The sequence below is a fragment of the Lissotriton vulgaris genome, chromosome 9 (assembly GCF_964263255.1).
Source record: "Lissotriton vulgaris chromosome 9, aLisVul1.2, whole genome shotgun sequence".
Taxonomy (NCBI): Eukaryota; Metazoa; Chordata; class Amphibia; order Caudata; family Salamandridae; genus Lissotriton; species Lissotriton vulgaris.
The window spans coordinates 67,313,397-67,601,754 of record NC_141697.1 but is presented as its reverse complement, the minus strand read 5'-3'; the positions used below and the strand labels follow the sequence as shown (position 1 = coordinate 67,601,754).

Here is a 288,358-nt window from a genome sequence, read left to right as displayed (position 1 = left end):
GCTCACCCCTGCCACCATCTGGTTCACCACTGCCACCCTCTTGTTCATCACTGCCACCCTCTGGTTCATCACAGCACCCTATGGTTCACCACTGTCACCCTCTGGTTCACCACTGTCACCCTGTGGTTCATCACTGCCACCCTCTGGTTCACCACTGCCACCCTCTGGTTCACCACTACCACCCTCTGGTTCATCACAGAACCCTCTGGTTCACCACTGCTACACTCTGGTTCACCACTGCCACCCTCTGGTTCACCACTGCCACCCTCTGGTTTATCACAGCACCCTCTGGTTCACCACTGTCACCCTCTGGTTCACCACTGTCACCCTGTGGTTCATCACTGCCACCCTCTGGTTCATCACTGCCACCCTCTGGCTCACCACTGCCACCCTCTGGTTCACCCCTGCCACCATCTGGTTCACCACTGCCACCCTCTGGTTCATCACAGCACCCTCTGGTTCACCACTGTCACCCTCTGGTTCACCACCGCCACCCTCTGGTTCACCACTGCCACCCTCTGGTTCATCACAGAACCCTCTGGTTCACCACTGTCACCCTCTGGTTCACCACTGCCACCCTCTGGTTCACCACTGCCACCCTCTGGTTTATCACAGCACCCTCTGGTTCACCACTGTCACCCTCTGGTTCACCACTCTCACCCTGTGGTTCATCACTGCCACCCTCTGGTTCATCACTGCCACCCTCTGGTTCACCACTGCCACCCTCTGGTTCAGCCCTGCCACCATCTGGTTCACCACTGCCACCCTCTGGATCACCACTGCCACCCTCTGGTTCATCACTGTCACCATCTGGTTCACCACTGCCACCCTCTGGTTCACCCCTACCACCATCTGGTTCATCACTGCCACCCTCTGGTTCATCACTGCCACCCTCTGGTTCACCACTGCCACCCTCTGGTTCATCACTGTCACCATCTGGTTCACCACTGCCACCCTCTGGTTCACCCCTGCCACCATCTGGTTCACCACTGCCACCCTCTGGTTCATCACAGCACCCTCTGGTTCACCACTGTCACCCTCTGGTTCACCACCGCCACCCTCTGGTTCACCACTGCCACCCTCTGGTTCATCACAGAACCCTCTGGTTCACCACTGTCACCCTCTGGTTCACCACTGCCACCCTCTGGTTCACCACTGCCACCCTCTGGTTTATCACAGCACCCTCTGGTTCACCACTGTCACCCTCTGGTTCACCACTCTCACCCTGTGGTTCATCACTGCCACCCTCTGGTTCATCACTGCCACCCTCTGGTTCACCACTGCCACCCTCTGGTTCAGCCCTGCCACCATCTGGTTCACCACTGCCACCCTCTGGATCACCACTGCCACCCTCTGGTTCATCACTGTCACCATCTGGTTCACCACTGCCACCCTCTGGTTCACCCCTACCACCATCTGGTTCATCACTGCCACCCTCTGGTTCACTGCTGACACCCTCCGGTTCACCGCTGCCACCCTCTGGTTCATCACTGCCACCCTCTGGTTCACCACTGCCACCCTCTGGTTCATCACTGTCACCCCCTGGTTCATCACTGTCACCCCCTGGTTCATCACAGCCACCCTCAGGTTCAGCACTGCCACCCTCTGGTTCACCACTGCCACCCTCTGGTTCACCACTGACACCCTCTGGTTCATCACTGCCACCCTCTGGTTCACCACTGCCACCCTCTGGTTCACTACTGACACCCTCCGGTTCACCGCTGCCATCCTCTGGTTCATCACTGCCACCCTCTGGTTCAACCCTGCCACCCTCTGGTTCATCACTGTCACCCTCTGGTTCATCACTGCCACCCTCAGGTTCAGCACTGCCACCCTCTGGTTCATCACTGCCACCCTCTGGTTCATCACAGCACCCTCTGGTTCACCACTGCCACCCTCTGGTTCACCACTGTCACCCTCTGGTTCATCACTGCCACCCTCTGGTTCACCACTGCCACCCTCTGGTTCATCACTGTCACCCTCTGGTTCATCACAGCACCCTCTGGTTCACCCCTGCCACCGCCTGATTCATCACTGACACCCTCTGGTTCATCACTGCCACCCTCTGGTTCACCACTGCCACCCTCTGGTTCACCACTGCCACCCTCTGGTTCACCACCGCCACCCTCTGGTTGATCACAGCACCCTCTGGTTCACCACTGCCACCCTCAGGTTCACCCCTGCCACCATCTGGTTCACCACTGCCACCCTCTGGTTCACCACTGCCACCCTCTGGTTCACCACTGCCACCCTCTGGTTCATCACAGCACCCTCTGGTTCACCACTGTCACCCTGTGGTTCATCACTGCCACCCTTTGGTTCATCACTGCCACCCTCTGGTTCACCACTGCCACCACTGCCACCCTCTGGTTCACCACTGCCACCCTCGGATTCATCACAGCACCCTCTGGCTCACCACTGCCACCCTCTGGTTCACCACTGCCACCCTCTGGTTCACCACTGCCACCCTCTGGTTCACCACTGCCACCCACTGGTTCGCCACTGCCACCCTCTGGTTCATCACAGCACCCTCTTGTTCATCACTGCCATCCTCTGGTTCATCACAGCACCCTGTGGTTCACCACTATCACCCTCTGGTTCACCACTGTCACCCTGTGGTTCATCACTGCCACCCTCTGGTTCACCACTGCCACCCTCTGGTTCACCACTGCCACCCTCTGGTTCATCACAGAACCCTCTGGTTCACCACTGCCACCCTCTGGTTTATCACAGCACCCTCTGGTTCACCACTGTCACCCTCTGGTTCACCACTGTCACCCTGTGGTTCTTCACTGCCATCCTCTGGTTCATCACTGCCACCCTCTGGTTCACCACTGCCACCCTCTGGTTCAGCCCTGCCACCATCTGGTTCACCACTGCCACCCTCTGGTTCACCACTGCCACCCTCTGGTTCATCACAGCACCCTCTGGTTCACCACTGTCACCCTCTGGTTCCCCACCGCCACCCTCTGGTTCACCACTGCCACCCTCTGGTTCACCACTGCCACCCTCTGGTTCACCACTGCCACCCTCTGGTTCATCACAGCACCCTCTTGTTCATCACTGCCACCCTCTGGTTCATCACAGCACCCCGTGGTTCACCACTGTCACCCTCTGGTTCACCACTGTCACCCTTTGGTTCATCACTGCCACCCTCTGGTTCACCACTGCCAACCTCTTGTTCACCACTGCCACCCTCTGGTTCATCACAGCACCCTCTGGTTCACCACTGTAACCCTGTGGTTCATCGTGGCCACCCTCTGGTTCACCACTGCCACCCTCTGGCTCACCCCTGCCACCATCTGGTTCACCACTGCCACCCTCTTGTTCATCACTGCCACCCTCTGGTTCATCACAGCACCCTATGGTTCACCACTGTCACCCTCTGGTTCACCACTGTCACCCTGTGGTTCATCACTGCCACCCTCTGGTTCACCACTGCCACCCTCTGGTTCACCACTACCACCCTCTGGTTCATCACAGAACCCTCTGGTTCACCACTGCTACACTCTGGTTCACCACTGCCACCCTCTGGTTCACCACTGCCACCCTCTGGTTTATCACAGCACCCTCTGGTTCACCACTGTCACCCTCTGGTTCACCACTGTCACCCTGTGGTTCATCACTGCCACCCTCTGGTTCATCACTGCCACCCTCTGGCTCACCACTGCCACCCTCTGGTTCACCCCTGCCACCATCTGGTTCACCACTGCCACCCTCTGGTTCATCACAGCACCCTCTGGTTCACCACTGTCACCCTCTGGTTCACCACCGCCACCCTCTGGTTCACCACTGCCACCCTCTGGTTCATCACAGAACCCTCTGGTTCACCACTGTCACCCTCTGGTTCACCACTGCCACCCTCTGGTTCACCACTGCCACCCTCTGGTTTATCACAGCACCCTCTGGTTCACCACTGTCACCCTCTGGTTCACCACTCTCACCCTGTGGTTCATCACTGCCACCCTCTGGTTCATCACTGCCACCCTCTGGTTCACCACTGCCACCCTCTGGTTCAGCCCTGCCACCATCTGGTTCACCACTGCCACCCTCTGGATCACCACTGCCACCCTCTGGTTCATCACTGTCACCATCTGGTTCACCACTGCCACCCTCTGGTTCATCACTGTCACCCTCTGGTTCATCACTGCCACCCTCTGGTTCACTGCTGACACCCTCCGGTTCACCGCTGCCACCCTCTGGTTCATCACTGCCACCCTCTGGTTCACCACTGCCACCCTCTGGTTCATCACTGTCACCCCCTGGTTCATCACTGTCACCCCCTGGTTCATCACAGCCACCCTCAGGTTCAGCACTGCCACCCTCTGGTTCACCACTGCCACCCTCTGGTTCACCACTGACACCCTCTGGTTCATCACTGCCACCCTCTGGTTCACCACTGCCACCCTCTGGTTCATCACTGCAATCCTCTGGTTCATCACAGCACCCTCTGATTCACCACTGCCACCCTCTGGTTCATCACAGCCACCCTCTGGTTCATCACAGCTCCATCTGGTTCACCACTGCCACCCTCTGGTTCACCAATGCCACCATCTGGTTCATCACGGCCACCTCTGGTTCATCCCTGCCACCCTCTAGTTCACCACTGCCACCCTCTGGATCACCACTGCCACCCTCTGGTTCATCACAGCACCCTCTGGTTCACCACTGCCACCCTCTGGTTCACCCCTACCACCATCTGGTTCATCACTGCCACCCTCTGGTTCATCACTGCCACCCTCTGGTTCACCACTGCCACCCTCTGGTTCATCACTGCCACCCTCTGGTTCACCGCTGCCACCCTCTGGTTCATCACTGTCACCATCTGGTTCACCACTGCCACCCTCTGGTTCATCACTGTCACCCTCTGGTTCATCACTGCCACCCTTAGGCTCATCACAGCACCCTCTGGTTCACCACTGCCACCCTCTGGTTCACCACTGACACCCTCTGGTTCACCGCTGCCACCCTCTGGTTCATCACTGCCACCCTCTGGTTCACCACTGCCACCCTCTGGTTCATCACTGTCACCCTTTGGTTCATCACTGCCACCCTCAGGTTCAGCACTGCCACCCTCTGGTTCATCACTGCCACCCTCTGGTTCATCACAGCACCCTCTGGTTCACCACTGCCACCCTCTGGTTCACCACTGTCACCCTCTGGGTCATCACTGCCACCCTCTAGTTCACCACTGCCACCCTCTGGTTCATCACTGTCACCCCCTGGTTCATCACTGTCACCCCCTGGTTCATCACAGCCACCCTCAGGTTCAGCACTGCCACCCTCTGGTTCACCACTGCCACCCTCTGGTTCACCACTGACACCCTCTGGTTCATCACTGCCACCCTCTGGTTCACCACTGCCACCCTCTGGTTCATCACTGCAATCCTCTGGTTCATCACAGCACCCTCTGATTCACCACTGCCACCCTCTGGTTCATCACAGCCACCCTCTGGTTCATCACAGCTCCATCTGGTTCACCACTGCCACCCTCTGGTTCACCAATGCCACCATCTGGTTCATCACGGCCACCTCTGGTTCATCCCTGCCACCCTCTAGTTCACCACTGCCACCCTCTGGATCACCACTGCCACCCTCTGGTTCATCACAGCACCCTCTGGTTCACCACTGCCACCCTCTGGTTCACCCCTACCACCATCTGGTTCATCACTGCCACCCTCTGGTTCATCACTGCCACCCTCTGGTTCACCACTGCCACCCTCTGGTTCATCACTGCCACCCTCTGGTTCACCGCTGCCACCCTCTGGTTCATCACTGTCACCATCTGGTTCACCACTGTCACCCTCTGGTTCATCACTGCCACCCTCTGGTTCATCACTGCCACCCTTAGGCTCATCACAGCACCCTCTGGTTCACCACTGCCACCCTCTGGTTCACCACTGACACCCTCTGGTTCACCGCTGCCACCCTCTGGTTCATCACTGCCACCCTCTGGTTCACCACTGCCACCCTCTGGTTCATCACTGTCACCCTTTGGTTCATCACTGCCACCCTCAGGTTCAGCACTGCCACCCTCTGGTTCATCACTGCCACCCTCTGGTTCATCACAGCACCCTCTGGTTCACCACTGCCACCCTCTGGTTCACCACTGTCACCCTCTGGGTCATCACTGCCACCCTCTAGTTCACCACTGCCACCCTCTGGTTCATCACAGCACCCTCTGGTTCACCACTGCCACTCTCTGGTTCACCCCTACCACCATCTGGTTCATCACTGCCACCCTCTGGTTCATCACTGCCACCCTCTGGTTCACCACTGCCACCCTCTGGTTCATCACTGCCACCCTCTGGTTCACCACTGCCACCCTCTGGTTCATCACTGTCACCATCTGGTTCACCACTGCCACCCTCTGGTTCATCACTGCCACCCTCTGGTTCATCACTGCCACCCTTAGGTTCATCACAGCACCCTCTGGTTCACCACTGCCACCCTCTGGTTCACCACTGACACCCTCCGGTTCACCGCTGCCACCCTCTGGTTCATCTCTGCCACCCTCTGGTTCACCCCTGCCACCCTCTGGTTCATCACTGTCACCCTCTGGTTCATCACTGCCACCCTCAGGTTCAGCACTGCCACCCTCTGGTTCATCACTGCCACCCTCTGGCTCATCACTGCCACCCTCTGGTTCATCACTGTCACCCTCTGGTTCATCACAGCCACCCTCAGGTTCAGCACTGCCACCCTCTGGTTCATCACTGCCACCCTCTGGTTCACCACTGTCACCCTCTGGTTCACCACTGCCACCCTCTGGTTCATCACTGCCACCCTCTGGTTCACCGCTGCCACCCTCTGGTTCATCACTGTCACCATCTGGTTCACCACTGCCACCCTCTGGTTCATCACTGTCACCCTCTGGTTCATCACTGCCACCCTTAGGCTCATCACAGAACCCTCTGGTTCACCACTGCCACCCTCTGGTTCACCACTTACACCCTCTGGTTCACCGCTGCCACCCTCTGGTTCATCACTGCCACCCTCTGGTTCACCACTGCCACCCTCTGGTTCATCACTGTCACCCTCTGGTTCATCACTGCCACCCTCTGGTTCATCACTGCCACCCTCTGGTTCATCACAGCACCCTCTGGTTCACCACTGCCACCACCTGGTTCACCACTGTCACCCTCTGGTTCATCACTGCCACCCTCTCGTTCACCACTGCCACCCTCTGGTTCATCACAGCACCCTCTGGTTCACCACGGCCACCCTCTGGTTCACCCCTACCACCATCTGGTTCATCACTGCCACCCTCTGGTTCATCACTGCCACCCTCTGGTTCACCACTGCCACCCTCTGGTTCATCACTGTCACCATCTGGTTCACCACTGCCACCCTCTGGTTCATCACTGCCACCCTCTGGTTCATCACTGCCACCCTTAGGTTCATCACAGCACCCTCTGGTTCACCACTGCCACCCTCTGGTTCACCACTAACACCCTCCGGTTCACCGCTGCCATCCTCTGGTTCATCACTGCCACCCTCTGGTTCACCCCTGCCACCCTCTGGTTCATCACTGTCACCCTCTGGTTCATCACTGCCACCCTCAGGTTCAGCACTGCCACCCTCTGGTTCATCACTGCCACCCTCTGGTTCATCACAGCACCCTCTGGTTCACCACTGCCACCCTCTGGTTCACCACTGTCACCCTCTGGTTCATCACTGCCACCCTCTGGTTCACCACTGCCACCCTCTGGTTCATCACTGCCACCCTATGGTTCATCACAGCACCCTCTGGTTCACCACTGCCACCGCCTGATTCATCACTGACACCCTCTGGTTCATCACTGCCACCCTCTGGTTCACCACTGCCACCCTCTGGTTCACCACTGCCACCCTCTGGTTCATCACTGCCACCCTCTGGTTCACCGCTGCCACCCTCTGGTTCATCACTGTCACCATCTGGTTCACCACTGCCACCCTCTGGTTCATCACTGTCACCCTCTGGTTCATCACTGCCACCCTTAGGCTCATCACAGAACCCTCTGGTTCACCACTGCCACCCTCTGGTTCACCACTTACACCCTCTGGTTCACCGCTGCCACCCTCTGGTTCATCACTGCCACCCTCTGGTTCACCACTGCCACCCTCTGGTTCATCACTGTCACCCTCTGGTTCATCACTGCCACCCTCTGGTTCATCACTGCCACCCTCTGGTTCATCACAGCACCCTCTGGTTCACCACTGCCACCACCTGGTTCACCACTGTCACCCTCTGGTTCATCACTGCCACCCTCTCGTTCACCACTGCCACCCTCTGGTTCATCACAGCACCCTCTGGTTCACCACGGCCACCCTCTGGTTCACCCCTACCACCATCTGGTTCATCACTGCCACCCTCTGGTTCATCACTGCCACCCTCTGGTTCACCACTGCCACCCTCTGGTTCATCACTGTCACCATCTGGTTCACCACTGCCACCCTCTGGTTCATCACTGCCACCCTCTGGTTCATCACTGCCACCCTTAGGTTCATCACAGCACCCTCTGGTTCACCACTGCCACCCTCTGGTTCACCACTAACACCCTCCGGTTCACCGCTGCCATCCTCTGGTTCATCACTGCCACCCTCTGGTTCACCCCTGCCACCCTCTGGTTCATCACTGTCACCCTCTGGTTCATCACTGCCACCCTCAGGTTCAGCACTGCCACCCTCTGGTTCATCACTGCCACCCTCTGGTTCATCACAGCACCCTCTGGTTCACCACTGCCACCCTCTGGTTCACCACTGTCACCCTCTGGTTCATCACTGCCACCCTCTGGTTCACCACTGCCACCCTCTGGTTCATCACTGCCACCCTATGGTTCATCACAGCACCCTCTGGTTCACCACTGCCACCGCCTGATTCATCACTGACACCCTCTGGTTCATCACTGCCACCCTCTGGTTCACCACTGCCACCCTCTGGTTCACCACTGCCACCCTCTGGTTCACCACTGCCACCCTCTGGTTGATCACAGCACCCTCTGGTTCACCACTGCCACCCTCAGGTTCACCCCTGCCACCATCTGGTTCACTACTGCCACCCTCTGGTTCACCACTGCCACCCTCTGGTTCACCACTGCCACCCTCTGGTTCATCACAGCACCCTCTGGTTCACCACTGTCACCCTGTGGTTCATCACTGCCACCCTCTGGTTCATCACTGCCACCCTCTGGTTCACCACTGCCACCACTGCCACCCTCTGGTTCACCACTGCCACCCTCGGATTCATCACAGCACCCTCTGGTTCACCACTGTCACCCTCTGGTTCCCCACCGCCACCCTCTGGTTCACCACTGCCACCCTCTGGTTCACCACTGCCACCCTCTGGTTCACCACTGCCACCCTCTGGTTCATCACAGCACCCTCTTGTTCATCACTGCCACCCTCTGGTTCATCACAGCACCCCGTGGTTCACCACTGTCACCCTCTGGTTCACCACTGTCACCCTTTGGTTCATCACTGCCACCCTCTGGTTCACCACTGCCACCCTCTTGTTCACCTCTGCCACCCTCTGGTTCATCACAGCACCCTCTGGTTCACCACTGTAACCCTGTGGTTCATCACGGCCACCCTCTGGTTCACCACTGCCACCCTCTGGTTCACCACTGCCACCATCTGGTTCACCACTGCCACCCTCTTGTTCATCACTGCCACCCTCTGGTTCATCACAGCACCCTATGGTTCATCACTGTCACCCTCTGGTTCACCACTGTCACCCTGTGGTTCATCACTGCCACCCTCTGGTTCACCACTGCCACCCTCTGGTTCACCACTGCCACCCTCTGGTTCACCACTACCACCCTCTGGTTCATCACAGAACCCTCTGGTTCACCACTGCCACACTCTGGTTCACCACTGCCACCCTCTGGTTCATCACTGCCACCCTCTGGTTCACCACTGCCACCCTCTGGTTCATCACTGTCACCATCTGGTTCACCACTGCCACCCTCTGGTTCATCACTGCCACCCTCTGGTTCATCACTGCCACCCTTAGGTTCATCACAGCACCCTCTGGTTCACCACTGCCACCCTCTGGTTCACCACTAACACCCTCCGGTTCACCGCTGCCATCCTCTGGTTCATCACTGCCACCCTCTGGTTCACCCCTGCCACCCTCTGGTTCATCACTGTCACCCTCTGGTTCATCACTGCCACCCTCAGGTTCAGCACTGCCACCCTCTGGTTCATCACTGCCACCCTCTGGTTCATCACAGCACCCTCTGGTTCACCACTGCCACCCTCTGGTTCACCACTGTCACCCTCTGGTTCATCACTGCCACCCTCTGGTTCACCACTGCCACCCTCTGGTTCATCACTGCCACCCTATGGTTCATCACAGCACCCTCTGGTTCACCACTGCCACCGCCTGATTCATCACTGACACCCTCTGGTTCATCACTGCCACCCTCTGGTTCACCACTGCCACCCTCTGGTTCACCACTGCCACCCTCTGGTTCACCACTGCCACCCTCTGGTTGATCACAGCACCCTCTGGTTCACCACTGCCACCCTCAGGTTCACCCCTGCCACCATCTGGTTCACCACTGCCACCCTCTGGTTCACCACTGCCACCCTCTGGTTCACCACTGCCACCCTCTGGTTCATCACAGCACCCTCTGGTTCACCACTGTCACCCTGTGGTTCATCACTGCCACCCTCTGGTTCATCACTGCCACCCTCTGGTTCACCACTGCCACCACTGCCACCCTCTGGTTCACCACTGCCACCCTCGGATTCATCACAGCACCCTCTGGTTCACCACTGTCACCCTCTGGTTCCCCACCGCCACCCTCTGGTTCACCACTGCCACCCTCTGGTTCACCACTGCCACCCTCTGGTTCACCACTGCCACCCTCTGGTTCATCACAGCACCCTCTTGTTCATCACTGCCACCCTCTGGTTCATCACAGCACCCCGTGGTTCACCACTGTCACCCTCTGGTTCACCACTGTCACCCTTTGGTTCATCACTGCCACCCTCTGGTTCACCACTGCCACCCTCTTGTTCACCTCTGCCACCCTCTGGTTCATCACAGCACCCTCTGGTTCACCACTGTAACCCTGTGGTTCATCACGGCCACCCTCTGGTTCACCACTGCCACCCTCTGGTTCACCACTGCCACCATCTGGTTCACCACTGCCACCCTCTTGTTCATCACTGCCACCCTCTGGTTCATCACAGCACCCTATGGTTCATCACTGTCACCCTCTGGTTCACCACTGTCACCCTGTGGTTCATCACTGCCACCCTCTGGTTCACCACTGCCACCCTCTGGTTCACCACTGCCACCCTCTGGTTCACCACTACCACCCTCTGGTTCATCACAGAACCCTCTGGTTCACCACTGCCACACTCTGGTTCACCACTGCCACCCTCTGGTTCACCACTGCCACCCTCTGGTTTATCACAGCACCCTCTGGTTCACCACTGTCACCCTCTGGTTCACCACTGTCACCCTGTTGTTCATCACTGCCACCCTCTGGTTCATCACTGCCACCCTCTGGCTCACCACTGCCACCCTCTGGTTCACCCCTGCCACCATCTGGTTCATCACTGCCACCCTCTGGTTCATCACTGCCACCCTCTGGCTCACCACTGCCACCCTCTGGTTCACCCCTGCCACCATCTGGTTCACCACTGCCACCCTCTGGTTCATCACAGCACCCTCTGGTTCACCACTGTCACCCTCTGGTTCACCACCGCCACCCTCTGGTTCACCACTGCCACCCTCTGGTTCATCACAGAACCCTCTGGTTCACCACTGCCACCCTCTGGTTCACCACTGCCACCCTCTGGTTCACCACTGCCACCCTCTGGTTTATCACAGCACCCTCTGGTTCACCACTGTCACCCTCTGGTTCACCACTGTCACCCTGTGGTTCATCACTGCCACCCTCTGGTTCATCACTGCCACCCTCTGGTTCACCACTGCCACCCTCTGGTTCACCACTGCCACCCTCTGGCTCATCACAGCACCCTCTGGTTCACCACTGTCACCCTCTGGTTCCCCACCGCCACCCTCTGGTTCACCACTGCCACCCTCTGGTTCACCACTGCCACCCTCTGGTTCACCACTGCCACCATCTGGTTCATCACAGCACCCTCTTGTTCATCACTGCCACCCTCTGGTTCATCACAGCCACCCTCTGGTTCATCAAAGCTCCATCTGGTTCACCACTGCCACCCTCTGGTTCACCAATGCCACCATCTGGTTCATCACTGCCACGTCTGGTTCATCCCTGCCACCCTCTAGTTCACCACTGCCACCCTCTGGATCACCACTGTCACCCTCTGGTTCATCACAGCACCCTCTGGTTCACCACTGCCACCCTCTGGTTCACCCCTACCACCATCTGGTTCATCACTGCCACCCTCTGGTTCATCACTGCCACCCTCTGGTTCACCACTGCCACCCTCTGGTTCATCACTGCCACCCTCTGGTTCACCGCTGCCACCCTCTGGTTCATCACTGTCACAATCTGGTTCACCACTGCCACCCTCTGGTTCATCACTGTCACCCTCTGGTTCATCACTGCCACCCTTAGGCTCATCACAGCACCCTCTGGTTCACCACTGCCACCCTCTGGTTCACCACTGACACCCTCTGGTTCACCGCTGCCACCCTCTGGTTCATCACTGCCACCCTCTGGTTCACCACTGCCACCCTCTGGTTCATCACTGTCACCCTCTGGTTCATCACTGCCACCCTCTGGTTCATCACTGCCACCCTCTGGTTCATCACAGCACCCTCTGGTTCACCACTGCCACCACCTGGTTCACCACTGTCACCCTCTGGTTCATCACTGCCACCCTCTAGTTCACCACTGCCACCCTCTGGTTCATCACAGCACCCTCTGGTTCACCACTGCCACCCTCTGGTTCACCCCTACCACCATCTGGTTCATCACTGCCACCCTCTGGTTCATCACTGCCACCCTCTGGTTCACCACTGCCACCCTCTGGTTCATCACTGTCACCATCTGGTTCACCACTGCCACCCTCTGGTTCATCACTGCCACGCTCTGGTTCACCACTGCCACCCTCTGGTTCACCACTGACACCCTCCGGTTCACCGCTGCCATCCTCTGGTTCATCACTGCCACCCTCTGGTTCACCCCTGCCACCCTCTGGTTCATCACTGTCACCCTCTGGTTCATCACTGCCACCCTCAGGTTCAGCACTGCCACCCTCTGGTTCATCACTGCCACCCTCTGGTTCATCACAGCACCCTCTGGTTCACCACTGCCACCCTCTGGTTCACCACTGTCACCCTCTGGTTCATCACTGCCACCCTCTGGTTCACCACTGCCACCCTCTGGTTCATCACTGTCACCCTCTGGTTCATCACAGCACCCTCTGGTTCACCCCTGCCACCGCCTGATTCATCACTGACACCCTCTGGTTCATCACTGCCACCCTCTGGTTCACCACTGCCACCCTCTGGTTCACCACTGCCACCCTCTGGTTCACCACCGCCACCCTCTGGTTGATCACAGCACCCTCTGGTTCACCACTGCCACCCTCAGGTTCACCCCTGCCACCATCTGGTTCACCACTGCCACCCTCTGGTTCACCACTGCCACCCTCTGGTTCACCACTGCCACCCTCTGGTTCATCACAGCACCCTCTGGTTCACCACTGTCACCCTGTGGTTCATCGCTGCCACCCTTTGGTTCATCACTGCCACCCTCTGGTTCACCACTGCCACCTCTGCCACCCTCTGGTTCACCACTGCCACCCTCAGATTCATCACAGCACCCTCTGGTTCACCACTGCCACCCTCTGGTTCACCACTGCCACCCTCTGGTTCACCACTGCCACCCACTGGTTCGCCACTGCCACCCTCTGGTTCATCACAGCACCCTCTTGTTCATCACTGCCATCCTCTGGTTCATCACAGCACCCTGTGGTTCACCACTATCACCCTCTGGTTCACCACTGTCACCCTGTGGTTCATCACTGCCACCCTCTGGTTCACCACTGCCACCCTCTGGTTCATCACAGAACCCTCTGGTTCACCACTGCCACCCTCTGGTTCACCACTGCCACCCTCTGGTTCACCACTGCCACCCTCTGGTTTATCACAGCACCCTCTGGTTCACCACTGTCACCCTCTGGTTCACCACTGTCACCCTGTGGTTCTTCACTGCCATCCTCTGGTTCATCACTGCCACCCTCTGGTTCACCACTGCCACCCTCTGGTTCAGCCCTGCCACCATCTGGTTCACCACTGCCACCCTCTGGTTCACCACTGCCACCCTCTGGTTCATCACAGCACCCTCTGGTTCACCAGTGTCACCCTCTGGTTCCCCACCGCCACCCTCTGGTTCACCACTGCCACCCTCTGGTTCACCACTGCCACCCTCTGGTTCACCACTGCCACCCTCTGGTTCATCACAGCACCCTCTTGTTCATCACTGCCACCCTCTGGTTCATCACAGCACCCCGTGGTTCACCACTGTCACCCTCTGGTTCACCACTGTCACCCTTTGGTTCATCACTGCCACCCTCTGGTTCACCACTGCCAACCTCTTGTTCACCACTGCCACCCTCTGGTTCATCACAGCACCCTCTGGTTCACCACTGTAACCCTGTGGTTCATCGCGGCCACCCTCTGGTTCACCACTGCCACCCTCTGGCTCACCCCTGCCACCATCTGGTTCACCACTGCCACCCTCTTGTTCATCACTGCCACCCTCTGGTTCATCACAGCACCCTATGGTTCACCACTGTCACCCTCTGGTTCACCACTGTCACCCTGTGGTTCATCACTGCCACCCTCTGGTTCACCACTGCCACCCTCTGGTTCACCACTACCACCCTCTGGTTCATCACAGAACCCTCTGGTTCACCACTGCTACACTCTGGTTCACCACTGCCACCCTCTGGTTCACCACTGCCACCCTCTGGTTTATCACAGCACCCTCTGGTTCACCACTGTCACCCTCTGGTTCACCACTGTCACCCTGTCGTTCATCACTGCCACCCTCTGGTTCATCACTGCCACCCTCTGGCTCACCACTGCCACCCTCTGGTTCACCCCTGCCACCATCTGGTTCACCACTGCCACCCTCTGGTTCATCACAGCACCCTCTGGTTCACCACTGTCACCCTCTGGTTCACCACCGCCACCCTCTGGTTCACCACTGCCACCCTCTGGTTCATCACAGAACCCTCTGGTTCACCACTGCCACCCTCTGGTTCACCACTGCCACCCTCTGGTTCACCACTGCCACCCTCTGGTTTATCACAGCACCCTCTGGTTCACCACTGTCACCCTCTGGTTCACCACTCTCACCCTGTGGTTCATCACTGCCACCCTCTGGTTCATCACTGCCACCCTCTGGTTCACCACTGCCACCCTCTGGTTCAGCCCTGCCACCATCTGGTTCACCACTGCCACCCTCTGGATCACCACTGCCACCCTCTGGTTCATCACTGTCACCATCTGGTTCACCACTGCCACCCTCTGGTTCATCACTGTCACCCTCTGGTTCATCACTGCCACCCTCTGGTTCACTGCTGACACCCTCCGGTTCACCGCTGCCACCCTCTGGTTCATCACTGCCACCCTCTGGTTCACCACTGCCACCCTCTGGTTCATCACTGTCACCCCCTGGTTCATCACTGTCACCCCCTGGTTCATCACAGCCACCCTCAGGTTCAGCACTGCCACCCTCTGGTTCACCACTGCCACCCTCTGGTTCACCACTGACACCCTCTGGTTAATCACTGCCACCCTCTGGTTCACCACTGCCACCCTCTGGTTCATCACTGCAATCCTCTGGTTCATCACAGCACCCTCTGATTCACCACTGCCACCCTCTGGTTCATCACAGCCACCCTCTGGTTCATCACAGCTCCATCTGGTTCACCACTGCCACCCTCTGGTTCACCAATGCCACCATCTGGTTCATCACGGCCACCTCTGGTTCATCCCTGCCACCCTCTAGTTCACCACTGCCACCCTCTGGATCACCACTGCCACCCTCTGGTTCATCACAGCACCCTCTGGTTCACCACTGCCACCCTCTGGTTCACCCCTACCACCATCTGGTTCATCACTGCCACCCTCTGGTTCATCACTGCCACCCTCTGGTTCACCACTGCCACCCTCTGGTTCATCACTGCCACCCTCTGATTCACCGCTGCCACCCTCTGGTTCATCACTGTCACCATCTGGTTCACCACTGCCACCCTCTGGTTCATCACTGTCACCCTCTGGTTCATCACTGCCACCCTTAGGCTCATCACAGCACCCTCTGGTTCACCACTGCCACCCTCTGGTTCACCACTGACACCCTCTGGTTCACCGCTGCCACACTCTGGTTCATCACTGCCACCCTCTGGTTCACCACTGCCACCCTCTGGTTCATCACTGTCACCCTTTGGTTCATCACTGCCACCCTCAGGTTCAGCACTGCCACCCTCTGGTTCATCACTGCCACCCTCTGGTTCATCACAGCACCCTCTGGTTCACCACTGCCACCCTCTGGTTCACCACTGTCACCCTCTGGGTCATCACTGCCACCCTCTAGTTCACCACTGCCACCCTCTGGTTCATCACAGCACCCTCTGGTTCACCACTGCACCTCTCTGGTTCACCCCTACCACCATCTGGTTCATCACTGCCACCCTCTGGTTCATCACTGCCACCCTCTGGTTCACCACTGCCACCCTCTGGTTCATCACTGCCACCCTCTGGTTCACCACTGCCACCCTCTGGTTCATCACTGTCACCATCTGGTTCACCACTGCCACCCTCTGGTTCATCACTGCCACCCTCTGGTTCATCACTGCCACCCTTAGGTTCATCACAGCACCCTCTGGTTCACCACTGCCACCCTCTGGTTCACCACTGACACCCTCCGGTTCACCGCTGCCACCCTCTGGTTCATCTCTGCCACCCTCTGGTTCACCCCTGCCACCCTCTGGTTCATCACTGTCACCCTCTGGTTCATCACTGCCACCCTCAGGTTCAGCACTGCCACCCTCTGGTTCATCACTGCCACCCTCTGGTTCATCACTGCCACCCTCTGGTTCATCACTGTCACCCTCTGGTTCATCACAGCCACCCTCAGGTTCAGCACTGCCACCCTCTGGTTCATCACTGCCACCCTCTGGTTCACCACTGCCACCCTCTGGTTCACCACTGCCACCCTCTGGTTCATCACTGCCACCCTCTGGTTCACCACTGCCACCCTCTGGTTCATCACTGCCATCCTCTGGTTCATCACAGCACCCTCTGATTCACCACTGCCACCCTCTGGTTCATCACAGCCACCCTCTGGTTCATCACAGCTCCATCTGGTTCACCACTGCCACCCTCTGGTTCACCAATGCCACCATCTGGTTCATCACCGCTCCATCTGGTTCACCACTGCCACCCTCTGGTTCACCAATGCCACCATCTGGTTCATCACTGCCAAGTCTGGTTCATCCCTGCCACCCTCTAGTTCACCACTGCCACCCTCTGGATCACCACTGTCACCCTCTGGTTCATCACAGCACCCTCTGGTTCACCACTGCCACCCTCCGGTTCACCCCTACCACCATCTGGTTCATCACTGCCACCCTCTGGTTCATCACTGCCACCCTCTGGTTCACCACTGCCACCCTCTGGTTCATCACTGCCACCCTCTGGTTCACCGCTGCCACCCTCTGGTTCATCACTGTCACCATCTGGTTCACCACTGCCACCCTCTGGTTCATCACTGTCACCCTCTGGTTCATCACTGCCACCCTTAGGCTCATCACAGAACCCTCTGGTTCACCACTGCCACCCTCTGGTTCACCACTGACACCCTCTGGTTCACCGCTGCCACCCTCTGGTTCATCACTGCCACCCTCTGGTTCACCACTGCCACCCTCTGGTTCATCACTGTCACCCTCTGGTTCATCACTGCCACCCTCTGGTTCATCACTGCCACCCTCTGGTTCATCACAGCACCCTCTGGTTCACCACTGCCACCACCTGGTTCACCCCTGCCACCGCCTGATTCATCACTGACACCCTCTGGTTCATCACTGCCACCCTCTGGTTCACCACTGCCACCCTCTGGTTCACCACTGCCACCCTCTGGTTGATCACAGCACCCTCTGGTTCACCACTGCCACCCTCAGGTTCACCCCTGCCACCATCTGGTTCACCACTGCCACCCTCTGGTTCACCACTGCCACCCTCTGGTTCACCACTGCCACCCTCTGGTTCATCACAGCACCCTCTGGTTCACCACTGTCACCCTGTGGTTCATCACTGCCACCCTCTGGTTCATCACTGCCACCCTCTGGTTCACCACAACCACCCTCTGGTTCACCACTGCCACCCTCGGATTCATCACAGCACCCTCTGGTTCACCACTGTCACCCTCTGGTTCCCCACCGCCACCCTCTGGTTCACCACTGCCACCCTCTGGTTCACCACTGCCACCCTCTGGTTCACCACTGCCACCCTCTGGTTCACCACTGTCTCCCTTTGGTTCATCACTGCCACCCTCTTGTTCACCTCTGCCACCCTCTGGTTCATCACAGCACCCTCTGGTTCACCACTGTAACCCTGTGGTTCATCACGGCCACCCTCTGGTTCACCACTGCCACCCTCTGGTTCACCACTGCCACCATCTGGTTCACCACTGCCACCCTCTTGTTCATCACTGCCACCCTCTTGTTCATCACTGCCACCCTCTGGTTCATCACAGCACCCTATGGTTCACCACTGTCACCCTCTGGTTCACCACTGTCACCCTCTGGTTCACCACTGCCACCCTCTGGTTCACCACTACCACCCTCTGGTTCATCACAGAACCCTCTGGTTCACCACTGCCACACTCTGGTTCACCACTGCCACCCTCTGGTTCACCACTGCCACCCTCTGGTTTATCACAGCACCCTCTGGTTCACCACTGTCACCCTCTGGTTCACCACTGTCACCCTGTTGTTCATCACTGCCACCCTCTGGTTCATCACTGCCACCCTCTGGCTCACCACTGCCACCCTCTGGTTCACCCCTGCCACCATCTGGTTCACCACTGCCACCCTCTGGTTCATCACAGCACCCTCTGGTTCACCACTGTCACCCTCTGGTTCACCACCACCACCCTCTGGTTCACAACTGCCACCCTCTGGTTCATCACAGAACCCTCTGGTTCACCACTGCCACCCTCTGGTTCACCACTGCCACCCTCTGGTTCACCACTGCCACCCTCTGGTTCACCACTGCCACCCTCTGGTTTATCACAGCACCCTCTGGTTCACCACTGTCACCCTCTGGTTCACCACTGCCACCCTCTGGTTCACCACTGCCAACCTCTGGCTCATCACAGCACCCTCTGGTTCACCACTGTCACCCTCTGGTTCCCCACCGCCACCCTCTGGTTCACCACTGCCACCCTCTGGTTCACCACTGCAACCATCTGGTTCATCACAGCACCCTCTTGTTCATCACTGCCACCCTCTGGTTCATCACAGCACCCCGTGGTTCACCACTGTCACCCTCTGGTTCACCACTGTCACCCTTTGGTTCATCACTGCCACCCTCTGGTTCACCACTGCCACCCTCTGGTTCATCACTGTCACCCTCTGGTTCATCACTGCCACCCGCTAGTTCACCACTGCCACCCTTTGGTTCATCACAGCACCGTCTGGTTCACCACTGCCACCCTCTGGTTCACCCCTACCACCATCTGGTTCATCACTGCCACCCTCTGGTTCATCACTGCCACCCTCTGGTTCACCACTGTAACCCTGTGGTTCATCACGGCCACCCTCTGGTTCACCACTGCTACCCTCTGGTTCACCCCTGCCACCATCTGGTTCACCACTGCCACCCTCTTGTTCATCACTGCCACCCTCTGGTTCATCACAGCACCCTATGGTTCACCACTGTCACCCTCTGGTTCACCACTGTCACCCTGTGGTTCATCACTGCCACCCTCTGGTTCACCACTGCCACCCTCTGGTTCACCACTACCACCCTCTGGTTCATCACAGAACCCTCTGGTTCACCACTGCCACACTCTGGTTCACCACTGCCATCCTCTGGTTCACCACTGCCACCCTCTGGTTTATCACAGCACCCTCTGGTTCACCACTGTCACCCTCTGGTTCACCACTGTCACCCTCTGGTTCATCACTGCCACCCTCCGGCTCACCACTGCCACCCTCTGGTTCACCCCTGCCACCATCTGGTTCACCACTGCCACCCTCTGGTTCATCACAGCACCCTCTGGTTCACCACTGTCACCCTCTGGTTCACCACCACCACCCTCTGGTTCACCACTGCCACCCTCTGGTTCACCACTGCCACCCTCTGGTTCACCACTGCCACCCTCTGGTTCACCACTGCCACCCTCTGGTTCATCACTGCCACCCTTAGGCTCATCACAGCACCCTCTGGTTCACCACTGCCACCCTCTGGTTCACCACTGACACCCTCTGGTTCACCGCTGCCACCCTCTGGTTCATCACTGCCACCATCTGGTTCATCACTGCCACCCTCTGGTTCATCACTGCCACCCTCTGGTTCACCACTGCCACCCTCTGGTTCATCACTGTCACCATCTGGTTTATCACTGCCACCCGCTAGTTCACCACTGCCACCCTCTGGTTCATCACAGCACCATCTGGTTCACCACTGCCATCCTCTGGTTCACCCCTACCACCATCTGGTTCATCACTGCCACCCTCTGGTTCATCACTGCCACCCTCTGGTTCACCACTGCCACCCTCTGGTTCATCACTGTCACCATCTGGTTCACCACTGCCACCCTCTGGTTCATCACTGCCACCCTCTGGTTCATCACTGCCACCCTTAGGTTCATCACAGCACCCTCTGGTTCACCACTGCCACCCTCTGGTTCACCACTGACACCCTCCGGTTCACCGCTGCCACCCTCTGGTTCATCACTGCCACCCTCTGGTTCACCCCTGCCACCGTCTGGTTCATCACTGTCACCCTCTGGTTCGTCACTGCCACCCTCAGGTTCAGCACTGCCACCCTCTGGTTCATCACTGCCACCCTCTGGTTCATCACAGCACCCTCTGGTTCACCACTGCCACCCTCTGGTTCACTCCTGCCACCATCTGGTTCACCACTGCCACCCTCTGGTTCACCACTGCCACCCTCTGGTTCATCACAGCACCCTATGGTTCACCACTGTCACCCTCTGGTTCACCACTGCCACCCTCTGGTTCATCACAGCACCCTCTGGTTCACCACTGTCACCCTCTGGTTCACCACTGCCACCCTCTGGTTCACCACTGCCACACTCTGGTTCACCCCTGCCACCATCTGGTTCATCACTGCCACCCTCTGGTTCACCACTGCCACCCTCTGGTTCACCACTGACACCCTCTGGTTCATCACTATCACGATATGGTTCACCACCACCACCCTTTGGTTCATCACTGCCACCCTCTGGTTCACCACTGCCACCCTCTGGTTCATCACTGTCACCCTCTGGTTCATCACTGCCACCCTCTGGTTCACCACTGCCACCCTCTGGTTCACCACTGCCACCCTCGGGTTCATCACAGGACCCTCTGGTTCACCACTGCCACCCTCTGGTTCACCACCACCACCCTCTGGTTCACCACTGCCACCCTCTGGTTCACCACTGCCACCCTCTGGTTCACCACTGCCACCCTCCGGTTCATCACAGCACCCTCTTGTTCATCACTGCCACCCTCTGGTTCATCACAGCACCCTGTGGTTCACCACTGTCACCCTCTGGTTCACCACTGTTACCCTGTGGTTCATCACTGCCACCCTCTGGTTCACCACTGCCACCCTCTGGTTCACCACTGCAACCCTCTGGTTCATCACAGAACCCTCTGGTTCACCACTGCCACCCTCTGGTTCACCACTGCCACCCTCTGGTTCACCACTGCCACCCTCTGGTTTATCGCAGCACCCTCTGGTTCACCACTGTCACCCTCTGGTTCACCACTGTCACCTTGTGGTTCATCACTGCCACCCTCTGGTTCATCACTGCCACCCTCTGGTTCACCACTGCCACCCTCTGGTTCACCCCTGCCACCATCTGGTTCACCACTGCCACCCTCTGGTTCACCACTGCCACCCTGTGGTTCATCACAGCACCCTCTCGTTCACCACTGTCACCCTCTGGTTCACCACTGCCATCCTCTGGTTCACCACTGCCACCCTCTGGTTCACCACTGCCACCCTCTGGTTCACCACTGCCACCCTCTGGTTCATCACAGCACCCTCTTGTTCATCACTGCCAGCCTCTAGTTCATCACAGCACCCTGTGGTTCAACACTGTCACCCTCTGGTTCACCACTGTCACCCTGTGGTTCATCACTGCCACCCTGTGGTTCACCACTGCCACCCTCTGGTTCACCACTGCCACCCTCTGGTTCATCACAGCACCCTCTGGTTCACCGCTGCCACCCTCTGGTTCACCACTGCCACCCTCTGGTTCACCACTGCCACCCTCTGGTTCATCACTGTCACCCTCTGGTTCATCACTCCCACCCTCAGGTTCACCACTGCCACCCTCTGGTTCACCCCTACCACCATCTGGTTCATCACTGCCACCCTCTGGTTCATCACTGCCACCCTCTGGTTCACCACTGCCACCCTCTGGTTCATCACTGTCACCATCTGGTTCACCACTGCCACCCTCTGGTTCATCACTGCCACCCTCTGGTTCATCACTGCCACCCTTAGGTTCATCACAGCACCCTCTGGTTCACCACTGCCACCCTCTGGTTCACCACTGACACCCTCCGGTTCACCGCTGCCACCCTCTGGTTCATCACTGCTACCCTCTGGTTCACCCCTGCCACCGTCTGGTTCATCACTGTCACCCTCTAGTTCGTCACTGCCACCCTCAGGTTCAGCACTGCCACCCTCTGGTTCATCACTGCCACCCTCTGGTTCATCACAGCACCCTCTGGTTCACCACTGCCACCCTCTGGTTCACCACTGCCACCCTCTGGTTCACTCCTGCCACCATCTGGTTCACCACTGTCACCCTCTGGTTCACCACTGCCATCCTCTGGTTCACCACTGCCACCCTCTGGTTCACCACTGCCACCCTCTGGTTCACCACTGCCACCCTCTGGTTCATCACAGCACCCTCTTGTTCATCACTGCCAGCCTCTAGTTCATCACAGCACCCTGTGGTTCAACACTGTCACCCTCTGGTTCACCACTGTCACCCTGTGGTTCATCACTGCCACCCTCTGGTTCACCACTGCCACCCTCTGGTTCACCACTGCCACCCTCTGGTTCATCACAGCACCCTCTGGTTCACCGCTGCCACCCTCTGGTTCACCACTGCCACCCTCTGGTTCACCACTGCCACCCTCTGGTTCATCACTGTCACCCTCTGGTTCATCACTCCCACCCTCAGGTTCACCACTGCCACCCTCTGGTTCACCCCTACCACCATCTGGTTCATCACTGCCACCCTCTGGTTCATCACTGCCACCCTCTGGTTCACCACTGCCACCCTCTGGTTCATCACTGTCACCATCTGGTTCACCACTGCCACCCTCTGGTTCATCACTGCCACCCTCTGGTTCATCACTGCCACCCTTAGGTTCATCACAGCACCCTCTGGTTCACCACTGCCACCCTCTGGTTCACCACTGACACCCTCCGGTTCACCGCTGCCACCCTCTGGTTCATCACTGCTACCCTCTGGTTCACCCCTGCCACCGTCTGGTTCATCACTGTCACCCTCTAGTTCGTCACTGCCACCCTCAGGTTCAGCACTGCCACCCTCTGGTTCATCACTGCCACCCTCTGGTTCATCACAGCACCCTCTGGTTCACCACTGCCACCCTCTGGTTCACCACTGCCACCCTCTGGTTCACTCCTGCCACCATCTGGTTCACCACTGCCACCCTCTGGTTCACCACTGCCACCCTCTGGTTCATCAAAGCACCCTCTGGTTCACCACTGTCACCTTCTGGTTCACCACTGCCACCCTCTGGTTCATCACAGCACCCTCTGGTTCACCACTGTCACCCTCTGGTTCACCACTGCCACCCTCTGGTTCACCACTGCCACCCTCTGGTTCACCCCTGCCACCATCTGGTTCATCACTGCCACCCTCTGGTTCACCACTGCCACCCTCTGGTTCACCACTGACACCCTCTGGTTCATCACTGTCACGATATGGTTCACCACTACCACCCTTTGGTTCATCACTGCCACCCTCTGGTTCACCACTGCCACCCTCTGGTTCATCACTGTCACCCTCTGGTTCATCACTGCCACCCTCTGGTTCACCACTGCCACCCTCTGGTTCACCACTGCCACCCTCGGGTTCATCACAGCACCCTCTGGTTCACCACTGCCACCCTCTGGTTCACCACCACCACCACCCTCTGGTTCACCACTGCCACCCTCTGGTTCACCACTGCCACCCTCTGGTTCACCACTGCCACCCTCTGGTTCAAAACTGCCACCCTCCGGTTCATCACAGCACCCTCTTGTTCATCACTGCCACCCTCTGGTTCATCTCAGCACCCTGTGGTTCACCACTGTCACCCTCTGGTTCACCACTGTTACCCTGTGGTTCATCACTGCCACCCTCTGGTTCACCACTGCCACCCTCTGGTTCACCACTGCAACCCTCTGGTTCATCACAGAACCCTCTGGTTCACCACTGCCACCCTCTGGTTCACCACTGCCACCCTCTGGTTCACCACTGCCACCCTCTGGTTTATCGCAGCACCCTCTGGTTCACCACTGTCACCCTCTGGTTCACCACTGTCACCCTGTGGTTCATCACTGCCACCCTCTGGTTCATCACTACCACCCTCTGGTTCACCACTGCCACCCTCTGTTTCACCCCTGCCACCATCTGGTTCACCACTGCCACCCTCTGGTTCACCACTGCCACCCTGTGGTTCATCACAGCACCCTCTCGTTCACCACTGTCACCCTCTGGTTCACCACTGCCACCCTCTGCTTCACCACTGCCACCCTCTGGTTCACCACTGCCACCCTCTGGTTCACCACTGCCACCCTCTGGTTCATCACAGCACCCTCTTGTTCATCACTGCCAGCCTCTGGTTCATCACAGCACCCTGTGGTTCACCACTGTCACCCTCTGGTTCACCACTGTCACCCTGTGGTTCATCACTGCCACCCTCTGGTTCACCACTGCCACCCTCTGGTTCACCACTGCCACCCTCTGGTTCATCACAGCACCCTCTGGTTCACCACTGTCACCCTGTGGTTCATCACTGCCACCCTCTGGTTCACCACTGCCACCCTCTGGTTCACCCCTGCCACCATCTGGTTCACCACTGCCACCCTCTTGTTCATCACTGCCACCCTCTGGTTCATCACAGCACCCTATGGTTCACCACTGTCACCCTCTGGTTCACCACTGTCACCCTGTGGTTCATCACTGCCACCCTCTGGTTCACCACTGCCACCCTCTGGTTCACCACTACCACCCTCTGGTTCATCACAGAACCCTCTGGTTCACCACTGCCACACTCTGGTTCACCACTGCCATCCTCTGGTTCACCACTGCCACCCTCTGGTTTATCACAGCACCCTCTGGTTCACCACTGTCACCCTCTGGTTCACCACTGTCACCCTCTGGTTCATCACTGCCACCCTCTGGTTCACCACTGCCACCCTCTGGTTCACCCCTGCCACCATCTGGTTCACCACTGCCACCCTCTGGTTCATCACAGCACCCTCTGGTTCACCACTGTCACCCTCTGGTTCACCACCACCACCCTCTGGTTCACCACTGCCACCCTCTGGTTCACCACTGCCACCCTCTGGTTCACCACTGCCACCCTCTGGTTCACCACTGCCACCCTCTGGTTCATCACTGCCACCCTTAGGCTCATCACAGCACCCTCTGGTTCACCACTGCCACCCTCTGGTTCACCACTGACACCCTCTGGTTCACCGCTGCCACCCTCTGGTTCATCACTGCCACCATCTGGTTCATCACTGCCACCCTCTGGTTCATCACTGCCACCCTCTGGTTCACCACTGCCACCCTCTGGTTCATCACTGTCACCATCTGGTTTATCACTGCCACCCGCTAGTTCACCACTGCCACCCTCTGGTTCATCACAGCACCATCTGGTTCACCACTGCCATCCTCTGGTTCACCCCTACCACCATCTGGTTCATCACTGCCACCCTCTGGTTCATCACTGCCACCCTCTGGTTCACCACTGCCACCCTCTGGTTCATCACTGTCACCATCTGGTTCACCACTGCCACCCTCTGGTTCATCACTGCCACCCTCTGGTTCATCACTGCCACCCTTAGGTTCATCACAGCACCCTCTGGTTCACCACTGCCACCCTCTGGTTCACCACTGACACCCTCCGGTTCACCGCTGCCACCCTCTGGTTCATCACTGCCACCCTCTGGTTCACCCCTGCCACCGTCTGGTTCATCACTGTCACCCTCTGGTTCGTCACTGCCACCCTCAGGTTCAGCACTGCCACCCTCTGGTTCATCACTGCCACCCTCTGGTTCATCACAGCACCCTCTGGTTCACCACTGCCACCCTCTGGTTCACTCCTGCCACCATCTGGTTCACCACTGCCACCCTCTGGTTCACCACTGCCACCCTCTGGTTTATCGCAGCACCCTCTGGTTCACCACTGTCACCCTCTGGTTCACCACTGTCACCTTGTGGTTCATCACTGCCACCCTCTGGTTCATCACTGCCACCCTCTGGTTCACCACTGCCACCCTCTGGTTCACCCCTGCCACCATCTGGTTCACCACTGCCACCCTCTGGTTCACCACTGCCACCCTGTGGTTCATCACAGCACCCTCTCGTTCACCACTGTCACCCTCTGGTTCACCACTGCCATCCTCTGGTTCACCACTGCCACCCTCTGGTTCACCACTGCCACCCTCTGGTTCACCACTGCCACCACCCTCTGGTTCACCACTGCCACCCTCTGGTTCACCACTGCCACCCTCTGGTTCACCACTGCCACCCTCGGGTTCATCACAGCACCCTCTGGTTCACCACTGCCACCCTCTGGTTCACCACCACCACCACCCTCTGGTTCACCACTGCCACCCTCTGGTTCACCACTGCCACCCTCTGGTTCACCACTGCCACCCTCTGGTTCAAAACTGCCACCCTCCGGTTCATCACAGCACCCTCTTGTTCATCACTGCCACCCTCTGGTTCATCTCAGCACCCTGTGGTTCACCACTGTCACCCTCTGGTTCACCACTGTTACCCTGTGGTTCATCACTGCCACCCTCTGGTTCACCACTGCCACCCTCTGGTTCACCACTGCAACCCTCTGGTTCATCACAGAACCCTCTGGTTCACCACTGCCACCCTCTGGTTCACCACTGCCACCCTCTGGTTCACCACTGCCACCCTCTGGTTTATCGCAGCACCCTCTGGTTCACCACTGTCACCCTCTGGTTCACCACTGTCACCCTGTGGTTCATCACTGCCACCCTCTGGTTCATCACTACCACCCTCTGGTTCACCACTGCCACCCTCTGTTTCACCCCTGCCACCATCTGGTTCACCACTGCCACCCTCTGGTTCACCACTGCCACCCTGTGGTTCATCACAGCACCCTCTCGTTCACCACTGTCACCCTCTGGTTCACCACTGCCACCCTCTGCTTCACCACTGCCACCCTCTGGTTCACCACTGCCACCCTCTGGTTCACCACTGCCACCCTCTGGTTCATCACAGCACCCTCTTGTTCATCACTGCCAGCCTCTGGTTCATCACAGCACCCTGTGGTTCACCACTATCACCCTCTGGTTCACCACTGTCACCCTGTGGTTCATCACTGCCACCCTCTGGTTCACCACTGCCACCCTCTGGTTCACCACTGCCACCCTCTGGTTCATCACAGCACCCTCTGGTTCACCACTGTCACCCTGTGGTTCATCACTGCCACCCTCTGGTTCACCACTGCCACCCTCTGGTTCACCCCTGCCACCATCTGGTTCACCACTGCCACCCTCTTGTTCATCACTGCCACCCTCTGGTTCATCACAGCACCCTATGGTTCACCACTGTCACCCTCTGGTTCACCACTGTCACCCTGTGGTTCATCACTGCCACCCTCTGGTTCACCACTGCCACCCTCTGGTTCACCACTACCACCCTCTGGTTCATCACAGAACCCTCTGGTTCACCACTGCCACACTCTGGTTCACCACTGCCATCCTCTGGTTCACCACTGCCACCCTCTGGTTTATCACAGCACCCTCTGGTTCACCACTGTCACCCTCTGGTTCACCACTGTCACCCTCTGGTTCATCACTGCCACCCTCTGGTTCACCACTGCCACCCTCTGGTTCACCCCTGCCACCATCTGGTTCACCACTGCCACCCTCTGGTTCATCACAGCACCCTCTGGTTCACCACTGTCACCCTCTGGTTCACCACCACCACCCTCTGGTTCACCACTGCCACCCTCTGGTTCACCACTGCCACCCTCTGGTTCACCACTGCCACCCTCTGGTTCACCACTGCCACCCTCTGGTTCATCACTGCCACCCTTAGGCTCATCACAGCACCCTCTGGTTCACCACTGCCACCCTCTGGTTCACCACTGACACCCTCTGGTTCACCGCTGCCACCCTCTGGTTCATCACTGCCACCATCTGGTTCATCACTGCCACCCTCTGGTTCATCACTGCCACCCTCTGGTTCACCACTGCCACCCTCTGGTTCATCACTGTCACCATCTGGTTTATCACTGCCACCCGCTAGTTCACCACTGCCACCCTCTGGTTCATCACAGCACCATCTGGTTCACCACTGCCATCCTCTGGTTCACCCCTACCACCATCTGGTTCATCACTGCCACCCTCTGGTTCATCACTGCCACCCTCTGGTTCACCACTGCCACCCTCTGGTTCATCACTGTCACCATCTGGTTCACCACTGCCACCCTCTGGTTCATCACTGCCACCCTCTGGTTCATCACTGCCACCCTTAGGTTCATCACAGCACCCTCTGGTTCACCACTGCCACCCTCTGGTTCACCACTGACACCCTCCGGTTCACCGCTGCCACCCTCTGGTTCATCACTGCCACCCTCTGGTTCACCCCTGCCACCGTCTGGTTCATCACTGTCACCCTCTGGTTCGTCACTGCCACCCTCAGGTTCAGCACTGCCACCCTCTGGTTCATCACTGCCACCCTCTGGTTCATCACAGCACCCTCTGGTTCACCACTGCCACCCTCTGGTTCACTCCTGCCACCATCTGGTTCACCACTGCCACCCTCTGGTTCACCACTGCCACCCTCTGGTTCATCACAGCACCCTATGGTTCACCACTGTCACCCTCTGGTTCACCACTGCCACCCTCTGGTTCATCACAGCACCCTCTGGTTCACCACTGTCACCCTCTGGTTCACCACTGCCACCCTCTGGTTCACCACTGCCACACTCTGGTTCACCCCTGCCACCATCTGGTTCATCACTGCCACCCTCTGGTTCACCACTGCCACCCTCTGGTTCACCACTGACACCCTCTGGTTCATCACTATCACGATATGGTTCACCACTACCACCCTTTGGTTCATCACTGCCACCCTCTGGTTCACCACTGCCACCCTCTGGTTCATCACTGTCACCCTCTGGTTCATCACTGCCACCCTCTGGTTCACCACTGCCACCCTCTGGTTCACCACTGCCACCCTCGGGTTCATCACAGGACCCTCTGGTTCACCACTGCCACCCTCTGGTTCACCACCACCACCCTCTGGTTCACCACTGCCACCCTCTGGTTCACCACTGCCACCCTCTGGTTCACCACTGCCACCCTCCGGTTCATCACAGCACCCTCTTGTTCATCACTGCCACCCTCTGGTTCATCACAGCACCCTGTGGTTCACCACTGTCACCCTCTGGTTCACCACTGTTACCCTGTGGTTCATCACTGCCACCCTCTGGTTCACCACTGCCACCCTCTGGTTCACCACTGCAACCCTCTGGTTCATCACAGAACCCTCTGGTTCACCGCTGCCACCCTCTGGTTCACCACTGCCACCCTCTGGTTCACCACTGCCACCCTCTGGTTTATCGCAGCACCCTCTGGTTCACCACTGTCACCCTCTGGTTCACCACTGTCACCTTGTGGTTCATCACTGCCACCCTCTGGTTCATCACTGCCACCCTCTGGTTCACCACTGCCACCCTCTGGTTCACCCCTGCCACCATCTGGTTCACCACTGCCACCCTCTGGTTCACCACTGCCACCCTGTGGTTCATCACAGCACCCTCTCGTTCACCACTGTCACCCTCTGGTTCACCACTGCCATCCTCTGGTTCACCACTGCCACCCTCTGGTTCACCACTGCCACCCTCTGGTTCATCACAGCACCCTCTTGTTCATCACTGCCAGCCTCTAGTTCATCACAGCACCCTGTGGTTCAACACTGTCACCCTCTGATTCACCACTGTCACCCTGTGGTTCATCACTGCCACCCTCTGGTTCACCACTGCCACCCTCTGGTTCACCACTGCCACCCTCTGGTTCATCACAGCACCCTCTGGTTCACCGCTGCCACCCTCTGGTTCACCACTGCCACCCTCTGGTTCACCACTGCCACCCTCTGGTTCATCACTGTCACCCTCTGGTTCATCACTCCCACCCTCAGGTTCACCACTGCCACCCTCTGGTTCACCCCTACCACCATCTGGTTCATCACTGCCACCCTCTGGTTCATCACTGCCACCCTCTGGTTCACCACTGCCACCCTCTGGTTCATCACTGTCACCATCTGGTTCACCACTGCCACCCTCTGGTTCATCACTGCCACCCTCTGGTTCATCACTGCCACCCTTAGGTTCATCACAGCACCCTCTGGTTCACCACTGCCACCCTCTGGTTCACCACTGACACCCTCCGGTTCACCGCTGCCACCCTCTGGTTCATCACTGCTACCCTCTGGTTCACCCCTGCCACCGTCTGGTTCATCACTGTCACCCTCTAGTTCGTCACTGCCACCCTCAGGTTCAGCACTGCCACCCTCTGGTTCATCACTGCCACCCTCTGGTTCTTCACAGCACCCTCTGGTTCACCACTGCCACCCTCTGGTTCACCACTGCCACCCTCTGGTTCACTCCTGCCACCATCTGGTTCACCACTGTCACCCTCTGGTTCACCACTGCCATCCTCTGGTTCACCACTGCCACCCTCTGGTTCACCACTGCCACCCTCTGGTTCACCACTGCCACCCTCTGGTTCATCACAGCACCCTCTTGTTCATCACTGCCAGCCTCTAGTTCATCACAGCACCCTGTGGTTCAACACTGTCACCCTCGGGTTCATCACTGTCACCCTGTGGTTCATCACTGCCACCCTCTGGTTCACCACTGCCACCCTCTGGTTCACCACTGCCACCCTCTGGTTCATCACAGCACCCTCTGGTTCACCGCTGCCACCCTCTGGTTCACCACTGCCACCCTCTGGTTCACCACTGCCACCCTCTGGTTCATCACTGTCACCCTCTGGTTCATCACTCCCACCCTCAGGTTCACCACTGCCACCCTCTGGTTCACCCCTACCACCATCTGGTTCATCACTGCCACCCTCTGGTTCATCACTGCCACCCTCTGGTTCACCACTGCCACCCTCTGGTTCATCACTGTCACCATCTGGTTCACCACTGCCACCCTCTGGTTCATCACTGCCACCCTCTGGTTCATCACTGCCACCCTTAGGTTCATCACAGCACCCTCTGGTTCACCACTGCCACCCTCTGGTTCACCACTGACACCCTCCGGTTCACCGCTGCCACCCTCTGGTTCATCACTGCTACCCTCTGGTTCACCCCTGCCACCGTCTGGTTCATCACTGTCACCCTCTAGTTCGTCACTGCCACCCTCAGGTTCAGCACTGCCACCCTCTGGTTCATCACTGCCACCCTCTGGTTCATCACAGCACCCTCTGGTTCACCACTGCCACCCTCTGGTTCACCACTGCCACCCTCTGGTTCACTCCTGTCACCATCTGGTTCACCACTGCCACCCTCTGGTTCACCACTGCCACCCTCTGGTTCATCAAAGCACCCTCTGGTTCACCACTGTCACCTTCTGGTTCACCACTGCCACCCTCTGGTTCATCACAGCACCCTCTGGTTCACCACTGTCACCCTCTGGTTCACCACTGCCACCCTCTGGTTCACCACTGCCACCCTCTGGTTCACCCCTGCCACCATCTGGTTCATCACTGCCACCCTCTGGTTCACCACTGCCACCCTCTGGTTCACCACTGACACCCTCTGGTTCATCACTGTCACGATATGGTTCACCACTACCACCCTTTGGTTCATCACTGCCACCCTCTGGTTCACCACTGCCACCCTCTGGTTCATCACTGTCACCCTCTGGTTCATCACTGCCACCCTCTGGTTCACCACTGCCACCCTCTGGTTCACCACTGCCACCCTCGGGTTCATCACAGCACCCTCTGGTTCACCACTGCCACCCTCTGGTTCACCACCACCACCACCCTCTGGTTCACCACTGCCACCCTCTGGTTCACCACTGCCACCCTCTGGTTCACCACTGCCACCCTCTGGTTCAAAACTGCCACCCTCCGGTTCATCACAGCACCCTCTTGTTCATCACTGCCACCCTCTGGTTCATCTCAGCACCCTGTGGTTCACCACTGTCACCCTCTGGTTCACCACTGTTACCCTGTGGTTCATCACTGCCACCCTCTGGTTCACCACTGCCACCCTCTGGTTCACCACTGCAACCCTCTGGTTCATCACAGAACCCTCTGGTTCACCACTGCCACCCTCTGGTTCACCACTGCCACCCTCTGGTTCACCACTGCCACCCTCTGGTTTATCGCAGCACCCTCTGGTTCACCACTGTCACCCTGTCACCATCTGGTTCACCACTGCCACCCTCTGGTTCATCACTGCCACCCTCTGGTTCATCACTGCCACCCTTAGGTTCATCACAGCACCCTCTGGTTCACCACTGCCACCCTCTGGTTCACCACTGACACCCTCCGGTTCACCGCTGCCACCCTCTGGTTCATCACTGCTACCCTCTGGTTCACCCCTGCCACCGTCTGGTTCATCACTGTCACCCTCTAGTTCGTCACTGCCACCCTCAGGTTCAGCACTGCCACCCTCTGGTTCATCACTGCCACCCTCTGGTTCATCACAGCACCCTCTGGTTCACCACTGCCACCCTCTGGTTCACCACTGCCACCCTCTGGTTCACTCCTGTCACCATCTGGTTCACCACTGCCACCCTCTGGTTCACCACTGCCACCCTCTGGTTCATCAAAGCACCCTCTGGTTCACCACTGTCACCTTCTGGTTCACCACTGCCACCCTCTGGTTCATCACAGCACCCTCTGGTTCACCACTGTCACCCTCTGGTTCACCACTGCCACCCTCTGGTTCACCACTGCCACCCTCTGGTTCACCCCTGCCACCATCTGGTTCATCACTGCCACCCTCTGGTTCACCACTGCCACCCTCTGGTTCACCACTGACACCCTCTGGTTCATCACTGTCACGATATGGTTCACCACTACCACCCTTTGGTTCATCACTGCCACCCTCTGGTTCACCACTGCCACCCTCTGGTTCATCACTGTCACCCTCTGGTTCATCACTGCCACCCTCTGGTTCACCACTGCCACCCTCTGGTTCACCACTGCCACCCTCGGGTTCATCACAGCACCCTCTGGTTCACCACTGCCACCCTCTGGTTCACCACCACCACCACCCTCTGGTTCACCACTGCCACCCTCTGGTTCACCACTGCCACCCTCTGGTTCACCACTGCCACCCTCTGGTTCAAAACTGCCACCCTCCGGTTCATCACAGCACCCTCTTGTTCATCACTGCCACCCTCTGGTTCATCTCAGCACCCTGTGGTTCACCACTGTCACCCTCTGGTTCACCACTGTTACCCTGTGGTTCATCACTGCCACCCTCTGGTTCACCACTGCCACCCTCTGGTTCACCACTGCAACCCTCTGGTTCATCACAGAACCCTCTGGTTCACCACTGCCACCCTCTGGTTCACCACTGCCACCCTCTGGTTCACCACTGCCACCCTCTGGTTTATCGCAGCACCCTCTGGTTCACCACTGTCACCCTCTGGTTAACCACTGTCACCCTGTGGTTCATCACTGCCACCCTCTGGTTCATCACTACCACCCTCTGGTTCACCACTGCCACCCTCTGTTTCACCCCTGCCACCATCTGGTTCACCACTGCCACCCTCTGGTTCACCACTGCCACCCTGTGGTTCATCACAGCACCCTCTCGTTCACCACTGTCACCCTCTGGTTCACCACTGCCACCCTCTGCTTCACCACTGCCACCCTCTGGTTCACCACTGCCACCCTCTGGTTCACCACTGCCACCCTCTGGTTCATCACAGCACCCTCTGGTTCATCACTGCCAGCCTCTGGTTCATCACAGCACCCTGTGGTTCACCACTGTCACCCTCTGGTTCACCACTGTCACCCTGTGGTTCATCACTGCCACCCTCTGGTTCACCACTGCCACCCTCTGGTTCACCACTGCCACCCTCTGGTTCATCACAGCACCCTCTGGTTCACCACTGTCACCCTGTGGTTCATCACTGCCACCCTCTGGTTCACCACTGCCACCCTCTGGTTCACCCCTGCCACCATCTGGTTCACCACTGCCACCCTCTTGTTCATCACTGCCACCCTCTGGTTCATCACAGCACCCTGTGGTTCACCACTGTCACCCTCTGGTTCACCACTGTCACCCTGTAGTTCATCACTGCCACCCTCCGGTTCACCACTGCCACCCTCTGGTTCACCACTACCACCCTCTGGTTCATCACAGAACCCTCTAGTTCACCACTGCCACCCTCTGGTTCACCACTGCCACCCTCTGGTTCACCACTGCCACCCTCTGGTTCATCACAGCACCCTCTGGTTCACCACTGTCACCCTGTGGTTCATCACTGCCACCCTCTGGTTCATCACTGCCACCCTCTGGTTCACCACTGCCACCCTCTGGTTCACCCCTGCCACCATGTGGTTCACCACTGCCACCCTCTTGTTCATCACTGCCACTCTCTGGTTCATCACAACACCCTGTGGTTCACCACTGTCACCCTCTGGTTCACCACTGTCACCCTGTAGTTCATCACTGCCACCCTCCGGTTCACCACTGCCACCCTCTGGTTCACCACTACCACCCTCTGGTTCATCACAGAACCCTCTGGTTCACCACTGCCACCCTCTGGTTCACCACTGCCACCCTCTGGTTCACCACTGCCACCCTCTGGTTTATCACAGCACCCTCTGGTTCACCACTGTCACCCTCTTGTTCACCACTTTCACCCTGTGGTTCATCACTGCCACCCTCTGGTTCATCACTGCCACCCTCTGGTTCACCACTGCCACCCTCTGGTTCACCCCTGCCACCATCTGGTTCACCACTTCCTCCCTCTGGTTCACCACTGCCACCCTCTGGTTCATCAAAGCACCCTCTGGTTTCTGTCACCCTCTGGTTCACCACCGCCACCCTCTGGTTCACCACCGCCACCCTCTGGTTCACCACCGCCACCCACTGGTTCACCACTGACACCCTCTGGTTCATCAATGCCACCCTCTTGTTCATCACTGCCACCCTCTTGTTCATCACTGCCACCCTCTGGTTCATCACTGTCACCCTGTGGTTCATCACTGCCACCCTCTGGTTCACCACTGCCACCCTCTGGTTCATCACAGCACCCTCTGGTTCACCACTGCCACCCTGTGGTTCATCACTGCCACCCTCTGGTTCACCACTGCCACCCTCTGGTTCAAACCTGCCACCATCAGGTTCACCACTGCCACCCTCTGGTTCACCACTGCCACCCTCTGGTTCATGGCAGCATCCTCTGGTTCACCACTGTCACCCTCTGGTTCACCACCGTCACCCTGTGGTTCATCACTGCCACCCTCTGGTTCACCACTGCCACCCTCTGGGTCACCCCTGCCACCATCTGGTTCATCACTGCCACCCTCTGGTTCACCACTGCCACCCTTTGGTTCACCACTGCCACCCTCTGGTTCACCCCTGCCACCATCTGGCTCATCACTGCCACCCTCTGGTTCACCATTGCCACCCTCTGGTTCACCACTGCCACCCTCTGGTTCATCACTGTCATGATATGGTTCACCACTGCCACCCTTTGTTTCATCACTGTCACCCTCTGGTTCACCACTGCCACCCTCTGGTTCACCACTGCCACCCTCTGGTTCATCACTGTCACCCTCTGGTTCATCACTGCCACCCTCTGGTTCATCACAGCACCCTCTGGTTCACCACTGCCACCCTCTGGTTCATCACTGCCACCCTCTGTTTCACCACTGCCACCCTCCGATTCATCACTGTCACCCTCTGGTTCATCACCTCCACCCTCTGGTTCATCACTGCCACCCTATGGTTCATCACAGCACCCTATGGTTCACCACTGCCACCTTCTGGTTCACCACTGCCACCCTCTGGTTCATCACAGCACCCTCTGGTTCATCACAGCACCCTCTGGTTCACCACTGCCACCCTCTGGTTCACCACTGCCACCCTCTGGTTCACCACTGCCACCCTCTGGTTCATCACAGCACCCTCTGGTTCACAACTGTAGATTATGGGGAGAAAGCCCACCTGCCCAGCCTCAACTGGGGGCTGGTTAATGTGTAACTGCATTTGAGCTTCAAGTCCAGCACCTGCTTGCTTATCTGTAAGTGCTTCCTGTTGTGGTTTAATTTTTGTGACAGCCTGGAGCATTGTGCCATACTTGTAACTATTCTCTGACCCTGCTTCGAGTGTCAGAGCAGGGTCAGAGAATAGTTGCAAGTAGGCAACAACTCTGCAGGCGCCGCTCAGGAAGCACTTACAGGGTTACAGCAGGTGCCCAAGTTCAAGTTAATTTCTTTGTAGCCATTTTGTAAATGGTTACAAAGAAATTAGCTTCAACTTGGGCACCTGCTGTAACCCTGTAAGTGCTTCATGTACTTCAGTTTTTGAAAATCCGTCACGCACGCGATTTCGCTGATTTTTCTGCAATTTCGCGAGATTCGCGGACTGCGAAATTGCAGAAAAACCGCAAATTCCGCGAACGGAACGGATTTTACGCCCATGGTTAATTTTAGGGCCAGTGTTCTCTTCTGGTTGTGAATGGTATGTTCTTGTCTTGGTAGATTTCTTTTCTAGGTGTCCGGAGATTGCCATCACACGTGGTATTGAGAAAAAAATTGTGATAGCTTTCTTGGAAAAACTTTTTGCTAGAGAAGGTATACCTAATACAATTCTTACCGACAATGGTTGTCAGCTAGTGTCCAGGGAAATTGAGACATTTTTGTCCAAACATGGTGTGAGACACAAAAAGTCATCCTTGTACCACCCAGAAACCAACGGTATGGTTGAGATATTCACCCGGGTTCCAAAGGAGACCATTAGGATGGCTAAGTGTTCAGGGTCTGATTGGAGAGCTGAAATATTTAAAAAAGTTAAAGTTTATAGACTATCTCCACATGCTGTCACAGGCAAAACACCTTTTGAGCTTTTCAGGTCAAGGAATGCTAATACTCTGGTAACACCAGCCTGGGTTAATAATTTACAGCCTAGTTCTGTCAAGGAGGGTGGTGATTGGAGGTAACGTGAATCTTTGAAAATTGAAAATAGGAAGAGATCTCATGATTTGAGGAAAAATGTGAAAGAAACTTCTGTTAAAGTGGGTGACTGGGTACTTATAAAGAATGCGTGTGAGAAAAATAAGATGCTTTCTGCAATGTTTTTGAAGCCTATCCAAGTCATCAAGGTTTTCAAAAACGCTATCAAAACAGCAGATCATCGGATTTGGAACTTGAACAGAGTGTTGGTGGTCAGGGAAGACTTTGTTACAAAATCTCAGGACTCTGATGTTCCAAATGTAATTCCCAAGTCTCGAGTTTCTGGTCAACCTGATTCATCGAAAAGACTCCTCAAGAAGGGCCATCATTCAATGTTCGGAAGTCATCAAGAGTTTCTCGTACACCAACTTATTTAAAAGACTATGTACATTAAAGTTTTTTTGTTTGTTTGTTTGTTATGTAAGAAGGGAGATGCTCTAAAATTGTATTTTTATTATTTTCAAGTTAATAATATTTATTCATTTGTAGATAGATAGATAGGTGTGGCATCCTGATGCTGTTGCTAGGAGAATTGGAATGCCATGTGCATCAGCACAGAATGTTATCTTTAGAAGTATCAGCAGTTAGAGCTGGTTGGATGTCCTGTTGGCTGCTTGCCTGTGGATGGGATCCTTTTGCTGCAATAAACTCATCTTAATCTCAGCTCCTTTTCCTGAGCATCTTTACAATAGGTAGACAGACAGACATATATAAATTAATAGATAGATAGATAGATAGATAGATAGATAGATAGATAGATAGATAGATAGATAGATAGATAGATAGATAGATAGATAGATGATAAAGCCATAGGAAGATCTCTACCCGGGGGATTTCTGGTAGGAGGCTATATCCGTCATTTAAGAGAGTGGTGACATGTGTATCTACACCTGGGTGTAAATCTCCACTCAGAAATGGTGAATAGTAAAAAAGTGATGAGTTCTACCAGTGGGTAGGACTAAATATACATATGGTCACATATACACATGTTTATTATAACCTTTGTGAATTGTGCCCCTTGTGTATATACTTGTCAGGTTCTCCGTTGCTAATCCCCAGGATTGTATTGATGCTATAAAGGGGCCCTCCTCTAGATCATCCCAAGTCTGGCAATAGTGTTCACAGACTGTTAAGGAGATCAAGCGGGGGAAAAAATAGGTCCGGAGGGGAACAGCTGGGCGGCAGGAACTGGAGACCTGAAAACATACAAAGCACGAAATAAGTGGCACTGTCACCCTAGTACTATAACACTAATGCAAACGATAAGCTATACAATGTCTCACCTGTAATACTAAACAGGAATACAGAAGTAAGAGAGCAAAATAACGGGCTTCTTCTCTTTCCCCTGGTTTCCTAATGAGATAGATAAATGAGAACATAAACTATTGGACTTCCCTTACACAATTGGTGTTAATAAATCAGTTAGAGCGAATAGGGGGCGGACCTACCCTATTTGGAATGAGGAGGACTGGGATGCCCTGAAGACTACTTGTATGGTCTTCTATCACTCTTTTCCATAGACTATACATATGAACTCTAGGAACGTTCTGATTACTTCACCAAAGGTTATTCATCATCCCCTCCGAGGTGGCTTAATCTTATGGTATATCAGGTATCAAAACAGTGCGTGCAGATGAGTTCAAATACCATTAATGAATCAATCACCACCTACTAAATGTAGTCTGTTCTTAACGTTCCTCTGCCAACCAAAAAGAAAAGAAAAGCAGCCCAGCTCAGAACAATAAACTGTGATACCTTCCAGGGGTATTTCCTAGATAAAGTAAAGACTATTATCCTGGAAATAAAGAATAGTATGGTGAATAGTGATACCGTACACTCCGAGGTTCACAATCCTGCTCACTGTTCTATGGTACAGTTCCCTGAGCTGGATGAGCTGAGCCTAGAGCAGCTAATGGGTAAAACCAAATCTGGCTCCCCAGCGGATCCATGCCCCCCTAGTGTCTTTCGTGTGGCACGGCCGCTATTGGAAGCTCAGATTATTTCTCTCCTTAATAGGTCCCTAGAAACAGGATACCTACCAAGCGATCTTAAGGAGGCGCGTGTCAGACCTCTGTTGAAGAAACCAGGCGCAGACCCGGCTGTCCTGAAGAACTACAGGCCGATCTCCCAGTTGCCCTTCCTTGCAAAGGTCCTAGAACAACATGTGCTGAAGTCCCTGTCCCTGTATCTCGAATCCCATAGCTTACTGCATGAACGACAGGCGGGGTTTCGAGCGCACCATAGCACCGAGTTAGTGATGCTCTCGGTGCTAGATGAACTGAGAGGCATGGCTGACGGCAAAAAACCGAGCGCCCTGATTTTATTAGACCTGTCAGCGGCGTTCGATACCGTCAGCCATGACCTGCTCCTGGGAAGACTGGAGGCCTTTGGGATCAAAGGCTTGGCCTTTAAGTGGTTGCAATCTTTCCTTTCGGGAAGGACACAGAGGATACAACTGGGGGAGTCGATATCGGAGGTGGGATTCTTAGAGTGCGGGGTACCGCAGGGTTCCGCACTGTCCCCACTCCTGTTCAACCTCTATCTACAGCCCCTGATTGCGTCTTTGGCTGAGATGGGTTGCAGAGTCTTCAACTATGCTGACGACACTCAGCTTGTGCTGAGCATTGATAATACAGGGACAGCACAAATCCAAGCTCAAAACATCTTGAGGTTTACCGTGGGGTGGATGACGGAAAACCTACTAAAGATCAACCCGGATAAGACCGAGGTACTGGTAATTCCTTCTACCACCTCACCGTGGAGTGATCTGTATTGGCCTGCAGAGCTTGGATCAGCCCCAAAACCTAGTGCCAACGTGAAGAGTTTGGGGATTAAACTAGATTGTGATCTGTCAATGTGCAGCCAAATTTCCGCCGTTGTTGGAATCTGCACGAACATCATTAGACAACTGAGAAAGTTAGCCCCCCTCCTTTCTCATTCTATGATGCGCTCAATTGTAGCAGCAACCGTCATTTCACGGATCGACCATGGGAATGCCCTGTATCTTGGCCTCCCAAAAACATTGACAAACAGACTTCAAGTCGTAATGAATGACGCCGCACGACTGATCTTCGGAGTACCCAGACGAACAAAGGCCTCCCCTCTACTCCAAAATCTTCATTGGCTCCCTGTTAAAGAGAGGGTTGAGTTCAAGAGCCTCTGTATGGCGCATAAGGCGATTTATGGCCATGCGCCGGCATATATTAAAGCCCGTCTGGAAGTATACAGTCCGAAGAGAACACTCAGATCATCGGACTCTCAGCTACTGGTTTGCCCCCGCTATAAATTAGTGACCAAGGGAGGGAGAGCCTTCGCTGTTTTGGCCCCTCAGCTATGGAACAAGCTGCCTGAGGGACTACGCAGGGAGGTGAATCTCCTACGTTTCAGGAAATCCCTGAAAACATTGCTGTTCAGAAGAGCCCTGACCGCAATGTAGGCCTGTAGTGGTGTCTCTCGGAGGAGTGAAGCTAAGTTATTGTAACAACATCTATTTCCAATGCGCTCAGAGGCCTGTAGGTGATTGAGCGCGTTACAAATCTAAACTAACAATATCGGAAAACGTCTTTGTTGCAGATAAGCTTCTGCAAAATCAAAGCAGGTACATGAAACCTTCACTGGTAAATAGCACCAATACTCCCGGTGTCCGGAAGGAACAGAAACCGACCCCAACCTGACGCAGGTCACATTGGGAGGTAATCAGAGATACTGTACACAGTAATTAGTTGTCATATCCACAAAAGAACCCCCCGGAGAAAACCTGATACGAGGGTTCCGTTAACGTGCTGCGGGCGCTTCCGAAGCCCCACCAAGTAATCCAAAAGTCAGGAAGCACAGAGTTCAAAACGCTGCGGGTGTATCCGGAGCCCCACCCGAGTGCTCCGAGGAGGGAAGCACCATGCAGAAACACCGCGGGAGCTTCCGAAGCCCCACCAAGTAATCCGTAAGGAAGGCACCAAGAACAAACGATGTGAACTTATCCTCAGCCCACACTCACTGTTTATACAAAACCAGGAACACAGAACACCACGCACTTGCCAGATACTAAAAATAATCGTCAGCGCGTCTATCGGTTAGTTCCGTATTATACTGTTTCCTGTCGCCTAGCGTCATACCGACGCGCCGCGCTAAGGATCATGGGATTAGTAGTTCAGAGCCCGTAAATCACTCGGACTGCAGGCAGTGATTTACCAGCGGCCGGGGAATCCTGACAGGACACCCCCCCCCCTTGCAAGATTCACTGACTGCCACCAGGGTTGCCAGGATGCGAAAGGTGGAACTTCCGTGCAAGTCTGGGGGCATGGACAGCTGCCACAGGCTCCCAGGAGTCCTCCTCCGGCCCATATCCCTTCCATGACACCAAATATTGGAGCTTTCCACGCACTCTACGTGCATCCAAGATACACCTCACTTCATACTCCACATCTTGATGCACTCTCACAGGCCTTGGGGTTTTACTACGGGGACACTTCGCTGGTTTTAGCAGAGACACATGAAACACTGGATGTATCTTGAAATGTGCTGGAAGATGCAATTTTACAGCTACAGGGTTTATGTGTCTGATCACTTTGTAAGGGCCAATAAACCTGGGGTTGAAAACACTATACTTGCGGAAACGGATGTTCCGAGTTGACAACCACACCCAATCTCCTTTGCTGTACTCTGGACATGATCTGCGTTGCTTATCAGCCTGAATCTTATACTTCTGTTTTGCTTTCTCCAGGTTATTTCGTGCTTGTATCATAGTTTTCCGTAGATGTACCAAGCGGGAATGCAACTTAGGGATCTTAACCTCAGTGGAAGGGACACTCAAAGGGGCAAACCTAGGGTGAAACCCATAGGTACAGAAAAAAGGAGAGTACAGCGTAGAGGTATGTATAGCATCGTTATACGCTACCTCCGCAGCCCATAGCCAGTCAACCCATGCCTCAGTAGTGGTATCCACAAAACATCTTAGATATTGCTTGAGGGTTTGATTTAATCTTTCGGTCTGGCCGTCTGTTTGGGGATGGAAGCTGGTGGAGAGGGAAGATGCAATGCCTAACTTGTCACACCATGACTTCCAAAACCGTGCTGTGAACTGCGCCCCCCTGTCTGACACTATGACCCTTGGGAGCCCATGTAACCTGACTACATGAAGGAGCAAGAGATGGGCTAGCTGGCTAGCAGTAGGTACCCCTTTACACGCAATGAAGTGGCCCATCTTGGTTAAGTAGTCCACTACCACAATAATAGCTGTCATTCCTTGATCTTTAGGGAGACCCACCACAAAGTCCACAGACAAGCTCTTCCACGGACTCACCGGAGTGGGCATACTTTGCAGAAGCCCTTGTGAAGGACGATGATCGCTCTTGGCCTGAGAACAAGTGTTACACCATTGTACCCACGCAAACACATCAGGGCGAATGGTAGGCCACCAGAATGTTCGAAGCATTTTCTCTAGGGTTTTCTTTCCTCCAGTATGTCCAGCACAGGGAAGATCGTGACACCATTTGAAAGCCTGTTTTCGCAAAGCTAGCGTAGGTAGGAGTAAGCATGGGCGAAGTTTGCGAATTCGCGATCCGTGAATTAGCGGATTTGCGAATTCGCGATCCGCAAAATTCGCGAATTTGTGCGAATTTGCGGATTTTTGTTTTTTTGCGTGTTCGCAGGGTTTTTTGCGTGTTCGCGGGGTTTTTTGCGTGTTCGCGGGGGGATTTTTTGCGTCTTCGCGAGCCGCTTGCATAGCGAAGTTACCCATGCAGTCGTTTATGGGAGAGGGAGAGAGAGAGAGATAGATAGATAGATAGATAGATAGATAGATAGATAGATAGATAGATAGATAGATAGATAGATAGATAGATAAAGAGAGGGAAAGAGAGAGAGAGAACGAGAGAAAGAAAGAGAGGCCGCATCTCTGAAGGGCCAGATTCCTGAGTTGCCCCTACAGAACATACAGCTTTTTATTTTTAGCAAAATGCATATGAAAATTGTGCTGTAAAGGTCTCTTTTAGTTTAACCCCTCCTGACAACTCAAAATGGGTGTATTTGCCATCCTCTCCCTTCTTCCTGTTTTTTATATCTGTAAGTGCTTCCTGATGAGGTTTAATTCCTTGGACAGGTGCCTCGTTGCCTACTTGGAACTATTCTCTGACCCTGCTTCAAGGGTCAGAGGAGGGTCAGAGAATAGTTGCAAGTAGGCAACGAGGCGCCAGGAAGCAATTAGCAGCAGGTGTCCAAGTTGAATTTAATTTGTTTGTAACCTTTTTGTAAAAGGTTACAAATAAATTAGGTTCAACTTTTGCACCTGCTGCTGTAACCCTTGCTTGGCTGAAAATTCGTCCCCGCTGATTTGCGGATTTTACCGCGATTTCGCGAGATTCGCGGATCGCGAAATCGCGGAAAATCCGCAAATTCGCCTGCGAAACGGATTTTACGCCCACCCTTAGGTAGGAGCACTTGAGGGCCTTTCATAGGCAACCCTTGTCTGATTCTCCACTCTGGATGCAGTCGTATCCAAGTTTTCCAAGCAAAAGTCTGAATACCCCTCTTGATCTTGTGAAGGAAATCCTCGGTGTGTATCACTCCCACCACCTTCTTGGGTTCAATGATGCTTTTCTCTGGAGCAAGTGTCACAATGGGATTATTTTCTTGACGAGTTAGAGCGTCCGCCTTCCTGTTTTCACATCCTGGACGAAATGTGACCATGAAATTAAATTCAGCAAAAAACAACATCCAGCGGAGTTGTCTGGGGGTTAGATGTCTGGCTGCTCGCATGAACTGTAAGTTTCGATGATCGGTATACACCGTGATTTGATGAGATGCTCCCATTAACCAATGCCTCCATTCGGTGAATGCGTCTTTTATTGCTAACAGTTCTTTTTCAGCAATTGTGTAATTTTGCTCTGCAGTGTTCAATTTGCGGGACATGAAAGCAATGGGATGAAGATGACCGGTACTCTCATTTCTTTGTGAGAGGACCGCCCCTACTGCCAGTTCTGAGGCATCGGCTTCCAACACAAAGGGGAGCTTCGGATCGGCATGTGTTAGTACTGGTGCGAAAGTAAACGCAGTTTTCAGTCGTTCAAATGCGGTTTGTTCTGCTGTGCCCCACAGAAACGGGATGTTTTTCCTGGTTAGCCTAGTGAGCGGAGTCACCATTTCGGAGAAATGTGAGATAAATCTCCTGTAGAAGTTTGCAAATCCGAGGAGGCTTTGAATGTCTTTGATGCCGTTAGGTCTAGGCCACTCCACAATTGCTCGTACCTCCCGTTCTGCCATCACTTGACCCGATGGAGTGAGCATGACCCCTAAGAACTCTACTGTGGTGACATGGAATTCACATTTTGTCAATTTGCAATACAGATGATTCCGTTGTAGCGCTTGGAGGACTTGGCATACATGTCCTTGGTGTTCCTGCTCGTCGTTTGAATATATCAGGATATCATCTATGTAGACTACTACAAAGATGTCTAAAAATTCCCGTAAAACCTCATTCAGGAAGAACTGGAAGGAGGCTGGGGCATTACAGAGCCCAAAGGGCATCACAAGATATTCGAAGAGCCCGTACCGCGTCTTAAAGGCGGTTTGCCATTCGTCGCCTCTTCGCATACGTACTAAATGGTATGCTCCTCTGAGGTCCAATTTCGTGTAGATGTTGGCGGCTCGTACTTGTTCCAGTAGCACCGTTATCAAGGGGAGCGGGTATTGATTCTTGATTGTTATGGCATTTAATGTCCTATAGTCGATGCAACAGCGTAACTCCCCGTTCGCTTTAGGAATAAAAAAAAGCGGGGAGGCCGCGGGAGACCGTGAAGGTCGAATTAATCCCAACTTTAGGAGGTTGTCCAAGTATTCCCGGAGATGCTCTGTTTCGGGTTGGGAGAGAGCGTATATCCTACCGCATGGAATCACAGACCCCGGTACCAGCTCGATACGGCAATCATATTCCCGATGCGGTGGTAGCACCTCAGCCTTGCTCTTACTGAATACTTCCCCATACTCCCGGTAACAACTTGGTAGCGACACTTCCTTTTCTGCTGCAGTAGAGACGCAATGCGTAGTTGCCAAAACGGTGGAAGGTCGGAGATTTTCACCGATGCATTGCTCTTGACAATAAGTGGAGAGTAAATCCAAGGACTGTTCAGTCCACCGAATGGTTGGTTCATGTTTTTTCAACCAGGGGAGTCCCAGTATCACCCCATAATGAGGAGCATGAATAAGGTTGAATGAAAGGTATTCTTTATGGTAACCCCCATACCACAGCTCATACTCAGAAGTATGTTGGTCAATCGGGCCAGATTCCAATGTGTGTCCGTCCACAGCGAACACCGCTTCAGGGACTTGTTTTATGACTGGAGTCACCCCCAGTCTACGAGCTTCCTCTATATCCATAAAACAGCCTGTAGCACCTGAGTCCACCATAGCTCTAATGTTCTTTGCGGTTTGGTCTATCCACAATTCCATATCCAGAAAGAACAGACAGTTTCCAGCGTAGTCCTCCTTTGTTACTGAAGGGATGAATTGCTTGCTTGAGGTACTCCCTTCTAATAGACTCAAGCCTTGGAGTTTTCCGACCCCTTTTCCACCGAGGACACTGCCACTTGTCCTGTACGATAGCGACCTCCCTTAGGCTTTATAGGGCATTCACGCAAGAAGTGTCCTTTTTTCCCACAATAAAGACATAGCCCAAATTTGCAGCAATGTTCTCTTTCACTAGGAGTCAGTGACGCTCTTACAGCTCCGATTTCCATCGCTTCCATCTTTCCCTCTGGTTTTTCCCCACCGGCAAGTTTGTCAGCCAGGGCTAGAGGTCTATCTCTTCTTCCGTGATCTCCCTTTCGTTCTCGTAATCGGTGGTCCAATCTTAAGACCAGATCGATAAGAGCAGCACATGTTGTAGGTTGGGGTTCAACCTGAGCTATGACGTCTTTTAAATTCTCAGTGAGTCCCTGATAGAACAAGACTGTTTGTTTTGCTTCAGGCCATTCCGTTTCTGCTATCAATCTCCGAAAGTGATTCAAGTATGTGACTAAATCGGAAGATCCCTGTTTGAGTACGAGCAGTTCCTTATCAGCTGAAAAGGTTTCGGCTCTCCTGTCAAACGTTTTTTCGAATTCTGTTCGAAACAGATCCCAATCATAAAGGATGGGGTCATTACTCTTAACTATAGGGACTGCCCACTGTGCTGCCTCTCCATCCAGATATGATATCAAAAAGGAAACCCTTGCTTGATTAGTTAGAAAGAATTTGGGTTTACAAGTGAAATGCAACAGTACCTGGGTCATAAATACTTGCACCTTCTTCCTATCACCAAGAAAACGTTCCGGGGGAGCTAACGGAACAGGTGATGGCATTTCCACCACCACTGAGGCAGGCTGAGGGGCTCCTACATCAAAAGGGTTTCGCTGTAATGCGTCAACCCGAGCTTGAAGTGCAGCCGTTTCTTGACGAGAGGCAGCGAGTTCTGCCTGTACAAGGCCTAAGGCCGCCATCACATCATCAATGGAGGCCATCCTTTGATCAATACAACCGGGAGGATAAGAACTCTTGGGCCGATTATTCTGTCAGGTTCTCCATTGCTAATCCCCAGGATTGTATTGATGCTATAAAGGGGCCCTCCTCTAGATCATCCCAAGTCTGGCAATAGTGTTCACAGACTGTTAAGGAGATCAAGCGGGGGAAAAAATAGGTCCGGAGGGGAACAGCTGGGCGGCAGGAACTGGAGACCTGAAAATATACAAAGCACGAAATAAGTGGCACTGTCACCCTAGTACTATAACACTAATGCAAACGATAAGCTATACAATGTCTCACCTGTAATACTAAACAGGAATACAGAAGTAAGAGAGGAATAGAACGGGCTTCTTCTCTTTCCCCTGGTTTCCTAATGAGATAGATAAATGAGAACATAAACTATTGGACTTCCCTTACACAATTGATGTTAATAAATCAGTTAGAGCGAATAGGGGGCAGACCTACCCTATTTGGAATGAGGAGGACTGGGATGCCCTGAAGACTACTTGTATGGTCTTCTATCACTCTTTTCCATAGACTATACATATGAACTCTAGGAACGTTCTGGTTACTTCACCAAAGGTTATTCATCATCCCCTCTGAGGTGGCTTAATCTTATGGTATATCAGGTATCAAAACAGTGCGTGCAGATGAGTTCAAATACCATTAATGAATCAATCACCACCTACTAAATGTAGTCTGTACTTAACGTTCCTCTGCCAACCAAAAAGAAAAGAAAAGCAGCCCAGCTCAGAACAATATCGGAAAACGTCTTTGTTGCAGATAAGCTTCTGCAAAATCAAAGCAGGTACATGAAACCTTCACTTGTAAATAGCACCAATACTCCGGGTGTCCTGAAGGAACAGAAACCAACCCCAACCTGACGCAGGTCACATTGGGAGGTAATCAGAGATACTGTACACAGTAATTAGTTGTCATATCCACAAAAGAACCCCCTGGAGAAAACCTGATACGAGGGTTCCGTTAACGTGCTGCGGGCGCTTCCAAAGCCCCACCAAGTAATCCAAAAGTCAGGAAGCACAGAGTTCAAAACGCTGCGGGTTTATCCGGAGCCCCACCCGAGTGCTCCGAGGAGGGAAGCACCATGCAGAAACACCGCGGGCGCTTCCGAAGCCCCACCAAGTAATCCGTAAGGAAGGCACCAAGAACAAACGATGTGAACTTATCCTCAGCCCACACTCACTGTTTATACAAAACCAGGAACACGGAACACCACGCACTTGCCTGATACTAAGAATAATCGGCAGCGCGTCTATCGGTTAGTTCCGTATTATACTGTTTCCTGTCACCTAGCGTCATACCGACGTGCCGCGCTAAGGATCATGGGATTAGTAGTTCAGAGCCCGTAAATCACTCGGACTGCAGGCAGTGATTTACCAGCGGCCGGGGAATCCTGACAATACTAACTCCCTCGAGTACTCTGGGTGATGGGATATTGTAAGTCTCCAAGTGAACTAGGCCAAAAGACCTCATATAAAATAGGACCAGGAAGGGTGCAAATATGTTATGCATTTTTACACTGGAGTGGCCCACATCCACTAATATAATGGTGTGTTTTAGTGGTGGTACAGAGTGATGACCCCATAAGTTGCTGTCTTACGTCACATCATGAGAGTGCTTGTCCTGACTTAAAGATGTATTTGAATCCCTGCACATCTCTTGTCTTCATTTGAATCGTGACTACCTGTTAATGCTTCAGAGTGACTGACACAATTCTGCCCAAAAGCTGCAGATACAAATGATGATGCAATATTTTTCCTCACTCCCAAAATCACAGTTTCTCCATTAAAAGACATTCTGCTGCATCAGCAGAGCTGTTCTTGCATTTCATCTCAAATGGAGAGTCAGGCCTTTTTATTTATTCATAACATGCCTTATTCATTGTACAAAAACACAGCAAACAAGAATATTTGAAAATGCAAATAAAAAAGGGCAAGAAGCTTAACACGCAGAGCGATGGGGGTTGTAGGTCTAGAGTGATATAAGCCTTAAGTGGAGACATTTAAAAGCGAGAAAAGAGAGCTGCATGCATGAGAGAGAAGACAGAAAGACAGAAGTAGGAACGTTTTATGCCATGAACATATCAGGTTGGAGTCTAGATTATGGGCCCCTCCATTACAGGCCCAACACATGAGTCTCCCATATCCTGCTACCAATCCTGAAAAACTCAAACAAATCTTGATGATTTCAACTGCTAATTTCCGAATATTTGGAGAGAAGGATTTTCTCATTTTTCTGGTTGCAAGGTCAAGGTCCTGGCTCAACAGTCCTGCACTGCCCCACTCTGTATTTCAACATTTCTGATCGGTCTGGTATACTTTGATGTACTGTGGAGGCATCTCAGACGTGAGTCCCGTGCACTCCATGCCACTGGAATCAAGCTATCCTGGCTGATGAGGGCTGAAAGCCTGAATCCGGTCCTAGGATGCTTGTTTCCAGTCCAGGCAGGACCTGGCTTGGCAGTTCGGGCTGGACTGTTCCCATGGGGCACAGGGTCAAGACTGATTTGCATATGGCTGGGTTCAAACTGGAATGGCGGAGTGAGCAAAAAAACTATTGATTCAGGCCCAGATCTCTGTACTGGGGTGAATGTATGACATTGTCCTGCATTCTGTCCATCAACTGTTGTTTTGGCATCTCACAAGTCCCCGAACTAGTGATCTACGTGATATTGGTACAAGGTACTGCCTAAAGAGTTTGCAATTCTGCTGGAGATAGCTTTCAACCAAATTTTCCATGGGTATGAGGGGAATGAGTGTAGGGTGAGTACATGAAGGGTTGGGGTTCCAGGCTCCTCATATTAGCCAGCACAGTCCCTAAAGCAGCTGACTCCGTTGTCACCACCCATGTCCCTGTGCTGTGTTAGCCTCTTCTGGAGTTCTGGACTTTTTGGTTCCGTCCAGAGGTGTCAGGGTACAACACCCGAAGACCCCGGAGTTCCACCTGCCTTGGTGCACAAATGAACAGAAACACGGGCTTCTCGATGGTATACTGGGGAATTCTTGGAAATTTCACATTTGCTTTCAAAGTTACTACATACGGTGGAATTTCTAGGAGACCTACATCATTAGGACCAGTCGCCCAAAGAGAATCAGGGAGTGAACGTAGCTTCGGCGGGAGTGCGTCCATTGACAAGTACATCGGAGAGGTGATATTTTTACCCAGTGTAAGCTGTACTCCTTCCGGAGAACAATACAATGTCGCATATAGTCGTTTTAACAAATCTAAACCAAGCAGATTTTCATTACAACCTGTCGTCAAAATCAGGGGTGCTTTCAATTGGCACGGTCCAACAGAAATAGACAAAGGACCAGATATCGGGTTGTACACAGGGGCGCCTGAAAAACCTACGGAAACATTTGTTGAGCCAGACAAAGGTGCGCCAGGGAGTTTCGCATGAATGATAGAACTTTTTGCGGCACCAGTATCCAACAGAAACGGTTCGACTACACCTGATGTTGCTACTGCGACATAAGGCCCACTCTGATCCACTGGAACTGATACTACTCCCTCTCTCTGTCCATGGCTGTCCTAGTACCTATTTTGTTGAAAACCCTCATCTACTTCACAATAATCTTCAACAAGATATTGCTGAGATCTATTTTGCTGAACAGGTTGTCCATTTCTCTGATCAAAGTGATTGGAGGGACGATCATTCGTTTGTGGAGGCATAGCACCTCGTCCTCGTCCTCTAGAATTCTGCACAAAACCACCACGACCTCTCTGAGCTGCTGCTGCATTATTTTGCGCTAAGATCGGACATTCATTTTTATAGTGACCCTCTTTCTTGCAGTATGCGCATTGATTCCATTGATATTGAGGTCTTGACGTACCATAATCTGCCCTTTGGTATGAGTTTTGCTGCGTATTAGTCTGATTCGTGCGAGGCGGATACGCCTGCTGCAAAAGAACTTTAGTTTTTAAATCTTTCGTTTTCTTTTCTGATTTTTCCTTTTCCTCTTTATCTCTATTTTCGTAGTACTGCGCAGTCGCAAGTATTTGCGCTGTCGTAGATACAGCCCACGCACTTTCTGAGTCTTTTAATTTATTGCATAACTCAGGTAACAAATTATGCACAAATTTATCTACAAACAATCTCTGTCCTCCTTCTGTACTCATGTCCTGACCACTATGATCCACAAAAGTCTCTTCGAACCTCGTGAAGAAGTCCGAGACACTTTCGTCTTTCTTTTGCCTACATGCTGACAACTTGTCCCAATTAACACGCAATGCTGGCATCAGAGTCTTCATTAGATCAATTATTCTACCTGGCAGATTAGCGATCAAAGGTTCGGGTTTCGCACCACCTATTTGTTGATTATCTGCTGCAGTGATAGCTGCCCAATCACCACCTAAAGCAGCCTGATGATCCTCTCTACGAATTTTAGCCCACACTGGTTGCGGAACTACATTACCAAACAACATATCAATGTCGGCTAAGTTCATTATACAAGCCTCAACTGTCTGTGTTAACTCCTTGTAATATCCGGCTGGATTCTTACGCGGATCTGGCAAGGCCTGTTTCACTGCTAACACTTCTGCTCGCTTCCATGGAATGTGTATCCACACTCGTTGGAACTGTGCTGGAGCAGCCGCAATACCTGCATTATCATCACGTTGTATTGCTTCGCGCCAAATTGGAGGAACCTCCCTCATAGGATATTGGCGACTTAACTTCATTTTACCTTTCTCTAAATCTCTTGGAGAACGAAGAGATGGATCATTCCTAAAACTTAAAATGAGTTCCATCGCTTGCTTTATTTTCTCACCCACTATCATTCCAGCAGCAAACTCCTTTTGAACTTTAATTAAATCTTCCAAATCTGATTCGACATCATCTTCTTCTATCTCTTCACGTAACAACGAGCACATCTCATCAAAGACGTATCGTTGCGTTGGTTCTCCCCACTGCATAAATGTGTCTAGCACATCTCTCGTACTATATCTTCTACCCTTCGAAATCCATCTGAGAGCCGTGGAGTCTAAAACTCCCCGTTCCTCAGTACTCGGAAGCTGACTCCGTCTCTGTACAGAGTCAGGAGTAGGAGTCTTAATCAAAGTTTTATATATAGGAGACAGCATATTAGTAACCGAATCAGTGATTCTTCGACGAACAGAAAGTGGAGTTAGTACACTCGCAGACATAGAGAATGCAGTGGAGGTAGGAATAGATGAGGAAGCAGTAGGAGTATCGAGGAAAATAGTTTCTGGAGCAGTAGGTACAGAGGTAGGTATAGAGGCTGGCAGTGTAGGAAGAGGAGGAGCTGTAGGAACATTTACATTCATCACAGGAAGTACAGGAACTTGATTCTGAGGGATAGGAGCAGGAGCACCAGGTTGTCCAGCAACCGGCAATTGAACATTCGGGACGAGTGGAGTCGTAGCACCTTGTGCATACGGTGGAGGTGACCGTAACAGATAAGATAGCAGAGGATCGTTTTCGGAGTCCTCCAGTATCTTAGCCATTTTCGATGGCAAGGCAGGATAGCACTTGTCAATCGCTAAGTTATGCTCTCTAATGGCTACATCTATGACCTTCTCACACTCATTAGCCTGCAACTGTTTAGTCGCTTGCTCTAGAGTTAACTCCTCTTGTTCTTTCTGCTCTTTCTTCAACCTTCTCATTTCTCTCTGTTTGGATTCTTTCCGCCAATAACGGAAGGAATCAAACATTGCCGGCCGGGCTTTCTTCTTGAACAATTTCGCTTCTAAGTTATCGAGAATCTCTTGCTCAAAACTACCATGCAGTGGCCAACTAAGGACACCATCCTTCTTACAATAGCGGACCCATATCTCATTATAAGTTATAGGACCCACGCCATACTTACAATATAAATCATATAGGGGAGTCCCAATCGGAGGAACCAGACAAGAGTCCTCCAATCGTGAGTCACTGTTGCAACTAAAACAAGACAACATTTTCCGACTTACCATTTTCAGTCCGGAACACAAAAACAAACAAAACACGGAACAAATATGTGCACTCGAACCAAGAACTTAGGCCTACCAAAACGAACTGATGTATCGATACCCAAAACTAAACCAAATAGATTATCGTAACTAGAACAACCAGTGATAATCTAACAAAACCAAACCAAACCAAGAACCGATCAAGGATTTTTAACAATCCTCACAAAGCTAGCTATCACTAAATACTTAACTGAGTCACTGAAGACGTCACCAAGGAGAAACCCGTCACGTTTCGCCGTACTAAGGACTGCACCACTTCGGGTCCAAGACAGGGCGACGGTCAAGGCAACGGCCCACTGCAGCCGTCCTGAACGGGAAACCCTCGTGGAAGAGAACTTCGGGCCACTTTTGCGATATGCCGGGATCGATGAAGTGGGGCGCCTCCCTCAGGAATCTTCACACGAAGCTTCTCGAACTCTTCAGGCTTTTGGACCGGTACCGAATGACGTCGCCCCACGTTGGGCGCCAATTGGAGTTCTGGACTTTTTGGTTCCGTCCAGAGGTGTCAGGGTACAACACCCGAAGACCCCGGAGTTCCACCTGCCTTGGTGCACAAATGAACAGAAACACGGGCTTCTCGATGGTGGCGTCAAAGACCAAAGGTTTATTACTGCAGGGACACAGAAGTCGCAGAATCTACACACGGGCAGAGACTAGGAGCCTGTTCGATTTGTACAAAGTGGGTTGCTCCTTATATACGGTTTTTTATGCTAGGGGCAAATTCTTTACATGTAATACATTCCAAAAACCTTTGTGTCTAAAACAATAAATATTTGGTGTTACACAGGAACCGTCGATAATATCTGAGGCCAAACATTGCGAAGAGAGGGGTTCCCACTAGTTTGTCACAATTCCCTGTCAATATTGCATTCAGGACCCGGACCGCCTCATCGTAAAGTTCGTTACCTCCCCCTAATAAAGATTCAGAAAGAAAGAAACAGAGCCAGGTGTGGAAGATAGAAAAGTGGGATAAGGGATGTTTGTGGGTTGTAAATGGGCAAGGCTACCGGCTTCGGCCGCCTAATCATGATCAGGTACAATGGACACGAAGACCAGTTTGGCAGGACTGGCCTCGGGCAGAGGAGGCAGCCTTTGTCGAGTCATGCAGCTACAGCGTGATCTGGTTTAAGGTGCACGTGTCATGTAAGAGGTGAATCTTCGGCTAAGGCTATGTGTCCTTAATCAAAGTGGAGTGAATGAAGTGATCAGAGGCTATTGCATATGTGAGGGCAAGGAAACACAAAATGGCGGCCATGATCTAAGATGGATGCCGTGGGTATATCAGAAATATGTCAATGGAAGGGGTGCTCTTGCTCGTAGCGTAGCGAAAACACTAGGATATACTAAATGGATCATTTGCGGTTCACTGATACCAATATTAGGTATTTCCGACAAACTTAAAATCACGGGTTCAAGTCGTCACGGAACCGTCACGGAACCTCACTTCCCCGCCTCCTCCGCACAGGCCTCTGTAGCAAGATTTTTATGTGTCTGGCTCAGATCAACAGGACCATCCATGTTATACTGAAGAACTCTGTCATACGTCACTGCATGAAACCGGACTGGTCAGTCCACTCTGTGATGTACAAAGAGCGACAGCTTAGCAAGACTATTGGCGCTCTTACCTGGATAAAAAAAAAGGGAAGCACTGTGTCTGACCAATGAGCGGAAGCCCCAGCCGCGTCCCGTTTGTCTGAGGGACTGCTTGGAAGCTATGCGCATCCTCTGGGCATGTGTGGTTCCTCTGTGCCCATGCAATAACCACGGGCACAGTGATTCTGCAAATATTGTTTCATTACTGTTGGATTAAGCTGAACCTGAAAGAAGACGCGCTTGGTCTTAACTGCATCTCTCCACAGGTTCAAGCGCTACACGTGATCCAAGTGACTCATTGGCCGATCACTACCTGCCACGGTTTGGGGGTATGCATTGGCCCACTGAGCCTGGTGAGAAGGTCACCTTTTGTCTTCAACAAAGACACAGGATTGCCCCAAGGGTGGGCATCCTAGCTGCTCTCCCTGGGAGTCCAAACCAGGTGTACAAAGAAAGGACAACAAACTGTTGTGACCTGCAAGAGAAGAACTCTATGTGCTTCTTAGAGGCAGCCTTCTTCATTTCAAGCACCAAAGGTTCGGGTGCTTCGAAGCCCACAGAGTGGAAGTTTGCCTGGAAGAACCTGTCTGAGACTGGAGCATGGCTGCTACAGCCCAGCCTACATCCAGGACCACCATCGGTGAACCCAGAACTGTTGCCACGTCCATCTGAAGGACAAGGAAACCTTTGTTGCCAGGTGCATAAGGGAAAAGGTGATGCAGGCTGTCCGACACACCACTGCCGAATCGCGGTTCGACTCAAAGGTTCTTCCTCTTCAGCCTACAGGTGTGGTCTTCTCACATTCACAGAGGTACAGCTGTGTCGCACCCAGGACCAGGGTCGGATTGGGACCACAATTTAGCCTGGGCCCTGCCAACAAAATTGGGCCAAATTTGTGAAGCTTGCACTTTCATGAAACACCATTCGTTACACTCAGAGTCTCATCTTTAGAGAAATGTTTGGTAAATTAAGCATTTTAAAGCGTATAGAGCCAGTAACAATGGTGAAGACTTGGATAACTGCAGATCAGATAGCTGAATACTTACTTGCAGTCTTAACGGCCTGCACCATGTAGTTAGAAACCCTTTCCCAACCAACTATGTCCTTGACCCTGATCATCACATAAATCAGAAATATAGTACAAAATAGAGGGGAAAGGGTTACACTGGAATCTCTGAAAATAGAACCTGTAATAACAAAAATAAGAAAAAGAGCAGCTGTGAAACTCTTCCTTGGAGAATAGAACGTCTGTTGACAAACAGTAAAGAAATACCTTTTGCATTTGAGCCATTTTGCAAAACACTCAAAAGAAATGTAATCTAGCTCCCTCACAAATTTAGCTCTTTTCCCTGAATGTAAGCACCTATTACTCCAAGACGTGACTGTGCTAGCTCTTCTATGAGCTACTTGGTTGGGCCTCTGAGAATCAAACCTGTAATAACAGAGAGAGATATAAGGCGCCTATGGAAAGCATAATCTAAAGCTCCCCAAAATCGATAAAATCTAGTGCCCTCACAAGCCAGGCTTTAACCCGAATTTATGTAGATTTGGACTAAAGTATTCTCTGGAACATCTCAATGACTGGAACCGAAAATGAAATAAGTTTGTTTACTTACTTGAAGATTAATCATCTTGCATAAGGTATAAAGATACCCATTCCTAACCAACTCTGAGCTGAACATTGATCATTAAACAAATCAGAAATCTCACCTATAGTCACGTGAACAAGGGTAAGTCAGGATATCTGGGAAAAGAACCTACAACAGCCTAGAAGGAAAGGTCTTAAACTCTCATGGGTTCTACTCTAGCCAATTCACAATGAAGTTGCTTTGGGGAACAGAACCTGCAACTGCAAAAAATAATACAGAGAGTAATGTTTACTTTTCACCCACACATAAAACAGATCTTGCAGATTATAATAAACAGATGCAATCTATCATTATAGTCAGGGTTGGTTGCAACAGCTCTCTAATTCCAGTGAATGAATACTTCCTCCTGATTTATTGGACGAGAAGCAGTCGGGTCCTGCGTCATCTCTGCTTCTCTCCTGCTCTCCTGCCTCTAGCAGGAACAGGTAGCAGGCAACCAGGCTCCCAGTCCCACCCCTAAGCCAATCACAACGCTGCAAGAAGTGTTGTGATTGGTCAGGACACCACCCAGCCAGGGGCTATTGGCCCGGCCATGTTTTCCATGTAGGCTGCATTGCAGCCTGCATGGAGAAGGGCAGAGCAAACCAGTCATGTGCACTCAGGAGTGGACACACCACTCCTCTCTAGCCCGTCTCGCAGAGCAGCCCAGCCCGCAACCAAACCTTTCTGCTTTCTCGCAGTGCAAGAAGCAGAAACATAAAGTGGCAGTTATTACCATTTTATATTTCTGCTTCTCGCACTGCGAGAAAGCAGTGGGGCGACGCTTCTCCGCCCTAGTGGAGGAGCCACTCCTGAAGAGAAGATAACCTAGAATATAAACAGAAAGAGAAATGACACCTACACCCAAAAAAAACAAATTCACAGATATATACAATAATGCCTCATCACAATGATTGGTCTTTTACCTAAAAGTATGCAGACTTTGCCCTAAATATTTTTTGGATAACTTCAATAGGACTAAAGTGGATTGGAAATTTATGAGCATCATTTTCCATCCTTGATAAATAGAGGAAACTAGTGGAAATCAGAACCTGCAAGGACACAAATAAAAATATTTGATTAAATACAATAAAAATATACTGTAAGAAGTAAGAATTCAAGATCTATCCCAGCGTGTAGTCCTTTAGCCTGATGTACAAATGCGTGTCCAAGGCTTTCACTGGCCTCGCTCTGCAAGGCAAGTTTGTCTCAACACCAGAGACTCAGGCATTCATTTCAATAATGCCCTTCTTCGGCTTCACTGTGGAGGACTTCAGGAAACAGAACTTCAACAATGCAGAAAGAACAGAAATAATATCTAAATGTTGGCTGCAGAAAGCACCCATATGAAACCTACAAAACATATTATATAGTTTGATCACAACACCTGATCTTTTCTTGAATGTATGCATATTTCCTCCAAAGTATTTCATAAGATTATCCCTGAGGGGCTGAAGCGTATTTGACCTTCCTGTGGATGTTGGTTAGACCCAGATTCATGTGGGACAGATAAGGGGGCTAGAAGAGAAAAGAACCTGTAGGAAGAAAATAACACTTGATTAGGACCTACCAAAGGAAACTCCAAAAAAGCAAAAAAAGTTCACTCAAGCCTACATAATTTGTTGTCGTTTATCTGAAAGTATGTACTTGTTGCCTTAAGTCCTCACTAGGCTATGTGCATAGAACAAGAGTGAATCTCATTTTTATCTTCGACATTCATGTAGGTAATTCTCTTGTTCAGATTCATTACAAAGACTAAATAAACAGGCAAGCATTAATTTAAAGCTTAATTGAAGTTAGTGAAATTAAGTAACTTCCTACTCATCTTAGACACACCTTTATTTTCACACACATCTGGCAGCAAAAGTTTAAAAGTATGATAAAGTCTGTTCAAAACTCAAATCGTCTATTCCATTAACACTCAGAAAAACTGTTTCACCTTAGTACATCAGAGGATATCAGTGCTTTGAAAAGTATTTTTTAAGTGATAGTTTTCAAACATGAATTCAGAAACATTCATTCTTCTTCCCCCAACCTGTCCACAATCCTAATAATGTGCTAAGAGGAAAGTCCATTGTAATGTGCGCTCTTTGGGGGACCTGGGTTTCTATTATAAAAGAACAACATTAAAGTTTATTAAATCAAACACAGGAGAAGGTTTTGTACAGCACCTTCCTGAAGTTATGTATTTCGAGATTATCAATTGTAATCCTGAAGAAAAAGGAGGGAAAGTGAAATAAAACAATTTCCTAGGATCACACAATTTGGTTAAGTGGAGAAGCCAGGATTAATCCCAAGATTTCGGTTTTATATTTTGCAATTCAGACACTAGATGCATATACTTTGCTTCCTTTATACCCACCTTACCGCCACTCCCCCGAACGCCACCCTGCTAGTATCAATGAGGTCCTCGGTCACATCACAAACCAAACGTTGCGGCTCCTGGGAAAATGTTTGGGAATACCCATGTTATAGCTTATGCCATAACATTATACAATCTGTAATAATGCTCCAAAAACATTCATTGGGTGTATTGTGTACATTAAATAGCAACAACAACATTTAACTTTGAATTCTGTGTGTTATCAGCCTATTCTTTTCATTTTTAGTAGTACGGTTTGGGTGATTTAATTGATGTTTATTGAGCTAGCACAAAATATCAGAGTAAACCATATGGGCATTGTGTTTGCAATTGTAGGTTTAGTTATGTTTACTAATGCCATCCTCACAGCAACGAGGAATATCAAAGCACTGTTCTGAGGACTTTGACCGTTCCTTTGGGTGAAATCTTATAGTTTCTTCCTTATACCTCTTCCTGCCTCGTCCCTCTTCCCCTCTTTTTTTTGTTCACTACTGGTTAGATAGTGATCTCCAGTCCTGATGGTTTGTAGCAACTGGATGGCAGGGGAAAAAGAGGCGGTGAACAGAGAGTTAAAGAGACAGTATAATGAGAGAGGTGAAGTAGAACTAAAAATCAGGTAGTGATAGGTGTGATGGGGAGAGACATAGGGTAAAGACGGAAAGATCACATAGCCAAAAGAAAAGATACATAGCCATAGAAAGAGGAAGAGGTAGGTAGATCCAGGCAGGTCGCTCCCTCTGCCACCGCGCAGACCCCCTATGTGCCACTACTGCCGCTGCGTGCCTACTGCTGCCTGCCTCCTCGTTGTGATTCTCTCTCTGCCTTCCGTGACCCTCTGCCTGCTGTTGCTGTGTTTTTCCTTTCTGTAACCCTTGCTTGTTTTAGCTCCAGTCTGACCGTCTACCTGTTGCTGCTGTGCCCAGTGTTTCTTTTCTGTACCCCTCGCCCCTTTGCTTCGTTCTGCCTTCTCCCTACCCCCCTCCCGCCTTCCGTGACCCGTCCCGCCGCTCGCTCCCCCGCCCCCTCGTTCCCGATTGGTTGCCCTGCTCCCGCCTCCCAGCTGTTCCTCCCTCCCTCTACCCCTCATATGGAGGCCGCGCTGTCCGCTTATAATAGGTCGTATAAGCAATCTCTAGACAGAAACCCCTTAAGTCGCCTGGTCCGGACAGTTTCCCAGGGAATTTTTATAAGGTCTTCTGTATGTCTATAGCTCCGTTCCTTGTTAGAGTATTAAACTCCATTGTGAGCTCCGTTATGCTCACCCCCTCCCGCAATGACGGAAGCTTCCATAGTGGTCATAGCGAAACCTGGTAAAGATAAGCAGTATTGCAGGTCCTACCGGCTCATCTCTCTCTTAAATGTTGATGCAAAATTATATACGGGCATACTAGCAGCCCGCCTTGCACCCTTAATGCCTGGATTGGTGACCCCTGATCAGGAAGCTGATAAGGCCAATAGTTCCCAAGGAGAGGTTATGCTTTTTTCCATCGATGTCAAAAAGGCTTTTGACCATGTTCACTGGCCTTATTTTGCTGAGATGCCGGCTCATTTTGGCCTAGGGGAGCGTTACTATTCCTGGATTCTTAGCCATTATGGGGACCCTAAAGCCTCTGTTGGAATCAATGGGAGAAGTTCAGCCCAATTTCCAACACGTCACAGTATGCGGCTGGAGTGCCCCTTCTCACCCTTACTACTTGTGCTCTATATGGAGCCCTTTGCACAGAGGATGAGGGATAACCCAAAAATCACATGGGTACGCTTCGGGTGAGGAACACGTTATTACATTATACATGGGTTACGTTACTGTGTCCCTCGATGAACCCCAAGAAACCCTTCCCAGCTTCCTGGACGAGGTGAGACAATTTCGTGCTTGTATATGAACCTTGCTAAATCACAGGCCAGGATCTCACAGTCTCACCCAACGTCAAAGCCTATTTGACTCAGAACCACTCGATACAATGGGCATCGGGACCTACCCTTACTTGGGTGTTCAGCTGTCCCCGGCCCTTGAAGGGGTTACGAATTTGAACTACCAAGACCTGACTGGGAGGGTAAGGGCTGATCTTGTGCGGTGGCAGCTATATACCGTCTCTTAGCAGGGACATATCGCCGCCCTAAAAATGACGATCCTTCCCAAGATTCTTTACATCTTTCAAACTCTACCATTATAGCCACTGGCAGGGATGCTACAAGCTCTACAAGAAGCGCTTCATCGTTTTGTGTGGGTGGGCAGAAGACATTGGATGAAACGCAAACATAGCTGGTGCTCCCAAATTGAGGGAGGCTTGGGAGTCCCAAGCTTACTATATTACTTCCAGGCAACACAGCGTTGTTATCTGGTCGAGTGGTCTTACCCAGAATCGGAGAAGCCATTGCTGTTAATGAATAGGGCACTGGCAGAAACTGCACTAAGAAAGGTCCCATTCCTACCTCATACTCATCGCCCTGTGACTGGCTATTTATCCCTGATCACTGCGCCTACATTGAGGGTCTGGGATGGTCAGGCGACCCAGAAAGTCCTTATATCGCTTCCCGCAACCTTAACCCCCGTAGTGGGAAATAGAGACTTCACGCCAGGTCTGGATGGCGTCTTGTTCCGGACATGGCAGGAGGGGGGATGTCAGTCTCTAGCCCACTTCTTCGACACGTAAGGCACCTTAACCTTGAATCCCTGCTAACTGATTTCGCTATCCCTGAAAAGGAATGGTTTCGTTACACACAGATCAGACATTGGCTGATACAGCCCGGAATCAGGGAGGCCGCGCAGTGGCACCGGACGAAATTCGAACGCTGGCTCCTTGGCAAAGATTCCGATAAGCGTCTTTTACTGAATTGCGCAAGATAATGCTACACAAGGAGACCAGATCATAATTCCAAGCGCAGGTCAGGTCGGAATCTGAACTCAGCAGACAGTTACCCCCTAAGGAGTGGAAGGATATTTATTACCAAGCACTACACAAAGCCACCAACACCTCAAGCATAGAGCCTGCCACTAAAATTGCCACTTATTGGTATCTGACCCCTGTACGATTGCATAGAGGGAATCTGGCACGCAGTGATATGTGCTGGAGACATTGCGACTCTCTTGGAACTTTGTTACACATCCTGTGGGAGTGCCCTAGACTGACACAATTCTGGAAAAATATCTTGGCCGACATAGATAACTTATTTTGAAACATCGTAACCCAGATTCCCCATATATACTACACTGGGATTTCCCAACCCACTCAGGCACCCGTTTAAATCTCAAAGGGGTCGGCCTATAGCCCTCGTATAGGGAGCGGGAGCCAGTCTATACTAGCTCTCTGGGGGAACGAATAAGGTGCCGACTCTGCAGAATGGGCTACATTGTATTTGGCACGTGCTGGGGATGGGGAGGATCTCTTTGACACTTACACAGCAAGGGGACTCATATTGGGTTATTTGGCAACCATATCTTATGCTCCTTTCTCAAGAGTTTACGGAATTGACCTGCCCCAGATATCTGAGGGTCCTCAGATTGACAAGACTCTCAGAATGAACCGCTCTGGGAACCCGCCTGCACGAACTCTTGCTGGCATGTGAACATTCTCACGGTTTGATATTCGATGAGCACCCGGGGTGGATTGGTAAAGCTGCCTTTACTGGTGCTTTAAAACAAACCAAATGTGTGCGAGAGAGGGGCTATGGAGAGATGACAGGCACTCTTGCCGGGTGGTAGTGAGGGAATACGAGGTCATGGGGGGGAGGGGGCCAGTAAAAAAGATTGTTGCACCGGGCGCCACCAGCTCTAAAGCCGGCTCTGGTGAGAGGCCATGCGCCTTTGGAATTGGATACGTGCATGTTGAGCACAAGGGATCTTAAGCATAGAACCTGGAGTAGGCCAGACCCACTGGCCAACCCCAGGTGTACACAACCTAAGGTTAGTTTAATTTGCTAACAATTTTTGCTGCCATTAAATAACTCTGCATGAAATTAGACAGACTCTTGACATGATCAGCTCTGGTCTTCATTTCAATTTTCATGAAGATTGGAAATGTGAGGAAAAGGTTTTCTGGCAGTGCCATGAAAGTAGCATTTTGTTTTTATAACCCACAGGAAAATTTGCTCTCCAGTACAGTAAAAAAAAAAAAAACAACAACTAATGAAATTACGTCAAACTCGACAGCATTAGAATAAACTCTCTTTGTAGTCTGGTGTAAATCTGTTGAGTCTTACAATACAAAAAGAGCTTTCAATGGTTAATGTATCCCATATTTCGAATACTAATTCACAAATTATTCACAAATCTTTAACTGTGTGGAGGGTCAAAGTGCAAACATTTTTGGCTTTGGTTTCAGTGCTGCAAATGGAGGGGACATCTGATTGGTAGCCATAGAGCACATTGGAATGGCTGATGTGGGCTTTTTGTTGCAATGTCACCATTCTTCCCTATACCTGACTGAGAAAGGGGAGGTAGGGTATGTACCAATATATGGCCAGGTCACCAGGGTCAAGAGAGGGCTTTGAGACCAGGAATATCAGGCCAGTCCGTGGGGAGGACAGCGAAGCGCCAGTCCTGGCTGATGTGTTTATGCGCCCAGATATGAGTCAGAGGCTGAAGTGGGGCTTGATGATGAATGAGGGATAGAGAAACCTTGGAAGGTGTGTACACCGTGGATGCTGGACGGGGCGTTTGTGGGATTGGCTCGGCCAATGCTGTGAATATTTTGTCAATTAAGAAGTGAGTTTTGTTCATGGACTTTTCTAAGCAGTGGAGGAAAGCTGGGAAGGGTTTAAAGATGCAATGTGCTTTGTTTTAGAACTGAGAGGTCTTGGCGAGAGTGAATAGCGCTCCAGATTCTTTCAAATCTTTGATTAGGCACTTGCTGATATTAAGAACTTAAGTAGACTTCCTGTGTGTGTTCATTTTAGTTTGACAGCCCACCAAAAGGAAGAAGCTTGGTGTTGTAGAGCAAAATGTGTCAGTGAAGCTCTACAAAGTGAACAATCCAAAGTGTCCATATGTGGTGCTAGGGGGGACGGGAGGGAGACCACTCTAGACATACTCTAGGCTTCCGCTGGGGACAGTTCTCCTGGGTGGAGGTCATGCATGGCAAGGGCTTGTGGCGTTTTGTGCAGAAGAACAAGGTTTTCTGGCCCTGGAATCTGTCAGGCGACTGACTGGGCAGGAAGGAGTGGTCACAGTGACAGGATTCACCCATGATCCTGTGAAGTATTATGTACAGATTAACAAACCAGTGGGTTGAGGTAAGGCAAACAGCCGCACCTGTCCGGGAGTTCTTTTTTTTGTTCTCGATACAACAAAGCAGTCGCCGTGTTGGATCTTTATGGTTATCACGCCTTGCCAAAAAATAATTGCACACTATATCAAGAGTGTGTTTCAAAAAAGCTATTGAAGATGACGAATGTTGAAAGTTGACATACACCTAGAAACTAGGATTGAGCCTTGAAGAAGTCCCCATAGGGACGAAACGCGTCGGCTATATGTTATTGGATTCTTGATTTTGAATTTTATCATCTTTTCTCAATAAAGCAACAATGTTCGAAAGAAAAAAGAACTACTACGTTTGAGAATTTCTTCAGATCATCAATTGTGACTTTTGCCTGAACTGGTCTAGAATAAATATATGATTTGTGTGCGGAATTACTTTGTTGTTCCTGTGAAGTAGTGTCAGGGGGTGTAGAAGTGCTATTGGAAAACGCCTAACAGGTGACAATTAGATTCAGCTTTTGGGCAATGGGTTGTGGAAGAAACTACTCTGAGAAAGAGCAGGAAAAGGCACCCGCAGGCACGATATTGGCCTTTGCTGGAGCAGCCACGACTAAGCTCCCACCCTTGAAAATGAGGAGACGGAAGTGTGTGCCGCGCACTAGTTTTTTTTGTGTCTGGGGAAGTCGAGTGTGCTATTCATACTCATTAGTTAGTGGAAGAAAGCTGATTTATAGCTATGAGAAGCATTGTGTGGGGTTGTATAATAGCGAGGGGCAGGCACGAAAGTGGATATGTGCTGAAGGGGGGAAAAACATCTTTATGGTGAACTGCAGCCTGTGGCGCGCACAAAAAGGTGTTGCATGTAAATATAGCGAAAGGATTCTCAAAAGAATGTTACGTACAAATAAATAAGCACCAACCCTTTAATGCCTCATTGGTTGGGAGGGACTAAGGGATGTTATGTTATGTTATGTTACAATACATTTATATCGCACACAGATACTTGAGTGTCCCGGCACGGTTGGTGAACGTAACAGCAGAGAGTCAGAGGTTAGATGGCTTGATTAAAGAGAAAAGTCTTCAACTGTATCTTGAATAGCATAATGTCCTGGATATTACGCAGCTCCAGAGGGAGGGAGTTCCAGGCCTCTGCTGCTTTAACAGAGAGAGAGCTGCCCCCCAACCAGGCCCTGCAGAAGCGGGGGACAACAGCCAGGCGCTGTATTGCGGAACGAAGACTTCTGCGGGGGACGTAGAAGGCAAAGCGCCTCCGGAGGTAGGCCGGGTCTAATCCATGCAAGGCTCAATGAGCCAGAGTAAGGGCCTTGAACTGGACTCGATGGACTACAGGGAGCCACTGAAGGTCCCGTAATTCTGTTTCATACTCTATCTTCCAGGGATTTGCGGCAGAACCCTAGCTGCTGCGTTCTGCATTGTTTGTAATTTTTTTATCTGATACCCCGGGAGGCCAATGTACAAGCCGTTAGCATAATCAATGCGGGACAGAATGAGAGCTCGAGTCACCATTTCCCTAGCTGGCCTAGGCAGCAGAGGAAAAAACTTTCGGAGTGATTTTAATATGCCAAAGCACGCCCCGCAAGCCTCTTTATCTGCGTGATGAATCTAAGGCCCTCCCAAACCAGATTCCCAGGTTTTTTGCAGGGTTGCCAGTTGAGTTGGGCCGAGGGTACTCTGAGGGCCACAGAGTCTCCCTAAAAGAAGGAGGGAAGGACCCGAAGAGAAGGGCCTCAGACTTGTCCTCGTTACACTTCAATTGCACCCGAGCCAGCCATTTGAAAACGGCAGAGAGGCAACTCTGAGCTACAGTCGGGACAGATCACTTCCCCTCCAAGTGAAAAGAAGCTGGATATCATCCGCGTAGGCAATGACTTTTGCTCCCAGCTCCTCTGCAAGAAAGATCAAGGGCGTGATATGAATATTAAAAAGCAGAGGGCTCAGAGTCGAGCCCTGCCGAACTCCGGTAGACACCCTCCAAGGGGGTAGAGGAGATCTGTGTAATGAAGGAAGATGAGCCTTTTTTAAGAGCTCATGTATATAATGAACTCATATTTATGGTAGGCCTCAGGACACATATGACGCCTCAGCTAAAGTCCATTCACTGGCTTCCGGTGCACAAGAGAAAAAAATTCAAAACCCTGCTACTGGCTTACAAGGCCTTCCACAATATAGGGGCTCCTTACCTGAGCAACAGAATCCAGCACTATGCTGCACCTATAACTTTGAGGTCTTCTACCCAGCGGCCATCGACTATCCCACGGTTCTCTCATTCCCGCCTGGGTGGTCGTTCCTTCCAAGTGGTGGCTTCTCAGCTATGGAACAGCCTGCCACCCTCCATACGACCGGCTCAGGATCTCCTTAGTCTTAGGAGAGATTTAAAAACCAGGCTCTTCTTACATTAGGTTAGGCCTCCCTGCGTGTGCCTGAACCGCTCTGTCACTGGTGCCTCCCAGCGCCGGGACACTCCATGGAGAAGCTGTGTGCTTTACAAGTGCCCAGTAACATAACATAACAATACGTGGCTTCATCTGGAGTCTATTGTAGGGATATTACCGAGTTTGGTGGTGCGGTGCATCAGCCATAGAAGGGAAGATGAACCCTCAGTCTGCCTCAGTGGCGGAAACCCTCGCATATATAGAGGGTTGAATTGGGATCAAAAGTAGGCACCTGGCACCATAAAAAATAGAAAGTGCCCCAGTTTTGCAGATTGCGCATTTTTTTGCAAAACACTACTTCAGTGTTTTAGGTATTATAAAAAGAAGAAGGGTGTTTATCTTATAGAGGCCTGCTTTCGTAACTTCACTGAAATAACAAAAATACAAATGTTGCCAGGACTTTTTTGTGCACAGATTAGTTCACAATGGTGAACCACACTTGAGTAAGTGAGGCCGCTTCTGCTCAGGCTCCCTGCCTCTGGCCAATCTGCATAATGGGCCATAGAGACTGGGAATGACGTCTCTGCCCAGCTGATAAAAGGGGCCCGCCGCCCGTCTGACCCCCGAAAGGCCGCTCAGGCCTCCACTGGGTCCCTGGCGCCCTCTGAACAGCCCAAACGGGCCACCACTCCGGCCCAAAAAGCGCCCCAAAGCAGCTACTCGGACATGGTCCATTGTCCGATTGCCCACCTTCCCAATCCGACCCTGGGGTCTGCCCACCATGAGAACGGGTCAGAGTAGCAGCCGCCACTTCTTAGCTAGGGCAGGGCGACCATCACTCACTTTTCCTACCTAGGCGAGACATGGGTACGGAAATCACAGTGGCCCCCACGTGCAGGGAGAAAACGCCCTTCTCAGCAGGCCATTGGGATTTTGTTCTTCCAGCACAAACTCCTGCTTTAGGAGTTTGTTCTTGTGGAAAAAAATGCTTTGCTGAGCGAGCTCATGGAACATGATGGGTAGAGCGCTCAGGGCTGGCTCCTCTGAAGGGCATTCAGTGTCCGGTCAGGCAATCAGAGGTCTTTAACTGGGGCTACTGTAGTGACCTGCTGGTCACTGTTCTAGTTGTTTTAACACCAGCCCCTCCCCGAGGGCTGGCTTACACCCCACACCCATCCACCACAGGCGTCACTGGACATGTGACCCTGCTAACAAAAGGGGCCGGGCGCACGTGCATTGGGCAAGTTGTACCAAGTAACTATATGTGTCTGTCGTGTTCCTATTTATGCATGAGGGCCTAGGGCCCTGCACCATTACAGCTACGAGGCTTTCGTCCATCTATGAATACATTTTATGAATCAATGCCCCTAATGAATAGATTTGCATAATACTATGAGATTTCACTGTTGAGTTCAGGCACTGGACTGGTATTCGTACGGCACGGCTCTTATACCTAGCTTACACTATAAATACAATTCCGGGTATTCACAAATAGAACAAATTAATCTTAAATGTATTACGGTGCAGGGCTTTACAAACGGCGCTAGGTGGCACACTATTACCATTTTAACAGCTGCATAACTAAACTATCGTTACACACACTTGAGCTGGGAGTGAAAAAAAATACGCCTACAGTTCGAAGGCTCCTCACTGCTTTTTACATAACGAATATATTTTAAACCGTATGCTTTTATTTATTACAGTCTTTAAAGCACTCGTACAATATGGGAAATGAAAGTCAATTAAAGGGGTATCTGTTGAAACGAAATAATTCATTGTGGCTTTTCAAACTGCCTTCACATAACCAGAATGGAATGCACAGTCGCATGAGTGAAGTTTAAAAACCCACTTTAAAGCACCAGGAGCAGATACTCACAAAACAATCGTTTCGTAAGTTTTAGTACTACGTAGTTGTGTATAATAAGCAACACGAGGGCACTAGTCCTAGGAAAAATAGTAGGTTTATTGATTATTATACGTACTTCACAATAACGTCACAAAAGTGATTTTAATACGACTAATAATCAGAGAAATGTGAAAGTAACATCGTTAGGGTTTACTATACGTAATTCATATGCATGTTCCACATATAAAAACTGAAATTAAGCCGGAAATTGATAAAATTGACAATATTTTTAAAGAAATATGAAACTTGGTAAACGCACGTGTAAACTGCTTTTGGTGATTTAATTAAATATGGATTTTTAAATATTACATTTGCTGTAAATGCACGCTTGTTTTATCTAGCTCGTAGTTTGCCATTAGCAACAGAACAGTTAATGGTGTGAAGTTCTCTGTTCCTCAGAGACGAGATTAAAGCATTATCCCTTTGCGGCCCATCAACGCAAACAACAAGCATTGGCAAAGCCGATAGGTCTCGCCTGAGCGAGAGCTATTGGCTTTACCAAGGCCAGGTGAGACCTATCGGCTTTAACAAGGCCTTTTAGCCATGATGTACAGCAGCTCAGCTGCTCCGCAGCATGGCTAGATGTTGAAATCTTATAGCGGCGTGTGGGGGATGGGAACAGACAACAGGAGGCAAGGTGGGCAGTAAGGAACACACAGACAAACACGGTAACAAGCAACCGGATGAAATGGCACTTTTTAAGGTCAAGTCCGGGCAGAGCCAGGCATACTGTATTCAGGTATGGCCTTGAAAGCTCCGCCCACATTTATCATTGGCTTTTGTCATTGTCCTTCGTAAATGCTGGCTTCTGATTCGTTAATACGCTTGTTAGTCTCTCCTTAGTACCACCTTGTTTTCTTTTTAACCTCCTATGAGGACTGGCCCTTTTCTTCTGTTATTTCACAGCAGGTCTTCTTTAGTCTGGGAGCACTATTTTCTTTAATGAGATTCTCTTACTGCAGGTAGCACATGCTTTCATGCAACATTCAGCACGCCAAACGGGCTTTCACTTTCCAAGCAGCCCGGGACAATGGAGGCCGCTTCATTGAAATTAAATAGGTCTCACATTTACAAGAGTTTGAGCTACTGGCATTGTAAATGACAAAGCCTTTTATGTGTTAATTATCAAAACAGATAAAAGTCCCTGTCCTTTACAATGCCAATAGCTTAAACTCTCGCAAATGTGAGACCTATTGCATTGCAAATGCTTGTTTTATGGGGGAACAACACAGACAATAGGAAGGTGAAGGTCGAGAGAATAAGCACAGACAATGGAAGGGCAAGGTGGAGGAAATACTTGACATAAACAAGGCGAGGATGAAGGGTGGGGGGGGAGTAAGCAGCACTGATGATGGGCGGGAGTAAAGACAAGAAAAGCAAAATAGTACCTAATTCACAGCAGCAGCGGGGAAGGACACTAATCAAAATAAAGGTATCAGTACTTGTTATGATATTTGAATCTTGATATAGCGCACAACTCATCCCCAAAGGGACATCTCGGCGCATGATCGGCAGGGAGATATAATAGAGGCAGAATTGGAAACCAGGTTTTAGGGTGTTTCTTCATTTCAGCTAGACTTGAGCACTTGTGAATGAACTGAGGAAACTTGTTCCAGTGGAGCGGGCCCAAATAGTTAAATGTTCGGCCCCCATATTTAGCAGTGCAAATCCGTCGGGGGCATTGAGAAGATTGGTTGCTTGATTGTAGGTTCCTGCTAGGGACGTAAGGGATGAGCCTATTCCAGATGTATTTTGGGCATGCTCCAAACAAAGATTTATATATTAGGCATAGTAGCTTAAACAGTACTCTCTTGCAAATGGGGAACCAGTTTAGGCTCCGAGTATGGGGGGCAGACGGGGTCTTGGAGGCAAATGTTTTACTATATAGGCTGCAGTGTTTTGGACGACTTGCAGTTTTGACAGAAGGAATTAATTGGAAGCGAGGAACAGGGCCCTGCCAAAGTCTAGGTGGCTGATGATGATTAGAGCCTGGGTAAGTGTTTAATGCGAGCCCAGTGGAAGCCATCTAAAGATTTTTTGAGAAGCGGAATAGTGCCAAAACAGGTGCCACATGTGGAGGATATTTATTTTCACATTGAAAGTTGATCGTCTAGGAGTATGCCTAAGTTTCTTGCGGTTCAACTGGGCAAAGGCGTGTGGCCAAGTTCTGCCGCCCACCAATACCCTCTCCAGAGACTCTGAGCTTTGCCAAACAATAGAAGGTCTGTCTTTCCTCCATGGAGTTGAAGCCGATTGAGGGACATCCAGACAATTATCTCCTTCATGTAGGTAAGGAATCTGTTTGACATTCTCAATGTCCTGCCCAAATGAAGTGACGATTCTCCAATTAATATGCGGAGAATCTTGATTTCATTAAACACATATGGAGGCTAACATTATGCAATGACTTTTATTAGCTGCTCCAACATGCAGCCCTTGAAAGAATGTTCATAAATCAGAAAACATTAGAATACTCATAAAATACTATAAATATCCAGTGCGCGATCTCATCTACCTCTTTAAGCTGCAATGACACAAAGGATGCGCCGCCTCGAGGATTTCTGCTGGGTCTTATGCATTATTGTCTAAAGGGACAAGGTAAAATATTATTTTTTTTATGCACAGTAAAGGTGGACTGGATGTAAAAATATTATGCAGAGAAATAAACATTTAAGGATAGAAAAGCCATTTGTTTTATAAAACATCTTGAATATCCCAGAAAAAAGGTACTCCGCTAAAACATCTTTCTCCTCAGGGTGAGGAGGGTGGGATAACGTTAGCCTTCTTATGTCTTTAATGAAATCAAGATTCTCTCAGCATATTAATTGTAGCATTGTCATTTCATTACAAGACCAGGCTTCCATTATGCATGTTTAAAGCCATCTAAGGCCACGTTGCTAACATACTCCGCTGGCCTTAAATAGAATTTTGCAACAGTGTTTACATTTGACCAATCAGCTGTTTTAAGAAGTTCGGGCAGGGATCCTATTGCCCAAAATACCTTCCTAGCCATGGCGCCTCTTGATAAGTGTGCCCCAAGAGATATCTACACCTGCTTCAGACATAATCATGCAGATCCATCTGGCTAATGTATTTGAAGAAACTGGTTTACACGGTCTTACGTATGATAAGAGAAGTTGGTCAGTGTCATGCGATCTGAATTCTGCTAGCTCACTCTCATATACTTTCAAACATTTAACCACACATAGTTTCTCACATTCATGGAAGAAAGGATAGAATACAGAATCTGACATAGTTCTTGTTCTCTTCCAAATGTCAAAATGAACATATTCTGATGAATAGAATCTATTAGATAGTTCTAGTGCTTTAATGTCTGAGACTCTCTTGAAGGAGATTAAGCAAAGTAGGGTAGCAAGTTTCAAGGAAATGTGTTTGTGAGAGAACAGGGTATTGTTTTGGCCAACTTCAGAAAAGTTCAAAAACTAGATTGACATTCCATAAGGATTCGTAACGTCAGTCAGTCAGTTCAACTTTATTTCGGCTAATATAGCCATAAAAGCAGGAAGTACAGACAAGAAAAAACATTTACAAACAGCAGTTTAAAAGAAAAAAAGAAAAAATGCCTTTGACAACAATTCATCACATGACACATTACAATTAATATAGTGGGACAGATTAACAATTAATTCTATGCAATTAATTATGCATATTACATAAAATCTAATTAAAACCATAAAAAGGTTATTTCCTTATAAATTGCCAGATTAAAACCTAGATTAAAATCTTTCAAACCACATGATTTGTACAAAAAGTGGACTCAGTGCATTCTACGATATTTGGCATTGTGGGAGAAAACTGCAGTTTCATTATTACATTATAGTTTATGTCCAAGGCGTTTCCTAATAAGGAACACATTGAATAGGAACCTGCTTATGCAAAAAAACACCAGTTGTGTGCTTTAGGGGTTCTTCTCAATCGCACGCCTTTCATTACTCTTTTGATTAGAGGGTTACTACCAACTGCAAGATTATTAACTCAGGCATGACCTGAGGAAATAACAGATCTATAACAATTGATAGCTCTATAAGAGAGACCTGAATCAAAAAGCTGTGCTTAAAAGTTAGCTATCTGTTGTATAGAGCTTTCCATGTGATCCAGATCTCTTTCCATGCACAAACTACACTAAATAACCCTATATCTCTTTCTGGTTTCTGGAGCCCATGATTTTTCCAGTAAGCTTTTAGCTTCTCCCGAAAGATGTGAATATCTATTTGATGCACGGAAATCTTCTAAACAAGAAGGTTCATTTTCCACTCTATCACTAAAGAAAGTTCCACTCCACCTGGTCCCTGAAGAAGACCCAAGGATGTTCCATTACCCAGAGAAACCAGACCTGAGATTTCCAGAAGGGAGTTACCAGAATGATGCTGCATGACTCTAGTCTCACCTCTCACAATACTCTGTATCATGGAGAAGGGAGGAAATGCATAACCCATGTTCTTCCCCCAATATTGGAGAAAGGCATCCACAGATGTCACATTGAGGTCCAGTCTCCAACTGGAGTACACTTGTACTTGGGAAGTTAGTCTGCTTTCAAAAAGGTCTATCCAAATTGATCCCCATACATTCTGAATCAATGCAAAAATGTTTGGGTTCAGTTTCCAATCACTGTAATCGTGAAGAAAATGTGAATTTCAGTCTGCTCTGATATTCTGAATTCCTGGGATGAATTCTGCTCCGAGACTAATCTTCTGTTCCAGCAAAAATACCACATCTGTCTTGCTATCTCCGATAGGGTTTTGGATTTTGCACCCCACAGGCGGTTTATATATGAGACTGCTGTAAAATGGTCTGAACGGATTAAGGTGTTTGAGGATTTTTAGTAATCTCTTGAAACTCATAAGGACAAGTGTTTCTGGACCTCTGCTCTGTTCGGAGACAAAAGTATGTTATCTAGGTATAAAATTAGACAAACCCCTCTTTCTACGAGATAGCTTACTGCTGGGCGAAGCACCTTGGTAAAACACCAAGGGGCTGAGGACAGGCCGAAGGGCAGGCAGAGAAACTGATATAATGTTCCTTTCCAAGTGAAACAAAGGTACCTCTGGCTGTCCTCGTCCATGGGTATAGTGAAATAGGCATCTTTGAGATCTAATTTTACCAGCCAGTCCCTGGCTTGCAAAATGTCCCTTTCATCTTGAAATGCCTGTAATCAAGAACTTGATTTCTAACAGGACGCCAACCCTTGTCCTTCTTGACCATATAGAGCCCCCTGTGGTGAAATGCATATACTGCGCTCGCAAGGTTTAAGTCAAAGAAGACGTACCTGGCCATGTCATAAATTGGATCGGCTTATGATGTCCTGGTAGGGAAAGAAACGTTAGTTGTTCGTATGGGTATTAAAAAACAATCAAAATGCTATATGTTAAGTCATACAAAGGAAGTTATTAAAAGGACAAACTATTAAAGTGTTACAAGGCAATAGAGCTACAAGAGCAATATATATTTGTCTTGCGTATCAGGAGCAGCAAATAAAAGAGAAAGATGAGATTGTGCACTGGATATTTATATTGTTTTATGAGCATTCTAATGTTTTATGATGGATCAACATTCTTTAAAGGGCTGCATGTTGGAGCAGCTAATAAAAGTCATTGCATAATGGTAGCCTCCGGTCTTGTAATGAAATGACCAGTTGAGTGTTGTCTGCGTATGAAAATGTCTCGAACCCAAAGGATTGAATTAGTCGGGCTACATATATATTAAAATGTGTAGCGCTGAAGGAAGAGCCCTAAGGAATCCCTTCGTTCACGGGGATAGTCCTGGAATGGAATGTGCTCATTTTCCCCTCTTTTTAAGGAGTTTTATATAGAGCGAACTTGACACGAAAATATCAGGTATCAGAGCGCTTTACATGAGCACCAGTTGTGTTACACAAGGACACATTCATTTTTAAGTTAGGCACAGGGAGATTAAGTGATAAGCCCAGAATCACATGATGTTGAGCCTAGTCACCGAGACTCGAACTCGGTTCCCCAGATTGAAGGTTGACTGCCCTAGCCGTTAGACCACATCCTCTCCTGTGGAAAAATGTAGCCAGTCAAGGGCTGATCCCTGGATACCCAACTGCTGAAGATGCTGCACCAGGATTGCGTGCAAGATGGCATCCAATGCTGGTGATGGACAACCAGCCATGCTGGTTCTGCTTGATCTATCATCAAGAGATATCCAAATGGTTTCTACTACTGCAAGTAGAGCGATTTCAGTGCTGTGGGATGGTCTGAAGCCTGACAGAGATGTCTAGCAGACTATTGTTCTCGGAGTATGCCATGAACTGTTTGTTGAAATGGGGCTTCGAGATCTTAATACACACCAAAAGGAGTAGGGGGGGGGGGGATAATAAAATATCTCTAGATGTGGTGGCACATGCCATGTGTCCAAATACTGCCCTCACTCACCCAGGTGTGTGACATGCTTCATCATAGTACTGCTTCAAAACACGCCGACGCACCCAACGCCTGGGGTGGAGCAATAGGGAAGGGGAAGACAAGACAACACAAAAGAGAAAAATATATAAATTGACAGGGATCACCAGAAGTGAAAGTGCAGTGTGAATTAAAACTAGCTCGGAGGTGCCGCTGTACGTAAAATTTATTCCTGGACCCTCCAGCCAGGGTTAAAAACGTGAAGGATGGTCGTGATTAGGAGAGGTTATTAGCTCCTTACGCCCCTCATTACTGCCAAATTGTCGACATGTTTCAGCCATTATTATGTGCCCCTAGTGTAGGGTCTTTCCGGCCTTCATCAGGACTTTACCGGTCCAAGGACCTATGGGTCACCTCGTTTCCTGAAGTACGGTAGTACCAGAATTATTTGTTCCTGCACCGATGTATCCCCTAAATTGTATTATCCTGTGGTACAAGTTTACCTTAAAACATTGTTAAAACTGGCGAGACTCTGGTGTTGTGCTTCATCCTCCCCTTCCCTATTGACCCACCCCAGGCGTTGGGTGCGCGGGGGTGTTTTGAAGCAGCGTTATGATGACGCATGTCACATAACAGAGTGAGGGCAGTATGTGGACACACAGCACGTGCCACCACATCTAGAGATATTTTATTACCTCCTACTCCTTTTGGTGTGTTTAAGCGGTCTTTTGGGGGGACCTGAGTAAGGTGGTTCGTTTCCCTCACCCCTCCTCTTTTGTGTTGAAGATCTTCAAGATCTTTTCCAGCAGAGGGAGGAGAGATGATTAGAGGATGGTATCTAGTTGGGTCCTTAGTGTCAAAGGTTGGTTTCTTCATGATGGGTGTTACATGAGCTGCTTTCCATTTTCTCAGGACTGTAGCTAGGGTCGGGGATTGATGATACAGTGTGGTAATAGCTGGGCAAGATGGGGTGAAAGAAGTGTAATCATTTTTGGAGGTCAGGGATTGACAGGTGACCCTAATTTTGCGTTGGTTATTGTCCAGCATCTGGGTTAGCGAAATTGGCTCAAAACGTTCAAGTGCAGCTAAACTAGAGTGTATGACAATGAATGAGCTGGTCGTGGATTGAAAATTATTGTAGATTATGTCAATTTTAGTTTGAAAGAAAGTAGCTAGAATGTTGCAGAAAGTTAAGAGATGCTGGAGTGTCAGAGGAACATGTCTGTGGTTTTGGAAGGTGTTTATGATTGTAAATTGTTCCCTAGAGGAGTTGCCTGCCTGGTTTATTTTATAGACAATATGTTGTCTGTGTGCTGTCTTTATTTTTGCATGATCTGAGCGCAGTGCATCTTTAAGTATTTGTTTATCTAAACTGATTTTGGATAACGTCCAAACCATTTACAGTGAGACTTTTCAGCTTTCAGTTCAGGCGAATAACAGGGTGCATGGAGTCTGGAATATTCCTAAGGTGTGCTTTATATGGAGCCACGGTGTCAAGTCATTAATCTGTGCAATTTATGTCTTGCTAGTGGCCTAGCCTGAAGGTAGGAAATACTGCTTGAAAGGAATTGCAAGCGATCCGTTTCCAGGGTCTAGTAGTGGATTGGTCCTGGATCTTTGGTTGGGGGCAGGGGAGGGGAGGACAGGGGGGGGGGGGTGGGGGGGGGCGGGGGACGGTTGTAATCGGAATTAGGAAACGGATCAAAAAGTGATCAGTTCACATTAATGGCAGTGGGTGTCATTTTGTGAGAGCCGACCATTGGAGAATATATGGTCTAGCGTATGCCCTGAAGAGTGAGTGGGGACAGTTTTTGAGAACTGTATGTTTAGCATTTCGAGATTTGTTAGCGGAATAGGAACATCTGGGTCAGTGGTAACATCGGCGTGGTGGTTAAAGTCTCCACTCAAGAAATAGTCTTGTGTGGCTATTCAATAGGGTGCTGGTTGCTCTGTTAGGTTGGAACTGAAATCCTTTTTTTTGTCCCGGACGGTGGTAAATAAGAGCGCCATTCCAGGAGTTGCCGTATGGCAGAGGTAATCTAATTGTAATCAGCTCAACCCAGTTGGTGAGTAGAGAGTCAAAAATGTTGACTCTAAGGGAGTCCCTGAAGGCTACAGCTATTCCACCTCAAGGTTTGAGTTCCCCGTCCTGCCTTACTGATTTGTAGTTTTCTGGAAATGGGATAGGAATACTGGGCAATGCGGATTTTTGTAGCCAGGTTTCTGTAATAACACACAAATCTGGTTGTGTTGAGGTGAGAAGGTCCCAAATGTCTACTGAATGTTTGGCAATTAACCTAGGATTGAAGTAAATGAATTTTAACGAGGAGAGAACATTTTGTGATTTGTTGGGGGGCCCAGGTGTGAAGGAGGGGGGCTTTGTGCACCTGTTTATGTGGGGGAGGACTGTCCTCATTGTCCAGTAATGCTGTAGGCTTGGTGAAAGAGCATGTAAACCTACATATCTGGCATGAAAAAGGCAACAGGGGAATGGGGGACGCAGTTTGAGCAGTTATATCCAAGCTTTTTAAAAATCATTATTATTACAGTGTAGTGTGGATTGAAGGGTGGAACCTGGGGGTGGAGATGCAGGGTTCTGAGTGCCTGGCGACGGTCTGCACAGACAGGCTCAGACGAGATTACCTTTGGCGCACTGCTGGGCGTCAGTGCCAGGCTTGTAATGTATGCAGGAAAGCAGTGGCAGCTAGACTGCTTCCTTCCAATGATCGGCCGCCATCATGGAATAGCCGTGTCACGTCCTGTGCTCCCTCCGCTCAATCGGCAAAACTGTGTTGCACCAGGGAGCTCAGGAGGTAAAGTAAAAGGCACCGAGGCAATATTCAGTTAACAGTTTTTCAGAATTGCAAATAATAGTATGAATTGGCTTTTTAGCCAGGTGCTAAAAATGCTAAAATACGGCACCAGAAATTGATCAGTTAGCAAGGAGGGGTAAGAATTTCGCTGCCATACGGAAAGTGCTCCTCTGTGGCCTACCTGCCCTTCATCCATGCACCGCACAAAATAAGAAAAAGTGAAGCCAGGATGCACTGGTCAATTGCAAGGCAATGCCAACGAATGGTAAGCAGTGGGTGGACTCCAAGCCCTTTTTAGAACACAATTACGCATGCAAGCGAGAGCGTACACCTTGTTGCAAGTGAGACCTACAAAGGGGATGCTGGCATTGGATGTTTTTAAACCTGAACCCCAGAGGTCAAGTTAGCCACAATCAGTGTTTGCAAATGCAAGCAGCTTTGCTGCTGGGGCGAAGAAGACATCTCTCACCCTGGACTAAGGGTAACAGTCTCCTATTTCTAAAACAAAAAGTGGAGGGAATCGGTCCACCCAATACTTGTACCTTGTGTAAAGCACAATACACCACTACTACAGGCATTGAAAAATCTACTCCCACACTCGCTATATCGATTTTATCAGGTTGAGCTATTTTTAGCACCTACTCGTCCATATTGGCAAGTGAACTTAAGCTGGAAGGAGCAGGTGTACTGTACATTCAAAAAGTGAATGAGTGATAAAGATGCCATTAAATCTTGTTTTTATCTTGACACATCTGCTGTCTGTTCGAAGACAGAGGTCAAATGTCAGTTTGTCATTTTGCTAATTGATGCTGATCTTAACCTGGAAAATGGTGCTTACATTTTTCTCTTACTACAGTTGGAGGTTTTTGTCAAGTGAGCTGTCTGACAATCATTGTGAAACAAAAGTACGTAAGATGTTGTTAGAAAAAAAACCTGACATTTAAACAGCTTATAAATAAATAGTAAAATGACTTCAAAATATACCAGGAATTATGAAAGAACTTGTTTTTGCAATTCAGAAGTGTGATGCAAACAAAGATTTAAATAGGAACAAAACAAGTCAGTTTACTTGGTGATGGGCAAATGACAAATATATCCATAAACTCTATTTCCAAACATTATACACTATATAAATTTATCTATAAAACCACGTAAGTGGGAAATATTGTAGCCATTTCAATAGAAAATCTGCTGATTGCAAAAAATTGTGCTACCACGTTATGCTCCATGTATGTATTTATTCAAAGTAATCATTTTTAAACATGATTTGAGAAACATTACTGCCCCCACCCGGATGACAATGCGGTTAATGAAGAAAGAAGCAAGTCAGCGGTCAGGTGTATCCTACATGGGACTAGATTTGTATTATATATGGAGCAAATGTTTAGTCTATTAAACACTAGTGTTTTTATACAGCAGTTATGCTTAACACAGGTATTTGAAGGTTCTCTCATATGTGATAAAGACTCAGTGAATTAAAATATTTGCCCAGGATCACATAATTTGAAACCAGTTTATGGGTCAAGAGCTTCTTTCAGATTATTTAAGTCCCTACATCTGCAGGTCTAGTAACGTTTTTATGATTGTTAAGGCCTGTATCACATACACACCAAGAATACTTTTTATTAAAATAGATAGAAGGTAATTCTGAATTTATTGATAAATCGCCTTTTTTTCAAGAATCTGGCATTTGACTTTCTTTCTACAGAAAACATACAAAATGGTATTATACATATGAAGAAACCCATACAGCCTTCCGGATCAGATTATTTATGTTTGTTACAGAGCATCAAATCACATTGGAACCATTTCTAGGAGCTGTAGGTATCGGGCACTATTTTCACAAATGTTTCTAATGATGCTCAAATCACCGTCCTAGGGAGGATGGAAGGCTGAGTCAACCATGGTGGGATCACAGTCCATGACCTGTAGATCAGAGCAGGTGTCAGCGGCAATCTTATAACTCACTGAGCTAATTTTCAGCTTCAAAAGTCCAACTTTCTTGATCAGAGTGCAGCATCGTCCACTCGAGACCCCCTCCCGCCAACACTCATTCATCGTTATGTGCAGTAAATGACGCAACATTGTTTAGTCACAATTGGTTGTTTCAGGTCACAAGCACATGGTGTTGTGCTTTAACACACGTGGCAGGAGTCTACTAGCATTGCAGCACCGGCTGGCAGGAACTTCCTGATCAGTGCGGGGGGGCTGGATCCTCTCAGACACTTCCCCTGAAAGTCAAATTGACAACATTACTATCTGCAATCTCAGAGAGACGTACAATGCCAAACCATGCTGTGCGTTAATGGAGAATAATAGTATTTCTTCAAACACAATGGAGAATAAATTGTTTAAAGATTGACTGTTTCCTTCATAGTAACAGTACTGCCTGTATTTGGTTGATCTAGAGAACCCGTTTGATCCTTATGGTCCTACACTCTACATCCATCGTATACAGTCAGGAATGACATAAGTGTCAAGTGGACTGTAATGATGCACAGGTTACAACACCACGAGGACTCGAGGTGCTTGAGAAAAAAGAGTCCCTCACCAGAAAACACTGTCAAATGAGGATCTTTCTGCTGAACTGAAAATAATATGAACATCTTAAAGGATCTTAGAAAGTTCATGGCATCTTCTTGCTCGCAAAGTACTCTAATCGATGCTAGGAGAACCAACTGCAAAAAAAATCCAACCAGCCACTTGTAGTATCTTGACACACAAGTCACCAAAGGAAACCATTTAAGAAATCCAGAAAAATGGCACCCCATTGCCTGCCCCATCCATTGCTCCCTCACTTGAGAATTTGCATATGCCACCAAAAGCTTATCAACCTGGCGTAAATGTGATACTAATTACTAGAGACGACCTAATCAAATCCACTGCCTCTCTCTGGAGCTACTCTTATGAACCCTATACCAGACAACCTAGTTTAGAGCATTGATCATTACCAAAGTCCATATGTATGTATATCTCATTAGAGCATCCCTTCCACACGGAAACTTCCCAGATAGTCTTACATTAGGTCAAAGTAAAACTCTCAAGAAACCCATTGTTAGAGAGACATGTGATGCGCCATTGGATTAGGAGATTTTCACTCCTGAAGGACACTGATGAATGCCGCTTTGCTGTAAGAGCGTACAATAGGTGTACAACATTCCTAACCCAGCTTAGATGCATTCTCAGCCACCAGGGATTGAAGAGAACCTAATTTCTTACAGCTGTGCAGATTCTACACTAAGTTCACACAGGAATTTACAAGCTGAGCTTTGATCGCTCTGGAAGAAAGACTGCAGTTTTGAATGGGGACACAATCACAGTTCTAAACTCAGGCAATGGTTTCTAGGTACCCATTCATTGGTTATCTAAAATCTCTCACAGAATCAAGCAACTCATTATTGACCTTATCAAAACAGACACCAATGAACTCATTACAGGAATAAAAGAGGGCCCTAAAGCTAGTAAGATACATATAATGTAAATATATTGTGTAAGGAAATGCCTCTTTTTGTATTGTCACCCCCAAGTTTTTCAACTGATGCTGCTGGTTTTTCAACTTCGAGAGTGCAAGGAGGCCTGCTAACCGGACCTCCTTTCTAATGCCCTGGCCATAACAGTGTGTGCTGAATTGGCTAAATCCATTTGGAAATGGCTAACTTACCTGTAAGTCCATAGTAAATGGTACCCTCATACCTAGGGCATGTAAGTAAGAGGGGTACCCCAGAGCTTGCAGCACTGATTGTGCCACCCTGGAGGGCCCCACCTAAGGTAATTACTCCAGTCGGCTGCTGCTCACTGGTATAGCCATTGTGCACTGCTAGCCAGACTTTGCTTTGACATGTGTAAGTCACCGCTCTGGCACGCTTACCAAGCCCTAAAGGCAGGGTGCCACATATGACACAGGCAGGACATGTATTTTTACATCTGACAGTAAAAACTACAAAAACTAAAGTTTTACTGTGGAAAGACTTGGTCGCCAATTGGCGAGTAGAAGATTAGACGCAGACCCTCGCCGCTGTGGTAACTCTTGAAAGGTGAGACCTAAGTGGGCACTCCAAGGTATCAAACAACTCATTATATTAAGTCCGACTTGTATTTCGAGTCGGAATCAAAGGCAACTTCTTGCAGTAAGTAGCTTAGCAAATCTGCCACTTTATTGCCTTTCAAACTAGAGTACACATGGAGCCTGCTCCATGAGACAACTTTCTGCCCTCTTGTAGAGACATGCCAACAACTCCCAGGAAGGAGAACAATGAGGAATTGCAAGCCAGGGAGGGGTCACCTACCTCCTGCAAGAATGCGTTCAGGTGTTCGCACCAAAAGGAAAGCTTCAAAAGTGAAGCTGCCTTTGAAGCCCAGACGTGGGACACCAGTGGGGAGTGCAGCCCCTTTTGTTGAGGTAGACAGGCTGGCACGGGCAGAAGAGAAGAGAAGAGAAACTAGTTGCTGAGGAGTGTGTAGTCCTGCGGTAGCCACACCCCGGGGGTTGGGCTAGAGAGGTCTGTACACCAGGAGAGGGGTCTCGCCATCCCAGTGGGGAGAATGGTGCACCCTGGCATAGCTAGATGCGACACTCCACAGTAAGTGGTCACCAGGTGGGAGAGAACCTGATAGCCCATTGGCTACCAACAGCATCCTGCCCGGAGAGCAATTTCCGAGTACAAAGGGGGCACCCCTGACACCCAGACGTCGGATCTCAACTGACTTAAGAAGGACAGCCCTGCTGCACCAGGGGCCCAGCAGAGAGACTGCACAGACAAAGACTGCACCTGGTGGCTACTGAAGATACGGCCTGTACCTGCTATGTCCTGTGTGGGGAGCAGTCGTCTCCATAGCCCAGTCTAGTCAAGAGAACTCCAAGGGCAGCTCACTGGCCTCCTGTTCGCAGCACAGGGACACAACTGCTGAGATGCCTGCTGGGGCAAGTTTGTATCCAACGTCTTCAAGCTGCTACCACCACCGCAGCACCGAGGACCAAGACCTGATGCATATTTATTTATATTTAAATGTATAAGGTGCACAGCTACCCGGAGGGTCCCGGCACCTACAGACTGGCGCTACAAAGAGAAAAGGGTCAGGACTCCACTGATTAAAAACCAGTGTTTTTAAATCTTTACGAAATTTGCAGCAAATCGTTTCATGACATAATTGAAACGGAAGGGAAGGAGCTAAATAGACAAAGGATCGTCCGCCCATACGTGCTTGTTTGATCCTAGGAACTTGGCATTTTAACTGATTAGAGGATCGTAGGAGGCGTGAGGGGGGGGTAAGGATGTACCAAGGCACCAAGAAAGTGAGGTGCTGAGCCCATTTTGACACTATTCATATAGCAGAGGGTTTTAAATTTAGAAAGATTATCCCTCCCGAGCCAGTGAAGATCACGGAGTGGACCTGTGATAGAGGTCATTCTGGGCAGCTGGCATAGGAGTGTGGCCGCAGAATTACGGACAATTTGTAACTTCCGAAACACCTCCTTGCTTGCGCCCAGGTACAACACGTTGCCGTAGTCCAGTCTAGACACAATCAAAGCGTGGGTAACTTTTATGTGTGGAGGGTGGGAGCATCCAGGGAATTTTTTTAAGCCACTTTAGAATAGTAAAACAGGTAGAGGCAACCTTAACCACCTGCTGCTTCATAGATAACTGGTCATCAATAATTAAGCCTGGGCAAAGCGCTACGCTCGCGGAGTTTGCTCTACTTCGGACTACGCGAATTACACGTAGCACACTGCAAACACGCGTAGCGTAGTGCAGCGGGCATTTTTTGCTTGCTCACGGTCCTCAACGTCAAGTTGGCAACTGCGAGCAAGCAAAATGACATCACGGTGAGACTTTTTCCTCATTCGCGATCACAACATTAAGATGCTGATCGCGAGCGTGGAAAATAAACCTCCCGGCAAGCTTCTCAACGCAGGGAGGTCAGGTTTCTCAGTGCGAGTGGCCTTGTATGCTCGCGACGAGAAACTACAAGTCCGCGTTGAGAAAGCTGCATCTGGAGTAGAAATCTACTTGAGCAGCAAAAAACGACCGCTTGCACTGTGCAAGATGCAGTTTGCACTGATTGCACAGGGCGGATAAACATCAGGCACTGTGCAATCAGTGCGAACAGCATTTTGCACAATACCTTACCAGTGTGGGAGTTGCCGGGCCCTCACCATTAAAGCAAACAGTGGCAAAAGCAACAAGCATTGGAAATGCAATAGGTCTCGCAGTAGTAAAGTTTGAGCTATAGGTGTTATTTATTTTTTTGTTTTTTATTTATGTGTTGTTTTTTCTAAATAGCGAAATTAATAGCTTTCTTCTTTACAAAGCCAATAGTTATAATTTTTGTAAATGTGACACCTCTAGCATTTGTAAAGCAACATGTTTTGTATTAACGGGACTTATATGTGACTTATATGTATTGAAATAAAAAAAATCAATGGCTTTAAAAAAAATTAATAATTAATACGTAAATAAAATGGATTTTATTTTATATTGCCAATAGCTTAAAGTTTATAAAGTATATTTAGTTTAAGATGCTGTGGTTGCGCTGAGTGAGGGTGAGGGTGAGTGAGGGTGAGGGTGAGTGAGGGGTTGAGGGTGAGTGAGGGTGGGTGAGGGGTTGAGGGTGAGTGAGGGTGGGTGAGGGGTTGAGGGTGAGTGAGGGTGAGTGAGGGTGAGTGAGGGTGAGTGAGGGTGAGTGAGGGTGAGTGAGGGTGAGTGAGGGTGAGGGGTTGAGGGTGAAGGGTTGAGGGTGAAGGGTTGAGGGTGAGGGGTTGAGGGTGAGGGGTTGAGGGTGAGGTGTTGAGGGTGAGGGGTTGAGGGTGAGGGGTTGAGGGTGAGGGGTTGAGGGTGAGTGAGGGTGAGGGGTTGAGGGTGAGTGAGGGTGGGTGAGGGTGAGTGGGTGAGGGTTAGTGAGGGTGAGGGGTTGAGGGTGAGTGAGGGTGAGGGGTTGAGGGTGAGTGAGGGTGAGTGAGGGTGAGGGATTGAGGGTGAGGGGTTGAGGGTGAGGGAGGGTGAGTGAGTGTGAGTGAGGGTGAGGGGTTGAGGGTGAGTGAGGGTGAAGTGTTGAGAGTGGGTGAGGGTGAGTGAGGGTGAGGGTGAGTGAGGGTGAGGGTGAGTGAGGGTGAGGGGTTGAGGGTGAGGGGTTGAGGGTGAGGGTTTGAGGGTGAGTGAGGGTGAGGGGTTGAGGGTGAGTGAGGGTGAGGGGTTGAGGGTGAGTGAGGATGAGTGAGAGTGAGGGGTTGAGGGTGAGGGGTTGAGGGTGAGTGAGGTTGAGGGTGAGTGAGGATGAGTGAGAGTGAGGGGGTGAGGGGTTGAGGGTGAGTGAGGGTGAGTGAGGGGGGGAGGGGTCGAGGGGGAGGGGTTGAGGGTGAGTGAGGGTGAGTGAGGGGGGGAGGGGTCGAGGGGGAGGGGTTGAGGGTGAGTGAGGGTGAGGGGTTGAGGGTGAGGGGTTGAGGGTGAGTGAGGGTGAGGGGTTGAGGGTGAGTGAGGATGAGGTGTTGAGGGTGGGTGAGGGTGAGTGAGGGTGGGGGTGAGTGAGGGTGAGTGAGGGTGAGGGAGGGTGAGTGAGGGTGAGGGTGAGTGAGGGTGAGTGGTTGAGGGTGAGTGAGGGTGAGGGGTTGAGGGTGAGTGAGGGTGAGGGTGAGTGAGGGTGAGGGGTTGAGGGTGGGTGAGGGTCACATTGTACCTGCTACGCGGAAACGTGAATTCTGACGTGGAGACGTGTTAGACGTGGGCCGCTGTTTCAGCACAGTTTTTTCGATTCAACATAACTTTAGTATTTATTCATTTTTCTGTGCACGCTGGTGAAACTGCAAGTCACAGAACACGCTGAACTGCTATCGAAATAATGATTTGGATAATCACACAAAAAGGCCAGAGGGGAGCGTTTAAATGACCAAATGAGCATCACTTGCCAGCCAACAGCTGGTGCATACACATAAGAGAATTTGGAACACGGTCGAGGAACTAAATGTGCCCGTTCATCAACACTTGCGAGAGGCACGTCTTGAAAGGGTGGTTTAAAAAAAATCCCAAGCGCTGTATTATTTCTACCAAAAAGAGAGGAGGCATACGCAGGAACACATCACATATATATTTGTTAGTAAGATAGCTCAGTGGACTACTGCATCCACTGCAGAGATCTCCAAAGTCTAAAAGGTGTACGAATCCCGGCAGGCCCGCTATTCTTTACGTCCTTCTAATCAAGCATATATTGCCAATCATGCTCTCCAGGGCGCACACGTATGTACAGCCACACCCCCTCCAGCTGGCAACCCATATTGTTACACGCAGTCAGAGCCGCGCGTTCGCGTCAAGGCGATATGTAAAGGCCAGGGGGTCTTACAACCTGCCATTTGCTTCAACATACCCGTATTCTGTTTACTAACGTCAGAGGAGTATGACATCACAGACACACGGTACAGTGGCCAACATTAGAGCATGTTTTGTTGTTAAAAGGCCAGCGGGGCTTCTTAATCAGTATTCAGCATCTTTGGCACAGGTATTACAGGTCTGGTAGGTCTGATCATGTCACTTTGCAGCATTTACGAGTTGAGCTGGGGGATGGGGCGGAGCGGGTAAAAAAAAAAAAGACGGAGGGAAAGCAGATAAGGGGAGGGGGGAGGAGAAATGCGACACGGCGGGAAGGGGAGGGGGCGGAGGGGTTAGGTTCTAAGGATTCAGAGTGGACTGCATAGGTTTGCATGCGGACTGCTAAGAAAAGTCTGTTGATGCAGAAAGGACAACAAAGCCGTGGGCAGTGTACCATGAGTAATAGGCAGGTAGGGATACAGAAAGGACTATAGCTTTTGAGACTCCGAGGAATGGGCTGGGATGAATGCATAACAGAATATTAGAATCTTAGACCGGGCTGTGACAACAGTGCAGAAGGGGCTTTTCAGCCTAGCAAATGAGGCGCGAGGTATTGGCGGCTATGCATACTGAAAGGATACTTTAGCCAAGTGCATGAGAGTATGAGGAATAATGTGTTTGCGAAGCAGAATTATATGCAGTCTTAGGCAGGCGACTCGGAGGGAGGAATTGGAGCTCACTTGCTTCAATTTGGGACCAGTATTAATGCCCTAACATGTTCAATGATCCCCAACAGTTAATGGCCCCTGTCTGTACACACCTCTTTCAAAAATAACTTTTTTAGATTTTATCTGCTTAGAATCCACAGAACAGTGGGCAAATAAATGCCGTAAAGTGGTTCAGATAAGAAGTACAGCGCAGGTCTGTGATTTATATTTCAATGATGAGTAAGTAGGGCGAATGCATAGGTGGAGGAGAGAGACAGTAAAAATAAAGAGGCAAGTACAGCGAATGGGCAAGAGGCAGTTAGTGAGGACTGATGTGAAGTGTAAAAAGACCCGCATAGAATGAACCGATTGATAAGGGGAAGACTGGTGAAGAGGGGGGGGGGGGGGGGGGAGACTGGTAGGGGGGGGGGGGAGACTGGTGGGGGGGGGGGGTGAATTGAATGACGGAAAGGATGAAATGACTGAGTTGTGTGAAGAATGAACTTGGTGACCGAACACCGTAAGGCCGGGAACACACTTTGTGGGAGGCAGAGAGATCATTTTCTTTTCCCAAAAAGGATCGAAAACAACACAGTACTTAGCTACAGTGTTATCGGTGTAAGTGCTCCCCGACAAGGCGCACACTTAGATAACCAAACTCTCACAACATATACTCACCTCCACGGTTTGGCCCAGCTCCAGGTCGAAGCCCACCACACAGAGACAGTGCAGCCAGGCAGAGAAGCGATCCCAGGGCAGACAGAGAGAGTCCCCTCCAGAGGAAAGCAACTCTGACAGCCTTCGGGCCAGAGCCGGGGCCTGCCCCTCGGGGCTCCGCTCCCCCAACCCAGCAGTCCCCCGTAAGGACATCACGGAGCAAAGATCTAGCAGAGTCAGCACCAGCAGCCAAGCATCCCACTACCAACACCGCCGGGGACCGGGAGCTCGGCGTCAGCAAACAGCGACTGTACTGCGAACCAGCTTAGTTAAAAGAAGGACTAGGACTGAAAGCGGCCACTTTAAGCTGCCATATTGGAAAGGCTCTGGGTCCTCCTTTTATTCACCAATTCTGCTTACAATGAACCCCAGATAACTGTTGAACAGCAATGGATAAGACTAACATATATTTCACACGCTGGCTACAAACGAAATGTAATTGCGGATATCATATGTGCATAGTTATAAGTCTTACATGGAAGAAGGGACTTTCGCCTACCCTAGCTTTTGTTAGGGGAGAGCATAGCTCGCAAGTTTTCAGATTACTCGTGTGACATGGCTATGGCTTCAGTCTGCCGCAGGAGACTTTTTTAAACAAGAAATGGAAGGGAAACAAGGCAGGCGGCTGGGGGGAGGGGGGAGGAGAAATGCGACGCGACATAGCAGGCAGGGGATTGGGCGGAGCGGGGGTGTGGGAGGAGTGCGGGAACAGACAGAGTAGGAGGAGGAGAGTAGGGGAGGCACGGCCTAGCGGCCGTGCAATCAAGAAGTGAGGGGGCGGGAGAGTAGGCAAGGCAGGCGGCTGGGGGCATGTGCACGCGCTTTTAAGCTCAATGCGCATGCGCATTGAGCTTAAAAGTCACGGGCACTGCAAGGAATCGCCACGATTCCTTGCAAGTTAGATAAAGAGTGGATGAGCCCCCATAGTCTCGCTTGCTCGATGCGCATGCGCATCGACAGGCGAGACCTAAAAACAGTTTTTGGTTTCAAAAAGCACACACCGCCACAGTAGTTATTGGCACTGAACAAAACTACTTTGTGTGCCGATATGCTCCTTGTGAAAGAGCAGAATGGAGAGGGAGAGAGAGAATTTTATTAAACGCAAATGGTCAGGGTCAACGCCAGACCAAATTAGGGGCCCAATTATTAAAGAAAGTCTCAAAAGTGCACCCACAGTATATGTCCTTGCATTAAGTGCAGCTATATGGCATTCGTGAATTTCCAAGAATTTACAGAAGTGGGACAGTAAATAGTACTCCTAAAAAATATTTGTGAACTGCATTTTAGCATGAGAAAATATGCAAGTTTAGATTTGCTCATGCGAAAATATGAGTGCTTGCAAGTTCACTTTCCCTCCAACCACTTTTTTCCCAACTCTGGAAGAAGGTTTACGTCTGCCATTGTCAGGAGTATATTTTCAGCATTTCTCAGTATGAGAAAAGAGAAGAGTTGTTGAAAACCCTTAAAACATGCAAGTTAGTGGGTTTGCTCAGACTCAAAAGGGCATTCTAATCCTGGAACTATTGCTTACGTCTACCTTCAACCCCAGTATGTAGATCTGTGGAAATGTGGCAACATAAGGGGATGGCAAGTATTCAAACACTACAATGGTATGAGCCCAGGCATAATCAGAGAGGCTATATCAGAGCTGCTATATAATGAGTTTGCTGCCATCATTTGTTGCGGCACTACATAGCACCAAAGGGACAAGTCAGACCCTCCAGGATATCGCGATTTCGCGATTTGCCGTGAAATCGGCACTTTAGTGAAAATGCCGCGATTTTTACAAAAGTGCCCGCGAAATCGGCACTTTTCGGAGAAATCGCGGCATTTTTACAAAAGCCGCTATATCCTGGGGGGGGTCTGACTTACTTTGTTTATTGGGGCGGGCGGGAAGGACACAGAAGCACAAAAGAATGACATTCCGGGCTTAATGGGGCATTAGCAGCTCACTCAGCTCACAATCAATAGAAGCGCACAGAACGACCTGGGACTGCAGGTGGCCAGAGGCCGGGGGCAGCTATCTTCCGGAGGGGGCGGGGCAGAGAGCAAGAGGTGTCTGCTGGAGGGGGGCAGCGTGCTTTCCAGTGTGTGTGTGTGCCCTGTGTACAGACTGCGCTCCCGTGATGTGGGGTGCGTATGGACACCGCTGCAGGGCGGGCCGGGGGCTGCAAGTGGCCAGAGGCTGGGGGGCATCGATCTTCCAGAGGGCGGGGGGGGGGGGGAGTAGAGACAAGGTGAGGGTGTCTGCTGAAGAGAAGCGTCGTGCCTTGCAGTGTGTGTGTGCCCTGTGTACAGACTGCACTGCCTGTGAAGTGGGGTGAGCGTGAACACCGCTGCAGGGCGGGCCGGGGGGGGGGGCTCGAAGTGGACACCCGACCCCCCCACCTTGAAGACAAGCCTCAGTGTAATACCGACATTCCTCTCGGTAATGAGCTCTGAAGCCGGGGGGGGGGGGGGGGGGGGGGGGGGGATCTCGGGAGGGAAATGAAACAAACACGAGGATACTATCAACAAATCACGTTGCAACGTCAGCAACTACAGAGTAGCACATCGGAATAAGTGCTACTTTCAAATTGCACATTATCTAGCATCAAAAAGTGTGTCACTTTCACTTAAAAGCCTGAGTAATCACCGATGTGAGTAGCCTCCAGCCAATGAAAGACAGCCTATAGCAGCCTGTGCCTACTTTTGCCCTATCCAGTAGCAGTGGAGCGCAAAGGTAAAGAGGGGGAGCAAGAATGAAAACTGAGGGTATGGGGCAGGTGAGACGAGAAAGAAGGGGTGAAAGAGAGGGGGAGTGAGCAAAGAAGTCACAGGTGGGAAAGAAGTAAAGGGTAGTAGGGGGTGAGGGAAACTGGGCGAATGAAAGTGAAAGGTGGAGAAAAGTAGAGAGGAGTGAGCAGGAGAGAAAGAGGGAGGGTGAATGAGCGAGAAATAGGGCGAGAGAGGAAGGGAAGAAAGACAGTGTCTGGAAGAACGAAAGTATGAGAGAGAGAGAAGAGAGGGCGAGGAAGGGAGAGAGGGTGACAAGAGAGAACTAGAGAGGCAGGGTGCAAGAGAGATAAGAAGATGGAAAGAGAGAGGGACGGGGGAGAAGAGACTGGGCTGATGAGAGAGATATCGATAAGGAGAGAAAGATGTGTGTGTGAGAGAGAGGATGAGTGAATGAGGCACAGAAAGGAGGGGGCATGAGAAACAGAAAGCTGAATGGGACAGTGGAAAGAGTGAATTAGGAAGGAAGATAGAGGAGCTAAAAGCGGCAAAACACAACAAAGAGGGAGAATTGGGAGGCAGAAAGAGTGTAAGGAAGGGCGGGTGACGGATGGGGTCACTGGAGGCCGCTTTATGAAGGTCCAGGGCCAAATGAAATGCCGCAAAATTGCCGCTAAATTTCCATATTTGTGCCGCTAAATTTCCATTTTTGTGCAGCTAAATTTGCTAATCCATGCCGCTATATCCTGGGGGGGTCTGACAAGTGGATTGTGTTCCAGGACAAGTAGATTTATGAAGCAACCTGCCCCACGCACAAGAAATTTTATTGAATTCCACACCCCTGCTGGTTGCTTGCAGAGGAGTTCTGGTGGGAATAGTCTCATATTTGGGATGTAGTCTGCACATACAGCACCTGTAATTCACATTGAGGTGGGGCTGTATTGTGAAAGGGCTTACACCCACCCCCATGCCACTGATCTGCATAGCAGTGGCTTAACACAGGCCCCCGCGGTTCGGTGGGGCCCCATCAGCACAATACATTGGCTGGATGGCTCCCGATTGAGTTCAGAGGGGGTGCCTCCACGTACCTTGCAGGGGGCCCGTCCTGGTTTCATTATGCCAGTGCTGCATAGAGAAATATTTAACATGCTTACATTAGCCATGGCAATGCACTTTCACTCACTACGATCCTGTGCCATAGGGCACCTGAGGAAGAGGTATCATGCCTTGGGTCCACGAGGCAGTGGTGCCTGGCAAGGGTGCGTACATGGGAGCTAGAACATCCCAGGGAGAAATAGGACCCCAGCTCATGGGGTTAGGATTGGGGCTGTGCTTCCAATGAGCTGCAGACACTTTAAATATGCCTATTTCAAAGTGGAGTACTCTGCTAAAACAGTTTCCATCGATTTAAGGCTGAAAAGGAATGATTATGAGGAAAATAAAGTGCCGCAAAAACGCAGCTAAATTTCCATGTTTGTGCCGCTAAATTTGCTTATCCATGCCGCAATATCCTGGGGGGTCTGCTTATTCAATCACATTTTGACTTGCCATAGTGGAGTAATCATCTTTCACTTAAGGACGTGGGCTGTTTGAATGTATACTTCCACCTCTGCTTGTATTAAACCACATAACAGGCGTCTTTACAAATATAGCTGTGTCTATTAACTCCCTCCCAGGTGTCATGCTCTAATAGGCTAATGCTGCATGCATTAGTACATTAACCCAAGACCTTTGGCTTTCCAATCCCTGCTTTGTTATTGGCTTGAGTGTCTGCATAAATGACTTATTTAATATAGTAATGTCGCTGTACAAGTTGGTCGTCGTGACAAACACTAACTATAGTTTCTGTAATCCAGATTCCATCACTTTGTATCCCAGTTTTGTATGCAGAGATTTTGATCATACACAGTAACCTTCTACTGCTACTGCCATTGCATATAAATGAAATGCCTGCTGAGATAAGGAAAACGTGACAGTTCAGGTCCCAGAAGGTACTATTTGGGTTTTATGCATGCAGATTGTTTTAACGTAATATGGACCAAGGGCTTTGCAGTAAATAAAAGAACACAAATAGATAACAAGTAATAACAAACAAAACAAATAAGCAATTCCAACATAGGATAAGGATCAAAAAAAGCCAATAAAACAGAGGCGAAAAGGTAAACCACTGGATAGATGTGAGAATAGGAAAACAAGAAAAGACTGTACATCAAGTTAAAACATTCATTCACGGTCATCACAAGGTGTGACTTCAGGAGAAGGTCTCCAGGGGTTATACCTGTAGGGAGGGTGGCTCCTCTCAGACGGGCAGAGTCTTGCTGACCCCCCGCCGCAGCAGGGCCCCGCACAGGCCGCTCAGGTAGCGCAGCCCCGTGGCCCCCCCTGGCACCAATGCCACCAGGAAGAGCAGGAGTCCGATGGCCTGGGCCGCTGCTCCCAGCACTGCCAGGGCCGTGCTCTGCAGGCCCATGGCCGCGTACAGCGTCCCCCCGAGAGCAGCCAGGTAGAGCAGGGCCCCCGGCTCCCGGGCCAGGCGGCCCGCCGCCCCGGCTCCCAGCAGCACGGCGGCCGCCACCAGGGCCAGCACCGAGCCCATGGACCACAGCAGGGCGAACTTGCGCGCGCGCAGCACCAGCACCGGCACCTGCAGCAGGGCCAGCGTGAAGCACAGCGCCGCGAGGAGAGCGCACACGGCCGAGAGCGCCAGGCGCTGTGCGCGGGACAGGGCCGGGAGGCACGGCGGGCCCGGGTCACTGGCAGGAGGGGAGGCCGGGGAGGGGGATCCGGGCCAGACACTCCTGACAGAGGTGGGCAGCAGGTCGCCCAGCCAGCCCCTGCTGGCAGAGTCCGGGGACGTGCCCGGGGGCACCGTCACCGGCGGGACGGACTTCTTCCCGCTGCCCCCGCTCTTGGATTCGGATAAATAGTCCTGCAGCTGGCGGTTCAGGTCTGCCATGTCCAAAGCAAAGTGTCTGTGTCCTTATCGCCTCGGCTGTGGATGCCCGGTCTCAAATATCCGACTGCACTCCAACATGTAGAAGCTCTAGTCTCTATTATAAAAGATGGATCTAGCGTGCAGACGTTTCTGGATTGAGAGTTAGCAGTAACAGGTTTAGATGAAAGTGCGACATGGGTAACTCGGCAGCTGATGGGGTCACTCTCCAGGTTTTGGGGGTAATCGGCGCTCTGAAGTTATATTAAAGGCTTCTGGGATACACCAAGTATCAAGAAATAGGACCTTAGCCTTGCTGGATCCTAGGCTTTCAAAACACCAAACCAACCTGTTTCACTTCCGCGTGGCACATTTCACTTCCGCCACATTTTACTTCCGCGTGGCACTCTACCTCTTGTGCGCAATCTCCATGACCCTTCTTGGCCCCTGCGCGCCGTGCGTGCTCCTTATGGTTGCCGAGTGAACGTGACGTCAGGCGCTACGCGCTGCGGAAGCGAAGGCAGAGCTAGAGAGGGGACGGACGAGGCTGGGGTTGGGAGGAAAGGAGAAGAGAAAGGAACGTCGCGAGACTGGACGTTCTGCCCGTCGAACACAGCGGAGCCCGGTGTTCTATTGTGGGATCCCTTCCGCGCGGAGGCCGGATGTATCCGCCCACCGGGTCTAGGAGCACGGAGCGTTCTGTGTTGGAACGGCCGAGGCTCTGAGCGTTCCATCTGCCGAACGCTGCCGGAGCTGAGCGTTCCGTTGCCGGAAGACGGGGGTGACCAGGGCTCCCCAGAGCCGGGCCTGAGCGGAGAGCAGAGGAGCCGCCGGGGCCACCAGGGGCAGAGCAGCCCGGGAGGTAAGCGCACCGAGACCGCTGCGACCCTCCGCCCCCGGACCCTGCACCATGTTTATTTATTTTATCTTGAAAGTTGTATATAGCGCCAGCTTGACCCGGAAGTATCCGAGCGCTTTACATACACACACAGTAAAATAAACAGGACATTGCATAGTAGTCCGGCAGTAAGGAAGCAAGAATAAATACACCATGGGAAATAAATATGCAGTGCATCGGAAGGGGAGAGACCAATAAAAAGAAAAAGGTGAAAATTACATAGTAATGTTCACTTCCTACAATGATGAACTAATGCATTAAAGCCCTGACACCTCCCCCAAACCACCATGAGCAGGCAGACTCCGTGCTCAATGACATTTCCCCGGATTCGGTGACCCCCGCAGGGTAGCCCAACCCCGAAAAGAACAAGCAGAGTAAGAGCCCATTTTAGCCGGGCCCTGTGAACCCCGAAAAATACAAGCCAGCACCCCCTCCCCCATCTCCTAATCTGCTGACTTTTCAGATGTGTTTTAAAGTTCCATAGAACCCAAATATCCCGAGCCCCTTCTAGAGCCAGCAGACAATAAATACATTTAACATTTCTGTGCCTCCATTCCTAGGTGTCTGAGATGTTGTCCTTATCTAGGTTCTTGTTCCCCACTATTAAATATGCGCCCTTCTGCATTTGCATCCCTGCACCTATTTCCGGGTTTGGTGTTGTTACACCTCTTATCGCCTTCCTTCACGTCATGGTACACTCGCCCTTCATGGTTTCTGTGCCTTCCTTCGTCATTTCTAGGGCTCGGTGCTTCCTTCTGTTCCGCCCCCACACACTCCCCCGCCTGCTACTATTTATATGTATCCCTTCACACCCTGCTCGTTCTGTGCTCCCAACGTGCATGCATCCGCCCCGTGCGCCTTTCCAATTCCGAGCGAAGCCCCTGCGTGCTCGCTCTTAGTCTAGCGCCTAAATGCGGGGGAGTTTGTGCACCCCTTGCGCAGTGGGAAACAGATATCTCTTGTTCAAAAGCGGATTGTCTGCAACTTTGCTTATTGCATCTTCCTTTCCCCATCTTCAGATGCCCAGTGCCTGAAGTAGAAAAATAAAGCGCAGCTGCCTAGTGTATTTGCGTGCTTCTCTGAAGTGCTGGTGCTCTGCAAGGTAACTTATTGCACCTCTGCAGAGAAGTGCTGGTCCTCTCGCAATGTAGATCAGGTACTCCTTACCTAACAATACTCTATATTGCTGTACAGACGTCAGAAGTCATCTAAGCGCAGGTTAAGTTCATGTGTTTATAAAGGCCGCAACTAGTGTACCATGTGTGATATATGTATTAGTAGGAAGTAAGTGTGCTGGTTAGGAGTGATTGACGTCACTGGTCTGCATCTCCCAACCTCTGTGGATAACTAGTGTCTTTTGTATACTAGGTCAACCGCTGTGGGTGGACACGCCATGGTCCTACAGGGAGTGAACTGGTGACGTATAGACTGCGCCGGGGTTCCTTGCCAGCAGTTCTTTCGCCCATGTTGCATAATAGGTTGACTCTGGTATATTTTCACTGCACTTGCTCCCTCTCTTATTTATTTCTGTTCCGCTGGTGTGCATAGCACTGGAGCTACCTGATAACGAACACCAGATTATAAGGAGTCTTCTCTCCAGTCCCGGCCTTTTGTCAATCTGTTCCATTCGGAGATATGTGGACCCGGTCACCTCGGCTGGACTGAAAGCTCCTGATTGCAGCGTTTGCCAGAAGGAACCGCTTGCAGAGCGTGCTGCCCATGGAGGCTGGGAGTCCTTGAGAAACCATAACAGAATGCTTGTTTACTCGGGTACATTTCTTGGCGCTTGGTGGACTTGGATCTCAAGAACCACCATGGACATACCCAGATTCAGAATATGAGCGGTCTTCCGTGGGGATGGGGCTCGGTTCCGTTCCAGAAGGAATGGGTCGATCCTGTCGGAGCCTGCTGGGTTGCCCTTGGACTGTTCCTAGGATAAGTTGTTCGTCCTCTTCTGGTGCTTAGTTCTCTGCTCCTCACTTCCTGTAAACGCCTGCTAGTTCCCTAGTGCTGTGAATTCAATAGGTCGAGCCTGCCAGAGAGTTCAAGCTAAAGTCCTAATATTAACTTATCAAGGTCTTACAGTGGACGTAAAGCCCGCCCTTTGCTTCCTATTGGTTTGCATTATTGTCACTCTCATTTTCTTGCTTCTTACTCGATGGCTTGCCCTAGCCGTCTTTTGCTTGGCCCTCCCTGGAGCAAACGTCTTTATTTGTGTCATTCCACTTCTCACTTTTAGAGAACTCTTTTTTTTTTTTTTTGCATAAGCAATCCAGGTGTGTGCGTGTTTCCCTGCTGTGTCCCTCCTGTGCTTTTCTCCCCCTTCTGCTCCATGTTGCTGGCTCTCGGACATACTTAGGCTTTTATTTCTTCTCCATGTACAAGTTCAGCTGGTCCAGGTGTCTGAATACGAGTACACCTTGCGTAGTATATGAGGTCTTATATGAAAGTATTGAAGGGGTGATGGGTCCTGGTATTGTGCAATCTTGCGAATAAATGAGGATTTTTTTTGGAGCGATTTGTCCTCAGTTGTGGGAGACCCCTTCCCCATAAATTTCGTAACTGAGAAGTATGCCAGGACAAGTAGGAGCATTCAGAGTCTATTGGGAGCAAAATCCTTTTATTGAATCCAGTGCTACGCGTGAAGAAGACTCTTTAACTTCTAGAGTCTTTCAGGGCAAAGAAAAGCAAAAGTTTGTGTACATTACCTAGTATCAGGAGGGTTATTTGCTGTCTGGCACATTCTTCAGTCGACACACGCACACACACGTCATGCAAGCTGCATCTGTAAATGCAGTTTTGAAACTCGCAGAAGCAGTGTCCAAAGCAGGCCCTGGAGGATGTGAGGGATGGGGAGGCAATCACTTCCTGGGCGGGGGCAGAGACGGGAAGTGGGCCTTCTTTTCATCCCCCTGTGGTTAGTCTTTCAAAGGGCTAACGCTGCGTTCACACTCAGCCACTTCTGCTTTTCATCATGGAGGCTGTTCTTTTGAAACCAGATGGAAAACAGGATTCATATCTTTCAGAGCATTTTTAAAGAACACTGCATTACGATGCGATAAAACACTGTGTCACAGCGCAGTACCAGTTCATTTCCACTCTCAGAACCCCGCTGCCCCCCAGTCACTGACCGTGTACAGCGCCACGAAGCCTTTCATCAGGTTTGCGTTTTACTAATACCATATGTGTAGAGCCGAGATAGATCAGTGCACTGGCAATTCTGACGCTAATTCTGTTCACCCCCTCCCCAGGTGACTTGAATTGCAGGTTACTGGCACACTGGGGTGGATGGAGTTAATGGGGTCACAGATTGAACCGTGAACTTCACTAAGAAACAAAGAGTTACCAGGGGACTTGGTCATTCCAAATTCCCCCTCTGGGTGAAACAAAACCGATACGGAGTTTTCCAGCAGATCCCCTAATTGTCTTTGGGTGTGTAACTTCTGTCACTGCCTCATGTGAATTAAAAGGGACCTGGTAATGCGCTCTTTTTGTTTTAAATAGTACCATGAATATTGTAGTTTTCTCACTTTGTTTTGTGATGTCGTGGCGAATATATGATTTTACCTCGAATACAAGTTCCACGCATGGCAATACCACGCGAATTTTAGTTCGCAAGTGGCTTTACCACGCTGGAATTTGCAACGAAGGATCATACCACGCATTTTTACGTCCTAAACACAAACACAAATGCTAAAGATTATTTTCTTACCTGACACCTTCCTGTCTTTCACCAGCAGCCCGTACCTTCCATCCACCATCGAAACAAGCGTGAAAACACGCCTGCCAAAATTAAAAAAGGACTGCCGTAACGGCACGTCTTTGGGGGAGGCACTTTCCTTTTACCTCAGTGCTACTGAAGAGCGTTTTTTTTAAATGTAATTAACCCGCTCCTTTGTTTATTTTTGGGGGGAGACCCCCCAGGCCCCCCCATCCCCTTCCCAGCCAACCCGAACCCGCTCCTTTGTTTATTTTTGGGGGGGAGACCCCCCCCAGGCCCCCCCATCCCCTTCCCAGCCAACCCCCGCCACGACTGGAAAGAATTCCACGCCTCCCCCCTAGCCAGAACGTATATTCGTGTTAAAGACTGTCGTTATAGGCATACGCGTGGAAAAGACGTTTGCGAGGTAAGTGCCTCGTAGTAAACGTCACGCGTGGAAAAGCCTTCGTTGAAAATGATGTTTCCCGTCGTGGCAGGGTTGCCCATTTACCCTTTAAGTGCATTTCTCTGGTGAGAAAGGAGTTCTGCTCTTGATTTGATTATTTAACCCCTGAACTTAATGTAAGCGTGCAGCGTGTTTTCATAGCCCTGATCCCAACTAGTTTTTAGGTCAATCCTGGGCAGCGCATGCGCTGCGAGCCATGCTTTATTGAAGTCTGGACGTGAAGCCCCACCCACTCTTGGCCCATATTTGTCATTGTCCTTCGTAAACGCTGGATTCTGATTCGTTAATAGGGTTGTTAGTCCTTCCTTAGTACCATCTTGTCTTCATTTAAATCCTCCCATGAGGACTGGCAATTTTGCTTTGTTTGTTACACGTTATGTCTTATTTATTCTGTAAGCACTATTTTCTCTGAGTTTCTCCTACTGCAGGAACAACATGCTTTCCTGCAATATTTAGCGCACCATGCACGCGTTCACTTTCCAAGCATCCCGGGGCAATGCCTGCCGCTTCTTTAATATGAAATGGGTCTCCCATTTACAAGAGTTTGAGTATTGGTATTGTAAATGGCACAGCCTTTTATTTATGTTCATTATCAAAACAGATAACAGGCTTTGTCATTTAGAATGCCATTAGCTTAAACTATCGCAAATGCGAGACCTTTTGCATTGCAAATGCTTGTTAAGCTTTCTGGCCTTCCACAGACTGTGAACTGATATTAAAAAAAAAAAAAAAAATCAGTTGCTGAGGATCACTCACTGTGGTCAATCGGGAAAGCCAGGATTGGGGCCAGGTCAGACTACAGCTCCCAAGCAGAGGCCTGTTCACATGTAGAGAAGGGATTTTCCACTGGTTCTATTCACAGTGATTTGTAAAGCGCGTAGCTACCCGATAGGCCTTTCCCGCTCTGAAAACCAGATATCCTACAGATAAAACAGAAAGGTTTTCAACAATTTCTTAAAAAGAAACTCGTGGCTGGTATTTTGTGCTCACCTGACACGTGCTTTTTCATTAGCTCGGCTTTTCATACAACAGCCTTGTTCTAATGGGATCGGCCGTGATTCTGTGCACACATCTCCGTATCCCTTATACCTGCCTAATCTCGCCTGTAAAACCTACTAGTGTTTGCAAACAAGGGGGGGTATCCCAGGAAGATGAGCCCGGACCAGTTGACGGCGTCCACATACGCACCCCAGGTGCCTCATCCTCTCCCAGGAGTGTGTGTCCTGGCTGAAGGGCGGCTGGCGAGTCCCACTCTAAAGCTCGGAGAGGACAGTGACCACCTCTTGTCCAGCACGTAACTGAGTGGGCCCCAACCCCACCGGCCTCTCCACATTGCCAACCCCTGCCCAGAATAATAGCAGTGGGTGACACGAGTGTTACCTTGTTTCTGGCCTGGCAGACCGCGCCAAGGGTACTACTACAGAATACCCAGACAGGTGTCGAAAGATGCTTCTCTTCCTCGCATTATCACCTTCCCTGCATTTGAAATGGATTTGCAGTGACATTTTATACGTGGTTGGTGCAATTCTGTGATGATACTAACAGAGCAGTAGGCTGAAAGTTCAGGGACACCTGTCCGGGAGTGCCGCTGTGTGTCTTCATGTTGAATAAGGAAAGGGGCGGTTGTCACGCTGTGTTATCGATTAAAATATGTTCCCGAGGCCAGTGTTTCCCAGGTGGGAGCGACTCTGATTCCCAGAATCGCTGCACAGGCTTCCTTCCGTCCGGTAAAATCAATGCTCCCCCTTTGTGCGCTTATCTGTTAGCAATGAACGCCTGGCAGGGAGAACTGTACGTGCCTGGCGCTACGTGACGCCATCAGATTGCACACGCTGTCCGTGCTTAGCAGCGCATGGCACGTCTGGCGTCGATACACATACCATACATACATGTTCATCTGTCGATGCATGGTGCACACATCTATCTCTGAGTGCTTGCACAGTGAAGCATGCATGCTTCTACACTGCGTACGTTTAGCAATGCATGCGCGTTTCTACTCAGCGCCTAGAGACCGTTCTATTCACAAAGGCGCTGTTTTTAAACTCGCATTCTCGTTGATGCATGTATATGCGTCCCCCAGTACATGTGTACCTTTGCTTGGCATAGCTAGAATTAGATGTTGTACAGTTCCACGTGTGTCAACACAGCATTGCCCACGCAGACCTTGTTGAGAAGCTGTCCCTGTCGAGGGTCACACAGCGTGTCTGCTGTGGCGGACAGCTACCGGCTGCTCGGCGCACACACCTGTGAGTCTCGGCACATAGCTCTGTTGCCCAGACATGTTCCGAGGCCGCTGCCGGCCCGGGATTCCTCTTCCAGGAGGGCCCAGCTGTCACAATATTGTGCTTGGAGGCAGGCCCAGATTCCTGCATCTGGGAATGCCCCCGAGACCCTCGGCGTGTCTGGGCGCGACCAGCGCCCGCCCTTCTTTCTCCTTGTGTGCTTTAGTGCTCAGTGTCCGCCAGGGTCACTCGGAGGTCTGCTGCGGCGCAAAGGCACATACAATGCATTTAGCAATGTTTGTTTGTCTTTATGCTGGCGTGGCCGGCAGCTCCCGCAACAATAATTCATGTCAAAACAAAAGTAAGCATTGACCAAGGCTAAAGGTTGTCAGTCGGCACCACAGCATTTGGTCTTGCCAGTGTTTGTTTTTATCTCCCAAAAATGTGAAGCTGAATCCTTGTTCTCGGTGACCGTGTATACGGGACCCGCTGAGCTATCTGACCCGCTAATGCGGCCAGGCTATGGGTGTGCCCTCCTGAGGTTCAGTAAAGTGCAGACCGGACAAATGTCACTTTATTCTTCATGTCGGGTGGGACAGACATTCATGCAAATATGTCATAGCATGAAAGGTGAAAATGCTGCCGTTCCTCCTTGAACGTTTGCAGAGGGCGGGACACCATCACTCGTCGTGTTTCACAATTAATTCACCGGGGGTTGCCTGGAACTGGCTGGGGCTGCCCGGAGCTCTGCACTTCAGCTCAGTAAACTTTATTCAGTCATAATATGAACAATAAAGGTGTAAAGCTCCCAAGTTTTAAAACGTGGACTTTGACTAAAAATCAAAGTAGATTTGGTTGCAGTGCGGGGAGGCGAGCCAGGCGAAGCGCCTTGACGCCTCATAGGGAAAGAGTGAATTGTAGCGCCTTTGCGAGGTAGAGTGAGCTGGGAGGCCCGTCAGAGAGCGTGTCTGGTGCAGATGTGGGGATGGGAGATGAGCGGCATTCACGAGTGCGAGGCACTACTGTGATCATAAGTGTGGTTTCACGAAAGTGAGGGAGGTTGTCGGGCGATGGTATGTGCCTAGTAGAGATCTATTGTGAGAGTAGGCGCTTGAGTCACAGTGAGGGTGAAGGGAGACAGGAGAGTGTGACTAGAATATGCAGGCATGAGGGGAAGTGAGGGGCTGGCGGCTGAGGGCACATAGACTCCCAGAGGTGGTGTGAGGCCGTGCAGGGATGTCTCTGTGAGACCCCCAGGTGAAGGACTTGGAAGCCTCCTAGTGGGAGTGTGGTCAGGTGAGGGCAAGAGACCCCCGACCCTCTCCCCAGGTGTAGGGCTTAGACACCTTCTAATGAAACAAGTGAGAGGGGAGGAAGCCCCCAGGCGCAGGGCTCGGAGCCCTCCCAGAGAGTGAGTATAGGCAGAGAGTGAGATCAGGTGAGGGGCGAGGCGAGTGAGTTAGATCAGCTGAGCGGCGAGGCACACCTCTGTGTGCAGAACAAGCCTGCCGTGGAATGAGGAAAAAGTGTTTGGGAAAAAAAAGTAAACCTTGACCCCGTTTAACGAGTTTATTCCTAAGGAGTGAAGGTTTAACTCGATACCAGTGAATAAATAACACTGCATTTTCACTCACTTGGCACAAACCCTTCAGTGTTGATCTCACATTAACCAGTGATCCATGACAAAGTGCTTATGGGTGGGTTTGTGTCTTAGCGCTTGAATACTTTCATTACCAATGCCCTTTACTCTTATTTATCTGAACTCATAAGGATGACCATCCGAGTTGGCTCTGTTGTGACTCAAACGTCGTGTGGGGAAAATTCCCCCCCCCCCCCACCTCCCCCCAACAAGGTGAAGTGTGTCGATGCTGCTCCAAGGGCGCGTACGTACCCACCCAGTTATCACATGGGCTCCTAGCTAATGAGTCTTAGAAAAATCAGATGTAAACAGTGCGATTTCGGGTTCAAGGTCCAGATGCTGCCACTTCAAGTGTTTTTCCTTTCTCCAGTTTTGACGATAACTTGTCGGAAATGTTTCCCACCTCTTCCTGGTTCAGCTTGTGGTCGGTGCTGCTGTTAAGGGCCGCAGGAGGCTCGTTCCAGCGGTGTTGTGCACGCGCGCAGGCACACCCTGAGGTGAGGCGAGGCCATTCAGCTCAGGGCACTCTGCTGGGACAGGAGCAGAGTCCGGGTCACCTTACTCCGCCTTTCATCTCCCCGAAGTGAGAGGCTAATAATAATATACAGAGCAAGGACCCTGTGCATGAGAGGATAGACTCGCTGGAGTCAAGCTATCCTGGCTGATGAGGGGTTAAACCCCGAAACCGGTCCTAGAATGCTTGTTTCCGGTCCAGGGAGGACCTGGCTTGGCAGTTCGGGCTGGACTGTTCCCGTGGGGCACAGGGTCAAGACTGATTTGCATATAGCCATGTCTGAACTGGGCTGGCATGGTGGGCTATGAATGATGGATTTAACCCAGATCTCTTGAAGGGGGTGAATGTTTTGATTTGTTCTGCATCCCGTCCTTCAATAGTGTGTCTTTTGAGAGGAGAGAAGAGCAGGGACAGAGTCGCTGTCTGTCAAACACGCTTACTCTGCAGGTCGATAAAAAGAACGCGACAGAGTGGATAAAACAAGCATTGGAAAAGCTGTTCTGAGTCCTTACTAAAACTTTTTTTTTTTTGTGTTTAAGAGATTTTTATTAGCATTTTGAGTAAATACAATACATATGATAAAAAAATATTGTAACAATAAAATAAGTAAGAGAAGTAGAAGAAACATATGCATGAGCAATAAAAACAAAGAAAGAAATGATCATAGAGAGAAGAGAAAAGGGAAGAGGGAGAAACAAGAAGCATAGAAAAGAGGAAAGAAGAAAGAACGAAAAGAAAATAAGGGCAGAAGAAGAGAAGAAAAGAGAGAGAGGAGAAGGAGAAAATAAGTGGGAAAACTGAGAATCAGTCAAGGAAGAGATTTGGAGGAAAGATAAGTGGTAAAGGGGAGCCAAAGAAGAACAGATTTAATTTTCAGGGGAATGGAATAGGACGAAGCGATAGCAATTCTATGTTCATCACAAACAAAATTCCACCAGGTGTGAATAGAATTTTTAGAATTATCTTTCCAACACAATAGGATAACTTTAAATGCAAGAGAAATAAACAAGTCCAACAATCTCTCAGAAGAAGAGAGAATATCCACATCAGATGATAATGATACTTGGAAAATAGCCTGTAAAGATAACTGGGCAGAACAATTAAAGACTAGCATACAGGTTTTCCAAACTTCCTTCCAAAATGATGAAACATGAAAACATTCAAACAGTAAATGTTTAAGTGACCCAGTTTCGTTAGCACGGGACCAACACATTAGAGAGGATGTTGGGGAGAACTTATGAACAGTTACAGGAGTGATAAGGACTCTATGATAAATGAACAACAACGATTGGGTAATGCGGGCAGCAGGAGATACCTTAAACAATTTGGACCATATACGTTCCCACATCAGAACAGATAGAGACAGATTAAGGTCCGTTTCCCATGCAATCTCAACAGGTGATTTAGAACGATCTGAACTAGGTGACAGTAATAATGAATAAACAAGGGCAGCCTTAGGCTGTTGAGAGTAAAATAAAGGATAAAGGGAAGAGGTAGGAACAAAAGATGGGAAGACAACAGGAATGGAAAAAGAAGCTAAGTGTGACTGAATGGCAGATGTAATAATGTTATATTCAGAGAGATATGACAAAGGTAAATTAAATAATTGTAGTTTCGGAAAAGGAATGAGAGCCATTATCAAGAAACTGATGAACAAATACAATATTCTTCTCTTTCCAGTGCTTGAAGTAAAATGATTTGTTCATAATATTCCCATGCCAGGGCTCTCTCGGTATACGTTCATAATCTTCCCATGCCAGGGCTCCCTCTGTATAAGTTCATAATATTCCCATGCCAGGGCTCTCTCGGTATACGTTCATAATATTCCCATGCCAGGGCTCCCTCGGTATACGTTCATAATATTCCCATGCCAGGGCTCTCTCGGTATACGTTCATAATATTCCCATGCCGGACTCTCTCGGTATACGTTCATAATATTCCCATGCCAGGGCTCTCTCTGGAAACGTTTATAATATTTCCATGCCAGGGCTCTCTCGGTATACGTTCATAATCTACCCATGCCAGGGCTTTCTCGGTATACGTTCCGATCGTCCCATGCCAGCGTTTCCTGGGTATACGTTCATAATCGTCCCATGCCAGGGCTCCCTCTGTATACGTTCATAATATTCCCATGCCAGGGCTCTCTCGGTATACGTTCATAATATTCCCATGCCAGGGCTCTCTCTGGAAACGTTTATAATATTTCCATTCCAGGGCTCTCTCAGTATACGTTCATAATCTTCCCATGCCAGGGCTCCCTCAGTATACGTTCATAATCTACCCATGCCAGGGCTCCCTCAGTATACGTTCATAATCTACCCATGCCAGGGCTCCCTCTGTATATGTTCATAATATTCCCATGCCAGGGCTCTCTCGGTATACGTTCATAATATTCCCATGCCAGGGCTCCCTCTGTATACGTTCATAATATTCCCATGCCAGGGCTCCCTCTGTATACGTTCATAATATTCCCATGCCAGGGCTCTCTCGGTACACGTTCATAATATTCCCGTGCCAGGGCTCTCTCTGGAAACGTTTATAATATTTCCATTCCAGGGCTCTCTCAGTATACGTTCATAATATTCCCATGCCAGGGCTCCCTCTGTATACGTTCATAATCTACCCATGCCAGGGCTCCCTCAGTATACGTTCATAATCTACCCATGCCAGGGCTCCCTCTGTATATGTTCATAATATTCCCATGCCAGGGCTCTCTCGGTATACGTTCATAATATTCCCATGCCAGGGCTCCCTCTGTATACGTTCATAATATTCCCATGCCTGGGCTCCCTCTGTATACGTTCATAATATTCCCATGCCAGGGCTCTCTCGGTATACGTTCATAATATTCCCATGCCAGGGCTCTCTCTGGAAACGTTTATAATATTTCCATTCCAGGGCTCTCTCGGTGTATGTTCATAATCTTCCCATGCCAGGGCTTTCTCGGTATACGTTCCGATCGTCCCATGCCAGCGTTTCCTGGGTATACGTTCATAATCGTCCCATGCCAGGGCTCCCTCTGTGTACGTTCATAATATTCCCATGCCAGGGCTCTCTCGGTGTACGTTCATAATATTCCCATGCCAGGGCTCCCTCTGTATACGTTCATAATATTCCCATGCCAGGGCTCTCTCGGTATACGTTCATAATATTCCCATGCCAGGGCTCCCTCTGTATATGTTCATAATATTCCCATGCCAGGGCTCCCTCTGTATACGTTCATAATATTCCCATGCCAGGGCTCCCTCAGTATACGTTCTTAATCTACCCATGCCAGGGCTCCCTCTGTATACGTTCATAATATTCCCATGCCAGGGCTCTCTCGGTATACGTTCATAATATTCCCATGCCAGGGCTCGCTCTGTATACGTTCATAATATTCCCATGCCAGGGCTCCCTCAGTATACGTTCATAATCTACCCATGCCAGGGCTCCCTCTGTATACGTTCATAATATTCCCATGCCAGGGCTCTCTCGGTATACGTTCATAATATTCCCATGCCAGGGCTCCCTCTGTATACGTTCATAATATTCCAATGCCAGGGCTCCCTCAGTATACGTTCATAATCTACCCATGCCAGGGCTCCCTCTGTATACGTTCATAATATTCCCATGCCAGGGCTCCCTCTGTATACGTTCATAATATTCCCATGCCAGGGCTCCCTCTGTATACGTTCATAATCTACCCATGCCAGGGCTCCCTCTGTATACGTTCATAATATTCCCATGCCAGGGCTCTCTCTGGAAACGTTTATAATATTTCCATTCCAGGGCTCTCTCGGTGTATGTTCATAATATTCCCATTCCAGGGCTCTCTCGGTATATGTTCATAATATTCCCATGCCAGGGCTCTCTCGATATGGTATATGTTCATAATATTCCCATGCCTGGGCTCTCTCGGTATACGTTCATAATATTCCCATGCCAGGGCTCTCTCTGGAAACGTTTATAATATTTCCATTCCAGGGCTCTCTCGGTGTATGTTCATAATATTCCCATGCCAGGGCTCTCTCGGTATACGTTCATAATATTCCCATGCCAGGGCTCTCTCTGGAAACGTTTATAATATTTCCATTCCAGGGCTCTCTCGGTGTATGTTTATAATATTTCCATTCCAGGGCTCTCTCGGTATATGTTCATAATATTCCCATGCCAGGGCTCTCTCGATATGGTATATGTTCATAATATTCCCATGCCTGGGCTCTCTCGGTATACGTTCATAATATTCCCATGCCAGGGCTCTCTCTGGAAACGTTTATAATATTTCCATTCCAGGGCTCTCTCGGTGTATGTTCATAATATTCCCATGCCAGGGCTCTCTCGATATATGTTCATAATATTCCCATGCCAGGGCTCTCTCGGTATACGTTCATAATATTTCCATTCCAGGGCTCTCTCGGTGTATGTTCATAATATTCCCATGCCAGGGCTCTCTCGGTGTATGTTCATAATATTCCCATGCCAGGGCTCTCTCTGGAAACGTTTATAATATTTCCATTCCAGGGCTCTCTCGGTGTATGTTCATAATATTCCCATGCCAGGGCTCTCTCTCTAAACGTTTATAATATTTCCATTCCAGGGCTCTCTCGGTGTATGTTCATAATATTCCCATGCCAGGGCTCTCTCGGTATATGTTCATAATATTCCCATGCCAGGGCTCTCTCGGTATACGTTTATAATATTTCCATTCCAGGGCTCTCTCGGTGTATGTTCATAATATTCCCATGCCAGGGCTCTCTCGGTGTATGTTCATAATATTCCCATGCCAGGGCTCTCTCTGGAAACGTTTATAATATTTCCATTCCAGGGCTCTCTCGGTGTATGTTCATAATATTCCCATGCCAGGGCTCTCTCGGTGTATGTTCATAATATTCCCATGCCAGGGCTCTCTCGGTATATGTTCATAATATTCCCATGCCAGGGCTCTCTCGGTATATGTTCATAATATTCCCATGCCAGGGCTCTCTCGTTGTATGTTCATAATATTCCCATGCCAGGGCTCTCTCGGTATATGTTCATAATATTCCCATGCCAGGGCTCTCTCGATATGGTATATGTTCATAATATTCCCATGCCTGGGCTCTCTCGGTATACGTTCATAATATTCCCATGCCAGGGCTCTCTCTGGAAACGTTTATAATATTTCCATTCCAGGGCTCTCTCGGTGTATGTTCATAATATTCCCATGCCAGGGCTCTCTCGGTATATGTTCATAATATTCCCATGCCAGGGCTCTCTCGGTATACGTTCATAATATTTCCATTCCAGGGCTCTCTCGGTGTATGTTCATAATATTCCCATGCCAGGGCTTTCTCGGTGTATGTTCATAATATTCCCATGCCAGGGCTCTCTCTGGAAACGTTTATAATATTTCCATTCCAGGGCTCTCTCGGTGTATGTTCATAATATTCCCATGCCAGGGCTCTCTCGGTATATGTTCATAATATTCCCATGCCAGGGCTCTCTCGGTATACGTTTATAATATTTCCATTCCAGGGCTCTCTCGGTGTATGTTCATAATATTCCCATGCCAGGGCTCTCTCGGTGTATGTTCATAATATTCCCATGCCAGGGCTCTCTCTGGAAACGTTTATAATATTTCCATTCCAGGGCTCTCTCGGTGTATGTTCATAATATTTCCATTCCAGGGCTCTCTCGGTGTATGTTCATAATATTCCCATGCCAGGGCTCTCTCGGTGTATGTTCATAATATTCCCATGCCAGGGCTCTCTCTGGAAACGTTCATAATATTTCCATTCCAGGGCTCTCTCGGTGTATGTTCATAATATTCCCATGCCAGGGCTCTCTCGGTGTATGTTCATAATATTCCCATGCCAGGGCTCTCTCTGGAAACGTTCATAATATTTCCATTCCAGGGCTCTCTCGGTGTATGTTCATAATATTTCCATTCCAGGGCTCTCTCGGTGTATGTTCATAATATTCCCATGCCAGGGCTCTCTCTGGAAACGTTCATAATATTTCCATTCCAGGGATCTCATGAGGATTTTATAATATTCCCATGCAAAGATTCGCCCGCTGCTCTATGTATGAGGGTCTGCCCTCCGTTGTCCTGGTCTCCTCCCCGTGCCAGGGCTGTGCTGTAACCTAGGCCAGTCCTCACTCTGGCTGTGAGCTCTGGTTGTTCAGGTACCGAGGGCACTCTGCCACCACCACCCGGGAGGAGCTCCTTGCCCGGAGTGGTCCGGCACACATCTAGTAAACCCCCTTTCAGCTCACCCCAGGACTGGACCTTCGCCATGGTTTGTCAGTGTGTTGTCCCATTTCACATGCTTTTGTCTGTTGGGTTGGCCCTTGTGTTTGTATATCTGTCCTGCATCTAATAACTAGTTTTTGTGCAGGCCACATCCTTTGGACTAATTTGTCAGTGTCTTCCATGTGGCCTGGATGCGCAATAGGCTGAAGTCTGATAATGTATTATTGGGTGTTGCGTTGCACAAGATTCCATGTCTGTTGGGTTTAAAGGAGGGTTGATAATGTCACCCCTTGTCGGTTTGTTTTCAGGCACCACATCCGTCAGATAGGTCTTTTGCAAACAACATACATGTAGTGGGCTCTTCGTCCGTGCCTTTCAATCACTGGCTTTCTTCAAATTGCGTCTTTCAGCCTCTGCCTTAAGACCAAGGTCACTGGAGGTGTGTGATGCCTCTGCGTGTCACTGGAGGTGTGTGATGCCTCTACCTTAAGACCAAGGTCACTGGAGGTGTGTGATGCCTCTGCGTGTCACTGGAGGTGTGTGATGCCTCTGCGTGTCACTGGAGGTGTGTGATGCCTCTGCCTTAAGACCAAGGTCACTGGAGGTGTGTGATGCCTCTGCGTGTCACTGGAGGTGTGTGATGCCTCTGCCTTAAGACCAAGGTCACTGGAGGTGTGTGATGCCTCTGCGTGTCACTGGAGGTGTGTGATGCCTCTGCCTTGAGACCAGGGTCACTGGCGGTGTGTGCTGCCTCTGCCTTGAGACCAGGGTCACTGGAGGTGTGTGATGCCTCTGCCTTAAGACCAAGGTCACTGGAGGTGTGTGATGCCTCTGCGTGTCACTGGAGGTGTGTGATGCCTCTGCCTTAAGACCAAGGTCACTGGAGGTGTGTGATGCCTCTGCGTGTCACTGGAGGTGTGTGATGCCTCTGCGTGTCACTGGAGGTGTGTGATGCCTCTGCGTGTCACTGGAGGTGTGTGATGCCTCTGCGTGTCACTGGAGGTGTGTGATGCCTCTGCGTGTCACTGGAGGTGTGTGATGCCTCTGTGTGTCACTGGAAGTGTGTGATGCCTCTGCGTGTCACTGGAGGTGTGTGATGCCTCTGCCTTGAGACCAGGGTCACTGGAGGTGTGTGCTGCCTCTGCCTTGAGACCAGGGTCACTGGAGGTGTGTGATGCCTCTGCGTGTCACTGGAGGTGTGTGATGCCTCTGCCTTAAGACCAAGGTCACTGGAGGTGTGTGATGCCTCTGCGTGTCACTGGAGGTGTGTGTGATGCCTCTGCCTTGAGACCAGGGTCACTGAAGGTGTGTGCTGCCTCTGCCTTGAGACCAGGGTCACTGGAGGTGTGTGATGCCTCTGCGTGTCACTGGAGGTGTGTGATGCCTCTGCCTTAAGACCAAGGTCACTGGAGGTGTGTGATGCCTCTGCGTGTCACTGGAGGTGTGTGATGCCTCTGCGTGTCACTGGAGGTGTGTGATGCCTCTGCGTGTCACTGGAGGTGTGTGATGCCTCTGCGTGTCACTGGAGGTGTGTGATGCCTCTGCGTGTCACTGGAGGTGTGTGCTGCCTCTGCGTGTCACTGGAGGTGTGTGCTGCCTCTGCGTGTCACTGGAGGTGTGTGATGCCTCTGCGTGTCACTGGAGGTGTGTGCTGCCTCTGCGTGTCACTGGAGGTGTGTGATGCCTCTGCGTGTCACTGGAGGTGTGTGATGCCTTTGTGTATTCCGCATGGTCTGGATCTGCCGAATTTGCCACATAATCCATCAGCCGCTGCATTATCTGCAGACTTTACCACAAAGCAAAAATGTGTTTCTAGCTCAAACTGATCAAAGTTTGCTAAAACTTTGCAACATGTGTTCCCATGCAGCGAAGGCCCTTTTGCAAGGTTTGACTGGTCAACTCTTATTTGCATATTGCTGTATTTAGTTGTTAAATTGATACTTATGTCTTGTTTTCCTCACGACTCACCTTTTACCAGGTGCACTGGGTGGAACCAGTACAGTGCGCAGATAATGGCTGCTCTCGGGACAACCGTGATCCCGCGTCTCACCAGGGGCAGCACATTCAGTGAAATACGGTGCAGCTGTTTCCTAGCCACTGTGTTTCACAGTGCAGGCAGCACCACCTGCTCTTTAAAGAGGAGGGGGGTGGATCCCCTGTCCGGCAGGTGCAATGGGGCACGGCACCTGTCTGCAGGGAAAAGTTGGGGGGAGGTAAATGGGAGACCCTTTGCCCATCCAGTAAGCTTGCTTATGGGATTGTACTGACAGTGTACCAATTTTTTTGTGTGCTCTGTCAGCGCTCCTCCTGAGGGCCTGTTTACCTTTGCGCCAGCACCATATTCTCGGCGTCAAAGTGACTTTCCCCATTTACATGGCATCACGCCCCATGAAAATGAGGGGAAGCCCTCTCCAGATAGCGTTAGCACTACATGTATGCCAGCACTCGATGTTGCAGAGGGGTCTGCGCAAGTGTCTGCAACCCCTTCTGTAACACCTTAGTACCTCTGGGCGAACAACATGGGTGCTTATGCCTGTTGCATTATTTATAATGTATTGGGTGGAGAAGCACTCCTGTTACTGCAATCTTATTAATTATAAATTTAATTTTTCATTCAAAAATAGCATTTTTTAACTGTGCGTGCTGTAGTGGTAGCATGTTTTCTTAACCGTGCCTAAACTTAGAGCTACCTACCTCAAGCCCACAGGGCACGACCACTACGCACTGTAGCTGTGGGTGATACCCTCTGACTGTTTCAAATCTTTTTAACTAAACAATTTTTGCTTTTACTTAGTTTCTTCAAACATTACACAACTTAATTTCGACACAAAGGATCATTTTTCATGAATTTTCAATTGACTTTACAATTGATATTTGATTCAACAGAAAAGCATGTTTAAACCAAACAATAATACTCCAACGAACAGATTGAAATCAAAAACATTCAATCATTTTAGATGTCTTCTTCAGTTGTCCGTTGCAGGCTCAATGCACACATGAAGCACTGTGTAACAAGACCTCTGTATGCCTGCCTGTGTGCTGTTGCCAGCAGCTTTTAAGAATAAACTGCACCGATGTTCTGGCCACGCGTGCTCCTTGACACATCTTCTGTGCACACCATAGGATGACTCCTGGTTTGCGCATGCCTTAAGACTGGCCCAGTATCCCCGCACGTCTGTGGACTGGTTTTGCATCTGCCCAGCCTGTAGGATGGCCCTGCACTTGCACACACCGGTGTCAAAGAACTGTTGCTAGTCGTCTGCCTAAGAATAAGTGCACGCGTGTGCACTGGACCCACGCCTGTTCCCTGACCCGTCCTCCGTATACACTGTAGGCTGGCCCAGAGTCTGCACACACTTGTGTCGGTGTTGTTGGCAGTAGTCCGCAGCCCAGTGCTTATTTTGAGCCGGTGGTTTCCGGTGCATGGCACTGGCACTTAATTGTCAGCAGCGGTGCTTGTGACTGTCTGCCACAAGGTGGCACTGTCTGTCGAACTCATTTTAGAAATGACCACAACAACAGTTAATTATTACGTTTATATTAATTAAAAAATGACTATTACCTGCCACCAAAGCCACTCTTATAGCTTTGGGGGACTGGAATAGTCCTAATTGTCACACTTGTAGGAGTGTGATGGTTAGTAGTTGTGTTGGTACTGTCACTGGCAGCATGACAGGGGCAGTAGGTGGTGCAAGCTGCAGTGGCCGCCTGGTAGGGGCCCTGGCACTTATTATTTGTTTATAAATTAAGCACTGCCTGACATCACCAATGGTCTCTATGTGGCAGCTTACTTGAGCACTTCAAATAGGGTTCCTTTGATTGGAAAGTGTAAACATCCGAATTAACACATAGGAATGGATATGTTGTTTCTTTCCTATGGGGTCCCAGGCAAAGAAGGACTCTAACCTGCACGTTACAGGTTAAGAAGTTGGTTGATTATTTTCTTTTTCTTTTTTTTCTTTTCAACTTAAGCACCGAGTCCGCCTGTGATCAAGCCCCGCTCACCTGGCAGTGGTCCACGCGGGCGGAAGGGTTTGCCGCGCCGTTTGTCATTGAGTCAAGAGCTCCATTGTTTCGCCCTCAAAGATGAGGCACCACAATTCATGAACTATCCTCCCTTCTCTGTGACTACTCAAGGGGGGGGACGGACAGCAGCGTTATTTAGGTCCTGGCGTTTTTCCTTTTGGAGATTGACAGGAAAGCTTCCATATTATACAGTCTTCGAGTAACAGATCCCATTCCTCGGTGGTCTCTTGGAATGCAGTGTGGGGTCTATAAAAATTGTGGTCTTTCTGATAAAGAAGTTTCACGCCTAAACGCGCGTTAACATTGTAATCAGCCGAGTAAAATAGAATTGGACCAGTAGAATTATAATATGTTTAATTGGAAAATGAGCTTGTAATGACCAATCCGGCACGATCTTTGAGATCGGAGTCCCTGTTTCTGGCGGTAGTCCCCCGAATAAAAAAAGCCCGCACTGGAGGACGATCATTTAGGCTGCTGGCTCCTCAGATGTGGAACTCCCTTCCTCTGACCCTGCGTTCCACGTCTAATTTACTTGCGTTCAGGAAGGGTTTAAAGACTTGGCTCTTTACCTGTTAGAGACTTCCCACCCTATTTAGTATTGTGCCCGCTCGTTTTTATTTCGCTGTTATGTTTGTTTGTTTCCTTCTTAGGGCATTTAGTACAAAGCGCCGGGACACTCCCCGGAGTAGCCGCGTGCTATAGAAGACCTATTTAACATAACATAACATAACCAATGTGCAGTATGTTTATTATATGAATATACAGAGTTACTGAGCAAATACACAAACCTATATTTTTTATGGGCATGAAATACTTTTTACGTATGAGTAATTCGGGGAAGGATGAGTGCGTATATGTTGTGTGATTGAAGTAGGAGTAGTATGGCTTTTTTCTTTGAGATCTGTGTCTGAAATTTTCTAGGTCGGAATATCTGATTATGATGCATAAATATACTCTGTACACACACGATAGTAAATATTTGTGAATATTCATGTATATAAAACATAAAGAATATAAATGAAGATAGTCACTCAGCCGTACATATATATTTTTTAGATGTACCAATAGAATTTAAATTGAAAGGTTGACCAGGTTTGTTTCAACCTGCAAACACCTCAGTTCTGTAAGTAGGCTTCCTAAGAATAATGATTGTACAGGTGTGTCCTGGCCCCACGCATGTTCCCTGACTCAGGGTCTGCACACGCCTGTAGGCTTCCTCTGCGTCTGCATGCACACACATGTAGGATTCATCGGCATCTGCATGCACACGCATGTAGGCTTCCTCAGCGTCTGCATGCACACTCCTGTAGGCCTCTTCGGCGTTTGCATGCATGTACGCACCTGTAGGCTTCCTCAACCTCTGCATGCACGCGCCTGAAGGCTTCCTTCGCCTCGGCATGCACGCGCCTGTAGGCTTCATCCGCGCCTGTAGGCTTCCTCCGCGGTTGCACACGCCTGTAACCGTCCTCCGCGTCTGTACATGTCTGTAGACTGGCTGCGTGCCTGCACACACCTGTCGGAGTGCTGTTCCCAGTAGTCTGCCTAAGGTCAAACAGTGCTTACCTGGCAGTGGCTTCCAAGGCAACTGACTGCTTATGGGCTGTATGGTGTGAGGGCGATAAAAGACTCTTATCACATTTTGGAATTTACGATCATACCAGCCCTGCCTGCCTTTCCACCCGTCCTCGTCTCTGGGAAGAGCAGGGAGTGTCTGATTGAAGGCTGTTTATGTATGTAGTGGGTATTTCTGAAGCGCGAACCAAGCCAAAAGTCAGCATGGCACTGCACGTGGTCAAAGAGAACTTTAAAGTCAACGAGCTGCAGGAGAGGGTGGTCGATGCATTGTGATGTGAAGTTCTTCAAAGAGGCGGATGTCGAGTCCTTCCGAGAGGCGAATCTTCAACTCATCTCTAAATTGGAGCAGCGTTGGGGCACTTCTGATGGATACGAGGATGTTCTAGTTTGTCTCAGTTGAGTTCTGGCTGTCGCTGGCATGTATACTGGAAAGGTAATGTTGAATATGGTGTCCTCATTGACACGGTCATTTGGTACCACCTTAACTTGAAGAGGTCCCGTTGCACCCTCGCCATGGTCGTAATGTTGTGCTTTTCATTCATGGATTGTGTGCTTTTCTGTGTTTATTTTCGGATGGTGGGGACTGAGGTGTAGTGATTATGCAACATCTGTTTTCTTTGAGAAAACCTCTTTACTGGGTGTCTGATAAGGTTGATACTTTTTTCTCCTGCCTGTATAGTGTGTTTGTCTGCTATACCTAGGTTTCGCTGACCAATCAGTCATGTCCAGGGCGTCTGGACCCAGGTATGGCTTGCAGGATTACAGGAAACTATATGAACAAATCTGGGGACAAAGAGAACCCCCGGGTTTTGGGGAGGGCAATTTTAAATAGGCTGTGCGATTCGGGAGAAGAAAACAATATTTTGAGTGAAGCCAGGTATGGCTCTAGGGCGCGGAGGTTGACCTCAGACCCATGCCTCTCACGCGTGGAATGCTCTTCCATTCTTTTTGCGTAACACTCAAGACCCGCTCGTATTTAAGAGACTATTAAAAACTCACCTGTTCCCGTAATTGCTGGCTATTATGCTAGAAACTCCACTTGGCTCCGCGCTGGGACACTCTTTGTGGTAGCTATTGCGTGTTATAAAAGGATTTAACATAACATGCTTGAACCTCCATTTAACCCCTTCACTGCGGCGGCTATTCCGCCGCAGCGCTAAGGGTGAGGCAGGGCCACACGGCGGTCCTGTGCTCGTGACGGAACCGCTCCGTCACGGCCCGCGGGTGAGCTGTGCTTGTGACAGAACGGTTCCGTCACGGACCCGAGCGCTCTTCAGAACGTCAGCGTGGAAGCTGAATTCGCGCAGGCGCGACGTGCGGGCCGTGACTGAACTGTTCCGTCACCAGCACAACCCACCCGAGGCTTGTGACGGAACGGTTCCGTCACAAGCATGGGAGGGGTTAAATATTAATAAATACATGGTGGCTCGGTCTGAATCTTTACATCTCACATTCATGGACTTGCGTCCGCTTTTGATAGGGTGTACCGAGGTAAACTCTGGGCCGTGCCTGATAAGATGGGGGTTGATCTCAGTATTGTGGCCTTGTTGCGACCTCAGCCTTGGTGTATTTTTCTCAAAGTGCAGCATGCACCCGGTCGTTTCTGGCGAGCTGTGTGGTTCGTCAGGGGTTCATACTTGCCCCTTTTTTGTTCACTTTGTATTTGAATGGGCTAGAGTCTGCATTTTTAGGTCTCGCCTGTCGATGCGCATGCGCATCGAGCAAGCGAGACTATGGGGGCTCATCGACTCTTTATCCAACTTGCAAGGAATCGTGGCGATTCCTTGCAGTGCCCGTGACTTTTAAGGTCAAAGCGCGTGCACATGGCCCCAGCCGCCTGCCTTGCCTACTCTCCCGCCCCCTCACTTCTTGATTGCACGGCCGCTAGGCCGTGCCTCCCCTACTCCTCCTCCTACTCTCCTCCCCTCCCGTCTGTTCCCGCACTCCTCCCACACCCCCCTACTCCTCCTCCTACTCTCCTCCCCTCCCGTCTGTTCCCGCACTCCTCCCACACCCCCGCTCCGCCCCCTCACTCTCTCTGCCCGCCCGCTCTCCACTCCACGGCTTTCTTTTGGGCCTCCATAGCTACTGCCTCTCCCAGCCCCCAGCCTGCCCCGGTGGCTGCTCCTGTTCCTGGCCACTCGCTGCCCCGGCGGCCGCCCAGCTGAGCTCGCACTTCAGACAGTACAGTCCCAGGGACCAGCAACAAGGCAGCCGTCACTGAAGCAGGAAAGAAGGGACTGTTCCCGAGAGACGTTGACGGCGCCATCTTTGAGTGGTGCTGGTACACATAATCATGGGTAGGAATCTCACTGAAATATCAGAAATGGGCCAAAACCTCATCATGTTTTAAACTCCTGATACAAGACCAAAATATTAGAACTATTTTGTACTGCGGTTTTGATGAGTATTCAAAATAAAAAAAGCTAACTTATCAATGTTGTACCCTTTCCGAATTTGCCGCAAGCATTTCAACTTACTTTAAAGAAAAAAATCATATATCATTCACAAGTTATCCGTTAAAATATAACGGTTCAGGCTCTGTTCATAGGAATGTGGCTGCATATCTTTGACCGCTTACTGCCAGAGCTTCAGAAACATTGAAGTCTGTGCGAACTTAATAGCCATCTTGCAACGGGTTTTCGAACGGCGTGACCTAATGGACTGCCGATTGCGGACCTCTGTGTAGCGAGGCTGAGTTTTTGGGTCACTTTTTGGAGTTCCACGTAGCAGAACTCTGCGAACTCATCCAAGGCCTAGTGGCTACATCCTTTGAGTTTAAACCATCTCCTCCCCCCTCCCCTTATCTGGCCTTCCCTCCGTCTGTTCCCTCTCCCCGCTCCGCCCCCTCCCCTGCCCGCCGTGTCGCATTTTTTTTTAAATTTGTAAAGCTCTCTGGCGCCCTGTTCGAGCAATGGAAAATTTCCTACACTGCCGTACTGCATGAAATTCCATTTTGCGGACGTAGGTGTTATTTACGCCGGCAGATAGCCGCGCCACATACGCTCATGGCACCAGCATCTTTTATTTACAAAATATAGTAGAAAACTGGTGTTTGAAATCTTAGTGTAATGCTCTGTCAAAATTAGGTATCTATTTGTTTCTGAATAGCACTCAACCCTGCGGCTTAAACTATTTCCTCGCGCTCCCAATTGAGTGAGTTGAGAGAACTGCGGCGCAGGCGACTGAAGTCAAATTAGCCCAGGATCACACAATTGGTTCAAGGCGGGAAGTTGGGATTAAAACGCGCTTTTCCCGGTTCAGCAGCCAACAATTTACCCACTAGACCATGTTTCATGTATGAGACAAATAGAATATGCTCCCGGTGGGCGCTGCACTGGCACGGGCTCAGCTCTTCATGATACAGGGTGCCCTGGAGATCTGAATGTTGATTGGCTGCCAGCGAGCTTCGCCTGGGGCTTGCTCGCGTTTATCTTCCTAATGCGCAGCCTAGCATTGGATACCCATGTACCATCCCTACTGGTAGCACGCTTGCACAGGGTATTTTTTTATTTTTTTATTTGAGTATTATTTGTTCCACCTTAGATCTTAATTCTTTAATGGTCCATACCTTTTGCAATCAAATTAATCCTTTACTCACCCTCACCACCCTCAACCCCTCACCCTCACCCACCCTCACTCACCCTCACCCTCACTCACACTCACCCTCACTCACCCTCACCCTCACTCACCCTCAACCCCTCACCCTCACTCACCCTCAACCCCTCACTCACCCTCACTCTCACTCATCCTATTTCACCCTCAACCCCTCACCCTCACTCACCCTCAACCCCTCACCCTAACTCACCCTCACCCTCACTCAACCTCAACACCTCACTCACCCTCACCCTCACTCACCCTCAACCCCTCAACCCCTCACCCCCTCACCCTCACTCACCCTCACCCTCACTCACCCTCACCCTCACTCAACCTCAACCCCTCACTCACCCTCACCCTCACTCACCCTAAACCCCTCACCCTCAACCCCTCTCTCACTCTCACTCATCCTCACTCACCCTCAACACCACACCCTCACTCACCCTCAACGCCTCACCCTAACTCACCCTCACTCACCCTCAACCCCTCACTCACCCTCACCCTCACTCACCCTCAACACCTCACAATGACTCACACTCACCCTCACACACCCTCACCCTCACACACCGTCACACACCCTCTGCGTAACAACACCTCTCACACCCTCTCACCCTCACACACACTCACACTCACGCAACGTCACACACCCGAAGCCTCACACCCCCTCACTCACACTCACACTCACACCCCCTAACCCGCACACCGCCTAACACTCACACCCCCTAACGGTCACACCCCCTAACGCTCACACCCCCTAACGCTCACACCCCCTAACGCTCACACCCCCTAACGCTCACACCCCCTAACGCTCACACCCTAACCCTCACCCCCTCACTCTCACCCCACACCCTCACCCCCTCACCCCCTCACCCCCCCACCCTCAGCCCCTCACCCTCCACCCTCACTCACCCTCAACCCCTCACCCTCACCCTCAACCCTTCACCCTCAACCTCTCACTCACCCTCACTCACCCTCACTCACCCTCACTCACCCTCAACACCTCAGCCTCACCCTCACTCACCCTCACCCTCACTCACCCTCAACCCCTCACCCTCACTCACCCTCACCCTCACTCACCCTCAACTCCTCACTCTCACTCACCCTCACCCACCCTCACCCACACTCACCCACACTCACCCACACTCACCCTCAACCCCTCACCCTCACTCACCCTCAACCCCTCACCCTCACCCTCAAACCTTCACCCTCAACCCCTCACTCACCCTCACCCTCACTCTCACTCACCCTCACTCAGCCTCAACTACTCCCTCACCCTCACTCACCCTCACTCACCCTCACCCTCACTCACCCTCACCCTCACTCACCCTCAACACCTCACTCACCCTCACCCTCACTCACCCTCAACACCTCACCCTCACCCTCAACCACTCACCCTCACTCACCCTCACCCACCCTCACTCTCACTCACCCTCAACCCCTCACCCTCACTCACCCACCCTCACCCTCACTCACCCTCAACCCCTCACCCTCACACAGTGCAATAGGTCTCAGACCATTTCAGTTAGAGCTTTTAGAAATGTTTATGGCTTTTTTTATTTGTAATTCTTTAGCATTGGCTACAGGAAACAAAAATGCTAAACATTTACAAAAAAAACCCATAAACAATTCTAAAAACACTAACTCTAATGGTGCGAGACCTATTGCATTTCCAATGCTTGTTATCAGTTTCGACCAATTGCCCTAAGATTGGGGACAGATTTCTCCCAGTTTTACTATGTGCCGACGACGCGATCCTGTTGGCTCAGACCGCAAAGGGTTTGGCCTAGTTGCTGGCTCAGTATGTGTCTTGTATTGAGCTCCTGGACCTGTTGGTTAACTTCTCAAAGCCCTACGTAATGGTAGTGGTCCCCAAATCCACAAGTAGTAAGACCGTCAAGGTATCTAATGTTACCCTGAGCAAAGTCATGTCCTTCCCTTATTTGGGAGTTTTATTTGACATTAACAACTGCTGGAAACTCCTGGTTAAGGCTAAAAGATCGGAGTCCGTAAAACCAATGGGGTCGGTTTTCAGTTTTGCACATAGGCTCCGGTTCAGGGCACCAAGGGATCTTCTAAAAATCAGGCCAAGTGAATTGCACAACTGCCTTATGGTAGCGTGGTTTGGGGGTATGTCAAGTTGGGTCCGATTCAAATTACAGAGAATACTTTTTTGTACAAGCCTGTCGAGGTCCCCCAATCTATCCCAGCGTTTTCAGTCCATGCAGAGCTTGGGGGTGATTGTCTCAGTCCTAATATCTTTAAGCCCCCTCCTGTGCTGGATAAGATCTGGAGCAGGGCGGAGCTGAGCTAAGCCGGATGATTCTCAAGGACTGTCTGGATCGGGTATCAAGTATACCTTGGATTGCTCCTGTTGAGGCAGCTTTTTTTTTTTTATATATCTAGGTAGGCCTGATATTTTTACGAGCCCTATCTCTATCTCCGCCCATGAGTTGGAGAGTGTTAAAAGTTTGTTTTTGGCATGCTCCAGTTTGTAGAAGAAAGTTTAGAACTCCAGAAGCTTTCAGTTGGGGGCCACATGCTTTCATAAACTGTGCAGGGGATAGAGCTGTACCTAGGCTTGGTTAACTCACAGCGACAGGTTTTTACAGGCTGGGTTCAATCAATGTCATCATTTCTTGGCGACCCCATGTGGGTGGGCTCGGTCTGAGGCAAGGGCACCCTGCAGCTCTACATTGTGTCTTTCCAGGATATGCTCCATTTTATAATGTTTTGCTCTTCAGCCGGCTGAGTTAGCGTTTTTTAACCCCTTCCGTGAGCAGCACCTCGCGGGTGCTGCGCAGGACCGTTGGCCAGCCCTGCCCGCGCAGTAGCGTGCCCGCACCGTGGCGGAATGTCCGCCGCGGTAATCGGGTAAATCCCTTTGCTGAAATCACTGCACTTCATACAAGTTGGGCCTGCCCTGTGGTACCTTCAGATGCTTCCCACTCAGCATCTGATTTTTACTGTTTTATCCTTTCTACAGGCTGCCTGGGTGTCCAGGAAAACGAGACCTGATTAACTGTTTTAAGGCCTCCTGTTTTTATCCGTTATCTTATTGTTTGTTTATATTATTCATGAAATGGATAGCATTGCGTTTGACCTGTATTCCTGGATGGTGTTTTTATTTACTGAATAAAGATTCATATTTAATATGAATAAATCCCATTGAAATTATTGTCTGGTAAATGTACCATAAGGGAACAGCCTCAACGCCTGTCTGACTTTGGGCACCTATGGTCTAGATTTTTGTGGGTGCGCGAGGGGACACGGCGGCACGGGCGGGGCGGGGGGGGGGACGATGGGGTGCGACATTCCACCGCCTTCCTAGTTCTGTGAGCATGGCTCTGGTGAGCATTCCCGGGCCCAGGTGAGCTCTGCAGGGGCCCCTGGAAAGCTATGCCGGGGCCCCAGGGAGCTTTCTAGGTTTTTGTGAGTACTCTGGAGGCTATCTTGAGCTCTGCAATGGACCCAGTGAGCTCTGCGGGGCTCTAGTGAGCTTTCCAGGGCTCCGGCGAGTTATCAATGACCTGTCTTGAGCTCTGCAGGGGCCCCGGAGAGCCCTGCAGGGGCCCCGGAGAGCTCTACAGGGGCCCCTGTGAGCTCCAGAGCTCAGCTGTACATTTTAATGTTTCAGGCGGGTGCACCTTGCCGACAGCTGGAGCCGCTGCGGTTCATTTACATTCCAGTGAACTCACCGCATGTTCCTCTCCCAGGCCGCCGCGAAGGGGGCCAGGAGCCGCAGTAGAGGGGGGGGGGGGCTCTATAAACCCCCACCCCTTGTGGAGAGAACGAAGGGGAGCAGCAGACTGAGGGAAAACCCTCAATCACTCCCCACCCCCTGTAGAGGGAAGAGAGGGGCCAGGAGCAACAGAGAGAGGGAAGACCCTCCCCCCTGCCCCCCTACACACACACCCACCCAGTCCTTGCGGATGGTAAGGCAGCAGCAAAGAGAGGGGAGACCCCCTGATATCCGAAGTCCCCGTCTCGGGTTTCACAATAGGCCTCGGCCATGTGTCAAACTGTGCGCCCCGGGCAGAGTGGCGACGGCGGGGCCTCTGGCCACCTGTCTGGCTCCTGTGCGCTCGGGCCCATCGGTGCGAGTCACGGGCCCGAGAAACAGAAGTTTATTTTCCCTGATCCAGAAAAAGAGAAATACGCAAAATGTCCCTCTTCGGACTCCGAAAATCTTGAACCGCAGCCAGGTAATCTCTGACTTCATTAAGAAGGAGGAACCCTGGCGAGGGGAGATTCAGTGGATTTGCCCAGAATCACAGGATGTTGAACCGATGCCGGGACTCGAACCTGCTTCCCCAGTGCCATAGTGGATTACTCTGGCCCTTACGCCATACCCTCTCTCTGACCCCAGGCGCAAGGGAGGGGGTGCCAAGGTTCTCAGGGGTGTTTCTCACTAAAGGTGCATGGGAGGGGCTTGACCATCTCAACGCGATTTCCTTCGGTTTAACCGAATTGTATTTAAGGACACTGAAATTGCGGCAGGATTGGACCAAATTATGCGGCAGGGCAGACTAAATTATGTGACAAGAAAATGGAAATTATGCAACATAAGGCAGCGCACTTTATTATAGTATTCCTTCAGTGTTTTGTCATGTTGACGCTGGGAAAACGTTTCAGCTCTTTAGTACTAGCTCAACACCCACATACAGTAGTAAGCAACTGAGAGGTGACCGGTCACCCTCTGCGGAGGGCCCTCCATTGCGCCGCAACACGTGTGATCCTTTTGTCCTAGAAACATTTGCTTTACTTAAAATCTGCATATTGCGCAGAAGTTGAAGGGTTGATTATGTGACAATGCGGCAAATCTACACTTATGTGGAAAACGCTGTGGCTGGGGGCTCTCCTAATTCCCTTGGCCCTCTACTTTCAAAAGAGAAAGATTTATGGCTCGGCCCTTCTCAGGCAATGCTCACTTCCTCCGACCCACCGCCTCTACCCAGACCTTCAAAACAGACCTTAAATCTCTTCTCTTCCAAAGACACTTCCAGGAATAATTCAAGCCTTTTTGGTGACCCTCAAGGCCGCTTGGCATTCACTTGAGCTCCACGTTGTAAATATGTATTATGTTTCTGCATTAGCTTAATTGTGCCACCTCGTATTTTCTTTTTACTTTTTCAATTATCATGATTGTATTTGTGACTTGTAAGTGTGTTAATCTCTTTATGTAACGTACTTGGTTGTATTGTAAAGCGCTGACATGCTATATAAAACTGCATAACATAAATATACTTTCTGGTGTGTGGAGATGCCTGCGGTTAGGTGGGAAGTGCATATCCGTGCAGGCTTCACCCCCTCTAGGCCGGCCTGTGCGCCTAGTTGGTCCCTAGCTCTGCCCTTGGCCTCACGATGTGATGCGGAAGGTGGAAAGGGGGGGAAGCTCATGCGGGGCTGTTGTTGTTCGTTACTGCCCGCTACTTGCTGCAGTGTTTCCAGCCGTCTGGGTGAAGATCCTTCTCGGGGTAGCTCTGCTGCCTTCTAGTCCGCAGGGGCCTGCGGGCCTCTGTACCAGCCCAGCCTCCTTCCCGGCAGTCGTGGCCTACCTACTGCAAAGAACGAGATAGCAGGAGTATAGGTGGCAGTCGGGGCGAGAGGTTGAACCAAGGGGCTGCACCTACACAGGGGAGAAGGCATAGGGTGTGAAGGGAAGAGTTGTGCGGGGGTCGAGGCCGCAACAGCTGGAGAACGGGCAGAGGCGAGAGCTGCCGACCGGGCTGGGGTCAGAGGGTGGGGAGCGAGTGGGTTAGAATGTGTGAAGTGGGGAGGAGGGACTGACTGGAGAAGAGGGAAATGGGCAGCTCCTGGAGGACACCTCCCGGGTGAGGGACCAGCAGTGCTTTAAATGGGCCGGTGCTGTCCGGGACCTTTACTTCTATTTATCCATTCCAAGCACCGGGAAGCAGCACCTACAGAGAAGAGGTGGCTGCGGGGAGTTCCTAGCCTACGTCAGTTGCACCGGGTCCCCAGGGCATTGATTTATTTGTTTGCTTTTGTACAGTGCTGCGTCACCTTCCAGCCCTTTCTCAGCGCTAGGCCACCATGCCTGCGCCGAGTATTTTATTTATTTATTTATTTCATTTCTAAAGCGCTACAGCTACCCAACAAAGGGTTTCCCGGCGCTGATGATTCCGTGCATTGAGAAAATCAGGATTTTTAGATGTTAAACAGCCAGGTTTTTAGGGCTTTCCTGAATTTCAGGTGATTCGTTTCCTGCCTAAGAATCAATGGAAGAGTATTCCAGAGGGAAGGTCCCAGGTATGAAAAAGATTTGCCGCCCATTCTCGCCAGCCTGATTTTAGGGATCACAAATTGGTTGGCTGTAGCTGAACGAAGGGTGCGGGATGGACGGTAGGGCTGAATAAGGTTTTGAAGATATTTGGGTGCCTTGTTGGTTGAGATCTTATGCATAAGACATAAGGATTTAAATTTTACCCGATTCTCGATTTTCAGCCAGTGCAATTCGCGGATGTACTTGGTGGTAGGTGTGAAGATGGGAAGTTTGCACAGCAGTCTTGCGGCGGCATTTTGCACTGTCTGTAGTCGTCGGGTTATGGCCTTGTTGGCCCCTAGATAAAGCACGTTGGCGTAATCAAGCCTGGAGGTTATCAAAGCATTGATGACCGATTTTTGGGTGTTATTGGGCAACATCCAACAGATTTTCTTCAGCCACTTTAGAATCGCAAAGCAAGTGGATGATGTCTTAGTAGCTTGCTGATTGAGACTTAATGATTCATCAATGATGACTCCGAGATTACGTGCTGATTTGACTGGGACCGGGGGTGTGCCCATCACATCAGGCCAGTGCTGGGGTCCCCAGAGTTCTTTGTTTTTGCCCAAAACAAGTAACTCTGTTTTCTCGCCATTAAGTTTGAGAACATTTTTTCTCATCCAGTCTGCGATGTTAGTGAGGCCGGTTTTTAATGACGAGATGTTATTTGGGTCCGAAGATGATAAAGAGAAAATAAGCTGGGAATCATCAGCATACGAGAACATGAGTAGGCCAGACTCTTCTATCATTTTGGCCAATGGACTCATGTAAACATTGAAAAGCAGTGGGCTCAATATAGAGCCCTGCGGCACTCCATGTTTAAGGGTCATAATGTCAGAGCATGCTGATTGGGAGAAAACTTGAAAGGTGCGTTGTTCTAGCAGAGATTTAATCCAGTTGCAGGCGGCGCCCCTGATACCGGTGGCGTGGAGGGTTTGCTCAAGTACAGCATGTGACACAGTATCGAATGCTGCACTGAGATCCAGTAACAGCAAGGCAACCGTTTCTCCGCGGTCCAACAGTAGGCGGATATTCTCCGTTACGCCCAACAGAGTCGTTTCCGTGGAGAATCCTGTACGGAATCCTGACTGATGGAGGGGTAGTAAATCATGGATGGTAATGAAATCAGTGAGGACTCTGTGAACATGTTTTTCCAATATCTTTGCAAAGGTAGGTAGCAAAGAAATAGGCCTAAAGTTGGATGGCAAGTTGGAGTCAGTTCCAGCTTTTTTGAGTAGGGGATGGACCATTGCATGTTTCCATTCCTTTGGTACGATTTCTTCCTGTAGCGATTTATTAAGAAGGTTGGTAATTGTCCCTAGGGTTTTATCATTTAATTTTTTCAGGATAGAACACGGTAGTGGATCGTTTGGTGAGCCAGATTTGATGGAATTCAAAAGTTTTCGAACCAAGTCTAAGTCAAGCAACGGCCATTTATCTAAAATGGCTGGAGGTGTTACATCAAGTGGGGATATGTAGGAGGACATCTCTGTTTTCATGGGAGTGATGGGGACTGAAGTGTTGATTTCAGGGCCAATATTAATAGAAGGTGGGATTACTCTGGACTCGGCAATTTCCGTTGTGGTTTGTTCTATACCCTGATAGATTTTGTCGACTTTTTCTACAAAAAAAGTTGCAAGGGCATCACATTGTAATTTGTTTAAATCAGGGGGAGATTGTAATGTAAGGGAACCAGCTAGTTCTCTTACAGTTTTAAAAAGTGTTTTGGACTGACATAGGGCTTCAGTGATTTTCATGCAGGCATGTTCAGCTTTGGTTTTGGCACAAAGCCTCTGATAATTTGAGAGTTTATGTTTATAGGCCAATTTGGACTCAGGGCAGTAGGATTTCCTCCAATGACGTTCTGCAGTTTTGCATATACTTTTTTCTTGTTTCAAGGTCTCAGTGAACCATGGAGCAGGGGGGCGGTGGGAATTTTGTTTTAATATAGTTTTAGGCAGAGTGGAATCGATGGCTTCTAGGAGCCAGGTTTGGACTGATGTAGAAAACTCTTGTACTGTTGATTTTGTACAAGGGAGATGGCCCTCGAGAAAGGAGTTAAGTCTTTCTAGATCGAGTTTTTTCCATTTCCTGATTAATTGTATAGGAGTTGGTGTTCTCATCCCATTGGAATTTTTTACAAGAAGGGAAAATGTAATCAGGAAGTGGTCAGACCAAGGCACAGGAATGGCCGTGGGTTTCGATAAGTCGTCTAGGTTGGAGAGGATAGGATCCAACAAATGACCGGCTCTATGTGTAGGGCCAGAGTTCTTTAAGGTCAGGTTGAGGGATGCAAGATCCGTTTTGAAATCATTCACTATTGGGCAATCCTCTTTCTCCAAGTGTAGATTCATGTCTCCTAGAATAGTGAAGTTAGCCATTTTCATAATTAGGGGTCCAAGAAGTTCTACAAGATGAGATATCCATTTCGAGGCAGATCCCGGTGGCCTATAAATGAGTGCTCCCGAGAAAGTAAAATTCGGTGTGAGTGAAAGTTTATAAATTGCGCCTTCACAGCCCTCACATGGGAGTTTATTAAATTCGCAGTTATAGCGTTTTTTAAAAATAATTGCTATTCCTCCTCCTGGTGGTTTTTCTCGATCAAGTCTAACAATTGCATAAGTTTCAGGGAGTGCCATAGCTAAATCAGGTCCAGAGCTGTCTTGAAGCCATGTTTCAGTTAGAAAAACAGCATCTGGAACCTCGTCCAAGAGTAAATTGAAGACTTCAGTTCTATGCTTGGGTAGTGAGCGACAGTTAATGCTAAGAAGTAGAAACTGTTGTGAAGGCATCTTGTAAGCGGGTAAGCCGGGTAAGCGGGAAGTGGCGCCGAGCTGCAGTGTTCTCCGATTGGTGGGAGTCCTTCCCTCGTGCAGGGGGTGTGTGTTTTTGATCCGGTCCTCTCACGGAAGGTGATTGAGGGCATCTAAAAACACCGAATAGTACCTGGCACTACAGCCGGTATTAGGCGCTACAAGGACCGGCGCCATTGCCTCTATATGCACAATGGCGCCTGCAAGGTGACTTTCATAATCTGGCTTGTGCTGGAAGCGCAGCGTCTCCTGTTTCGTTTTCATTATTGTGACAGTTTCTCCTATTGTGACCTCCACATTGGAACCGGACGCAAGCTGTGTTAGTGAGACACAGAAATCCGGGTTTGCAGACTCCCAGGGGTGCACGAATGAGCCGAGAACACATGGTACAGCACCCTTTGAGGAAGTGACGGGAAGCATTTATTGTTAAGCGCCGTAAACTGACAACTTTGCAGCACTTTGTTTTATTTATTTTATTTGCGAAGATGTATAGAACGCTGGCTAGACCCGGAGGTATCCTAGCGCTTTACATGAGGATCGGAGGGTTACATGTTCCATAATTACATAGATAAGTATAGGCATAGGAGAAAAGAAAAAAACATGAGATTATTAGCGTGTGTTTGCTTAATTACTGCACTTAATAGCACCCATTTTCATCCCGGAATAAACACCAGTAAAAGGACGGTGTTTAGAGCGCACATCACAAACTGGGCTGCGTTTTTCGGTGTATGTATATTTAGTCCACGTTGGGAGGATGAAAGGCCGCGCCTTCCCTGCAGGGATTCGAACCTTAGATTTGCTGGTTACCCACAGATGCACCGTGTGCTCACCTAGCTGAGTTATTTTTAGCGTGGAATATACATAATCTGAAGTATGTTCCATCTGCCGTTTATTGCAGTAAAAATCCCCTATTGCCGGTCCCAGCTCCGCACACTGGTCCCTTTGTTTTCGGCCGTAATGAGCGCAGGTTGGTCTGGGGTCCTTCCAAAGTTATTGCTGACTTGTTCACCGAGTCCAGAATCGGCCCTGCTTGCAGATGGGCAGCGGGCGACGTTTGAGGCCAAAATACACCACACACGGGCCTGCTGTGAATGTACAGAAAACACAGGAGAGCACGTTTCGGACTCGTAAAAAGAACATTCATCAACGAAAGCCTTTGTGTGTCTGTTTGTGTACTGTCTGCTGCGCTACCTGGAGAGGGCTGTTGTGAGGGCCTCCTTGTTGTGACCATAATAAAGGACGGGAGGTGACTCTGTCCCAGCTCCGCCCTCCCCAGAATGCTTTCGTTGGCTTCTTTGTCAAGTCTGCATCAGGGGTGTCCGTGAGCACACACCTTGCAAGGACCCCTGCTGGGTGATGTGTATGGTGTGGGTTTCCGTGCACGCAGCTTCAAAACGCAGGAGCGCCCCACACGCCGTCCAACACGGACACCTGTCCCAGCCTCTTATTAGGGGGGGGGGGGGGGGGGCAACTAGTGGGTCAGGCCTCCAGCATGGGCAGAAACAGTTGCCACCCGGAGTCATTTCGAGAGCTCACGGTGAGACTGTAGGGGGTGTCGACGGGGAGAGGGGTCCTTTGCGGCAGATAGGGCCTGGAAGCCCCGGGGAGGCCGCTTGTGCACATGGCTTTCTTTCATCAAAGCATTGGTGAGACCCACATCCGGGCATTGCGCCCAGTGCTGACGCCACATCCTCCCCCTTCTGTAGTTTGAAGGCCTCGTCGGAATATTGCGCAATTCTGGAGCTCAAATCTCGAGTTGTGGCCAGTTTTAGAGCACTTTTCTGAGTGTACTGTACTCTGATTTGGAGGCCACGTCTACGGTATTGCAGCCTGTCCTGGAGGCCACGTATGCGGTATTGCAGCCTGTCCAGGGGCCCACGTCTGCGGTATTGGCAGCCTGTCCAGGAGGCCACGTCTACGGTATTGCAGCCTGTCCAGGAGGCCACGTATGCGGTATTGCAGCCTGTCCAGGGGCCCACGTCTGCGGTATTGGCAGCCTGTCCAGGAGGCCACGTCTACGGTATTGCAGCCTGTCCTGGAGGCCACGTATGCGGTATTGCAGCCTGTCCAGGGGCCCACGTCTGCGGTATTGGCAGCCTGTCCAGGAGGCCACGTCTACGGTATTGCAGCCTGTCCAGGAGGCCACGTATGCGGTATTGCAGCCTGTCCAGGGGCCCACGTCTGCGGTATTGGCAGCCTGTCCAGGAGGCCACGTCTGCGGTATTGGCAGCCTGTCCAGGAGGCCACGTCAACGGTATTGCAGCCTGTCCAGGAGGCCACGTATGCAGTACTGCAGCCTGTCCAGGAGGCCACGTATGCAGTACTGCAGCCTGTCCAGGAGGCCACGTATGCAGTATTGCAGCCTGTCCAGGGGGCCACGTATGCAGTATTGCAGCCTGTCCAGGGGCCCACATCTGCGGTATTGCAGCCTGTCCAGGGGCCCACGTCTACGGTATTGCAGCCTGTCCAGGGGCCCACGTCTGCGGTATTGCAGCCTGTCCAGGGGCCCACGTCTGCGGTATTGCAGCCTGTCCAGGGGCCCACGTCTGCGGTATTGCAGCCTGTCCAGGGGCCCACGTCTGCGGTATTGCAGCCTGTCCAGGGGCCCACGTCTACGGTATTGCAGCCTGTCCAGGGGCCCACGTTTACGGTATTGCAGCCTGTCCAGGAGGCCACGTATGCAGTATTGCAGCCTGTCCAGGGGCCCACGTCTACGGTATTGCAGCCTGTCCAGGGGCCCACGTCTACGGTATTGCAGCCTGTCCAGGGGCCCACGTCTACGGTATTGTAGCCTGTCCAGGGGCCCACGTCTGCGGTATTGCAGCCTGTCCAGGGGCCCACGTCTATGGTATTGCAGCCTGTCCAGGAGGCCACATCTGCGGTATTGCAGCCTGTCCAGGAGGCCACGTCTGCGGTATTGCAGCCTGTCTAGGGGCCCACGTCTGCGGTATTGCAGCCTGTCCAGGAGGCCACGTCTGCGGTATTGCAGCCTGTCCAGGGGCCCACGTCTGCGGTATTGCAGCCTGTCCAGGGGCCCACGTCTGCGGTATTGCAGCCTGTCCAGGGGCCCACGTCTGCGGTATTGCAGCCTGTCCAGGGGCCCACGTCTGCGGTATTGCAGCCTGTCCAGGGGCCCACGTCTACGGTATTGCAGCCTGTCCAGGAGACCACGTCTACGGTATTGCAGCCTGTCCAGGAGACCACGTCTACGTTATTGCAGCCTGTCCAGGAGACCACGTCTACGGTATTGCAGCCTGTCCAGGAGACCACGTCTACGGTATTGCAGCCTGTCCAGGAGACCACGTCTACGGTATTGCAGCCTGTCCAGGAGACCACGTCTACGGTATTGCAGCCTGTCCAGGAGACCACGTCTACGGTATTGCATCCTGTCCAGGAGACCACGTCTATGGTATTGCAGCCTGTCCAGGAGACCACGTCTATGGTATTGCAGCCTGTCCAGGAGACCACGTCTATGGTATTGCAGCCTGTCCAGGAGACCACGTCTATGGTATTGCAGCCTGTCCAGGAGACCACGTCTATGGTATTGCAGCCTGTCCAGGAGACCACGTCTATGGTATTGCAGCCTGTCCAGGAGACCACGTCTATGGTATTGTAGCCTGTCCAGGGGCCCACGTCTACGGTATTGGTAGCCTGTCCAGGAGACCACATGTATGGTATTGCAGCCTGTCCAGGGGCCCACGTCTACGGTATTGGTAGCCTGTCCAGGGGCACACGTCTACGGTATTGGTAGCCTGTCCAGGGGCCCACGTCTACGGTATTGGTAGCCTGTCCAGGGGCCCACGTCTACGGTATTGGTAGCCTGTCCAGGGGCCCACGTCTACGGTATTGGTAGCCTGTCCATGGGCCCACGTCTACGGTATTGGTAGCCTGTCCAGGGGCCCACGTCTACGGTATTGGCAGCCTGTCCAGGGGCCCACGTCTACGGTATTGGCAGCCTGTCCAGGGGCCCACGTCTACGGTATTGGCAGCCTGTCCAGGGGCCCACGTCTACGGTATTGGCAGCCTGTCCAGGGGCCCACGTCTACGGTATTGGCAGCCTGTCCAGGGGCCCACGTCTACGGTATTGGCAGCCTGTCCAGGGGCCCATGTCTACGGTATTGGCTGCCTGTCCAGGGGCCCATGTCTACGGTATTGGCTGCCTGTCCAGGGGCCCACGCCGGAGGTATTGGCTGCCTGTCCAGGGGCCCACGCCGGAGGTATTGGCTGCCTGTCCAGGGGCCCACGCCGGAGGTATTGGCTGCCTGTCCAGGGGCCCACGCCGGAGGTATTGGCTGCCTGTCCAGGGGCCCACGCCGGAGGTATTGGCTGCCTGTCCAGGGGCCCACACCGGAGGTATTGGCTGCCTGTCCAGGGGCCCACGCCGGAGGTATTGGCTGCCTGTCCAGGGGCCCACGCCGGAGGTATTGGCTGCCTGTCCAGGGGCCCACGCCGGAGGTATTGGCTGCCTGTCCAGGGGCCCACGCCGGAGGTATTGGCAGCCTGTCCAGTATGCTGCACCTGGAGTTGTACATCCCTTCCCTAGATAACTAACTTTGTCCGGCTGCCACGCCCGAGTTACCGTGCCTGTCCCAGGAGTCTTGATCTGGTATATCGAGTCCTGACCCAGGACACCACGTGAACCGCGTTGTGTCCAGGGCCCCCGCTGCCCCCGCTGGTGTAAATAACTCCTGGGTTGAACTTTCCGATCGTAAGGGAGGGCATCACATCATCTGGACAGAGAGGATTTTGGGAGAGGTCTTCGAGGCGCTATCTCTTCACAGAATTGCAGTACTTTTAACACTCAGTACTCGTGAATTGCGGCTCCGGCACGTGTTTTAGCGACATTTGCTGATTCCCACGTGCTCTGTCGCCTGTGAAGACAGAACATTAACAGCTTATTTGTAAATATCGTGGCTTATCTGCCCAGACTGCAGTTGTAGGAGATCCGAGCTAGGTCTCGACGTCCGAGAACGATAAGCCTGGCGATCAGCCCTCCTATGCTGGCAAAACGGAAACATTTCGTTTTTTTGTGCTTTGCACCCAATGCATCCCCGGGGGCGCGCATTCTTGGCACGTTTCCCCCCATAACTTTGACAGCTCGCGGCGAGTCTGACTGTTTGAAAGACGTTATTTACTGTCCCTTACTCCTTCTGGTTTAGGTTTCGCTGCTTGACGTTTCATCGCTCCATCAAGGAAAAACGTCTCCATTCCAGTTCACGGCTCAGCTCCTCAGCTGCTGGAAAGGTATATCCAGTCAGTCAGTAGGAAAACTTTATTTGGTTAATTACAACCATAAAAGTGTACCCTATACATAAAATTACTATTAAAACATAGGCACGAACGTATTAAAAACATGGTATAAGTACATATCATAAGATACACATAACCTTCATACAAAATGACCATCGACGACTAGTTAGGTCGGGTAAATCCATCATCTACATCCGGATCCTTCCAAGGAATTCCATGCCGTACCGTTGTCCTTTACATGTACAGCATCATCCTACCCCAAGTGCACAGTCAAAGCTATTTACTCTGTACAATTGAGGAACACCCTGATCGTACTCATACATTTCCCCATAGCACATGCAATGTCTAGCTCCGTCATTTCAACTAGATGGTTACCAGCTTGCAACCTATTTCTGATCATATATTTTTTTTTTAATCTGGCATAAAATCTCTTTACGAAAATCCAAAAACTTCGTACAATCTAATAAAATATGCAGTATATCCAGTCTGTTTTTCTGAAATGTACACTGTTATTGTTGTCTAGCACTTCGTGCTACATCTTTGCCTCTTTTAAATGTTGTAACTAACAGGTGATATCATCGTGCTGACATTCCAAAGGATGCAAAGCTGATTTGACCTTTCGAGATTAGAATATGCAGCTTGCTGGTCACTGCCTGGGTCAGCAGCTGGCGTTTAACTCGCTGAGCTATCCAGCCTCCTTAATTATGAGCTGGCATGCAGATAATCTCCGCTGACATTCATTACATATACATCGGCCACGTATATGTTTAATACGCAAACCTTGAAACGTCACTGCGCAACAGACATTTCGAGCAAAACCTCGACTTTCTGTGATTTCACAGAGGAGATACAATGACGCACAAGGTTAACTGGAGCGAACGTTATCACAAAAGGAATAACTTTGACCTGGTATACCACGGACCAGTAATTTACAGTGCTTGGACGCTGCAAACCAAGGACTATGAGCACGGTTTAAATGCTTCTACCTTAATTGCTTTGTTTTAAATCCACTTACCTAGGCCACAGAGTTCCACAGCCCGCTGCCTTCGTACTGAATTAAACATACACCGTAACGTGTCTTTGTGTAGCATTATAAACCATCAGCGAAGCTTCAGTGCGCTACACAGCCTTCGGGAGCAGAAGGAGGCAGTAGTAGTCAAGGGTCGATGAATAGCCAAATATCGCTTCTTAAGGCACTCCTGGGAAGAAATACTTCAGTGTCTAGGCGCTAAAAGTGGGCATCATACTGTGTTGGGGGGGCGGGGGGTGGCACTGACGGGGTGGGGTGAGGTTGCCATAAGGCGGTTCTTGACCGTGGATGGTGTGAATAAGAACTATAAAAATACAAGATGGCTATGACCTACAATATAAAATGGGGGTGGCCACAGACACCAAGAAATGAGGTGTCACATAGACGTACAAGTGGGGGCACAGGTGCCATGCAGTGGAAGCAAATTTGACTGGATTTAGAACTCACAGCCCTGAAAATGTTTGTATGTAGGAGATATTGCGGTATCCGATGTATTTGCTTTTTTAGGTCTCGGGACGAAGCTGCGAAGCAGCTTCCGGTCAGAGAATTAATGTCCTCTAGTGGGGCTTCAGAACCCGCCTCCCTGCTCTGTCTCTCCCCATTGGCTGGCTTCCTAAAAGGAGGCCAGCCATTGGAGGAGAGATCAGTCACTCCAATGTAGCCCCGTCCTTTTCGGATTTGGGGGCGTCATTTTTGCTGTTCTTTAGACAGTGACGTCGTCCGTCACTCAGCACAGCAAAACACGCCCCCAAATCCGAAAATGTGGTAAGCCTAGTTGCCGCCATTGTTGCCCAGCCAGCGCCGAGTAAGGTGATGCAGCACACATGCTCCGGTGCGGATGGGGCTTCCGCCCAGTGCCTCGGAGCCCAGCTGCAGTCTTTTCCACTTCCTGATGTCCCTGGCCGTCGCCGACATGCTGAATGTCCTCTACGGTGAGTTTGTCCTTATTTGCGCAACTGTGTGATCCTGAACAGGCCGTCTACCCCCTTCCCTCCGCCCGCAGCTCTTCTCAGGCCGGCTCCCCCCCCCCCCCTCCCTCCGCCCGCAGCTCTCCTGTGTCCGTCTCCCCCCCCCCCCCCTCCCTCCGCCCGCAGCTCTCCTGTGTCCGTCTCCCCCCCCCCCCCCCCCCTCCCTCCGACAGCAGCTCTCCTGTGTCCGTCTCCCCCCCTCCCTCCGCCCGCAGCTCTCGTTGGGTTCTGTTTCAGTCCCCGGTGTACCAGCAAGCAGTCCGTCTGCCCATGCTATAAAGTACATTGCTTTCAGCACGTAGTCGCATTTATTTTTACAGTGCCCATGCTTTTCTGTATTACACGCATTACATCATTTGGCATGTTTAAATTCCTCTTTATAGTGCTGCGTTCATGTATTTTCACACCGTTTCAAAATGTCCGCTGTAGTTTCCTGTTCACGTGTATTTTAGTTCGGGAGTTCAAAGCGGGCTCTGCAGCCAGAATGTGGGCCACTTTTTTCGTCAGTGCCCGGGCCGAATTGTGATCCCAATCCGACCCTGATGCCGGGTACTGTGCGCATTGAGCAGAAGGGCTAGCTTTTCATGTGGCTCTGTGGCCCCTGGCACCGCCGGTACAACAGTACGACACATGTCCTGGGGCCCAGCCTCGCTTTTGCTGCTCTTCGTTCGTTTGATGAGACAGGATGCTGCTCTCTGCAGTGAGTTGCGACGCCTTGCTGTTTTTCCTTGAAGTGGACTGTGATTATATTTTGGCGTCTGTGGTTAAAGTCTACCATAAGTCTGCGTGGGCTGCGCTGGTGCCCTGTCAGCTGTTGTGAATGATTGAGTTTTGCCATCCTTCTGTCATCTTTCGGTTACTTCGTAGCGCTATGAGAAGCTACACTCAGCTTAGCCTTCATTTCATATGGTAACGTTTGGAGCAAGCAACAGGTCAGGATGGACTGAAGGTTGGATTCAGCCCTCTATTTCGCACTGTCAGGCTGTCCACGGCAGGCCCCCGCTCCTCCGTGCGCTTTCAAGAGCCACAGACAGACAGTAGTGCTGCTGCTGGTGTCCCCTAGCGCCGCACCAGCTGTCCGTGCTTCTGAGCACTACCACCAGCAGGGCTGGTGGCGATGCGGTCTAACGCCAAACAGGCCACCTTGTGAGCTGTCCTTGCTTCTGGGCACTAACAGCAGTGCTGGTGGGGGCGTGTCCTGGCGCTACACTGGCCACAGTGTGATCAGTCCGTGCTTCTGGGCACTACCGACTGCAGGGCTGATAGTGGTGGTGGGGCCTAGCGCCACAAAGGCCACCGTGTGAGCTGTCCATGCTTCTGGGCACTACCGACAGCAGGGCCGGTGATGGGGTCTCAAAGCGCCACCCAGGCCACGGTGTGAGCTGCCCTTGCCTCTGGGCACTATAGATAGTAGTGCTGCTGGTGTATCCTAGCGCAACACAGACCAGCTTGTGAGTTGCTCCTGCTTCTCGACGCTGATGAATTGTGTCCCAGCGAGTCACACAAGCCAGCTGCATTCCAGAAGCTTCTTTGAAAATAAAGAGAGGGGCTCCTCTTTGTTTGATTTCCAATTCCAAGACGTATTTAATGAAGTACGACGCCACAGTGGGATCGCATCAGTAAAGTAGGGGGAGGGGCAAAAGGGTGTTGTACATCGATTTGGATATGTGTCATCGGGTGATATTGATATTGGGAAGGTCAGTTTCACGTTCAATAGAAAGAATTCCTGCAGAACATAAACAACATGTCTTTATATCGAGTTTTTACTTCACTGCCGCTCTTTCTAATCGCTCTAAATGGCAGATGGCAGTACTAACCAATGCAATGGTACTCATCGACCTCAAAAGGCTGAAGAGCTAAGTTGGTCTTGAATTATTCAACCCCAGGACTCACAAGTACACAAGATGACAGCAAAATGTAACGTTTGTAGCGGGTTAAGCTTCATTTACATACACAAAATCGTTACCCTAAATGCAGCAGGAAGTGAGGCTGACCGAAGGAGGGAGGAACAGAGAGTCCACGCTGAGGTGGAGGCAGTGCTTTAAATGGGCCGGTACCAGTACTTTTCTATTTTGAGAGGGAGAGTGCCTGCACTTCTGAAGAGAGACGTAATACTTATTTGGAGAGTACCCACCCTTCTCAGAACTACGCAGGCGCTCTGGTACAGAGTGCCTGCACTTCTTTTTTTCCCATTTCAAGCACTGGTGGGAGGAGGAGAGAGTCAGTGGTGAGATGGAGAAGAGAGGGTGAGGTGGAGAAGAGGGAGAGGTGGAGGCGGAGAGGGGGCGATGGAGAGGAGTGGGGACGAAGGAAAGATAAGGTAGATGAAGCAGAGAGAATGAAGTGTTAGGGTGAGGGAAGAAAGTGTGGTAGTTCAAAGGGAGATAGTGAGGCAGAAATAAAGAAGGTGTGGCAGAGAGCGAGAGGAGGGCAAAGGGAGAGAAATACCAGATTGAGGCAGAGAGAGCGAGGAGTCCGTGACAGAGAGCGAGCGGAGGGTGAGGCAGGGAGAGGTGGGGAGAGAAGCGCGTGAGGCAGGAAGGAGTAGAGAGCGAGGTGGGCAGGACAACAGGGTGGAACGGGAATGAGAGGTGGGTGAGGTGGACAGAGAGGTGGAGAGAGTGATGGGGGGGGTGGAGAGAGAGTAGAGTGAGGCGGATAAAGCAGGTCTCTTTTATCTCTCAGCGCCAGGATGCCTGCAATGGTGACAGCCGCGCTTTACAAATGTTTAAAATAATAAGAGATGGTGCTTAGGTACAACCCTTAGAAATACAGAGCAAACAAAGTAGGCACAACCCGGGCAGTGGAGAGTCCGACCCCCCCCCCCCCCCCCCCCTTCCCCCTCATGACTGCCCGCATTCCCAGGGCTAGCTCTTAGACACCTGGGAGACGCTAGGCAGCCCGTTCATCTTTAAGGGCCACCCACGCTTCTTCTTCTTGCCCTCCCAGATCCCGAACACGGGAGCAGGGCCTGTGTAAGGAGGCAGCCCCAGACCCCTGCAGCCATTCAGGGTGGCATGGAAAGGCGTGTTCCTATTGCATGCAGTCAGTGTCCTGTGCGCAGTGTGGGGCAGGGGATGGGGCTGGCCAGAGCAGGGAAGGAGTGGTTTTCACTCACAATGTGCGCATGAACTGTTTGGACGGCCCTCGTGGGCCGACCAAACAGTTCGCCAACAAAACAACCATTGGTGTACAGTAATGAAATTACAGATGTGTACAAAATTAGTGGAGGCACACAGCTTTTGCCCAATCAAAATCTGTACTGAAGATAATTGGCATTAGGGGGGCACAAAAGCCCCTCACACTATTGCCTTTTTAAGCTCTGTTTCGGCTGATGACAAAGCTTGGATACAGCTGTGCCATCAAGCCAGATGTAAAAAAAAAAATAGTCGCACCATCCATCGAATCCAGTCCTACTCCTTTCTCAAACTCTACACACATGCCTTCTGTGAAGGCTCACTCTCCTTCATTTTATACCTAAGGCTTTTATTACCAAACTTGACTGCTTGTTATAAAAATGTCTTCTCTCTAATGCTCTCCTATTGCCATTGTAAATGACAATACCATTTATTTATGTTTGAAAAAAATGTTTTAAAAAAAAATGTAATGAGCAATGCCAATAGCTCTACCTTTAATAATGCCGAGACCATTGCATTGTAAATGCTTGTTTTTTTTTCGGGCTGCTTTTGCCTCGAACCCCCAATGAATACTTAACCTCCAGCAGCTGTTAGTTGAATTTCACCTTAAACAAGCATTTACAATGCAATGGTTTTGCCTTTGTTCAAGTTAGAGCTATTGGCATTGCTCTTGACATTATTTTTATTTATGTTTTTTTTAACATAAATAAATGGCATTGTCATTTACAATGCCAATAGCTTAATCTCTCGCAAATGCCACACACAAACACCCACAGAGAGCCCCCCCACACACACACACAGCGCCCCCCCACACAACCACACAGCGCCCTCCACACATACACCCACACAGAGCCCCCCCCACACAGAGCAGAAGTATGCTACATTTAATGCGAGTCAAGAAAGATAATGCAAGTCAAAAATTGCCAACATGATGAATTACTTGATAAGTCACATTGGTTTGTCTTAAACTTGGATTCTACGGTCAGGAATGTTAAGACTTCCTGTTATGGGAGCTTTCCTCAATCACAGATACATTGAATCAGAATCCTCTATCTTTTACCACTGACTCACATGTGCAGATGATTCCCAAGAGGTTCTTTTGGATCAAGGTCCAAGTGATAGGAGAAGAACGCAAAATGACATGAACACCATAACCACAATTTCTCGCAATGTTTCCATGCTTGTAAGATGCAAATACTTTTCTTCTTCTCCAGGTATATTGTGCTTTGGTAGGGAGAAGAAAATGTAATCCAACCACCATCACTTAAGAGTTCTCTTGTTTATCCCCCAGACTGACCTAGATTTACGTACATAGATCTCGTTCAACGAACGACAGATGTTATTCTGCCAAATAAACATGTATACTGAATCCATGCAAGGTGGAAATGCTGACATCACTTGTGTTAACGCGCAGCCCGCTTCCCTCCAAACGTGAATAATGGTGTACACGAAACAGATATCTTAGGTACAATCACGATAGTCTTTCCCTCCCTGGTAAACTCTAACTACAACATGGAGAAGAAAATGCGCATTAGCAGGGTTGTTATGAATATGCTAGTCGACTCTGGAAACAAAAACTATAAACGATTAGGCAACAATAAAAAAAAAATGTGCATCCATTGAAGACAAGATGGGGTGCCAGGGGTTGCCTCTAACGTGCACGGCAGTCAGTTTGTAGACGGCAGCACATCTGCTCCGATCATTCAAGTCACAACAGGTGAAGAGCGGTTAAAAACTGCAAACCTGTTCACACTCCTAACCACAATGAAAGCGAAGACAGGTTTGTTTTATTAGCTGTCTCGGAGCTTTTGATCACAATGCTGCTGTTATTTAGCGATTATATAGCGCACAAACAAAAAGAAACCTGTTCAGCATCGAAGGACTTTCGATAGCCTGGGCACTAGGGAATGAATATTGATAATCCTCACAAGCAATAGTTCCAGGGTTTCTAAGCACAGGGTCAATGGTTTTTAGCATCTATACAGCAAACAGCCTGCTATGCTTTCGTTGGTCCAGGTGCCGCAGAAGGGGCATCAAGCTGAATGAGGCATGGAGACTGTCACGCCCGCCTTCTCCTCCCCACCCCGCCACGAATGATCCATTTTATGGAGTAATCGATATCTAGCGCTTGCTCGCCCTAGGAGTAAATAATCTGCGTCTTCGGACAGTGCTGCTAATTTAGGGTTTCACGTCAGAACCGATCTCTAAAACAACAGCGGGGCATCCCGTGTTTAGGAATGTAATCCTGGCTGAGAAAACGAAACCCCACCTCAGATGATCCGTGGGACCCTAGAGGTCAACAGCTCTGTCAAAGAATGAATGCACTCCCATAAAGATTCCTGTGCAACCCGTGCCTCAAAACAACTGCACTACCGTTTGCAGAGGTACCTGTCTGCATCAGTGACTGCAACCCTGACATGGTGAGTCCTATCCTACCCAAGTGAGTGCAATGTGGTTTGAGGCAGCGAGTCTGGCTGAGTCACTACAGCCCTGTACGAGAGGCTGCAATCCTCCCCCGGTTACTGTAATAACGCCCCATGGTTCAAACAAGAAGCAGCTAGAGATGCTCACGAGTAACAGGAGCAAGGATCCCTCAAGCTGGCCAGAGAAAAGAGGCATACACACGCACTGCATGGTACACAAAATCTATAGATAGAACAAACCAGGCAGCAAGCACGCTCAAAAACTTTGAACAAATGTAACACTAGGAAAGCGATTTGGAGACTTTCAGGAAGATATGGTTCTGACTGCGGCCCTGCCTGGATGAGGATAGTCCTGTCGGAGTGACTTGAATCAGCCTCACTGACGGCAATCCTATTCCACAGTCATCGACCCTACAACCAGGCAGCAAGCACGCTCAAAAACTTTGAACAAATGTAACACTAGGAAAGCGATTTGGAGACTTTCAGGAAGATATGGTTCTGACTGCGGCCCTGCCTGGATGAGGATAGTCCTGTCGGAGTGACTTGAATCAGCCTCACTGACGGCAATCCTATTCCACAGTCATCGACCCTACTTGCGCGCAGCAATACTACCAGAGTGGTAGCAATTTTGTGAGAGTAGCAGTAGAGTTACCACAATCTTGTTACTGAGTGTGATCCTGATTCAGGGGGCGCAGTTCTGCCAAAGTGACAGTAATCTTGTATTAATCCTGAGTTAATAAGTGATATCCAGAGAAACTGCAGTCTGTCTTGTTAACGTGAAAACATACCTGCTTTAGTGCCCGAAGTTCTAGTTTAACTTTAGTACAGAAAACAAAGCGAACGCACTTTTTTGTCAGTGGCAGCAAACCCCCTTAGTTACTATAATTCTGCTTGAATGCAATCGTGTCAATGTCAGCGAACCTGCCTTAGTGTGTACAATCCTTCTTCAATGACTGCAACCACGTCCTGATTAGTGCATTCCTATGTTCGGAACCGCTATCTTGCTCCAGTGACAACAAACCTGCATTAAACACATTAGTGACAGCACCTGTGCCTGTCTGAGTAGAATACTGCTGCTGCCCGGGCGGGGTCTAATTACAACACCGCTGGCCAACTGCTGAGAGCAGCACTCAGGGAGAACCGACCCCCACCGCTGGAAATGCCAGGACAGCCCTCGATCCGCTCACAGGCTGCAGCACGAGGTTTCACCAGTCTCGAGCTGGCGAGAACGTGAGGAGAAGAGGTGGGGGCAGAGGCCAGCTGGGGCCGCCCTACCTCCACTCCCGCCCATGTGCCGCTCTCCGGCACCAACAGCAGCCGCACGGAGCCCTCCCCAGCCCTTCAGACTCACCGGGCTCTCTTGGGCGGGCTCCTCCGGGCGGCGGCCTCTCTGCTGGGCGGCGGCTCGGCGGCGGGTCTCCTCCTCATAATGAAGCACCGCCTTCTCCTTCCGCCGTCGTCCTCCCGAGTGGAGCCGCCAGGCTCCCGATCCACTTCTCCTCCGGGGCGCCGGGAGCCCCCAGCAGCGGCGACGCGACCTCTCCTCTTCCCCGGTCTCCCTCTGGGCACGGGAGACCGGCAACTCCCGCAAAGGCTTCCCCCAGGCAGGGGGAAGCGGAACACGTCCTCCCGGCCCCGCCCACAACCAGGCGGCGGGCCGGACCTCTGCTTCCGGGGAACAGCCAATGGCTGCGCGGCAACTCTCCCTGGGCCACCCAATGGCAGCGCGGCCCTCCTGACGAGCCCACTGGCTCTGGTCGCGCTGTCGAAGCCACGGCGGCGGTTTCAGCGATTGAAAGAATGGGGAAAGGGTTTCCCAATACTAAGGACTAGTGGACTCGCCATAAATCCTCATTAGTGCGCAAGAGGGCAAAGTGGTAGGATGCAGTAGTGCCGGCAATGCCGGACCAGACACGGGGGCGTTCCCGGCGTCCCGTGACGTCGGCAAAAGCCAAAGAATGTCGGGAACGCCCCCGTGTCTGGTCCGGCATTGACGGACAGGCCCCTCGTCCAATGGCAAGGCTCCGTTTACGGAGCCAGCCAATCAACGACGAGGGCCGAACCAAAGCACCCTACGGTTCTCAACAGGATTTCGCCTGCGCGGAAAAGCTGCGCAGAGCGCAGCTTCCGCTAGGCAAAACCTAAAAAGGCCCCTTTGGCTTCTTTGGACAAAATGAGTTCAGCTGTATTTAGGTGTCGTCTACGCACATCTTTTAGCTGTCTGTTATTGGAAGACCTCTTGTGGACGGATGTATGTCGTTACTACGCATGCTTTTACAACGTATGCCTTTACCACGCAGGTTTTACAATGCAAGTCGTTACGATGACTTGCGTTGGGGGGGCTCTGGATAGTGAATAGTTTAATTTACTATTCCAACTCCAGTCCCCGTGGATAGTAGCGAAGGTTTTGGATAGTAAATTAAACTATTCCCTATCCTACAACGCCCCCCAGCGCAAGTCGTTGTAACGACTTGCGTTGTAAAAGTTGCGTGGTAAAGGTACTTGTTGGTAAAAGTTGCGTTGTAAACGCTGTTCCCCCTTGTGGACCGTACCAAAAACTTTGTGGCCTTTGTGCCAGTTGTTTCCTAACATTGCTTGGCCTTTTTGTCACTCATTTGGTTCTTTCTTATTGAATGGCATTCCTTCCTCTTCCTGTTTGCCCCCCCCCCCCACCCTGGAGCACAGTTTCCTAACTATCCTTTCATAGAATGGCATGTATCCTTCCACTACTCCCATTCAGGGAACTACTTTTCTCTTTTTCACTCAGCAATATAGTAGAGTGCATGTGTCTTTTTGCTCTTCATCATGTGCTGTCCACCATATAAAATAAGCACATTGTGTTCATGGTGGTGATCCCCACCTCTCCCAGAACAGGCATATTTCTCCTGGCTCCTACTAAAGAGAAGACTTCAGGTTTGTTTTTGTTTTATCTCATGCATTCCATATATTGCATGAATCTTCTGGCCTTGACATTCAAAGGCTTTTCTGGTGCAGGCATTTGAGGCTGAAGGTGTACTTGCTGTGACTGAAAAGGTGTCTCTTATCCCAGAGGCCTTATGTGCTCCCTGGTCTTTGACCCAATCACAAGCTCTTTTCTCTGGTTCCACATGCGCCATTTCCTCTTGAGGTGGCTTTCATTCGGAGGTCACTGCGCCCCCTTTTTTTGCTAACAGCGCACAGGTTACTTAGCAATTTCCCTGTTGAGCAGAGTTGGCCATGATACCGGGAGGTTCCCTGGGACAGCTGACCATCATTTGTAGTATTACCCCATATACCTTGGGAGCGGCGCATCCCTTTCACTAGCAGTTTAATCTCAAGCTCCTTCTCGGGCTCCCAATATTTGAAGTCCTGATGGAGATCTCCTATCGCGTAATGGGGTCGAAACGTTCACTGACAAAATGGACCCCATTTGTACTATTTTAGTCTTACCAAACGGACTGTGTTCTTGTTTGCCTGATACTTAGGCTGATCTTTTTACTCACACCAGAATATCGCACGTACATGCGCACCGAAAGTGGTTTTCTCAACGGTATCGGTTTATTGTTTGTATGTTTTTTCATTTAATGTAATATTGATTACAACTAATATTCTCGCATATTGGTGACCATTGTTATTTGATAATTACCCCAGGTCCCTAGTGAGCCTTGGGTTCCCCCCTGTTCTCACATTACACACATGTTTGAGCAGCATCGCCAAAAATAAAAAAAATGATTCTAGCCAATACCGTCCAGCACCGGGAAAAAAATAGCAAAGAGCCTTCCCTAGTGTAATTTTTGTGCATGCATTTGTCATGACTCCGTGGCCATTGTATCTTTTGAGGCAAGTGTGCTCACGTATGCTTTCTCACCTGTCATCACAAGATTTGACGCTACAAGTGCACGCTTATATTAAGCGTTGGCGAAGTTGGCAGAGTACCACTACGCGAAATTCTGCGGAATTGAACAAAAACTCAGTGAATCACACTCCGTTCCGTCTCATCCCTATTAATAAAACAGAGACCTCACATACCTTTGGTAAAGCAACAAGTAACTCTATCTTTACATGCAAAAAATGCATACAGTCATCTAACAAAAGTGAAAACGAGAATAGAGCAAGCAGTGAGAGAGGTGATGATTTTGGGGTCCTCCCTAACCTAGGGAGAGAACCAAGCAGATGCCTTGAACACAAAGAGCACATCATGCTGAATGATTCAGCGGCGGTCCCATCCTCCTAGGACCACCCCAAGCACAGTTATGGGCAAAAATACAATCCCAACCAGAGGCCCTGCAAAGCATTATGGGACGATATATATATATATATATATATATATATATATATATATATATATAATTCCCTTCTTTCCTGTGTTTCTCTTTTCACATCCTCTTGCTTTCCAGGTTGCTCTTCCATCCTCCAGTTGGTTCTTTGTTTCCTGTGTTCATTCCAGCTTTTCATATTACTATTTATTCTTATTACCCGTCTGTCATCTTGGCACATTACATTTGGAGAAAAAAAAATGAAATGGCCATTGAATCATGATGTCTCAATGGGCTGCATGCATACTGGAGGAACAGTGGCAGACTGGCCCCTGCGTCATGACGTATGTATGTGTGGTGACACATCTGTCTGCATATCTCATCACTCTAGGGCTCCCACACCTTTATGACGCATGCTTGCCCATGTAAGGTGAAGCGTGCCCTCCTACGCATCATAGCACATTTATTTATTTTTGACAATGCTGAGCACCAATGGCAAAGCCAAAAGGCGGGGCTGATTGGCTGAGCCAATGCTTGTTATGCAAACTTCCCAACGTAGGTAGAGTATCCTGATGCAATGTGCGTGTGGGGTCGTGTTTTGTTTATGTTCATTGTATTACTGTGTTTCCAGGGAGTATATTTGTGTGGTTTAGGGTAGCGTTGTTGACTTGTAGCGCTTTCACAGCTCTGTGGCTTTGGTCCCATGTAGCGTGTGTAATGGTGAATGGTCTGGGGTGTGCAATAACGGTAGGCGAGATAGGAGCGGTGTTGTGTGGCGTTGCTGTCTATAGAGAGCTCTTGTATATCAGTTTAAAGCCCAGATGTGGGTTCTCGCAGGTGTGTGGGTTGCATCGTAGGGGCTGTCTATAGTGAATGCAAGTTAGCTTGGGGCAGTGAGTTGTCAGAAAAGAAGTAATCTATTCTGCTACAACTGTGCCCACTGTAGACATTAGTGTAGTGATGGGTGGTGTTTTCTAAGTGTGAGTAGACAGCCCTGGTCATCCTGTCGAAGTAACAGTCCTCTGTCACAGACCTACAAATTTACAGCTGTTGTGTTATTACTCCAGTACTAAAGGGGGTGGTAATAGACGGAGCATCTGAACCAATCAAACACTCCCACCCACTCAAAAGATCTGGGTTTAATCCATCACCGTTCTTTAGCCCACTCTGCCACCCCAGTTCAGACATGGCTATATGCAAATCAGTCTGTCCCAGTGGCTCATGGGAACAGTCCAGCCTGAACTGCCAAGCCATGCTTTCCCTGGACCGGAAACAAGCTTCCGAGGACCGGTTTCTGGCATTCCAGCCGTCTTCAGCCCGGCTTGCTTGAATCCAGTGGCTCACTTTGCTGTATGATGTTAAAAGCCATTAGTTGGGTGTGACCTCTGGTGAAATGTACACATCCTGTAAGTAAATCAGAAGATGAACAGGCATATGCCTGTGAATTTCCTGTAGGCCTGTGGTGCCTGTGAATTTCCTGTAGGCCTGTGGTGCCTGTGAATGTCCTGTAGGGCTGTGACTCCTGTGACTGTCCTGTAGGGCTGTGTGGTGCCTGTGACTGTCCTGTAGGGCTGTGTGGCGCCTGTGACTGTCCTGTAGGGCTATGGGGCGCCTGTGAATGCCTGTAGGGCTGGGGTGCCTGTGAATGCCTGTAGGGCTGGGGCGCCTGTGGATGTGTTCGGTACTAAGGGGTGAAAGTTGTGGGGGTCAGCAAGTTATGATTTAGGGTCCGGGGGAGAAGAGCTGTTGGACAGCGGTGCATTGAATGTATTCTGTTTTGATTTTGAACCCCATCTTGTCTACCCATCCAGCTCTGAAGAGCGTGTCTTAGACTAGCTGTTAATCTAGGATAACGAGCTGGTAACTCTTCCCCTAACTAGCGTTAATGAGCCGGACGCAGGTGCGAGCATGGCTGAAATTCCTTTTAAATGGGGGAGCATGGCTTCTGTGAGCTCCTCGCCTGAAACATGTAGAAATCTGACATTCTCATCCTTGGGAAGGGTTCGGCCCCTCTCTGAGCTCCATCAAAGCTGCTCTGTCTGCCGAGGCTCGCGGTGGTGTGGGCGGTCAGTGCACAAGAGTGCCCTGGTGCAAGGCGCGCGCCTCCTGAACTTGAGAAAAACCGCTTACTCAGGAGAACTCCAGAAGCCGGGAAAGCCCCTCCGGGCTACAAGAGGCGCTGAAACTAGAGCCGTCTGTGGAAAGTTTTTTTTTTCCTGGTGACAAAAGTTGGAAGGAAGTTTAATTTTCCCGGAATACTGAGTTGATGCTAAAACCGGATTCAGAATTCTCAAACACCTGGCTGGTTAAAGTTCTCCTGTTTCTTCGGTTCATTTCCCCCTAAATTGCGCTCATAGCCGCAGGGGGGTCTTTTTATGGAACGTTATGTTTCGAGTTGTGATTACTGAAGGTAGCCCACCCCAGCCCAGACGCGCCAGCCGCGCCTTGGTGCACTGCGGGCCCCGCGGGGAGACGCCCGCCCTCGGCTTGGGTTTCAGGGTGTCACCGAGGCTGAAGCGCCTCCTTTGTTAGCAGTCGGCACCTCGTGTCCGGCGCAGGAGAGGGCTTGACGCCTATAGTCTGTGCAATGAAGACCTGCCCAGGATCACGGCGGCGTCAGCGGCCCATTCGGACTCACTGTCCTATACTCTGCTCAGAATGTGGGACTCGGACTCCTGCAAAGTGATTGATTAAAGCATCTTGAAAACGCCACCGCTCCTGAACACAAGATGTCCTAGAAGTCGACAAAACCCCATTTTGAATTTCATGTCTGTGGGGGTCAACTGCTGTGGACGTTTTAAGGCAGGGGCAAAAAGGGCTCTGGCCCAGGGCCCCAGCCTTTCAGAGGCCCCCTGATAAAGCCAGCTATGTTCTGCAGAGTCTTTCCCTGATGACCTTGAATACTTTTTAAACAGATTGTTGTAAATAGAAAAAAACTATCATTTATTTTTAATGTGTGAGTCTATTACAGACAGTTTGCAGACAAAATGTTTTTTTTTTCATGCAGCATCCATATAAATGTTTATTTTAGAACAAAAAAGGACCTCGCATATGAGAAATAGGAGGGCGTGACAGATTATTTGCTGTAATATGAGTGAACTGCTGCTGTTACAATATTGAAAACACACATCACTATCCCTGAATATCAGATGTACACACATTTAGAATTTGACCAAACAGGGCATGAAAGAGCTGAAATTGGATCATAAAATCAACTCTGTTCTGAGCAGGGGGCCCCCAAAATAAATTTTGCCCAAAGCTCCCAAAATCCTTAACTTCCCTGCTGTCTGCTCCCTTGGGGATCTGTCCTTATCCTGGTGGTGGCAGCTTGGGGGTGCCCTTAATCATTTCCAATTGCGGGTATTTGAAGTCTTTGGGCGCAGTGCTTGGTGGAGATGTATTTGTGGGGGCGAGGTGTTTACGAGACCCCGCCTCCCCGCAAACATTTTACACACTTGAATTATCGCAATGCTGTGGTTGGTTGGAGCCAGGGATTTTGATTGCAGTCGTTGGGTGCTGTAGTTGAAACATTGATTCGTGATTCGCTAATCAGCATCAGCGCGTCATCCTTTATCCAATCACAGTGCATTAGCCGTCCATCATGTACCCAATCACCAATGTGGCCTAGAATGGCAGGACCAATCCTCCTGGCCCCCTTCAGAACTGTACATATGCCAGGTGTGGCCCCTAAACATTCCTCCAGGGGGAGCCTTTGGATATAGATGCGATACTCCAGGTGAGAGCTCTTGTGATCTAAAGGCAATATTGCAAATCATTCTCCAGAGCTAGATTCAGTGGGCGTTGACCTCACTGCACTGACCTCGCGTCAGAGCGGCTGCTGCTGCAGTGATGTGTTCAACATGAAATACAACAGACTTGAATTTCATGCACTGTAGCAATCAGCAACGCGGGTAAATAAGACAATTGTAATTTCAACTGACCCGAGCTCTGGCCAGAAAAGAGTCCGTAGCAGCCTAATGCTAAAACACAAAAATCAAGATTAGTTTGTATATGTTTTCTCTCAATGCAAGTCTATGGAACATAATCACGTGACAGAAACACATTAATTTCGGTAAAAACCTATTTAATGGCAGGTGTCCGGATCTTCTAAAGAGGAAGTTCAAGACGTCCTTGAGGAGGAGCTATCCTTCATAAATACAGTACGGAGCGCTTTATTCTCCCAAACCCGCTGCCAGTAGTGGAGATGAGGTTACGTCTTACAGAAATGTGCAAATGTACCACACTGAATAAAATGGCTTCCAGGCCTACTCACACTATGCAAATGAGCAAGCATGTTGTGGCTAAAGGATACTTCAAATCACTAAGAATCGATATCCATATTTGATCAATAATATCCCTGCACACGGCGTCACATGGATGATATATATACATGAAACAATAACACTGCTTTCATAGGAATAAGTTGGGTTTTCACAGTTGCTCCCTGGGAGCAGCCATTAATGCATTGAGCTCACACCGGAGCTGCTCTTACTGCAGTGAGGGCCCTGGTCGCTGCAGTGCTGCTGTGACACTGGACCCTGCCAGCACAACACTGAGGTTCACTCTGAGTTGTCCAGTCCGAAGTGCCAGCACTCTGGAGGAGGCCTTTGTGCAGTGACGCTGCGTGCATTTGAACTCTAACATGCTGCTATGAAATCAGGCTGGGCGCTGCTTTTACTGCAGTGGCATCGCACTGGGGCGCTGCCGATGCAGTGGCATCGCACTGGGCGCTGCTAATGCAGTGCCATCGCACTGGGGCGCTGCTGATGCAGTGGCATTGCACTGGGGCGCTGTTAATGCAGTGGCATTGCACTGGGGCACTGCCGATGCAGTGGCATCGCACTGGGCGCTGCTAATGCAGTGCCATCGCACTGGGGCGCTGCTGATGCAGTGGCATTGCACTGGGGCGCTGTTAATGCAGTGGCATTGCACTGGGGCACTGCCGATGCAGTGCCATCGCACTGGGGTGCTGCCGATGCAGTGGAATTGCACTGGGCGCTGCTAATGCAGTGCCATCGCACTGGGGCGCTGCCGATGCAGTGGCATCGCACTGGGCGCTGCCGATGCAGTGGCATCGCACTGGGCGCTGCCGATGCAGTGGCATCGCACTGGGGCACTGCTGATGCAGTGCCATCGCACTGGGGCGCTGCCAATGCAGTGCCATCGCACTGGGGCGCTGCTAATACAGTGGCATTGCACTGGGGCGCTGCTAATAGTGTCATTGCACTGGGGCGCTGCTAATACAGTGCCATCGCACTGGGGCGCTGCCAATGCAGTGCCATCGCACTGGGGCGCTGCCAATGCAGTGCCATCGCACTGGGGCGCTGCCAATGCAGTGCCATCGCACTGGGGCGCTGCTAATACAGTGGCATCGCACTGGGGCACTGCTAATACAGTGGCATCGCACTGGGGCGCTACCAATGCAGTGCCATCGCACTGGGGCGCTGCCAATGCAGTGCCATCGCACTGGGGCGCTGCCAATGCAGTGCCATCGCACTGGGGCGCTGCCAATGCAGTGCCATCGCACTGGGGCGCTGCCAATGCAGTGCCATCGCACTGGGGCGCTGCTAATACAGTGGCATTGCACTGGGGCGCTGCTAATACAGTGGCATCGCACTGGGGCGCTGCCAATGCAGTGCCATCGCACTGGGGCGCTGCCAATGCAGTGCCATCGCACTGGGGCGCTGCCAATGCAGTGCCATCGCACTGGGGCGCTGCTAATACAGTGTCATTGCACTGGGGCGCTGCCGATGCAGTGGCATCGCACTGGGGCGCTGCCGATGCAGTGGCATCGCACTGGGGCGCTGCCAATGCAGTGGCATCGCACTGGGGCGCTGCCAATGCAGTGCCATCGCACTGGGTAGCTGCTAATACAGTGTCATTGCACTGGGGCGCTGCCGATGCAGTGGCATGGGACTGGGGCGCTGCCAATGCAGTGCCATCGCACTGGGGCGCTGCTAATGCAGTGCCATCGCACTGGGGCGCTGCTGATGCAGTGGCATCCGACTGTGCGCTGCTAATGCAGTGCCATCGCACTGGGGCGCTGCTAGTACAGTGGCATTGCACTGGGGCGCTGCTAGTACAGTGGCATTGCACTGGGGCGCTGCTAGTACAGTGGCATTGCACAGGGGCGCTGCTAATACAGTGGCATTGCACTGGGGCGCTGCTAATACAGTGGCATTGCACTGGGGCGCTGCTAATGCAGTGGCATTGCACAGGGGCGCTGCTAATACAGTGGCATTGCACTGGGGCGCTGCTAATACAGTGGCATCGCACTGGGGCGCTGCTAGTACAGTGGCATTGCACAGGGGCGCTGCTAATACAGTGGCATTGCACTGGGGCGCTGCTAATACAGTGGCATTGCACTGGGGCACTGCTAATACAGTGTCATTGCACTGGGGCGCTGCTAATGCAGTGGCATCGCACTGGGGCGCTGCTAATACAGTGGCATCGCACAGGGGCGCTGCTAATACAGTGTCATTGCACTGGGGCGCTGCTAATGCAGTGGCATTGCACTGGGGCGCTGCTAATACAGTGGCATCGCACTGGGGCGCTGCTAATACAGTGGAATCGCACTGGGGCGCTGCCAATGCAGTGCCATCGCACTGGGGCGCTGCCAATGCAGTGCCATCGCACTGGGGCGCTGCCAATGCAGTGCCATCGCACTGGGGCGCTGCTAATACAGTGGCATTGCACTGGGGCGCTGCTAATAGTGTCATTGCACTGGGGCGCTGCTAATACAGTGGCATCGCACTGGGGCGCTGCCAATGCAGTGCCATCGCACTGGGGCGCTGCCAATGCAGTGCCATCGCACTGGGGCGCTGCCAATGCAGTGCCATCGCACTGGGGCGCTGCTAATACAGTGTCATTGCACTGGGGCGCTGCTAATACAGTAGCATCGCACTGGGGCGCTGCTAGTACAGTGGCATTGCACAGGGGCGCTGCTAATACAGTGGCATTGCACTGGGGCGCTGCTAATACAGTGGCATTGCACTGGGGCACTGCTAATACAGTGTCATTGCACTGGGGCGCTGCTAATGCAGTGGCATCGCACTGGGGCGCTGCTAATACAGTGGCATCGCACAGGGGCGCTGCTAATACAGTGTCATTGCACTGGGGCGCTGCTAATGCAGTGGCATTGCACAGGGGCGCTGCTAATACAGTGGCATCGCACTGGGGCGCTGCTAATACAGTGGCATCGCACTGGGGCGCTGCCAATGCAGTGCTATCGCACTGGGGCGCTGCCAATGCAGTGCCATCGCACTGGGGCGCTGCCAATGCAGTGCCATCGCACTGGGGCGCTGCTAATACAGTGGCATTGCACTGGGGCGCTGCTAATAGTGTCATTGCACTGGGGCGCTGCTAATGCAGTGCCATCGCACTGGGGCGCTGCCAATGCAGTGCCATCGCACTGGGGCGCTGCCAATGCAGTGCCATCGCACTGGGGCGCTGCCAATGCAGTGCCATCGCACTGGGGCGCTGCTAATACAGTGTCATTGCACTGGGGCGCTGCCGATGCAGTGGCATCGCACTGGGGCGCTGCCAATGCAGTGCCATCGCACTGGGGCGCTGCCAATGCAGTGCCATCGCACTGGGTAGCTGCTAATACAGTGTCATTGCACTGGGGCGCTGCCGATGCAGTGGCATGGGACTGGGGCGCTGCCAATGCAGTGCCATCGCACTGGGGCGCTGCTAATGCAGTGCCATCGCACTGGGGCGCTGCTGATGCAGTGGCATCCGACTGTGCGCTGCTAATGCAGTGCCATCGCACTGGGGCGCTGCTAGTACAGTGGCATTGCACTGGGGCGCTGCTAGTACAGTGGCATTGCACTGGGGCGCTGCTAGTACAGTGGCATTGCACAGGGGCGCTGCTAATACAGTGGCATTGCACTGGGGCGCTGCTAATACAGTGGCATTGCACTGGGGCGCTGCTAATGCAGTGGCATTGCACAGGGGCGCTGCTAATACAGTGGCATTGCACTGGGGCGCTGCTAATACAGTGGCATCGCACTGGGGCGCTGCTAGTACAGTGGCATTGCGCAGGGGCGCTGCTAATACAGTGGCATTGCACTGGGGCGCTGCTAATACAGTGGCATTGCACTGGGGCACTGCTAATACAGTGTCATTGCACTGGGGCGCTGCTAATGCAGTGGCATCGCACTGGGGCGCTGCTAATACAGTGGCATCGCACAGGGGCGCTGCTAATACAGTGTCATTGCACTGGGGCGCTGCTAATGCAGTGGCATTGCACTGGGGCGCTGCTAATACAGTGGCATTGCACTGGGGCACTGCTAATACAGTGTCATTGCACTGGGGCGCTGCTAATGCAGTGGCATCGCACTGGGGCGCTGCTAATACAGTGGCATTGCACTGGGGCGCTGCTAATACAGTGGCATTGCACTGGGGCGCTGCTAATACAGTGGCATTGCTCTGGGGCGCTGCTAATGCAGTGGCATCGCACTGGGGCGCTGCTAGTGCAGTGGCATTGCACAGGGGCGCTGCTAATACAGTGGCATTGCACTGGGGCGCTGCTAATACAGTGTCATTGCACTGGGGCGCTGCTAATACAGTGGCATCGCACAGGGGCGCTGCTAATACAGTGTCATTGCACTAGGGCGCTGCCAATGCAGTGCCATCGCACTGGGGCGCTGCCAATGCAGTGCCATTGCACTGGGGCGCTGCCAATGCAGTGGCATTGCACTGGGGCGCTGCCAATGCAGTGCCATCGCACTGTGCGCTGCGTTTACCGCAGTGGCATCGCACTGGACGCTTGCTATGCACTGCCTGTCCTGGTTTCAGTGACATCAAAGTGAGAGCTGCCCTGGCTGCAGTGTCCTTGCACTGAGCTCCTCGCAGCCGGCACTGCCCTCACTGCAGTGACTGCCACCACTTCTCCCCAGTCTTCTGCTTTCTCTCGTGGGTTTCTCTCATTTTAATGGGCCGCTCTCTTCCTCTTGTTGCATTTCTCCTCCTGTCTTTCACCCCCTCTTCTCTCCTATCGCCCCTCTGCCCCCAGAGCTCCCCCCTCCGTGCAGGACATCTCACCGGAGGCTCCTCTTGGACTGTGCGCCTTCCTCTTCTCTTCCTGGTGCCTCAAGCGCTCACTCAGGCGGACCTCTCTCAGGGACCATCTCCTGTCTCTGCCGAAGACCAGAGGGCACATGGGACATCTGTACTGCCCCAGCCTTGATCTCACCAGTGTCCCTTCACCATGACTCTCCTGCGTCGCTCTATAATGGTGCACTTGTGTCCACGTGCACCTGGCTTCACTGCCCCCCCCATCTCACCACTGCCCGTTTACCCATGATCTCCCTGTGCCCCTCGGGAGTGGTGCAGTTGTGGCCATGCCCCCTCTTGCTAGAGCTGCAATCCCCCCCCCCCCTCTTCAATGCCCCGGACCCCACCTCTCTTCTTGTCCACATTAATCCACAGCTATTGGCTTTGACCTTTGCTCTTTAAACTTTGAATTTCTTTGTTTCTGAAGCAAATATTCGGATTTGGCGCTTTGATCGGCGGTGGAAGTAAACCTGCCTTTCCTATTCTTTTACGTATCTTTGTGATGTGTGCTCCGCCTCCGCTGCTTCTGCAGTCTGCAGGGGGTGCAGGGCCGCGAGCCATTGTGGGATTAACCATTGCTTGATGCAGTCCTGTGATACAATGCAGGGCGGCGCCAACTTCACCCGCCCCCCAGGCGCTTATCTTTCAAAGCCTCCAGGTTTGTGCTAGCACACGGAGCTCCGCCTGTGTGCACGTACGGCCTGTGTTCCAGGTTTGTGCTAGCACACGAGCCCTGCTTGTGTGCACGGCCGGTCTGTGTTCCAGGTTCGTGCTAGCACACGGAGCTCCGCCTGTGTGCACAAACGGTCTGTGTTCCAGGTTTGTGCTAGCACACGGAGCTCCGCCTGGGTGCATGGGCCGGTCTGTGTTCCAGGTTCATGCTTGCACACGGAGCTCTGTTTGTGTGCACGGCCGGTCTGTGTTCCAGGTTCGTGCTTGCACACGGAGCTCTGCTTGTGTGCACGGCCGGTCTGTGTTCCAGGTTCGTGCTTGCACACGGAGCCCTGCTTGTGTGCACGGCCGGTCTGTGTTCCAGGTTCGTGCTAGCACACGGAGCTCCGCCTGTGTGCACAAACGGTCTGTGTTCCAGGTTCATGCTAGCACACGAGCCCCGCTTGTGTGCACGGCCAGTCTGTGTTCCAGGTTCGTGCTAGCACACGAGCCCCGCTTGTGTGCACGGCCGGTCTGTGTTCCAGGTTCGTGCTAGCACACGGAGCTGCCCCTGTGTGCACGTACAGTCTGTGTTCCAGGTTCATGCTAGCACACGAGCCCGGCTTGTGTGCACGGCCGGTCTGTGTTCCAGGTTCGTGCTAGCACACGGAGCTCCGCTTGTGTGCACGGCCGGTCTGTTCCAGGTTCATGCTAGCACACGGAGCTCCGCCTGTGTGCACAAACGGTCTCGTGTTCCAGGTTCATGCTAGCACACGAGCCCCGCTTGTGTGCACGGCCGGTCTGTGTTCCAGATTCGTGCTAGCACACGGAGCTCCGCCCTGTGTGCACGGCCGGTCTGTGTTCCAGGATTGTGCTAGCACACGGAGCTCCGCCTGTGTGCACGGCCAGTCTGTGTTCCAGCTTCGTGCTAGCACACGGAGCTCCGCCTGGGTGCACAGCCGGTCTGTGTTCCAGGTTCGTGCTAGCACACGAGCTCCGCTTGTGTGCACGGCCGGTCTGTGTTCCAGATTCGTGCTAGCACACGGAGCTCCGCCTGTGTGCACGGCCGGTCTGTGTTCCAGGTTTGTGCTAGCACACGGAGCTCCGCCTGTGTGCACAAACGGTCTGTGTTCCAGGTTCATGCTAGCACACGAGCCCCGCTTGTGTGCACGGCCGGTCTGTGTTCCAGGTTCGTGCTAGCACACGGAGCTGCCCCTGTGTGCACGTACAGTCTGTGTTCCAGGTTCATGCTAGCACACGAGCCCCGCTTGTGTGCACGGCCGGTCTGTATTCCAGGTTCGTGCTAGCACACGGAGCTCCGCTTGTGTGCATGGCCGGTCTGTTCCAGGTTCATGCTAGCACACGGAGCTCCGCCTGTGTGCACAAACGGTCTTGTGTTCCAGGTTCATGCTAGCACACGAGCCCCGCTTGTGTGCACGGCCGGTCTGTGTTCCAGATTCGTGCTAGCACACGGAGCTCCGCCTGTGTGCACGGCCGGTCTGTGTTCCAGGTTTGTGCTAGCACACGGAGCTCCGCCTGTGTGCACGGCCAGCCTGTGTTCCAGCTTCGTGCTAGCACACGGAGCTCCGCCTGGGTGCACAGCCGGTCTGTGTTCCAGGTTCGTGCTAGCACACGGAGCTGCCCCTGTGTGCACGTACGGTCTGGGTTCCAGGTTCGTGCTAGCACACGGAGCTCCGCTTGTGTGCACGGTCGGTCTGTGTTCCAGGTTCGTGCTAGCACACAGAGCTCCGCCTGTGTGCACGGCCGGCCTGTGTTCTGGGTTCATGATAGTACACGGAGCTCCGCTTGTGTGCACGGCCGGTCTGTGTTCCAGGTTCGTGCTAGCACACGGAGCTCCGCCTGTGTGCACGGCTGGTCTGTGGTCCAGGTTTGTGCTAGCCCACGGAGCTCCGCTTGTGTGCACGGCCGGTCTGGGTTCCATGTTCATGGTAGCACGCGGAGCTCCGCTTGTGTGCATGGCCGGTCTGTGTTCCAAGTTCGTGCTAGCACACGGAGCTCCCCCTGTGTGCACGGCCGGTCTGTGTTCCAGGTTCGTGCTAGCACATGGAGCTCCGCCTGTGTACACAGCGGTCTGTGTTCTAGGTTCGTGCTAGCACACGGAGCCCCACTTGTGTGCACGGCTGGTCTGTGTTCCAGGTTCGCGTTAGCATACGGAGCTCTGCTTGTGTGCCCGGCCGGCCTGTGTTCCAGGTTCGTGCTAGCACACGGAGCTCTGCGTGTGTGCACGGCCGGTCTGTGTTCCAGGTTCGTGCTAGCACATGGAGCTCTGCCTGGGTGCATGGCCGGTCTGTGTTCCAGGTTCGTGCTTGCACACGGAGCTCTGCTTGTGTGCACGGCCGGTCTGTGTTCCAGGTTCGTGCTAGCACACGGAGCTCTGCCTGGGTGCATGGCCGGTCTGTGTTCCAGGTTCGTGCTTGCACACGGAGCTCTGCTTGTGTGCACGGCCGGTCTGTGTTCCAGGTTCGTGCTAGCACACAGGGCTCTGCCTGAGTGCACGGCCGGTCTGTGTTTCAGGTTCATGCTAGCACACGGAGCTCCGTATGTGTGCACGGCCGGTCTGTGTTTCAGGTTCATGCTAGCACACGGAGCTCCGCCTGTGTGCACAACTGGTCTGTGTTCCAGGTTCGTGTTTGCACACGGAACTCTGCTTGTGTGCACCGGCCGGTCTGTGTGTTCATCTGTTAAGGCTCGAGGGCATGTGCACGAGCCTGGGTTTTGACTGGAGGTGGCCCCCAGTGTCCGTCAGTTTACAGCTGTGTGAAGTTTTCCCTCTGCTGTTAGTCTGGGTTGAGTGTTGCTGACGCCTCTGTAGGTGTTTGATGCACCGAGGCCCAATAAGGCAGCCTGGGTCCCCCTGTCCAGGTGAGCTTTGGAAATGTATCGCAGATCCACGTAAGTGGTAATACTTCCTTTTACACTCCAGACAGCGCAGGCTCCGACGTAATCCCCGAGCTCTGTGTCAATAATCCGGTGAGTGGGCTGCGTTCCGGGGCCCATCTGAGTCCAGAGTGGGTGTCATGGGTCCAGGGGACAATGGGATTTCACGTCACAGAAACTCTAGAATGGTGTTCAGGGCGCAAGGCAGCGCAGAATAAGGTTTCTGGGCCTAAGGGAGTCCAGAATGGGGTTTATGTGGCCAATAATATTAAGGAAATTTGTAAAGCGCCTGGTTAAGTCATCTCGGCTGTCCCCGCGCTGAGGGAGAGGTAGAGCAGAGGAGCGGTTAGCCGGCAGATCGAGACTAGGCAGTGAACAGATATGTTTTAAGCAGTTTCCTAAGTTTAGGTTCCGAACTTTCTAGCCTGAGTGATACTGGAAGTTGATTCCAGTTCTGTGCTGCCAGAAAGCGGAACGAACGACCACCCATTTTCGGCTTCTTTAGGGAGTTCAGAGTGGGCCTCCAGGCCCCCCCCTGGGAGTCCAGAGTGGGCCTCCAGGCCCCCCCCTGGGAGTCCAGAGTGGGCCTCCAGGCCCCCCCCTGGGAGTCCAGAGTGGGCCTCCAGGCCCCCCCTGGGAGTCCAGAGTGGGCCTCCAGGCCCCCCCTGGGAGTCCAGAGTGGGCCTCCAGGCCCCCCCTGGGAGTCCAGAGTGGGCCTCCAGGCCCCCCCCTGGGAGTCCAGAGTGGGCCTCCAGGCCCCCCCCTGGGAGTCCAGAGTGGGCCTCCAGGCCCCCCCCTGGGAGTCCAGAGTGGGCCTCCAGGCCCCCCCTGGGAGTCCAGAGTGGGCCTCCAGGCCCCCCCCTGGGAGTCCAGAGTGGGCCTCCAGGCCCCCCCCTGGGAGTCCAGAGTGGGCCTCCAGGCCCCCCCTGGGAGTCCAGAGTGGGCCTCCAGGCCCCCCCTGGGAGTCCAGAGTGGGCCTCCAGGCCCCCCCTGGGAGTCCAGAGTGGGCCTCCAGGCCCCCCCCTGGGAGTCCAGAGTGGGCCTCCAGGCCCCCCCCTGGGAGTCCAGAGTGGGCCTCCAGGCCCCCCCCTGGGAGTCCAGAGTGGGCCTCCAGGCCCCCCCCTGGGAGTCCAGAGTGGGCCTCCAGGCCCCCCCCCTGGGAGTCCAGAGTGGGCCTCCAGGCCCCCCCCCCCGGGAGTCCAGAGTGGGCCTCATGTTCCAGACTCACAGTCCATGTGCTTGAAGCCAGACTATGCATCACTTTGATCAGGGCACACACCTTTCCCTCTCGCCTCACTACCACCCCACCAGCCTCTGATGCCCGCGTCCTCCACAGCAGCTCAAACACACTCCTGGCAAACCCTTTAAAGAACCACTCCCAAATAAAAACACACAAATGCAAACCCAATCTGCACCTTGGTAATCCACAGACCCACCGACAACCAGGGCACCATTCACAGACAGGGAAGTAGTGGATTCACACAAATTGAAGAGAGACCTCGCACCACTAAATTCCAGCCGTGCAACTCACTAGTGGGGAGGTGTGGTGCAGCGGCCAGTGCAGCTGCCTTCGGAGCACAGGGTCCACGGTTCGATCCCCGGCTCCGGTGGCAGCTCAGCACCATATGACTCTGGGCAATAGCTCACTTAATTTCCACGGTGGCCCCCCGCGCCTTGAGACCCATAAGGGTGAGTAGTTTGCGCTTTACAAATACAGATCTTACTCACGGCTGGACTGGAAGCCACAAGCTTCCAGTCCAGCCGGAAGAATGTCCCACCCTTAAGGGTGGGCCTTTAACTGGGTGGAGGGGGCGGGAGGTGGTGGTGTTCGAGGGATAGTGCATTAGTGAAATGCAGACTAACTTTTTGACTCAGCAGGTCCACGTTTCACCTGCAGCTGCCGCTCAGCCTGCGTTTTAAAGGAGGGGGCGAGGCTGCCCGTAGGTGGCTGCAAAAAGTGCCTGCACCTGCCTGCAGTGGAATCCGGGGATCCCCTTTCCCTCCATCCAAGGGGCATACTGTTGCACCCCCACCCCCCTACAGTTCCTTTACCTCTGTGCCACCCTTTATAATAAGACGTGGGCACGGAGACAAAGTATTTCTTCATGTGCTTGGGGCGCTGCCTCCGTGCAAACGAGGGCGCACTCTGTTGTGATAGCACCCGCGCTACACGTGCAACAGCTTGATCTATAGTACAGAAGGGGCTACACAGCGACTGAAGCCAGATATCAAATACCGGAGAGTGCACAGGGCAGTCTCCTGTGCCATCAGTGCCCCCTGGAGTTTTAACAACACCTAGAAAGCAATATCTTTGTTTTATGGGTGCAGCAGGTTTTTTAAATGTTTTATTCAGGACTCCAAAGGCAAACAGCCCATACTGGCTGAGTCAATGTTTTTTGTTTGTTTGTATTTTTAATGTTCAACCCAACTGAGGAACTGTGACGTGCCTGGGCTGCACCGAGGGAGGGCGCTGCGGTTTCGGGTTTCCTGCCTGCTCTGTGGGAACCCTGGTTGATGCGGCCGTTGAAGCCGGGAACGCCCCCTGCAGGAAGCTGCCGCCGGGGGCAGGGCTCTGTGCCCAGGTGTTTGCCCAGCAGGTCTCCTGGGGCTGCGTGTGCAGTGTGCACGGTCAGCAGACGCCCGGCCTCATCTGCTGGGTAATTCGGAACAGGCCTCACCCCGGGGACATCTGGTTTCCTAAGGAGTGTCTTGTTTAGATTCCCAGGGCCTGTTTGTGTCCATATATGTATCTCGGTCCCGGCCTGTCTCGAGGGCCTGCTCGCCGCTGCAGTAAACCATGTGCCCAGCTGTTTAATGCCCTAAGTCACAGCATAAACCCCGAACTTCCCTGACGCGTCATGTGAACTTGAGCACACGAGGTCTGTTCACTGCATACGAAGCGGTCCTTGGGATGTGCGTAAAACCCCGACCACCCACTATACTATAGCATGCAGGCCTGGATAGATTCCGGCCATTGAGGACAGCCTGACTCACGGCTGCTTGCCCCAGCCCCGCCAGCTCGTCAGGGGTGCTAGTCTGACAAGAAATCTGCGGCCCTACCAAAGATTTTATAAGCGCCCGGTGAAGACTTGCACCAGCAGAGGTGGTGGGCGCTTCCTTCCCACTCCCACTGTGACTCCTGAAATCTGTGACCGGGACTGATGGTTCTGGCTTTCATCCTTCTGAGGTCAATCAAACTCAAATTCAAATTCAAAAGATACTTTATTCGGTTTAAATCACAAAAACCATAAAAGTGTACAAGCATTAAAACAATCCATCATCCGCCCATAAAAAAATATAGCAGCTAACATGGATAAAAACAGAAATATACAAAGTGTAAAGTTTTTTCCTTTTAAAAACAACAAAATGTACATTAGTGCCCTTGGTTAAGGTTTCGGACGGTATTTTATGTTTATACAAAGTCCTCTAAGACCAAGCAATCTTTTTGCTAAGTCTCATTGCAATAGTTAAAAATTTAGCCACATTAAAAATGATCCAGATCTCTGTCAAGAGTTGCAGGTACAGCAAGGCTGGCTTCACTTGCCTAAAACCCTTTCCTTTTAGCAATGGTATAATAAATTTAAATCTAATGCCTTTGAAGTGGTCACAGAAAAACAAGAAATGAGCCGTATCCATAATTGAACAACCATCACATGTGCATAATACTAAATCCTTACTTCTGGTCCAAGCGGGGCGGCCAGAAATTAAGAGATGTATTTTATTCAGACGGAACCTTGTTAACAAGTACCTATGATTAGCGTTATTCACAACTTTAAGGTATAGTTCCGGTTCGGGGTCGGGTGAGACAATCAGCTGATGGGACCTGACAGAAGATTTAAGCAGCTCCCTGCCCTCTCTGTCCATTCCTCTATTCAGCAAGAAGATGTTTTTGACCCATTTTATATCCCCTTTCACCAAGCTTGAAGGTTTATCAAACAATTCTGGACGTCCCAGTTTTACACACATATGTTGCACGTACTTCAGCCAGGTGATTTTATCCCAATGATCCAGGCTTAGACAATCTTTTAGGATTTCATGGTTTACGTCAAGCTCTGGATTTAGCCAAACTGCCAACCATTTTAATAAGGGGGCCAGGGCAATTTTGTCTTCCAAATAGCCCACTCCACACTCCTGATGAACTATGTAGTTTGCGGTGGAGCTAGGCAAGGAAAGAAGAGTTTTTAAGAAATTGTCCTCTGAGACTTGGAGCGATGAGACATTTTTGAAACCCCACAGGTCGGCCCCATACGTGGCAATTGCAATACATTTAGAAGCGTATACTTTTAGTACTGCCTCAATGGGTTTCACTCCTAGTTTACGGGAGAATCTTAGTACTGCGGAGGTTGAACGTGCCAAGGAGGTTTTTTTCTCCACCAGTTGGGAGTTCCACGTTGAGCCTTCATCGAAGACCACCCCCAAATAGGGAAATCTGGAGACTCGCGACAGCTTGTGTTTATTACAAAAAAATGGCATCACATTTTTCCTTGCCTTGGCTTTGTGACCTACTACCATGACGTGAGACTTCCCAAAGTTAACACTCAGGTCAAGGTTATCCATAAAGACATAAAAAGAGTTCAGCAAGCTTTGCAGTCCTAATGGGGTTCTAGCTAAAAGTGCAGCGTCATCCGCATACAGTAGGGCAGGCAGTAAATATTTCCCAGCCTTCGGGATATCCTTACAGGCTCCACTCAAAGCTTTGCCAAGGTCGTTGATATATAGTGTGAAAAGCAGGGGAGCAAGAATGCACCCCTGTCTCACGCCATTGATGATGCTAATTTTCTCCGTACAGTTCCCCTTTCTATCATAGCGGACTGTTGCAGTAAGATCCCTATGAAGGTCAGCTAGAAAGTAAACTATATTGGGGTCTGTTCCGATCTTAAGGAGCTGGTCCCACAATTTAGATCTGTTTACCCGGTCAAACGCCGAGGACAGATCCATAAAGGCAATAAACAATGAACCTGGTTTAGCTAAGGTGTACTTCCCAATTAGCAGCTGTAAATTTAGGCTTTGGTCAATTGTGCCACGTCCCTTGCGGAAGCCGTACTGTAGAGGTGAAAGTGTGTTTGTCTCCTCTAGCCAGGTGGTCAGTTTACCTAAAACCACCCTCCCCAAAACCTTAACTGCAGAGTCAATAAGGGATATGGGTCGGTAATTACCAGGGTCCCCCCTATCCCCTTTTTTGTAAATTGGCACGATTACCGACTGTGACCATGACTCAGGGATGCCCGTCTTAGAGACTCTATTAAAAACATTAGTTAAAACTTTGGACCAAAATAAGGTATCAGCTTTAAAAAGGTCAGAGGGGACGCCATCGGGCCCGGGGGCTTTGTTACTGGTCATCAAGCCAATGGCCACTGCCACCTCCTCCTCATTCACAGTTAGGGTGTATGGTAATTGAAGGAATGCGGTCGGGCGTTCTACCACCTGAGTCTCATCTTCATAAACTGTACTAAAGTGTGTGTGCCATCGTTCTTCCTGGATACCACAATCCAATTCATTGTTATTGGAATCCGAGAAGTAAGGTTGATTTACCACCGCCCAAAACTTGGCGCTGTTTTTTAATACCTCTGTAGAGGTTAAATCAGCCCAAGCGTCTTCCCTGATCTCACGCCGCCTTTCATCAATTGTTATTTTATAATCTCTCCTGAGGGTAGCTACTAACCGTCTGTCAACTGGTTCTAATTTAAGAGCAGCCTTAAGTTTACGGTTTGCTGCTGAACATTTTTTATCGAACCATCCGTCCCGGGGACATCTGGTTTCCTAAGGAGTGTCTTGTTTAGATTCCCAGGGCCTGTTTGTGTCCATATATGTATCTCGGTCCCGGCCTGTCTCGAGGGCCTGCTCGCCGCTGCAGTAAACCATGTGCCCAGCTGTTTAATGCCCTAAGTCACAGCATAAACCCCGAACTTCCCTGACGCGTCATGTGAACTTGAGCACACGAGGTCTGTTCACTGCATACGAAGCGGTCCTTGGGATGTGCGTAAAACCCCGACCACCCACTATACTATAGCATGCAGGCCTGGATAGATTCCGGCCATTGAGGACAGCCTGACTCACGGCTGCTTGCCCCAGCCCCGCCAGCTCGTCAGGGGTGCTAGTCTGACAAGAAATCTGCGGCCCTACCAAAGATTTTATAAGCGCCCGGTGAAGACTTGCACCAGCAGAGGTGGTGGGCGCTTCCTTCCCACTCCCACTGTGACTCCTGAAATCTGTGACCGGGACTGATGGTTCTGGCTTTCATCCTTCTGAGGTCAATCAGTGAAAACCATTGAATTGATGTGTCGCGTCGCTTATTGAAGGCCCGAGGGAACTCACAAGGTGGACCCCTGGCTCTGCCTCTCGACACTGTTTGATCCTGGGCAGCTCGCTATCTCCCCGTGGCTTGACAAGTTTCGGTCTGCTTGCTGCAGACCGGGCCTTGAGACCCCCTCGGGCTGCCCTGCTCTCTCCTTCAATCGCTCCTGGCCTGTCATGGCGTGGCGGGCTGCCAAAGATGTGACTTGCATTTTCCACTCGGCATTTCTTTACTGATAGTACAAAATAGATTGAATTCAGGCTTGGCCCAGTTACAGATGTATTTATTCTTCGCCTCCGCATCTCCCAGCGCTGACACAACACACGGTGAATCTTCAGTATGTAGAATTGTGTAAATTTGACGTCTTTCAGAGCTTAATAAGCTATGTTCATTGGTCGACTTCTGCAGGATGAAAGGCCGGTTTTGGGAGTGAAAACATCATTTGTTTGTGTAGCACTTTAATGTCCCATGGAACTGTGCATAACGTCACATAATTCAAGAATTCTTTTCAAGTTACCAACCTCCAGAGGTTGAAAGGCTGAGTGTGCGTGTCGTGTCTCAAGTATGCAGTTCACTGGTTGCTTCTGTATCTGTGTACGTCCCTGAGCCATTTTACTGCCTTCTGGCTAGTGTGTGCTAGGAGACGACTGCTGCAGGGGGCCAGTTCACCCCAAGCAGATCTCACTGCCACAATGAAAGCGTAAGACCACCAGGAAATCAAGCCCGGCTGTTTTTAGGTCGAGCCTGGTCGGCGCGTACGCTGCTCTGCGAGGCATGCTGTATTGGAGTATGGACTTTAGGCCCCACCCACTCTCCGCCTATATTTTTCATTGGCTTGTGTCATTGTCTTTTGTAAATGCTGGCTTCAGATTTGTTAATCGGATTGTTAGTCCCTCCTTAGTACCGCCTTGTTTTCATTTGTAACCTCCCATGAGTACTAGCTCTTTTACTTCTCTTGTTAGACAGTATGTCTTTTTAGTCTGAAAGCACTATTTTCTTTAATGAGTTTCTCCTACTGCAGGTACAACATGCTTTCCTGCAACATTCAGCGTGCCATGCGCGCTTTCACTTTCCAAGCAGCCCGGAACATTGGAGGCCGCTGCTTTGAAATGAAATAGGTCTCGCATTTACAAGAGTTTGAGCTATTGGTCTTGTTAATGACAATGCCTTTTATTTGTGTTAATTATCAAAACAGATAAATAAAATGCATTGTCATTTAGAATGTCAATAGCTTAAGCTCTCCCAAATGCGAGACCTATTGCATTGCAAATGCTTGTTTACCCGGTGCTATCTCATGTGTTTATGCAGGTGTAAAGGGTGCTTGTCTCTAGTGCAGTTTACCATCACTAGTGTGTTATTATTGCATTGGAATCTGTGAACGGGGCCTCGAGCGCTCGCCGCAGGTTTGCTTGTGGACTCAGTGCACGTTGCCGTGATGAACGCTCTGCACACTGGTCCTTGCGTGTGTACACTGTTGTTGCCGCCGTCTGGTTGACTGTTTTACAACCTTCAGTTGGTCACTTTCCAGAGTTAAGAAGCACCTGTTGACAAAATGCGATGTCTTTGACAGATGTGGTTCTAGGTGTTCATTCTTTTGAGTTGCTGATAGTTAATTTATTGCTGATAGTTTAGAAAAACAAATAAAAGGTTTAAAAGTGTGAGAACAGAGTTTACTCCACATTGGTAATCTGGGCCCTTTACAGCCCACAGTGAGGAAAGCGGGAAAAAAACACACTTGCACTCCTTCACTCACTCACCCTCACATACCTCCATTTACTCACACACCTCCATTCACTCACACACCTCCATTCACACAATCATACATGCACACACCTCCATTCACTCACACACGTCCATTCACTCACACCCTCACACACCTCCATTCACTCACTCACACCCCCACACACCTCCATTCACTCGGGCACATCCTCGTGCACCTCCCTTCACTCGCGCACCTCCCTTCACTCGCGCACCTCCCTTCACTCGCGCACCTCCCTTCACTCGCGCACCTCCCTTCACTCGCGCACCTCCATTCACTCACACGTCCTTGGAAACTTCCCAACCTAACCCTGAGCATTTTGTGTTTTCCCCCAAAGTAAATATTAACTGATTTATGCCATTCAAATCCTGTGGGGGTGAAATGATGTTTGGGAGTACATACAGTGCCACGAAGACAGAAGCGGCGAGGTAAGCCCTTGGAAACTTGCCACCCAGATTAGAGGACATTTTGATTGGCTTGTACACAGAGTAGCCCTCCCAGTTAGAGTACATCACACACATCAGTTGTCAACGTTGGCTTCATTGAGCATTCACTGGAAGGGGGAGGGGTGGTCCTTGCCTTTATCCCATTTCCCCCTAATGTTTTATTTTTATTTTTGCAAAGGCTTTTATTCGCCCTGTTGACTTATCTAGAAGTATTTTTGATTTGAAGATCTTTCCTACTCTTCTGGTAATGCCCAGTGCTGTCTTTGTGCTAGTCTTGCACTCTCCTGGGAGGGCACGCGCGCCCTTACTCTCTCGTGAAGCATGCTGGTACCTTTGTTCTCTGGGTAAGACTGGGTGATGCTGGTCTCCCTTGTGAAACGTGTTTCGTGTTGTCCGAGAAGTCGTGTAGATGCCTTATGTTCTTGTAAGAAGCGGGCACCTTTGTTTTACACTGGTAACACTGCGAAATGCCTCGATTCATGCCAGGTCGTTTTGATTAAAACAAAGAAAACCCCCCAAAAAACCAAACACTGGCAAGAAAACTAGCTTCCAGGTTCTCCGCAAGGGAATAAAATGCATGCATCATGGGTGTGTCGAGCTATGCTTCTGACATCTTTTGTTTGGACAAAGCCTTTAAGTGAAAGTGCTTTCAAATGGCACAATTCTGCAGAATAAACTTCTGAAATTTCCCAGCGGCCATTCTTGTTGCACCAGTAAACAAACTGGTATTGATACTACACACAAGTCATTTGAAGAACGAATCCTTCACATCACAGCAACCTGCAGGAAATGCTTGATACGTATTATAGAGAAACTTTGGGATCTAGAACAAGAATACAGTAAATACTCAAAAAAGGAAATAACTACAAAAGAAAACACTGCAAAGTCTCAAAGAAAACATGGAAATTGTTATCAAGAACGCAAACCCGGGTGGTAATGTAGTAATTCTACACACTGACTACACCATGGAATCTCAGAAACAACCACTTGCACCTCCTGCTACCAAAAACTCGCCAAAAATCCCACCAAATAAATACATCTAGAACTAAGAAAAAAGCTAGACAAGTGGTACAACAAAGGTCTACTAATATTTGAGGAAAAGATGTACATGTTCATTGAACGCCCTGCAATATCTACTCTTCTGTCTGTTGTTGAAAATTCACATAAAAGTTTTCTGCCACCGGAATGGCAGATCGTTGCAGGAATAGACTGTATCTGCCCACGGCTGAGTGAATATGTTTGTGGCAAACTACAAGACGCTTGAAAACCTGTGCGTGTATTAAAAGGGCACTTGGGACACACTCAACAAACCTAGACTGGGAGGATGTCAACATCTTAGTTACCATAAGCCTGTACAGCCCCATACAACATGAGCACCGCACAGAAGCGGTCAAAAACCTCCACCTACTCAGTCAGTGCACTGTTCGGACTCCCACAGTAGGGTATTGGACGTGCTTGACTTCTGTCCCGCACACAAAATCTTCAGTTCCAGCAAGGAGTGGTAACTTTAAACACAGGGACCGTAATGGGGGCATTACTTGCTACCCAGTACGCCTCCATTTTTACAGGCAAGGTTGAGATTCTGTTTATTGGACAACAAATTCCAAGAATTCACATCCCATAACATTTACTGGGGGAGATAAATTAGCAACATCTTTTGTATCTGGCTGGGTGACGAGGAAAGCCTAAAAACCTACCCCGGACTCGTAAACAGCAGTGAATGGAACATTAAAACCACCTCAGAATTTTTAAATGAAGAAATAAATGTAATTGATCCCGACATCCAGAACAACCAAATCCAGTCTGTACCTTGGTGGTTCATGTAATACTGTGCCCCTACTCTGAGATCTACTTGGGGAGTACCACTAGACCATTGAGAACTAGAATTCAAGATCACTACTGCAATATACACAATACCGAGCCAGGAACGCCATTAATATAACGTTTTCTTCAATTTCATGAACTCAACCGGCCATTCCCATTTTTGGATTGGAGCTCGTAACACAACAAACTCAAGGGGGTAAAAGAGAATTGAGACTAAAATAAGAAGAAAGCACATCTATACTGCAACTGGACACAGTCCGTAATGGACTCAACAAGGATGGAGAAATGCACTTCTGGCCAAAGTAAACCACCCAGAAAGCCCTGTGCTTGCCCTTTCTCATCACCCCAGGACAAATCACTAACCATCCCGTCCACTAGAGGGCGAAAATCGAGCCTGTACGGACGTGGGTACTCGAACCCCAGCATCCCTAACCAGCAACCTAAGACTATGAATTATATCTCCCTCCACATCTACCAATCAATGGAATGTATGTCTAAATAATAAAGTTAAATTCCTGTCTATTTTTCAGCTTTTGTTAGATCTGTGACCAATCCACACATAAATACCACCATATGTTCATGTTTGCAACATCGTATATTTATAAAAGCACATATATTATAGATACAATATGTTCAAATGGTATGGGACTATAGTATATCTACATATACATTAAAATATAGAATAATGTAAGAATTATAAAACAAGACATTGTCTACCACGGTATTGGATTTTGTTGTTGTTGCTGTAACTCGTGTATAAATTGTATTGCATAGAATAATGTAAGAGTGATACCAACCAAATATTTTCATTCTTTGTCGCAATTCACTTAATGTTGGTTATCCAATTCTAGGTATAATAATATCCAATCCTATAATCTTTCACATAAGTAATAATTATTATGAACACTGTAAGACTGTTCAATGGTATTGAATACAATATGGCTATATTCACACTGCAACAGGAGCTAATTTAAATGTTTATACTTTATCCGTTACATATACACATTATGTCCAATGGCACAAAAGTGGTTGCTACTGTAGAGACAGAAGCAGTATATCTCTACCCTGACCTAGCATGGCCAACGTATTCCCCCTATCCACCAGTAATATGCTTCTTTACACCTATCCTCTTTAAACACTGCCGCCCTGCAGTTCTTTCGTCAGGCTAATCGGTATGGCCCTTTTCTAATGGCTAACTTTGGACACACCCTCTTTCTTAGACCTCTCCATAAGACACAATTTTGTAACAACCTTTAAAAACAAATGCTTTTCTTAATCACTTCCGAGGTGCCTTAACTTTTAAACATCTAACACCATTCCAACATGGCCACCGCCCATTCTTTCACATGGCTGATTTTACTTAGTGCTGCCAGGCTTTGAAATATGGGGCTGATTCATTCCTTGTAGACTCTGCACGCATTGTTTTTGATGTCCGCTACGGATACATTCTGATACCAATTGAACTATTAAGGTCACATTTACCGCTCTGGGTCCCCTGTTCCGTCCTGGTGGTAGTGCTCGGTCACAAATTACAATCCCAAATTGAACAACTTGACATCATTTCTCTGTCTATAGCCTGAACTCTGCATTATCTCTGCATTTTAGCAAAGTTCCATATCTGCATGCGCGGTTGACTGTTTCCGGAATGGTCCCGCGCTTTTTCTTTCAGTGGCACCTATCGAATTTGGTGCACTTTATCCCGACCCCTACCCAGACTCACTAGCTCCGTTTTCTAGTGCATATAGTTCTGATTGACGATTTTGGGTATGTTCCCATGCTTTTCTCTAAATTCGCGCATTGCAAATTTGGTGTACTCCACACCGTCCCCTCCACAGTCCTTTTACTTGTTTGTGTAGCACATAAAATCAAGCAACTTAATCCCAGCCCACTTGTATTTGACACTGATTTTTTGACTGACCTGCTCAGATATCCCGTATTGCTCAAATATAGACCACTAACTTTCTGTCAGTGGACCACCATAGTCGTCGAATCAAGTCCCTTTCCTACAACCCATGGTCTCTTCCAGATTGATGCTTACGGAGCTGACCTCATTATTATCTTCGTTAATCCTTTCCTAATTGAAGGCTGCATTGACACTTTTTTATATATTAGTTGAACCTTATTACCTTCAACTCACTACAGGTTCCCAGCACCCTCCGAACAGTTTACTTTACTGTGTTCTCACGTGTGCTCTCATTAAATTGTTTCATACAAAATAATTTTCACATTTTATGTACTTCACTTTTCTTCAACACTACTTTGCTTCAGTGTGCCCGTTTTTAGGTCTTGCAGACTTAGCGTTGCAGCGTGCATGCGCTGCTCGTACTGCGATGCATATTGTAGTAGGGTAGGTTTTAGAAGAGTGGTGGAAGCCCTGCCCCTATTTTTCATTAGCTGGCGTCATTGTCTATGCTAAACGCTGGCTTCCAATTGATAATGAGGCTTCTTCGTCCCTCCTTGTTACCGCCCTGTCTCCTTTTGTGACCGCCCATCAGGACTGGATCTTTTACTTGCGGCGTTACACGGGCTCCTTCAATTTTTTCCATTCTCGCAATGGCAACAGCTTGTTTTAGTTGTCCTAGTGTGTGGAGGTGTCACATGTGCATAAACCAGAATTACGACGGCTCAGAAGCAGCCAAGATACGTCAAGTGTTTGTAATAGTGCACCTTCCAGGGGGCCGCGTGCAGTAGTCATGGCACACCATGCATGTGTCTAGGACCGGGCAGAGACCCCGCCCCGTCCCACGCTCTGGTCCAGCTCTCCCGAAGAATATGGCACCATCCTCTGGGCCCTACACTGTGTGCTCCCCGGGGCCTAATTAGGCTGACTGCCGAGGCCACATTCCGGCCATTACAGCAACTGGCTGCACCGGGCCTTCCGCCGCTGCCGCCTCCTTATGTCTGCTTGAGGGGGAGACAACGGAGCCTCTGCCCTCACTGAGGGTGCCCCCTAGTGCTGCTCTTCCAGGGGTGAAGGTGGCCAGGGTATAGCCCCAGCCGCTTTGTGGGGAGCCCCTAGCACCGCTCTCCAGAGTGTGGAGGTCGCACATGCTTCATTCACTCCCGCTGGCTGCCCTGTGAGTGCTAGTCGGAGCTGTACCCACTGTGGCGTAGAGCGCTAAAAACAAAACTTATAAGGCTTCTGTGCGTATGCATGTTGCTGTTTGTGTGTAATATCGGCTTTCAGTGGCACGTGAACTGTATGTTCACTCAGGGGAGTGCATAGGCCATCACACGAGGAGAAGTCCATTGGCATTGCAGCAGCCCCCGGTTCCATGTATTAGCTGGTCTACTGCTTTGTTCAATGCCTGGTTTGCAGTTCGCTCTCCTTTTCTGCCTGCCTTCTATCTCCTTCCTAATTATGTTCATCTTCTGGTTATTTATCCATGTTTCTCCTCACTCGTTTGTTTTCCTCGGTTGCACCTTTAGCTCCTTCCCTTGCAAGGACACTTAAAAGAATAGCTTACTCTGTTCAAATACCCCAGTTTAGATTCCAGTCTTTATCAAGTATTTTACTTACTTTAGAGTCTTTCCGAGCAGGAAATACTCAACGCGGCCTTCGCAGTGGCTGACAATCATCCCACCTGTTCTCACTGCATAATTGCTGTTGCGCTGTTCATTTGTCTCTTGGGTATTTGTCACTCAGTTGATTCCCCGCCCCCCCCCCCCAGTAGAGCTGAAGTTGGTGTTATATTAATGCTGCTTTTCATACCATTCCATATTTTAAACTAGTGATTCCTGTGACCAACCTGCCCTCTACGTCTGCTTCCTTGTTCCTTCCTTTTGTGATTCCATTTGCCTCCGTTATTTCAAATTTTACAATTTTACATGTTCCCACACTCTCTTCAGTCTCGCACTCCTTTTGTCTCTCACATCATTTTCTTCTTTCCCACCATTTATACTTTTATTTTCACATTAGCTTTCATTCTCCCATGTGACCCTATTTTTCTTTTTCCCTTGTTTGATTTTTTTCCCTCTTTCGTGTCTCTCCCCTGAGATTTCCTCATGCTATCCATATCCTTTCCAGGCGCTCTTCCTTTCTGTACTCTTATGTTTCTTCTCCTTTTGCTTCTCTTGCATTGTCATCCCCGTGCCTCCTTCCTTAATTCACAGTTCCCCACTCATACCTTCTGCTCCCATTATCTCCCTCATTGTTTCACAGCCCCCCCCCTGTTTTAGGTATTTATTTCCCTTTGTGTCTTCCATACCTCAATGTCTCATTTGTAGCACCTCCCTCTCTCACCCTCCTCTTGTATCTCTCATTTTTCCACCGATGACTATCATTTTGTCTGTTTCTCTTCCCTCCCGCCCCCCCCCCCTTCTTACTGTTTCCATTCTTTGCATCACATCATATCTAGCTCCCCCTTGGTCCCCCATCTTTCTTTTCTTTCTCTAGCCTAATGATATTTCCCCTCCCCCTTGCCCAGATGTTCATCACTTGGAATTCTTCCTTTATTCTTGTCACCTTCTCCATGTTTCTATTGTTCTCATTCATGTCGTCTCCTTTTCTTATTCCCTTGTTCCTTTCTCTGTGTCTTACTGCCTTTTATTAACTGGTCTTCCCTTCCTCTACCTTCTGAGTGCTTGATGAAAAACAGCAAACTTTGTGTTTATCACCCAAGGCAGATTTGCTTTTATCCTTGCAGCCCCAGATAGCCATCTGACACCAAAACAAATCAGAGTTCTCTTTAAAGGAAAGGATTTAAAACAAGTGAGGCATTTATTTTTAGGTTGAGCCAGGGCAGCTCATGCGCTGCTCTGTGAGGGATGCTGTATTCGAGTATGGACTTGAAGCCCAGCCCACTCTCCGCCCATATTTGTCACTGGCTTGTGTCATTGTCCTTTGTAAATGCTGGCTTCTGATTCGTTAATAGGCTTTTTAGTCCCTCCTTAGTATTGCCTTGTCTTCATTTGTAACCTCCCATGAGGACTGGCCCTTTTACCTTGCTTGTAACACAGTACGTCTTATTTAGTCTGCAAGCACTAATTTGATTAATACGTTTCTCCTACTGCAGGCACGACATGCTTTCTTGCAACATTCAGCGCGCCATGCACACTTTCAATATCCAAGCAGCCTGCGTCAATGGCATCCGCTTCTTTAAAATGCAGTGGGTCTCGCATTTAAAAGAGTTTGAGCTATTGGCAATGTAAATAGCAATGCCTATTATTCATCGCAAAACACCATAAATAAAAGGCATTGACATTTACAATGCCAATAGCTTAAACTCTTGCAATTGCGAGATCTATTGCTTTGCAAATACTTGTTCTTGATGGTGACCAATCGTTCACGATTGCAGTGTCTCGCTGTTCACTGCTCGCTGTGCTTAGACCCTCCCAGTCGATCCTACTGGGACCACCCTATGGCATGTACCCACATGCAGATCACGAATTGCAACTTCAGAGGTAGAAATTGGATGCAAAGTGTTTCTGCCACACCTTTCTTTGCTTTCCTATATTTAAAGGTGTAATGAACTGTTCCTACCTTGGGAAAGCCCCGGGCCTATACACCACTAGGGGTGAAACACGTGTTGTTGACTGTGATCCTCTGGTACAGAAAAAGGCCGAAAGGAAAAAAATATATCCAAGAAAAAAAAGCTAGAATAAAGCAAACTCATCCATAAAATCTTCTGTCAAGGAGTCTGTCGCAACTTTCTGTTGTATATTAATTTGTGAGATTACTCGCTTCATTTAGGCATCTCGCCCACATAAAGTAATCTTATTCCTCCTAGTGCTTGCGGTACCATCCTTATTCTTGACTTGTAACACATTAATGGTGTCTGGGTAAAAGTTTCACCTCCGTGGTTCTAGTTTTACATGGCGCCACAGCAATCCGTAACTAAAAGGATGAAAAGCTCACCTTTGTGCAGGGTCGCCAACTGGTGATTTTTTTTCCCTGTAAAAGATGATCCATTTGAGCTAGAAATAGATTTTGTGTCGACAGCTACATATTTTGCAGCAGATTGTTGATTATGTGGCAAGTGCAGTGAATCAATGATTGTGGAAAATGTTGCTGCCACAAAATCTTATAACTCCGGTGACTTTGCCTGTAGGTGAGTGTGTGCACACTGTCCCAAGCGAGGTAACAAATGTGTACGCCTAGTATGGTCGAAGACACACTGCTCTGCACCTAAAGGGGTATCTAAAATAAAGTGTCTGACAGTATGCTTGCTTCAGGCAACACCAGGCCTGCTCAACAGAATGCCAGGCTTCTAAAGGTGCCTCACTCCATCCATGTGACTGCTCATAAGTTCAGATGAAGAGTGGACATTGTATGGATCTGGGGATTCTTCTAGTCTTTTTTTGATTTTGTGTCTGAGGTTTTTGCTATAGCTTCTTTTCTGCCAGGCAATTATTTTGGTCATGTTATTGCATGGTTCGTGCTTCTTTGATGTCCTTGGCACAGGCGGCCTGTCCTTGCAAGGAAGGACTGAGTGCAGTTCCTGTTTCTCGTGGTCTCTCATGAAGGCACAGTCCTCAATTCATCCCTTCCCTTCTGCAGACCTCTGCCCCTCTAACTTTCCTGTTTCTCGTGGTCTCTCATGAAGGCACAGTCCTCAATTCATCCCTTCCCTCCTGCAGACCTCTGCCCCTCTAACTCCACCTTGGGGCGATCGGCCCTCTGGTCCCCCGATCATCAGGTGGCCACCATCACATGCTTTACGTTGACCTCTGACCTGAGCACCCTCATACGATGGGATCTGTATTAGTTGTCAGTGATTTTCACAAGGGGATCTCTGGCACTGTAAAAGGTGACCATCCGGATCTTTTCATCAGACTGTTGGAGGAAATGCCAGGATGGCCGGGTCCATATCAGTTTCCAGGACAAACACAGAGTATGTAATTCAATTTTTTTTATAGTTAGATGCAGCACCTGGATACCCCCGGGGTGATTAGCCGCGCTATACAAATACTACTTGATTGATTGTAGCTGTATTTAAAATCTGGCCTGGACCAGCCCTGCTTGGACCTACATTGGCCACCCCGGTCCATGCTAAAGTTGATCAATAGCTGATGACTGCTGCTCGTGGGCACACAACAGCAGATGGAGGAACATATTTATAAAGTCACAGAACCTCGCAGTTATTCTTACTTTTGAGCCAACCTCCTCCTCACAGTGTGGATCACTATCCTGGCGCGTTCTTCGATTGACGTCAAAGTATCCGCAATGTACGTCAATCGTAGAATGCTAATTAAAAAAAATAATAATAATTATCCTGTACATTTATAGGTTTCAGTACAGTAAAAATTAAGTTTAACAATTTTTCAACCAATATTTACACCTTCCCACTACCCCAACAAAGTGAGACTGATCCTCACAGCACCATGTTCTCTCATTATTTTTTTCAGGCAAATTCTGAAAGCTGCTTTAATGAGCTAAAATCAGGACATTTTTTCTATAAATGTAAAATTTTCTCAGGCCATGTAAGAAAAAAAGTGACCTGCTGAGTTAAACATACTTTTAACAGGAGCCACAAAATCTCAGTTGATTCCCCAGTGTTCTACTGCAGCTTCGCCGCAGAATTCTTGTGACCAATGAGAGCACTGGCATATGTGGCACACCTGGACGCCATTTTGCTGAAATAGGACCTTGGAGCCAGCTAAAGTATAACAGATTTAGGGTGTTGATGCAGAAATAAAATTGGCTGTTTGGAAAGAAAAATGTGAGAGAGGGTATGGTTTTTAGTTATTTATGGTATATTATGTTTTTAAAGGCACTGAAAATACTTAAGGGCAATAATCAGTACCTAAGTGTATCATCTGCTTTTCACGCCTGTTTTCTTGAGTTATCTATGGTCTGTTGCTTATTACCTTTTACATTTTTACATTTAAAGATTTTGGTTGATTTCAAATATTTTTAAACCTTCAATTGGGTGTAGATTTCTTTTAGATGTGGATGTAGCTATTTACAACCATAGCTCAAATTTTAAAAGTAATAATTCTGCGTTCCAGAGACTCTCCGAATGAGGTGCTGTTGAGTTTTTTTTAGTCTTTCCTATTTCCTATTGTTGGATCTCTCTGCATGAATGTGCACTCTTTAAAACATGTTTTATTGTGAGGAAAATATGAGGGATTAGTAAAATATATTGAATATTGTTTATAAAAATGTTTGCTCTGTATACTTTATGCACTATTGTTTTCAGGCTTAATCAAAACAAATTTAAAAATAAGTAACCATGTAAATCAGTTGGAAAAATGCGGCCCTCGTTTTATAACACATGGACATGTGTTAAATACACCATTTTCACATATGATGGCAGTTTTAAAATGTAATATAAAAGGAAGGAAAGTTTTCAGCGACTTGTTTATTGTAGCTGATGAGGAATTTTCATGAACGCAGTCGGCCTTTTACACAAGGAAGTAAATGGTTTGAAATCGGTCTTCCCTAGCACCATGTCTCCCGGGCAGGTACATTCTGTGAGCGAGGTGAACATTCCAGTTCTTCATTGGAATGCTGTGATCTTTACAGGCAGATGGCACGGGATGAAGGCGCAGCCACATGCAGGTTGATGCTGTAATAAAGCCCGTGTCTGGTACTAGCCAGGCCTGGGCGTAGTTTGCAGAATTTTGCTACAGGGAACTCTGCGAAGTTCCAAAAAAACTTTGTGAAGTTCCGCGAGTAGCAGAGTGCAGTGCGAACTGCAGTTTGTGCTGGTATTCCTGCTGTTCGTGCATAAATTCTACCAGAGCAGCAGCGCGCAAACTTACTGTTCGCAATCGTGAACGGGGGGGGGGGGAGGGGGAAGACTGCTGCACATCGTAAAGCAGAGTTTTCTGCACTCTGCAAGCTCCACTGAGTACGGAGTGCAGGAAACTCAGCGAACGGAGCGAAGTTAACCGCCCAGGCCTAGTACTAGCTGGAAAACTCCCTAGTAGATATCGACTGGTTGGGAGCCAATCAAAATGCAGCATGTTCAGTTGTAGACAACTGTCTTAAAACATTAATTGCTGAGTAAGTGCTTCACTGTTTGTATTCTGCACGTAACTGTTTTTTAATAAATAAATCCAGACGGTTGATATTTTTTTCAGGTGAAAAATACTGAACAAAGAGGGCAGAATGCAGTTTTTTTCCTTAAATGCGCCTTACTCCTGACTTGGGCGCGATTTACTCCTGAATTTTAAAGAGCACGTCGCACACTTGTATTAAAGTTTTGTGATTGAAGCCTACAGGGCTCCCGGGGCCTTTTCAGATCTCACCCATAGTAATGTTTCTCTCCGGTTCTTACAGGCGGTCTGCTCGCTCGCGCACCCGGCCTTGGATTTCGGGTCTTTGCGCTGGGAGCTGGAGGAAGGGCACCCCAAAGATGTACCATGGTGCGGTGATGGCAGACAGCGGCAGCCTTTGGTCCCTGACAGCGCCCAGCAGCCATGGCAAGCTGCTGCACCTCTTCCTCCTCTTCTTCACTGTGCTTCCGGAGGGGCGGGCTTTAGGTGAGTGCTGGTGTCTGCTTCCTGAATATGGATGTATACATAAACAATCACTTCTACACAACAGAGAATTCTTCACAGTAGGCACTCTGTGTAAGGCTTTGTTCGCATTTGCTATAGAGCACACAGTAAATGTATGTAAATGTATAGGCATTTATATAGCGCACTACTTACCCGTAGGGTCCCAAGGCGCTTCGACCGCTGCGAAACCCTTCCTGGCTTCCCTGAGAGATGGTCCCTTAATGGGTATCTCCAGGGTGAGACCAGGCATCCCCGGCGGTCTGGTGGGGCCGTTAGTGAAGATGAGGCAAGCTAATGCCCAGAGTTGCCGAGTGTGATCGCTGATCAGAGTGGGCACCGAGGCGAGAGAATTATCGAGTCCGCTGACCCTGGTCCAGAAACCTGCCGCGCCGGGAATCGAACCCTGGTCCCGGGCCGTCCTCTGCTCTCGGGTCTGCCGCCTCTAACCAGTGAGCCACACTACTTCACAGTGAGGGCTAGTTAGTGTTCATGTCGTGAGTTCTTAAGGAAATGTCCCGATTGCTTCCTGTGCAGAGAGCAGGCGGGGCTGGGGCGAAGGAGTGCAGAGGTTGTTTGCGACACCCCAAATTAATGCATTCTTGGCTTGGTAGTTTGGTCTGTTATGTTAATTTTGTCTCGTCAAGCACCAAGATTAAAAGACAAAACAGTGACCTCTGAAGTAAACAGGAGAGAGAGAGGCGGAGATGTACATCTGGTGACTGAATTTCAAAATGTGAGACCAGATAGCCTAAAATCAAACCTGGCTTACCTGCTTGTCAAATTGTGTTATCCTGTGGAAACTATATTTTTACAGAGGCTCTTTAGATCGAAGCTGGAAAGACAGCACAGCTGTCTTGTAACGAATGACATTATTGGAGACGTTACTAGCTTACCTAGAATTCAGTACTGCCTTTTGCTTTCCATTGGCTTTTTTGTTTTGTCACTTTTATTTTCTTGCTTTAGATTTTTGGGGCTTAGACTGTTTACAATGTCTCTGATATGCTCCTTTTATGCTTCCACAAGTGTCTGAGTTTTGGGGTACTGTTTAGGTCAAAGCCTGCCTGAAAGCACAGCTGTCTGGTTTGCAAACAGCATCTTGGTGACATGCGGAAAGCTTCACAGGGAATGCATTCCGTCCATTGCTCACCATTGACCTTGTGGTTTGTAACTCACATCTGCTTGCCTTCTATCTTCTGGCTTTATTTGTTTTAGGCTGTCCAGCTTGGGTTCATCCCTTCCGTAGCCCAAACCCTATTTACTGTATCCTTCCCCATGTGCTCGATTACTGTAAAGAAGGCTTTAAATCTTATCTTGTCACATTTACTGTGCATTCGAAGACTGAGGTCCAATATCCGGTTCTGTCTTCCAGGGAGCTTGGTGTTTACTTTTCTTTGTTTCACTTCAAAGTGAGAGGATTTAGGTGACAATCCTGTTGGCAGCTGTGGGTGTGCTGCACGATGTTATGTTTCTTCTAGCATGCAACAAAATGTAAATGTCTATAAATGAACTGAGCAGATATTTCAGAATATATCCGAATCAGGGAAGCACAAATGAAGCACATTTTTGGGGCAATTCTTTTAAGTGGTGGAAACAAACATTTTAACAGAAACAAAACAAATCAATACAGTAGGTGATGACATTTCCACCCATTGTCATTTGTGCCCTGTATACTTTTATCAGTAAAACTGTATGTGCAAATGTAATGGGCATTTAAATGGAAGATCTGTTGTCTGTAATGACAGGCATACTTCAGTTTGCCCTATTCCACTCTGCATCACTCCACTCTATGCCTTTTCATTCTACGCCTCTGTACTTTACTCTGTGCACCTGCAGTCTGCCACTGCACTCTGCGCCAATGCACTCTACTCTGTCGCACTCTACGCCTCGCTACACTATACCACTCTACTCAGTCAATACAGTCTGACACTTTGTTGTACTCTTCACAACTGCACTCTTCTCCACTCTACTTTTCACCACTCCTCTCTATGCCACTCAACTCTGCAACTTCACTCTCCATCAATGCACTCTACTCTGTACCACTCCACTCTATGCAATTGCACTGTTGTCAATCCACTCTATGCCACTACATTCTACGCTGCACCACTGCACTCTATGCCAATGGACTGTACTCTGTACCACACCACTCTACGCCACTGCACTCTATGCCAATGGACTGTACTCTGTACCACACCACTCTACGCCACTGCACTCTATGCCAATGGACTGTACTCTGTACCACACCACTCTACGCCACTGCACTCTATGCCCATCTACTCTAAGCCACTCTAATCTATTCTGCACCACTTCACACTGTGCCACTGCAATCTCAGCTTTACCACTCCGCTCTTTGCCACTTTACTGTACGCCACCCTGCACCACTCTATGCCACTGCACTGTACACCATTGTACTCTCCGTCACTGCACTCTATGCCACTTTATTTTACTCTGCACCATGGTAGTGTGTGTGTGTGTGTGTGAAATGCTTCCACATGTCAAAGAAATGCACTGTTTTGAAGTTCGAAGAGGCTGATCCGATTTTTACATTGTTATGCAATATACCTGTCAAATCTTTTAATGGCTTGGTTCCTGCATAGTCTTCGAGCCAAGCCAGAACCTTGGTTTGGCTCAGCTCTAGCTCGTCTTGTCCTATTAATTTGCAGGTGCGCCCACCGCTGTCTGCGACTCGGGCTTTTACATGCGGCCGTCAGGCACTGGATAAAATTATTATAAAAGGTGAAGTGTGGGAACAATGAACCCGGGTTCATGCACCGAATGGACAAATTTACCATCCAGGCTTCTCGTAGCAGAAATGACGAAGAGTGCTAGTTACAACAGTCTTGAACTCTGGTGTACAATATGTCAAAGAACGACTGCTTGTTTCGGCTTAGATTCCGTTTGTTAACCAAGTTCTACCATAAACGATTCCAATTGCCTTCAAATGAACACGCCTCTGTTTAGGATTGGATGGTGATCGACCAGCATCTGAGGCTGTTATACAACAAGTAAGTTTGTTCCATATAAGAGTACACGTGGGAAGTAAATGTAACCAGCAATAATAGAAAGAAATAAAAGCAAAACATATAGAGACTGAATCCAGAGTCACGTAAGTGATCCGATGGAATGATAATGCTGATGGGATCATGACATCAATTTCAAGAAGTACGAATGCCGCATGGGGTGAAATTGGGGTTACGGAATCTATTAAGATCTTTGAATGAGTTTGAGTATACAGAAGAAGTTGTGACATGAGGATGGAAGGATCTTCGTAGAAGCTGCACTGTGGTTTATCGAAGAGTGCCGCAGGGCATTGCTTAATTTGTGCCAGTGGTGGGGACCGGGACTCGTCTTTTCAGGCCCATAATTTTTTTTATTTTTTATTATGAAACTATGACCTTAAGCAGGAGAGACTAAAGCGAGTGAGAGAAAGGAGGAAGAAAGAGGAAAACCATAACCAGGGCAGAAAGCGGGGGGTGAAAAATACCCTCTTAAGAGTGGGGTAAGGCGAGCAGAAGTGTAGGGTGGTGAATGAGAGGCATGAGGTGGAATCAAGGCGAGGCAGCCTTGTATTCATTAGATGAAGAGGCACAAACTGTAGGGTATTGAAAGAAAGAGGTGTGAGGTGGAATCAAGGCGAGTCAGCCTTGTATTCATTAGATGAAGAGGCACAAACTGTAGGGTATTGAAAGAAAGAGGTATGAGGTGAAATCAAGACGAGGCAGCCTTGGTATTCATGAGTTATAGGTATGGAGTGTAGGGTGGTGAAAGAAAAAGGCATGAGGTAGAATCTATACTAAACATCTGTAATCGGCACCCCCGGTGTGAGGTATCTGAAGTACTCTCTGGGAAATCACAGCATCCAACGATTGAGCACGTAACAAGAGAGGTGTTAAGGTGTGAAGGAAGTCTATTCAAATTGTATTGTAATTCCAATTGTATTGTGCTTACTACCCCTGACGAGGCGTCTAAACGCTTTTTGGGCGAGCAGCATGCTACTCCGGAACCCATAAAGAATTAGTAGTGAATTAGTATAGTGAAATACGAAAATAATTTGAGTGGTGGATATTAGTCCGTTATTTGGATTGAGAAGGGTAGTGGAGGGATAGAAGAGGGAAAAAGGTTATATAGCGCTTGCTGCCCCTGATGGGGTGTTGAAGTGCATTTTTTGACAAGTAGCACACTACTCCGGAACCTATAAAGGATTAGTGGTGAATTAGTATGGTGAAAATGGAAGTAATTTGAGTGGTTAACATTTGCAATGCAATTGGTCTTGCCTTTACTGTTCTACTGTACACGAAGCAGTGAAAGTATGCTGTACCACAGACTTTCACTAGCTGTCCCATGGGACCTCTTTTGGCCACATAAGGTATTGCACACAGCTCCATGGATAGGGAAAGGATATGGCACAGTGGCCAGAACTGCTGACTCGGGAGCTGGGGATCCATGTTCGAGTCTGGCATCGGCTCAACATCCAGTGCTTATGGGCTGATCCTTCGATTTCCCCCGAGCGCCTGGATATCTGTGCTATATAAATGAAAGCTACAAATTTAAAATAACGCTAAGAAATCAATGCAGTGACTCTGAGGTGGGGACGGGCAAGCGGTTTTGTGAGGGTGCAGTACCACATGCTGTCACTATGTGTTCCTTGGGACCTTTCTTGGCCACATAGGGTACTGCATCCTGCTACATGGATAGGGAGAGGATATGGCGCAGCAGTGAGAGCTGCCAACTGGGGAGCTGGGAATCTGTGTTAGTCTGGTGTCGGCTCGACATCCTGTGATTATGGGCTGATCCTTTAATTTCCCCTGTGCGCCTGGAGGGCTTCACTTTATAAATGAAAGCTACTAATTTAAAATAACATTGAGAAATCAATGCAGCTATCTTGGATGTGGGGGTGGGCAAGCAGTGTTGTGCGAGGGGATGGGGGAAACCGCAAAAGGAGATTAAATGAGTGCACTGCACTGCAAATCATGGGTAAATAAACCAAATGAAAAACCAAGCAAAATGAGCAGTGGCGTCGGAGGGGTGATGGGGGCCTGCGAGCTGTGTTGTGGGAGGGGCTGATGGGGAGGCACGGGGAGATTAACCCCTTACCTGCGGCGGCTATTCGGCGGCAGTGCTGAGGGGGGGGCCGCACGGAGCTCCCGTGCTGTGACGGAACCGCTCCGTCACGAACCTCGGGTGGGCTGTGCTTTTGACGGAACGGTTCCGTCACTGCCCCGCCCGCCTAATAGAACGTCCAGTGCAGGCGCGGAATTCGCCAGCACAGCCCACCCGAGGCTCGTGACGGAACGGTTCCTTCACGAGCACACAAGGGGTTAAGGGATGGCAAGCAAATGAAGTTAATCAAAGTTTCATTGCTCGAGCAAACAGAACACTAAACAAGCAGAGGCAGGCCCAAAAAGAGTGCTCTCAAAGTATAAATGACCTGAAGAGTAATAACACTTGTAACAGGAGCAGTCCTCATGGGAGGATACAAAACTCCAAAAGGCGGGACTGCAAAGTGTATTCACCAATGAAAACCCAGCATTTTTAAAGGATAGCAAGATCAACCAATGAAAAAGATGGGCGTTTTTTGAAGCCTATATCCTAAATACAGCATGTCACAAAGACAGCGCATGTGCTGCCTAGCCGAGACCTAAAAACTAACTTTCAAACAAACCCTGTAATAAAACAGTTGGTTTTCTAGTGTGAGGAGGTGACCTGTTTTTGATCAACAAAAGTATGCTTTTTTTTTTTGGAGCCTTGTTGGGAAGATGCTGTTATGGGGGCTGCAAAGGACAGCCTCCAATTTCAAGTGCTGAGACGGTCTGAAGGTGCTGGTAGTGCTACAAGAACTGAAGCCCACTCCGCCTAGGTCCGGTAGGATTTCTATTTTCATAAATTGGTACTATCCACACAAGGTGCCTAGTTTTTAGGTCTTGCCTAGCCAGCGCATGCGCTGTCTTTTCAAGACCTGCTGTATGCATTCTTTGGGCTTACAACCTGCCCATTGCTTTTGATATGTTTCTTCGCGTGTCCTCCCCCAAAACTTGCTTCTATGTGGATAATCTGTGTTTTTTGTCCCTTCTTCTTGTGTCTTGATTTCTCCCATGGAGCAGTGGCCTATTACTTGTATCTTTTCCACTTTTGTCTATTTCAGTTCATGTATGCGCACTATTTTTTCATTTCTTTGTCTGTGTTTTAGGAAAGTTGCCTTATGTTTCTTTGTAGTGTTGATGCTCCTTGCGCCGTTTATGTAAACAGCCCTGTATGACTTGTCCTTAACTTGTCACATTTGCTGTTTTCGAAGGCACCTCTTCCGACCACCCACCCTCTCCCTCATCGCTGCCTGGCCGCTCTTCCATCTCCTCCCCTCAGAGTCTTGATTTAGCTTTGCGGACCCTTGTCACAACTGTTTCCAATGGAGAGCCACATGCAGATGTGAAACCACAAATCATCACACAGAGGCACAATAACTATCACAACCATATATGCAAACCCAAACTTTACGGCAATCTATTTCATTATAGGAACTGTTAGTGCACAGTCTTGCGGCTGCCCCACCTGTTTATAGTTAACGTCAGGATCAAGGAAAGCTGTTATTGAGCCGTCTACTTAATCTTCTTCACGCCGAATCACGTGACTCAAGATCGCTGACAGGGTGGCAGAAAAGACTGCAAGAAGTGATTGATTTACAAACATTGATTCACACTTTTACGTCCAACCGCATCCGCTGTGCTCCACAAACCAGCTACCACTTCTATCATATGTTGTGATGGCTCTGTCTTGTCAATACAGAGAGCTCAGCTGCCTTTTATTTAGGTTTATAAATACCTTATGCATACATCTTCTGTACTAAATGTAGGCTAAAATAAGACCCCCTCTTCTACTGAAGGAACCAAGCCTCTGCGTGCTGTGTTAAATGGCTTAACAAAAGCACGTACTGTAGCTCGCTGAACACCTACCAAAGGATGCTTATGTAATCCGCAGTAATGGTTTTCAATACCATTGAGGTAGTGCAGGGCATTAATGCTTCAGCTTGCTAAGATAGACAAAAAACATTTGCAAAGCCAATAGGTCTACCTAGGCAGACAAAACTTCCAACATACATCGCTTGATTAGTAAAACATTAAAAACTTTATTAACACAAACAATCAGCACATATTATCCCCACAACTACTGAAGAATAGAGGAAACAAAAATAGAACCTCTCAAAGGCAAGACACATTTGCTTTGCCAATGCTTGTTTTAAAATACTTTTCAGGTATAGTCGACTTCAGAAATGGCCTCGATTTGTGAAAGGGGCTCGATCGTTTGCTCTCTCAGAAGGGACGATTAAGTGATCATGGTATCGAAGAGGCCTCTGAACTTGTTAGATGCTAGCGAAAGGATATTTGCAAAGGCAAATTGGTGGGCAAATGGGTGATTTTAATTTTCATTTAGAATTATTGGAATCTCATGACACCTCCGTGTTGCTGGAAGCATTGACAGCATGTGGATTCACTCAACTGGTGAAAGGACCCACCCACCGAGCTGGTCCCACGCTCGATGGGATTTTCTCTAATGATCAGAGACTCTTAGTTACGGTTCCTTTCTCCCTCTCCTGGTCAGACCACTTGGCCGTTCCTTTTAAAGTGACCTTCCCTAGTCAGGAAAGTGTCAGGAAAGCCCCGAGTACCTTTGAAGTACGCAGGAATTTTAAAAACATTGGTGAACACTCTTTTGAGCCATGGACTTCCAGCCTGTCTTCTATTCGGGAGATGGATCCCTCTTCAGCGGTGCCGTATTATGATAACATTCTTAAAGAGGCCCTGGACGAACTGGCGCCAGCTCGTTCCTGCTATTCAGCAAGGAAAAGACCATCAGCTCCTTGGTTCTCTGAACAACTCAGACTCCTTAGGCAGGAAGTAAGGAGACAGGAGCGTCGATGGCATGCCAGTTGGGATCTCAATGACAGGGAAGCTCATAAAACCCTGCTCAAGAGATATAAGTCGGAAATTTTCAGGACCAAACAAGACTACTTTGTGGCCCTGACTTCCTCTCTTTCATCTCCCAAAGAGCTCTTCAGGATCGTGGACTCTCTTACATCTCTTCAGGTCCCCGATCCAGTTGTTCCATCTCAGGAGCTCTGTAATGACATTGCTCGCTTCTTCCAGTCAAAAATAGCGGACATTTACACTGCTCTGGAGTCTCAGAGGCTTTCTACGGTTGTGCCACCAGCTACTGTGTTCCCGGATGTTCCCTCGGCAGAGCCTCCCCTGGCCGGCTATCTGGAATCTTTCCCCCCGCTCTCCTTACAAGATCTCGACTCGCGGCTTGATAAAACTAAGTCAGGGTCTCCACTAGATGCCTGCCCTCTTAAGATCTTGAAGCAGTGTAGGGGATCGCTTCTACCCCCCCTACTTGAGATCATGAACGGGCCATGAGGGAGGGTGTCTTCCCACAGCAGTGGAAAAATGCTGTGGTCAAACCTCTTCTCAAGAAACCCACCCTAGATCCTGGGGTTTTAAAAAACTTTCGCCCCATCTCACTGCTTCCGGCCCCTGCAAAGATGCTCGAGTCCCATCTTAACGAGCATCTAGCTGCCTTTGTGGAGAACTCAGGCTGCCTTGACCCTTCCCAGCATGGTTTCAGGAGGGAACATAGTACCGAGTCCGCTCTCACCCTGGTTCTCGACTCCATCCGTATGAGTGTGGATGAGGGCCGGACATCCCTCCTGATCCTTCTGGATCTCACAGCTGCCTTCGATACCCTTTCTCCCCAGGTCTTAACATCTCGACTGGGTGAGATTGGGGTCCGGGGGGCAGCCTTGGGTCTGCTCTCTTCCTTTCTCGACCACAGGGAGCAGAGGGTAATGCTGGGAAAATTTCTATCTCCATCCCTGTCTGTGCATTGTGGGGTCCCTCAAGGGTCGGCGCTTAGTCCCACCCTTTTTAACATCTATGTGACCCCCCTTGCCAGACTTATCAGATCTTTTGGGATGGAGGTAGTTTCCTACGCGGACGACACTCAGATCCTCGTGTCTCTCTCCCAGTCAATTGAGCTGACCGCCTCCAGATTTAGATCTTGCATGGAGGCCGTCGGCCAGTGGATGATCTACAATTCACTCAAATTGAATGGGGAGAAGACCGAGGTGATGGTGTTCGGCGGAAGGGAAGATATTTGGTCCATGGAGTGGTGGCCTGACTCGCTCGGTCTTTGCCCTAAACCAACTTCCTCGGCAAAAAATCTTGGGGTAATGATTGACCCCTCCCTGGACATGCGCCAGCAGGTCAATAGGACGGTATCGACCTGTTGGGGCATAATTCATGTTCTCAGGAAAATCAGGAACTACCTTTCCCAGCCGGCAAGAAGGCAACTTGCTGTCGCCCTCCTGGGATCGCGTCTGGACTACTGCAATGCGTTGTATGCTGGACTGAATAAGAGTCAGATGCAGCGCTTGCAGGTGGTCCAGAATGCGGCAGCTAGATTTGTCCTTGATCTTCCCCGCCGCTCCTCGGCCACGCTGGCTAGGAAGCAGCTCCATTGGCTTCCGATAAAGGAGCGGATTGTATTTAAATCCATGTGTATGGTCTATAAGGCCTTGGCTAAAAGCAGACCCACAGGGATTGGAGCCATCTTGACTTATTACAACCCTGGCAGGAGCCTCCGCTCCTCCAATCATTCTTTCCTCCACATCCCTCGCATTCGGAAAGCCAGATGGGGTGGCAAGGCATTTTCCCTCTTGGCCCCTAAATGGTGGAACGATCTTCCATTAGAACTTGGGTCTCTCCCTTCCCTCCAAACCTTCAGAGCTGCCCTTAAAACACGCCTCTTTGTTCAAGCATACATGTAAGTGCATGACTGCCTGCTTTCTGATCTTTTTTGTTAGGCGCCTTGACACCTTCGGGTTTTAGTTTGCGCGGTACAAGATGCAAAATAATAATAATAATAATAATAAGGCCGGGTATGCCGATAGCTGGCATGATGGATGGATGAGGAAGATATTTTTGTGCCATGTCATGCAGGTCTTCTTGTTGGTGCAGGTTCCTCCGGTCATTCGCAGGTATTGGATCGCGTGGCCCAGAAGTTCACTTGAACTGCACAAGTGGAGCCATTTGGAAACTTCGCTGACTTCTGAGTGGCATTTGATGGAATAGACCGACTGATTTAACCCCACTGCGGTTTAACAAGTATTTGACGAACCTGCCTCCACTGCTGCCCAGATTCCGAATCCAGGAGTATTCCACGCGTCGGGTGCATCCTACAGATTTCTTTTATTTATGTGGATAACACATTTATAAAGCTTAAAGGACTGAAACTAGACCTAGTTTAGTGTTGCACATTTATACGGTTAGTATTACTAGTACTGTAGATCAGCTATCTGAACGAGGTTAAAACTAAACTGAGCAGCCATGCAGACCTTGAATCGGCGCTCTATACATCTCTCTCTGCCTTTATCTCTGTCTGTCCACCTCTCTTTCCACCTCTACCGGTCTACTGTTACAGCTATCCATCTACCTCTTTCAGTTGTTACACTGTTATGAAGGACACCTAATCAGAGCGTAGTCCCCTTAGCTCTCTGCTGTTCTTTGGATTCTCGAAGGCGTCCACATTTAGGCTCTTTTGTGTGAAATTAGGTCTAAAAAGGTTAAAGGCCCAAGTGGAAGGGATTTTAATGTAAACTTTTTAAAGCTCTTTCACAGCCCTGTTGGAGGTCATGGATGGGATTTGGGGCCATCCACCAGGGTGGCGGCTCTTGTTGGAGGGTTTGAAAGGGATTGATCACCAGCCATCTGCTTTGCCGTCTCTGTAGAGGGCCTGGAACGGATTGCTGGCACGCCATATGGATGTTGCGCCCTGGAGTAACCGGATGGAATTTACAAGCCACCTGGTTGGTCCTCTCAGGTGGAGGAGGGCGTGGCACGGTTTGGTGACACCACACGGATGGCCTGCTCTGTGAAAGGCACAGGTGACGTGTATGACCAGCCACCTGGGTGTCTTTCTCTGTTGAAGGAACCAGAGGGGATTTGTCACCTGCCACCTGGTTGGCCCTCTCTGCTGGAGGGTGTGGAAAGGAAATGGCACAACCCACCTGGTTGGCACTTAATCTGTTGAAGGGCATGTTACAGCTTGGTAACCAGCCACATGGACGACCTGCACTGTTCGGAGGGTGTTGGACAAATTTGTGATGAGCCATCTGGTTTGGCCTCTCTGTTGGAGGGCCTGATATATATATATATTTATTTTTTTACATAGTTTTATATAGCCCAAACTTGACCCGAATTGGTAATCCGAGCGCTTTACATAGCACCAGGTGCATTACATGAGGACACGTTAATTTTTGTTAGGCATGGGGAGATCAAGTGATTTGCCCAGAATCACAGATGTTCAGCGTCATTGCCGAGACTCGAACCCAGATTTGAGGTCGACAGCCCTAGAAATTAGGCCTAGATGTTTGGCGAACTCCTCTATGGTTTGAGTTGGTGACCAGCCATCTAGTTTGCCCTCTCTAGAGGAACTGGCACATATTAGTGACAGCCACATGAATGGCCCATTTTGTTGAAGGGACACTTGTCGTTTATGGCCAGCCACCTGGATGACCTGCAGTGATGAACTAGATGCGTTTTATCGCCAGCCACCTGGATGGCCTCTCTGATGAAGTGTGGCTAGAATTTGCTATCAGCCCCTTGCAGGCCCTGGAAGGGATTTGTGGCAGCTAGCTGGTTGCTTGCCCTGTTGAAGGCCTGCGGTTTCGGTCTTGCTTTGCCTTTTGTGGGCGATGCAAGGGTGTGAGCCGCGGTCGATACTTGGAACCGAAGCGTCAAACATTCGAGCAGACTCTTTGCATGACTCATGATTTCTGATTTAAGACCGAGAAGTAACAATATGGTGCTCACTTCTCATGTGGAGCGCTTCCTCTGTACCCTGTGCTCGTTTGCAGAAGTGGAAAGAGGGCCCTGGTGCGCCTGCGCGCCAGCACTCTTACTGCCACTAAGACCACGTACCAGCGCGGTGCTTCTAGGCGCTTCCTTATTACCCTGTAAAAGTCTCACTTAAACTTATACAGTAAATGTATACTGTGAATCTGACTAGAACTGTATGTGGATGTGTCTGCCTCCTCCCAGGTGTTTTCTTGTGTTCCATTACGTTTTATTGAGGCAGGTGTCCTATTTTTTGGGGGGTCGTGGGGGGGGGGGGGGCGGCAGAGTTCTGTTTGCAGTTAGGTGAGCGTCTTTTTTTTTCACGAAGTTGGTGTTTTGCTTGTACACATCCTGGAAGATTTGGAGGCATAATGGACTTGTCCCCGTCTGTTGGACTGGTACTTGCAGCATTAGGAGGAGGGGGGCGGGGGTCTGTGTGTCTGTGCCTATGTCTGTATCTGTGCCCGTGTCTGTGCCTGTGCGTGTGCTTGTGTGTGTGTGCCTGTCTGTGTTTGTCTCTGTGTGTGTGTCTCATCGCCAAGTTTTGGCAGGCATCGCTCAGAGGCGGAGAGGGCTTCGAGGTTGGTGTTTTGATGTATCTGTAGTTCTGCGCATAGATTTCATAAAGATGGGTTGAGGCGCGCGCTTGCATGGTATCTGGTGGTTTGGATTCGGTGTGACGTGGCCTGCGTCATCACGCTGTTTAAGCCTGCATGTCGCAGGGTTCGCTTACTGGACGGGTTTGCATCAGTCCTGGAAGGATGCGTCCATGGGTTTCACCCTCCCCCCTACTCGTGCGCCCCCCTCGGATTAGACACTGACCGGGCCTTTCACTGAAATGCTACGGAAGACGCCGGGTCAGCGTGCGTGGTGGCCCTGCAGCTGCAAACATGAAGGGTGAAACCCTCACCCCCTCTGAATGCAAGGCACCCCTCGCACATTACGGTGGCAGTGCCCTCCGAGGTCTCACCCCTCGCACATTGACGGTGGCAGTGCCCTCCGGGGTCTCACCCCTCGCACATTGACGGTGGCAGTGCCCTCCGGGGTCTCACCCCTCACACATTGACGGTGGCAGCGCCCTCCGAGGTCTCACCCCTCGCACATTGACGGTGGCAGCGCCCTCCGAGGTCTCAATGCCCTCCATGGACTCACCCTCTCGCACATTCGCCTGCGTGCCCCCGTCCGCCTCCGCACTGGTGGCTTCAGGCATCCCCCTCCCCCTCTCTGCCCGGGATCCTTTGTGCCCACCCAAGTTAAACTCTTTGCATCTTTTACAGCGGGGCACCGACCAGAAACCACCCCGCTCGCTGATCCGCCCCTCTCCGGCCGAGTCCCTCAACACACACACACACCTGATGTGACTGGAGGGCCCCTGTGCAGAGAAAGAAAGCCCTCACTGTGCACACTCACTGTGCCCTCACCCGAGGCTGGGACCCCTCTCCTGCCTTTCCAGAAAGAAGCAGGAGCATTCTCCTGACTCCCCATTCTCTGCACTTTCTGACTCGGACCGTACCTTCCCCCACTCCCCAACAATACCCCAACAGTTGTACATTTGAGCGCATCTTCTACCGCATATGCAGACTCACAACACTAGTGCCTCATAAACCCCGCAGCTGCCCTTAGGCGCTATCTTCTTTCTTAGTATGTAAGTGCCCCAGTAAAAGTAAAATAAGGACCCATCGGCGCAAATTCCCTCGGTGGCCGAGGTGTATTTGTAGATTTTACAAGGCCAGAGTGCATCGTTCTTGAGGCTGGCGCCCCCACACCCCCACACACCCCCCTTAGTATGTGAACTCCGCTGGCATCGGTCACAGTTTGACACCCCAGTTAGATACACTTCCGGCCTCGAGTACCTTTTGGTCGTCCTGCTGTTGTTGGCGCTAGGGAGTTTCGTGAAGCGCTATAGCTGGTCTTGTGACCGTGGTATTTGCTCTGTTCACTTTGGTTCAACCTTCGAAGACGGACGATGCAGCCGCTGCACCAGCCATCGAAGTCCACAGCCGAATGGAGCAGCCCTCCCCCCTTGTTGTGGATTTTCTCCTCTTCTTAATTTTGGGCCTGTCCGGTGACCCCCTAATGTAAGCGGGGCCCAGACAGTGGCTTCTCTGCTCTGTGGGCCCCTCTGCAGTGTGTTCCCATCGAAACACCATCGCTACTGGCCTACTGGCTGGTGCCAATGGCTAATCCTTGTGGTGGATGCAGTGGGATTGCACCCCAAAAATGCCTTAATGTGAAGGTCGTGGCTTGGAACCCCCTTGTAGAGCGGATCCTTGGTGCCCCCTCACCCGAGTGTCGGAGGACCCTGCGTGGGTGGTCTCTGCGCTCTTGCTGACTGCAGGTGTGACCTGAGGAGTTCAAACCAGCCCAGAGAGAGTGGTGGCTGCTGCGCAGGGCGCCCTGACACACCGGAGACCCTGTGACAAGCCACTGAAGGGACTGCAGGGGCAGAGTGCAGGGAGCCGCAGAGGAGGAGGGACTCTGAGCGCTATACACGTTTCGCTGCACCATCAAGTGATATTTCACATAGTCTTCACCATACTCTGCACCCTAGCCTGGCTCCGCTGCCCCCCCAAGCACCCGTGTAGCCTGGATCCACTGCGCCCCCAAGCACCCGTGTAGCCTGGCTCCACTGCGCCCCCAAGCACCCGTGTAGCCTGGCTCCACTGCGCCCCCAAGCACCCGTGTAGCCTGGCTCCGCCGCACCCCCAAGCACCCGTGTAGCCTGGCTCCACTGCGCCCCCAAGCACCCGTGTAGCCTGGCTCTGCTTCGCCCCTAGCACCCGTGTAGCCTGGCTCTGCTGCGCCCCCAAGCACCCATGTACCCTTGCTCTGCTGCGCCCCCAAGCACCCGTGTAGCCTGGCTCCACTGCGCCCCCTAGAACCCATGTACCCTTGCTCCGCTGCGCCCCCAATCACCCGTGTAGCCTGGCTCCGCTGCGCCCCCAAGCACCCGTGTAGCCTGGCTCTGCTGCACCCCAAGCACCCGTGTAGCCTGGCTCCACTGCGCCCCCAAAGCACCCATGTACCCTTGCTCCGCTGGGCCCCCAAGCACCCGTGTAGCCTGGCTATGCTGCGCCCCAAGCACCCGTGTAGCCTGGCTATGCTGCGCCCCCAAGCACCCGTGTAGCCTGGCTCCGCTGCGCCCCCTAGCACCCATGTAGCCTGGCTCTGCTGCACCCCAAGCACCCGTGTAGCCTGGCTCCACTGCGCTCCCTAGCACCCGTGTAGCCTGGCTCCACTGCGCCCCCTAGCACCCGTGTAGCCTGGCTCCACTGCGCCCCCTAGAACCCATGTACCCTTGCTTCGCTGCGCCCCCAATCACCCGTGTAGCCTGGCTCCGCTGCGCCCCCAAGCACCCGTGTAGCCTGGCTCCGCTGCGCCCCCTAGAACCCATGTAGCCTGGCTCCACTGCGCCCCCGAGCACCCATGTACCCTTGCTCCGCTGCGCCCCCAAGCACCCGTGTAGCCTGGCTCTGCTGCGCCCCCAAGCACCCATGTAGCCTGGCTCTGCTGCGCCCCCAAGCACCCATGTAGCCTGGCTCCACTGCGCCCCCTACCACCCATGTAGCCTGGCTCCGCTGCGCCCCCTACCACCCATGTATCCTGGCTCCGCTGCGCCCCAAGCACCCATGTAGCCTGGCTCTGCTGCGCCCCCTAGCACCCGTGTAGCCTGGCTCTGCTGCGCCCCCTAGCACCCATGTACCCTTGCTCCGCTGCGCCCCCAAGCCCCCGTGTAGCCTGGCTCTGCTGCACCCCCAAGCACCCGTGTAGCCTGGCTCTGCTGCGCCCCCTAGAACCCATGTAGCCTGGCTCGGCTGCGCCCCAAGCACCCGTGTAGCCTGGCTCCACTGCGCCCCCTAGAACCCATGTACCCTTGCTCCGCTGCGCCCCCAACCACCCGTGTAGCCTGGCTCCGCTGCGCCCCCAACCACCCATGTAGCCTGGCTCCGCTGCGCCCCCAAGCACCCGTGTAGCCTGGCTCCGCCGCACCCCCAAGCACCCGTGTAGCCTGGCTCCGCTGCGCCCCCTAGAACCCATGTAGCCTGGCTCTGCTGCACCCCAAGCACCCGTGTAGCCTGGCTCCACTGCGCCCCCTAGCACCCGTGTAGCCTGGCTCCACTGCGCCCCCAAGCACCCATGTACCCTTGCTCCGCTGCGCCCCCAATCACCCGTGTAGCCTGGCTCCGCTGCGCCCCCAAGCACCCGTGTAGCCTGGCTCTGCTGCACCCCCTAGCACCCGTGTAGCCTGGCTCTGCTGCACCCCCTAGCACCCGTGTAGCCTGGCTCTGCTGCGCCCCCAAGCACCCGTGTAGCCTGGCTCTGCTGCGCCCCCTACCACCCGTGTAGCCTGGCTCCGCTTTGCCCCTTACCACCCATGTAGCCTGACTCCGCTTTGCCCCTTACCACCCGTGTAGCCTGGCTTCACTGCGCCCCCAAGCACCCGTGTAGCCTGGCTCCACTGCGCCCCCTAGCACCCGTGTAGCCTGGCTCCACTGCGCCCCCAAGCACCCGTGTAGCCTGGCTCCACTGCGCCCCCAAGCACCCGTGTAGCCTGGCTCCACTGCGCCCCCTAGCACCCGTGTAGCCTGGCTCCCCTGTGCCCCTTGCCTGGCTCCCCTGCGCCCCTTTGCCTGGCTCCCCTGCGCCCCTTTGCCTGGCTCCCCTGCGCCCCTTTGCCTGGCTCCCCTGCGCCCCTTGGCCTGGCTCCCCTGTGCCCCTTGGCCTGGCTCCCCTGCGCCCCTTGGCCTGGCTCCCCTGCGCCCCTTGGCCTGGCTCCCCTGCGCCCCTTGGCCTGGCTCCCCTGCGCCCCTTGGCCTGGCTCCCCTGCGCCCCTTGGCCTGGCTCCCCTGCGCCTGGCTCCCCTGCGCCCCTGGCCTGGCTCCCCTGCGCCCCTGGCCTGGCTCCCCTGCGCCCCTGGCCTGGCTCCCCTGCGCCCCTTGGCCTGGCTCCCCTTTGCCTGGCTCCCCTGCGCCCCTTGGCCTGGCTCCCCTGCGCCCCTTGGCCTGGCTCCCCTGCGCCCCTTGGCCTGGCTCCCCTGCGCCCCTTGGCCTGGCGCCCCTGCGCCCCTTGGCCTGGCTCCCCTTTGCCTGTCTCCCCTGCGCCCCTTGGCCTGGCTCCCCTTTGCCTGTCTCCCCTGCGCCCCTCGCCTGGCTCCCCTGCGCCCCTTGCCTGGCTCCCCTGCGCCCCTGGCCTGGCTCCCCTGCGCCCCTTGGCCTGGCGCCCCTTGGCCTGGCTCCCCTGCGCCCCTTGGCCTGGCTCCCCTGCGCCCCCTAACACCCATGTAGCTGGGCTCCACTCCCCCATTACCTGACCTCCCTGCACCCCCCCTTCTCCCACCCAGCCTCAGTTTGCTGTGGCATAAAAACAACTTCTCTCAAGCACTTGATGTGAGACCCTGGACTAGTGTTTCCTGAACCACATCAGATCATTTCCGTCTGTGCAGAGGTCAAGCCACCGGTGACCCCGTGTGCTTGTATGATCTTTGCACCCCATAAGCTTGAGTTATAAAAAATTTTTGTTGTGAGGGGGGGGGGGGGGGGCGGGCGAGGAGGGGTGGAGCTTGTCCAGATCCCCGCCATTGTCAAGGGCTCAACTGCACCAGGAACCACTAACCAACAGGTCCATAAACTCTCTTCACTCACCGCTGGCAGTCTCCGAAGGGGGCCACGTGCACACTCTGCTTTGATACTGTGCCTTCAGCTTCATGAAGGGGTAAAACAGGGCAGGCTCTTCTCATGAGGGTTTAGGGGCAAAGCATGTCCTTTCTGTCTGAGTGTGTTAAGGGGTGAAAGAAACAACGCACCTGTCCTCAGATAGGCGCACTGTGAGGTGCCATGGAAGTCCTGCCCAGCTAGCGGCTCGGAGCTCAGCTTTAGTGAGGTGCTCCAGTTGTCGCCCTGGAGGTATGAGGAGGTATGAAATATTTTCAATTGCATTTCCAGTAATGTACCTCCATAGCCTTGTTCAGCTCCATCTGCAGATTGCGGGCTGGAGCACCTCTCCAGATGCAGGAGGCAGTGCGGTGGCCATGGTGGCGGCCGGTAGGAGGGCACGGTACGGTGCCAGCCCTCTGCCTCCATCCCTACAGCCCACATCCACCGATGGTGGAAGTATGCTGCTGAGGGGTTAGTGGTTGAGCCCTGCTACAGGGGTGCAGCCAACACTGTAGACTAGATGCAGAACTGCGGCGGGCCTACATGAGTGGCATAAGGGTCAGCGTGGTGATGAAGGGCACAGTTGACATTAGTTACCCTCCCCCCGATCCTAATGCATGCACGCACATGTCCGTCCCCGCGTCTTTTTAATCCCATAAACCGAGTTAGGGAGCAGAGGACTCCTGCATTCACCCGTTCACGCAGTGCGCGCTTGAATGCCCAGCAATGGCACCATTGAACGGCTTCGGAGTGCCCGTGCCCGTAGAGTGTTAATGGAAAAGAGGGGTGTGTGTAAAGGCAGTGTGGGGGCAGTGAGTGGAAGTAGCCCCAATGTGAGCCCACGTCGTCTTGCTGTTGATGGACCTGGCACTACTTACTTCACATAAATATCGACCTCCTATGTAATGAAGGCCACAAACTCCTTGGCGCTGTAATATTTGGTGATCCCATTATCCAGTGCCCCTTTAGCCACTTGAAGAGCCTTGAAAGCATGAAAGCCCAAGTCGGCCCTGCCAGAGTCCAAAACTATGACCGCCTGACATGTAGTTTGCACACAGGCTCCTGCTGAAGACCCTTCCGGTGGTCCCGCCCATTTGTTGGGAGCCACCCGCGGTGCAGTTCATGGGTGAGAGCCTCACACGCAGGTGCAATTATGTCTGCTTGTATGTAGTGTTTTTTTTTTTTTTTTTGCAGCGTGCTAGATGTGCCCTGATATTCGCTTCAGGTCATGGACTGGGACTTCCGAGGGTCCAGTCTCCGTGGCCCCCAAAGGCATGGTTCCTGGTCTTCAACCCCCACCCTGGATGCTGTCAGAAAGAAAGAGCAGATGGCAGCAGCTCATGTATCCTTCATAGCGCCTCGAGAGAGTATCCCGAGGCACTAGACTCGAGGATGAGCCGGTGGTCCCCTCTTTCCATGAGGGCCAGTGTCCGTCAACGCCTGGGGCAGGAGGGGGTAGAATAGGGACCACGAGGGGCAGTCGCAGGTAAACTTGTGCGCCATGAAGGGTTTTCGATTCCACCGCAGCCTGATGAGGCTGGCGTTCTTTGCTCAGTCAGGCTGGTCTGTTTCGATGCATGCAGAGGGGTTTCCCAGCTACCAAGGGTCAGAAATGTCAGTCAAAGAAACGGCATCTCTTGATTTGGCGGTTCCCGACCTACAGGAAGTCATCCAGGGCCCTCTAAAGGCCTTCATCCTGTAGGGTTCGCAACCCCATGTTTACATTCACATGGCTTCTTGCATCCAAACCTCTCCAGCTCTTAATTTATTTTTGGGGTTTCAAGTAATTTTTATTTTATAAACAAATGAATTCATAATACAGCACAATGGCAGGAAGTACATAAAAATGTCCATATGAGAAATAATTCAGCTCTTAATTCAAATGACTGATAAAAATCTGAATGTCTGTACGTGTGAGCCGTGACATGATTGCAGGAAATCTCAGTGCTGTCACGTAAAGACTCACTTTTTTGACTAACTTTTTGTTTATTTAAACGCCTGGATTTAGATAATGTTCAACCGTGTGTTCATATTTATACCTCGGCTGGTTTAGTTTGACTCTGAACTCGGCGGCCTGCGGGGTGGAGTCAGTCCGGCCATATCCACTCCTGTTTTAAGTACAGAAAATGTGGTTTCTTCAACACCGGCCCGGCCCAGCCAGCCGGAAATAGTTGTTTATTCCCACTCCTTTGTGATGCAAGCGTGTCTGGAAAACCCCAATTTTGTAAAAAAAAAAAACAACCAGAACGCTTTGCCTGTTTTTTGTACAATTGTACATAGCAGCACACGCACAGCCCGGTGCATGATGGGAAACCGGTTAATCCGGTTTGTGGGCGGTGGCCTCACACACAGTGGGTGCAGGCGGTGGAGCTGAAGCAATTTTCAGAAGGGAGGGGGTGCCATCAATCAATGTATCGCCTAAGTCAAAGGGATTGTGAAAAGTCCAAGTGTCACTCAAAGAACAAGTGTAGCAAACAAGCCACGCCCATTCAGCAGGAGAGTGGTACGGGTGAGGTATGTAGCTGGTGGTGCATTTTACAGCAAATACATTACTAAAGTCTGGTGTGGTACCACACCGTCCTTTACAAGCAGCAGGGGCGGCCTTAGGCATGTGCAAGCTGTGCACCTGCACAGGGCCACCAAACCCCAGGGGCCACCACGGCAATATATATCCTTAATATAATAATCCTCTGAGGATGGATACATATTTGTGTGGCGGCCCCCGGCAGGGATTTGGCGGGCTCTGTTCCACTTCCAAACACCCTGACCCCCCCCCCCCCCAAACCTCCCCTCCCCCCCTCTTCACTGGCCTCCGCGCTCCGCCCCGTGCGGACCTCCTCTTCCGGGGCCCCCTACCTACGCTCCCTGCCCAGGGCCGCTATGAGCCTAGATCCGCCCCTGCAAGCAGCACATTATCCATTGAGGTGGTCACTAAAATGTACACAGAGTTGCAGATTTACTCATAAAAACATCGCACACTAATGAGAATGTGTAGAAATCGAGGTTCAACAAATATTTATCATTTGCACATCACCACGTAAAGTGTTTTGATATGATCGTGTGAAGATCTAGGTTTCCATCACTTTTTTGAGAATTACAAAAAAATTGCTTCCTTTGTGCTTTCCTAACTGCTGGTATATTTTGAAATATTTCTACTGTGCATTTAGTGGTATTTAAATTTTGTGTTTGAAAAAACTGACACCCCACAGCTTTTCCTTCCTTTCACACTTCCTCTTCCCCAGAACGATTGCCACACAGTTCACTTTACAAAATGCTCTAAATGTTGCAGTCTGGGAAAGAAAAGTAAACTCCAATCTCCTTGTTAAGAGAATAAGCAGCAGTGTGTCTGCCTGACATTTGACCTCTCTGCTTGCATGCACCAAAAATTTATCAAAACAAAAACACAATTTAAAGGCCTCTTTATTGTTCGTTCACCTTCTGAACTCCTGCATGATTATTTCGGGGGTGCTGCAACACTCCCTGCAGCCCTACTTACAGTGCCTGTGAGTGCAGATGGGGGCCCCTCTCACGTACGTGCCCCTCCCCCAATAAGTGCATGGATGCCTGCATTTAGCTCATTCTGTAGAGTGTGACAGAGCCTGTTCACCTCACTGCCCGGATTGAACCCCCTGCTCAGATTGTACCTGGAAATGAACGTTCAAGTGCTGTGAAGACCTGTTCTTGGTGCTGGCCATGGTGGGGAGAGCATGTGTAACTTGCACATGGTGGTGTACAGCGAAGCAATGCAGTTTGCACCCTGTGCATGCACACTGCCTGCACGGTTACAGGGTGTAGTGTTAAAGCACCTACCTTTCTGGTTTTCAGGCTGCAGTTTGTGCAGTGTTGCCTGCAGGCTTCGAGTGTCTCTGAAAACTGAGCGCAGTTTCCAAGCACTTGGCAAAAGTGCTTTTAAGAAGGAACATTGCACATCATTACCATGTCTAAAATGGTAATCGGGCTAATGTGAGTAATAAGTGCATGCATGCATTTTTGTAAATTACGCCTCAAACGAAGTATTGCTACTGCCCACCAAAGTGCCTTAAATTGTGTCTTCTTCACTTAGTCAAACTTGCAATTTCATTTAGCTATTTTATTGTGAGAAAAAAAGCAGAGCACAAAGTGCTTGTATTTTTGTTTCATTATGCTCGCCTTACAATTTAAATGCCACTTAAATTGTTGGGCTATCTTGCGGTGAAGTACTTTTTTTTTTTTAATTACTTGTGGTAATTTAAAAGGCCCCAATCGAGACAAAAATGCCTACATTTTCCCAGGAGAACTGCCCTGGAGCCACACCACCATGGTTTTCGACCCCTGCAGTACTTCACATTGCTTCCAGTACTTGGTGGGAGATATTGTCCTCATTGTGGGGGCCCCCACAAAACATTTTACTCGAGCGCTGAGCACGATCACAGGCGGCTGGGCTACAGAGCGTGCGGGGTATGATGGGGTCTGTAGTGTCTCCCTACGACGTGTAAGGTACAGTTGAATATGTACTGTAGGCAGTGACCTGGCTGTCTGCCTCTTTGGTGTGCACCGACCACTCCAAGGAAAGTCTGTGCTCCCTCCAGTGAAGATTAAGCACTTCTCTCTTACACTCTGTTACTAATTAAAAAGCTTCTCCTAAGCAAATGGCAGCTAGGTCATCCAGTTTCAGTCCAAGCCTGCTCACTTTGGGACTTCTCCAGGACGCCTTATAAACATGGCCCATCAAGCGTCCGACCCCTTCATGATCATGCTGTCTCCATAATACAACTCCAAAGGCGCTCAAAACATGCTGGAGTTTCTCACCGGAGCCGCATAATTACCAGCACCACCTTATTTAGAGATAGTGGTTAGGGCACTTCACTTTGTCATTACAAATAACCATCATTTGTGCAAGCAAGCATTGGCTATCCCAGTAGGTCTGGTTTAATTTGCCTGTTGTAAAGAGAGGCATTCACAAATGATTTTTACGTGTTACATGTACAAGTGTTTGACATTTGAAGTCTGAATGTTGGCTTCACCAAAGCAATGAAAAAGTAGAAGACGGTAATTTATTTTCTGCATAATATGCGCAGAGGAGACAAAGAATGCGACAAACAGCGCAGCGATTGAGTGTACTTTTGAGGTGTTAAGTAGTCCCTCACAGACGGGGCCCCTGAAATTATTCAGCAGGGTAAACCAGATTATGCGGAAGGGTAGGACCAAATTATGCATCAAGAAAAGGCAAATTATGCTTTGTAATACAGCAAATTTTGTGATCGTATTGCTACATTATCTTGAAGTTTGTGCACATTAACGATTTCTGGGAAAAGGATGTATCTAATTAGTATCAATTTGATACCCCAATACAGCAATAAGCAACGGAAAGGTCACCAATCAAACTCTGCGGAGTGAATCCACTGCGGGGCAGCATGCGTGCAGCGTTTTTTAGTAACCTTCGATGCTGCAACCACAAAATCAGACCTTTCCTGTAGCCCTGGCATCAATTCCAATAGAAACCCTTCCTGGAAGGTGGAATTATACACAAAACAGCTAATAGCATGAAGTGAGATGGTAATACCCCTCTGGGAGGTGACAAAGCCTGCTCTGTGTCTGTGAGAAACTTGATAACAATAAATCTTGCAGACAACTGCGCTGTCAAGCCAGACCTAAAAAGAGTTCCTGGAATCTTTTTTTCAGATAAAACCAAGCTATCTCCACGCTCCATGCTTAGCCCACGCTTTATGCAGTGATTCATTTAACAGATACTGCAGCAGCTCAAACGTTGGCCCAAATGGCGGCAGCGACAATTTCACAATGACGTCACCAGGCCACTTAGACTGTACTACAAGCGCTCCAGCATATAGGTCTGCCTGCAACTCTGCTCAACCATATGAGTACCACATTGCTGCAATCACAGCACATCAACTACAGGTGCCTCCCACCTGATTGAACGCCGCCTTAACTGCATCGCTTTTTTTGTCTGTACACTGTTCCTATCCCCTTTCTCCTCAGAAGTACCGAGGTTGCTCGTAGAGGTATCCCAAGCTGCATATAAAGAGGGCCGGACTGGGACCCCAAACGAGATCTTGTGAAAATCCCTTCACTCTGCACCCTAATCTGCGAAAATAACGCAAGTTTATGCAGCACTGGCGGCCATTTTGAAAGTGAGGATGCAGTTGCGCTCAAAATGATACTCAAAAAGCAAGAGTGCTGCGAAAAGCCAGTTGCTGGTCGCGTTGGCATTATGCTTGTGTGCTAAAGTTTAGCACCCAAACATGGCATAACGGTGTAATTTAGCATAACAAGCGCAACATGAATTTTGCGATATGGCGGAAATTTCATGCGGTCCTAATCATAATACATGCCACAAGTGAGCCTGGCCTTCCCGATCAGGTTTGGAGGGGGAGGAGGGAGTAGTGGGTGATTTTGCTTTACCCCAAAGTGAAACTTAGCCCATATATGCAAAAAATTTACTCTAATGTGCACTTTTTGGACCCACTTTTACTAAATGCGCTGACAGCTGGATTTTGACGCCCTTCCTTATGGGTGGCTTAGCTTGCACCCCTCCAGGAAATGCTAATTTGCCTGAATGGCAAGTCCGACCATGCGAGGGGAATAAACCTTGAATTGTGGGTTTCCGGTTCAAGGCATGGTTTTACCCTGCCTTAGTCAGTGGAAGGGATGGGGGTGTCTGACAACCATTTATCTTCTTGACTGGGCTGGTTCTGTGTTATTCCCTGACCGCGGGTGGGCCTCTCAGCTGAGACTGTTCTAGTTGAGTCACTGTCTGGTGGAAGCAGGGTTTTGTTGCATAGCAGGAACCATTAGAGGAAGTTGGGTCTGACCAACCTGTTTCGTTACAAATATATCTCGTCTGGTCATGTTTTTCCCCTTTAGCCGGTATCTGTTTTATTCCTCTTGGGTTTTTGTTCCAAGCAGACATATTGAGAAATTTGTTTTTGATTTTAAAAAAGGTGTCTAAAGATAGCAATGCACTTCTATCATATTTATGAGAGAACCTTTACAGGGTGTTTGCTCTACTAAAATCCACCTTTTGGAGCAGAGAGGGAATCCTCACTCTTATCACCCACATGAGCTGATACACCTTGTTTACCGCACCGCCCTTTTACTATTCCTGTACTAGTAACCACGCCCCCTCAGACAACTATTGGAGCAACGATCTTGGTCATGTTTAATGTCATTCCATCGTTGGGTGGCACTAGAGCGGTGTCACTAGAGGGGGCCCCTTTGGGTGCCACACAGGTTGCACGGCTGGCATGCATTGGGTAACACTAGAGAGTGGTGTCACTAGAGCGGCCCTTTTGGGTGCCACACAGGTTGCCCGGCTGGCATGCGTGGGGTAGGGAAGCACTAGAGAGCGGTGTGTGACAGATAGCGTCTCAGGTTGCAGTTTGGGGATATGTGTCCAGTAGGGGGCTGCATATCTGTTTTGCGTAGACACGGCGGGTTAGCAGCAGAGAGTGGTGTCACAGGGTGCAGTAGAGGGTGGTGTCGCGGAGGGCAGTACGGGGTGAATTAGGGGTGCTGTGTTCTGGCAGGCATATCCGGTTGCACTAGGGGCTCCAGGCCAGGTTGCATGGCTGGTTTGCGTAGGTATGGTGGGTTAGCAGTAGAGTGTGGTGCGTGTCAGAGGGCACCACAGGCAGGGCAAAAAAAGTGGGGCAGACTAACCTGGTTAATCACGGCGCGTGGCATCACGGCGCGTGGCATCACGGCGCGTGGCATCACTGAGCGTGACATCAAAAGAAGTGGCATCCGATCTTAAGCCCTCACTCACATATATGTTTAACATGTCTATCATGAGTACATTGGAGCACATTTCGAGTATACAGGGAAACCCTCCTGATTTATGCAGAAGGTTCACACTTTTGTAAGCTTCACATAAAACAGTGTTGCCTTTTGTCAGCGTGAACTTCCTCTACTCCTAGTGCCTTACAAGAAAAAATAGTGACATTTAAATTATTACTCTATGTATGACAGGGGAAACCCATTAGACCAAACGGTACCTGGGTAATATAGACTCAAATAAGAAATTGGTACCTTGGTTATACGGTATGTGTTTTGATTTGAAATAATAAGGACTAAAGATAAAGTACTCCCTATTTAGTGTTTATATCACTGTGACCACACTAAGTTTATTTGTATCTTTTATAGTCTCCTGTCTCGTCATGACCCACAGACACGTCAAAGGTTATTACTGAATGATTTTTCTTTTTTCTTTTTTCAAATAAGAAAGTTTATATATCTCTCATTTCTGATTTCAAAACACGTTTGTATATACAAGTAATTTTTACATATATACAATAGAATAGAAGCCCTTCGTTTCGAGTTAGGATGTCTCACCAAAACATAAAACAGACATTCCTATTGAGATCACGCAGACTCATATGAGGAAAACAATTAGGTAGAACTTATTTATACCCAATGTCTTAAAGGTCCCTCAACACATTATTAAAGTTAATCCAAAATATTTATATGTATCTGCTGTCTCTATATAGTCATAGGACTATATATGTATCTGCTGTCTCTATATAGTCATAGGACTATATATGTATCTGCTGTCTCTATATAGTCATAGGACTATATAGAGACAGCAGATACATATAAATATTTTGGATTAACTTTAATAATGTGTTGAGGGACCTTTAAGACATTGGGTATAAATAAGTTCTACCTAATTGTTTTCCTCATATGAGTCTGCGTGATCTCAATAGGAATGTCTGTTTTATGTTTTGGTGAGACATCCTAACTCGAAACGAAGGGCTTCTATTCTATTGTATATATGTAAAAATTACTTGTATATACAAACGTGTTTTGAAATCAGAAATGAGAGATATATAAACTTTCTTATTTGAAAAAAGAAAAAAGAAAAATCATTCAGTAATAACCTTTGACGTGTCTGTGGGTCATGACGAGACAGGAGACTATAAAAGATACAAATAAACTTAGTGTGGTCACAGTGATATAAACACTAAATAGGGAGTACTTTATCTTTAGTCCTTATTATTTCAAATCAAAACACATACCGTATAACCAAGGTACCAATTTCTTATTTGAATTTAAATTATTACAACGCCTCCTCAGGGGTTAGTCAGCACTATATGAATGCTATTTATTTTGTGTAATACTGGGAAAGGCCAGCACATCTGACCACCTTACAGAGCATGTATAGCTCCTAAACCGAGCCTGAACAAAGTGAAAAGCTGCCTCTCTTAAGAATGTGTGGAGTTTCCCCTCTGCTGCATTTGCTTCTGAGTGTGAGGCTCCTGACTGCTCCCAGCCAGGAGACTGGAACAAAAAGAGGCCTGATGACCCATCTGATTTGGCCTTTGTTATGGGCCCAGCAGGAGTCCGAAATAAGAGAGCCCCACCCCGTCCCTGCCTGCATGTTGTTGTGATCGAAAGCAGACTATGTGCAGATGCTGCTGAATGTGTCCCAGTGTTTGGAAATTACACCAAATGAATTGCAGCCTATTTTCCAAGGGGGCCCAACTTCTTGGCAGGGTGGACAGCGTCCACACTGTGAAAATAGTGTGTGAACGCTGTCCACCTGCGTATACCCTCGACTTGTGCCCTGACCACAGGGTGCAGTGGAGGGTGGCTTGTGGCAGAGGCCACCAAACAGTAGAGGGCGGTGTAGAGCTCCAGTGGGGATGATATGGGGAGGGGGTTGCACCTAAGGTTGCATTTGGAGGCTGCCTGGCCGGTTTTTGTAGGCTCAGTGGCGCAGCTACAAAGGGCGATATATCTCAGAGGGCATCCAGGTCACTGGAACAGGCTGCATGCGAGGCTCCCAGGGGCATCGAGCCACAGGCACCCCGCTGGGTTACAAAGGCACTGTACCAGGCAGCATTGTGCGCCCAGTCTCACAAGGGCACCGCGTCATTTACTGAAACTCGTCGAGATAAAACCGGATGTCTCCGCGGGGCTGAGTGCAGAGCGGGAGCCGCGTCTGAGGGATTGTGGTGACATCACCTAATGGGGTTGTGTTCGAGGACATGGATGCAGTCACGCGGCAGAACCAGGCAGAGGGGCCAGACCAGTGGTATTCATCGAGCTAACAATGGAACACATGTTACAGTGGGACGCGTGTTACAGTGGGATGCGTGTTACAGTGGGACGCGTGTTACAGTGGGACGCGTGTTACAGTGGGACGCGTGTTACAGTGGGACGCGTGTTACAGTGGGACGCGTGTTACAGTGGGACGCGTGTTACAGTGGGACGCGTGTTACAATGGGGCACGTTGTGATGGAACGCGTGTTCTGTGGATCTGTTCAGCCCAAGAGCCAGGTATGATGTCTTCCTCAATGTGTTCATGGAGGGGGTTCGTCTGATGTCTGCCGGGAGCTCGTTCCAGGTTTTGGCTGCAATTCAATTTGAGAGAAGAATCTTCCACCTGCTCTGACTCTGCGGATGCTTGGGGTTTCAGCCAGTGCGTGGTTGGAAGATCGGAGGTTCCTTTTGGGTACGTGGAGGTTGATTCTGTCGTTGAGGTATTTGGGTCCTCCGGTGTTGTGCAGGCATTTGTAGGTGTGGGTTAGTATTTTGAAGGGGAGTCTTTTCTCCACGGGGAGCAAGTGGAGTCTACGTAAGTGTTTGCTGATGTGTTCATGCTGAGGGATGCCGAGGACGAGTTTGGTAGCGGTGTTCTACATTGTCTGGAGTTTACAGAGTAGGGACTTGTTCATGCCGGTGTAGAGGGCGTTTCCATAGTCCAGTCTGCTGGTGATGAGTGAGTGGGTGACTGTCTTCCTTGACTCAGGGGGATCCATTTGGAATGCTTGAAGTGGGCTGACCCTTTAAGCAATGCTGCTTGCTGCAATGGGAGGAAAACATATGTGAAAGGCACAACAGTAGACCAATAAATGAAGAGGACTGGCTGAAGCCTCTAAGTATTCTAGACATTCTTTGTATAAACATAAGGTATTATCTGACGCTAGACCTAGAAAGGGGTCTTGGACAGACATCATGGTTTCTCTAGGTGATGAGCTGTTTAGCTACAAACTTAGGTCATTTCAAGTTTGGCTGAGGAAGGCACTACTGTAAATTTGAGGTTCACTGACCCCCTCCAAACTCCTGCTTCCTTGCCTCAGTAAAATGTTGGGGAGCTGCAAGTTGTCTGTTTACAGAGCCACTGACCGCATAGCTGCCAAGTTTTTCAGCTCCATGCGTGGGTGCTGCTCCAGTCCTGGTTTTTTTACCTTTGAATTCTGAAACTTGTAGTTTTAGGTTTTGCCTGGCGAAAAGATGCGCTCTGCGCATCTTTTTCGCGCAGGCGAAAACCTAATGAGAATAGTACGGGAGACAGGAACGGCCCCCGTCTTTCATTGGCTAGCTCCATAAATGGAGGCTAGCCATTGGAAGACGGGCCTGCCCGTCAATGCCGGACCAGATTCGGGGGCGTTCCCGAGATTTTTTGGTTTTTGGCTACGTCACGCTACGTCAGCCAAAAGCTCTCAGGAACGCCCCCGAATCTGGTCCGGCATTGAGCCGGCACCCGCCTTACTGTGCCCCGTTCCCGCCCCCCTACCGCTGCCTCGGCTCCCAGTTCCCGCCCCCCTACTGCTGCCTCGCTCTGTGTCTCCCCGGCCCCGTTCCCGCCCCCCTACCGCTGCCTCGGCTCCCGTTCCCGCCCCCCTACCGCTGCCTCGCTCTCCGTGTCTCCCCGGCTTCCTTCCCGCCCCCCTACCGCTGCCTCGGCTCCCGTTCCCGCGTAAACTTGCCTAAAGACTCCGAATTAGGAAGAGAAATATGTCGACCCCCGCGCCCCCCACGACCCCCCCACACTTGTTGACACCGATTCTGACTTATTAAAACACTTGCCACCTGTGCTGTTGTATACAATTCAGAACGTGCCTGTCCGTGTAGTGCACACGTTTACACACTTGGAAAAGCAAATAGAACTCTGAAAGCAGAAACTTGTAGTTTTTTCTTATTCCATTATAAAACAGGACTACAAGTCCCATTATTCCAACAGAAATCTGGCCTGCAGCTGTGCCTCAGGCATGAGAAACTTGACAGGGCAGTGATGGTCAAAGGCTTGTTTTTACAGCAGTTTCCATATCTTCATCCCAGATGTGAAACCTCAGCTGCATCTGACTGGCAGTGGCGAACAAAGTCTAGGCTCGGCCAAATCCTGCCTTCTGATTGGCTGGAGTAGGGACAGTGAAAACTGGCAGAACATCCTACTTACCATGTCCTAGCTCCTTAGCCCTCAAGACTTTATATATAGTGGGTTATAAGTCCATACTTTGCATGCTGGGAGTTGTGGTTCCTATCATCAGCCAAAGTGCTCTTGATTAAACGGCCAGGACTCCATGATTGTGCTGCAAAGGTAATTGGGGCCCGTAACTCAGCACTCACATACTTAACTGAATTCCAGGCGCTGGGAGTGAATCCGTGATGTCTTTAGAGGTAGCAGTGAGAGAATTTTAAAAAGCGGACTAAAAACTCTGGAAGCTGGAGGACCAGCTGTCCAAGGTGACGCTCGAGCGCACATGGTGCCCTCCGGTGCGCTGTGATTGGGCGGAGGTCCCCGGAGGACGGTCACAGTGACCACAGACATCTGGGCTGCGAGAAGGCCCAGTGCCGGTGCCCCGCTCGCGGACCCTGGCAGACCTCTGTTGTTCCTCATTAGGTAGCGTCAAGTTCTTTTACCCGTTGAGGACGGAATGCTCCAAAGGGCCTCGAGTCTCCCAGGTCCACCAGTGAAAGATGTGACCACGACTGGTCGCTCTCGGCCTGAATTCCTTAGTTGTGCGTTTAGGTCTGGCTTGACAGAGCAGCTGGGACCTTTTGTTACAATTTATTCAAAATACAGAGTGCGCTCTGGCTTATTCCAGAGAAAGAATATTTTCTTACCATATGCTATTGGCTGTTTGGTGTATCATTCCGCCTCTCAAGGTGTGCATGCATTTCGGTGCCTATATATCAGATTTTCATGCCTTACATTTCTTTCCCAGTAGATTTATTTCATACTAAAAGCAATGGTTTATATACTGCTCTGCGAAGCAAGTTGTATTTGCTATATTGGCCACTGGGGACTTTGGACACACCCACCGCTTTTGTTTGGTTAGTTGGGGTTCTTTTTTAAATTAATTTTCTCTGGTTGGTTAATATCGTGCATCTGTCCCGCCTTATGGTGCTTGGTTCCCTACCAGCCGGACATCACCAATTGATTCTTTCGGTTGACGCCTCTCTCGCACACCATCCCCTCACGTGCAAATGCAGCGTCCATCCATGTCGTTATCGGGAGGGGGAGCATTTAGGCCCTTTTCTACAGGCCAGTGGCCAGCTGATAAATGTCATGGTATACCGGAGGTCCGATCAAGATTAAACAAGCATTTGCAATACAATAAATCTCGCATTACTGAAAGTTTGTGCTATTGGCTTTGCATGCAAATAATAATGCAACGCCAATAGCTCAAACTTTCAGTAATGCGAGACTTACTACTTTGGAAATGCTTGTTTCATGCTGTATTCAGGGCTGAAACGCAACCCAGAATTGACTTCTTTGAAACACTAAGAGAAATCCATTAAAGAGTGTAACCAGAATTAGTGTTACTTTTCTAAAGGGAGTGATGTGACCTTATTATGGACAATCGTTTTTGACCTGAGGAAATGTTTAAAAAATATTTTTTGAAGAACTGGCTGCAAATGGTGGAAAATCATATTCAGTCAGTTATTCTAGTTTTAAAAAATCTAAATGTTTCCTTCTTGGGAAATAGTTCTCAGGCCATAGTGAGAGGGCGCTTTTGCCACTGAAAACCCTCATTGAGGAAAGAATGCCTTGATGGTGAGGGAGGCGTGTTTTTATTCAGTCTTTGTTTAAACACTGCAGCCATCCTAGTGCTTACAATGTGCACGGGGTTGGCTCTGGGTCCTTCTCCTTTTATACCATTGGCTTTCTTCAGCTAGCTTCGTTCAGCCATTGGCTTGAGCTTTTGTCTGTCAAACCTTGGTTTATCCCAGTGGAGTATCCAACTATCACCTAATGAATGCTATTGGCTGTTTGGGGGTATCCTTCCACCACCACTTACGTGCTTGCATTGAACCAGGGACTAAATTACATAGCAAAAGCACTCCGTCTACTCCAGCTGGCTCTCCTGTGTCTTGCTGTAATGTGCCAGCGCTCTACGGGTTAGCAAATTAAACCCTGCCTGTTGACTTTGCCAATGCTTGTACTGAATCTGGGAAATGCAGGAAGCAATAGTTATACGTAACACCCTCCTTTCTAGAACGTGCTGATGTGCATTTGAACACCTGCAGCTTCAGTGACTGCCCTGCCATGCCGCTCCTAACCCTGTGGGTGGGCACCATCCAATTTTTTGAAGATTTGGCCCACATTTGGTTGGCCTATCCTATTGTCGGATCTCATTTGGTGCACTGCACCCACTGTCCAGTTTTTGCTGCTCACAGCTAGGTGCATGACCAGACACATCAAGTTGCCTGGCAGGGTGTCCCCCTTTCCCTATCTCAGATCTATATGAGCTGTGAGAGAGGTGCCCGTCTATGGCTGGTAGCAAGGAGCAGTGGCCAGGAGGGTTCCTGCAACTTCAGGAACGTGGTGGCCTTTAGAGATGCTGATGGAACATGAACCTCCCCGAACGAACTGGCTCCCCATCCAGAAGAGATGCCAGTTCAAGATACTCACGCGCACTTGCAAAGCTCTCTACGACTGGCCTACATCAACCATCGACTGAACTTCCACCAACCCTCTAGACACCTGCGCTCCTCTTTACTCTCCTTCGCACACCCCTGCGCATTCGCAGTGTCAGCAGTGGCCCCTTCCCCTTTTTTCTACGTCACCGACAAGACCTAGAACGACCTTCCCCCTCCACCTCCGTACAGCCCCTCGCAGACTTCAGAAAGAGACTCCAGACCTGGCTCTTCGACAGAGACACAGCGCCCAGATACCCCTAGGGGTGACAGTGTTATGCTTTACAAATGCGGATTGAAAACTGCAGATAAACAACCTCGAATGTGTGAATGAAAACCATGGGTGTGGCACATACTCTTAATACGCTTTGGTATGCATTTCTTCCATTAACACTTCCGGTATGTGCACTCGTAGTGTCAAATCTGAGGACCGTAGCACATGGAGAGGAGCTTTGCCCAAGATCAAACAGTCTGATAAGTTGTGTCCGAGATTGTACTGCAGGCCTGCTTGCTCCAAAGGCTGTTTCACGACCATGAGAGGTGGCGCGGATCCATCCTCCCCCTTTATAGTTTTTAAACCACAAACTTACTAAGCTTTCTTCGGTTGATTCAAAATGCTCCCAATAGTGACAAAAAAAATGGGAGTACATTTAAAAAGGGACTGACCAAGTACACACAATTTGGCCCGTCAGGAGACCCGTACGGAGAAGTGTGGCTCAATGGTTAGAGCGGCAGACCCTGATGCAGAGGCCTAGCCTGGGACCAGGGTGCAATTCCACGCCTCGGCGGGCTTGGGCTCAAAAATTCCACGGACCTGATAATTCTGGCCTCGGTGCCTATTCCAATCATGGAGTCCCACTCGGCAACTCTGGGTAATAGCTTGCTTACTCTCCACAACGGCCCCCACAACGCTATGGATTCCTGGCCTCCACCTTGGGGGTGCCCAGGAGTGGACGCCTCACAGGGAAAGCCAGGATGGGTTTCACAGCGGTATTCGTACATGTGCCTTGAGATCCTTGCGGGTGAGTAGTGCGCTATATAAGTATCAATTTACATTACATTTACATATTAAAATCTTTGTCTTCACGCTCCGAAGTTTCCAACTAGACCACAGTAGGAGTGCCTGTGATTTTAGGGATACGGGACACATCACTGTGTTGTGGGAGCTGACTAGTTTCACTGTACATTTTTTTACTTCCAGTAAATTGAAGGGAAGTGGTAAAATCTGGTGTTGCTGTCTCACTGTCAACCTATATTGTACCAATTTCTGATTCTCCCCACCCCCGTACCCCAATATGTAAATATCATGGAACAAATTGAGGCTTAAGTCGACTGAGACCTTTTCTCTGTGTCCTGGGGCAGTGGGTGGTTACTGGACAGTGTCTACGGTGGATAATGTTGTTTGCCATGGGTGATGCAGATTTTACGATTGGGAGACAGGTTCTTGTTTTGTAAACGTCTCTTCAAAGTTGCCCATAGCGAGCCGCCGGTGCCAACTGCTGGGGGTGGTCAAGGGGTTGGTACTCGCATCAAATGCTGTGTAACGCCGTGACAACATATCGGGGGGCGCAATCTTTTAAAAGGCCTGGTTTAGAGGGGAGCCTTGTGGAATTAAATCCTACAAAAAAGCTCGCCGTCCCCTCTCCTCCCAAAATGTCTGTTTTTAGGTCTCGCCTGTCGATGCGCATGCGCATCGAGCAAGGCGAGAGTATTGCGACTTATCCACTCTTTATCCACACTGCAAGGAATCGTGGCGATTCCTTGCAGTGCCCGTGACTTTTAAGGTCAATGCGCATGCGCATTGAGCTTATGCGCATGCGCATTGACCTTAAAAGCGCGTGCGCGTGCACGTCCGTCTTTGTTTACCCGCTCCGCCCCCTCCCGCCGTGTCGCATTTCTCCTCCCCCTCCCCTCTCTTCTTTCCGTCTAACGCCGTCTAACTTCCTTCCGCGTAACACCGCCGCAACGGTCACATCCTGCCGTGTCGCACCTCTCCCCTCTCCGCCCCCTCCCCTGCCCGCCCCCTCCCCTGCCCGCCGTGTTACGGTGAAAGGCTTGTTTTTGGTTTGTATATTTTAACCCGCTCCGCCCCCTCCCCTTCCCTCCGTGTCGCATTTCTCCTCCCCCCTCCCCTCTCTTCCGTCCGTCTTGTTTTCTTTCTCTCCTGCCTCTCCTCGCCAATGTCTTTCTACTTGTAACCCCATTCCATCACTCGCCTCACTCTTCCCTTGTCACCCCACTCTCTCCCTTGCTCCTCTCATTTGCTTTGCTTCCCCACCATGTCCTCTGACGTGTGCCTTCCCCTCCCCTCCCCCGCGGCTCACCCCAATCCTGCGGCAGGTTCCTTCGATCTCTCTATGCCTCCGACGCCGTCTCGGCATTGCAAGTTTTCCAAATCCAGTGTTTGTGAAGCGGTCACTGTCAGATCGATGCCCTACGGCAACAAGCGCCTAAGTGTTGTGTTTGCGACCGTGTATTATTTCTTCCGATACGGTGCTTAAATCTGGGTCTGGTACTGAACCGTGGCAGAGCTGTCCCAAAGTGCGGCATCAACTCACCAGAGAGCCTCGGTAGGGGGCGCTCTTCCAGCCAGTGCCACGCCTCTGCCGGAGTATTGAAGAATAGGTAATTTGCTTAGTAAATCACTTTACGTTTGGCAGGGAAGAGGAACCCGTTAACAGATGAGCCCCCGATTTCCCACCTCAGGTCTCCGGCTATGCCTCACAACACCCTCAGCAAGTATCTAGTTCAGCGCCAACGAATCCCCCAGGTCGTATCCTGTGTCACAATGCACACTTGACTCCGGGGAGCAGTGTGTTGTCCCACACACCGCTACCTCACTGTGGGCAATGCCGTCCCCTCGGTGTCGCGGTCTGCAGTGTGGCTACGCCTGGGGATCAGAAGTAGGGGCGCACATAGGGCATCTTGTGTTTCGCCTGTGTACCAGTCTTTCATGCTTATGCCTCCCCCCGCAGTGCGCCGTTAATTATTAAACGCTGGTACCTCATTTTAGATTACCATTTCCAAATGGTGCCCCAATCACTCACCAAACGCCGACTGTATTTAAAACTACTGGTCTGTTGCCGGTTCTGTGCCGGGTGTGTTGGCTTGTGTGTTTAGTCTTTGCTGGATGTCTGTTTGTGTGTTGGTTGACTCTATGTGTTATGTGGGTGTGTTTGTGTGCACGCGGGCCCGCGCTGCACGTAGGTTGTTGGTTGGTTAACTGCTGGCTGGATTCTAGCTAGTGCAGGTTGTGCAATGGCTGAGTTTTGCCTCTGTACTGCATGTGTGCGTTGCCTGCTTGTAATGCCATTGCTGGCTTCTAACTGGTTATGCTGGCAAAATCATACATTAATAGTTTAGAGAACAGCAGATTTAGAGTATTTGGAATACATTATCTTCACTCTGTGTATTTTATAGACTGTAAACATTCCTCAAAGTTAGTGTGAGAAGCTGGCTTGGTATATTGTATTGTATTGTATTGTATTGTAATTCTTCACTCACCCTCAACCCCTCACCCTCACTCACCCTCAACGCCTCACCCTCAATCACCCTCAACCCCTCACCCACCTTCACTCACCCTCACCCACCTTCACTCACCCTCACCCTCACCCACCCTCAACCCCTCACCCACCCTCAACCCCTCACCCTCACTTACCCCCACTCACCCTCAACCCCTCACCCTCACTCACCCTCAACCCCTCACCCACCCTCAACCCCTCACCCACCCTCAACCCCTCACCCACCCTCAACCCCTCACCCACCCTCAACCCCTCACCCTCACTCACCCACACTCACCCACACTCACACTCACCCACCCTCACTCACCCTCACTCACCCTCAACCCCTCACCCTCCCTCACCCTCACTCGCCCTCAACCCCTCACCCTCACTCACCCTCAACCCCTCACCCTCACTCACCCCCCCTCACCCTCAACCCCTCACCCTCCCTCACCCTCACTCGCCCTCAACCCCTCACCCTCACTCACCCTCAACCCCTCACCCTCAACCCCTCACCCTCAACCCCTCACCCTCAACCCCTCACCCTCAATCCCTCACCCACACTCACCCACACTCACCCCCACTCACCCTCACTCACACTCACCCACCCTCACTCACCCTCACTCACCCTCACTCACCCTCACTCACCCTCACTCACCCTCACTCACCCTCACTCACCCTCACTCACCCTCACTCACCCTCACTCACCCTCACTCACCCTCACTCACCCTCACTCACCCTCACCCTCACTCACCCTCACCCTCAACCCCTCACTCACCCTCACTCACCCTCACCCTCACTCACCCTCAACCCCTCACCCTCACCCACCCTCAACCCCTCACCCACCCTCAACCCCTCACCCTCACTCACCCTCAACCCCTCACTCACCCTCACTCACCCTCAACCCCTCACTCACCCTCACTCACCCTCAACCCCTCACTCACCCTCACCCTCACCCCCTCACTCACCCTCACCCTCACTCACCCTCACTCACCCTCACCCTCACCCACCCTCAACCCCTCACCCACCCTCAACCCCTCACCCTCACTCACCCTCAACCCCTCACTCACCCTCACTCACCCTCAACCCCTCACTCACCCTCACTCACCCTCACCCTCAACCCCTCAGCCTCACCCTCACCCACCCTCAACCCCTCACCCACCCTCAACCCCTCACCCTCACTCACCCTCAACCCCTCACTCACCCTCACTCACCCTCAACCCCTCACTCACCCTCACCCTCCCTCACCCTCAACCCCTCACTCACCCTCAACCCCTCACTCACCCTCACCCTCCCTCACCCTCAACCCCTCACCCACCCTCAACCCCTCACCCTCACTCACCCTCAACCCCTCACTCACCCTCACTCACCCTCAACCCCTCACTCACCCTCACTCACCCTCAACCCCTCACTCACCCTCACCCTCACCCCCTCACTCACCCTCACCCTCACTCACCCTCACTCACCCTCACCCTCACCCACCCTCAACCCCTCACCCACCCTCAACCCCTCACCCTCACTCACCCTCAACCCCTCACTCACCCTCACTCACCCTCAACCCCTCACTCACCCTCACCCACCCTCAACCCCTCACCCACCCTCAACCCCTCACCCTCACTCACCCTCAACCCCTCACTCACCCTCACTCACCGTCAACCCCTCACTCACCCTCACCCTCCCTCACCCTCAACCCCTCACTCACCCTCACCCTCACCCCCTCACTCACCCTCACCCTCACTCACCCTCACTCACCCTCACCCTCACCCACCCTCAACCCCTCACCCACCCTCAACCCCTCACCCTCACTCACCCTCAACCCCTCACTCACCCTCACTCACCCTCAACCCCTCACTCACCCTCACTCACCCTCAACCCCTCACTCACCCTCAACCCCTCACTCACCCTCACTCACCCTCACCCTCAACCCCTCAGCCTCACCCACCCTCAACCCCTCACCCTCACTCACCCTCACTCACCCTCAACCTCATGCTAAAGATTTACAAAAAAAACCATAAACAATTCTAAAAGCACTAACTCTAATGCTGCGAGACCTATTGCATTTCTAATGCTTGTTATGGTGTGGCCGCGCGCACATCGACTCCGTCCGAGTTGCCCTGTGAAGTGATCTTAGAAAGTCTCACCCCCGCCCCCCTGTCTTTGTCTCCCGCCCTCAGCTCGAGGACACAATAGTTGGGTGTATTCCATCCCCTTGGCCCCATCAGACGATATAGGCTTTTGGACAGAGTGTAGGTTGAGGGTGTCAAGTTGTCGATGCAGTTTATATAATATTATGTAGTGCTTGGTATCGCATTCATGAGCCATCGCAGCACTGTGAATTCATTTCCCAGTGGTATTCTGATTATCTGCCTCGGAAAAATAACGAGGACAATTCGCCCACGAGTATTGAGGTGACCTGCGGGCCCCACTTGGACTCTTGTGACTGGTGCTGGTGCATTAGCCCATTGCGCTGTCTACGCGCCATCTTTGCTCTCTACGGGACCTGCTAACCCAGACAGTATCTTTGTTTCGCCGCCCAGTTGTTGGGATTAAAAAATAAACCCTGGTAAAGTCCAGATTAGAAAGAGCACTGCACAGCGGCCGGCTGCCCTTGGTAAAGATGGGCGAGTACAGGAAGCCGTGGCTGAAGGTGGGGATGGGGTGGCGGATGAGGGGTCGGAATGGGGGTGTCATTGGGAGGGTTGGACCTGGGGTGGACGGCAGGGAGAGGAGAGTTAAGACTGCAGATCTCCCCAGAGGCTGTGCAAGCCTCCCCTCCCCTAACCCCCTTCAGGGGGCGCACCCTTCAACTCCCGAACTGTCACCCCATGGGTGACGTCTCTGCCGCCACACCCCTCTGCAGGCATTCGGTTTTGTGCCTTGCAGATTACCCGATATCTCTGCAGCAGGCACTCAACCCTGTGGGTTACCAGCTTTCCACCCTGCAAGCTAATGGGATTTTAAACATCTGTGCACCGGTGAATATTCTGCCCATTTATGCATCCTATGGGGTTTTAGTCCCATTTTATTAATGCACCGTCAGTCGTGCAATGAGCTATAATATCGGAGTTTTAAATGTTAAAAAAAAGCTTGTGGCTCACTGCAGCTAGCACAACAGCACAGATGTCTTTTCGGGCGTAGGAGGGGAGAGGGGGGGGGGGGGGGGGGAATGGGGAGGCCTGGAGGACATATGTCCTAAGCAGTGAAAGACCTTTTGAGGTGAACAGATGGTATTTCCAAGAAAAGGACATCGATTTCATATCATCTTCCCTTACTCCCTGCATCTGTCGCTCTGCTGATGAAACAGCTGGCCTGGAGCAAGAAACAGTAAACTAGTCTGGGACATGTTTAGGCTGGTGGTTCCTGCCTCTCTTTTTCAGCCTGTGGCAATTCCCTGAGGAAGGCCAGGCGGGCGGCCACAACATGTCGACAGCTTTTGACATGCACTGGAAGGATTTTGTTATTTTAGGTTTTCGTGCACTGAACTGTTTTGCAGACTGCACTGCAGGAGACCAAAATAGCTGTACGGGTAGGATGACCGGAATTTATAGCCAAAAACTGGGACATTTCACAAAAATAGGAGGACTACAATTTTACTTTAAGCGAGCGCACAGAATGACCGCGCTCCTCAGCAGAGAATTACAGAACAGGCAGTAAGAACATACTTAAAATGCATTTTTTAAACCCAGTAGCTTGCCTGTTAAATTGCTTTCTTGAAACTCCCAAGAACCCCTGGTTTGTAAAAAAACCCACCTCCCGCCGTTTTCAGTCGACCCTCTCTGAAAACCGGGACATGTGCTAAATTTCCTTCAACCTGCCGGGACACTTGGTCACCCTATGTAAGGGGCACCCGTGCTTTCCTAAAGCACCATGGTTTTGATTTTTGGCATCAGTTGGTGCCGACGATTTAAAAAGCGAAAAGGCCCTCGCATAAAAACTAAAGCATCCTATGCATAACATAAAACATTGTAAATATCTAAAAATAAACGGATTCATTTAAAGGACGATATACTTGTTGGTCTGTTGTGAAGCCTGCAAAACCCAGAGTTTTTATTACTTTCCAGTAGTGGATCCAGGTGGCAGAACTGAGTTTTCCTCATTTGTTCACCTTGTGTGATCCTGGTCAAATCATAATACCTCACAGAGATTGTTCCTTGTCTACAAAACATTTAATGCACTTGGAAAGGCCCTGAATGCCGGTATCCAGGGCTATGCAGATATTACGCATGCCACAGTGTCTGTATAGTGGTTATTGCAATATGTGTTGGGACAGGAATGTCCTCTGCATGATGTACTGTAGTGCCCCCTGCCTGCCCTGTTTGCCCGAATTGCATATGACTGTGGTCCTTGTTTTCATTTTTGGTCATGCCACACATTAATCACACTAAGCTCATGCATGCACGTTGACCTAGGTCTGGTCTTTGTCTCTGATAGGCTCTGAACCTTATCCTGACCCAGGAGAGTGACGCATTCTCATAGTAACGGCGGACCAACATACCAGTCGGGGATTACATGTGTGGCGCGGGGCGGTGACAGCATTCCATGTTTGGGGCGATATAGTGACTGGCCTTTTTACCTGCGGTCCAGGAATCCGCTTACAGGCCCATTTATCAAAAGCTTTGCTGCTCACGATGAACCCGGAATCCTGCACGCAAGCATCCTGTGTGTGTGTGTCACGCGTGTGCCACGCAGAAGTGATACAGCTTGTGGGTTCCATTTTTGAAGCTCACAGCCTGAAACCGAGTACAAGATGGAGATTACTTTCTCCAGACAGCATTTGTGTATTGTTGGTGTCTCCCAGATGTGAGGGGTTAACACCAGGCACTGCAATATATATGTAATATATTTATATATATATATATATATATATATATATATATCTGTCTGTCCTTTATGCATTACTACACCATTCATCCGATCACCATGAAATTTTGGGAAGATGTTGAGTATACTCCTGCGAAGGTTTCTGTCAATTTTTTTTTTTTTTTAATCGGCCCCCCAGGGCCCTCATAATCTTTTGAATACTGAAATAGACCGCGTATTTGCGAGCATCATCGACAGTTATGACCCCCCCAAACGGAAATAGATTGGTCAATCTACATCAGAAGCACGAAAGAAAAAGGCATTACGAGCTTCAGAAACAGACGAGCAACGGGAAGCAAGATAGAAGCTGTTCGAATACAAACTGCTCAAGCCCGTAATTCTCAAACGAACGAGAATCAAGATTGGAAGCCGATCGAGTACGCACTGCTCAAGCCCGTTCTTCTCAAACTAACAAGTAACCAGAATCAAGATTGGAAGCCAATCGGCTCAAGCCACACTTAGAAATGTTTTCAAAAATAAAATGAATAAGTTTCAATAACAATGACACAATGTAAATTTAATGTAAATTTAATGTTATCATAACGAGTTTCCTTATATTTCCTTTCTTCTGACATCGCAGCAACGCGCGACGGGTAAGCTAGTGAAAAATAAAATATCACCTTTCTTTGGAAGTCCAGAGCACTTCCTGATACACAGGGCTGTATATGGCTGTGGCTACAGCTGCCATTATGTAAGTGGCAGGGGTTGCAGGGTGAGGCCTGTAGTAGCTGTTAAGGACAGGACTCTTTTAAAGGGGCCCAGAATCTTGTCTCTCTTGTTGATCTCTGCCAGGAAGCCTAAATATCTAGGTGCAGCCTGCTCACACCTCTTTGTACGTATGTTGTGGGCATTCACCTGGAGACTGTCCTGGTGGGCAGAGCAGCAATGCAAAGGCCAGGTGTGAAAGGTGGCCTCGCCAGGGCACATGAAAGGGGAACCGCCAAAACCAGTTCCAAGGGATCGGACCTGGAGGACACATCCTCCGTGTCCGTAATCGGTATAAACATGGAGGTCCAAGACCCATCTGTGTTCGTTGTTGCCCTCAACTGAGGAGCGGGTACTGCGCGGAGTACTCGGGACTAAGAGACAGCCAAGGGTTGGTGTTGCATTTACTGCCAGTACCCCAGAGGTGAAGAAACCTCCACTGGAGTCAAGTTTGATGGAGGAATTACTGGCCTGTCTCTGCCGAGACATCCTGCCTGTGAGTGGGGTAAAGGTGCACCAACCTCGCTGCAGAAGCTGATGTTGAAAGGGAGTGGTGTAGAGTCCATCTGGCAGAGATTTGCTAAGCAGCTGCACCGAAGGAATCGTAGTACTGCCGGACGTGCAGGGCGATCTTTGCCATTTAGCCATATCCTAGTTGCCACAGTACCTGGAGCTGTGCCCAACCAAAGTCAGTATAAGTGCCTGCTGGTGGCCCATGTACCCCACAAGTGGATTGCACGACCACTGCACGGCTAAAGTTTGCTGTTGGGTCAGGACTGGTCCTGAAGACCACTGATTCTGAGAGGTGCCTCCTGAAGAATATAGGTCATAACCTTGAGGCACTGTGTGCCTGAGATACCGCTCGCCAATCGCTGTGCAAAAGACCACCACCTGTGGTCTTGTTGCCTCAGGAGAAGCACCAGATACTCACAGGAGTGCCGTGAACAGAGATATACCACCAGTCCTATGGAAGAGGGCGCCAGCAGAATCCTCCGCTCCTGCCGCGACCCTATGAACGATATGCTGTGCAGCAGCTGCCGTGCAGTTCTCTTGAATGCCATGTGTCGTCTGAAAGCTCGTTGCTACCGGTGAGGCCCTGTGCTAAGGGAAGACCCAACACGACCGTCACTGCTCTAATGAACTGGATGAGAGACTAAAAGGGCAGAGTGACTGAGTGCTAAATCCAAATCGGAGGTGGAGGGGGCTAGTGGTGGGAGTCTTCGACACACGAACTGTGTCCGTAAGCAGCACCTCAAACTCTGTCCTGAGGGGAGGTTGAGCCCACACAGAGGGGGCCAGGGAAGCTGAGCTATCCTGAAAAGCCCCCTTCAAGCATAAAAACGTACATCAGTAAATCTGGTATCCTTGCAGTAGCAGGCTATACTGGCCATTAAAGGCCCGCTCCAGTGTTAAAGGCCTTTAAGAAGGGAGCAGGCATTTAATGGCCGATTATAGCCCATGTGAAGTGTCAGTGAGCAGAGGGGATTTAAATCCCTTTGGGCTCCATGAAGCCTTTGTTCACAGCAACAGGTGTGAACGACAAACTTTGGAATGTTGGACCTCTGGGCTTCTACCGGCCATTAGAGGCCCGGAGGCCCCCCCCCCCCCCCCCCCGTTGTCTTCAAAGGTGCTTCCAACATTCCAATGTTCTAATATTTATTAGAATTCTTTGTATTTTGTGTAATAAAGTGCTTTTCTTTAAACAATGACCCACTTTGCTGTACATTGATTTAAATGTTCTGTTGAGGCTGGGGGGGGGTGCTAGTGTTGATTACTGCGCTTGAGAACCCCCCCCCCCCCCCCCCCCCCCACACTAACTAACCCCCCTCCCCCGGTAAGCCTGACAGTAGCGGCCTGTGGTGGGAGTGCTGCTGTGCACTGAAGTGGGGCGGGGGAGGGGCAGGGTGGGGGGTAGTAGACTACGGATTACGGCCGATTAGAGGTAAATTAAACATATAAATAAATCAAAAAAATGTTGTTACGCGCGCTGTATCGCCAAATGCGATGCAGCGCGTGCAACAAAATTTGCTTCATTTATGATGTTGGCATCTGCACTCATTTAGGAAGGAAGTTGAGATGTCTTTAGTTCAAAGATTGTCTGCCTCCTGCCCCTTGGTCTCTTTGAAACAACAGCCTGGGGGGGAAGGGGGGGGGGGGGGCTACTGATGAGCTTTGAAATGAAATACAGAAAATTCTGAATAATTGAGGACTTCCGTAAAATTGCTGAAGGTTTTTCAACCCTGTTGAGGGGCAGGTTGATAAATCCTGGCTTGAGCAAACCTCGTGAGCTCCCCTTGAGCCAGTGCGGTTGGGGTAGAGTCACCCATTAGACCCTTCAAAATGCCGACTGGACTGGTCTGGGGTAGATTGTTACATAGCAGACTAACTTTCCCCAGCCCTGCCGCACTTGGAGGAGCACCTGCTTGTTGGGAGTTATTTCCTGGCTTGATCACAACTGCCCTTGCTTGCTGCAGGCCTCCAAACTGGCGAGGACTTCATCGGTGCACCCCCCACCCCCCCCCCCCCCCCCCCCCCCGGGGCGGGAGGGCGGGGCGCCTGTAGGAGGGGGCGCAGTGACCGCGCCACCCATGACCTCATTGCCCCCTCCCCTTTTCTGACGTTTGCCTTTTCATAAATCAGAGCACCGGATTATTCACCCCCAGCTGCCGGGGGCGGGCAGCTGTCAGACGGCAGCCCCCAGCGCCATCTGCTCTCCTTGCAGAGTGACACGAGATGGAAAAAAGCTGGATTCAGTCTGCCCACCCCCCCCTCTTTGTCCATCCTTGGACCCGATGGCGAACACGCGCCGTCGGAAATCCGCTCTCTAGCTGGTGGGATAGTTAAGCGGGTTTATGCAGATGCTGTCTGCTTGTAATCTGCAGGCCGCAGACATGAATCCCGCCGTGTCACAATCAGACCGCTCTCCAAGTTTCGGAAGACCGAAGTCACCGAGCCTTTGGGACCGCGCATTATTTAAACCTCAAGTGGGTTTAAGTCAACATCGCTAGCAATTGGCACCTCCCGCCAGACACCTCGCGTGACATCCCGTGCACCCCACCCTGGCCAAGTCCCCTGTGCTCTGCTTGTTCTCCCACTTTTGCATTTTGTCTCCTGTGGCTTAAAATCAAAGATAATAAAATACACCACGGTTGAAGGCAAAGTGGGAGCCGTAATCAGCATAAAATGCATGTTTTACCACTGCGTGCTCCGGTGGGGTGGCCTCTTCTGAGTTATGTGGTCTGCATCGGGAGTTTTGTCCCCAGTTCTGGAGCTGCAGCAACCTCTTAAGCTTAGGCTAGAGGTCTCGAGACTTCACCCGAGTTCCCCGGAGCAGAGTGCACGTGACAGCCTGCTCCACATTTTCTCATTCTGATCCATCCTATTGTCCTGTGCAGGGGATTGTCACAAAAACCCTGACTGGTGCTTCCACGAGATTTTATCTCTTGCTCGTAGAGTGCTAGAATGTTGGGCAGTTGAGGCACAAGCGATACTCCTTTTATCATGGCGGACTGTCGCCGTCACCAGGCCATGACACCACTAATGGTTCGTGACAGAAATGAGTGTGGTCCACGCCTCTTCACACTCGCCCAAGCGGAGAGAATGACTACTTGTTCCTCCCTCTGGACATCTGTACCTGGGCCCCTTACTCTTCATCTGATTGGCCAGGGATTGTCTAGTGCCCAATTCACAAAATCTAGTGATATGTGGCTCTGCCAGGAGGCTAACTGGCGTGCGCAGCTGTGGCACAGGTGAAGGAAATTCTATTTTGCCCTATTGGTTCCTTCTAAATGTTTGGGGCCAAATTTGAGCGGCAAGCTGGCTTGTATATTGTAATCTCCCCCCATGGCGTTTCCAGTTTTCACCTTTGACGTAGAAAAGCTCTGCACACCTGCAGAAGAAAGGATGTCTCAGAAGTTTAAACCGCAGCTGTCTGCCCCAAAGGGGCTCAGAATGTGTTCCAGAACTGACTCTCCTACTGCAACCTGAAGACAGTGCGGCTACAGACCGCCTGGTGAGCAGCAGATCTCCTAGGCTTCCAACCAGGGCATTGGCGAGAGATGGAGATAGCTGATCCCAGAAACCTGCTTGATGTGCAGTGCTTAATTTGTGCCGGTGTTTATCAGTGGTCGGCACCAGCACTTATTTGTAAACACCAACACATATTTATGAGCTTCCACCACATGGTGGCTCTGTGGGTGTATTTTTAAGCATAGTTCGTTAATAGAATATTTAGTTTAGTATATAACAAAAAATTATAAAAATCGGACTAAAACCTGCAGCTTAAAGTGACATATGGGTGGTGCCAACCGCAGTGGACCCATGTGAATTACCTTGTTCCCTGGCACTTAATCTTAATTTTATTACAGAATAATCACTGCTGTTTTTGCTATTACCTCTATATGCTGTTCTGATGCCAGTATAAGGGTCTGTGTGCCTTCGCAACTGCAGTGACATCCCTATGTCCTGAAGCCTTTTAGGAGGGGCCTTCTCTGTCGCTGGCCCAGTGATCACCTGCCAAATGACGACAGCTCTGTGGGAACGCCTGTTTGCTATCACCTGCTGTGACATAGATTCGCCCTGCCGAGGGGCACCCATCACAGCATAAGGGACCTGGTACTTCTGCCTGCCCCTTTCATCGCCAGAATCTTCACTGCCGCTCCCTGGTAGCAAGTGGAGAAGTGTGGCTCAATGATTAGAGCGGCAGACCCTGATGCAGAGGTCTGGCCCGGGACCAGGGTTCAATTCCCCGCCTCGGCGGGTCTTGGGCTCAAAAATTCCACGGACCTGATAATTCTCGCCTCGGTGCCTATTCCAATCATGGAGTCCCACTCTGCAACTCTGGGCAATAGCTTGCTTAATCTCCACAACGGCCCCCACAACGCTAAGGATGCCTGGCCTCCACCTTGGGGGTGCCCAGGAGTGGACGCCTCACAGGGAAAGCCAGGACGGGTTCCACAGCGGTTTCGTGGGTGAGTAGTGCGCTATACAAGTATCAATTTACATTTACAAGTGGCGAAGCAGCGGAGTGTTGTCTGCCTGGGCTGAACGAGGCCTTGCCGCTTGCGCCTTCCCATTTGAGAAGCCGAGTAAGGTATCACATTTTATAACTGTAACCGACACAGTTTGACACTTTGCTTTGACTGTAGCCTTATTGTGTACTTGAAACTGTATCCTTGTGAATGTGCGCAGACCTTAGCAGAACTAGTTACAAAGTAACAGCAATGCCTAAGAGGGTAGCGATGTTTGCCATAAGATGCCCTGGAGTTACTAAGTATATTCCCATAAGTAATATTCTTAGTATTAAAAATGGTATAAAAAGTATAGCATTGCTTGACTAACCCCTCGTGGACATAATGTGTATTGGGAGACATTTAGACTCTCCCAGTGACCCCTGAAAGTGCAGGCCTGAAGGGTTCTCGGCTGAGCTTGGAGCGGTGTCGGCTCCTGCCGCAAGCACTGCAATGGTCCTGAAGTTCCACCGATCCTTCAGACATGGCCTGGCTCTGAGCATTGGACCTGCGTTTAGAGCCCTCACCAGGGTTGCTGCGCCCAGCTCTGGGGTCTGTGGAGGAGTGTGGTGCTTAGTCCAGAGGGGGCTGACCTGTCTCCAGTTAAGAAGGCTGTGTTTGGACTACAGTGCTTGGTTGTGCCGAAGCCCTCACTGGTGTTACACTCAGTACTGAAGGCGGAGACGGTATGTTTTTTGGGGGGTGGGGGATGGCAGAATTGTCATGAATGTAGTGCCCAGCCTTGAGAGCTAAATAAGGAATACTGTGCCCAGATCCTGGAGGCTGCACCTAGAACAATGTGCTTAGTTGTGGAGACTACATCTGGACTATTGTGACTTGTTTGGAAGCATCCTCTGGTGCATTGTGGAAAGGGAACTGGCCTGCAAGATTAGAACTCAGTGGCCCTTCCAGAATGTGGAATCGAGGAAGTGCGACGCGGAAGAGGCTAGGCGGCCACAGATGTGGTCTGTAAATGCTTCGTGTTCACACGGCAGAGCTGGTGTCCATCGCCTTGTAGACCATTCCGGCTTCTTTGACTGTGATGAGTGCTTGTAGCAGGATGCAGGATGTTCTCAGGGTACCAGGAGTCATCGGTCACTTTGGCAATGGCCACTGATGAGACCGGATTCATTTAGCAACGATGCTCTACAGTGGAGCCTGATGGGGACGGGCCAGCAGGGCGTTGATGCTTTTGAGATGGGACAAGACTCTGTAGCAGATGGCTTCACTTTGGTATTGTACCTATCATTTTAGTAAAATCAAAAGGTCTTTGCTAAGGCCAGTCCTTACAAGCGTATGCACAGCCAAGGTCTCTAATTTATAATGGTAGTGCTGAGCTGTCGACTTTGCCAATGTTTGTCTATAAAGTGGTTTTTTTTTTAAAAGGAAAAGAAAAAAAATCATAGTACTGTAGGAAAAGCAAACCTTTGGTATCCCAAAACTCTACATTGAAGTCAGTGCTTCAGTCTTCATTCAAGGTATGGTTTGTTTCTGAAATACTTTTTACTTTGGAAACTCTGAACAGAATTTAAAAAGAATAATTAAGTGTCAGAATGTAAGTGGAAATGCCTGACCCGGTCTAATTTACCTACAACAAAATTGTCCCACTTGGTTCTCTCTAGGAGCACACTGAGCTAATGTATGGGGTTGCAGAAGAATTGTCATACCAAGTACACCTTCTGCCTCCGACACTGCTCAAACCCTCTTCTGAGTGAATGCAGATGTCCCTTTCCCCCAGCACCATACAGACCTTTCTGTGCCATAGTTTGTGCTTACATGCAATATGTGGAATGCGGGAGATGAAAAGAAAACAACCCTTAAAGTCTGCTCAACAGCCCCACACCGGCACGAATAGTCATCCTGTTGTCCTTTTACAGGCAAGCTGGGAGGGGTGTGTAGCAACAAGGCGTGTGGGCCAGTGGGGAGGGGCGGGCTCATATTTGAGGCGAGGAACCTGCACACTAGGGAGTGAGCTAGAAAACACATGCACTCTCATGGGGGGAGAGCTAGAAAACACATGCTCACTCATGGGGAGAGAGCTGGAAAACACATGTGCTTTCATGAAGCGCTAAATTCAAATGTGAGCGTGGAAGGATACAAGTCAGCCAATCCAAAGGGTTGTAATGAGACTATGCTTAAAGGGAGAGACAAACGCAAGAGGAAGCAAGCCATCAAATGAGAAGGAGCATGTGACAATAAAGCCAACCTGTGATCAGCAGGGAGCGGCTGTATGCTGCACTGTAAGTTCACAATAGGTCTTTCGCAACCAGACATTTTCCGCTATCAGGTGGGCAAGACCTAAAATGAGACTACCCTGTAACAGGAACCTAGTGAGGAGAGGCTACTTTGGGTGAGATGCCCCTACCGGCGGTGGCTTCAAGCTGCTGAACTTCCAACCCAAGAACTCAGGACATTGATTGTTCATGGGGCCGCGTGCAGACTTCAGAAGCGCCATCTTGTAGTAATGTTTCCCGTGTTGAATTTATGAATGAATGAATGTACACTTATAGAGCGCATGGCTACCAAAGGCCTCCCAGCGCTAGAGACAGAGCTAATATTACCGATGCTCAGAGGGGTGTCACCCCTGCCCTGGCATCCCTTGGTGTTTAGCAGATCTTAAGCGAACCCGTGCTCTTTAACGCAATGTTTACAAATGATGTAATCTGTGGGCGGGGTTTCCTGGAGCGCACCCGGTCACACTCGATGTAATCTGTCTTCTTTTATTGCTGTTCGGTGTGGGAGGCTGCTTCAGTATCTCTTAGAGGTCAAAGGTCAGACAGCCCTCTCACCCATCTGACCCCTGCCTTTAGAGGGGTGGATCTGGGGGTAGAAGGGAGGTGGTCACGTTTGTTGAGCAGATTGAGGAAAGTGACCGTGCCGAGGGGCAAAGGTTACACACTAAAGAAGAGGCAGCGCTGGGATTGGAATACCCCTTTGGAAGGAGACAGTCTGTCAAAACACCGAGGGCGAGGATGGGCGCCATCTTTAAACCTCCAGTGCCCTTCAACAAATAGAGCCCCACCCGCCATCCTATTTTAAATAACTGAGCAGCATGGTAACTCACTCTGTCACAATACCACTTAGCAGCAGCACTCCCTGGACCTTAGCGCCATGAAACCCGTATGGTGCACGTGCGCTGAATAAGTACCTTTAACATAACATCATTATACAAAAGTCAAAATGCCTTCCTTGGGGGGTGGGGGGGGGGGGTGGGGGGTATAAACGTAAGCACAGGGGAGGTAGAATACAATTTGTAGTATACTATATCTGTCTTCCCCTGACTTACTAAAGGGTACAGAGGGGCCGGTCAGCTCCACGGTAACCGCAGTTGCATCACTGAGCGCAGCAGATAAGTGGACACTGCAGGGACTGCTGTCCAGTGACAGGCCTACAGTGGGGCAGGTGAGGAGCGCAGCAACAGAGAAGACGGACACCCGCCGGGACTGCTGCCTGGTGACAGGCCTACAGTGGGGCAGGTGAGACTCGGTGCAGCTTACCTCCGCTGCTGACTCAAAGCACAAAATGATCTTTTTTTTTTTTATTGAGATTTCCCGCACTCAGCTGTCGTGTTTTAACTGGTAAAACCAAAGGGGATGGTGGACGGAGTGTTGAACATTGCAAGCACTCACCCCCAGTCAACTGATCTGGGTTTAATCCATCACCATTCTTTAGCTCACTCTGCCACCCCAGTTCAGACCTGGTCATATGCAAATCAGTCTGACCCTGTGCCTCATGGGAGCAGTCCAGCCCGAACTGCCAAGCCATGTCTTCCCTGCACCGGAAACAAGCATCCTGGGACCGGTTTCTGGCTATCAGCCGTCATCAGCCAGGCTAGCTTGAATCCAGTGGCAAAGTGAGCAAGGGACCCACGTCTGGGCATACCCTGCCAACTTAGGGCGAACAGATCAGTTGACTGGGGGTGAGTGCTTGCCATGTTCAACACTCCGCCCATCATCCCCTTTGGTTTTGCTTTGTTTAACTGTCTAGGCATCAATCGCAAGGTATTTTGAGACGTGGAAAATGGAGGCGAAACATCATGAACCTGATAATATCAGGTGTGCTATAGCAAATAGAATCGAATCCTATCTTTATTCTACACCACAACAAATGTCCTGTCCATAACCAGATGCATTTCTACGTCACACTCTGTTAACGGATAACTCGGGGAGCCTCTTTTGGGTACTCCAGACTTGCAAACATTTTAAACATTCGCCTAAATCAAAGTATGGAAGGCATTCTGATGCAGGAAGGTACATTTCCAGTGCCACTTCTGAGTACCTTACGGGTGCCCCTGTGATGGTAAAGGTGCTTCTGGAACCCCAGCAGGGGGCACTGAACACAGGATGAAGACTTGTCTAATATCCCTTTTGCTGAAGTATTCTCTGGGTGACTTAAGCTGCTTTTCTTCTCTTGGTTTGATGTGGAATCTGCCTGGTGAGAACACTTGCGATTCGAAGGCAGGACGCAGGGGTCGGAGGTGACGTGATGACGTCATCTGTTAGCCTTACCCCGCAGGGCCCCGGTGTTTAAGGCCATGTGAGGGTTGTGGCCACAGCCCTTCCCCTGTGAGGTGTACGAGGTTAGGCCTCTGGGGGGTGCCGCTGCGGTGGGAGCGTGGGGGGCTTCCCCTCCCCTGTGAGGTTTCCCATCTGAGGCCTGTGTGGGGTACGGGCTATGTGGGGCTGCGATGAGATATTCATGCTACTCTTAACTTCTTTTGTAGTTTACTTCGTTCTGTTGGAACTTGGAAAGCGCTTTGACGCCTCATACTCACTTGTAATCTTCTCCTCATGTATCACTACTGTTCCTATTGTAAAGCGCTCTGACACCTTCGGGTAAAGTCCGCGCTATATAAAAACGCATAAAATAAATAAATAAATAAGGGTAAAGTCCGCGCTATATAAAAACGCATAAAATAAGTAAATAAATAAGGGTAAAGTAACAAATAAGGGTAAAGTCCGCGCTATATAAAAACGCATAAAATAAATAAATAAATAAGGGTAAAGTCCGCGCTATATAAAAACGCATAAAATAAATAAATAAATAAGGGTAAAGTCCGCGCTATATAAAAACGCATAAAATAAGTAAATAAAGAAGGGTAAAGTCCGCGCTATAAAAAAACGCATAAAATAAGTAAAGAAGGGTAACGTCCGCGCTATAAAAAAACGCATAAAATAAGTAAAGAAGGGTAACGTCCGCGCTATATAAAAACGCATAAAATAAGTAAATAAAGAAGGGTAAAGTCCGCGCTATATAAAAACGCATAAAATAAGTAAATAAATAAGGGTAAAGTCCGCGCTATATAAAAACGCATAAAATAAGTAAATAAAGAAGGGTAAAGTCCGCGCTATATAAAAACGCATAAAATAAGTAAATAAATAAGGGTAAAGTAACAAATAAGGGTAAAGTCCGCGCTATATAAAAACGCATAAAATAAGTAAATAAAGAAGGGTAAAGTAACAAATAAGGGTAAAGTCCGCGCTATATAAAAACGCATAAAATAAGTAAATAAAGAAGGGTAAAGTAACAAATAAGGGTAAAGTCCGCGCTATATAAAAACGCATAAAATAAGTAAATAAAGAAGGGTAAAGTCCGCGCTATATAAAAACGCATAAAATAAGTAAATAAAGAAGGGTAAAGTCCGCGCTATATAAAAACGCATAAAATAAGTAAATAAATAAGGGTAAAGTAACAAATAAGGGTAAAGTCCGCGCTATATAAAAACGCATAAACGCATAAAATAAGTAAATAAATAAGGGTAAAGTAACAAATAAGGGTAAAGTCCGCGCTATATAAAAACGCATAAAATAAGTAAATAAATAAGGGTAAAGTAACAAATAAGGGTAAAGTCCGCGCTATATAAAAACGCATAAAATAAGTAAATAAAGAAGGGTAAAGTCCGCGCTATATAAAAACGCATAAAATAAGTAAATAAAGAAGGGTAAAGTCCGCGCTATATAAAAACGCATGAATAAATGCGCTGTTGACCCTTCACTGCCTGTGGCGGAAGTAAACGGGGCCCCGTATCCCGGGATGTTATGGTGCTTCTGTCTTTCATCAGCCCGGGAAGCTGCGAGGGTGAGGCGGGGAGGTGCAGCGCCTGCCCGGGGTGATGCAGCGCCTGCCCCGGGGTGATGTAGTGCGGGTCTTTCAGCGTCCTCCGACCTTTGGGGGAGGGGAGACTGCAGTCAGTCACTGTGGGAAGCAGGCAGCCCCGGGTCTGCACTTCCTGCAGGCTGCTGGTAAGGTTTGATTGCATCAGACCTCTCATCTCCTCTGCCTGCTCTTTCATTGCACTTCCGGCTTCTGTACCAGCCACACTCGCTCTTAAGCTTTCTTCACTCATCATGGCTTTCTTTTCTTACATAATGTTTACGTGTTTCCTTCCTTGTTCCTTCACACTTGTTGTCTTTGTTTTTACTTGTTTCCTTCCTTTTCTGTTTTCGCTCCTCCGTTCTTATCTTCCTCACTTCTTCCCTCCTCCTGCCATGTCTCGCACCTTACTCAACCCCTGTTGTTCCTGGTGGCATCAGATAAACTGTTATACAACACCGCCACCTTGTGTTGAGACGAGGTATGGCAGATAGTTTTTTTGTTCTGCAGAGCTCTGTTCAGTGTCCGTCTCAGATTGGCCAGGCTTCAGTTTCCGTTGAAGGAGCCCATGTTTGACCCTGCGTGCACAGCTGCATCCGCAGAGGCGAGGAGGTAGGTGCAAAGGGCGAGTTGCAATGCAGGAGCCTGGAAGGTCCTTGTAATACTTTCCACGCACCAGGATTGGGGATCCTGGGCCGAAGCATGCGGAACTTGGTAGTTTTACGTAACACACCCCTGGAATGTAAAGAGTTCCATTGAATACAAGGATGGGGCCCGGGGAAAACAACGTCGGATATAGTCCGTCAGCTCCAGCATTCCAATTTTTGTCTCCCCCTGTCTCCTTTTTTAATTTAGAACATTTTACTCTCTTTGGATGAAATGTTCTAATATCGTTATGGCCCTTCTGCTTCAGAAATTAATTGTTATTAAAGGCCCTTCTCTGCAGCCTGTAACTACACTGCAAATGCAGGGCCTTTAACAACTGTTATAACTCTTGGTAGTAGCTAAAATTATAGTAACGGCTAACGGATTATTTTATGGCAGCTCAAACTCTACGACTTGTGCTTACTGACAACGAAGGATGTTTGGTGGTAATCTTTAGATTCAAAGTAACCTCTGATATCAACCTCAAAAAACCCAGTGTCTCTCCAATGCCTGTTGTTGACTTGTGACCTGATAGTTACACACATCTCTCCAGAGGCTGTGTAACTCCACTCGACCACCTTGCCCTTCGCGGTAGGCGATGTCCAGGGTCGATGGTGCTGAGCTTAGATGTTATATATTTTTTTTTTTTTAGAGCAATGCTCCTTGTAGTGTATAGCAGGTACTCCTGGGGCCAAACAGACCTTTCCAGAGGGAGCCAAAATTGTGGTAAAGAGAGGACAGAAACCTTTTCATCATTCTGAAAACGAATACAATTTTGCAGACGCACTTGGAAGATTATGATTTTAACAAGTACAATTGAACTCCTTGCAATCTTTAAAATGTTAAGCGGGTTAGCATGAAATAATGAAAGGTATCGAACATCGGTTTTATGTAAAAATTCTTGAAATATACAACAAGCACCCCTGTCCCCAAAATACCTTAGTCCTTTTTGCTACTTCAGAATGTATTTTTAGTTTTGTATAATAGATTGTCAGTAAACGGGGTGGGGGGGGGGGGGCTTCATTTGTGGCCTTTTCTTTCAAAAAGCACTTCCTGATCCCACTTGAAATGTGTCACTCAGTTGAAATGCATTAAATCTCATATGCGTAAATCTCATATGATTAATAAGATAATTAGAGAGCGGAAACTGAATATCAGTTTAAGCCTACATCTTTTTTTGAGGGGACGCTTTCATACTTTTTGCTTGCTCTTAGTATATAGCATTTGTTATGGTGACCAAAATGTGCAATTTTTGGCATTACAGATCACATTATTTGCCACAAACCGGGATCAGCATCAAATAGTTCAGACCACAGATTTCTGTTTTTGTTTTTGGGAACTTACTAGACCGTTTATGTTGTCCCTCCTGCTGCGGTTCCTCCGGAGCGGCGCAATGCTAAATGGGGTCCAAACCTTCAGGCAACACCAAGTCCCTGAGTGTTTCCAAAAGGAGCTGGGCGTTGGAGGGGAGTGGTGGGGGGTGGGCTGTGAAGGAGCCTGCCTTGCAGCTAGGCTGTGGAACTCTTTGCCTGAACAGATACGCGGCACAGATTGTCTACTTTCCTTCAGGAAAGCTGTTAAAACCTTTCTCTTTCCTTTAGTTTAGTCTACGGTGTTATGGCAGCTGAAAAGGTTTCAGGTTGATGTGTGTGTTATACTTCGTAGCTGGAAGCGCCGGGACACCCCTTTGCTGGGGCAGCTGCGCGCTATACAAGACGCAATAACATAACAGAACAGCTGGGAGTAAGATCTACAGTGCTAAAATACAACCGGATTACTTAGTGTTCTGTTATCTCAAGTGTCTTTTATCTATACTAGGTTGTGTGTAAGTACATTTCTTTTATGTAACTTTCCTGTGAAGCTTAATACAAATGTGGTATCACTTCCATCAGGGTCTCCTTCTAATTGCTGAAAAACAATGTTAATTCTGTTGCAGTTTTCATTTACCAAAAAAACCAATTTGAAGCCTCGTGCATGCTTGTGTACATATGTTTAAGTATTCTAAAAGGGATGGATGGAATGTTTGAAATTATCTCAGCTTCTGGTAATGACTCGGGCCGCTTCCAAATCCATTGTTGTTCTGCACACCAGGCCACCTAGGTTTGGACCCAGCGATACGAAAATCAGTCCTGACCCTGATCCAATGGGAACAGTCCAGTCATGTCCTCCCTGAACTGGAACTCAAGCAACCCAGGGCCAATGTTATCCTTATTAGGGCTCTGCAGGCAGATATAACTTTGTTTCAGTGACCCAGTGGGCACAGGAACCACATCTGGGCACACCAGTCCACTTAGGGCCCCATATTAAACTATACCACAAGTGAGAGATGGAATGCGTGTATTAAGCTCAGCCACAGGTATTTACATGAGGCCACATCCCAGTCTAAGCTTCACCCCACTCAATGGCCCTATTTAGGGCATAACCTTTCCTAGGTTGCTTGTATTCCGGTTCAGGGAGGGCCTGGCTTGGTGGTTCAGGCTGGACTGTTCCTATTGGGACAGGGTCGAGACTGATTTGCATTTGGCTGGGTCTGATCTGAAGTGGCATGGTGTGCTAAAGAGTAAAGTGTTGGAATGCTATGCCAAGCAATTGCCAGTGGTTAGATGTATTTCGAGCATCTCCCCATCAACATTTGTGTGTCTTGTTGTTCATAGATTTACCTGGAGATAGTCTTATCTCATGAAGTGTTAATTCTCTGCAGACAGATCTTTCATAGGGTGCTATCACTTTGTAATCTCTTCACAATGCTTTTTCCTCTTCTTTTTCTATAGGTGGCAAGCCTTTGGCTGATTGGAATCCACAGGGTAAGTTAACATTTTTATTTTATTTCTTTGCATTACTGTCTGTAGATGCTTTATATTTACAATGCATTTTCTCTAGACCATTCCATTTGCTCATAACCTATTAGTTCACAAATTATGGTATTTTGGTCACAAGTGATCACTTTGAACTCAAACAGGTTTAATTACTTTTGCCTGTTGTGAGATTATTAGCTTGCCTTGTGTTCAGAAATATAGTCAGTAGTGAAGAGTACGACCTCGCCCAACCCTAAAGACTGTTTTTTCTTTTCATGAAAAGCCGTTGGCTAGGAACACTCACCGCCTTGGATATAGGCAGTGGGGCAAGACCCCGAGCTCAGTTCTTCAGCTGCCAGCTGGGAGTGGTCGCTGCTGAAGGTTTGGGAAACAGGAAAGGCTTATAAACACTGGGGAAATTCTGAATAAGAAGTGTTTAAGCCTTCCAACGTTGTCACCGCTAGGTTTTCTGGTATTTGGAATCCCAAAGCTGGGTGGCAAAAGGATGCTTCATCTGTTGTGAGCTTGCCCATTGCTTTCCATTGGTTGGATTTCCTGTCGCTCTCATTTGCTTGCTTTTCATTCGTGTCCCAGCTTATCAGTCTTGTCTTTGTCCTGCCCACTGAGCATTGCCTCTTTACCATCACTTTGGTTGTCTGGCATATCTGCATCCACTGTTCTTTTTTCAAGCGCTAACTCTTTCTTTCGTGTTAAGTTCTCCACAAGACTGCATGTGTTTTTGAGCGGTCTCCCTCATGTACTTCTCTCCCCACCACTCAAGTTGCTCTCTGTTGAGTCAATGTTTCTCCCCATTGTCTCCTCGTGCCATCTGTGTTGCTTCCAGCACACACGCCCTCCTTTTCTCTCCCCATTGTTCTTTCCTACAGCCACCTTTTTGCCTTCCCTTCTCTCCTGCCTTCCCCAGTCTTGCTTTGCCCCGTGTTGCTTCTGTGTTCAGTGCTCACCCGTGTTGCTACTACCACCCCCTGGCATCTATTCCCCATGCTCACTTACATACAAAACATTTTGCGTATTTAAAAAAAAATGTTTTAGTTACCGATTGATTGGTAACTAATCAGACCCCTCAGGATATAGCGGCATGGATTAGCAAATTTAGCGGCACAAAAATGGAAATTTAGCGGCACAAATATGGAAATTTAGCGGCAATTTAGCGGTATTTTATTTGGCGGTTTTTCCTACAACAAACACAGATATCTGTGTGTTTTGGTCTCAGTGTGTTTGTGGTCTGTTTGTGCTGGGCTAAGGTGTTACCAAATGTATATGACGTACATATTTATTTATAAACAATACATTCAAACAAGCTTGTCAGGCAAAGAAGCAAATGATTAAGGGAATAGACAACACTTCATTTAAAGAACGAATAACCACGTTTTTAAACGATCACTTACATAGTATTAACTTCCAAACAAATATGCACACTCCCACAAAACAAATACAAGCCGAGAAATTGTTCAAGAGAATCGAATGTGATTTTAATGTTCAACAAAGGCAGTCAAAAACAATTTGTGAAGCATAAAAAAACATGATTGTCATCACATTACATTTTGATTAGGAATTTGAAGTGACCTCCTGATCGTAGAAGGACAATACAAAAACAAAAGATAAAATGTGAAAGTGAACATTTAGGTTTCATCTACCTATCACATATCTTATGTTCCTTTTATAACTCTATTAAGCTAACAGAGCGTAAAATAGCTCAAAGTCACAACATTAAAAAATAAACTGGTGGCAAACATGTTCGGTACATTTCAAACGCACTTTTTATAAATGCTGAAGATGATGCTGAGGTTATTGTATTAGATTAAGCATCGCCACAGATCACGGCAACATGCATGTCTTACTAGCATCTCTGAAACATGCTATTTCACATCTTGTAATGTTGTTTAAAAAAAACAGGCGTTCGGGGAGCTTATTTGAACTGTCAAACCACTGTGGCACGCAATCGAATGATTGCTGCAAGACACTCACATTATCACATTTTTGGCACTTTTGGGTACATTTGTTTATTTGGTAAGTATTCTTGGTAGGGGCGATGCGGAAGGATAGACGCATTTACAGTCTTTGGATTGCGTGCTCTGACTGAGGGATGCCGCTGCCTCCTGATCTAATTTATTAGCCTGCCCTGCTACTGAGCCGTGCCCGGCATGGACTTGAGTACTGTCTACTTCTTGAACAGCCTGGCACAGCTTAAAGCACAGATTCGTTTTAGAAGATGCTGGTATTTGGTGTTGTTTCCAGGCAACAGCTGTTGCTTTGTAAATCGTGCCATGATGTCAGCGATAAAAGCGCGTTGCAGAGAAACAGTGGTTTTCTTCCAGAGAAAGTCATGCTGAGATGCGATCTGGCATTTCTCGTTGCACAGAAATGCTTCATAGGGCTGTTTCAGGAGCAGAGTTCTTTCATTGTTTTGCCACACGAGGCGCACTGCCTAGCAATTCCCCCCCGCCCCCCACCCCCCACCTTCCACCCACGCCCCTCCGCAGACCGGCCCCGCTCCCTTGAAAGGGGTTTTTATGTCTAGATTTCGCGGGCACTTTTGTAATGATCACGGCATTTTTACAGAAGTGCCGATTTTGCAGCAAATCGTGGCATCGCGAAATCCTGGAGGGTCTGACTAATAAGAATAAACAAGCATTAGAAACGCAATAGGTCCTGCATTTTTTTGAGTTAGAGCTATTGGCATAGCTCAAAAGCTACCAGACAGAAATTGCCACTTTGCAGGTGCCGAACAGAGCATTGTTCCGTGAAACGGTCTGAAAGCCTAAAATGATGTTGATAGCTTTCAAAATAAAAAGGCAGATAAGAATGACCAGGAGGAACCGCGGACGTATTGGGAGGGCCAACGCCAGCAAACAATGAGTGAAATCGCCTGGGCGTGACCCAAGCACGCAAAGGCGGGAGAATCAGTCCCAATGCACCAATAAACCCCCCGTATTTCTAAATGGCACAACAACAAACAAATGGCAATCCATGACCATGCCAAAAGCCGATAGAGGAGATAACAGGTCTTGCAGACAGCGCATGCGCGCTGCCTAGGCTCAACCTAAAAAGCACCCACAAAAGTTTGCTGGCACGCACATGCGTGCAGTGCGTGCCTTTTAACTTTAGCCACATTTATCAGATTCGAGCAACGTGCACCAGAAACGTAGCTCATTCCCAAGCTCCTTTCAGCGCGCAAGCTCATAACACGCCTCTATAACATAACACAATGTACCACCCCTATCACCACACCAAAGGCAATTTAAGTATAGAGAAAAGAACTACACCCGCATACGACGGCTGAACACTGGCACTTCTGCTGTGGCCAATTGCAACTCTTATCCCTAAATTACAAATTAAGGCTGATACATTTTAAATTTCTCCACCGCTTCTACTGCACCCTTGTACAGCTCTGCCGTATCGACCTGAGATCAGACAGCAACTGTTGGAGATGCCACTCCCCACAGGCCACTTTCTTCCACCTGACATGGGACTGCCCACCCCCCATAGCAGGTTTCTTGTAGGAAACATCTGAAATCATTCAAGTAATGCTGGCGATAACATTGGATTTCACACCTCTATTAGGTCTGCTGGGCTACTTGCCCTCTGCTTCCAATGCTGCTCCTGCTAGCCAAACGCAGAGTCGCCATGCACTGGAGGAAACCTAATGCACCTTTAATAGATAATTGGGTGCGTGACATTATTTATTGCCAAATGCAACTGGCCAACTTTTGGGAATTAATGGCAACTGCTTCCCGTCCCAAACATATTTGGTACCCGTTTGTAACATGTTATGTTATGTCATTGGAAATTTGTAGAGCGCACGTTCACCAACAGGTCTGTTGGCACACATTTTTTTCCATTGGAGTCACCGATAAGATGGTCCATGTCTAACTGTAGGCTTGGGTGAAAAGCCAGGTCTTCAGCCTTTTCCTGAGGCGCTGAAGGTCTGTTTCAAGTCTCAATGACGTGGGCAGAGTGTTCCACAATTTGGGTCCCTGTATTGAGAAACTCGACCCCCCTGTCCGTTTAAGTCTGAAACCCGGAACCACCAATAGATTTATGTGCGTGGATCTTAAAGTACGCTGTGGAGAATACCTGTGAATTTTTGAGGATATGTACTTTGGGCCAATTCTATATATGGCTTTGCACAGGATGCATCCCGTTTTGAACCTGGAGCGCTGCTCCACGGGAAGCCGTTGAGCTCCTTCAGCAGCGGCTTGAAGTGACCGCGTCCGCCTTGTTGATGGATAATTCTAGCCGCCTGATTTTGTATTATCTGCAGATGGTGTTTCTGGTTGCAATTAAGGCCTAGGTAGATTGCGTTTGTGTAATTGATTTTTGATAGGAGCAAGACAATGATGATTTGAATTCTGGCCTCTCTGCTGAAAAACCTTCTGATTTCTCAGGTTCCGCAGTTGGAAAAAACAGGCAGAGGTGACCGCCCCAATCTGCGTGTTCATGGTGAGATCAGAGTTGATATGTATGCCTAGGCTCTTTATCGAATTCTATGGGGCAGGTGCGGGTCCTAACTCCGCGGGCCAATGGTCGGGAGTCCAGTGCTGAATTTTGTTGCTAGGGATGATGATTTCAGTTTTTTCGGAGTTTAGTTTTAATCTATTTTTGTTCATCCAGTTCCTTATGAACATCATGGTATTCATGAGGAACTCTTTGGAGTCTGTGGGGTCCTTGATGGAGAAAATCAGCGGTTCTCTTCCAGGGGATCCTCATCAATAGTCATAAGCATTAGAATATTCCCGCCCATGTGCAGGACCCCGGAAACACTATATTATATGTGCCCCACATATAAATACACATATATATATATAACAAATATATATATAAAAAACAAGCAATAGCAGCCAAATCACATTAGAGCTGAAATATGCTGTGAAGAATTTCCACCATACATGAAAAACTAAGCATTAGAAACAGGAGAAAACAACACCAAAGTTTGTTTAAGAATTGTTTTAATGCTCAGAAAGCAGTAGAAATTCTCAGAACTCACTGGAAGCATATGAAGCTCCCAGGCTGCATTGCAAACACACAGTCTAACAAGACTGAAAAGCTAACCTGTAGCTAAATAGCAAAAAACTGACACTGTGCCTTTAAGGCACTCATGACCCCCTGTATCCCATCATGCCTCAGGAGTGGCAGTTAGGTCAGTTGTTCTTTCCGGCTCCTTCAGTGAAGGACCCTGGTTACACAGCTCCACTACTTTTTCTGGTTTTTTACAGAAAAATTGCTTTTTTTGGACAACTTTTGCTCTTACTTCGACGTCTTAGATCTAGTCAAGTAAGATACTGCTTGTTTTGAGCAGTTTGGAGTGCATTTTCCTCTGAAAAAATGCCTTCTCTCTTTGATAAATGTCCTTCTTGTAACAGCAAGAAGGCCAAGACAGACAGCCACGAGGTCTGTATTGTTTGCCTGCCTGAAGACCATGATCCAGAGACCTGTCCTCATTGTGAGCACCTGTCAGGAAGGACTCTCGGACAGGGAGAGGATTCGGATTTATGGCCTGGCTCACAGAGCTTCGAGAGGGAGATCTCCAGTGAAGAAGGGCTCCAAGAAGGCCCATTCCTCTTCAAAGAAGAAGTCTTCACACCCTTCTACTTCAGCGTCGAGCTCGGCGCTGAGAAAAGATCCACAGGTGGAATTTTCCTCTTCGAAGCTAACGTCGACGGCGGGCTCGCCGTCAAGAGGAAGGCCAGGTACGTCGACAACATCGAAGCCGCCATCGTCAACCGGGCGGCGATCGGCGTCGAGGAAGGCTACTCCGCCGCCGTCAACCGGGCGACGGCCGGCGTCGAGATCCATTACCCCTCCGCCGTCGTCAACCAGGCGACGACCGGCGTCGAGGGACGTCACCTCGCCGTCGTCAACCGGGCGACGACCGGCGTCAGGAAGGGTGACTCCTCCGCCGTCGACGGTGGCTTGTCGATCGGCGTCGAGGACACGGTCTCCGTCGGTGCGGCAGCAGCGCTCGGCGTCGAGGGTGCCCAATACCCCTCCGCCGTCGTCGCACAGACGTTCGACGTCGAGACACGGCTCTACGTCGGCGACTGACCGTCGCTCGTCGTCGAGGCAGGAAGCTCCGTCGACGACAGGACATCGTCGTTCGACGTCGAAGGAGAGGCACGCGTCGGCGACAGGACATCGTCGCTTGACGTCGAGGCCGAGGTCACCGTCGACGACTGGACACCACCGTTCGACGTCGAGGCAGGAAGCTCCGTCGACGGTTGCTCATCGCCGCTCGACGTCGAGAGATTACGAACACTCTCATGGACACTCGAGGTCGAGATTGTTTGACCCTCCGACTCCTCGGAAGCGGTCAGCTGCTAGAAGTGAGCGCTCGACGTCGAGGCACTCGGATACGATAATGGTGACAGAATCAGCTTCTCACCATTCATCTCATCGGTCCTCGGGATCCTCTACTGCGCATTCAAGATCCAGGAGCCCTATACACAGGACTCCTGAACGCCGTCCAGATCCTTCGGCGGGGAGCATCAGACTGTCTCCTAGATGGTACAGATCCCTGGACCATTGGCGAGACGATGGGGCTACCAAGCGGTTGCAGGAGTATGCCAGCCCACACCACAGGTCACCCCTCCAGAACCTGGTGGAGGAGATGGACAGGCGTAGCCCTCCCAGGCGCTCAACGCCTGCGAAGCTGCCCACCAAGGCACCGGGAAAGTCCTGTTCGCCTGCAAGGAAAGCTAGGCGGGATGATCGGGGAAGGTCTAGATCCCTGGCAATGGATCCTAGACTGGAAGGTCGAAACCGGGGCAGATCTCCTGTGCGGTCACCGATCCGATCCCCCAGGGCGTCCCGATCCCCTAGAAGAGAACAACGGGCACCGACTTTAACGGACAGTCCAACGTCCAGGTCCTCCCCAGTGGATGATATTGGCACGTACCTGGACGTTCTGCAGAGGGGGGCGCTTAAGCTGAACATCGAGATGTCTGTCCCTCAAGTGACGACGACAGTCATTTTCGAAACCCTGCACAAAAAGGCCATCTCCAGACCTCTGCTACCTTTGGTTCCGGGGATTATGGACCCTGTCAAGGAAGTTTTCCTGACCCCAGCAGCAATCCGAGCAGTTCCAGCGCGCATTACCAAGAAGTACAAGCCGGCGGCTTCTGACCCGGTGTTTGTGAGGTCTGACCCCCCGGCGGACTCTGTTATCGTGGCAGCGGCAAGGAAGACACATGCGGTGGCTGGTTCTTCTTCGGTCCCACCAGATAAGGACAGCAAGACCCAAGACTCCTGGGGTCGGAAGGTTTGCAACTCTGCTGCTTCCACTCTTAAGGTCGCCAGTGCGGCTGCGCACCTGGGTCGGTATGACAGAGCCTTGTGGGACTCGATGGACAGATTCAAAGCGAAGCTGCCGAAAGAGGACCAGCAGGACTTTGAGGAGACTGTTACGGAGGGGTGTCTGGTGGCTAACCAGATGATCAGCACGGCCGCGGATGGGGCGGTGCTTTCGGCTCATTCCTATTCCCATGGAGTTTGTGCCAGAAGATCGGCCTGGTTGCGCCTCACAGGTCTAAAGCCGGATGCTCAACATCGGATTCTGAATCTCCCCTTTTCGGGTTCCGCTCTCTTCGGGGAACACGCGGACGAGGAGATGACCCGAATGAAGACTGAGCTGGACACGGTGAAGGCGGTGGGCTTGGAGAAGAAAAAGGAATTCAAGCGCCGCTTCAAGTCCAACAGGGGGAGAGGTGCCCCGCAGAGGGTTCAAACCCCTCAGTGGTCCCAGAACAAAGCACAGGGAAAACCCCAGTTTCGTGGTAAGCCCAGCAGGGGCAGAGGGGGCCACCAGCAGTCCTCCAACACCACGAGAGGAGGGAAGGCCTGAACTGTGGCTTCCTCTGACGCCGTTGCCCACTCCAGTGGGAGGAAGTGCTTCGCAACACCTGGCAGAGTGGGTCGGCATCACAAGAGATAAGTGGGTGCTGAATATACTGCGAAATGGATACAGGATACGTTTCCGTGCTCTTCCGAAGAGCATCCCCCCGAAGAGCTCTTGCCCTCACCAACTGAGCTTGCTCCGATGGGAGGTGGCAATCCTGCTGCAAAAAAGAGCGATAGAAGAAGTTCCTCGCGCTCTAAGAGGCAAAGGAGTTTACTCCAGATGTTTCCTTGTCCCCAAAAAAGATCAGGAGGACAAGTTCAGACCCATACTCGACCTACGACTCCTAAACAAGGTTATCGTCAAGGAAAAGTTCCGCATGTTGGCGCTTCACCAGATATGTCCTCATCTACAAGCCGGAGATTGGATGTGTTCGGTGGATCTACAAGATGCGTACTTTCACATCCCGATTGCACAGCAACATCGAAAGTACCTGAGGTTTGTCGTGGGGAACAAACACTACCAGTACAAGGTGTTACCCTTCGGTCTCAAGTCCGCACCACGAGTCTTCACCAAATGCATGGCAGTGGTGGCGGCTTTTCTTCACAAGAAGGGTCTCTTCGTTTATCCGTATCTGGACGACTGGCTCCTGAAGGGTCCATCTCCGGTGCGGATAGCGCAAGATCTGCATCTGTGCCTGCGACAACTTCACGGGCTCGGCCTCCATGTGAACCTGGAGAAGTCGGTCCTGCGACCTACACAATCCATCCACTACCTGGGCTCTGTTCTGGACACAAGCGTGGGAAGAGCGTTTCCTTCGGAGGAGAGACTTTCTTCCATGAACCAGAAATGTGGGATTCTGCTAGAGTCTCGGCCCCCAACGGCGCGGCAGGTGGCGTCTCTGCTGGGTTCCATGGCGTCCTGCATTTTTCTCATCCCGCACGCCAGGCTGAGAATGCGTCCTCTGCAACAGACCCTGGAGGATCAGTGGGACCAGGCAACAGGTCATTGGGAGGACCGTATCCATCTTTCCCAAGCGACAAAAGAGTCAATCAGATGGTGGACTCGGAGACACAATGTGATGGTGGGAGTGCCTTTTCATCAGCTCATTCCGTCCCAATCTATAGTGACAGATGCCTCCCTGCATGGCTGGGGAGCACACATGGGTCCGCTTCAGATTCAAGGCCGGTGGTCTGCACAGGAGCAGACTTACCACATCAACATGCTGGAACTCAGAGCGGTGTTCCTGGCTCTCAAGGCTTTCCTGCCAGCGATCACCTCCGACTCAGTCCTGGTTCAGACGGACAATACAACAACCATGTTCTATCTGAACAAACAAGGAGGCACAAAATCTCGCCCACTGTCTCGGGAGGCTCAGACAATATAGCATTGGCTCCTCGCTCGAGGTCTCACGGTGGTGGCGGTGCATCTTCCGGGCGAGTTGAACGTCAAAGCAGACGCACTCAGCAGGCACTTCGAAGATCAGCCAGACTGGGTGCTAAACGATGAAGTGGTCGAAGAACTTTTTCATTGCTGGGGACGTCCGTCCATAGACTTGTTTGCAGACGACGAAAACGCCAAGTGCCACGCCTTCGCGTCCAGGTTCCACAGGCCGGGGACGCAGGGGAACGCTCTCCTTCTGGATTGGGCAGGAATGTTCGCGTACGCGTTTCCTCCCCTAGCTCTGATCCCGAGGGTGGTTTCCAAGCTCCTCAGGACGAACATGGAAATGATCCTGATTGCCCCAGACTGGCCTCGGCAGTGGTGGTACCCGGACCTTCTACATCTATCTGTGTGTCCACACAAACGGCTTCCTTGCAGGTCAGACCTGTTGAGCAAAATGAACGGGAGGATAATGCATCCCAACCTCCAATCATTGAACCTAACAGCATGGCTCCTGAGGTCCTGCAATACGGACATTTGAACCTGCCTCCAGACTGCATGAGCATTTTGAAGGAGGCTAAGAGACCGTCCACGAGAGCATCCTACGCTTTCAAGTGGAAAAGGTTTTACTTGTGGTGTAGGGATCATCATTTGGATCCTGTTAAAGGGCAGGAGGACGTCATCTTACCATACCTCCTCTCCCTCGCTACAGCTGGTTTGAAGTACGCTTCCATTAGAGTACATTTGTCAGCTATTGTGGCTTATAGGAAGTCCCCTGAACAGGTGTCTTTCTTTGAGGTTCCTGTGGTCAAGGATTTCCTTCAGGGTTTGAAGAAGGTGTATCCCCCTGTGAGAAATCCTTCTCCTCCGTGGGAATTAAACCTAGTTCTATCAAGGTTAATGTCTCCGCCTTTCGAGCCCATCCACGAGGCTTCCTTACAACATCTCTCTTGGAAGGCAGCTTTTTTGGTGGCGATTACCTCTGCGCGCAGAGTCAGTGAGATACAGGCTCTCTGTGCAAAGGAACCTTATACTGTATTCCACCATAACAGGGTTGTACTAAGGGCTCACCCATCCTTCTTGTCTAAGGTCATCTCTGAGTTTCATATAAATCAGTCTATTTCCCTTCCTTCTTTTTTTCCAAATCCTACGACCCCGGCTGAGCGGTCTCTTCACTCCTTAGATCTTAAAAGAGTGCTTAAGTTTTACTTGGGAAAGACTAAAGGGATTAGGAAGACGGACCAACTGTTTGTGAACTATGGTGCAATGAGAACTGGCTTTCCAGCAGCAAAGAGGTCCATTTCCAGGTGGATTGTCTCTTGCATTAAGTTGGCCTACCAACTAGCAGGAAAACCTTTGTTGGTGTCTCCAAAAGCGCATTCCACTAGAGGGAAGGCGGCTACAGTGGCTTTCTTGCATGACGTTCCCATGTCCGAAATATGCAAGGCCGCGACCTGGAAATCAGTACATACCTTTACGGGGCATTACTGCCTCGACTCTGATTCCAGGACTGATACTCAAGTGGGGCAAGCCTCCTTGAGGAATCTGTTTGGGTAGTCTGTTTTTTGTCTACTCACGCTTATTGATGAGATTTATGTCTTATCTTTCCTTTGCCCGCAGGGATGTGGAGAGGCTCGCTATTCTATTCTAATGCTTATGACTATTGATGAGGATCCCCTGGAAGAGAAGGATTAGTTACTTACCTGTAATCCTAGTTCTCTTCCAGGGGTATCCTCATCAAAGTCATAAGCAACCCTCCCACCTCCCCGGGCAAAGGATACTCTTTAATAAGGAGATATTGTTAACCTATGTGTTCTTGAGTTTGGTTTTCAGTCCCCGAAAAGAACAACTGACCTAACTGCCACTCCTGAGGCATGATGGGATACAGGGGGTCATGAGGCCATAAATCCGAATCCTCTCCCTGTCCTTGAGAGTCCTTCCTGACAGGTGCTCACAATGAGGACAGGTCTCTGGATCATGGTCTTCAGGCAGGCAAACAATACAGACCTCGTGGCTGTCTGTCTTGGCCTTCTTGCTGTTACAAGAAGGACATTTATCAAAGAGAGAAGGCATTTTTTCAGAGGAAAATGCACTCCAAACTGCTCAAAACAAGCAGTATCTTACTTGACTAGATCTAAGACGTCGAAGTAAGAGCAAAAGTTGTCCAAAAAAAGCAATTTTTCTGTAAAAAACCAGAAAAAGTAGTGGAGCTGTGTAACCAGGGTCCTTCACTGAAGGAGCCGGAAAGAACAACTGACCTAACTGCCACTCCTGAGGCATGATGGGATACAGGGGGTCATGGGTGCCTTAAAGGCACAGTGTCAGTTTTTTGCTATTTAGCTACAGGTTAGCTTTTCAGTCTTGTTAGACTGTGTGTTTGCAATGCAGCCTGGGAGCTTCCTATGCTTCCAGTGAGTTCTGTGAATTTCTACTGCTTTCTGAGCATTAAAACAATTCTTAAACAAACTTTGGTGTTGTTTTCTCCTGTTTCTAATGCTTAGTTTTTCATGTATGGTGGAAATTCTTAACAGCATATTTCAGCTCTAATGTGATTTGGCTGCTATTGCTTGTTTTTTATATATATATTTGTTATATATATATGTGTATTTATATTTGGGGCACATATAATATAGTGTTTCCGGGGTCCCGCACATGGGCGGGAATATTCTAATGCTTATGACTTTGATGAGGATACCCCTGGAAGAGAACTAGGATTACAGGTAAGTAACTAATCCATATCGTCGCATAGTTGTAAATCTGTACACCCATCTGACGAAGCGGGACAATAAGGGGGCGAATATATACATTAAGTAGGTGTGGGGATAGAGAAGAGCCCTGCGGTACTCCGGAATTCAGGTTGACAATGCCGGATCTGTAAGGCGCGAGCCACACGGACTCTTTCCGGCCCTCTAGAAAGGATTTAAACCAATTTAGGGCAGCACCTCTGAGACCTGCCGCAGCAATGCGTTTCATCAAGGTGTCATGATTGACGGTATTGAACGCCGCAGACAGATCCAGGAAAATCAAGGCTTGAGTGCTGTCTACATCAGCCTTCTCTTTTAAATCGACGATGATGGATAGAATAATAGATTCAGTAGAGTGCGATGAGCGGAACCCTGCCTGATGTGATTCTAAAAAATTGGTGTCTTCTAAAAAGGTGCAGAGAAGTTTGACAACATGTGTCTCGAACACCTTGGCAGAAGGGTTATAGGCCTATAGTTGTCCATCCTCTGAGGGTCAACACCTTATTTTTTCTGAAGTGGAATGATCACTGCTTTTCGTAGAGCTATAGTATCACTTAAGAAGGGGACGCCTAGTTTTTCATGCACTATAAAACTGGCCGTTCCCCTTGGGACCCCCAGCATCTGTTTCAGGAAATTATTTTCTACTACCGCCAGGTCATTGATTGCCGTGTGCCCCCAAAGCTCACTCCCATAACAGGCTAACGCCACACTATTTGCCTGCTTCAGAGGTTCATTTTTTTGTATACAAGGGGGACAGGCATCATTTGGGGAGCCTGATTTTACTTTGTTTAGAAGTTCCAACAACTATTCTCTGCTTAGACATGAGAAGGTGGACATGGAGTGAGTGTTGGTATTTCCTGACCATTCTTCCACATCCTTATGGTTGGAATCTATGGATTCCTGAATTTTCTTAATTTTATCTAAGAAAAGTTTAAATCATTACATAATTTCTGTGTCGCAGGGATAGGAGGGGTTACACGATCTGGGATGGATAGCCCCCTTACTGTGCTGAAAATGTTTTGTTTTATTATTTTAGTTCAACACTTTTTTTGAGAGAAACTATTTTTTCGCCTACAGAATGGTAGTTCCTGGGAGCGTTTTGGTATGATAGTCTGAATACTAAACGCTTCAAAAATCAAGTTTTTAAATGCAGTGTTTCGTATGTTTTGATCAATGATTGTGGACCTGACCATTTCTCTCTCTCTGTTGGACTCTAGCCTTCCACCCTTGAATTTTGTTTTTATATTGTTACTGCTACAACTTGAATTTGTACAAAAGCACTATAAAAATAAGAGGATGCTCGTTGCTTTACACAACACCTATTAATAACTTTTTCTAGAGAGTGCATGCTTCACGCAAAGAGAAAAAGTTATAGCGGGATATAATTACACCGGGATACTGTAGAAAAATGAAAAGCATACAACAGTTATACAATTACATTAGCTAAACTATTTTACAATCCTTTCTGGAAAAATGACAATGCTGCTACACAATCCATTTGAGAGCAGAACGCCTGCAGTGAAAGGAACTGCACAAGCCCAAGAACGACAGCAGCAAGTATAAAGATGTTTTCTGATGTCCTCATCTCAACTGGATGGCCGTCCCAGATCATCACTGAATTGCCGCTGAAAGTGTGGCAAGCCCTTTTTTTTTCTTTTTTTTTCTTGTTTTTAAATCTTGACTTGCAAGTCAGGAGGATCTTTACTCCAAAGCCCACCGGTTCCTCTTGGTACTTGCTGTGTTAGTCTCCAGATGCAGGGTCTGAAGGGCGGTCTGAACTTGACTGTTTTGCCTTCTGTCAATGTTCCAGCGGTATTTCCGAACCTGTGGTGCAGCATGTGCACACTCCTCACCTAAGATAAAAATACATTCACAAGAATATGGCTCTTTAGTGTATACCGTGTCGCAGGCTCCCTGACCCTCGATACCACCCTTGGCAGCATGGTACTCTTGCTGTGATTGGAGTTCTCGGTGGTCTGTCCTTCATTGGGGGGTTGGTGGTGCACCGACCTAAGCCATCGATTCTGGGCACCTTTCTTAGACCGCTGGTAATGGTTCGAGTCCTGGCAGTTTTCCTCCTTCAGAGGTTGATAAAATTACCACTAAGTTGAGTAACAATAAACATCGGTTACCTGTAGTTGCGCCAAGAATACCCTCTTGTGGGTGAACGCTGTTTCCCAAATACACATTTTTAGTGTTCTAGTATGAACAGAGCCGGCTAGGCTAGTTGAGGTGTACACCTCATGCAGTGGAAGCGTGTGCGGGCACCCGTGCTCGCTCGCAACTATGTAGCCTTCATTTAAATGAAAGTGGAAAAAACCAATATCGACCAGTTGATGGGGGGAGGGAGGGGGTCTGTTCTTCCTGTAGTTCAGGGCTGAAGCGGTTGCCTCCTCAGTAGGTTATAGGGAAGCTTTGCCTTGAGTGACACTTCCATTCATGGATGTCCTGTGCATGAAGTAGGTCCACATGGCCCCCCATGCATGACCTCTCTGTCCACGTCTGACACGCATGCCCTGATGTCACACGTTTGGGAAGTGTGCAGTCCGATTGTCCATCAAGAAGCTGACTTGTGCCGTTTTTGGGCTGGTCTGAAGTCCAGTAGATATATCATAGAGTTTAGCAGCTGCTGCAGAATCTCTGTCAAAATTGCTGCTACGATGAAGGCCATCCACTCAGAGGCTCCACCTGACCTTTGCTCTCACCCCGCAGTCACCAAAGGATGCCAACTGATCAGTGAAGCACTAACACCCATCCTCAGCGCCTCTACCGACTCAGCCACATTCCCAAGAAACATGCACCCCTCATGACCCTCCTCAAAAAACCACCTGCTGACCCAGCCATGCTTTCCAACTACAGACCCATCTCCCTCCTACCATACCCAGCCAAAATCTTAGAGAAACTAAGCAACCAGTGCCTCACCGACCACCTCAACAACCACCAGCTCCTCAAAACCTGAAGTCCAGATTCAGGACCAAGTACAGATACAACACTTGTCGCCATCACAGAAGACAGTGGCATGACCCTTGACAGAATAGACACGGCAGCCCTCATTCTCCTGGACCTCAGCAGCATTTGACAGTCTCAAACCCCGTCCTCACCAGGCACCTGCATAAAGTTGGCATCCAAGGGCCCGCTTTCCATCTTCTTAATAGATAGAAGACAAACTGTTAGCCTGGTGCCTTACTCCTCTGTAGCCTGCAAACTAATTTGCAGAGTGCCTCATCACTTAGCCCTGCTGTCTTCAACGCATACATGATCCTTCTGGCCAACGGCATCCACCCACACGACATCAGCTCGTACTCTCTCTCTCTGACATGACCCCCAACATAAGAAAGAAGTTCATCATCTGCACGGCAATACACACTGCTGCATTTTTAGTAACTTTTTTTAACAGTTTGAGCTATAACCAAATTTTGTTTTGTTTCAATTTGCAGATTATGCAGGAGATGATGGATTATGTAGCAAATGTGCCTAATTTATAATTATGCGAACATCGGCAGGTCGCACAATCGCATACTTCCCCTGGCCCTGCCTATAATAAGGCCAGAGCATGGGCCACATAATTTCCAGCTAGTGCAAAATAATTTAAATAACCTTCTTTCACGATTTAGATAATATTTACATATAAGCCTCTTAGCCCTAACAATGGAAAAGCTCTGCAGAGGGAAATGAGGGCTGTCATTATGAAGTTGAAACAATATTTCATATGGAAAAGTTACAAAGTTTTGGTATTTCACACTTCCCTGTGGAATAAGTATTTATAATAATGCATTTTCTTAATAGCACCCATATGCAATAAATATACACGCACATCCATTTCAGTAGAAATGCTCCAAACCCATTTTGCATTTTGTTCTAAAAATACAATATGGTCATATAATGACATCTTAGGGTTTTGGTGACATTAACAAATCAAAACGCCTTCAGCCTTGTGATTACATTGCATATCACTATGATATTAATTGTACCATAGAGCTTCGCTGGGACACTAATATATGCATGATTTATTTTATAATTATTTAGAAAATGCAAAGGACAGCCAACTCACTGAAGGTGCTATATTTTGGAAGCTGGCTATTTGTGTTGGATAGTTATTGACAAGCCCTGCACGCTCAACAGAAGCTCAGGAATGCCAGGCTGTTGAGCAAACGTCAAACGTGTTCCCAACAAGGAGCTCAGCCTTGAAGGAACTTTGGCTGGCTCCAGGGTTTTGAGCTGTTTGACAGTTATCTGTGAAGGAACGTTTGTATCAACTCCACCAGAATGCAGAGACGTTTGTAAGAATGATGGGCCCGGATCCGCCTGTGTGTTTGCAAGGTGGTACTTCACCCCAGTATGGCCTGTTAAAACTCTAGAGGCGAGACCGACACATCTACAGCAAGCTGAAGAAAGTCTCCACGAGCACACACTGCATTTAAAAGACATTTAATATTTAAATGCATGCTTACAGATAGCACTCAAAAGCATTGCATGAGGCAACATTTTCTACTGAAGAACGTTTCCCTGTGTTTTTGTTTTGTACAGTAAGTTCAACCTGTGAAGATCCAATGTATAGACTGACACATCGCAGAGAGGGAGCGGAAATACTAAGTTCCGCCTTGCTCCCCAGCTACAGCCTCTCTGGAGCCATGGTGTGTCTGCAGAAGATTGCCGTAGTTCATTACTGCAAATATTTTGCTCCAATTGTGTCTCAGCCGAAAAAAAGAATCTCTAGAAATGTTGAAACTTAAACCTAGAAATAGGTAGTCCCACAGCCAGCGTACAACCCAAAAATTAAAGTTTGAGCTATTGGCGTTGCATTTTGTATTTGAAACGCCCATAGCTCAAACTTCCAGTAATGCGAGACCTATTGCATTAGGGAGGTGGTGGGGTCAGGGATTAAGATGCAAAGCGGAAGGGTGTTGGGAGACTGAGCACAGAATAGGCGCCCTCAGAAAACCGTGCTGTCCTGACAAAAATGCATACTAATCTTGGTGGTCCGCAATTTATAAAAAAAATATAAATAAAAAAGATTTGGGTGGGCCGCAATATGCGCTGCATAAAAAAAAATATAATACATTTTTTTAAAAAAGGATTTGGGCAAGCCACCCTATAAGAAAGTTGCGAGGCTGCCGTGAATATCAAGCTTGACATGCAACTCTGCGTAAAAAATGTAATAAAAAGGATTTGGGCGAGCCACGCTATAAGAAAATTGTACGGCCACCATTATTGAAGCTCCAACACAGCATGCCACTGTGCTTAAAAAAGAAAATAGAGCTCACTAACGGTAAATAACAGATCATGTGTAACAACACGTGTAACGGGCGGTCATTATGGGAGGTTATAATCGGATAAAAGGCGGTACTAAGGAGGAACTAGAAAATAAATTTACCAAAGAAACAAAAGCATTTGGAAAATATAGTCAAAGGAGTCAATTGAAAACATGGATGGATCTTAATGCCCATATCCTGAATACAGCGTGTCTCGAAGAGACCGCTCAAACGCGTAGGCGAGACCTCAAAACTGCCTCTCACAGCCTAGGCACCAGCAAGTTGGACTATGGGACACCTCTATACCGGTATCACCTAGCATCTTACTAGAAGACTACAAACCATACTGAACTCGACAGCCAGACTAATCCTCAACCGCCCAAACACTCCCATCACACCACACCTCATGGAACTACACTGGCTCCCGATACACAAATGCTCTCAATCGAAACTCCTCCCACACATTCGAGGCACTACACAACTCAGGTCCTACCTGAACAGTCACAATAATCACCCAGACATCTCCGTTCTGCAGGAATTCTACTCGCACACATCCCACACATACACAGAACCAGATTAGGACGAAGGGCCTTCTCTTACTGCGCTTTCGAAGCATGGACCGACCTCCCACTCCACACCAGAGCCTCCTGCTCTCTTCTTCAATTCCACAAAAAGCTGGAGACCTGGCTTTTCAATTAACCAACCTACCATAGGCACACACACCTGCCCATCAACAGGGTACCCTCAGCGGTGTTAGAGCCCTTTACAAATACACACAACATAATCTGTGTATAACTCAAGGTTGCAGGTCCAAATACCCCTCCCGCACCCCTCCTGACGCACTTGAAATTCTAGCTGAATTTCTACTTTGTTGCGTGAATAGGGAATGTGTAAGCTCAGTGAGAAAAGATAAACCTTTAACACGGTCATGGAATCTGTAAATATCTGAATATCATACTCCAGTTATCCGCAACTTGTGAAATGCAGTGTATCATTGTAATCCTGTAAATCACTCCATCACCCTTTGTGGTTAAACAGCACTGTATCATGAATTAATAAATAAATACGTTAATATAATAAAATCCCAGCAGTGGTCAGCTGGATTACAATTTTAATGAGAATAGCGTCAGTTATCAGCAGTTCTGCACAAAATATCAATTATTCATGAATGGGCAGCTTTACTGTGCTTTGATGTTGCTTGTATGCGGGGTCAGCCATCTTTTCGGAACAATGGCAGAATTGTAAATCCCTCCAGCCCATGACATCAGCGGGCCATTCAAGCATTACCAGACAACCCAAGTAAGCCCTTCTCTCTAGTACAGCTATGGTATTGTGTGGTGGACTTCGGTGGTGGGAGGGGGCGGCTTTGGAATGTCCTGACCAACGTGCTCTGACAAAGGAGGCCATTTTATTTGCCGTCTAGACCAAGGTCAAGTTCTGGGCATTAGAGGGTCTTGAATGCTGGGCCACAAGCCATGGGCATGAAGCTGTGCGCTATGAGGCGTCCTCCGCACCCTTGACTCTGGCAGCCGCCAGCCACAGATCCAACAGTTTTGCAGACACCTGGGTGGTGTTTGTTGGTCCGGGTGCTCCGTCCACTGGTACTTGTGTGTTCAAAGCAGCAGGCGTCCGTGAACTAGAGGAGCTTTGTCGGTGGGGCGCCCTGTACCCCAGCTCAGTTTGGCAAACCCACAGGTGTGCTGCGTCAAGCATGTTTCTAGTTTATCTCCTTGGCATTTCATTAAGTTTCAGTCCTTGTTGCCTTGCCCCTTGGTAAGCCCGCACTATTGTGTGTTCACACCCACTGATGACCGGAGAAGGATTGTAAAATAATGCACTGTAATATAAACTTAAACCGAACTACAAACAAATCTTTTTTTCTGTCTCTGTCTAGTAATTATCTTAAGTGTGTGTGTATAATCACTAAAAAAAGCGTATTGGATTAAAAACCTCGCCCGGATGCAAGCCAAGTTATCATAGGACGTGGTATGCCACCTCCCTACATAGTTCAGCAATAATACATTTTTTGAAAACCTGTTCATACGTTCATCTCTCTGTTAAACTCCATTTTGGAACAGCTTACAATAAGACATCCGGAAGGAAAACAAAGGTGTTAATACCATAAAAATCACTTTTGGTGCATTAGAACTTTTTCATTTAACGAGTACTGACACCATGAAAAGGGTGCAAAAAAAATCAGCTTTGCCCCTTGTGGTCTCCCCAGAATATGTTGTGGCAACATTAATACAAGGATACTAGTTTAACCGGCTAGTGTAGGGGTCACCATTGTGAACATAGTGTGCAGGAGGCCAGCAAAGAGTTTACCTATACCACCTGTGCAGGATCCCAGCATTGTACTCGCATATAAACTATACTCACTGTGCAAAGGCCAGCATTACACTCGTATACATAAAATAAACTGCATGCGCAAGAGGCAGTGACACTTGTATATGTAAACTGTACTAACTGTGCAGGAGAAGAGCACGGCACTCGCCTACACTGAATTTGAAAAAGGGTAGCATTGTACTCACTTCATTAAACTGTATTAACTGTGCAAGAGGCCAGCATTATACTGGTATACATAAAGTATAGTAGGCGTGCAAGACACCAGCGTTACCCTTGTGTATAGAGTAAAAACTGTGTAAGAGTCTGTCGTTGTACTCACTTGGGTAGACTGCACTAACTCACTTATGTAAACTGACTCTGCAAGAGGCCAGCATTGCACTCACTTTTATAAACTGACTCTGCAAGAGGCCAGCATTGCACTCACTAATGTAAACTGACTCTGCAAGAGGCCAGCATTGCACTCACTTATGCCAACTAACTCTGCAAGAGGCCAGCATTGCACTTACTAATGTGAACTGACTCTGCAAGAGGCCAGCATTGCACTCACTTATGTAAACTGACTCTGCAAGAGGCCAGCATTGCACTCATGTATGTAAACTGACTCTGCAAAAGGCCAGCATTGCACTCACTTATGTAAACTGACTCTGCAAAAGGCCAGCATTGCACCAACTTGTATAAACAATTATAACTGAGCAAGAAGCCAACGTTGCTCTCGCTCACATTAACTAACTTTTCAAGACTGTTTTTCACTCATTTACATGAAGTAAATTTGCAAGAAGGTACCTTTGCACTCTGTCACAAACTCTGCTAACTTCGCAAGAGTTCTTTTGCGCTCATTTACATAAACAAAACGACCTGCAAGAGGTCAGCATTGCAATTCATTTACGAAAACTAATGGTTAGAGGGTGCCTTTGCACTCATTTACATAAAGTAATCTTACTGTTCACTGCACCTATATCCGCTATAGTAACTGTGTAAGAGCAGTGTTTTCATGCCATGTGCTTTCTGCTTTCAGTGTGCCCACAGCCCTCCGAGCCCGAGAACGGGGGCTTCCTGTGCCATCCTTCCCCCTGCAAGGTGTCGCTGACTACAGGCAGCGTCATTGAGTACTTTTGTGACGAGGGCTACATGCTGAAGGGCGACTACAAGTACCTGACCTGCAAGGAGGATGGCGAGTGGAACCAGCCCATGCAGGTCAGCTGCCGGCTCAGCCCAGGTGAGTATCCTGTGACTCGTCTCGCGGTTTACCTAGGGCGCCCCCTGAAGGAGGGAGAGGATGATGTGGAGCAGTGTGTCGCCTTTAGATGCCCAGATGGACGGTAGTAGAGGGATGGTGTTAATTCTGAATTAAAGCATTCAGCAGTCTCATTCCGTACAGGATATATCCTTGACTCCTGGCGCACTGCTCCTCTAGGGCAATAGAAAGGTTTACATACCGGTACCTCGGTGGCCGAACATTCCCCGCTTGTGGTGTCGCAGAACATTACAGAATAAGGATAAGAAAGAAAGTGCTGTCTGTACTGGAGGCCTACTTGACTTAACAAAGTTAGACTGAGTTGGGAACTACCTACAGAAATAAAAGACATACTGCTGCACAGAAGATACCTCAGGCCATAGAGCCTGCAAGTCCAGCACAAAAGAGCAGTGAACTCCAGTCTTGCAGAGAAACAGTATGCCATTGCTGTACATGGAGGCTCTTCCTCTGGATGCCCCTTCTTTTTGGCTCCTCCATGTCTATGCCTCAAGTGTGCATGTTCCCACCGTATTTTCTGCATGAGTCTCTGCTGTTGTCGGTGTGTGAATTTACTCTACCTGACCATTGGAGTGTGAGTGCGTGTTGGAGGGGTGATTAACAGCTAGATGTCTGCCTGTGCATTCTTGCATACACGGGCGCGGATGTTGTTGTGTATGAACGCTTACCAGGCCCATTTCTATGTGAGAGATTAGTTGTCCTGAGAGATCCTTCCTTCATGCTTGCATCTTGTGCTTTTTGGCGACAGATAAAGACAACCACTCGAGCATGGGTGTTCCCACATTGTCCATCGTGGCCTCCACTGCCAGCTCTGTGGCCCTGATCCTCCTCCTGGTCGTACTCTTCGTTCTTCTACAGCCGAAGCTTAAGTCTTTCCACCACAGCAGGTGAGTTTTCAAAGTTTCATTAATCCTTGTTCACCTCCCTGGTCAGTACAGTCCGAGTATTCCCTGTATTAGATACCCAGCCACAGCTGGTAACCAAGATAGATGTTCGTAACTAGTGGTATTAATAGCGGTGGTAGGAAATTGGGCGAGGTCAGGAGATATTGCTCCTCCTAGGTAAAGCAGATCTGGTGGGCGCAGAGGGCATGAGGTGGAGCACACGGGGTGAGTTTAGAGGGCATCCATCCTCCTGTGTAAAGGTACTGGTAGGGAAGCACGCAACAACAATACAGGGGGATCACTGCTGAACTGGCACAAGTTAGGGGGGCAGGCATATAAAACCTTAGAATAAGTTGATTTCAACCACTTGTTCCCCTTCCAGGTTAATCAACTAACAGAAAGCATGACAACCCCGTCCGCTCCCCCCCCACCCCTCCCCCCCACAGCCCCACCAGTGGGCTCAAACTAGGACCAATCCCACTCTCATCCCTCCTAGTATTTTTGAACAGGCCTTGTCAATTCTCACTCCTGGGCCTCCATTGGGTAATCAATGGTACCACAGATTTGGTAAAGCATGATGCGCTCTTCTAGCTCTCGACTTGTGAAACCTCCTTCACCCGACACTGTTCATAAATATCCGACAAGAGAAGTTTGGTGCAGCTGCATGCTTCTCTCTACCCTCACTGCACATGCACCTACCTAATTATCACTACTTCTTTTTCTCTTTCCACTCCTTATTCATTCTCTTCCTCTTAATTTTCATATCTTTGTTAGCTTTTATACTTGTTTCTCTTTATAGCTTCCAAACTTTCAATATAGCTGTTTCCCTTTAAGGTGCGCGTGCTGAGACAGCCCCTCTGCCTCTGCTCTACAATAGCAAGACTAAAAGTGCTCACACAAATAAAACACAATCACTACTCTTCACCTTCCAAGCAGCAAGTTTATTTTTTTTACCAATTCTTTTGGGCCAGTCAAGCCCTCTACCTCTCTTGTCAAACACTCTCGCCACACTTCAGATGCAGTGACCTACTAACCACAAGTGGTTGCATAGTGGTTCTTCACTACTCGCGATCCGCACATATGTGGGTCCGGCACACAGACTAATGGAGGGAACACTGTTCATAGGTGTCAATTTAAGATCATAAGCCAACGTGTATCTAGTTAAATACACTCCGTGACATTCAAATATTCCATCCATATGTTGATGGGCTCTTTAGCATACACCGTACAGACTGAACTTTGTTACCCCTGAAAGGAGCAGAAGTTATTTTCACATGTTGTATATTAACAACATAATTGTGTTTATATGTGTTCCTGTTCTAATAAAAGTCAATAAGAAAATCCTGAGAAAAACAAATAGGACTGTATGCAGCATGCTTACTTAATCTGTCATTTGCAGGTCCTGTTTAAGACTTTCTAATTACTAACAATTAGAGGGCCGATGAAAATCTGTCTGTCATGTTTGTATCTAAAGAAAACGCCATTGGTATTTTACTTTGTGTATTTTATTTGAACTGAACATAGCATGCTGCATAATTTAATGGTTCAAGGTTTTTGCAACAGAAGGGGTAGAATTATTCTGAAAGAGGTGCATGCAGGTTGGATATATTTCATAAAGACTCATTTTACATGACCCACAAACTTGGTGACTGACCGTACAGCCCAGGCTGAACAGGGAGGTTCGGAGCAATTCCCAAATGTAATGTGGCATCCCATGTTAAAACATCACAGGCATCTAATGTCATACATCACTGATGAGCAGTGAAACAAGCTGTAGCTAGGCAGTGTGTGTGTTTGTCATCAGTCTTTCCCTGCAAATACAGCTTACAATAAATCCTAGAATTCCGCAGTCTTTAGAAACAATGGTCCTCTTCAGCTATCAGGCACTCCGACAGGTTGTTTGGCAACAGAAGTTCAAGCTGCGAAAGACCTGGAAGATCTGAGCTAGTAAATGCACTAAGGTTTATTGGGCTTCTTTTGAGAACTGGATGCACACAGCAAGTTGTTATAATGGGAGAATCTGGTGTTTTCAGTTATTGCAGATGTGTGCTCCAAAAGGGTAAACAAAGAACTAAGAAGCATGGGTACCCAAAGTAGTCCAAAAAGTAATTTAAAATTTTGGGATATTGGCAAAATGTCCTAAAGTTAACTCGTGAAGTATTAATACCAGCACATGTTCTACCTTCTGTCCACACAACTAAACAGAGTAAAAAAAAAAATTGTCTCCTTCTGATGACTACCACCCGATTGCAGTTCTCCTACGACCTCTAAAACAAGCAGTTTCTGTACACTGTTCTAAAAAAAAAAATGATATAAATCCTTATTTGCAGTGTTATTGCATCAAACAGTATAAAGCAGTCAAGTCAAGTCAAAGATATGTTTATTATGATCATAATCTTTAAACGGGTGCAAGAAGCAGTACCACTTTAAAATATTCATATAAAAGGTAAACATTGTACAAAATATTCAAATATCGATTAAAACTCTTACACACCCTTATACGTTTACCTACTCCAATAAAATTGCACTTATAATAAAACTTATTATCGCATTAAAACACTCATTTCCTTTAGTTCAAGTATATTTTTCATTGCTTTAAGATTCATACAGTCCTACAAATTACTCCTGGTTTCTTAGTACGCTCTGTACCACCTTTATGTATTTTCCTAGGGCAATTGCAATGTCAATAGTGGGCATTTCAGTTAGCGGGTTGGCCGCCTGCGCCCTTGTTCTTATATCGTGTTTTAAGAATACAGGACGCAACCACAGTTTCCGCTGTTCCAGTAATGTCAGACAATGAAGTATAAAGCAGTCCTTCCTTTTGAAGACTGTTGGCTAGTTGATAAATGATTCTTCCTTTAGGGCTAATAACCCATCAAGGCAAATTTTTGTACTACCATTCATATATTTCATGTTGGAGAAGTCATGGGAGTGAACGACTTGTGGTACTTACCAGTGCTAAAAATGTAACCTTTATGAACTGTATTTTTTCTTTTAACAAAAATAGGCGTGACCAAGGCGTGCCAGGGGACCCAGTGTCCATCGTAGTGAATGGCGTTCAGGTGGCCCTCCCGTCCTACGAAGAAGCAGTCTACGGCAGTGCTGGTAACTGCATCCCACCATCAGATTCCCGGGTGCAAATTGTTATGTCAGAAGGACCTGGGCAGGCCAGTCCTCGAGAAGCTCGGCGGGAACCTGCTTCCTACAGCAGCGGGGAGGACGAGGTACCCGGACACTCAGGTCTGTGTGAAGCCAGCGGGTCCCGGCACTCAGAGACTGTTCTAGTGCACCAAGCCACCACCTCCTCATGGGTCGCTGGCGTTGGCAGCCGGCCCATGCATGCAGATGCTGCGAACTCAGAAAATGCAGATTTGCATAGCCTTTCATCTCTCACATCCTCTGAGGACTACACAGATGGTGAGTTCCTTGATCAAGGTCTTAAACACTAGACTGTGCATGGTAGCTTCCTGTTTAAGCACGACAGAATCCTATAAGGTGGCCATGTTGGGTGTAGGTAAATCTCAGTTTCACAAGTATAGCTCATTGCAATGTCTGAAGGTGCTTGTGTCTTAGCCTCTCACTTTAGGTATCAGTGTTTCTTAAAACTGTGGGTTCAATCCGTGTGTAATGCAAAAATAAAATGGTTAGGGCCTTCTTACTACTCATCACAATATATAGTATCTATATTTTACTGCACCCTGAGTTTGTGTCAAATCCCTAGATACTTGCTGGCTGTGCTATTCTAGATGGAGACCAAGCATATGCCTAAATGGTACAGTCCAGTTACAACTGCTAGGCCACATCCCCTCGCTGCAGAAATGCAATCAGACAGTCTTGTTTCAGCCATGCTGGCATCATCGTTAATGTGCTGCTTGGGACTGTGTGTCACAGTGAGCTATGACCGGACATACCAGTCTCACTAAGGACCAACCACCGAGGAAAAACCGTAATTGCTAGAATTTATTTATTTGATCGGAGTAAATTTTACTTATTCTGGGCTACATTCCAAGCCAGCAGTGTTTTGCTCACTGTGGCACTAAAGACCGGTTCCATTTTCCAGCTCCAAAGGGACGGTTCAGTATACACTTCTAGGTGATATCCGCTCTGTACGGGATCTCAAGCTACCCCAAATTGGTTTCCTACCTTACTGGGTTAGGACCGATTCTGATTTCCATATAGTATAATGTATATGTATAATATTGTATATGTATAATATATATATATATATATGTGTATATGTATATATATATATATATATATATATATATATGTATATATATATGTATGTATATATGTATGTATATGTGGATGGTGGATATTGTCACTGGTTTGGATTCATAAAAGCTTTTCCACCCACCACTTTTTTGAGGTCCCCTTTATCTTGAAAGAAATGCATGTATTTCAGGTAGATCTCTCTGTAGAGGATAAGTGCTGCAGGGAATGCCACTTGCAGGAAACTATTTTCAAACAATCCAGACAGGTGGACTTTGACTGCATTGCGTAGAAAAATTAAAGTTTAACAATGTTCTTCAGAAAGTTTTGAGAGTCCACAGGTCAACCAAGTGTGCTTGACTTTTGCATTACCAACCCCTGCCAACTTATGGAGAAATATTTATAAGGCGTGAGAAACCTTTAGAGCCATGTGAACCTGGGTAAGTGTCATTACTCAAGAACAGTGGTTTTCGTTACACAATTTTCAATAATCTGCAGAATCGCTGTATGCAATTAAATGCCTTTTTATCTCACTGAAACATATGTCCACTTAAACTTTAAAGCAAACTCCATGTTCACATTGCTGAACCTCCACTTCGTGGACCCTCCACTTAGCTCCTGCCTAGGATCTGTTCATTCTAATGATTTGTATAAACCGTCACGGATAGGGATGATCAAACCGAATGGAACGTGCACCGCACCGTATACACCCCGCCAGAGCGGAACAATCTCCATTTGATTTCTCCTGTGGTCAGTAAAGTTTTTTCCTTGTACTCTCCTTGCTATAGGTTTCAAAATAGCAACCCAGAATGAGTACATTCCTTTATTAATGGTCAATAGTGAGCACAACTCTGACCGGCCTAAATTTGTGCATCCATCAGACTGCCTCTCGCAGGTATCCATTTTAGAGAGATCTCTTATGCACCATAATGAACCACATAACACACATCCTAATCCATTGATTAATTACAATAGATATGCCTGCACCAAATATGTCCTGATGAGTCCCCTGTAACTCGATGAGGGTCGAAACGCCATCGACAACGTAGGAAAACAAACAAACTACACCTTAAAATCAGACTAATAATAATCAAGAAACGTTATTTATTATGAACACACAAATGTTCACATATTAGTCACTACTTTTTTAGTACTTCCTGGTTGTGCTTTCTCTCTGTGAACGTGGACACATTGCACATGTGCGTTTTTCAACGGTTTGGAATGATTAATGGATAATAATTTTGGATAATGTTTATCCTTACAAAATGAGGCGTGTATTGGTCATATGTTTCAGTGTTAAAAGACAATAATTGCATAAAGTGAATTCAGTGATTATTGAAAATTGGGTTTGAATGGTACCAATGAGAACCGCTGTTTATGAATGATTACCTTCTGGAGAAGGGCAGCTGGCTACCTTTTGCCCTGTTTGTTATTTTATTAAAAGCACAGGATTTACACATTCAGTTTCCTCAAGGTCCTTAGTGTGAGTTACTGAGTGAGGGAAAATGTATTTTCACACTCATTCACTGCTCTTAGGAGCTCCTCCGTCACTTGACCCTACCCTTAGTAACTGTGCGTGCAACGGGGACGCTAAGCACCTGTCTGTCATTTTATATGTATGATGCAAACTTTAAAAAAAATATATAGATATAGAGGCTGATTAGCAATTTTTGATAACTATGTGGCTAGTACCATTATTAACTGCTCGATCTAGTGCAACATGTGAATGAGATTGCAGTTATCCTTGTCCAGGAGGGTGTGATGTTATGTTCTGATGTTTTGTTTTCTCCTTTTCAGATATCCCTCTGCTGAAGGAAGCATGAAATCGGCCACAATAGCCTGGTCACCCGGGGATCTTTCTTTATCATTTCCCTTTTTCGGTTTTCAGCACTCTGTGGCCTTCCACCTCACCCTGCACTCTTCCCTCCCAGTGCACGTGGGCAACGGCCACCGTCCCCACCAGTGACCCGGATAACAAACTTGAAGACATTGGCTGCCATCGTCCTTAGTCTGTTTCCATGCGCAGATGCTGGGCCGCGCCTGCTGTCCAGCCACTCCATTGATGGGGAGGGGTTCCCAGCCAATTGTTCAGCAGCGGCCGCCCTGGCGGTTGAGTAGCCGCTGCATTAACTGTGCCTTCCCCCCACCCCTTCCACGCTGCTTTAGTACACTAGGCCTGTCGTGTCAGCCTCTTTACAGTGGGGGGTGATTGCAGTGGCTTGCTTGTTGTACTCGCGTGGCAGAGACAGAACAAGCTTGAATTGTCTTATTCACCATGCTTCCCTGGTGGCTGGAGTGTATGAGTGTGCTCAACGTAAGTAGATGAGCCTGCGCGTTGCTTGAGTAGACATGCCTGCACGCTGCTTGAGTAGATGAGTCTGCGTGCTGCTTGAAGATGAGTGCGCGCTGCTTGAGAAGATGAGTCTGCGCATCTTCTGGATCATGAACGTGCCCCTTGGGATTTTCCACTCACCAAGCAAGCGTTTACCAGCCATCTCTCGTGATTGTTACTGAATCTGTTTGTATGTATGGCGTGTGAACAAAGGTCCCTAATATTGGGTGAGTGAGATTTGCTGGGCTTCGCGTGAGTGCAGCCTCATTGCTTCATTTTCCACTCTCTCCCACATGTGGGCTGATTTTGGGGGAATAAATTCTCTCTTTAGGAACTGGCGGAGTTCTCTTAGTGTTGCAGGTGGACCACCTCTGAGGAGACCCTCTAATAGGACTTGGAATGGGGTGGAAAGGGAGAGCGTGTTTTTGGGAGAGTTGGGTGGACTAGGTAAGAGGTAGGCTGTGGATGTACTTTGTTCAAAACTCATGTACTTCTGTACCAAAAAACAGTGCCTGTTTCTTGACCATTCAGGTTGGAGAAGGAGGTTCTTTAAAGAGGAACAGTTTTTCACCATTTTGCCAGAATTTGTACACAGAGGTCAGGAGAGGGTGTCTCCCTCTTTTTAGCTGACCATCACAATAGGACTTTGAAATACCTTTAATACTCTCTGCTGGGTGTTTTTATTTATTTTTTAATCATATTTTGAGCCTTTTGCTTTGGACCATTGTGGTCCGGTGCAGGCTAAAGGATATTTTTGGGTCTGAGGGTCACTCAAGGAACTTCCAGGGGAACTGTGCTAGCACCCACAAGCACTTGGTATGGGACCCCAGATTCTAGAAGTGAGGCGTTGATGCACTGACACCTTACCCCTGGTTTTAGGAATCTTATGGGCAGATTTATCATTTTCAAATGATTAATAGGTAATCTGTTTAAATCCCGCCGGAATTGTACATGGAGGGGAATAGCAGGACTTATGAGAGCAGGGGAGTCTGGAACAACTTTCTACTTCTTCCTTTCTACTTAATTAGCTAATTATGTTTCTAGTTGGAGTAGTAATTGTAGAGAATTCAATACAGGCACTACTGAGGGTCCACCAGATATGAAAGTGTCATACACTTTCCCCCCCCACTCTAAAGTCTCTAGTTATAAACATTTTTAAAAACCTCTCCCTCTCGCCCTCCTTCACCTGCCTGGATCTGCTGAAAACCGGAGTCTCAAAGTTGCCAAACCTCAGGTTTATGGTCGATAAGAAATATTACGTTTGTCTTTTGAACTTCACTGCTATATACTTTTTCGGTCCGCCTCCACCTTGCCGAAAGGAAATGCGACTGCCATAACGTTGTTACTAGTAAATGTAATGTTCTGGCTGCAATTCTAGAATATTTTGGTTGAGGAAGAGGGTGAGCATCAGACTTGAAGCCTGGCAATATTAGGCTTCATCAGTGAGGCTTGAGGCATGGCGGACGCAGCAGCCCTGTTCTTTGGACGCCCTTGAGAGTCAAAGGAAGAGTTGTAAGAGGGGTGAGTAATTCTTCCTTTACTGTGTAAGTGTTCAGTGGTCCTGCTGGAGGAGCACCACAGGTTCAGAAGCTACTACTACCTTCAGTATCCTCAGTAAAAATTGCAAACTTTAGGGCATCGATAAAACAGAATTGACTTTTTGTGCTTTCGAAGACGACTACTGCTATTAGATTGCGAAACGATGCTCTTGCAGTACTGTGGTTAAATGCTTCATAGGGACCAGAACGTTACCTGTGTCCTTCAGCTTCCACCTGAAGACCTTGGAATATGTGACACTTTCAGAGATTCCTTGTTGAGTACTAATAATGAGCCGAGCATGGTGGGATGATCGGAAGCCTTATGTGATGAACGGAGCCTGGTGTGACGAGCACAAACATTGTGATGAACTGGGCCTGGTGTGGTCATGGATAACCTGACCAGACGACTGCAGCCTACAGGAAAAGACCAGGTCCGTCTCCTCCACCATCTTCAATTTTGGACAAAGAGGAGACATCAGCCAAGAAATCTTATCAAAATTTCATGACCCCAGCTGAGATGACTCTAGGGGCTACATGTATGCATGCATACAAGTACAAAAATTGGGAAAACCTGAGCTCTTTTGAAGCACTTCCCTTGTGGAGGAATTCTACACTGCTAGTTTGAAGGAAAAGAGGCAACAATTCATCAGCTGGGAGTTAAGCGAAACCCGTTTGACTTCTGCAAGAGCCCTGAATGGGTAGCTTAGTTTGTGACGACATTACCAATACTGTGCGCCTTTGCGATCATGACCTCCCACACACGGTTATTCATCAACCCTATAATGGCAAAACCTTATTTTCATGATCTACTGTATTGGATAGCTGGTGTTGTCACTGCAGTCTCCTTAAAGTCCACAGCACATAGAAAAGGTTCACACCAGCTATTCCAGGTGGTTTTATTCTTTTAAGTCTGTCAGTAATTTGAAGGAAAGAGTCTTCAAGACACTAGTGTAGAAATCTTTTTGGAAAAGCCGTCCGTCTCGACAGCTGCCACACGCCAGGAATTCTCTCCTAAACTAATTCTGGTTTCTCATGGGATTCTGAATGAGCTTTTATAGAGGCCGCTGAGCATGCATTCTTGCTAGGAGGAAGTAAGATTGATACCTCTTTTTTCAGTGGACATTTATCACTCTGGACCAGTGTTAGCTCTCCATCATCTAGAAATGTGCCTGAAACATTCTGCAGTAGTTCCTTCCTTTCCTGTACGACTGCAGAGCTCCAGGAAGCAATGCAAGAATAGTTCTAGGAGTGAACAAGCTGGTTTCAGGGTCCCCAAAAGTGTGAGAATATTCTTCATTGCATCAAAAAAGACAAATTTTTCAGTTTGCTATTGGACTTTTAATGCTTGAATCCGTTTCTAATTGTGGATTCCTTTCAAGTAGACACTTTAGCTCAGATCTTAGCGTGCCTTGCAGAGTTAAGACTGGATGCTATCTGCATGTATACAAAAAAGTGTACTTCCATGACCATCTGAGATCAGCATTATCAACACAGATTTGAAGTTTTCGGCCTCTGTGTTTACGGAGATACTTTGAGATGCAAGTGCCCAGATTCACCCTAAGTTGATGCATTCGGTCACCTATTTTGAGAAATGGTTAATCGCAGCATGGCCACCCTGAGCTTGTTAAACATGATTGAGAGATGCTGGTACCAACACATATATTCATCAACACAAGATAACACATTACACAGTATATCCTCTCGCACACAACCGAGCATCCAATCCTTAGGTTAGCAAGAAGATGCCCATAACGACAAAATGTATCCTAATAACACAGCTGGGTAATGAGCAGGCATTCGCCCTCCTCATATGTCGGGAGTGGCTAAGTCCTATCCTCTCACTGGCTCAAAAACGACACTAATACACTGCGCAAATTCGGAATCTCAGCGGGCTCATTGTTTTTTGTTTTTGCAGGTTTTTATATACCGCAAACTTGACCCAAAGATATCTGGTATCAGAGCGCTTTACATGAGCACTAGTTATGTTACACAAGGACACATTCATTTTTGTTTGGCACGGGGAGATTACGTGATTCGCCCAGAATCACAGGATGTTGAGCGTCATTGCTGAGACTCACACCTGGTTCCCCAAATTTGGAGATCGACCGCTCTAGCCCCTTACACCACATCCTCTCCCCCTGTTAAGCCGTAGTAACAGTAATTGAGCACTGCTTAGGACAGTCACACTCCAACCCAGTTGTGATGAAAGGCCCAACTACTGTGACTCCAATAATTCATCAACCCAAAGCTGCAGAAAGGCTCCCTTGCACTGCCTACTAATACAGGTCCTACAATAGACTTAGAATGCCCCATACAAATGCTAACTTGTATGTGTGACCTCTCATCTCTAACCTGGAGAGAAATATCAAGCAAACAAGCATTGGCAAAGCCAGTAGGCCTCACCTCAAGAAGGTGATCCCCCAGGTTTTAGCTTTGCTAGTTGTTTCTGTAAATATAATGTATACACTGTTTTTTTAAAAATAAACAAAAAAAATCGAAATCCTGTAGGAAAAGCAAACATTATAGTATCTCAAAACTATGTTGAATTCAATATTTTCATTCTTTATAAATGGCATGGTTTCACTTTTCAGTCCGCAAACTGAACAGCATCTAAAAAGAATTGGAGCAGTTTCCAAATGTAAAGGAAATTCATGCCAAGGTCTAATTTACTTTCTATGGGACTCAGCCATTTAATCGCTTATAGTAGCACAGGAGCAGATTCATATAGGACTCCAGGAGAAGTGTTATGCTAAGTACACCTACTACCTCATAAGTCAGTTGAGTGATTGCAGTAGAAGGCCATTCCCCCAGCACCATAAATGCCTTTGTGTGCTACAGCTTGTGCTTTCATGCAATATATGGAATGCCGGAGAAAAAAAAAACCTTTGAAGTCTGCTCTTCAGCCATACCCCATCTAAAATATCCCAGTTGTGCTGTTACACACATACTGTGAGATGTGGGGAGCAGCACAGTGGTGGAGGGAGGATTTGACAGGGGAAAGAGCATCCAGAGGTGAGAGTTAGAAAACACACACACGCCCATTGAGTGCTAAATGAAAAAAGTAGTTTCCTACATAAATGTGAACAGTTGAAGGATCCAAGTCCGCAATCAAACTGGTTGTAAGAGGGCTATGCTCTAGGGGAGGAATGAGCACAAGAGAGAGACAAGCCATTGGACAAGAACATTAAAGTTGACAATAACGCCAACCAATAGGCACCCACTTTAAGTTCACAATAGGTCTCTTTCAACCAGACCGCTTGCTCTGTCTGGTAGGCGAGATATAAAAACACATACGAACAACTTGAGCATTACATTTAGATAATCCCATTTTACAACATAGCTAGGCTGTGCCCAGCATGGGGTCCTTCGCATGCTCTGGTCAGTGTGGGGCTCATCATTTCAGGTGTAAGAAAGGCCTCTTTTGTCTCGGCAACAACTTCTAGTGGTTTGGTTTGGCACTTCTCTGGTCATCTAATGCAAGTCTACATCAGTACCCTGGTACCTGTAAGCCCCTGAATTAAGGGTGGGGCACTCTCTCTTCAGGCAGAGACTTTGGAACTCTCAGATGAACTCGCCCGGGGCTGATGACTGTACTTTCACTTCTGGAAGACACTTTGGATGTTTCATGTGAGGGAGCGCCCAACTTTGACTGGGTATTCTCTCTTCTGGCACGGCCTTTTGAAACTCTCAGATGAAGTTTGTGGTGCGGAGTAGCACCGGATATCCAGTCAGGCCAAAGAGGCCATGCCCCTACATTAGTGAAAGTGCAAGGGTACTGTCTATCTTTTATAAGCGACTTTAACCTCATAGGAGCGTCGAACGTTCAGCGCCCAAAGCTGAACGTTCGAAGAACGAATGCTGGCCCGTGGGCCAACGGTGGTGCGCAGCACTGGCAAAGTAGTGCGTGCGACGACCGTTGGCCGACGGCAGCACTTAAGGGGTTAAGATTCTGATCATCTTGCATTTTTGTAGAGCACCGAGAAGCCAACATTATGGAATAGTTGGACGAAATAAATGATTACATCAGTAATGCTCTTCTTAGTTGGTGAGAGCTGAAAACTGCAGTCGAGGAATCTGTGTAATCCTGGATTGGAATGCTAGCTGTCACTCACCCCAAGTCTCCAGTCCCCCACTAATCTAAGGGTGATAAAACTAGAACCATTTTCCCTTGTCTGTGTATATATGTATGTGTAGCTAGATGCATCCAAACAGAAGAATACATACATCTTTGATTACAAGCATGAAATGCAGTAGCCATTTTAAAACTAGCACAGATTTTGCAAAACAGGAAAGGATGCCCCTTGAACGATCATCGGATAGTCGAATAGCACTATTCTAATAGTTGAAAAGAAATAGAATCTTGGTATTTTGGGGGAGAGCAGCCCTGCCTTGCACACTTTTGTGAGCATCACTGCGATCCTTGTAAATTTTAAGCAGCTCTTGTACATCTTGTTCATGACACTTCCCAGCACACCAAATTCTTCTTCCCCTGGGGACTTTTACCACCTCCTACCAGGATCATGTGCAATCTTGCTGCACTTTGAAATTATTATTATTGTTATTAATTGGATCTTATTAAGCTTAACAAATCACCCTAAAAGGGTCTCATGGAAATCAGGATTGTAACCGTAGGTGCACAATTTTTTCAGGCTGGTGTTCAGCCTGTTTGTAAGTGTTTCCTCTTGTGGTCGATATGGGAACTGAGGGACAAGGCTGTACCAAGGATCGCACAGTCCGGGTGAGGAAGTGCTCAGTGGGTATGTTCATTGGGTCACTGTCCCGGTTGTGTCCTCCACCAGCAGGACTGTCCATCTTTTGCTGCAGAAGCATGTAATCTTACCACTAGAGATGGAGTATGGTTGTGAAGCGTAGGCCCCACAGACTTAACATGTGGCCAAAAACATTTTGCTAACGTTTTTTTATGTTTTAGGAAACAAATGTGCAAAAGCAGGCTTTGCAGGTGAAAAACGGAGACAAATACCATTGTTTCAAAATTGCTTCGTCATGCAAACGAGTGAACTCTTCTTTTCATTTATCTACTAATTTGCTGAAAATTAAACTTTTTTTTGTGTGAATGTTATCCAGAGAAAAATTTGCTGCCGAAATATGTTCCCTGTGGCAATAAGAACACATTTTTAAATGTGCTACCCTATTGTAGTATATAAAATACAATCTTCACTTACTTCGCGAAACTGATTCTTTGCCCTTATACTCCTAATGTGAGCTGTGGGTTCTTTCCTATGAGGACAGAAATGTCAGTCTCCCTAATGTGCTTTGTAGTCCATCTTCTAGGCTCTCTACAAGCTCTTCCACAGTCCAGGCTCTGGTATCCAATGCCCTCTTGTAAGACAACCATGGAAAACAACAAGTGTTATCCAGACTTCGTGATAGGCCCATTTGAGGCTGCTCAGCCCAATCTTTTCCTTGCCCCTCTTCTGGACCGGTCTCATTGCGTTTATGTGGTTAATAGAAGGGCGAGAGGGCACATCATTCTAGGAGGCATTGCTAAATTCTATGCTTAAAATCGAATTTTAATAAAATAAGCTTTAAGCATAGATACGTTTTAGCAGATTTTTGTTTTGAGCAACAACTCAACATTTTTGTTTATAGTCTTTTCGGTTGAAATTTGGCCTGTTTTTTTCTAAATCAACCTCTGGAAAAACCTTTGAACTGGCATCTGTGTCATCCTCTTCTTCCTTCTCCGCTTCGCAAAGGCAGTAACACTGCAACTGTGGCCAGCAGCTGTTGCTACTGGGGTGGGAGGAGAGGCTTAGAAGGCACTCGCAGTCATGGGAAGAACTAAATATACATTGGCAGTAGAGCTACGAAGCTGGGTGCAAGCAAAGTTCCTGATTTCGATTTTAGCAGACGACTAGTTACTACGGCACAACACGTCCGGTAAAATATAAATCCAGTAGGATATAATGGGATTTATATTTCAACAGACCAGATTTCGGTCACCGTTGTGACAGAGTAACCCGTCCGCCGAAATCTATATCCGGCCCATATTCTGTTTTTTTTTTTTTGTTTGTTTTTTTTATTTTATTTCTTTCATCATTTTATTTAATTTGGTAGGGGGCTTTCCAGTTCAGGTCTACAAACTCTTCCACCTCACATAGGTTCTGTTTTGAATGAGAGTTGCACTGTTCTGGAGTGAATGCAGGACAGTCCTGGTGTGTATCTGCTGGTGAGACGATTTCATAAGTGAACCAAACTCATATAAAATGAGACTATAATGTTGCACACGGCTCCCGCAGCATGTCACCTTATTCTTTCTATTTGCTTTTGTTTTTTGGGGGGTATGAAGCTATCCTGTACATTGCAGTGGGTGTGAAGATAGTATTTTAATATTTGTATAAAGTTTAATTTAAATTTAATTGTTCTCTGTATATAACTGCATTTTATTAAAGAATAAAAGGAAGGTTCTTTTAAATTGAATTGCAGTCTTTTGTCTCATATTTGCATGTTGTGTAGTTATTTCCGTAGCAGATACGGTGTGTGGAGGGGCGGCTGTAAGTGCACAAACCCTTTTCGATGCTCTGCCTTATGTTGACCGTAATGCATATAAATCGCCCATCTTTCCTTAAGTCAGCTGGAGTTTGGGCCCCCAGAATAGGCATAGACAACACAGTGATATTACTAACAACAATTCTTAATGTTTTCAAGCTGGGTTGAAACTACACACCATGCTTTTACAAATTGTGTGAGAAAACCATACTTGTTGGAACAGTTTCTATACCTTCAGCTTACTGTCACCAACCTATCCTAATGTTTTGCCATAAGTGTTCGCCAGAATTACTCTTATTGCAAGAACACAATAAATCCCTGATCCCCAGGCCATTTTAAGACTGGGTCCTAATCACGTTATCCATCTTATGTGTATTGTAGACAAAAGCATCACAGAAAAGTCGTCCTCTGACCCTCAAATAGCAAGCTAGAAAACGTGCCATGGACTTCAAATTGTAGACCTTTCACTCTCGACAATGTGTTTTTTTTGTTTCCGACCTGATACAAAAAGTTGTATTTTTCCCTCCTCCACACTATGGTACCAATTGAAGAGAACACTTTGTACACAATCTTCAACTTGCTAAAGACCTGGTAGGTCATTGGATAAAGTGAGGGGCCCCAAAATCTTGACTGCTCCTTTTAATGATTAGTTAATTTAGAGATAAGTAGGAATGGAGCCTATGTGCATTACAGACCATGCGTAGGGCCCCTAGAAATAAGTTACACATTTTAAGAGTAGAATACAGACCCCAGAATGCCAATAATGCTAACCACTCTATTGGATTAAATTTTAGGTCATAGGCAGCCCCTGCATTCTGCCAAGTTAGCACCTTTAGAAAGCTATGGCTAGCTGTCCTCGTCCTACTGTGTTGGTCAGCTGCATTCAGTACAAGTAGGCACTTCATTCTACGGCATCATGCACATTGAGGTCGGTGATGATAGCCTAGCCGACTTCCAGTTTCAAACTCCTCTCGTTTTCACATCTGGCCACTAATTCCTTCCTGTGGAGGGCCTCAAGGCCCCACACACTCCCCTCCCCTGTCTCTTATGTCCTCCATTTCAACCCAAGACCCTGCATGTATACAGGTAACTCCCAGGAATCCTACGCGGTGAGCGAAATGCTGAAAGACCAAAGATTGAACTGATTTGAAACTGTGCCATCATGTTTGCATCAGAGTTGTGCCTACCTCAGTGTGAAGCCGACTGAATGAATGAATGGGAGTAAAAAACAAAATGCTGGGCACCTTACACTCATGAATATTAATTATTGTTCCACTTACATATCCATGCTCATCCGTCTTTCTTCCTTTGAACTAGGATCCCTCCAAATCATAATCTAAAGAAATTTGTTTCATGAGCCTTCACGTTTGTGGCAGGTTCTAGCAACATTCACAGTATACGCTACTGTCCAGTTGCTGCAAAGTGTAGTTCTGTCAATTAAATAACTATAGCCCACCCAAAGCTGTGCACCCATGATGATGCTTATCGTCTGCCAGTCTGAACCTTCAACCTGACCCGCTAACCCCTATACTATCTTCCAGTTGTACAAGAGACTCCTTCTAACACCTAGACTCATTCTTCATGGAATACAGTGTTATTGAATGTATGTGCATTCTCCGGCTCTGCACCGAAGATCTGGAACGCTCTCCCACGGAAATACGCAGAATTTCCTCCAAGGTTGCCTTCAAATTGGAAGTAAAAAGATTCCTCATGAACAAGTACCTACCTTAAAAGGGTCTTGGATCATCTGCTCTAATGCTCTGGACTTACACCCTAAATCCTGCCTTTGTTATTATTCTGCTTTTCTAGTCACTTGCTCCCCTCCCAGTTGTCTCTGGCTCATTTATTATATTTCCCTTTGTTTTCCTTTAAGCTCATAACCGTTTTGTTTGATATTCATATTTGATGTTCGAGGCATATGAGCTGCAGATTGTACACTATGCATAGATCGCATCCTAGTGTTGGGCCTGGATGTTTGCAGTTTGTTGTTGTCCTGATAAAGTTCTTTGGAAGTCAGGAGATAGGTGACTCCTCATTAAGACCACATTGCGCATGGGCATTGGCTCCATCCCCAGATTGTTTTTTTCCGCCATCGTGCTCGGATGTGTTTCCTGTGCTCCGGTTTGGAACCAAATTTCCTTTGGCGCGCTATCCTCACCCAGTTCGACGGTATTGTCTCGATCGCGATCTAAGACGTGAATCTCTACCAACTTCGAAGTCTTTGATTCTGGCCGTGTGACGAAGGCCTTCTGGCCTACCTAGGCCTCACTTTCTTGCTCATGGAAAGGACGCCATTCAAGAAGTGTACTCAATGTGGGTCGAAGTTTCCCCACACCGACCTACATGAGGTGTGCAACCTGTGCCTTTCACCGGAGCACGAGGTCAAAGACTGTTCCGCGTGTGCCTTATTCCACTCCAAGACGACGATCCGGGACCGACTAGCTCGAAGAACTATGGCTCGCTCGTCTGCTCCGATTCCCGACGACCTCTTCGATGAAGGCGTTGACGTGCCAGAACACCAGCACGCCGAAGAGCGTATCGGATCATCAGATGCCGAAGACTCCGACGTCGAGGAGGTCACTCCAGCTCAATGGGTCGTAAGTAAGACCGTCGACCCCACCCCTTCCTCGACACCATCTAAAAAGGCTGCGGTCCCACCCTCCCCTTCGGGCGCGGGTGCACACCGAGACACTGCTTCTAACGCCCCGCCTTCAGGCCAGGCAAAGAAGACCACAAAGCCATCAGGCGGCTCGGGCTCGAGCCAGCCTACTTCCGGTTCCGAGCCAATACCGACACCGAAGAAAAAGCCATCTTCCACGTCGACGGTTGCTTTGACACCCAAGCACACGACGCCGAAGACTAGCAGCGGTTCATAGACACCGAAACCGCACTCTGAGCCGAGCAAAAATTAGCCAAAGCTCCAGATTCACATGCATCGGAGCCGAAAAAACCCTACGAACCAAAAAAACAGGTTCCCTCAAAAGACACTTCAAAAGGGCACACTCCTAAGCCAACTACCGACTCTGTGCCTAAAAAACCTACGGAGCCAAAAATTTTGACGCCAAAGGATGTACCTGGCTCACAAGAACTTTTTACACCGGATCAAAAATCTTGTAAAGGATCCCAAAACGGGACAATTGACTCTCAGCTCCAAGAAGAGGCCACTTGAGGCGCCAGTACCTCCTCCCCCTGCAAAGAAGAGACATTGCAACCTCTCCATTAAGGATCCCTTCTGCTCCACCTCCCCATACCACTCCTCCACCACAGCATTCACCTACACCAACTCCTAATCCAGACGATGAGGTACACACAGATTCAGATTATGAAGGTGGAGGTGCACATTACCCACCACAGTCTAATAGTCCCCCTCAGTCATCTAATCCATGGGATGATTACAACACCCCTGATGTGACTTATGTCCCAGAGGATGATGCCTATCCTTCCAGACCTTCCCCACCAGAGGACACCATAGGTTTTAACCTGCTAGTCCAGAGGGCTGCACAATATCAAGTGGTGGATTTACACACTGACGCAGTGGAGGAAGACTTCCTCTTAGACACCTTTGACAACACATAAAGGTCTACAACCATCTTACCAATGCTTAAGGGAGTCATCAAGCACGCAACAGAAATTTATAAAGACCCCGTTAGAGCTAGGGTCCTCAATCCCCGTATTGAAAAAAAATATAAAGCTGCCCCTTCAGACCCAGCTTATATAAAAGGGCCAGCACAATTAGATTCTTTAGTGGTATTCAATGCACGTAAACGTGCTAATTCCAAAACGGGGGAAGCCTCACCACCAGACAAAGAATCTAAACTCCTTGACGCCTCTGGCAAAAGAGCTGCGGCTCAAGCAGCTAACATCTGGCGCGGGCAATCAACATCAGCACCTTACCACGTACACATGCCTGGCTACGTATTTCAGGTTTTAAACCTCAGGTGCAAAACTCCATACTTAATCAGCCATTTGATGAAACACACCTATTTGGCCCAAATGTTGACGTGTCTTTGGAAAAAATAAAGAAAGACACCGACACTGCAAAATCTATGGGAGCCTTGCAGCAGCAAGCTCCCAGACGTTCTTTTCGACGCTCATCGTACAGAGGCAACACAAGAGGCTACTCCTCAGAAAGTCCATCCTCTTCTTACAAAACCCCTGGCCAATCCACATTCAGCAAGGGCTACCAGAAAGGGGGTTACAGGGGTAACGACAACAAAGGCAGAGGCAAGAACACCACCTCCCACTCTGCCTTCACCCCTACCCAATGACTTTCCTTCCCCCCCCACCCCCCCCCAACATTCCACTCCTGTGGTGGGAAGACTCCAGCAGTTCCTGCCTGCATGGATCAACATCACATCAGACAGGTGTGTGCAGCAAATTATTCAATTGGGTTACTGTCTAGAATTAACATCTACCCCCCCCAAACATACCACCCAAAAAACGTTCAATGTCACAAGAACATCTGTCACTGTTAAAGCAAGAAGTAGTATCTTTGCTACAAAAAGTTGCAATAGAACTAGTTCCTCTGCACCAGCAAAACAAGGGAGTTTACTCTCTATATTTTCTTATCCCAAAGGACGGCTCTCTGAGGCCTATTTTAGACCTCAGACCGCTAAACATATATTTATTTATTTTTGGATTTGTAATGGTCACGACTGCCACAGTGACGGGGCGTCCCAGCGCAACCAGAAACCAGAGAGAGCGGAAAAGCCTACATGCACCTAAACAGAAGAAATAGGAAACAGCCAGGTCTTTATAGCCTTGCGAAACATCAGAAGATTAGGAATACCTCGAAACTGCACTGGGAGAGAATTCCAGAGCTTGGCTGCGAGGAGGCCGAATGAACGGCCACCGGCCCTCGCTCTCCAGACCAGAGGGACACAGACAAGCCCTTGATCGACAGAACGCAAAGTGCGCCTTGGCACATACGGCTTCAATAAGCCAGATAATACAGTGGGGGCATGGTGCATCAAGATTTTATAAGAGCTGCACAGCACTTTGAACTGAATACGTTCTGCTATGGGCAGCCAGTGCAACTTAGGAAGCACATGAGCCACTGAATGGAATTTGGGTAAGGCTACTAACATCCGCGCCGCCGCGCTCTGGACCCGCTGCAGGCGCTTGATGCTAGCTTTATTGGCACCTAGGTATAGAGAGTTGCCATAATCTATCATAGTCAGTCTAGCCAGTATAGAGGACGGCACAATGGTCTGGCGCGCCCTGGGGAGAAAGAAACCCAGTAAGGGTCTCAGTCCTCTCGAGCCCGAAACAAACAGCGGCAACCGCTCATGTCTGTTTCTCGAAAGTCAATCCACTATCCAGTCAAACGCCTAAGTTATTGACAGCCTCCTTGGGTAAAGGGGCAGGTTTGAGGTGGACAGGCCACCACTGTTCAGACCAGAGACCTTGGTCCTTCCCGAACAGAAGAATCTCGGATTTACTCGTGTTTAATTGGAGACAATTAGCTCTCATCCAGTCCGAGACAGCTGACAAATCCTCCTTAAACTTCTCAAGATTGGCACGGCAGATTTTAGAAAAAGCGATCACCAGCTTGGTGTCGTCAGCGTATGAGACCAGCGACAACCCCCTGCCTCTAGCCACCTCAGCCAAGGGCCTCACATAGAGATTGAATAAGAGCGGGCTCAAAATAGAGCCTTGAGGTACCCCATGGCACAAAGCATGATCCTGAGAGTGAAAAGGTGGCACTGAAACATGAAAAGACCGCCCTGCCAAGAAGGACCGGATCCAGTCAAGAGCACTACCCCTAATTCCAACTGCCCATAGGTGTTCAAGAATTGCGTGAGACACCGTGTTGAAAGCGGCGCTTGGGTCCAATAGGACCAAGGCCGCAAAGTCTCCCACATCTAGCCTGCTCCGGATAGATTCTGTGACGGCCACGAGTGCTGACTCAGTACTGTGGCTAGCGCGGAAGCCATGTTGCGACGGATCATAGATGTTACACATCAATGTATTTGGAGAGAATAGAATTCACATGCGCCTCCACGAGTTTAGCCAAAAACGGAAGCTTGGATATTGGGCGAAAATTGCCAGGATATTATGCGTTCAATGATGGCTTTTTTAACAGTGGAATAACTTTAGCATGTTTCCATGCCCTCGGAACGGCGGATAACTTCAAAGACAGGTTGACTAGTTCTAAGCCCACAGGAGCGATAGGTAACTGAAGCTGGCGAAAATGAGGAGATGGTAACGGGTCAGCTGGGGAGCCAGACTTAATTTTCGCACTTAAGGCCTCAAATTCCTGGGGTGACAACAAAGGGAAGACTGATAAGTTATTGTCCTCCACCATGTCCGTCCCTGCCAGCATATCATTCCCAGTGGGGGTAGTCTCATTGGATAGGCTCTGATGTATCAGCTCAACTTTATTTACAAAGTGGTGAGCTAAGTCCTCACATTGTTGATTAGAGGCTGTAGGGGAGGCGCTAGATGCACCAGCAATTTTCATGTTTTTAAGCAGGGAGAAGATGGTCTTGACATGGTTAGAGCTGGCGAGGATTTTGTTAGCCACAAACTCAGCCCGCGTTCGGCGGATGAGCTTGTGGTATTCCTTAACCGCCGCACGATAAGCTAGTTTAGCAGATGCCTCATAGGAGCGGCGCCAAGCGCGCTCCAGTTGCTTGCATCCCTTCTTGGCCTGAGTTAGAGAGTCATTAAACCAAGGGTTCGACGTCCCACGACCCTTACCTCCCCATTTGGCCGGGATGCAGCTATCTAAGCCAGTCACCAGCCAATCGTGAAAACACGACTGCGCCTTCTCAATATCTACACACAGTCAGACCATTTTCACATGGTCACACTCCAGCAAGTCCTTCCACTCTTGTCACAAAACGACTTCCTGGCTACTCTAGACCTCAAGGATGCATACTTCCACATTCCCATTCACAAAGCTCACAGGAAGTATCTCAGGTTTATAATAGACGGGCAGCACTATCAGTTCAAAGTACTCCCATTCTGAGTCACAACAGCACCAAGTGTGTTCACCAAGTGGTTGGCAGTGGTGGCAGCGCATCTACGAAGACAGCACATCCATGTCTTCCTGTACTTCGACGACTGGCACATAAAAGCCAGTTCACACAATCAATGTGCAAAACACACTCATGCCACCATCCAGCTGCTCCACGATTTGGGGTTCACAATAAACCACACCAAGTCTCATCTACAGCCATCCAAAGTACAACAGTACCAAAGTGCCACAATAAACACCTCAAAAGCGCTAGCTTATCCCACCCCAGCAAGGATAGCCAACATGCAGGCTCCCCTAACAAGGTTTCAGCCACAACGCTCCCTCCAAGCACGAGTGTTCATGCAACTCATAAGGATGATGACTTCATGCATCTTCATAGTACCCCATGCAAGACTTCAAATGTGTCCACTGCAAGAGTGCTTATCACGTCAATGGAACCAGGCTCAAGGTCACTTAACAGACCTAGTGTTGGTAGACGGTCGAACTCCTCGCTCTCTGCAGTGGTGGAACACCAAAACCCTTTCCAAGGGACGACGGTTCCTAGAGCCAGTTCCTCAGATAATCTCGACTGCGGGTGCCTCGCTCTCCGGGTGGGGAGCCCACCTACTGCAACACACCATGCAAGGCAGGTGGACACCGCAACAAAAATGACTCCACATCAATCATCTGGAGATACTAGCAGTATTCCTGGCACTAACCGCTTTCCAGAAGCAAGTAGCAAACAAAGCTGTGTTAGTCCGCACAGACAACATGACAGCAATGTATTACATACAGAAGCAAGGAGGCACACACTCCCTGCAACTATCTCAACTAGCACAGGAAATATGGAGGTGGGCCATACCTCCGAACATATTCCTTCTAGCCCAACATGTCCCAGGAGTACAAAATACTATAGTGGATCTGTAAAGTCGTCAAACACAACAGACCCACGAGTGGGAACATCATATGCAAGTTCTTCAGCAATTCTTTCAGATGTGGGGACAACCTCAGATAGACCTATTTGCCACCCACAAAAACGCAAAATGCCCAAGCTTCGCTGCCATATATCCACACCCACTGTCCAAAGGCAATGCGATATGGATGAATTCGTCAAACAGATTTGCGTACGCTTTTCCACCTCTACCACTCATGCCACTAGTAGTACGCAAACTACAGCAGCATTCTCTGAACCTCATCCTAGTTGCTCCAACGTGGGCCAGACAGCCGTGGGACACCACACTGCTACAACTGTCTGTAGTACCGCACCAAAAATTACACCTGTCTCCACACCTCTTAACCCCTTCCACGCTGATGACGAGCTGGGCTCGTCATGGCGTAGCCTCCTCGCACGCTGAGGACGAGCCCCGCTCGTCACGTAACATGCGTTTTGAAAAATCTCAGCGTGCGAGCGGAATTCCGCTAGCGCGCATGAGGTTAACACAGAACCGTGGAGAGATCAGACACCTGGACCCAGCTCAGCTCAACCTAGCGATCTGGCTCCTGAAGTCCTAGAATTTGGATATCTGAACCTTCCTCCAGACTGCATGAATGTCATTAAAGAAGCTAGACGTCCTACCACTAGGGCATGTTATGCAGCCAAGTGGAAACTATTTGTAATATATTGTCATAACAACGATAATAATCCCTTCGATGTGGCCATTCAACACATTATATGTTACTTACTGCATCTCCAAAGATGTAACTTAGCCTATACGTCTATTAGACTACATCTTGCTGCAATAGCAGCATATCTGCAAAACAGACATCTATCTCTGTTCAGAGTGCCTGCCATTAAAGCCTTTATCGAAGGCCTTAAGAGAAGAATTCCTCCCAGAGTACCACTTTCACCTGTAATGAATTTAAATGTCGTTCTCACACGGCTAATGGGGCCTCCCTTCGAACCCATACACAAATGTGGATTACAATTTTTAACCTGGAAGGTTGCGTTCTTAGTAGCTATTACTTCCCTGCGCAGAGTTAGTGAATTACAAGCACTAACCATTCAAGAACCCTTTTTGCAAATGCATCAAAATAAGGTTGTCCTGCGTACCAATCCAAAATTCCTGCCTAAAGTCATATCTCCATTCCATCTCAATCAATCTGTAGAACTGCCTGTTTTCTTCTCGCAACCACAGTCCGTAGCAGAAAGAGCTCTTCACACTTTAGATGTCAAAAGAGCATTGCTATACTACATAGAAAGAACACAACCCTTTCGTAAGATAAAACAACTTTTTGTGTCTTTCTCACCACCACACAAGGGCAATCCCATTTCAAAATCTGGAATAGCTAGATGGATTGTCAAATGCATACAGATTTGCTACCACAAAGCTAAACGTACGCTAGCTGTTCCTCCTAAAGCCCACTCTACCAGAAAGATAGGGGCTTCAATGGCATTTTTAGGGAACATTCCCCGAGATGACATCTGCAGAGCAGCCACATGGGCTACACCGCACACATTCACAAAACACTATTGTGTAGATGTGCAAACAAAACAACAAGCTAATGCGGGCCAGGCTGTTCTCAAAACATTATTCCAAACTACTGCAAAAGACAGGGGTGGTCGCCGCTAAGAGTGGGTACTGCTATACAATCTATGCATAGTGTACACTCTGCAGCTCATATGCCTGGAACGGAAAATGCTACTTACCGATATGCATCAGTTCTTGGCATGTAGAGCTGCAGAGTTGTACACGCCCACCCGCCTCCCCGGCTACCCTTATCTGTTCCAGTATTATCTTGATTAGATACAAATTACACGGGCATCCTTCCTGTACTTGCAAAGCTCCAGCATTTCCCTAATGGCGAAAAACAATCTGGGGATGGAGCCGATGCCCATGCGCAATGTGGTCCTAAGGAGGAGTCACCTATCTCGTGACTTCCAAACAACTTTTCAGGACAACAACAAACTGCAAACATCCGGGCCCAACACTAGGTGGCGATCTATGCATAGTGTACAACTCTGCAGCTCTACACGCCAAGAACAGATGCAGACTGGTAAGTAGCATTTTCCTTACTTGAGTTGATATTCCTTTGTTGACTGTACTGACTGCAACTATTGTAAAGCGTTCTGATATACTTGGGGATCATGTTCGCGCTATATAAAACTTAACAAATAAAAATAATTGTGTTATTTGTAGAATGCAAACCTAGCTAAATAGCAGCAGAGCGCTCCACAGGATCCAGAATAAAGCCATTGTGTGATTGGAGAGGTAGCTGGTTACTGATGTAGTGTTCTTCTTTAAAGAGATGCGCCTTCAGCCCTTACCTAAATTGGAACAGGGTTTGGGCAATCCTGAAGGATACAAGGAAGTTGTTTCAGATCCGTGGGGCATAAATTGAACCAACCTGTTACCTTTTTTCTTCTTTTTTTTTTCCACTTCTTTGTCTCCAGTCTGATAATGTTCTGGCTACGGGTGTGCAAAGTGACGCTAGAAATGGCGAGCTTGTCAGCCATATAGACAGGGATGCCAGTGTTGATGGATTTATAGATGTTATCAATTACTGCCTGCTCTAAGTATATACACATTTTATATATTCTTGTAGGAGCGGGAACAGGAAAGTAACAGTTCCAAACAAATTATGAAATCCTTCCCTGGCCAGTACAGCAACTCCAACCAATGCTTTAGCTTGGTCTTCAAATATCTTTGTATACCTAGACTCCTGACAAGCCTGCTACTGTCTAGCCGACACTACATTAGTGCCAGCGGTCATCCTCTGCACCATATCACTGTCATGTTTGCAGGATGATCTTGGCTCTAGAAGGCCCCGGCAAGGCTAAGAGACACATTACAGGTCTTTTGAAGAAGCCTGGTATCCAAATGAGTAAATTTATAAAGGTTGGGGAGCCAATCTGAGAGGATTGGGGTCAGGCTCTCACTCCTTCACTGTAGATCGGGTTTACAGTTTTCAGTTAAAACCTATTATAACCGTTACAGCTCCACTGCAGGTAATATTTGTTTTTCAACAGGAACTTGGATTTTGCTGCACTTTTACTGTTTTGATGCCCTGTATTGTCAAACAGTATTCACGCAGCCCTTACTTGTAAGCCCTTTTCTGTGATGGATGCACCCACTTTAATCCACTTGGGCAATGCTAAGCATCTTAATATCCTCTGGTGCACACCTGCGAGCTCCTTGAGCAGGCTTGCAGATTACCTCTGAGCCGTGTATTAGTCCAGGGCAAGGAGCTTCCATCCTCCTCCATTGATAGTGAGACAGTACTTTGTTTATTGAAAGCTCTAGTTTCCGGTTTGTGGCAACAAAGACCACTGAGTATGTAGATGCCTCCAGAGTCAATGCCCTCCCACAAAACCCAACACACCCTTCTTAGGTTTACATTGTGACAAGCATGCCTATAGGAGCTGCATCTCTTCATTCAAAAGTATCGGGGCCTAGATCCTGAACATGTTCAGTGCCCATGTGGCATGCAGAGAGGTCCATGAGCTGGCTTTGGTTAAACCCCTCTATTTCAGTGCATACTAGAAGTTGGTGTACAAGCTGTGACAGTACATCTAATAGTTTCCTAGCATGTTGTTTCGAAATCTTATATAGCTTGTGACAACCAAAATAGGGGTTCCCAGTGCTTTAGCAACAGGTAGGACAACACAGTAAAAAAGAAAATTAAAACTGACAAGTGTTCACATTTTTGCAAAAGATGGTCAATAAAGTGCTACTTCTTATATAGGGTATTCCGCAGCGTGGGGCCAAAGTAAAAAATTGAGTGACCGCCCTTCCAAGCACATTTAATTCTAGGGACTGCGAGGAGAGACAGGTTGCTTGAGCGCAATGTGCAGGGAGGCTGGTATGGAACCACCAGCTCTTGGAGATACAATGGTCCAGTACTCGATCTGGCTTTATGCTTAAAGCATAATGCTCTGAACTGTGTCCGCCTGTCAACTGCAAGTCAGTAAAGAAGATTGCAGAGGAGACATGACACGGAGGCATGTTTCTGGAGTCAAAACAGAAGCCTGGCGGCCGAGTTCTGGGCCGCTTTTAGGCATCTTATAGAAGTCTTATCTGTGGGCTGGTTCAGGAAGAGCACCTAAAGTCTCAGGCCAGTGCTGTGGTCCCCAGAGCAGGGGGTTCTTGCACAGTACCATTACCTCAGTCTTATCGCCATTGAGTTTTAATGAGGTAGTGAATGTTCAGGTGGAGATGAGACCCTAGACAAATGTTCCATCCCCCAGAGTTGTGATCCTGTGCGGACGACAAGGAGAAGATGATTTATGTGCTGTCTGCATAGAAGAAGAGCATGTCTGTAGATTGGGCAGTTTCAGTAACAAAACAGGGAATGGACTGATTCCAAGTTTGCACACTGTTGTAAATTCAGAGCTAGGATTTCAAAGTTCAACTTTTATTCCTGCTGCCTCTGTCAAAAAAGGTTGGAACTTACAGTGCCAAAATAAGGTTTGACACTAGGCAAAATCACCTCTAGACCGCATATAAAGGAAATGTATTGAGCTATGCAGCCTACAAAGTGCCTTGTGCATTTGTCACAAGCGGCCGGCAGAAACTGCACTTTAAATATATATTTTTTTTAAAAGATCTACCCACAAACGTAAAAAAATGCTTAAAGTCCTCAAATCAACAAAAAATCCCATACTCAGCTGAACAATGTAAAATAAACTACATACCAGTTGCAAACTGCCAAGGCAAATGATGTAAGGCTTCTTGTAGGTGATAACGCTTCTTTACTACCTTAGCTTCTGCTTATTAAATCAGCACAATTTTCAGTCACCAAAGTCCATATAGCTAACTGTGCATATAATAATTTTGTAGAAAACTTTCCTCAATGACCAGGTAGATGAGGAACAGGCCCAGTTCCGACCAAAAAAAAGTTATTAGCCCAGTTCTTGATATCCGAAGGCAAAAAACAGGACAAAGGGGCATAGACTTGCAATAACTGGGCCCGCAGTATGTGTATGTATATATATATGTGTGTATATATATATATATATATATATATATATATATATATATCTGAAAGAGACAAGTTAGTGATAGATTCCTTACCTTAGAATATCCCCAAGAGTCAGACTGGATCCGGAAACTTTTGCGTAGCAGTACCCTTGCGCGTCGGTAGGCGTCGTCTGCGGCTCCGCGTCCGTCGTCGGCGCCATGATGACGTCGTCTGAGTACTCAGACGCCGCCTCCGCGTGCTGATGTCAGTTCTTCTTTTTTCCGCGCCAGCAGCGCAGATTCGGAAAAAGTGGTACCTTAGTCACTTTTTGACTAACTCTTTTTTGATCTTTTTGATCATCCTTTTCGAGTCTTCGACTCCGATCAGTGCCAATAGGGAAATGCCTGGTTTCAAACCCTGTGAAGATTGCGATCGACTGATGTCGGTCACGGAGCCTCACCTTCGGTGTCTCCACTGTCTCAGCGTCGTCCATGACGACAAGGCCTGCCTCGACTGCCGGGCCCTTACTTCGAAAGCTAGACGGGAGCGGTCCCGTAAGTGACTCGAACTCCGGCAGTCGGCCCCGCTCCGAGAGATGTCCTGGTCCAGACTGAGGTCGAGGGACCGGTCGCGGGAGCGGAGCAGTCATAGCTCCGGGAGTCGACATCACTCCTCAGGGTCGAAGTCGTCAGGTAAGCACAAGAAGTCGAAGAGATGTCATCCGACTCCCCCACTCCCCCCCGAAGCTCGCACGACGCGACCGGGGGTTCAGGTGGCACCGCCCACGCGGCTCCTTCGGAGTCGCAGGCGTTGCGTCTGGCTTCATACCCTCCGGTCCCTGGGCCTAACGCGACGCCGGGGGTGATCGAGCAGTTCCTAATGGCCATGAGGTCCCTCTCTCCCCCGACGGGTTCCGCGGCGCCTTCAGGCCCAGCAGCCCCATCTGGGGGTCCTAGCTGGTCGGGGGCTTCGGCCCGACGCCGCCGGCACCTTCGGGCCCGGCGCCGCAGGGCCCCACTGGATCCGGTTCCGGGTCGTCGCCGGTGGATTTAACGACCTCCCTGGCGCCGACCCCACAGGTGTCACCTCCGGCGCCGTCCTTGGGCGGCGCCGTCCCCGACGCCTCCCTCAACCCGGTTCCAGCGCCGGAACGGACGGACTTTTCTGAACGCCAGGGTGGACGAACTCAGCCGCCGGTGCATGATGGATCACGAATGGCATCTGAACTCGGACATGCTGCAAGGTCTCTTTCTGCAGTGGGGAGAGCCTTGGTTAGATCTATTCGCCACCGAAGAGAACGCGCAATGTCATCAGTTCTGCGTGTTGGAATTTCCAAGGCGGCACTCGCTCGGAGACGCTTTTCGTCGCGAGTGGAGTTGCGGTCTGTTGTACGCCTTTCCGCCGATACCACTTCTGCCTAGAGTGCTGAAGAAGATCAAGCGCGACCGGACCCAGTCATCCTTGTGGCTCCGGACTGGGCACGAAGGTACTGGTATCCAGAGCTACTCAGTATGTCAGTCGATCCCCCGGTTTGTCTGCCTCTTCAGGAGGACCTTCTGTCGCAGCAGCAGGGGACGGTCCTCCACCCGAACCTGTCCAGTCTCGACCTCCATGCTTGGAGATTGAGCGGCGACAGTTGAGGCCAGGCGTCCCTCCACAAAATCGGTATAAGCCTGCAGGTGGAACAGATTTGTGGCATGGTGCACAGCAAAGGCTGTGGATCCTCTCAATGCCCCTCTTTCTGAGGTTCTCCTCTTCCTTCTTTCTCTTGCCCAGCAGGGCTCTGCTCTGGGCACTATGAAGGGCATCCTTTCTGCCCTTTCAGCCTTCTTAAGGCTGCCTGATCAACCATCTTTGTTCAAGTACCCTATTGTAAATCGTTTCCTAAAAGGCATCACACACACATTTCCACCTGTTCTGTTTGTGATGCCTCAGTGGGACTTGAACCTTGTACTTACATTTCTGATGTGCGCTCCCTTTGAGCCACTTCACAACTGTCCTCTCCGCCTTCTAACACTGAAGACTGCTTTCCTGGTTGCCATCACCTCTGCCAGGAGAGTGAGTGAGCTCCAGGCCCTCTCTTGCACTCCTCCTTTCCTTTCTATCCATCCGGACAAGGTTGTGTTGCGTACTAAGCCATCTTTCCTGCCCAAGGTTGTCACAGCCTTCCACATCTGGCAGTCCATCACTTTGCCAACCTTCTTTCCGCCACCGCACCCCTCTAAAGAGGAAGAGCGGCTCCACCGTCTGGACCCAAAACATGCGCTCTCATTCTACTTGGATCGCACACGCCAGTTCCGGGTGGATGACCAACTCTTTGTTGGCTACGTGGGCGCTAAGAACGGGAAGGCGGTACATAAGAGGACCATCTCCCGACGGATCATCTTGTGTATCTAGGCATGCTACTCCTTGGCTAGAAAGGAGCCCCCTGTTGGATTGTGGGCTCACTCCACCCGAGCCACGGCGACTACTGCCCTGGGCTGGGGAGTGCCCTTGCAGGACATTTGCCAGGCAGCTACGTGGGCCTCGCTGCACACGTTTGCAAGACACTACTGCCTGGACAGTCCAGTCCAGAGGGATGGCTTCTTTGGCCGTTCCGTCCTCCAGGACTTTCTGGTGTGATAATTGGTTTGCAGACCCACCACCGGGGTTGGTATTGCTGGGGTATCTATTCTAAGGTATGGAATCTATCACTAACGTGTCTCTTTCAGATGCATAAGTTACTACTTGTGTAACGATATATCTGTAAGAGACATTATTAGTGATAGATTCCTTCCCGACTCACCCATCCTCCCCGTTCTGCGAACCGATATCTAAGGTTAAGGTCATCCCCTTTCAGGGCCCTAGTTTCAATGGCACCAGTGTTGGTTTTTAACATGGCTCAGCGCTTCTGGCGCGGAAAAGCTGTGTCTAAGAACTGACGTCAGCACGCGGAGGCGGGGTCTAAGTACTCCGACGACGTCATCACGGCGCCAACGACGGACGTGGAGCCGCAGACGACGCCTACCGACGCGCAAGGGTACTGCTACGCAAAAGTTTCCGGATCCAGTCTGACGCCTGGGGATATTCTAAGGTAAGGAATGTATCACTAACTAATGTCTCTTACAGATATATCGTTACACAAGTAGTAACTTGTGCATATTTGTTCCTCAGATCCCAGCAATGACCATCGAACTCGTGGCAGGGGGAGGACCCACTTTGTGTGTTCCGAATCGACTAGTTGTGTAACAGAGTATAAGGAATTCATTATTTGCAAATGCACTGCGACGTTTATACCTTCTTCCATGCATTCAAATAATTTTACAGACTACACAGTGATTGATGCCTTTAAAACATTCAACACCAGTTCTTATTGGTGAAATTGTGGCCAATGTAGCACTGGAAATGTTTTTACTTCGTTTTATATGGCGAGAACGTGTAAATATTTCAATGTGGACTCCAGTGTCCAATGTGGGCAAGTTGTCTTTCTTCAAAGAAAGTCTTTCTTTTGAGTTATGAGTTAGAGTAACTCCTCCTCTTGCTAGTAATGAGCATCGGCATCAACTCCATTGTTAGATCGTTTCTGTGTTCCTCTGCTCCAGCTCGACACAGTTGTTTTTTTCTTCTCCTTTCCATATGTTACCATCAGTATTGTTTTCGAACGTGATTCAGGTCAGTGCCTTCTGTATCGACATCAAACTTCGTCGGGAGACTTTATTTGACCACGACCTCGGTGGTCCTTCGCTCTTCAGGGCAGACTTGATCTTCCACGTTCCCATCACACCATGTCCATCTGGTGATGTAACAAATGCCTTTCAGATTCTGCCCTCGATGCCACGCCAATTACCGATGTACTGATCAACATCAGGTGTGTAACTTGTGCCTTTCTCCAGACCATCAGGAAGTTTCTAGGAGGCCTGTAAATCCTTTTGATCCAATAAGAAGCTGTATAATCTAAGAGTTCGTAGATTCAAAATGTTTTGCCACTGTACCGACGACGACCCGGACCTTTTTAGAACTGAAGGTAGTCGTGAGGAGGTCCGCGTGCAGATGGTGGCAGCAGAAGAGACCAACTTTTTGCCTGGATACAGCTCATGCTCAGACCTCAAAGTGCAAGTCATCATGCCGGGACAAACTGTGAGCACAGCGCCCCCTCCATCTCGGTCCAAGCTCCTACAACCCATTCTGAAGTCTGTGAACTGACTAAAAACATTACTGACCTCAGGCAATGGTCGGCACTGAGCAGCTGTACCAGAATCTGCCCAGATAAGGCTCAGCGCAGGAAACACAGCAGAAAACACAAACCTCTCCAACCGCCTCCCTTACTATCGGAGTCGAGCCAAACATCGGATTGCAGAGTGTCAGTACCAAAACATCATTCCATCTCTGTCGAAATTGCCCATCAACTCAATGCCCTTGACATCGAAAGAAAGCCTCTGAGTCGAATAGCTCAGCATCAAAAACCTCTGAGCCAAAAGGCTTGACATCCAAGGAATTTATTTATTTGTAAAGTTTTATATAGCGCGAACATGATGGCATCAAACATTGCATCGGAGCCGAAATCTTATTCCTTCGTAGAGCACAGGGTCTAATCCGAAATGGTAGAACCTGTGCTTCAGCGTATGAAGGAAGAAATATGCCAAAAATCTGGTACTTCATCCGGTCACTGGACATATTCTGGCTAGACTTCCCCATGCTGGTGCACAACCATCAAAAAGACAAATTACTTTTGAGGAGCCTTTAGATATATCTATTCCATCAAAGCACAGAAAAAAGCTGACCAGGCGACTAGCCCTGTGCATACCATCACACCACCATCACCTGCTGCACCACCTTCACCTCCTACACGAGCCTCCTATTCCCCAGAGAGTTCTAGTCATTCTTTCCAGGGACATGGGCATAACAGATCAGAACTACATTACACCTCATGTGGGTCCATGCACAAACATGACATGGACCCACCTACTGACACAGATATCTATCTTTACCCAGAAAAGCAGTCCCTCCAGATGACACCACTGCCTATCACATCATAGGTAGGGCAGCTACATCCCATTAGGTTCAGGTCCACACAAATATTAGAGGAAGATTTTTTTTTGTTTGAGACCCTCTCCTCTAGGCAACACTTGGCACAGTTTCTGCTTAAAGGGGTGCTTAGACACACACCTGACCTCTTTAAAGACCCGGTTAAGGCAAATGTCATTACTCCAAGAGTCGATAAGAAGTATAAACCGTCCCCAGTTGACTGTGCATAAATCGGAGGCCAACTCCCTCCTGACTCTGGTGGTCGCTACAGCGAGAAAGTGAGCAAACTCTCAAACATCTAGTGAAACGCCCCCTCCGGAAACAGGAAGTAAAAAGATAGATGCAGCAGGGAAGAGGGTGTTTGCTCAGGCTGCCAACCAATGGAGAATTGCCCACTCTTTTGGCCTGCTTCCCGATATGACAGAGCTCATTGGGTCGAAATTGAGGAGTTCCTCCAACATTTCCGTGATGAACATTTAAAAAAGGGCACATGAGATTGCTTTGGAAGGTAAATATATGTTCAAGGCATGAGCATATATCGTCATCTAGTGTTGGGCCCGGATGTTTGCACTTTGTTTTTCTTTGAAGAAGTCTTTGTAGTCACGAGGTAGGTGACGCCTCCTTTCAGTGATAGTGTGCATGGTCATCAACTCCATCTTCAGATTGTTTTTTTCCGCCATCGGGATCGGATGCAACTTGCTACGCTCCAGTTCGATGCCAATCCTTTGGTTCTTCTCGGTGTGTATAACATTCACCCTCAACAGTATTGTTTCCCCTTTCTTTGCGGAGCACATGATTACTAACAACTAATTTCGATCAGAGAGCTCGTGGTAGGCCGTCTGGCCTAGCCCCTGGTTCGACCCGCAGTCGATGGAACAAACTCCTTTCAAGTTCTACCCTCGGTGCCCACAAAATACCCGCGCACAGACTCTCACGCTGTGTGAAGCCTGTGTATGTCATCTGAACACAGTGAAGAAGACTACGGCTTGTGCCGAGCTTTCCGCTACAAAAAGAGACTTTGCGGCCATTGGGCCTGACATGACATGCAGAGACAGCAAACAGACTCCATTCTAGACCTTTTCGGACCTGAATCGGAGGAAAGGGAAGTCGGCGACACAATCTGAGCCAATGAGGAACAGGAAGAAATCTCCATTTCCGAGAACAGCTCCGACAAGGATGAAGATATCCCGCATGTACAACGTACTGTAAGTATAGTCCCTACCCCAACCCAACTTACACTTCCATTAACAAAGGCATTGGACCTGTGCAGGCTGGGCACCAAAGTCTATCAAAAAGCCACATCTGGCACCGAGCTAAAGCCTTCAGAGTCAAAGAAAGTCTGGCACCGAATATCCCCGTTCTGCACCGAAAACAACTTTGGATCCAAAAACTCAGACCAAGAAACCATTGGTACCGAAACCTTTGGCGCCGAAACAAACGGAGATGCCAATTCACCTAAACATGTTTTTGCTGATATGCTCAACAAACCGGATCCGAAACAGAAAATTCTGGTTCTACATCCAAAAACTGGACATATTAGCACTAAAGTGACTTTAATGAGGGGTGCTACTACAGAAGAGGAACACCACATTCCATTAAAGAAGAGAACTGTTGGGTCAAATCCTTCCCCTCCTCCTATTCCTATTCCTTCACCAGACGACAGTGTAGGATAGGATTTATTTATTTATTAAGCAGGGCTGCTACTTACCATGGGGTCCCTCTTCATAGAGAATCCCTTGAAGAGGACTTCCTTTTCAAGACACTAAACAACACACAAAAGTCTACACAAATGTTGCCCATGTTGAAAGGAATGACCAGACATGTCGACAACATTTTTGAGGATCCTGTTAGAGCAACCTATCTTTAACCCTAGGGTAGATAAAAATACAAACCTGCCCCATCGGATCCAGTCTACATAAAAGGTCAACTACCCTTAGACTCATTAGTAGTTTCTAATGCACTTAAAAGGGCAAACTCAGAGTACAGGGGACATACCACCCCTAGATAATGAGTCTAAACTTCTTGTTGCTTCAGGGAAAAGGATAGCCTCCCAGGCAGCTAACTTCTGCCGCATTTGTAATACTCAAGCGTTGCTAGCAAGGTATGACTGCGCTCACTGGGATGAAATGGAACAACTCATCCAATTTCTACCCCAAGAACACAAATCAAAGGCGCAAGACTGGATACGTGAGGGACAGTCAATTTCTAATAACCAAATTAGATGTTCCCTAGATGCTGCTGATACATCCGCCAGAGCAGTGAACCCTAGTATTCTTTT

At 49.3% G+C, this 288,358-nt stretch overlaps 2 protein-coding genes across 2 annotated transcripts; one reads left to right on the top strand and one right to left on the bottom strand.

Annotated features, from left to right (window-relative positions):
- Nucleotides 1-79,490: 79,490 nt before the first annotated feature.
- On the bottom strand, nucleotides 79,491-92,930 carry SFT2D3 (SFT2 domain containing 3). Its single transcript, XM_086937039.1, has 2 exons — nucleotides 92,109-92,930; nucleotides 79,491-79,625 (listed from the first exon to the last, which is right to left on the bottom strand). The coding sequence occupies exon 1, from the start codon at nucleotides 92,784-92,786 to the stop codon at nucleotides 92,130-92,132; it is 657 nt and encodes a 218-aa protein (XP_086793165.1). The 5' UTR covers nucleotides 92,787-92,930; the 3' UTR covers nucleotides 79,491-79,625; nucleotides 92,109-92,129.
- Nucleotides 92,931-93,257: 327 nt separating this feature from the next.
- On the top strand, nucleotides 93,258-268,148 carry SUSD6 (sushi domain containing 6). Its single transcript, XM_086937038.1, has 7 exons — nucleotides 93,258-93,624; nucleotides 175,906-176,108; nucleotides 231,889-231,921; nucleotides 252,508-252,708; nucleotides 253,493-253,631; nucleotides 256,636-257,045; nucleotides 259,638-268,148. Exons 2-7 carry the CDS (start codon nucleotides 175,982-175,984, stop codon nucleotides 259,661-259,663), a joined length of 936 nt encoding a protein of 311 aa, XP_086793164.1. The 5' UTR covers nucleotides 93,258-93,624; nucleotides 175,906-175,981; the 3' UTR covers nucleotides 259,664-268,148.
- The last annotated feature ends 20,210 nt before the right edge of the window (nucleotides 268,149-288,358 follow it).

Excerpts from the sequence above, each read along its gene's own strand:
- SFT2D3 (XM_086937039.1), bottom strand. The coding sequence starts at position 92,786 with ATGGCAGACCTGAACCGCCAGCTGCAGGACTATTTATCCGAATCCAAG.
- SUSD6 (XM_086937038.1), top strand. The coding sequence starts at position 175,982 with ATGTACCATGGTGCGGTGATGGCAGACAGCGGCAGCCTTTGGTCCCTG. Across the intron at positions 252,709-253,492 it reads CAGCTGCCGGCTCAGCCCAG|ATAAAGACAACCACTCGAGC; the intron begins GTGAGTATCCTG and ends TTTTGGCGACAG. Across the intron at positions 253,632-256,635 it reads AAGTCTTTCCACCACAGCAG|GCGTGACCAAGGCGTGCCAG; the intron begins GTGAGTTTTCAA and ends TAACAAAAATAG.